A 287324-nucleotide genomic window follows, 5' to 3' on the forward strand; every position below is an offset into this window, starting at 1 on the left:
ATACCCAGTTCCTTTTTAAATACCCTGCAATTTCCACCCACCGCCCCCCTGTCTACCTCCGCGTGGCACCGAGACCTGCCTCACGCTATCTCCCAATCAGCGCCCGCTGATGGGATCCGCAAATCCCAATGGCTAATCACGTCGCCCCCGTGGCCTCTCATTTGCCAGCACCTCACAACAAACCCTCCCAATCGGAGGCGAGACGCTCCTCCGCTGCTGCCGATTGGCTCGCCGAGAGGACGGGGCGATTGTGACGACACAATGCAGGAATGCGGTTGTCAGAGTGACGGTGGCGGGGGTGCCGTCGAATTGGCTCCCGGCGAGTTGTCAATTACAAAGGCTGCCTGCTGCTTCCTGTAGCAGAGTGTGTGTGTGTGTGGAGGGTAGGGGATTCTGCAGGCATGGAGGGGGTACTGCACAAGTGGACTAACTATCTGAGCGGTGAGTGGATCATTGTACCTTTTCGGGAATGCCGCAAAAACGAGTCAACCTGACACAGCCTTCTGCAGCTTGAAGGAGCAGCGCCCACTTCATCGCGGAGTAAAGAGTGCAATTGACAATTGCTCTTTTATCTGCTCGTTTCTTTTCTCCTGTAGGCAGACTTTACAGGGGGTTTGGGGAGTGTATAGCTCCACAACAGATGCTGTTCTTCTCCGACATGCAGGTTTGCAGTATTATAGTGTTTGATGCGGAGGTCGCAGGAATGGGATTTTCAGTCTGAATTTCGCACCTTTCCCCCCCCCCCCCCAAACCAACCAACACGGGGATGCTGAGGCCATAACTAGTCGCAGCCAATTCAGCACAGATTGAATCTGGGACCTTCTGGTTTGTTTGGCTTCCTACCACATGAGCTGGTACATTTATTAACTGAGCCATGGAAGGGAATTTGATAACCGAGCCATGCAAGGGAATCCCATTTCTTTTAAAGGTAGCTTGTCTTTGATCTCCCAATGTCTGTAGGAACTGAGACTGCAAAGATTTTGTGCAAGTTTAGAAGGCAGTGGTCCAGAAACTGCACTGTGGGCTGATGGTGCAGTTCAGGTCGGGTCACTTGTTGAGGGTGAATCACTTGCCTTACAGGGAATAAGGGAGGGTCGGAAATGTTGTTGGGTGTTTGGGAACAGTTTGGCCTTGCATTGCTGCCAGCATCTGATCACTGAGTTGAATTTGAAGCAGGCTGGAGCAAGCCACTAGTTCAATCCTCTGATCTTAGAAATGAATTGTACAGAGGGAGAGAGAAGCCAACAGAAGGAGCACTATAGATTATGAAATGGTTTTATAGGGTAAACAGAGGATATTTTCACTTGTGAGGAATTCAAAACGAGGGATCATAAATATAAGATAGTCACCAATAAATCCAATAGGGGATTCAGGAGAAACTTCTTCATCCAGAGAGTGGTGAGAATGGGAAACCTGCTACCATGGGGAGTGGTTGAGGTGAATAGCATTTAAGAGAAAGTTAGATAAACACATGAGGGAGAAAGGAGTAGAAGGATGTGGTGAGATGAAGTAAGAGTGGGAGGAGGCTCATGTACAGCATAAACACTGGCAGGTTGTTCATGACCTGGTTGGTAGTGAACTTTGAGCTTGTAGAACTTGAATGGCATTCAGTCAGTGTTAACAGGCAGATGAAATCAAGCTGGCCAAATATATCATCCAAGCAAGTGGTTTCCAGCCAGGACCTTGGAAATTGGATTGAACCAGCAAAAATGTCAAAGATGAGATATTCAGCCTGCACCTTTTTGTAACACCTGCCAATTCTGGCTGTTCTACTCCCACACCACAGACTTTGTTCTGTACTCTTAATCGTAGACACTCCAATATACACAGATGGAGCCTGGTCCTCCCAAACAATAATGCCAAGCTCCAATAATACATGCTACAGTGAAATGCTTTTGTCCACACCCTAACTGCACTTGTCTTCAGGTGGTGTACTTTTGATTTGATTTAAAAGAGTTTGTACCAATTGAAGCACGAAAGTTACCTACTCCAGGCGAAGATTTTTTTTTTTTAAATTGTCTGCTTTAGATTTTTTTTTGTACATTTTTGGAAAGAAGAGTCCTGGTGAGGACAAGTTTACAGATTTGATTTGGGTTTACAGCTTGATTATTTGGGTTTGCAAGGTACCCTGTAGATGCAGAAAAACCTGAGCTTTGTAACGAGTGGTACTGTGTCTGTCTGAAGCTGACTCTGTGGCATCAGTTAAGGTAACTGAATCTGTATCACAGGGTTGAGAATGCATGACTGTGATCTTAATGGTCTGAATAGAGCGGAGAAGTGGCAGTTTGCATTTCCAATAATATGTGGATCTGCTCTTAGGGAGGGAAATAACTGTGTCTGGAATAGATGTACATTTCTCTGATTTGTGAGCAGGAAGGAATTCAAGATGTTTGTTTATTGGGTGCCCTGAATCTTTTGCAACAGTGAGAATCTGTAGTGTTCTTTAATCAGCACTAGCTTAGCCAAAGGTCACAGGAGTAGGTGACGCTGTGAGGTAATCACCATTTCGTTAAATATTCCACATCTTTTCATCAGGTGGGAAGAGAGGAGCTATTGTGTGTACATCTCCCTTCATTCTTGCATTTGATTATCGTCGACTGTAGTCGTTCACTCAACCTTCGTGCGTGTACACGCACATGTCGTGGGAAAACCCATTAAGCAACAAAGCTGTCAGCCTGCACTTGGCTAAAAATATTCATTTGACCTCTGATTTAGAGTTTGGTTTATGGACATGTCAAAGCTACCTCTTGCGCTTGTGGTGGTTGCTGCACTTTTGGCTAAACCTGCAGGATGTACCAGGTTTTTGGGAACGTAAGTGGCAGTAATTTCTTAATGGTGATTGTGTCAAATTCCATGGGATTCTGTGCTTTTTAACTAGAGTTTTAGGAATTGCATTGTGAAATTCTGTCTCTGATTTTGACAGAACAAACCAAGTCATCTGATTAGAAGGTAAAGTTTAGGGACATTTAAATGGTGGGAACATCCAAGAATGAATAAAAATATACTTTTCAAAAAGCAGACTGAAAATCACAGAATAATACAGTGCAGAAGAGGCCCTTCGGCCCATCGAGTCTGCACCGATGCATTAAAACACCTGACCTGTCTACCTAATCCCATTTGCCAGCACTTGGCCCATAAATGGGTATTGTTCGTAGCCTCTGGACACTTCTGAGCCTCCAGTGTGTCCGTCATATTGGTAAAAGTAAGTGTCACAGGTACACGCTACATTTTATATTTAAATCTATCGAGTTTTGACCCTTTTTCTAGCTCAAGTCCTAGAGTGAAATTAACCAAATAGTCCTACCATTTCCCCCCCCCCCCCCCCACATCTCCCAGCTCCCCAAATAACTGATGACTGCACGCTCCAACTTGAAGAACGATGGAATAATATCATTCACTGCTCTGAATCTAAATCAAAATCATCTCTCTCTATTTCATTGTGTTCAATTACTTGTGCAATTGAAGAAAATAGCTTGCTGTTAGCTTTTGGTTGGCATTGGCACTAATGTGAGACAATTAGGCACAATGCCACCTTATTTGATGTCTGGGTAAGGCGGAAAGTCTATCCATGTGTGCTCCATTTTATATATGCAATCCTGCCGCGTGAAAGCTCAGACTTGCACTTCGAGCCTGAGGAAGTATTCAGATTTGTGCAAATATCTTTTCCTTCCCCTATGCTGACATTTCTTTACAAAGGTTTTGCGGTTGACACATCCTTGTGGTACAGCAGACAAAAATGAGTCATCACTAACCCTCTCCAGAATGGAGCACAACCATGAAGAGCAAGTACCCAGGTCCTGGTTGTTGCCCATTGGCTGTTTGGCTGCAGCCAGCATATAAAGACTTTGACAACCTGATCTCTCCTTTTAAAGGCACCCCTCCCTTAATCACAAGAGGGCTTAGATTTGCTCCCAGACGTGCAAGGTGAACAACACTGTTCAGATTCCACTTCCTTATACAGAAGGCAGTGAGTATTTAGAACAGATAGCCCAGGGAGGAACTGAAGGCTAGGTGATCAGCAAATTCAAGATTGGTAAAGAGTGATTTGAGGGGTATAAGAAATGTCCCACTCCAGAAACGTGAGCACATTAATCTACGCTGATGCTCCACTGCAGTGCTAAGGGAGTGCTGCACCGTCAGAGCTGACATCTTTTTGGATGAGAATTTTTAAACCTGCCTTCTAGCTGGGGTGGATACCTTTCTGTCACCTCCCAACTGGATCTCTTTTTTTTTTTTTCTTGCCTTCCAATCTCCCAGCTTGTCCAAAACTGAGCTGATTGCATCCTGTCCTGCATTTGCGTGGGAATATTTGAAGAAGAGTAGGGAGTTCTGCCAGTGTCACGGCCAACATTTTCTTTCTGACCAATACCACCAAAAAAAAACGATTTACCTGGTCATTCGCTCATATGCCATTTTCGGGACCTTGCTGTGCACCGATTGCTACGTTTACCTGCGTAACAACAATGACTGCACTTCAATGCACTTGATTGGCTTTAAAGAGCTTTGGAATGTCCTGTGAAAATGATAAGGCCTCATGTAAATGAGTTTGTCCCTTTTCCACACTTTTCCTCTGATTTCCAGGGAAACTCTTTTTCTGCTGGTTGAGGGGTCTAGGTCTTAGGGACTTGGGCTAAGCATTAGAGCCAGACCTTTTGAGTAAAGATAGGAAATGCTTCTAAACGCAAAGGGTGGTGGATGTTTGGAACTCTCTTCCGCAAACAACAGTTGACGCTTAGTCAGTTATAAATTTTATATCCAAGACTTTTTTTTTAACGCAAGGGATTATGGGGCAAAGGCATGTGTATGGAGTTGGGTCACAGATCAGCCATGATCTTATTGAACGGCAGAAAAAGCTCGAGGGGCTGAATGGCCTCTTCCTGTTCCCATGTTCGTATGATGCCTCAGACATTTCAATTATCATGTTGTCTTCACTCCTCCCATTTCCAACTTTGTTTCCCCCTGTTTGTTATTTATCCCTGCTGACCTTTCTCATCTTTCATTGGCAGGTTGGCAGCCACGGTACTTTGTTCTGGATGGCACCGTGTTCTCCTACTACGACTCACAGGAAGATGTTGGCAAAGGGAGTAAAGGGAGCATCAAGATGGCCGTGTGTGAGATAAAGGGTAGGGAAGTGAAAGGAGCTCTTGAGTTTGGAGGCACCAAATGTTCACATTGGACCCTTTTGGGAAGCACTCTTCTGGTTAAGTACGGCCTGACCTGGGCTTGTGTCTGAGCTTTCTTTGAATTACCAGTATCAGGAATAATGTCCATCCTTGGTGCTCTTTACCCTACTGGCTTGAAATCTATAGATTGCAAATGGAAATTTTTGGAGTTATGCCAAAGTCTGGTGCATCGTCACTGATATCCCAGGGAGGGTGCAGTTCAGGTCTGGCCAGTGTGACATGCAGTTTGTTTAGACAGATAAATTGGGGAGGCGTTTATCAGGATGATTCAGTGAATAGAATGGAATGAAAAGTTAAAAATAAAATGTCGGCAATACATGAGTCCATTGGCGTGTGAAGGTGACTCAAATGCACTTTGTTTATAATTTCACCATTGCCGTTTTTTCTTTGCATGAAGATTAAGGCGACATTGATCTTATTAGTGCATTTCAATTGTAATGTCAGTACAAAGGTTCGATGCCCAACAGGATTTTAATAATTGACTTGAAATTACTGTCCACACAAATCATAACTGCTTTTGGGATTCTCCACCCCATCCCAGTCTCGAACAGGAAACGCTGAAGACACTCAGCAGGTCAGAGTGCGACTGTCAGTAAAACATGAGTCAAACATCTCGGGTCTAAACCCTTCCTCGGTTCTGAGCTGACTCTTGTCTTCTGGACCAAAGCTGCTGAGCCTCCAAGCCAGGAAGAGTCGAAGATGAGAGCATAACCTTAAAATCGGAGCCAGGCCAGTCAGGAGAGAAGTTAGGAAACACTTCACACAAAGGGTAGTAGCTAGCGTGGAACTCTCCCATGAAAAGCAGTAGATTCTAGTTTGATTAAAAATTATTAATTAGAGATTTTTGTTTGCCAAGGGTATGAAGGGATATGGATCCAAGGTTGGAATACAGATCAGCCATGATCTAACTGAACAGCAGAACAGACCTGGGAGGCTAAATGGCCTATTCCTGTTCCAATATTCTGCTTCCATAGTGTTTTTGCTTATTTTGTCTGTTCCTGTCTGGCATTTGTTGGACTTCCTTGTTGCTGCCTTGCCTTTCTTGTATTACGGCCGCTGGGTTTTTGCTGAAAGATTCACACGATGGGCGCAGGTCCTAAAGAGGTTCAATGTCTTCTCCACCCACTGAAGTAATACCTTTTTTTTTTGGATAGTGCACGTAGCAGACAACACCCGGATGGACTTGATCATCCCAGGAGAGCAATACTTCTACCTCAAGGCCGTAAATGCCGCAGAGAGACAGAAATGGTTGGTCGCACTTGGTAGTGCCAAAGCCTGCCTTGCTGACAGCAGGAGCAAGAAAGAGAGAGGTAAATGCTTTACTTCTGTCCTTCCCAGCTGGCTTCCCAGGTAATTGTGATGTTCCCTGGTTTTGTTCACCTGAGTGTTTGTGACTATTCTCCCATAATGTTTTTGAGATACATTACAGTAGAAAATGCATGGAGATGCCGCACCCTCCCCCTGCCCTGGAACCCTCCCGATTTTAGCTTGATTTACAAATGCATTGAGCCCTACCAACCAGGAAAGTCTCCCGTTTGATCCTTTGTGCTGAGTTTGCTGATTCTCCTTTGGGAACACTATAGGAATGCTGCAGTTGGCCTCGGTGCACCTGGGTTAGGGAGGAGATGAGTGTCCAGGATCCCTAAATTCAATAATAAATTGATAGTAAATAATAAATGCAATAAGGAATTCAAGAGAAACCTCTTTACTCAATGGTGAGAATGTAGAAATGGCTACCACAAGGCAGAGTTGAGACAACTCGCATAGACTCATTTAAAGGGAAGCTGGATGAACATGAGGGAGAAAGGAATGGAAGGTGATGAAATAGGGTTCAAGGAAGCTCATGTTGGGCTAAATGGCCTATTCCTGTGCTATTAGCCTCTATGTAATCCCTGTTGTGAGTGTGAATGTTAGGTGAGCATTGGATTCAGTTCTGCTGTGGTGTCTGCTAGGATGAAATGGTTAGCCATACTTGCTACATAGGCTTGCACATTAAGAATGACCTTGATTGTGACACTAGAGAACTGCCTTGTGTGGGATTTATCCACTGCATGAAGTGAGTGGCTTGGGAGGAGGGGCAGGGAGGTGTAACAAAGATGTTGCATTTCTATAGCGCCCCTCTCGCCCACATCACATCCCAAAGCACTTTACAGCCAATCAAGTGCTTTTTGACGTGTAGTCACTGTTGTAATGTAGAAAACCCGGCAGCCACTTTGCGCACAGCAAGATCCCACAAACAGCAATGTGATGATAATCCCGTTTTCGTGATGTTGGTTGTGGAATAAAGATTGGCCAGGACACTGGGGAGAACTCCTGTGCTATTTGAAATAGTGCCGTGGGATTTTTTTTATGCTCGCTTGAGAGGGCAGACAGGGCCTGACATTGAAGCACCTCGGGATGCCTAGAGGTCGCGAAAGGTGCTAAATAAATGTAGGTCAGTCTTTCTCCTCACAGAAGCATTCTTGCTGGTTCCTCCCTAGCCTGCTGCTCCTTCTCCTACAGCTTTCTGTAATAAAGTGGTCTGGGTTGACTTCCTACTTGGGTAATGTCAGTCAGGCATTCTCTGTGTTGGAGGACTGACAGTCCATTAAGTGTGTACAACATTGAACCGTACGGTCAGCTGCGACTCAGTGGGTAGCACTCTCGTCTCTGAGTCAGAAGATTGTGGGTTCATGTCCCACTCACACAAATATCAAGCCTGATACTCCAGTAGTGCGCTCTGAGGTGGCATCTTTCAGATAAGACACTAAACCAAGGCCCTGTCTGCCCTCCCAGGAGGATGTAAAAGATCCCAAGGTACTATTTTGAAGCAGAGCAGGGGAGTTCTCCCCAGTGTCCTGGCCAATATCTATCCCTCAATCAACATCACTGAAACAGATGATCTGATCATTATCACATTGCTGTTTGTGGGATCCTGCTGTGCACAAATTGGCTGCTGCGTTTCCTACATGGCAACAGTGACAACACTTCAAAAGTATTTCACTGGCTGTGAAGCGCTTTGGGACATCCTGAGGTCGTGAAAGGTGCTATAGAAATGCAAGTCTGTCCTTTTTTTTTTTTGTTGTCGGTCTGTGAAATATTTCTGAAGTGTAGTCAAACTGTTATGTAGAAAACGTGATAGTCAATTTGCACACACCTACGAACAGTGGGTGAGATCATTACCCAGTTAATCTGTGTTTAGTGTCGATTGAGGTGGAATGTTGGTCAGAATGCCCCCTTTTCCCACCCCACTGCCGTGCTTCAAATTGGCCATGGGATCTTTTACGTCTACCTGGACCAAACAGACTTCAGTTTAATCATTTGATGTAAAACACAGCACCTTCAACAATGCCGCACTCCTTCAGTACTGCACTGAAGTGCTGGTCTTTATTGTACATTTTGAAGTCTGTAAATGGGGCTTGAACCTGACTCAGAGGGGATAGTGTTACCACTGAGCCTGGCAGACACAATAAATCCATACTCTAACCAGACTCTGGTGGGGAACATGTTTATGTTGAGAGAGAGGGCATTTTATTTGCAGGATGTCCAGAACTGTGTTACATCGAGTTTTACAGCACTAGAACGAACCAGTCGGCCCAACTGGTCTATGCCAGTTATTATGCTGCACAGGAGCCTCCTCCCCATCATATATTTTCTCCCTCGCTCTGTCATTATGGTAACAGGGAAGGAAGGAAGCAGAAATAGTGGATGACTTAAATGTAGGATGACATTTGGGAAACAGTGACCAACAATATAATGGAGTTCAGTGTAAGAATAGACAAGGAAAAAAAATAAGGCAAGGACTGGGGGAGAAAAGCAAATTATTGAAATATTTGCTTTTTTTAATTAAAAAAAGGATCTTCAGATTAAATGGAAGGAAAAATGGGGAAATCAAACTGTCAGCAATGGGACATGTGGAGATGGAAAGGGTACATTCACTAGGATGTTGCCAGTAGTAATGGGGTACAGTTGTGAGACGTTGGGGCTTTTTATTCCACCAGGTCATCAAGGCCAGGAAGGGTTATGAGATAGTAAATAGTGGTCGGATTTTTTTCTCTCTCTGTCTTTCCCCAAACTAGTCAGTGAGATGGTAAGAGACCTCAAATTTATCATCACAGCAAGAAGCATTTAAAAGTGAGGCTGGAAAAAGTTTAGTTCCACATAGGGCAGTTAGAATGTGGAACTCTCTGTGCAACAGTTTGTGGCAGAGTCATTAAGAACTTTTAAATGGAAATTAGATTGTTGCCTGAACCAACAATATTGAAGGGTGTGGGGAGTGAGATTAGACTGAGTGACTCATGGACTTGGTGTGTCTGTGCTGTAACACTAAGATTCAGTGAAATCTATCTTTAATTGGTAATGCTGTATGTGAGGAATGAGATATTGTGAATAATGCATCGTGACATTTAATATGGTGACAAAATTAAATGAAGTACCACGCGCTGATTCAAAAGTTTATTTCTGACTGAATCTAGTACTGTTCTCCTTTTGGAATACTGTACAGTATGAGTTATATTGTGCATCTCGCTGTACAGAAGTCCCCCCAAAAAAAAAAACTTTCATTACCATCTCAAAAGTGCTTCACATACAAGGAATCACACACTTCGGATAGAACCTTGATATCTTTCCCCTCCCTAAGCCACAGGTACCAAATCTAATTGTCCCACCCCGTCTGGCCATCCTGACGTGAGTACAGGTAGATGGGCACCGACCAGAGATTGCACCTGGTCTATGTGGTTTTGAAACCCCGAGGCATCAGGGAGCTCGTTGCACTCTTAATGGAGGGGTGGAGGGGGAAGGTGTTTCAGGAACGCAGGCTCTATGAGAAAATGTGTGTCCTAATTAAATCCACAGTGATGTTCGGTACAGAGAGGCATAAAACCATTTCAGAGCAGCAGGACATTCCTGCACAAGAGCCTTTGAAATCACAACTTAACGAGTGTAACCAGACTTAACAGGGTCAGAGATTTGTGCAGCTGATTTTATAGGCCGTTTGCAAGCAATTTAGTTTCTGAATACGCATATTACGGGCTCTTTAGAAGTTTGCAATATGTGATGGGAAATGAAGCAGCTACTTCCTGGGACCAGCATGGTTGTCGATGGCTGCAACTTAACATACACTTGCTGGTTTGGGCAGGCAGAATGGAGTTTCCCCCTTTCAGTGCCTCCACATGTCTCTCTTGCTCAGCCTTGCAATACTGTTGGTTGTTGGGGTCAGTAGCTGCAGCTTGCTGATAATTCCTGGAGTTACTGCTAGTCTCCTTCCTCATGGATGCACACCTCGCTTCCCCAAGGCAGCTTGGCAGGCTGACCTCCGGAGTGCCTTGTGAGGGATCGAACCTGTTTTGTCACATTGCATTTCCTTGGTTTAGTGGGCTGCACCACAACACCCCTTTTTATAATTTTTTTTACTCCAATCAACACAGACATAGACCCCTACAATGTGTTCATCTTCTAGCATAGAAAGAGGCCATTCAGCCCGTCATGCCCCTGCCAGCTCTTTCAAAGAGCCATCCTATTAAGGATGTTAATCCTTTTTTAAAGATTTCAATTGTTTAAAGGGATATTTAATGTTTTTTTTTTAATTGTCGGATTTTTTCTTTTTGTGTGACATTTACATGTTTTGAATCTGCAGAAGTCAGTGAAACTGAGGATTCTTTGAAATCCAAAATGTCCGAGCTCCGGCTGTATTGTGACTTGCTGATGCAGCAGGTGCATAAAATCCAGGAGTCTGCACAGCCGGCCCAGACCAGTTCCACTCCAGATATTGAGGTATTGTACGAGGGCTTCTTTCATTCCAAGTGTCTAAAGACCACGTGGCCAGGATAATGTGCTTACATTTTGTGAACATCCACAGCAATTGTAGTGAATGGAAGATTTCCTTGATGGTCCAGTCATTAAAGCCACTCTGACTATCCAGTAAGTTTATATAGACTAGAGGTTCAATTCCTGGGATGTATTGGAGTTTGCAGATCTCCGTTGGGAATGCTACAATTGGCTTCACAGCTATGGGGGTGGGTGGTGTGTGACGACACACCAGGGTTTTCTATCCCACTCACTATCCACTAACCCCTGCTGGAAGTTGCAGGTGTAAAGTTAGATGAGACGAGAGTGGCTTCAAGCCAAGAGTGGTCAACGCTTGGAAAAGCGGAGGGGAGAACCTTTTGGCTCACTCGTTCAAAAATCAATTAGATGGCACGATGGTGGAAGAGAGATCTAGATGGATAAGCTCAGGTGGGCCGAATGGCCTCTCCCAACTGTGTCTATTTTGTGATCCTGTGGGCGGGATGTCTTCCAATATTCATTGTTCAGCATCGTTGAGAAGAAACTGGGTTCTGGTGGAACTGTCACCTGGAACGAGAGTCGGCTCCTTCAGAAGAAAGTTTGGGGTGGGCAAGAAGGATTTTTAAGGAAAAAAAATTGCAAGGGTTTGTTATGAGGGAGTGTTATGATGTTTCTTTAACTAAAAAATGTTGTCGTTCCAGTTTTACCAGGCCTGTACCTTTTTTATAATTCCATAGTTTCCTGCTTTTATAATGAGTTGTGTAAATCAGTATTGATCAATAGTTTTAGACCCGTACAGTGTGTTGATGCACTAGCCATGGGACCATCCCCACCCCAACCTTGCATTAGTTGACGTTCTTTTCTTAAATGTTTCTGTTTTGCTTTTCGAAGAAATTAATTGGATGTGGTAATTTTGAGCTGTAGGTCTCGCGCATCCACCTTGTGTTGGGGAAATCCGAAGGCGACTGATTTCAGTGCATTAAAGATAGAAGCTGCAGTGGCATCAACTACAGAGACTCCACTTTCCACACGCGCCCAAGTCCGAGTCTGCCTGATGTTGAGAATTAATCCCACTCACCCATCACCCCTGTGCTTGCTGATCTAACACTGGCTCCCAGTCTGGCAACATCCTTTTTCAAATCCCTCCGTGGCCTCACCCCTCCTAATCTCTCTAACTTCCTTCAGCCCCACAAACCTCCCAGATCTCTGCACTCCTCCTTGTGCATCTCTGATTTTAATCGCTCCGCCACTGACAGCCGTGCCTTCAGCTGCTGCTTAAAATCTACCTCTTTGACCAAGTGTTTGGTCACCTGTTCTAATATCTCTGTGGCTTGGTGTCAAATTCTCTTTGATAATCGCTCTTGTAGTAAAGTGCCCTAAGGTGCTTCGCATTAAAAGCACAATGTAAATGCAGGAGCTTGTTGTGATTATGGTATCGTCATATGTAGTCTGTACCTATTTTAACATTGTTTTCTGTGGATTTTATTTTCTGCGCTTGTAGTGAAATCAGTTTTATTGTAGAATATAGGTTAGGCATTAAACTTGCACATATTTGTCAAGTTGTTGCCTGTGATGATGCAGGCAATGCTGAATTGCTCTGGAAACGAGGAAATGTACGATGTGACACTGTCCAAATAGGTCCGCTTGGGTTACTGTGTAACTACCAACAGTCCAACTCGAGCATCAGTTTCCTTGTGCTTTACCGTATGAGTGAATCTACAATTGTCTAAGCGGATGACGTTTGTCAGTTCAGTGGAATGTCGCTGTTGGAATGGAGACTGTGTGGGTGTAGAGGCGATATTTGAATATGTGCAGCATCTTCAATTTGAGAGACTATTTTTCATCTGTTATGATTTAACTGTAGACTTGCATGGATCTGAATTGAAGACTGTGAGCTCCAGGAAGTTGGTCAGCTGAGGGCATCATATATGATCCTCAATGCAAAGCCACACTTGGGCACTTCATAGCAGGGGGTTACTGGGCAGTGATTCAGAAGCCCCAACTCTCAAACTGCCAACATCATCCCCATTCCAAAAAGTCCACTTTAATTTAGTGCCGAGGTTGTAGCCAAGTGGTCTGTCCAGTTTTATGAATTTTGTAGTGGTTTGATATTGAGGGAGTTGCCTGCTACACCACTGTGGTGTGGGATTGAAGGTACGTGTAGGCCCAGACTAAGCATGGCAGGTTTCCTTCCCTAAAATGACATTTTGTGAACCAGTTGGACTTTTTTTTTCTTTACAACAACCCGACGGCTGCGTGGTCGCTTTTACTAATGCCAGCTTTTTGTTCCAGTACTTTTTTTAAACTGAATTCACGTTCTCAACCTGCCAATTGAACTTGCGTTCTCCTGGATTATTAATCCATACCTCTGGAATTGAGTCTAGTAACATAATTGCACTAGCATACAAGTATCAGCCCCATTTATCTGCAGCTCAGCCCCAGAGCAGTGCAAAAATTCATGTTCTTCCCCTTCCAAAATTACCTTCAAGGAAACTGCTTTGGGACGTTTCCCATTCAGGATGACCAGTTTGGCTTCGCAGGGAGAAGTATCCCTGCCCTGTCTGTGTTGATAAAATGTTTGATTTCAATAAATGACATGCACACACGAGTGGAGAGAGGGTAATTTGAATAAAATGTGCTCCTTTCCTTCCCCCACCCTTGAACCACCCCACCCTGAGTTAACGACCGACTGGAAGAGCTGCTGATCAGTTACTCTGCCTGGCCACGTTCCCCTTCCCACCCACTGTGATACCATCTACTCTTGTTGAACCAAAATAAAGCTGAAAAATGTTTTGAAAGTTGCACTGCCTGTGCGACTCCCTCTCCTTTTTTAAAAGTTGTACACCAGAGGCCACAGATCAATTTCAAGCCCTGTTTTTAATTTCTATGTCGCAGACTGTCGACTCCAGTGTCGTGTGAATTCCATCAAACCCTCCCAAACTAATTCTGCTCGGGATGACTTGTGTTGAATCCTTTTTCTTCCTGGTCAAAGTGTGTAAAGTAAGTTGTGCTGCTTCACGATCTCGACTAATGCAGCTCGGCAGGGCTCCTTTGATGGATTGGTGGGGAAGTGCGTTTCTGCTACTCCACTGAGCCATGCAGCTCCAGAAGGCCCTAAGTTTCCATCCTTGCTCTCCCCAAGGCTGTGGATCTGAGGGGGGGGGGTCATTGTGTTGACCTTAGTAGGGAGGGGCATGATGCATCAGAGTTCCTGCTTCTGGTTACTATGCAAAGACTTGTTCTAGACAGTGCAGATATGTGGAAATCAGGTGAGAGCAGGATCAGCCTCTGCTGTGAAGCCACCCATAGTTGAATATCTGCTTGAAGCTCACTGGCAAAGCTCACGGGTGGGGAATGGCAACTTGGGCAAGGTACCACAGGGGGTGTGACACCCTACCTGTGGAATTGTACCCCAGCACGAATTATCAATTTCAGGCAAGGGGAAGAGTAAGGTTATCTTTCATTATGCTTTCACTGTCTGATTTTTGTTAAGCTTTCTTTAAGAATATGGCTGCCTTCTGTACCTGTGCAGTTTCTCCTTTTATTCCACACAGGTACTTGTGCATTTTTATTGATGAGTGTGCATCTGTCTTTCAGAAAATGAATGAGGCTTCTTCTTTGCTTAAAGCCACGTGCAATACCTTTATAAATACCCTTGAGGACTGTATGAAAATAGCAAGTGTGAAGATATCCCCAGAGCTGCTTTCACCCCCTGAGTCTCCAGTTGCTCATGTTACCTCCACACCTCTTCGCAGGGTAAGTGGATCTTTTTCTTTATTTTTTTTTAAGTGTGCATTTTATCTTCATCCTTGTAGCAGACTTCCTGGTTGCGGGAAGGGCAAGTTTCACAACCCTTGCATAATTGGCCCAGTTGTCCTGCATGATGTAACAAAAAAAAATCTGCAATAGTGTTCGAGCTGTAGATGGGTAGATTTCACCTATGTTCTTGCAGGGTTTCTGTATTGCAAAAAGTTGTGCTTTCAGGATTTGAAAAGTTTCCATTTAAAAAAAAATGTATTCTTTTGTTCTTAAATTTTCAGGTTAAACGTTCTGTCAGTCACAGTGGGGTTGTTGCACCCGACAGGTAGGTGTCTGCTGCAGTGTGTTCCTTTTTTTAAATACGTAGTTAGTCTCTCGTGTTAAAAATCCTATGACACTATTGGAAGAAGAGCAGAGGTTTTTTTTTTTTTAGAGATACAGCACTGAAACAGGCCCTTCGGCCCACCGAGTCTGTGCCGACCATCAACCACCCATTTATACTAACCCTATAGTAATCCCATATTCCCTACCACCTACCTACACTAGGGGCAATTTACAACAGCCAATTTACCTATCATCTGCAAGTCTTTGGCTGTGGGAGGAAACCGGAGCACCCGGTGAAAACCCACGCAGACACAGGGAGAACTTGCAAACTCCGCACAGGCAGTACCCAGAATCGAACCCAGGTCCCTGGAGCTGTGAGGCTGCGGTGCTAACCACTGTGTCGCCCCGTTTTCTTTCCCTTTTTCCACCTCCCCAACAGAATCGTGGGCCCACATTCCCCTCTCAGCCAACACCACCAAAATCACTAGTCATTTTTTCTTGTTTGTTTGTTATTTGTGAGAGCTTGCTGTGCGCAAATTGGCTGCTGCATTTACCTGCGTAACAATGGTGATTGAAGTGAGGTAATTATACCTGAAGCACTTTGAGGCATTTCTGAGCAATCAACAAAGCGCAATATAAATGCATGTCCGATTCCTGCCAGTTATATTGCATATTTGGCGTCATTGTGTTGACATTGACCCTAGTTGCTTGAAAGGGGAAAGTGTTGCTTCCCCAGCACAAACATTCCCCCCCCAAAAAAAGTGTAATGCTCTCCACTCGCCTGGATGAGTGCAGCTGCAACAAGGCACTAGAAGCATGACCGCATCCAGCAACATTCACTCCCTCCACCGGTACAGTTTGGCTGCAGTGTATACCGCTTGCACAATGTACTGCAGCAACTCGCCTAGGCTCTTTTTTGACAACACCTTCCAAACCCGCAACCTGTACCACCTAGAAGGACAAGGGCAGCAGACGCATGGGAATTCCAACACCTGCAAGTTCCCCTCCAAGTCACACACCATCCTGACTTGGAACTATATCGCCATTCCTTCATTTGCTGGGTCAAAATCCTGGAAGTAGCACTGAGTACCAACAGCACATGGACTGCAGCGGTTCAAGAAGGCAGCTCACCACCACATTTTTCAAGGGCAGTTGGATATGGGCAATAAATGCTGGCCTAGCCAGTGACGCCTAGCCTGAGAGTGAATTATTTTTTTAAAGATATGGGGCTAAGAAGCAGCCATCTAAAGCAGCACTGAAGATGCTCTCTTTTTTTTTAAATTAAAACAAAATAGTAGATAATTTTCCCAATCTTGTTGTGTTACAGTAAACTACAAGCAGTGCAGAGACTGTCTTTCTTTAAACTTCACTGAACTAGTCTTTGCTATTAGTTGTAAATCACACATTGCTGCTCCTTAAGACTGCGTTACAGCCTTGGATATATAGTTTTACAGCTGCCTTGTTGATTCTTAACTGTTTGGCTGCAGGAGCACAGAAACGAACAACCTGGCCCAGCCTCAGAAGGGCTCAATTACAGTAATGAGAAATCTGGAGGAAATGGCCACACATCGAGCTAGCAGGTGGACAAGACTGCCCGTGGAAATCAAGGCTCCAGGCAATAGTTGCGCGGCACAGCCAGAAAGTAAGAAGCTTCTGCCGGCATAACCCCAGTCGCTGCAAACAAAAATCCAGCCAATGATGGTTTTGCGAATCAATTATTGCCCAGTAATTGAAGCAGGAGAGACGTGGGCTGTAAAAACAGTTTAACAAGCTCCCGATTCCATTACAGTTCTGTGGATTAGTGATTCTCAAACTTTTTTGGTTAGAGGACCTCCTTTTAAAATGGATTAGTAATCATGAACCCCTCCCCATTTAAATTCTAATGCTATATAATACACATCATACTTGGGTGAACTTTTCCACCCTTTTTGAGTTTACTTAAACATTTCAAAGGAACTCCCCTCTCTTGAACAAGGCACCTATCACCAATCTTTAGAACTACAAGTCTTGAGAACCACTGCTCTGGATAGTGCTCCTTTCACAATTAAGACTGGTTAACGTGTAACTCTGCATTGGTCCTGAATTTGAGGTCAAACCCATTTTTATTAACTCTGGCTGAGAAGTGAAGAAAAAATACAAATTAAGCAGTCCAGAGCAAAACTCCCTTAGGCTGTGCACTGTCAAAATACAGTGAGGGGAGGATGACCTGGGTGTAGGCAGTAATGTTTGACGAACATGCTATTTGTTGAAGGGACACATTCCTTTTATCCTGCAATTCCCTCGCTTGATTCTTGGCATGTGAAAGTTGAGTGGTACTACAACCTAATCTTGTGTTGTGTCACTCATTGTAAACTGCTTCATACCAGCAGGTTGTCAGCTGTCCAGAACGCTGAGATGGACAGGGGGGGGGGACACAGGCTAATTGATCCTTCTTTTTCCCCCCCCCCCCCACCACTCCTCGTGTGCTCTCCTGCTGCCTAGAGGCTGGGTTTAATGTCATTACGAATGTCCTCCTTCATTTTGTCGCTAAAAGGACAGCAGCTGCTCTCGGTGGCTCACCAAAAGGCTGGCCCAATTGCAAATATTGCAACCAGTCCGCTTGAAGAGCTGTCAGGCTTTCCGGACAAGCATTTAGCGATGCTAATTTTGTTTTGGATCTTGAGTGTTGACAGTTTAAACTGCATCTCTTTTTTTCCCCCCCCCCCCCCCAGCTGCCATTGACATTTCTTTTTGTGAGTATCCAGAACCTTTTTGCTCTGCTCCAGCAACAATGTTGGAAATTGACTCTGATGGAAATTGACTCTGATGGAAAGACTGCAGATGAAGCAAGAGGAAATGTTCCATTCTCCCTGTTGCCACCCCCGTCTTCTCATAGTCATCGAGTTATACAGCACAGAAACAGGCTCTTCGGCCCACTATGTCCGCACCGACCATCAAACACCTATCTATTCTAATCCCATTTTCCAGCACTTGTGTTCCAGATTTCAACCGCCCTCTGGATGAAATTTTTTTTCCTTAAATCCCCTCTAAACCTCCTGCCCCTTACCTTTAAATCTGTGCCTCCTGGTTATTCACCCCTCTGCTAAGGGAAAAAGTTTCTTCCCAGCTGCCCTGTCAATGCCCCTCATAATTTTGTATACATCAATCAGGTCCCCCCTCAGCCTTCTCTGCTCTAAGGAAAACAACCCTAGCCAATCCAGTCTCTCTTCATAGCTGAGCCGAGGTTAAACATCTGTTCGTGTGAGGTACACAATGAACACAACAGCAAAAGTTGGATAAGACAGAAATGGAATTTATTTCTGTCCCCTCCGTGTATCCAGTAAATCAGCCCCTCGCTGAAGTTTACCCACCTCCGTGCTCATCGGCTCGCAATGATCATTCCCTTAATGTGAGGTGCGTGAAAAATAATGCGTTGGAAAGTGCAACAGGCCCCTGTTTCTATCTTGTGCTGGTGTTGCAGCAGTTGGCCATTTCTATCATGCACTAAATGAAGATTGGCCAGCCTTGTGCATTGATCCATTTTTTTTCTTCTTTTTGTGCAAATGCTGCTCAAGTATTTCTACAGAGGAGGTGCACATACCTATTAGTTTGTGCAGCAACAGTTCCTCTCTGTCTCTGTCTGTCTGTCTCTCTCTCCCACCTGCACCACCTCCCATCCGGCGTTAATTTGCTGTAGCTTGAGTGAATTGGTACAAACAATACTTTATGTTCATCCAAGGTGAAACTCTTGTCTTATATTATCTCCTGGATATAGTTTAGTGATCTGATTTCATTATGGTGGTGGGGAGAAACCCAATGTCTTAAGTAATCTGGTTTCAAACTTCAGATTCACTGCAGCCTTCCCAAAACGTCCAGGATGAATCTGCAGGTGGTGCCAATGGTGAATAATGTTGTCGGGAAATGGTATCCTCCTTTTGAGCAGCACACCGAAGGAACCGGTCGAGACACGGATGTATCCCACCCGGAGAAGGAAGTGACAGGGAAACGGAGAAAGCTCCTTCAACGTTGCCATCAGAACTGAGACCTCCTGTGAGAAAAACCGGGAATGGAAACTTGCAATACGGAAGACGCTGGTAACTCGCTAATCTTTAGTGTTGGGTTTTCCCACTGACGCACTAATACTTGTTCGAAATGATGTTGAGTATTGAGCAGGATACTGTGGAGTGTCTGATTTTTAAGGCAGCTCCATAACAATTACCATCGACATATACTGTGATTACCATCCTCTCTTATTCTAGGCTTCAGTGCTTAGTCCTGTCCATCTAATCTGTGAAGGGCAGAAATTGGGGAGCATCCTATGCAGAGTGAAACACTATTTTATTTCCCCCTCCTGTGCAAGAAGCAAAAACCTCTCTGTAAACTAATGCAACACTTCTCGGCAAACATAGTTCAATAGTTTCATGGACAATAACCGCAGTTTCAAAAATCAGACAATGGTAAACTCTTCAAAATTAAGTGGGAATCATGGGGAATTTAAACTAATATGCCAAGTTTCAATTTAAATAGGACTGCACGGTGGTACATGTGGGACTGCCAATCTCCCCTCCTGTTTGTTACCTCGCTTACAACTGCAGGGACACTTCCTGAGACGCATGCTCTTTTTACACCTGTGCCGATTGTATTTACGATGGGTACTGCCATCAAATATCACTCGCCTGAATTACTGTTTAGATAGCTGACACCAAAAATATGTGCACTGTTTGTGGTTACGTGGTTCCATAAAGACCATCTCTACCGTACAGCCTAAACATATATGCTGCTTGTATGATGTCTGCTCCCCAGCCCCCAAATCCAAGCCATCGAATGGATTGAAAACCTAGTCATCCTAACTGCCAAACTTAACCTGTGATGGTTTCTTAAAAGAGAATTGTGATGATGGTACAGTAGATGGTTTCAAATTGATACTGACCAAGGCACACTTATGATTTGTTCCCTTGACTTTTTGTTCGGGGTGATCCCAGTTGTCGTTTTACGTTGCCTGTTTAAGCCAGCCAAGACCAGGTTCCATGCAATTTGAAGCCACTCCCCTAATACTATTATAATGTAAACTGTTACAAGTACTCTTTATTACACTAACACTACTTTTAAGATGGAGATACAACGTCTAAGAAATTGTGAAGCGTTGCTAAATTACCCACACTCCAATTGTGCACTATTTATATTTTTTCAAAGTTTTCCAAAACGAAATGCAGGTTAGCCAATATAGAATTAAAACCAAGATTAGGGAAGGATCAGTCAACTGTATAGTTTTCTTTTTAATATTGTTTAGTTTATCATTAGTATACACTAATTTTAACATTTACTTGATTAAATCTAGGGCCATAAGTTCCATTGGTATTTGGCTGCCCTTGTCACGTGTCCAATGGCCCTAGTTTTGCTGCAGTAACATTGTCATCTCTGTCCCTGAATTGATTTTAACCTTACTCACGGGTCAATTGAGCTGCATGAGCTCTCCATGAGGTACGAAATGATATGGAGATTAATTTGTGTTTTGTTGCTTTATCATCTCTTCCTTCATGTCGCTGTAGGAATGTGATCTGATTTGAATGTAGACATAACACTTGTGCAAAAATGAGGTACTATAAGTTCATATTTTTTTATATTTGTAATCTGACAGTGACGGTGAAAGATAATTGAAACAGAAAACTTAATGAAAATGGTTCAGTCTGAAGTATCCAGAGTATTTGGAATTGTTTTCTAATATTAACGGGGGCAAAAAAAAAAATCCAGAATAATTTTCCAGTCCAGACTGGAATCCTCTCCTGCTGGAGTTGTAGAAACCATAGATGTTAACAGCACAGAAAGAGGCCATTCAGCCCATTGGAGCAGTGCTGGCTCTTTGCTACAGTAATCCAATATTTAATTCCACCACCCTGTTCTCTTGCCCCATAGCTCTGCATCTTCCTCTTCTTCTTTAGATATTCATCCAAATTTTCCTGAAAAAGTTGTAATGGTCTCTGTCAACTACTTCCTGTAGACAAGAATTCCATTCTTTGAGAGCACCTGAGCTAAGAAATTTCTCCTTGCCACTTTGTTCACTCTTGACAATTTTAACTTGATGACCCCTCATCTCTGATTTCCTCAACTGGAGAATATACAATCTCCTTTTGGCCTTTGCTCCAGTATCCTGAGTGTAAAACATTTTGTCCCTAAATCTAACAGCTCTGGATATAGGATGGTTGAGCACAAATGAAGTGAACCATTATCATGATTGATATAGTGTAGCCTCTGTTCTTATTAGTTATGTACTATGTAAAAATCAATTTATCTTTGTGGAAATTCTTTTTTTAAAAGCGGCTGTTCAGAGTTGCGGTATCCCCTTTTGATCTTGGAGCACATTGGAGCTTAGTGGTAATGTTACTGGAGTTGTAATCCAGAGGGCTGGACTAATACCCCAGAGACAGGAGTTCAAATTCCACTGGCTGGGGAATTTTAAATTCAATTAATAAATCTGGAATAAAAAGCTAGTCTCCATAATCATAAAACGAGCAGATTGTTGTAAAATTTCATCTGTCCTATTGTTCACTAATCCCCTTCAGGGGAGGGAATGATTATGATTAGGTTAGAGATACAGCACTGAAACAGGCCCTTCGGCCCACCGAGTCTGTGCCGAACATCAACCACGCATTTATACTAATCCTACACTAATCCCATATTCCTACCAAACATCCCCACCTGTTCCTATATTTCCCTACCACCTACCTATACTAGTGACAATTTATAATGGCCAATTTACCTATCAACCTGCAAGTCTTTTGGCTTGTGGGAGGAAACCGGAGCACCCGGAGGAAACCCACGCAGACACAGGGAGAACTTGCAAACTCCACACAGGCAGTACCCAGAATTGAACCCGGGCCGCTGGAGCTGTGAGGCTGCGGTGCTAACCACTGTGCCACCCATCTGCTGTCCTTACCCTGTCTGGCCTACATGTGACTCCAGACCCACAGCAATGTGGTTGACTCTTAAGTGCCCTCTGAAATGGCCTGGCAATCCACTCAGTGGATGTACCTACACCACATGGACTGCAGCAGTCCAAGGCAGCGGCTTACCACCACGTTCGCCAGGGCAACTAGGGATGGTAATAAATGCTGACCTTGCCAGCGACTCTCTCATCCCAAGAACAAATAATAAAAAAAAAGATTTTTTTTTTTAGACAACCTGAAAAAAGTGAAACTTTTTATTTGATCAGTTAAAATGGACCTTAGATTCCCCATTGAAAATCATTAGTACAAAGGATTTTACCACCAGTGTGTAATGTAGCTTGTATTTTTAAGCTAGATCCTCTGTCTCTGAAGAAATGGGAGCAAGACTAGGCCATATCATGGCTGGTCATCTACATTGACTCTGCTTTCCTGCCCTATATCCATTTAGACTGCACAAATATTGGCAACACCACATCCTTCTCTCTTGATTATCTTCCAGTACTGGGAAAAATTAGTTTCAAACATTAATCAAATGCAGGCAGAGGACATGGACTACTGCTGACATTTTCTCAGTTCCAGCTGTGCCAAAATACATTTTCATCTCTGAACCATTAAGTTTTCGGTGTCCTGACCAGACCCTGAAAGTTTTCACCATATTCTCAGGAGTCTGTCAATTATTCAATTTGTGCAAAAATGAAAATGGGAGAGGGAGAAGATGATGCATCCAGATGTGGCTGCTCAGATATATTCAATTTCAAATTACTTGACAATGGTGAGACGATCTGACCAGGTGAAACGCATCTGAGACTTGTAGTCCTATGTTTTGTTGAATAACAATCAGCATTTTCAGAACGCTCCTCAGAGAAAAAGGTGTGAGGATGTTGTGCACAAAATAGAAAAGGATTTGGGGGGTGGGGAGGGCGTGGTGGCTGAAGCACAGCTGCAGGTTAGTTTTTAAGACTTTTTGAAAGGAAGTGAACAAGGTAACAAGGGAAAGTGGTGTTGGGGGAGGGGTTAATGGTATTGAGTCAACAGTTGTGAATATAATTTTGAAAGGAGTGGGAAGAGGTGGTGAAGAAGTATCAGTGACCAACAAGTGTGCTCCAGGGTTTCAGCAAAGAATGGATACCGCACCTTTTTTAAGAAGTCCATTTTAGTTCCTCTAGTTAAGAGGTTCAAATTGGAATGTATACATCACTTTGTGTACCTGAATCAGTTTGTTTCTGTTGGCTGTTTTAATGACTGCACCTCACTGTCTAGTGATATTAACTTTGTCGAAATGAAGGTAACCTTTGTTAAATGAAGAATGTAGCTACACCTTTTGTAATGTTGTTGGAAGTACCAAATTCCTGAAGTCACTGTCCTCCTTGAGAATGCAAGAAAAGTATAAGATGGTTGCTCTCTTCTCTGTGACGTTAAGTGTTACAATGTTGTGTTAGGCTGTGGGAACTTTTTTTTATATAATTGGTCAAAATTAGTTGGAAGTTTTCTTTTTCTTTTAAATCGTTTTAACTTTACCAATTGAGCCTGAAAATTCTTTGTGCAAGTAATTAGAACTAAGTTTTTTTTTTTTGTTTTTTTTTTTTTGGTGCATTTGTACTCATGAAGGTTGTTGGTGGTTGGGGATAGAATGTTTTTTTTATTTTGAGCACTCCGTATCCAGCATTCCCAGGGCAGAACAGTTAAATGCAGAGCAAAGCTCTGCTCCAACAATGTGCCTCACAAAACCTCCCCAATTACAGAAATGTGAAATTTTCCATTTCCCATACCAGCCAATCTCAGTGAGATTGCCAAATTGGGGGCTGTTTTTATACTATGGGTCCATTAGGAGCAGGATTGTGACTGACCAAGTTAACATAGGGCCCTTATAACTGACAGAAGACTTTCACCCATCCAAGTTTCCCTCCAAGCCACACCATCCTGACTTGGAACTATATCGCTGTTCCTTCACGGTCGCTGGGTCAAAATCCTGGAACTCCCTTCCTAACAGCACTGTGGGTGTACCTACCCCACATGGACTGCAGCGATTCAAGAAGGCGGCTCCACACCACCTTCTCAAGGGCAATTAGGGGTGGGCAATAAATGCTGGCACAGCCAGCAACTCGCATCCCATGAAAGAAAAAAAAATGCAATAAGGGGTAGATTGAAACCTTGATTTCTGGTGAAAGGCTAGTATCAAGCTCCCAGTGCCACCTCTGAAATTTTTTTAAAAATAGTTAGGATGGAGGATTTATCGTCCTTCAGTTTCATTACATAAATACTTGCATTTATATGGCTCCTTTTGTGATGTCTGGACATCCCAAAACTTGCAGCCAATGAAGTACTTTTGGAAGTGTAGTCACTGTTGTAATGTAGGTCTTGCAAGTGGGATGCAGCAAAATAACTTAAATGCTTACAATTTTGGAAGCATTTTGTAGATAATGACTTGGAATTCTTGAAGTGAACACTATATTTCACCACAGACTAAAGCAAAATTGTACACAGTATCTATTTGAACATACCTCAGCTTTTCCTAAGAACTGTTGTATTTTGTAAATTTTTTTTATATGTGCTTGCCCATTGACTTTATAGAGCAATGTAAATTTCCTAAATAAAGTTGATGTTTTGGACTAATATATTCCATAGTTTGCAGCCTATTTATTTTTTTTACCATCTTTTTGTGCTGATTTGTGGCCATTGGAAAGACACTGATATTTTGGTCTGGCTGACAGCCATTGACTATGGGTTTAAAACGTTAACTTCAGGTCAATTGGCGAAAAAGGGTGTTGGGCTTTCTGCATGGATACTTTACTTTTTCCCGTGTCACTGACTTAGCAAGATTGTCTTCAGTCTTTCAGTTATCCCAGAGCTCTGGGGAAACCATGTAGCTTTTTGATTCCACCGCCCCCCCCCCCCCCCCCCCCCCGCTCTAATTTCACCTCTGTGTGCACTAAACATGCAAACAAGCAGCAGTCTCTCAACCTGGTGTCTTGTCATTCAGTCACTTATTGTTTGGCATCCGTTGCCCAAAAGTGAGCAGGCCAAATACAGAGGCAGGGCCTAAACTTTGACCCCCTATCAAAACACTAGGCACAAATGCTCAACTGGTGGGAGACATCTAGGAATTACAGTCTCTGGAAAAATAGAGTACAAATTAAAAAGAAACTAAATCCAAATGACCCCCAGCTCTCCTTTACAGCCTTCCTTCCTCCCGTGCAAAGCAGTTAAATTGAGACTATGGCTAGTGGAGCCTCATTAGCCTCTCCTGTTGCATGGAAATGCCCTGTATCATTCCTGGCACAACTCCAGATTTCCAGCAGAAACTCTCTTTCTCTTTCCACAGATGCTGCCAGACCTGCTGTGTATGTCCAGCACTTACTCCTTTGATTTCAGATTTCCAGTATCCGCAGTATTTTGCTTTTAATTTTAAAGCAATGTTTGAAAAGTAGCAGTAATTTCTTGGCCATTATTTTGGGAGAGGCAAGGCCAATGAGATACAACCCTGCACAGGCATTGCAATTTTTTGTTTAATGCCGATATTTGACAACCCAGGACAGGCTTCAAACTGTCTTCAAACAGAGTTGATACATTGGGGGCATCTGGCCAGCTTGTCAAGGTAAGCCAACAAAATGATTTGTTTCAAGTGAACTGGTGCGTTTATATGTTGGAAAGTATTAATCGAGCTAATTTATTTTCTTCTAAACCTATTGCTTTTAAACTGTTGTACACATAGCTGTCTCCTACATACTCCAATCTCCTGCCTCTGAATGTTCCACACATGCCATGGTTGGACTAGTGCCAACATTTGATGACTTTTTATTCTCCTCCAATCAAACGAAGAAAACGACTGTGTACTTTTTTTCTTTTGTCTGTAAATGAGGTACATCTCCCTCGCATACAAACATTGGTAACTATGAATAGATCACACAGGGTTGGCAGTGAGGTGCGATGGTTATTCCTGTTGAGTGAGTGTGTGTCTGTCTCTCTCTCTCTCTCGGAGTGATCAAATGATTTTAAAACTAGTTTTTCTGTGGTATAACTTTCGGACATGTGTGCGTCTATTCTGCTGGAGGCCTGTGCAGATCTTGAAGTGGAGGGTAGACTGCAGAGTGGCTCCTGGGAATTCTACTCCAACTGTCTGGCACATTTCTCCGGGTCAGACAAAATGAGTGAATCACACTGCAGCTTAAGCTGCAAGTTCCTAAATTAAGGCATTACCTTAATGAGTGAGTTATTTAATATAAAGTGTTGAATATATAGTTAAGTTCAGTTAGTCATACCATTTTAAATTTAACCAACTTGGTCATCAGCCCTAGGTTAGGGGGAGGCATTGTATCTTCAAGTAATCTGTCTGTTCTAGGCCCCGATTGAAACTTTGTCCACTCTCTCAAACTTTTGCTTGATCACAAAGTTATAAGCGAGGTATGGCAGCTGGAGTCTAGGCCCCCACTGTTTCTCTCCAACATGATGGTGCTTAGGCCTTCATACTGCCACTCGAGGGAAAAACATTGTGCACACCCCTCACCAGAAATGGTAGCACATACACTTCTGCTCTGCGCAATGGGCTGGGATGGACACACCAAATTCTGTTTGAGCAAAATCCTGAAACAAAAAGATACATTCTCTTTTTGAAAAGATGACTTCACTTCTGGCTTAATCATGCAATAGATCAATGTTTATCAAAAACAATTTGGTAGGTGGTCTCCAACTTTTTTGGGAAAGGTCTTGTACCTGGCGAACTCAAGATACCATATTGGCAGGTCTGTAAAACAAATCTTTCTCTCTCAAGTCCTTATGCCACTCTGCTACTGAAGGAGCCCAGAAAATGGGAAGGGTTGGAGTTCTGGTCTCCTTATTTAAGGAAGGATGTAAATGCATTGGAAGCAGTTCAGAGAAGATTTACTAGACTAATACCTGGAATGGGCAGGTTGACTTTTATGAGGAAAGGTCGGACAGGCTAGGCTTGTATCCGTTGGAGTTTAAAAGAGTAAGAGGTGACTTGATTGAAACAACCTACGAGATCATGAGGGAAGGGTTGGACAAGATCATGAGCGTGGATGTGGAAAGGATGTTTCCTCTCGTGGGAGAATATAGAACTAGGGGTCACTGTTTAAAAATAAGGGTCGCCCATTTAAGACAGATGAGAATTTTTTTTCTCTTGGGGTGGTGAGTCTTTGGAACTCTTCCTCAAAAGGTGGTGGAAGCAGAGTCTTTGAATATTTTTAAGGCAGAGGTAGACCGATTCTTGATAAGCAAGGGGGTGCAAGGTTATTGGAGGTAGGCGGGAATGTGGAGTTGAGGTTACAATCAGATCAGCCATGATCTTGTTGAATGGTGGAGCAGGCTCGAGGGGCCGAGTGCCCTACTCCTGCTCCTAATTGTATGTTTGTATTAGCTGGTTCAGCTGCTTCATTTTCATAATTTCGAAGGCTGAAAAATATTGGGACCCAAAGCCCAGTTCTGGTAATAGAACAAGAAAATGAGCCTGAGATTTTTTCCCCAAAAATTTGATTTAGCTTTTATGCTGGTAACTGTATCGTGAATGCACATTTTTTTAAATGAAGAGTTTGAGATTTTTTTATGTGTATTTTAGTTACTAGAACATTGTACTAATCTACTTGCTTCATTACATTGCCATGTGTCTAGGCTGTTATACTGCAACAGAATCAAAAAAGGCTGATTTTTAAAATATTTTCCCCATTACTTTTATATTTTGATATGGATGTATTGGTTAATATCTTTGAATCAATTATCATTTTACCAGTAATACATTTCAAGCTAGAATACTATTCTGCCCTTGGCCTTGGTAAAAGATGGCAGACCTAAAGAAAGTTTGAACAGGCTTGGGGATCTTTTTCTCTAGAAAAGAGAAAGCAGAGGAGTGACCTGATCGAGATCTTCAAGATTGAGAAGGTTTGAAAGGTTAGACGTGGAGATGTTTCCATTTGTGGGGGAGATCAGAATTGGGACCATAAGCGTAAGATAGTTAATAGATTTAAAGTGATTGGCAAAAAAAAAGCAGTCACCATGAGGAGAAACTTTTTTTTAACGCAATGAGTGGTTAGGATCTGGAATGCGCTGTCTGAGAGGGTGGTGGAGCCATTCAATCGTCTCTTTCAAAAGGGAATTGGATAAACACCCGAAGAGAGGAAATTTTGAAGGGCTATGGGGAAAGGGTGGGGGAGTGGGTCCAGCTAAATTGCTCTTACTGAGAGCTGGCATGGGCTTGACAGGCCGAATGGCCGCCTCCAATGGATGAACACCAATATGGACCAGTTGGGCTGAATGACCTGTTTTTGTGCTGTAAGTAATATATAAATGTACTCTTTGCAAATGGTGGCTCGGCTAAACATAGATGTGCTCATTACGTTAAAATGTCTTTGGAGGAGGAGTATGTCTGTCCCCTGATGTTTTCAGTGTGTTTGGGAGACAATTCGGCCAAGTGTCATTTGCTCCATTTGGTTTAAAAATGGGACCTCATTTTTCTGCCCTTTTAAAACCATTCAGTTGCCTGTGTCTCAAGTGTTTTGCGATGCTTTTTCCCGTCCCTTGTGCTGACCATGTCCGCCATTGGGTCGCGCCAAGCCACCATTTTGAACGGTTGCTTCTTCGCGCGCTTTTATGTGGATTGACCCCTGAACTGGAAGTGATGGTGGCGGGCCGGGAGGGCGCCTGCGTAGTGGGATTCGGCGCTCGCGCTTATGCAGGTACCGTGCAGGGGGAGCTGTCGCCGCTGCCGCCGCCGTCTGAGCCACGATCACCGGCAGTGTCGTCTGGGATGACGGAGGATCGGGCCGCTGCTGCAGCCAAAAAGACTTCCAGCTGTCCCAGGTATGAAGGGAGGACACTCGATTTTGGATTAAAAGTTCTTTGTTCTTCGCTTTTCATTCACTGTTTTAGCTGCAGAGCAGGACTTAGCTACCTTGATACAAACTTGCATTCCTGTAGCGCCTTTCCCATCATCCGGACGTCCCAAAGCGCTTTACAGCCAATGAAGTACTTTTTAGAAGTGTAGCCACTGTTGTAACGTAGGAAACGCAGCAACCAATTTGTGCACAGCAAGATCCCACAGGCGTGTGATAATGACCAGCTAATCTGTTTTTGTGATGTTGATTGAGGGATAAACATTGGCGAGGACACTGGGGAGAACTCCCCTGCTCTCAAAGGAACACCATGAGTTCTTTCACATCCACCTGAGAGGGCAGACTTGCTTTAATGTCTCAGCCCAAAGACGGGCACCTCCGACAATGGCGCACTCCCTCTGGATTTTTGTGCTCAAGTCTCTGGAGTGCGGCTTGAAGCCACAACCTTCTGATTTCAGAGGCGAGAGTGCTACCCGCTGAACTACAGCTGACATAAGGAGCACTGTTGACTCCTATGGATATTTAGCTGTGTCATCAATATTTTGCAAAGGAAAAGCTGCCATCCGTGATTAACTAAAACCGTTAAAGATAGCATCAAACGTAAAAAGCTGAGAATTGCGCAAAGATGGGAGGGAGGTCAGATGATTGGACAGAATATAAAAAACAGCAAAGAAAGTAAAATTAGAGTACGAAAGAAAGCTAACTAGAAATATAAAGACAGATAGTAAGAGTTTCTATAGATATTTTAAAAAGAAGAGTTAACAGAGTGAGCATTGGTCCTATAAAAAGTGAGTCTGGGGAATTAATAATGGGTAATAAGGAGATGGAAGATGAATTGAAGAGATATTTTGCATCGATCTTCAGTATTGAGGATACAAGTAACATCCCAGTATTGGCTGAGTCTGGAAATGGCAGGGAGGGAGTAACTCAAGAAAATTACAATCACCAGGGAAGTGGTACTGAACAAATTGTTGGAGCTGCGGGCTGACCAGAATCTCTGGTCCTGATGGACTTCATCCTAGGGTGTTAAAAGAAGCGGCTAGTGAAATTGATTATGCGTTAGTTTCAATTTTCCAAAATTCCCTAGATTCGGGGAAGGTTCCTTTTTAGATTGGAAAATAGCGAATGTAACTTCTTTATTCAAAAAGGGAGGGAAACTTCAGGCCAGTTAGCTTAACATCTGTCTTGGGGAAAATGTTGGAAGCTATTACTGAACATGTCATAGCAGGGCATTTAGAAAAATTCAAGGTAATCAGGCAGAGTCAACATGGTTTTGTGAAAGTGAAATCATGTTTAACCAATTTATTGGAGTTCTTTGAGGGAGTTACATGTGCTGTGGATGTATTGTACTTAGATTTCCAGAAGGCATTTGATAAGGTGCCACATCAAAGGTTATTGCAGAAAATAAAAGCTCATGGTGTAGGGGGTAACATCGGCATGGATAGAAGATTGGCTAGCTAACAGGAAACAGAGAGTAGGCATAAATGGGTCATTTTCTGGTTGGCAGGATGTAACGAGTGGTGTGCCACAGGGATCTGTGCTGGGGCCTCAACTTTTTACAATTTATATAAATGACTTGGATGAAGGGACTGAAGGTATGGTTGCTAAATTTGCTGATGACACAAAGACAGGTAGGAAAGTAAGTTGTGAAGAGGACATAAGGAGGCTACAAAGGGATATAGATAGGTTAAGTGAGTGAGCAAAGACCTGGCAAATGGAATATAATGTGGGAAAGTGAAATTGTCCACTTTGGCAGGAAGAATAAAAAAGCATATTATATAAATGGTGAGAGATTGCAGAGCTCTGAGATGCAGAGGGATCTGGGTGTCCTCGTGCATGAATCGCGAAAGGTGAGTATGCAGGTACAGCACGTAATTAGGAAAGCTAGTAGAATGCTATTATTTATCACGAGGGGAATTGAATACAAAAGTAGGGAGGTTATGCTTCAGTTATACAGGGCATTGGTGAGACCACATCTGGAGTACTGTGTACAGTACTGGTCTCCTTATTTAAGGAAGGATGTAAATGCATTGGAGGCAGTTCAGAGGTTTACTAGACTAATACCTGGAATGGGCGGGCTGTCTTGCGAGGAAAGATTGGACAGGCAAGGCTTGTATCTGCTGGAATTTAGAAGAGTAAGAGGTGACTTGATTGAAACATATAAGATCCTGAGGGGTCTTGACAGGTGGATGTGGAAAGGATGTTTCCCCTTGTGGGACAATCTAAAACTAGGGGTCACTTCAAAAATAAGGGGTTGCCCATTTAAGACAGATGAGAAATTTTTTCTGAGGGTCGTGAGTCTTTGGATTCTCTTCCTCAAAAGGCATTGGAAGCAGAGTCTTTTGAATATTTTTAAGGCAGAGGTAGATAGATTCTTGATAAGCAAGGGGTTGGAAGGTTATTGGGGGTAGGTGGAAATGTGGAGTAATCAGTTTAGCCTTAAACATATTGAATGGAGGAGCAGGCTCGAGGGGTCGAGTGGCCTACTCCTGCTCCTAATTCGTATGTTCTTATACCAGGGATCAATGCATGCCATCCTTCATATTTCAGGAGAAGGTGGGTGTGACGGTCAAATCAACAGGTTACGATCAAGCTGCTTCCAAAACATCCTATCTCCTGATATTTTAGATTAGATTAGAGATACAGCACTGAAACAGGCCCTTCGGCCCACCGAGTCTGTGCCGACCGTCAACCACTCATTTATACTAATCCTACACTAATCCCATATTCCTACCAAACATCCCCACCTGTCCCTATATTTCCCTACCACCTACCTATACTAGTGACAGTTTATAATGGCCAATTTACCTATCAACCTGCAAGTCTTTGGCTGTGGGAGGAAACCGCAGCACCCGGTGGAAACCAACGCGGTCACAGGGAGAACTTGCAAACTCCGCACAGGCAGTACCCAGAACCGAACCCAGGTCGCTGGAGCTGTGAGGCTGCAGTGCTAACCACTGCGCCACTGTGCCGCCCTTAATTTGGTGAGATGCAAACCCTCTGTAGACTCCAGTTGATTTGACCAGCCCACCTGCCTCACTAATGGACTTTGGTGGGGTGGCTTCATCACTGGATGCTGGGAATCTTCTCACTTGGCTCCAAACAACCCAGCAAACAAATGCCTCCAAGGCTAGGGTGGCCCTGGCTGGACACGTACGGTAAAATCTCGGCAGTGTTTGGTGTTGGTAGGCTATGTCGTTTTAGCTGGTTAGCTTCCAATAGTGGCCCTGAGGAACCATGAGGGGAAGGGTTGCGGTTCTTAAGCCGAGTCGGTGCCTCAATTCTCTAGTTTTAGGAAAGTGGTATTCCGTGTAGATTAGACAAAGAGGGAGCTCAATACAGATTGGTTTGGAAACTCCTGAGTATAGTGATCAGTTTCTCTGTGTATTCGATAGAGTTGAACAAAAAAAGCTTTCAACAGCTGGATACTGTTGGACTGCTTTCTTCAAATTCATCTCACTACTTTAAACACCACAGTAGAGACACATGCAGTTATAACCATGCAAAATCAGGTCTTTATTGAGACATCTCACTTCACGTTTCCAGTATGAATTCCCCCGTCCATGATTTGCTCACACTTAATGATCAAAAGGGACAGAATGCTATTTATATTTCATTCATTTCAACAAATCACAGTGTCTCAGACATTGCATCATTCTATTTATCTGTCGAGACCCTCGTTCCATGTGACACCCTTGCACAGTACATGGCTTACAGTCCCATTTTCAGCACAAAGCTGTTTTAACTCATTGTGTGCTGGCCCTAATTTAAATGGGTGCTAGTCCCACAGGCTGCCCAGGACATTGAGATCTTCTGGTAGTGTGAGCTCTTGTTCTCAAAGATACAACTGTTAGTAGATATTCATGAGCAGTTTTGCAAACTCTTTTTAAACTTGGGCCCATGTTTCCTAGAGTCTAGAAGAATGAGAGCTTACCTCGTTGAGACATAAAATTCTTAAGGGGGCTTGACAGGTCCTGGCTGGAGAGTTTAGATCTAGGGGTCAGCCATTGAGGACTGAGATGAGGAGACATTTCTTCACTCAGAGGGTTGTGAATCTTTGGAATTCTCGACCCCAGAGAGCTGTGGATGCTCGGTTGTTGAGTATATTCAAGATTGAGAGCGATTAGATTTTTGGGTACTAGGGGAATCCAGGGATATGGGGGTAGTGTGGGAAGGTGCAGCTGAGGTGATCATCAGCTGTGATCTTCTTGAACGTCAGAGCAGGCTTGAGCGGCCTACTGCAGCTCCTATTGTTTATGTTTTTAAGTGAATCTGGTGAAAAAAGCGAACCTAGGACATTCTGACCTGTGTGGCTTAGTACCATATGTAAAGGTATGCTTATCAACTCAACCATCGAAAGAGAGGCAGATTGCTTTTTCTAAGTAGCCACACCAACACTATTGTGACATTTTGATTGATCAGGATTTTGTAACTTGCAAACCAGAAGCTCCCAGCACCCACCCTCTTGTAAGCTCCAATGTAGAGACTTCCTGCAGTGGGTTTAAGAGACAAAAGATTCACCCACCACCCTCTTTTCCCTCCAACATCACCCCGCGTACGCATATGCGCACTCACGCAAACACATGAGCAAGGAAATATTCTTTAAAACTTGTGCTGTGTGCATAGTGGAGTTAAAGTTGCTGTCCTGTACTTTTAAGCCAGCTTGAATTTTTCTTTAAATATCAAAGTTCCAACCACAGTTTAGTTATATTGACTGATTGCATCTTAGCACCTGATCCTCTTCATCCCCCTTCCTAGCTGCTCCATCAAGCCTGAATGTAACTTTCAGTGTCCTCTTCAATCTCAAGCTGAGTTTCAATCCCCGTGTCTATCCATCATCAAGATTTCTTTTTCAATGTCACCTGCCTCTCGCTTGATCTCACCCCAACCACTCCCGAAATCCTCATCTGTGTCAGTGCCAGGCTTGACTTCTTCAACACCCTCCTCAGTTCTACCTCCACAAACTTCATTTCCACTGGCCCATCTTATCCTTTCTCATAGTAAGTCCCGCTCACCTATTTCCTCTTCCTCACTGACCACCTCTGGTTTCCCGTTCCCAGCATATCAATTTTAAAATCCTGTTCCCCATCCACAAGTCCCGCTGTGGTCTTGTGCCACTACAGTCTCAAATTCCTCTGGCCCTATGTGCCAACTCGTGTGTTTGCTCTTCCAAATTGAAGGGGTCTCCTTTTTCTCTCCATTCCTCCCAACTGCTGCAGCTCCATCATCAGTGGCAGAGTCTTTGCTATCAAGCTCCTGCACTCTGGAATCCTCTTCCTAAACCCCTTCCACCTTGTTAAGTCCCTCCCTGTCTTCAAAAGCCATCTCAATACCTACCTCTTTGACAGTGCCATAGAGTCATAGAGAGATACAGTACTGAAACAGGCCCTTCGGCCCACCGAGTCTGTGCCGACCAACAACCACCCATTTATACTAATCCTACATTAATCCCATATTCCCTACCACATCCCCACCATTCTCCTACCACCTACCTACACTAGGGGCAATTTACCATGGCCAATTTACCTATCAACCTGCAAGTCTTTGGCTGTGGGAGGAAACCGCAGCACCCGGTGGAAACCAACGCGGTCACAGGGAGAACTTGCAAACTCTGCACAGGCAGTACCCAGAACCGAACCCAGGTCGCTGGAGCTGTGAGGCTGCGGTGCTAACCACTGTGCCTTGATCACCTCTTAACTCTTCTGCCACTTTTGCTCAGCATCCAAAACATTTTGCTATTAAGAGAACTATATAAGTACATGTAATTTTTTATGCCCAAGAAAGATCAATCCGTTTCTCCGAAATGTTGTTTTTAAGCTCAGCTTCAGAATATTAATAATCTTGTTTCTGTTCTCTCCTGCACTTCAGCCCGAAGTACAGATCAAGTAAATAGAAGTTTATGGAGCAGTGAGCTTGTAAGTAAAGCTAGGGGAGCTTGGAGTGCAATGAATCAAAGGAACACTGATTTTGAAGTGTCACATAGGACCATGATTTCTGCATAGCTGTTGTACACTTTGGACTTTTATTTGCTGATAGATTGCCCCTGACTGGGCTGAGATATCATATGGAGGCATTGAGCAGGGAAAAGGAGGAAACAAACTTTTGAATGTCAAAGTTCTGTTTTAGGGTCTGTCCTGCAGTTTTTGATAGATTCTCCAATAGCTATTGTAAAACAGAAAGGTGGCCCATGAGCAGGATTTGCAGTTCCTCTACAAAGTCATTAAACTTGCAGATGGTAGCAAGCTGGCAGGGGTACTGTAGACTTGGAGGAAGCCAAGATTTAGAAAGAGCTGCACAACAACAACTTGCATTTATTTAGCACCTTTTAATGTCATAAAATGTCTCTGGAACATTATCAAAACAAAATTAGACAGAGTGACATAAGGAGATACTAGGGCAGATGGCCCAAAGCTTGGTCAAAGAGGTTAGATTTAAGGAGCATCTTGAAGGAAGAGAGAAAGATAGCAGGATGGAGAGGTTTAGGGAGGGAATTCCAGAACTTGGAGCCTAGACAGCTGAAAGTATGGCCGCCAATGCGGGAGTGATGGAAATTGGAGATGCGCAAGAGGCCAGAAGCTTAATGAGATTTGGGCTGATCAGTGGCAACTGCACTTTAAGCAAACCAAATACAAGGTGTTGCAAATTGAAAATAAAACCAAAAAGTGCATGTACTCCATGAGCAGGGTAGAACTTGTTGAGAGGTGATTGAGAGATCCAGAGGTGGTATTTGGTTGACTCATTGTTCACCAAAGCAACTACAATGTTGAGTATATTACCAACTCATTCTTAGGTGTGTAATACTCTAGTAAAGTAGTACCTGGAGTACTGCATAGACCGGAAGGTGCAGAGGAGAGCAACATGGCTAATCCCTGATCTCGGGGATGAGTTATGTGGAACAAATAGATAAACTGGGACTTTTTAGCCTTTTAAGTAATGGCCTAGCAGGGGACCTTTAGAGGAATATATAATGCTTAATGGGATAGAAAAAGTAAGCTGATCAAAATACTTTCAGACAGACCGGGGCAGCTGAGCAAAAAGGCACAAGTTCAAGATGGTGACGGTCAAATGTTTGATAGATGTCGGGGAAGTATTTCTGTCCACTGATCAGAGCTAGACTGGGTTGCCAGCAAGGGTGGCTTCAGCTAGGAAATTGGACTCGAAGAAGTAGCTAGATACTGTAATGGGCTGACAGGAGGGTTGGTATTCTGGCAGGGTGAATTGGAATGGCCTGACGGTTTGGATGAAGGTGGCCCTATCTGGATTGTTAGAGCCTCTCAGCCAGCGCAGGTATGACATTAGACTGGCAATCAAGGTTTCTATGCCTGGTACATTTAGTAAATGCTGTCTGCTCTTCTGTTTGTCATTTTAGAAGAACTTCTTTCCAAATCCTGTAAAGTTATTTTTGTTCTTTGACAGTATTGAGCAAATGCTGGCCTCAAACCCTGGGAAGACGCCTATTAGTTTACTACAGGAGTATGGAACAAGGATTGGAAAGACACCGGTGTATGACTTGCTGAAAGCTGAGGGCCAAGCCCACCAACCCAATTTCACTTTCCGAGTGACGGTCGGCGATATTAACTGCACAGGTTTGTGTCTCTAGTTCTTCAGTTGACAATTCCAGTTATGGGGGGGGGGGTGCAAAATGCTTTACACACACAATCAAGTTTAAAACTTAAAAAAAAAACTCTTGCTATTTTCAATGTTTTGTGTTCACTTTTATCAGAATAATTCTAATGGGGTGCCAGCGTCAGATGGAGATGTGTTTTCTGTTTTTGCAGAGACCTGGTGCTGAAATCAGCACTGATTTGACATCGCTGATTGTGGTGTCCGATGGCTCCATGTTTGTGGGGTATTGTAAATTGAATTTTCCTTGGCTATTTCTGGAATTTTTTTCAACTTGGCAGTAGATTGTTCAGGAGAAGGTGATCGCATTCTGCAATTTTATCTTTTTTTTTGGTAAAATTTAAAATGAAAATGGTTTTGCACGTGGTAAATGATGGGGCAGTTGTTCCTTTTTATATTCAGGACACTGTCTTATGGCTAGTTTTAGTCACATTTTATTTTCATTGAATCTTTAGCAGTGTTTTGGGAATCGAATTACGTGTTTGTTTTTTTGATGATTTTTAAAAACCCGTAGCCTTTAACTGTATTCCAGTTTTCCCTGTTGTCTGTTACAGTGCACAGTGATACGGCACAGCGTTGCTTAAGGTCTTAATACTGTCTGGTAAACGGCTACCCACTTTAACAAAGACATTTCACGATTAACATTGTTTTCCAGCTAGTTGCACTTCTGTTTGCAGTGCAGAGTAGCTCGAGACTTGCGTTGCATTTGAAGTTGGTTGAGGAGGCAGCTTGAGGCAAGTTTCCAGCCTTCATGGACCTGCTGGAGAAGCAGCACTGTTCACAATATTTGTGCCTGCTTTATACTGGCAAGTATGGGATGTTTTAATGGCATTGAGGGCTGGGAAGAATACCAGTGTTGGTCAGTGTCATGGCTGGCAGTCCAAAACAGACTCATGTGATGCACAGTGCGAGTGGGTCATTTTCTAGACAGAAAACCTGAAACAAATGGGCTCCAGCAGGATGCTTTTAGATGAGCAGAAGCCAGAATCTTTACATAGAATGTACAGTACAGAAACAGAACATTGGACACAGCTGGTCTATGCTGCGTTTATGCTCCAAGACAGCCTCCTCCCACCTCTCTTTATCTCACTCATCAGTATATCCTTAGATTCCTTTCTCCTTGTGTGTTTATCTAGCTTCCCTTGAAATGCATCTGTGCTATTCGCCTCAACCACGCCATGTGGTAGCAAGTTCCACATTCCTGCTACAGTCTGGGTAAAGACGTTTCTCCTGAATTCCCTGTTGGATTTACTCTGAGGAGAACTTTTTTTTTCATATATTGACTCTATTAGTGGGAAATATTCCACCCTTTCCAAACTCCAGAGAAAAGTTGGCCTTTAAAATGATGTGACAGCATGTTGAGTCAATAATTCTTTGAAGGTAGACCTACTGTGCCAGGTGTAATTCAACACGCCTGCCTGTGTTAGAGAAACTTTCAAGCCTGTTTGTGAAGAAGACACTGAGACTAGGATGCTTTGGTGGAGATTGTTGATTGCTTGCCACAGAGCTTACTTCTGCTCTCCTAACAACACACCCACAGCCAGTACTGGCTGGCTCTTTATATATACACACTTGAATACAATTAACTAATTAACACCCAACACCTGTTCACCCTATCATCTTGAACTACCAGGTATTTATCATCCATTAACAGAACTTCAGACCCTAACAACCTGTTTTCATGTGCGCAAACCACTTGATAACTGCAAGCAAAAAAAAGCACCTAGCGTGGATTACTTCGCAGTGAAGTGACTTTTTGTAGGTAAACACAGTGGCCATTTTGTGCACAGCAAGATCCTGCAAACAGTATTGTGATGAATGGCCAGTTACTTTGGTATTTGGTGTTGGGTTGAGGAAGGCATTTTGACCAGGCCATCAAGTGAGCTGTGTTGCTCTTCTTTCAATGGTGCCATGGGGTCTTCACCACCTGAGAAGGCAATTTGGTCCTTTAGTGCAGTACTGCCTCTGTACTGCAGTGGTGTAGATCACACGCTCGTATTGTGGAGAGTGGCTTGAACCCACAATCTTCTGATTCAGGTGAGCATGCTTACTAGCTTATTAACAAAGGAGCCAAACAGACTCATCTTGAAAAGTTCTGCACACAAAAGAACTGAGGCACATATTTGATAGAATCTGATCTGAGACTGACTATTAAAATCTGGTTGAGGTTCCATGCAGCTCACATTTCTGGGCTGAAGTAAATTCTGTGGCTGTTAAAATGGTGGATTTTGTGGTTTGCAGCAGTTTCGTGGCTTTTATTGAAATCTTGCTTTGTGTTTTAATTGATGTTTTTCCCCCCTCAGGTCAGGGGCCTAGCAAAAAGGCAGCAAAGCACAAGGCAGCAGAAGCTGCCCTGAAATTACTAAAGGGAGGAAACATGTTGGAGCCTATGTTGGATGGAGTCAAGTACGTGAATAGCTAATTGCACCTAGAAAGATCTTTCCATTCCATCTTCTAATGGTGATATGGGGAGGCGGTGATGTAGTGGTTTTGTCACTGGACTAGTGACCCAGAGTATTTCTCTGGGGACATGGGCTCAAATATCACCACAGCAGAAGGTGGAATTTGAATTCAATTAATAAGTCTGGAATTAAAAGCTAGTCTAATGATGGCCATGAAACCATTGTCGATTGTTGTAAAAACCCATCTGGTTTACTAATGTCCTTTAGGGAAGGAAATCTGCTGTCCTTATCTGGTCTGGCCTACATGTGACTCCAGACCCACAGCCATGTGGTTGACTTTTAAATGCCCTCTGAAATGGCCTAGCTAGCCACTCAGTTGTATCTAACAGTTATGAAGTCAATAAAACAGAATGAAACCAGGTAGCCCACCCGGCATCGACCTAGGCACTGGAAATGACAACCCCACCCTGTTGACCCTCCAAAGTCCTCCTTACTAACATCTGGGGCTTAACTCCCTTCCAAACACCACTGTGGCTGTACCTGCCTCACATGGACTGCAGTGGTTCAAGAAGGCAGCTCACCACCATCTTCTCAAGGGAAATTGGGGATGGGCAATAAATGCTGGCCTAGCCAGCAATGCCCACATCCCATGAATGAAGAAAAAAAATTCAACCCTTTATCTGCCCTTCTCCCGCTTCATCTCTCCTAAAGGCAGTGACATAGGCAGGGAAACGATTCCACAGGTGCTGTCACCCAAATGATCATTCTTCAAGTGTGAGCCTTGGCAGCAAGTGTTGAACCATGTGGGTTGTGGCAGCTGCTTTCTCACCACCCCACCAATCATTCACACACCTGCACTTTCACCATGGAACACTGGCTGGTGGTCAAGAGCAGGAACTTTATAGCAATTTTTTCCTCCCCCTTCCCAATTGTACTCACCTCTTTGCTGCCACAGCTGACAATGCAGTGCAGATCTGAGGGAGTGCTGCATTCAGAGGTGACGCTCTGATGAGATGGCAAGCCAAGGTCCCATTGCGTGTTCCAATTGGTTTTGGTGGGTGTGAAAAATTCCGTGGCAGTTTCTTTTTTTAAAAAAAATGAAGAGCAGGGACTTCTCCCAGTGTCCTGGGGCCAGCATTCGTCCATGAACCCATCTCTCCACAATTTGATTGACTGGTCACTCCTCTCGTTGCTATTTACAGGACATCGCTGTGCGCAAAATGGCTGCTGCATTTTCCTACATAAGTCACTGTACTTCAAAGCAAGTTACTCTATATGAAGCATTTTGGAACGTTTCTGAAAAAAATTATAATTGCGCTATAAAGTTCCCTTTCTTCGTCAAGCTAACTCAGTAGAGACCAGGGATTGAACCTGGGACTGGAAAGCTTAACTGCTCTATATGCAGTGTATTAAGCGTCATTGTTATGTAATATGTTGGTGGAGGTTACAAGCAGTTAGGCTTTTCTAAAAGACTCCTGGCAGCTCAGTGCTTGAAAGTATAATGGTAATGGCCCCAACATCCTGAACTTTTGTCCAAAGCTGTTCCTCTATTTCTCTGCTTCATCTTGTAAACTTGAACAGCAAATGCAAGTAGCATGTTGGCAATTCAACTGGGCAGTCTTGTCAGGAGTAGGAAGCTTGCGATAAGTTTGATGGGAAAGGTCATACTATTTAGTTTTAAACATAGAAACAGTTTCAAGTCAGAGACCTTCAGTCTATCTAACCCAGCTATCCACAATATTCCCTTGGTGCATTTCTAATAACGCTGCATTTTTTTGTGTGTCATTGTGTCAAGAAAAGAATATCCGAAATGAAAAATGCATTAGCCTTTTAGTTTGCGATTTATTTTGAGGCAGGTATCGTAATATGTTCTACACAAACTTGCCAAAGCTTTATGGTAGTGATGGCTATCGGTGTAAATAAAAAGCGGTGATCTACAATACTCTTTAAAGGTACTAGTCTAGATTTTCTGATTGTTACGTCAATGAATAGGCTGCTGTTGGCATTCCGATCTGAAAATCTAGCCCATTCTCTCCAATAGAAGCTTGGAATTGCCCTTTATTAAATGTTTGTGGAGATTATAAAGATCCCACGGCACTAGTCAAAGACGATCAGGGAGCTTTCCCGGCCAACATTCCTCTCAACCAACGCTGCCAAAAACGTTCACCTTGTTGCACTTTGTGGGATCTTGCTGTGCGCAAAATGGCTGCTGCATTTGCCTGCACAACGACAGGCGCTAAACTTCAAAAGTAGTTCCAAATGCATGAAGCGCTTAAGCGACGTTTCCAAGAGATGTGATGAGGCGCTATGCAAAAACAAGTTCTTTTCTAATTTAAAAGATCCCTGCCCATTTAACTCCAAAATGTTCAAACAGGCAGAGTGATTCAGTGCATTGGGCCGGGGCCATACCATTGGTAGGATGTGGGCTCGTAGTTGGTTTCCACACGTGGTCAGCTCCAATCTAGGTTATGTAGGGGCTGGAAAGTAGAGATACTTACCCTCGGCAGGAAAGGGGAAAATCAGCTGGTGAGTTACCCTTGCTGAAGTGAGACCCAGGTAAATATGCAGTGTACATGTGAAATGGGTCTAACCTTGTGTCTGTTAAAGCACCCACACCACACAGCAGAGGGTCAGACATATGTCTTTATTTTTAAAAAAAAAAGTTCCTTGAATATGGACAACACTGACAAGGCAGTATTTATTGAGTATCTCTATAGTTAGCCTAAGGGCGTTAAGAGTCGGCCCCAGATTGTGGGACTGGTGTCGCCTGTAAGCCCAAACCAGGTAAAGATGGTAGGCCCCCCCCCTTGAAGGACATTGGTGAACCAATTGGATTTTTACAAGAAAACAGCAACATTTTGCAGTCGTTTTGTTTTCTCGTTCTCACCCACAGGTTACTGGATTTATTGAATCCAATTTCACAATCTGCCATGGTGGGATTTGAACTCTCAACTTCTGGGTTCCTAGTCCAGTACCCGAACCACTACTGTACCCTAATATCCATTACAGCCAAGTTGCCATGGAGGCTAAATACAGAGGGGCCAACTGGAATGGTTATCCTCCATGTGCTATCCTTATGCATGTTCTAGTGGCCTGTTTTACCTCAGTGCAATGAGACATGCACTTGCTCCCACTCTGAAATGTTCAATGTGACCTGATAGGGCAGCGCAGCGGTTAGCACCACAGCCTCACAGCTCCAGCGACCCTGGTTCGGTTCTGGGTACTGCCTGTGTGGAGTTTGCAAGTTCTCCCTGTGACCGCGTGGGTTTCCTCCGGGTGCTCCGGTTTCCTCCCACATGCCAAAGACTTGCAGGTAAATTGGCCATTGTATAAAAAAAAAAAAAAAAATTGCCCCTAGTGTAGGTAGGTGGTAGGAGAATTGAGGGAGGGTGGGAATGTGAGGGGGAAAATGGGATTAATGTAGGATTAGTATAAATGGGTGGTTGATGGTCGGCGCGGACTCTTTGGGCCGAAGGGCTTGTTTCGGTGCTGTATCTCTCTATGACCTCTGGAGTTTAAGGAGCTTTGATGAGCCAATTTTCCTGTGGGTTTTGTGAGTCGCTATCTGGTTAACTCTTGTTCTGCATCTCTTTCTCTACCCCACTCCCCACCAAAATCTGATGCTTTGCCACTGTCGAGCCACTTTGTGTGTCTGCACAGTTGAAAAGTGCATTGAAGTTTTGCACATTGGCCTTGGCCTTCAGTTGGCCAACAGACAGAGAGCAGCACCAGGCAACAAATAGAAACTGCAGAGTTCACTGTGGCATCATTCTCCCTGAAACTGGATACTAATGTGTCTGTGAGGTAAAGGATTATCGGACTGGAATTAGAGGCCGAGGAGTAAGTCACCCAACAAACTCCCTAATGATCTTTTGGGAGAGGAGCGACTGCCTAAAGAAAAGAGCCTTCTCTCAACAAATGAAAAATATTTAGAAATCGCTACTTCTCATTGTTCCATTGTTCTCTCTCTCTCTTTCCCCCTCCAGAATCTCTGGCACTGAATCTAAAAGCTCTAGCTCTGCACAGCTGGCGGAATGTAACCCTGTCGGGGCCTTGCAGGTATTGTATTTTTACTTATTTCCTCAGACTTGGGATAGATATGCGCTGTGGTTCCTTAACTTTACATAGAATGTAGAGTGCGAAAACAGGCCATTCAGCCCAAAAGATCCATGCTGGTGTTTATACTCCACATGAGCCTCCTCACAGCGTACTTCATCTCATCCTATTACCACGTCCTTCTATTCCTTTCTCCCTTGTGTGCTTGTGTAGCTTCCCCTTAAATGCATCTATGCTATTCACCTCAACCATCCCCTGTGATAGTGAATTCCACATTCTCACCCCTCTACGGGTAATGAAGTTTCTCCTGAATTCTCTATTGGATTTATTAGTGACTATCTTGTATTTATGGCTTCTAGTTTTGGTCTCTTTCCCCCCACCCCAAAGTGTAATCATCATCTCTACCTCTACCCTGTCGAAACCCCTTCATACTCTATCTCTATCAGATCACCCATCAGTCTTTTCTAGAGAAAAGAACCCCAGCCTGTACAATCTTTAATGATGACCAGAACTGGGAAGTTATACCCATCATCCTTGTAAATCTTTTTTCCACCTTCTCCAGTGCCTCCTATATTCCTTTTCCCAACAATGGAGACCAGAACAGTGCACAGTACTGCAAGTGTGGTCTAACCAAGCTCCTATGTAAGTTTAACTCTTTTAAGCTTCGCCCTGTAGGTAAGTGTTGTGGGGTTCAGAGCCATACAGATAGGGTGTTTCGATGTTTGATCCCTAGTCTATGCTGAATTAATGGATTTTAGCCAGTGGTGATGTTGGGGCACTATAATTGGCCTCAGCGTTCCTTCCCTAACTTAAGGGCAATCAGGCAGGCTTTTAGTGATCCTGATGGATGTCTGTGTGTGTTGGGTAATGACCTGATTGAGCTTGGCTTTGATTAAACCCATGGTGGTACAGCCTGTCGCTGCTCACTCTTGGTCTGTACATGCTGAGTGACCTGAGGTATATAAAGGCAAATCAGTGCCGATGGAGCTGTACCCCAGCATAGGTCCTAGCTCTCCAGAGAAGATTCTGCAGCACTGTGTTTGTGTACCTGATGCAGCACATAAATAATATATGAACAGCGCGTACCATTTGCAAATACAGAGAGATGGACGGCATGACTTATAGTGACTTTAAGAGGCTGAGGATAAAGTTTTGTCGCTAATCTATCTTTCAGCAGTTCAAATTTAAAATAAAATCTCTTTTTCTAGTATGCATATTTAAAGTTTTTCTTTAATTTGGTCCTGTGCTTTACTAATGAGAAGCTGGAGGTGCGTTAGCATTTTTTTTGTCACTTCTTGGTGGGCAAAGGATTTGTGTTAAAGCAACATGTGTATTTATGAGGTGGGGGGGAGGGGGGAAGGTGAGAGATTCTAAGGAAGAGTGCAGCACTCCAGTTGCTTTACAAGCCACTTGATGCTGAAGAGATTTTAATCGTTTTTTTATTCCCATCCCTGTGTTGATGTTCACTGGGCATTGGTATGGCAAAGGTTCGCAAGGAAAGTGGTTATCTTTAAAAGCACTTTTTAAGCACAGTTTTATATACTTGTTAAAGTGTGCTGTCTTTCCCCTCAATAAAGCTGTACTTCAGCAGCGTGGGGGTTGTGCAGTGGGTTTCGTAATGGTGAAGGAATTACTATGGGTTTACTAGTAGGAAGAGGAGAGAAGGAGAAGGGATGGTTTTGGGAGAAATGGGATGGATCCGAGTTACATTGGTGAAGTGCCAGTGCACTCCCAGATTCTGTCTAAAGACAGTAATGCACAATCAGTAATATTGCGCTTAGTGTGTGCTCTTTCTTTCCAGGAGCTGGTGGTTCAGAAAGGATGGAGACTCCCAGAGTATACGGTCACTCAGGAATCCGGTCCTGCCCACAGGAAAGAGTTCACCATGACTTGCAGGGTAGAGAGATTCTTGGAGATAGGTACGGACACTCCACTCCTTCTTCCCTGAAGTCCTTCAGTGTTTGTTGTCGTCTTGTGTGCTTGCCTCTGATACTGCTGCTGTGTGGTGAAGTCCCTCTGCTGCCATCCTTAACTGTCTGGCTAAGAGTCACGTCACTTGTAATGGGCAACTGCTGAGCCAAGCCACTGTCCAATTGGCTGTTAAGTTTGGTCAAGAAAAGCTGCATGTGTGCCTAAAAGTGATCACAACAGAATATTTGAGATGTTATGACACTCTGCAGAGTTTTAAGAACTTTTTTGTGTTTTACTTTAAGAATGTGGTCTTAAAAAATAGTGTCTGGTGATTTATCCTTCAGCCCAAAAAGCGGGATGTGGGATTTGGCACGGCAGCTCTTTCAAAGAGCCAGTAAAGGCATAACGGGCTGAACGGCCTCCTTCTGTGCTATAAGTTTCTATGATTCCATGAAACTACCGCATCAATTCACAAGGAGCATTCATTTCCCTAGTGTCCGTATCACGCACCTTTCTTGGGTTGTTCGGGAAGTTTTGCGTCCTGTACTTCTAGACATCTGGTGCTTCCAAGTTAAGAACTAGGTAAATTGTGAGAGCAATGTTGGTTTTTAAATAAGTTTCTTATTAAATTCCTTTTCCTCCTCACCCCTCCCAATATCCTTCCACTAGAAAAGTCCTTCGCTTCTGGTCACTCACAATGAGAAACTGAAAATAATTTTTAAATTTAATTTTGAGTGATATTGCTGAGTTTCATTTTAACCGCCTCTTATTCCCCCCAGGCATTATATAAAGGGATTTATAATTACTAGCTATCAAGAGCTCCAAGTATCAGCCACCTAATAGAGATTTAAGTTGGTGGTTCAGCATTTTTTTAAAATTTGTCTTTGCGTCTTAACCTTTGGAATACAAAAGGAAGATTCACCATCAGTAAACGGGAAAGTGACTACTCCAACTTTTGAAATATTCTGTATGTTCTCTTTCCCCAGTACTCAATGTTCACATTTTACAGGAAGGCCTTTTTGATGCATTGTGGCAGTTTGTGTGCATTTTGGGCAGAGAAATTTTGCTGCAACATAGCACTTGATGGTGAGGTGCAGGTCACTCACATATCATTGCTGATGCAGCATATTCTGATCTCTCTCATTGAGGGAGCTGCTGAGTGGTGTTCACACTCCTGCCCAAAGAGGGTGGAAGAGGGCAACTGTTATCCTCACTCCAAATTAAGCTTTTGTGGGAGTTGTGAAAAAAATAGGTTTAGAAAGGAACTCGGAGGGCCTAAGCTCGATAGGGTTCGAACAATTGATTTACGTCAGGCAAATATGCCTGCAATTGGTATATTGATTTTCATAAGGCAGCAGTTTGAATTGCTTGCTCTCAAACTCTGGGGTCTTGATCCAGCAGGATAAGTAGTTGTCTGAATGTGAACTACCCCGTGGAACTTACAGCTCTCTTTTAACTTCCGGTCAAGAGACTACTGACAGGTTTGGAGCTGAAACCATGACTATGGGAGTTTGGCTGTCAAGAGTTTTATCTCCCTAGAATATACATCAACGTTTTAGAAAAATGGGGGTTTTATCTGCAGTTGCTGGAAACTTGAGAATCGCAAGTTAAAAGCACCCTGTGTCAGATAGTGCCTCAGTTATTCACCATTATCTACTGGGGGTCCCCATTAGATCATGAAAGTCAACTGTACAGCGGTGGAGTGTCACGCCACCTGGTTCTTTCATACAGCACAGCAACTGGTAGAAGTGTGAGGAGGTTCCTGCTCTTTCAGTCTAGAGAAGTAAAGATTTGACGGGAAGATCGACATGTAAAGGTGTGCATCTTGAAAGCAACAAAAAAAAAATCAGTACTTGAAGGGTTAAGTGAGATTTTGCAGTTGTGGAAATTAATGTAAGCCACAAAAATGGGACTGAATGCTTTCCCGTTACTTGAAGAAACAAATTGCGATTCTTTGAAGGCTGCTTGTTTCCCTCTATTCCTGGCTGTTTATTAAAGCTAGAAATCCATTTGAAATCACAGTACAAGATCCATATCCTGCAGCTTAAGAGTTAATGGTCGTCTGCCAAAAATGTGAGTCGTCTTAAATTATTTTTTAGATTTGAAAATGGAAACTTGAGGTTTCAAAAGATCAGTTTTATTTTTGCAGTCTGGTCTGTCTATCATCTTGTCTTTGTACTGCATGTCCAGGGTGGAGGGGGAGTGGTTGGCAACAATGTCTTGAAATGATTTTAAACTTACGTACAAGTATGTGTCACACATTCTGTATTCTAGTTTTGTGATCTCCTTGGATTGGATTCAATGATCTTCAGCAGAAATGCAATGCTGCTACAGGCACTTCTTATAATACTGAGTCTCCTGCATTCTGGCTGTGGCACTGAGCGGAGGCTAGGTGGTTCCCTAAAGGGGCTAGTGTTGGAACGTGAGTTCTTTCTGCATCACCCTGATTTAAAAAAAAACATCCTCAGCATTTGAGGGAATTGTTTTTAATATTTAATGAATGGTGCTAGCTGTGGGGTTATGAAGCTTTTTTTTTTTGCATTTTGTTGGGGTGTCTTAACAATGGGTACTATACAGATTTTGTCCAGTTGAGAAGAAGCCAGTGTAAAGTGGATTGTGCACGTGTTTGGTCTCTTAATTTTGTGGTGTCTTGTCTGTTGTAGGAAGTGGGACGTCGAAAAAGCTGGCAAAACGGAATGCTGCAGCAAAGATGTTAGCAAGAATTCACGATGTTCCTGTGGATCAGAGAGACGGGAATGAAGTTGAGCCGGAAGATGACCAGTTTTCCATAGTAAGTGTGTGAGAGGATGAATTGCAGTTTTTGCTGGAGCACCAGTTTGCATAATGAGACCTGCCGATTGGATAGTGGTGCTGTGACTCCACTGCCACCTTTCATACTAAAAGTTCAAACCGGAGTGTATAGAGCCAATAATGGAAACCACCTGTGATGTCAATACAGATATCGAAGAAAGACTGCATTGTTATCACTGGAGCAGTTTAGTAAAGCGATAGATGAGAGAAATCTTCACATCATGTCCACTTAACATTTGAAAAGTGTCCAACAGTCCTTTTGGTTTGGACATATGTTTTGTGCTATACAGCACTCAATGACGTTCTAGTGGTTGCATGTTTGTCACTAATGGTGGGAGCAGTTTGAGATTTCTTCATTTATTCATTCATTCATTCATTCATTCTCAATGTGTGTCTTGCTGGCCATGCCCATCCTCAGTTGTCCTGATTTGATACCACCGAGTAGCTTGCTAGGCCACTTCAGAAGGCTGTTAAGAGTCCACCACGATGTGGAATTGGAGTTCCATACAGGCCCAGTGTGGGTAAAGACGACCGGTTTCTCTCTCCTAAAGGACATTAGTGAACCAGTTAGGCACTCAAATAGCCTTGTGGTCACTTTTACTGATACCAGCTTTTTTTTTAAAATTTCCAACTGAATTCAAGTTCTTAACTAAAATAAAAACAAAAAAATGCTGGAAATACTCAGCAGGTCTGACAGCATCTGTGGAGAGAGAAGCAGAATTAACGTTTCAGGTCAGTGACCTTTCATCAGATCTGATGAAATGATCTTTCTCCACAGATGTTGCCAGACCGGCTGAGTATTTCCAACACTTTTTGTTTTTATTTCAGATTTCCAGCATCTGTAGTATTTTACTTTCATTCAAGTTTTTAACTGCCTTGGTAGGATTTGAACTCTGGATTATTAGTCCAGGCCTCCAGATTACTACCCAATAACATAACTAATACATGACCCCTTGAGATGATGAATTAAGAGTGTCACAAACCACAGCATTTTGGATGACTTTTAGAGTAACAAATACTTCTGCAACTCGTTGCAGCCTCTCCTGATTTTGCATGAGCTTAATGCCTGCTGAGTTCCTATCCCATGTTATTCAACTAGGCTAGGTGAATAGAAGATTGAGGACTACCAGAGGATAGCTAGATTACAAGGGCATCCTCTCCTTTGCTATAGGAGCACATCATCACCTTTAGATTGTAAAGCTACGGTGGTACATGCAAGATTCTGAAGGGTAGACACTGAGAGATTGTTTCCTCTGCCTGGGGAATCTAGAACATGGGACCAGGATAAGGGGCCGATCATTTAGGACTGAGATGAGGAGAAATTTCTTGGCTGAAGGTTGTGAATCTTTGGAATTGTCTACCACGGAGGGTTGTGAATGTTCCATCGTTGAGTATGTTTAAGACTGAGATCGATAGATTTTTGGGTGACTTGGAATCAAGGGATATGGGGAGCAGGCAGGAAAGTGGAGTTGAGCTAGAAGATCAGCCATGATTGTATTGAATGTCGGAGCAGGCTCGAGGGGCCACATGGTCTACTCCTCTTGTTCCTTATGTTCTTAGACAGGGATCGTGGCCAAATTCTGCATTCCTTTTAAGGACTGAGGCTAAGTTATTTATAAAGGGTCCTTCTCGGTTGCCTTATCAGTTGAGCTCTTTTTTTTTAAAAAAAAACTTCTTTCTTACCTGGCCCACCCAACCACATAATAAATTTTTGTTTTATTTTGTATTTTTAGTTGCCTGATTTTGTTATAGACCTCGTGCTTTCTCTTTGTACTTTGGGAATCATTCTGTCTCTAGAAACACTTGGGCTAGTTTGTACAGTTGCTTGATGATCACTTGAGCAGCCAACAACTGCAATTGGGATTTTGAGTCAGTTGTGTGAAGAGGGGCAACCACTCCCCACCACCCCAATTCCACTGTGTGGAGCACTGCAATTTCAACAGTGGAAGTGAGAGCACAGCCCCATAACCATGAGGTACTCCGATCAATACAGAGCAAGAAGAGAAACGAAACAGTGTTTTAAAAAGAAGAGACTGACATTTGGAAAGGAAATTTTTCCTTCATTGTGCTTATTTCCCCTCCTCTCTCCAGATGGTTGGTAGCAAACTAGATGGCCCAAGGGGCAAGAGCACAGGTTGCACATGGGACTCGCTCCGGAATTCTGCGGGAGAAAGAATTCTGCACCTCAAGAGTCACCCACTTGGTGTTGCCAACTCCAACTTTTGCCAAATGCTGAGAGAGTTGGCGGAGGAGCAGCGGTTTGATGTCAGTTACTTGGACATTGGTAAGTCATCTTTGGCTGAATGGCATTATGAATGGAGACTTGGTGCCTCTTTTTCCCATGGAGAGTAGACTGTGGGACTGTATAGTTAAGACGCACCTGCCCGATCACCTTGATTGCAGGCAGTGTGTCCTTATCCATTCTTGAAACCAGTGCTTGGATGCCCAAGAGAAAAATGAGGAGTAAATCTCTTCTGACTAGCTGAGGAAGCAGTTAATTCCAGGAGCTGTGAAATGAAAGAAAGCATTTGCACTTGTATTGCACCTTATGCTTTCAGAACACTCCAAAGTGCTTCACGTGCAATTAATTACTTTATGCAGTGTAGTCAAAAGCAGCAGCCGATTTGCATCAGACGAGAACCCACAAACAGTAACTGAGGTGGATGACTAGTTAATCTGGTTTAGTCTGCTCTTGTGGTGCTTTGGGTTCTTTTTATATTCAGCTGAGCAAGTAGACAGGACCTCAGTTTAACATCTTATCCAAAACCTGTTGCTAACGCCAATGCAGTGCTGCACTATAGAGTGTAGGCTTAGATTATGTGCTGAAATCCTGGAGGTTGAACGCAATCTTTTCTGCCGCTTTGACGAGGATAAACTATATAGTTTGCTGGTGTCCATTATTTACGCTGCAATTGTTTCTCTTTCTCTGCTTTACTACTCCATCTGATCTTTTGTAGATTTATACAGACCTTTCAGTCTTTTCAATCCTGTTCCTGATGGTAGTTGGAGTTAATTCCCCTGCCTAGGCTTCCACCCTTAACTAACAATTTGATGAATGATGAAGCCACTTAGTCCAGTTTAAGGGAGAAGGAGGTGGGGGAAATGGACTCTCTCTGCATCATTATATAGATTAAAAGAAGCATGTGTTCTGGTTGCTGCTTCTCCAGATGTTTGCTAACTTCCTGTGTCTTTTGTGGGTTTTCTTTTTCCAGAAGAGTTGAGTTTGAGTGGATTGTACCAGTGTCTAGTGGAGCTATCTACGCAGCCCACCACAGTCTGCCACGGCTCTGCCTCAACGAGAGATGGCGCCCGTGCCAACGCAGCCCACAATGCACTGCAATATCTGAAAATCATGGCTGGAGGAAAATGAATCCAGTGATGAAAAATATCACTCTTCAGTCTGACCAGCACTGTTTTATTTCCCTCCCAAACTGGAGTGTTTTTAAAATCAACAACTTGAATTTCCCAAGACATGCACTTGATTGAAAGTCGAGGTTTTTTTGCTGCTCAGTCTTGCCTAGGAGGTGCCTTTTTATTTTTTGGAGGATGGGGGGATGTGGCAAGGTGGGACAGGAAAAGAATCTGAAGGTTTATGTTAAGGAAAATGCTATTTTTAAAGTGTTGCTCTCCCACATTGCCACCCATTTGTCTTTAGTTCACTGGATTACTAACATGGCATTGCTGTTAGGAAATAAATTTTTCCCTTTTGAGTTTCACTGAAACTGGTAGTAAGGAGCCCACTGTGGTTGAGAGTAGTGCCCCTGGCCCTACTTACTGTAGTTCTAGTGGAATTGCTGCAGTGGTGATGGGCATCTGTCGTGATATTCTATTAACCTCATTTGCCAGAAAATGTACCATGTTAATCAATATAACATTGAGCGAATTTGGGACATTCATTTGATCTCCTTACAATCGTCAGTCAGTAAACAGCCTAATGGCATGGGACGTTGTTATCGCAACGTGACATCCTATTACTCCCATGATGTATGCCTGTTGATTTCTGATCTTAGCCAGGTTGCCTGAGGGATAAGTACTGAAGTTAAAAGGAATTATGAATTTTATTCTGTCGAGTATTATGAAGCTTATTTGAAGTAAGTTATTGTTTATCTTTTTTTTTTTGGAACAATGTGCTTTGCAGGTCCAGAACTCCAGTTATGACAATTACAGTACGTGCACTCGCAAGTGACCATATGTCACCCCATAGTTTAGCAGTAAAAGTAATTGTTCTGTACTAACACTACAGGCAGCTGTTGACTTAACTGAAGTGTATTTATCTCCTGTAGCTACAACAGGACTTTATAAATAACGTGCTTGATGAGCCCACAATGTTTATGTTGACAGGGAATCCATATCGGATGCACAACCTTTACAAGGGTCCAACATTATTGGACATTGTAGTCATCTACAGTGAAATGCAGACTCTTTGTTATAATTCATTTAATTCTCCAATTTTTTTTTATAAAAAGGAAGCATTGCCATTTATCTAGCAACTTTCACAACTTTAAAACATCCTGAAGTGCTTTACACCCAATGAAGTACTTTGAGTGTAGTTGCTGTTTTCATGTCTGAAATGGCCTTTCGGTAAAGATGCATTGCCCAGTGTGGCACTAAACCAGATATATAGAGTGTCTCGAGGTTGATCCCTGGCTTCTGCTGAGGTAACTGATCTCAGCTGGGACATAGTGGTGCAACAATTGGGAGGGGGGGTGGGGGAGTGCAGGGAATGATCTTTCTGTTTTTGATTGCTATCAGGGTGACTATGGAAAATGTACATATGTGGACATCAGGCAAGAACAGGGTTTGCCCACCACCTTTGCATAGCTTACTGACACTCAGCTGTCGAAGCACTCACGGGGAGATTGGTCACTGAGGTGAGGCACTATACCCTAGCAGAGGTTAGTGTCTTTTTTGGAAAGATGGGGATAAAAGAGAGAAAGGGAGATCTAGAAGGGAGACAGACTCCACAGCAGGTTAGACACTCTCATTTTGCACCAGAGGTCTAGGCTCAAATTCAGCCCAGTCTGATGAGCTGGAAGTCCTGTTTACTTCCTGTAAGGACACTATGCCAAATGACTATGGATATGAGCCGATGGCACAAAACTGGCAGACTCGATTGAGGCTACTGTGATGACTGGGGTTGGGGTGGGGGGGTTGATTAATATTGGGGCAGTTAGTGTGCCTCCAAGTTTTGCATGAAGGCTCATTGGGCAAAGAATTGCTTGGAAACTCACCTATTGTAAATACATTCAAAAATCATGTTTACAATGTTGCTGCATGTAGCAATTCTTCTCCCCAGCGTTGGGGAACAGAGGGAGTGTCACTCTGGCACTGCCTGCCCCGCCTGACTGATTTGACAAAAAGTGTCCCACTCTTCCAGGCCTTGAAATGAGTGCACAATTCACCCAGAAAATGTGATTCCAGACAAAGCATTGTATAGAGACTTTGCACTGAGTTGGCAGAGTATTAAAAAAAAAAAGCTTTGAGAAATATTAAAGGAAATGTATGTTTTTCATTGAAAGCAATTTCAGTGTGTTGCATCCAGGTTGCTAGGATGATTTAATATTTTAAATATATATAAAATCTCTCGTCTGCTAGTTCTTTTGCAAGTAGAATTAGTGCCCTTTTTTCCAGATACTGCACTCTTTCTACTCTCTGCTTTGAACATATTTAATTTATTCATCCCAGGAGGATTGGTGACTGGGAAAGCCACAAAGGAACTGTATTTAGGGAAAATGAATCCATTTCTGCCTTAAAAGGACGCAATGTTGGAAATACTCAGCAGCTTTATCAGCATCTGTGGAAGAAAAAGGGCAAGTCAGTGTTTCGAGTATATTTGCAATTTTTTTTGTTCTCTAACATGGAAAGAAATTTGCCCAACTTGAGTGAATAAGTGCTTAACTTATTCATATGTCAACCCTCTGTCCACTATTTTAACACGAGTGTAGTTCATGTTTGGGTTAACACCTCTTAAAATAATGAATGCTGTGTGCGTGCATTCAGAATTTGTCCACCACTATCAGCCATCAAATCTTTAAAGTAGCCAACTTGTTAGCCACTTTTGGGCTCATTGGCTCACTGAGTTTATCCAGTGAATAGTTCACCTATTCAGGCCAGGTGCATCCGAAGTTTGATCCCTACTGTGCTCAGTTAGCTGATCTCAACCAAGACAATACCAGTGCCATTTCAGTTGACCTCCAAATTCCTGCTCCCGATTGCTATCTAGCAATGTCTGGTGCAATTGAAAACCTGGAGAAGACGCGACCAAGCTGGTCCCATGGTGGAATACTCTGCTGACACAGTCGAGGCATGTGTGTGAAGAAGGACGACTTGGGTAAGGTATTGGAGCCCATGGAACTAACCATGGATCCAAGCAAGAGGTGAATGCCTTTGGAAGGGGACAAAATTGACAGGAAATAATGCACCTCAACTCCTTTGGAATGTGATCCAGCATCATTCAGATGCTGTCTTACAGAAAACTAGCAAGTGTGGTTTTTGACACCCGAACGTGCTTCATAAATACAACTGCAAGTCTGTCATTCACTGGGAATGGGGAGGTAGGGGCCCCCAATTAACTTTTTTTTCTGAATTATTTGCAAGACCTTTGGGACCAGGTTGATTGAGTATGGATGGTGATCAAGCCCATCCATCTCTTTGTTAACTGGTACCTTTGCACTGTTCTTGAGTTACCAAAGTAATTTATGCAAATTATTTCAATAACTTGGGGGTGGGAGGGGGAACTGGGTGGTGCAACTCTGATACCTGGGTTGAAAACTAGACCAGACTAATGGGATGGAGTCTCTTGCCCTCTGCTGGCTGCAATATGAAATCAACTTGAGGGTGTCTCGACTTGAGTCCCCTGTAGGCATAGGCCCACAGCCTAAAAGTCCACTCATCAGTAATCTTGATCAGAGAGTTGGAAAATTTCAAATAGATGCAGTGAGGGCATCTTCTGAGTGGGAAGTTGAGGTATTTTGATGGGACAGTGTAGAGGGAACTTTACTCTGTATCTAACCCCCATGCTGTACCTGTCCTGGGAGTGTTTGATGGGGGCAGTGTAGAGAGAGCTTTACTCTGTATCGAACCCCATTTTTTTTTCTTTTTTCTTTTCTTTTTTTTCTTCTTTATCTAACCCTGTGCTGTACCTGTCCTGGGAGTGTTTGTTGGGGACAGTGTAGAGGGAGCTTTACTCTGTATCGAACCCTGTGCTGTTGCTGCCCCCAAATATCTGAAATGGAGAGTGTTAAATCCAACATGTCTCACTGTGAGCATATTCGCAAAAAATTGTGTTTTGTCAAACCTGCCTCTTCCTGTAAAGCTACATTTATATTGAAATGATCAAATTTAATTTGCAGTTGTAAAGACTCTTATGAAAGGTGCTGCCTTGTTTGAGTGTAATGTGTTGCTTTTTTGTATCTGTTTACTAAGTGAATAAAATTTGACAATTACAATGAAATCCAAGGCTTGGCTGCATCACATTGTAGCCATGCTTTTTTTTTTTTCAACCATTATCTGTCCAATAAATTGGAGCATATTTTTAAAAAAATTAACAGTTGTTATGGGTGCTATTCCTAAAGTCCAGAGTGAGTCATGTTTGTGCTTGACCAGTTCCTCCCATTCTAAAAAATCATTATAGCTGCCCTGTACCAGACCAAGCACAAACTGGAGAAAGATCTTGCAAATAATATCACCAGTAGTAGGAATAAAGTAACTTTCTGTTGCATTCTGCTTACACAAAAAATGGGAGCAGGAGTAGGCTATACAGACTGTCAGCCTGCTCTGCAATTCAATAAAATGGTTGACCACCTACCTCAATTCCACTCCCTCCCCTTCCCACTGCCACCCTGCCCAATCCCCCATATTACTTGATTCCCCTTCCAGTCTGAAAATCTATCAATCTCCGCCTTAACTACACACGACAACTGCGCATCCACAGCCCTCTGGGGTAGAGAATTGCAAAAGTCACAAACCTGAGTGAAGAAGTTTCTTCTTGTCTCAGTCCTAAATGGCCAACCCCTTATCCTGAGACTATGTCCCCTAGTTCTAGACTGTGCAGCCAGGGGAAACATCCTCTCAGCATCTACCCTGTCAAGCCCCTTCGGAATCTTCTATGTTTCAATGAGATCACTTTTCATCCTTCCAATTCCAGAGAGTTATAAGTACAACCTGCTCAGCCTCTCCGCATAGGACAACCCTCTTCCAGGAACCAATCTAGTGAACCACCTTCGCTGTACTGTCTCCAAGGCAAGTATATCCTTCCTTAGATATGGAGATTAAAACTGCCCACCATGCTCTAGGTGTGGTCTCCCCAAAGCCCTATACAGTTGTAGCAGAACATATTCACTGCCCCCGGTGGATGGCCTCATTAAAAGATAGATCCCAATGTTTCATTTGCTGCCTATTTTCCAATTATGCTGAATCATCTTGAGGATAGGATCCCCAAATTACTACCACCCCCTTTTCTTTTAAAGAAAAAGTAAACTTGGAAAAATTCAAAATAATTCAATTTTCTAGGCTGTATTCATAGTCATACACCACAGAAACAGGCCCTTCAGCCCACCAAGTCTGTACTGGCCAGCAACCACTCATTTATACTTATCCTACATTAATCCCATATTCTCTACCATCTACCTACGCTGGGGCAATTTACAAAGGCCAATTTACCTATCAACCTACAAGTCTTTGGCTGTGGGAGGAAACCAGAGCACCTGACGGAAACCCACGTGGTCACAGGGAGCACTTGCAAGCTACGCATAGGCAGTACCCAAAACTGAACCTGGGTTGCTGGAGTTGTGAGGCCACTGTGCTACCCCTATTCAATGGTATGTAATCCATTGTCTCAGCATAGACTGCAGAAAAATCTGCATTAACCTATGGTGACATTAGGTAGTTAATGTAAATTCTTTGTGCTGTAGCGACATGGTAAAATACAACTTTTATTCTGGAATGAAATCCCATTTTATGCTCCCCACACCCAACTCTTGACAGCTTGGCACTCTTGGTAACATTCACTTGAGCCTGAAGGTTGTGAGTTCAAGCCCCAATCCAAGATTTGAGCATACTTCACTGTCAGAGATAGTGGTTTGCATGAAGGAGGGCAAGGACACAGATTTAAGGTAATTAGCAAAAGAACCAGAGGGGCGATGTGGAGAATATTTTTTTAACACAACATATTAAGATCTTCCCCTCCCCTGTTAGCATTCCAAAGGGATCGTTCCCTTTGCAACACCCTGGTGCACTCCTCCATTACCCCCAACACCTCGTCCCCTTCCCATGCAATCGCAGGAGGTGTAATACCTGCCTGTTTACCTCTCCTCTCCTCACTATCCAAGGCCCCAAACACTCCTTTCAGGTGAAGCAGCGATTTACTTGTACTTTCAATGTAGTATACTGTATTCACTGCTCACAGTGCTGTCTCCTCTACATCGGGGAGACTAAACACAGATTGGGTGACCGCTATGCGGAACACCTCCGCTCAGTCCGAAAGCATAACCCTGAGCTTCTGGTTGCTTGCCATTTCAACACACCCCCCTGCTCTCATGCCCACATCTCTGTCCTGGGATTGCTGCAGTCTTCCAGTGAACATCAACGCAAGCTCGAGGGACAGCATCTCATTTACCGATTAGGCACACTACAGCCTGCCAGACTGAACATTGAGTTCAATAATTTCAGTGCACGATGGTATTTTTAGTTATATTTTTAGTTATTTTTTCTTTTTTATTTGTCTATTTTGTTTCATCATTCATTTTCTTACCATGTGCCTACCCACTGCTTTTTTTTTCATGTTGGTGCTTTGGGCCAGGGCTGTTCTATTTTTCTGTCAATTAATATTCTCCCTGCACAAACGCTTTGTCTTTCAGCACACCATTAACATACCGTTTGCCTTTGCTCCATGACCTTCTGGTCAGTTATTCTTTGTGACCTTCTCCTATCAATACCTTCTCTTTGGTTATCTCTTGCCCCACCCCCACTTTATTTACTTAAAACCTATTACATTTCTAGCCTCTGCCAGTCTGATGAAAGGTCACTGACCTGAAACGTTAACTCTGTTTCTGTCTCCACAGATGCTGCCAGAGCTGCTGAGTATTTCCAATATTTTTTGTTTTTATTTCAGATTTCCAGCATCTGCAGTATTTTGCTTTTATTTATGTTATGATCTTGACTGGGCTAGCTGAAAATGTGATGGAAGCAGATTCAGTAGTAATTGCTGCCCCTCGGCACCATCATCCTGAAACACCGTGTCAGTTTTCCCATATAGGCTGGTGCCACTCAGCTCTACCTCACCACCACCTCTACCTCACCACCACCTCTTTCGTCTCCACCGCTATCTCCTAAATTATCAGACTGCTTGTCCGACTTAGTGCTGGATGAGCAGAAATTTCCTCCAATGAAATGTTGGGAAGACTGAAGCCTTTGGTCTCGGCTACAAACTTGGTCTCGGGTGGCGCAGTGGTTAGCACCGCAGCCTCACAGCTCCAGGGACCTGAGTTCGATTCTGGGTACTGCCTGTGCGGAGTTTGCAAGTTCTCCCTGTGTCTGCGTGGGTTTTCGCCGGGTGCTCCGGTTTCCTCCCACATCCAAAAGACTTGCAGGTGATAGGTAAATTGGCCCTAGTGTAGGGAGGTGATAGGGAATATGGGATTACTGTAGGGTTAGTATAAATGGGTGGTTGCTGGTCGGCACAGACTCGGTGGGCCGAAGGGCCTGTTTCAGTGCTGTATCTCTAAATAAAAAAAAATAAAATAAAACTCCATTCCCTAACTGCTGACTCTGTCCCTCTCCCTGGCAACTGTCTGAGGCTGAACCAGACTGTTCACAGCCTTAGTGTCCTATCTGACCCAGTGATGAGCTTCCAACCACATAGCTGTGCCATCACTAAGACCAGCTATTTCATAACAGTGCCCGTCTCCGCCCCTGTCTCAGCTCATCTGCTGTTGAAACCCTCATCCATGTCTTTGTTACCTCTAGACTTGACTATTCCAATGCACTCCTGGCTGGTCTCCCACATTCTACCCTCCATAAACTTGAGATAATTCAAAACCCAGCTGACTGTCTTTTTACTCACAGCAAGTCCCACTCACCTATCACCCCTGTGCTTGCTGACATACATTGGCTCCTGGTTAAGCAGCACCTCAATTTTAAAATTCTCATCCTTCTTTTCAAATCCCTCCATGGCTTTGTCGTTCCCTATCTCTGCAATTTCCTCCAGCCCCGTAGCCTTCCTGAGATATCTCTGTTCCTCCAATTCTGACCTCTTGTGCATCCCTGATTTTAATTGCTCTGGCATTGGCAGTGGTGCCTTCAGCTGCCTGGGCCCGAAGCTCTGGAATTCCCTCCCTAAACCTCTCTGCCTCTTTCCTCCTTTAAGACAACCCTTAAGATGTACTTCTTTGACCAAGTTCTTTGTGATCTACCCTAGTATTTCCTTATGTGGCTCAGTGTCAAATTTTGGTTTAAAATGCTCCTGTGAAGTGCCTTGAGATGTTTTGTTACATTAAAGGTGCGATAGGGAATAGGATATGCACTTGAAAAGGAATAATTTCCACGACTATGGGGAAAGTGCAGGGGGCAATGTAACTAATTGGATAGTCCTGTCAAAGAGCTGGCACAGGCACAATGGGCCGAATGACCCCGTTCTGTGCTGTCTGATTCCGAGAGGTCCTGTTTGCTCTGTGCAGGAGAGTTGCAGTATCAGACTCATCAACACTAGAGGTCCCCAGTGCACTACAACCAGCCTTGTGTGAGATTGAGTGGAGCAAATGTACAATGTCTAAACATAGGTACCAGTGATCTTATTGCAACTTTTTATGTGGGAAGGGACAATTCATTCATGGTATTACATGCATCTTACATAGCAGAGTATTTTAGTCTGTTAAAGAAAATCCCTCCTTAACCCAATCCTGCACGCACTGTTTGAGGTACCTGTCTCTTGGAGAGCTACAAACTGCCAGTTCAGCACTGCAACATTGCTTTGTGAGTTCTGCACATGCCTACCTAAATGCCCGCACAGTGCTCTGCATCTGAATACCAATGAAACTTTTAACAGGAACATAGGAGCAGTTCATTTGGCCCATTGAGCTTGCTCTACCATTCTGTTAACCATCGCAGCTTAATACTTCTTAATACTCCTAATTCCCAAGTTATCCTATTATCCCTTTTAAACGTCTCAACTGATATTGCACCCATGATTTTCTGGGACAGCGTGTTCCACGTTCTCTTTGTGTCAATATTTTTTCTGAATATGCTTTTGACCAGATTAGTTGCAAGTAACTTTTGAGATCAAGTCCACTTATTAGAAAGTATAATAAAAACAATAAATGCTGGAATCACTCAGCAGGTCTGGCAGCATCTGTGGAAAGAGAAGCAGAGTTAACGTTTCAGGTCAGTGACCCTTCATCGGAACTGACAAATATTAGAAAAGTCACAGGTTATAAGCAAGTGAGGTGGGGGTGGGGCAAGAGATAACAAAGGAGGTCTAGATTGGACCAGGCCACATAGCTGACCAAAAGGTCACGGAGCAAAGGCAAACAATATGTTAATGGTGTGTTGAAAGACAAAGCATTAGTACAGATTAGGTGTAAATACACTGAATATTGAACAGCAGCAAGTGCAAACCTGAAAAAAAACAGTGGGTAAGCAAACTGAACAAACAAAGATAAAATGAAATAAATGCAAAAAAAAGATTGTAAAAAATGTAAAAAAGAATGTTTAGAAAAAGGAAGAAAAAATAACTAAAAATGAAAGTAAAATGGGGGGCTGTCATGCTCTGAAATTATTGAACTCAATGTTCAGTCCGGCAGGCTGTAGTGTGCCTAATCGGTAAATGAGATGCTGTTCCTCGAGCTTGCGTTGATGTTCACTGGAACACTGCAGCAATCCCAGGACAGAGATGTGAGCATGAGAGCAGGGGGGAGTGTTGAAATGGCAAGCAACCGGAAGCTCAGGGTCCCGCTTGCGGACTGAGCGGAGATGTTCCGCAAAGCGGTCACCCAGTCTGCGCTTAGTCTCCCCAATGTAGAGGAGACCACACTGTGAGCAGCGAATACAGTATATTAGAAAGTATAGACTGTCTTATCAAATCTTCCCTCTGGGTGGCATCAGTGCACTGCCTAGAGCAGTTGGATGTGAACTTGGACCTAGTATTTCTCACATGCTCAGTTCCCACCTCAGCCTTGTCTTAAGATGCAGCCAGTTCAGCCCTTCCTCAGAAGGCTGGACACAGTCACCAAAGATCACTTTTACCCATGTTTTGGTTAATAGTTGATAGACAAATCTGCACTGATAAAGGACTGGGAGATTGTCACCTTGAATATGATGAGCACCCAGTTTCTTCATGCAGAGCCACTCAAGGAATGTCATGTTTCAGGACCATGAGCAGCTGTACAGCACAAGAAGCAACCCGAAGATGGCCCAAAAACTGGACATAAGCCACCTAAGGCCAAATACTGAAATGAGGGCTGGGGTCAGTTTTTCTCCTGTCTGTGTTCCTTTCTCAACTGGAGAGTAATGCAGCAGGATCACCTGACCAAAAGTACAAAAAAATGTAGTGCTTGACCAGCAATAATTGTTCACAAGTGGGAACAGTGTCCCACTTCCAGTGCATCAAACTTCTTACTAATTTTACGTGCGATGCTTTTAACAAGTGAACTGCACATCAAACTGTGGCAGAAATTCTGATACCTTAAAGATCCATTGAGGGAGATGCCTGCCTTACTAAAAAATCAAATCAATACATTTATTCCCTATCACAATTTGGATTTTTTGTCACAATTTCAATTGTAATCTTGCAGTTCTGCAACACAATGTCTTCACCACTAATACAATCCATGGGTTATAACCAATCTAAGTAGCCCCAGTAACTCAGTTGTTTTTGCCCTTATTTCTTTCTCACTAATTTCTCCTTTTTGAATTTGGAAAGGGCTGCTGTTAGCATTGATACCTCATTGACGGTTGCATCCTAATTCAAGATACTAAGATCTGTTAGTGTGGGCAACATTATATCAACGAATGGGGATAAGTTCATGGATTTGAACTTAATATGTGGCCTGCGAGGCTCCATGATGCAAGCCTAAGTAGCCCATGAAGACAAAATGTTTGGGTGCTTCAACTGCATCAAGGTGAAGATGATATCACTGTGTGTGGAACGGTCATCCTCGATATAACTTGGATGAGTAAAACAGCACTTATTTAAAGGAACAACGTTATAAATAGGCGCAATTCTTCCATGTCACAAATTCTCTTTCTTGTCAGATGCTTAAAACATTTTCCATATGGTCTACCACCTTTATCTTTCCTAAATCCTCCATTCTGTACATGTTCTACAATTATCTACTTGGACCTCAATTAAAAAGATACCGCGTGGGAGGCAATGGACAAAATACCCAATCATTCTGTTCACAGAAGGCTGTCAGTGGAGGAGGCGTTTGTTTTGGTGTTAAGTTGGATCATGTCTCTGGATATAGGCTGCATTTAGACTATAACTGAAAGAACCTGCATTTGTATAGCACCTGTCATCTCCTCAGGATGTCCCAAAGGACTTCACTGCCGGTAAATTACTTTCGAAGTGCAGTCACTGTTGTCTTGTAGGTGAATCTAGCAGGATAATGCATAGCCTAAGGTCCCACAAAGAGCAAACAAATAGCGAGTTAATCCATTTTGGTATTGTTATTTGAGGGAGGACTTGGTCAGGACACTGGAAGAACTCCCCTGCTCTTTTTCACATAGTGCCAATGGGATCCTTTACATCCACCTGAACAAGGCCTCAGTTTAACTTCTTATCGAAGAAACAGCACCTCCGACTGTGCAGCACTCCCTTGGTATTGTGCTTAAATGTCAGCCTGGATTATGTGCTTGTGTCCAGGAGTGGGACTTGAACTCACAACACTCCAACTGTGCTACCACCTGAGTCCAGCTAACATTTGAAAAGAAACTGTTTCACACTGACACGACAGTGATTTAAGTAGAAAACCCACTACTCTTAGCAAAGATAATGGCTGATTATATCATTGCTGCTTTCAATTAGATTTAGCATCTTCTGTATACAAGAAATTGAAATTGTCAGTTAGCTTTATGTTCCCAATAAGTTGCGTGTGGCTTTGAGTGCTTCAGGAAAACAGCCATTAATGGACTCTGATTAGAACTCCCCAGTGCTGGTCCCTGTTCTAATGGGGTTGTTTACTATTCCTCAGGGACTGCTGCAAGTTAATAACGCAGTTAATCTGCCTCTTGTTTGTTCTGAGGAAATCTACGCACTGTAGAATTAAATTGGACAAGTCACCCTGTTGCCTGTGGGATCTGTAAAACCCAGGCCCCTGGCTTGAAACAATGTGAAATGTATTTTCCACCTAGATAAGGCCCGATCTTATAATTTTTTTAAACTGTGGCAATTCATAGCGTGAACTGTATCGGTTCACTGTATCTGGCTGTCACATGGTGTTACCACACTGACTCGCTGACCACATAATGTGGGCCACTCCCGTACCATGAGTTACCAATCACAAGCCAGCTATCAGAGGGCGTTATCTAGTGGAATTGAGGAGTTTCCAAAAGGGAAGGAAGGTCAGACGGCAGATCACGAGATCATTATGGGCGGCGAAGACCTCCTGACCCATATTGGTTCACCCATCCAGGAGCATCTTAAAAACCCTCCATGCCATTACTGCATACTATCATAGAATGGTTACGGCACAGAAGGAGGCCATTCGGCCTGTCGAGCAACTCAGTCCCACTCCCCAGCCCTTTCCCCCGTAGCCCTGCAATTTTTTCCCCCTTCAGATAATTATCCAATTCCCTTTTCAAAGCCACAATTGTATCTGCCTCCATCACATTCTCAGGCAGTGCGTTCCAGATCTAAACCACTCGCTGCGTCAAAAAGTTTTCCCTCATGTGGCCTTTGGTTCTTTTTGCCATTCACCTTAAATCAGTGTCCTCTGGTTCTGGATCCTTCTGCCAATGGGAACAGTTTCTCTCTATCTACTCTGTCCAGATCCCTCATGATTTTGAACACCTCTATCAAATCTCCTCTCAACCTTCTCTTCTCTAAGGAGAACAGCCCCAGTTTCTCCAATCTATCCTTGTAACTGAAGTCCCTCATCCCTGGGACCATTCTTAACTACATCCAGAGTTTTCAACTCCACCAATCTGCCTGAAAGTCCAGTCCAAGTGTTGAGCATTCTCCACCTGAAGAAAGAACTTCCTGATTATCAACCCTGGAGTTACCTTGGATCAGTTTGACCCAATGCCCCCTTGACCTAGTCCACAGTTGGAGACTCGATCCCCTGCTGAACTCATGTACCTGCTCGTGGCCCACTCAAGGGCAGCATCAGCAGGAAATTGGAGCAGGGGGTCTTGTCTGCTCTTTTGGTTAAGGATACATGCAGGGAAACGCAAAAAGTAAAATGCCTTCCAAAATGGAGAGAAGAGAAAAAAAATTATTTTTCTTAATCATATAACATGTCAATGATTTTCTGTCAAGTCCTAATGCTGAACATTAGCATGTACCACATCAAAGATTATTTTACGATCATAATATGTTTGTAACGAACGAAGGCTCCTTAGACAGCACCTTCCAAACCCGTGACCTCTACCACCTAGAAGGACAAGGGCAGCAGATGCTTGCGAACATCACCACCTGCAAGTTCCCCTCCAAGTCACACACCATCCTGACTTGGAACTATATCACCGTTCCTTCACTGTCGCTGGGTCAAAATCCTGGAACTCCCTTCCTAACAGCACTGTGGGTGTACCTACCGCAGATGGACTGCAGCGGTTCAAGAAGGCAGCTCACCACCACCTTCTCGTGGGCAATTAGGGATGGGCAATACCCACATCCCATGAAACAAATAAAAACTTAGTCATTTTAGTTTGATTTTGTGGCAGAACTTTTCATTTCCAAAATTGGAAATAAATGTTAAGTTTTATACAATAGATCCCATCCTTTTGTGAGTTCCCCCATTTTCTCCCTCATTTTTTTAAAGTCTTGTTTATCTCTACATGTGCCCTTTCTCAGTTGAGGTGAGAGGAGGACTGTGGAGCATCCAGACTGCTGATTGCTTCATCACTAGAACATTGCTGTTTCATGGTTCTTTCACAGGATATGTTGCCAATCCTGTTCCATGGTGGTTTGATGGTAGTGTCTTGAGTCCTGTTGAACTGTGATTGCGTGATATAGGTATAGCTATGCACCAGGAGTCAGCTGTGGCTCAGTCTCTGAGTTAGGAGGTTGTAGTTTCAAGCCCCACTCTTGAGATCTGAATGGATAGTTCAGACTGATATTCCATTGTGGTACTAAGGGAGTGCTGCACTGTTGGAGATGCTGTCGTTTTGGGTACTATTCACAATCTAGAGCAATGATTTGGCTGTGGGGACCAAATGTAATATTTCTAAGTTTGCTGATGACACAAAACTAGGTGGGAATGTAAGTTGTGAGGAGGATGCAAGGAGACTTCAAGGGAACTTGGACAGGCTAAGTGAATGGGCAAGAACATGGCAGATGGAATATAATGTGAATAAGTGTGAAGTGATCCACTTTGGTTAGACAAAACAGGAAGAAGAATATTTCTTAAACGGTGAGAGGCTGAGAAGTGCTTATGTCCAAAGAGACCTGGGTGCCCTTGTTCATAAGCCACTGAAAGCTAACATGTAGGTGCAGCAATCAATTAGGAAAGCAAATGGTATGTTGGCCTTTATTGCAAGAGAATTTGAGTACAGGAGTAAAGATGTCTTGCTGTAATTGTATAAAGCCTTGGTGAGACTGCACCTGGAGTATTGTGTACAGTTTTGGTCTCCTTATCTAAGGAAGGATATACTTGCCATAGAGGGAGTGCAATGAAGGTTCACCAGACTGATTCCTGGGATGGCGGGATTGTCTTATGAGGAGAGATTGAGGAGACTGGCCCTGTATTCGTCAGAGTTTAGAAGAATGAGAGGTGATCTCATTGAAGCATGCAAAATTTTTACAGGGCTCAACAGGGTGGTTGCAGGAAGGATGTTTCCCCTGGCTGGGAGTCTCGAACCAGGGGACATTGTCTCAGAATAAGAGGTAGGCCATTTAGGACTGAGATGAGGAGGAATTTCTTCATACAGAGGGTGGCGAATCTTTGGAATTCTCTGCCCAGAGGGCTGTGGAAGCTCAGTCATTGATTATATTGCACTGCGGGGGAGGGGGGGCGGGGGGATTGTGAGCTGTGAGGAGGATGCAAAGAGGCTCCAATGTGATTTGGACAAGTTGGGTGAGTGGGCAAATGCATGGCAGATGCAGTATAACGTGGATAAATGTGAGGTTATCCACTTTGGTTGTAAAAACAGAAAGGCAGATTATTATCTGAATGGTGATAGATTGGGAAAGGGGGAGGTGCAACAAGACCTGGGTGTCCTTGTACACCAGTCACTGAAAGCAAGCATTCAGGTGCAGCAAGCAGTTAGGAAGGCGAGTGGTATATTGGCCTTCATTGCAAGAAGATTTGAGTACAGGAGCAAGGATGTCTTACTGCAGTTATACAGGGCATTGGTGAGACCACATCTGGAGTATTGTGTGCAGTTTTGGTCTCCTTATCTGAGGAAGGATGTTCTTGCCATGGAGGGAGTGCAAAGAAGATTTACTAGGCTGATTCCTGGAATGGAATTCCGAAGAAGGGTCACTGACCCGAAACGTTAACTCTGCTTCTCTTTTCACAGATGCTGCCAGACCTGCTGAGTGGTTCCAGCATTTCTTGTTTTTATTTTAGATTTCCAGCATCCGCAGTATTTTGCTTTTATCCTGGAATGGCAGGATTGATGTATGAGGAGAGATTGGGCTATATTCACTAGAGTTTAGAAGAATGAGAGGGGATCTCATAGAAACCTATAAAATTGGAACAAGACTAGACAGGCGAGATGCAGGGAGGATGTTCCTGATGGCTGCGGAGTCCAGAACCAGGGGTCACAGTCTCAGGATGTGGGCTATGCCATTTAGAACCAAAATGAGGAAAAATGTCTTCACTCGGAGGGTGGTGAACCTGTGGAATTCTCTACCACAGAAGGCAGTGGAGGCCAAGTCATTAAATATATTCAAGAAGGAGATGGATATATTTCTCAATGCCAAAGGGATCAAGGGATATGGGGAGAAAACGGGAACAGGGGACTGAATTAGACGATCAGCCATGATCTTTTTTGAATGGCGGAGCAGGCCCGAGGGGCCGAATGGCCTACTCCTGCTCCTATTTCCTATGTTCCTATGATATTGAACTGAGGCCCCCTCTTCCCTCGAGGTGGACATTAAAGATCTTGTGGTACTATTTGAAGAAGAGCAGGGGAGTTCTCTCCAGTGTCCTGGACCAATATTTATCCCTCAACCAACATCACAAAAACATGGTCATTTATCTCAGTGGTGTTTGTGGGAGCTTGCTGTGTGCAAATTGGCTGCTGCAGTTTCTACATTACAGCAAGTACTTCAAGAAGTGCTTCATTAGTTGTAAAGCACTTTGGGATGTCCTGAGGTTGTGAAAGGTGCTATACAAATGCAAGTTCCTTCTTTGTAGCAGGGTTTGCTTGAAATCTTTTGTGTTCATGTATTGTATCAATGGATATTATCAATAGTAATATAATTGTAATAGGGTGAACATAGCACAGTATCCCTTTTTCCCTTTGATAAAGTATTAAGCTACTGTGAGTGATCTGATCCTCAAACATGGGCAATCTGGATTGCTGTGGTTGATATGCTGCTCAGGGAACTTTTTTAAAGTTCATGAAACAAAAAGTGAATGTGGCTCTAACTTATTCGTTCTTCAATGTATTTTACTGTCAGGTGTTTTTAATATCCAATGGTACCTCGGGGAAATTTTGCATTCATTTCATTTATCAGGTCAGTCAAAGATGATCTGCTCCTGCAGCCCTCACAAGTCATTGAACAGACAGATGGATTGTTGGAGCCAGGTTTCCACTTATATTAATACAGTAAATAAATTGCAATGTGACAACGCTTCCAGAATGATGAATAATTCAGTCAGACTGCAGTTCAGAGTTGTAAACTGAATACCTGAAAGTGCAAGGAAATATTTGAATGCTCAAAGTTTAATTATTCCATCTTACTCTTCAATGGTTCCAGGGATGGGGGGGATTTTAGCTACAGAGTTAGATTGGGGTTGTTCTCCTTGGAGCAAAGGAGATTGAGGGGAGATTTGATAGAGGTGTACAAGATTATGACAGGTTTAGATAAGGTAGACAAAGAAAAGATGTTCCCATTAGCTGATGATACAAGGATGAGGGGACACAGATTTAAGGTTTTGGACAAGAGATACAGGGGGGATGTGAGGAAGAACCTTTTTACGCAGCGAGTGATATTGACCTGGAACTCGCTGCCTACGAGGGTGGTGGAAGTGGAGACGATGAATGATTTCAAAAGGAAATTGGATGGGCACTCGAGGGAAATAAACTTGCAGGGCTACGGAGATAGAGCCAGGGAATGGGACTGACTGGATTGCTCTACAGAGAGCCAGCATGGACTCGATGGGCCGAATCGCCTCCGTCTGTGCCGTGATGACTCGATGTACATATTTCCCTGCCACTCTTTAGAAGAGGTTTCTAATTATTAGTTCCCATGAGCAGCGTTAAAGCTGATTAGAAAACCCTGAGCAATCCATTGTGAGAAAGTGACATGGTTAGGACACCGAGCAGATTTCACTCCGATTGCTTGAGATAACCTGCCATTAGAATTGAAACATTCATTCCATCACAGAGGCAATCTTGGTGTTACCGAGTTGTGCTGGGAGAAGGTGGGGGGGAGGGGGAGGGGTGGGCGGGGAGCATTCACTGAAAATTAAAATGTCACATTTCCAATATAAAGAACAATCTGCGGGAAGTCAGACTGACAAAGCTGTTATTTAACTAATTTCTCCAGGGGTTTAGGATCAGGAGCTCTCTCAATTGAACAATCATCCCCTTCATTTTCCCTCTCCTCAATAAAAGTAAACTCACTCGATGTCTTGGAGTTTAAAAAAAGAAGTAATGTGTGCTCTGCTTTCTCTCTGTTGATTTCTGTGGCACAAAAGGAGAGGCGCGGGATTCCCTTCTCTGGATCTTCACTAGATTGTCTGACCTGGAGAATCTGTTAATACCATTAAAGTGAACTGAGGAGTGAGCACTATATGTTGAACGAAGTCGACACAATCAATGACATTTGCTGCCCAGGTCCTCACTGAAATAATGTTCTACCAAGTTTATGTTATCAAAAGGGCATTGCAGCTCTGAATAACAAAATCCCACACAGTACAAGAACTTGCATTTATATAGCACCTTTAACATAGTAAAGCATTCCAGGGCACTTCACAGGAGCATTATCAGGCAAAATTTGACACCGAGCCACATCAGGAGATATTAGGACAGGTGACCAAGAGCTGGGAGAAAGAGGTCGGTTTTCAGAAACGTCTTAAAGGAAGAGAGAGAGGCAGAGAGGTTTAGGGAGGGAATTCCAGAGGTTGGGGCCCAGGCAGCTGAAGGCACGGCCGCCAATGGTGGAGCGATTAAAATCGGGGGATGCTCAAGAGGCCAGAATTGGAGGTGCTCATCAAGCCCACTTCTGTTCTAGGTCTTTGCAAAGTTTGTGCAAAATGAGGTTTGGAGCAGGCCACATCCGGTTCCACGTATTCTGTCCTTATCTCTTTGTAATTCGAAGCACCTCTGTCACATTCCCCCTGTAGTCTCCCCAGTTCTAAAGAAAACCCAAACAGCCTCCAGGACCAGGCTGCGGAGGAATGCAATTAAGTAAAAAGAAACACTTGCATTTATATAGCGCCTCTCACAACCTCAGAACATCCCAACGTGCTTTACAGCCAATGAAGTATCTTTTGAAGAGTAGACACTAGAATTTGTGTTTGCCTGATATCGGCTCCAACTCTCTCTCCATTGGAACACACCCCACTGACAGCTCAGAGAGTGTAGGTGCAGTCTTCTTTCATTCCTTTAAATAGGGTTACTTTGTCTTGTTTCTCCTGTAAATTTAGATCAGTGAGCTCATTTTAATTGGAATGCTCATTTGTACAGCCTTCGATTCAGCTTAGCTGTTTGTGGTCCTCTAAAGTCCCCCAGGGATCTATCCTTGACTCCTCCCATTTCTCATCTACGTGCTGCCCCTCGCTGACATCTGAAAACACATCAGATTCCACATGTAGGCCGATGACACGAGCTCTACCTCACCAACACCTGCCAATGCCTCTTGTCATGCCGCTTATCTGACATCTAGTATTGAATGAGCAGGAATTTCCTCCAACTAAATATTGGGAAGAGTGAAGTCCTTGTCTTTGGTCCCCGCCACAAACTCCATTCCGGAGCCACCGACTCCATTCCACTCCCTGGTAACTGAGGCTGAAGCCGCCTGTTCACAATCTTGGTTTCATATTTGCCCTCATCATCAAAACCACCTACTTCCATTCCATCGCCTGCCTCAGCTCATCTGCTGCTGAAACCCTCCTCCATGCCTTTGTTATCTCTAGACTTGTCTATCCCAGCATTCTCCTGGATGGCCTCCCATCCTCCACTTTCCATAAACTTGAGCTCATCCAAACTTCTACTGCCTGTATCCTAACTCACACCAGTCCTGTTCACCCAACACCCACTGTGCTCGCTGACCTACATCGGCTCCCTGTTATGCAACGTCTTGATTTTAAAATTCTCATCCTTGTTTTCAAATCCCTCCACAGTCTCACCCCTCCCTATCTCTGTAATCTCCTCCAGTCCTACAACCTTTCAAGATATCTGCACTCCTCTAATTCTGGATTCTTGCACATCCCTGATTTTAATTTCTCCACCATTGGCGGCTGTGCCTTCAGTTGCCAAGGCCCTAAGCTCTGGAATACCCTTCCTAAACCTCTCCGCCTCTCTATCTCTCTCTCCTCCTTTCAGACACTCCTCAAAACCGACCTCATTGACCAAGCTTTTGGTCAGCTGCCCTAAATACCTCCTTTTGTGGCTCGGTGCCATATTTCGTTTGATAACGCTCCTGTGAAGCACCTTGGGACGTTTTACTCTGTTAAAGGGGCTAAATAGGTGCAAGTTGTTGTTGTAGGGTGAAACTAGCTCCATGAGCTGCCAAGTGAGTTTGTCTTAGAACTTGTTTTCAAGAAGTTAGTTCCGGTTTGATGTTGGACAGGAATGTGATTTATAATTGTGACCGGGGATGAGAATGGCTGAAAGGCGTGACAGCCATTTTCATTGGTTCTGATTTCACAATAAAACCTCCCCATTTCATCATTGTTATAGGATACCTGGCTTTATAATTCAATGAAATGGCTTTCTTCGTCAAAGTAATTCAGCAAATTTAAAAAGCAGCACTTTTTGCTGCGATTTCTTAGTTTTGATTGGATTTCTGAAGCCTGCAGAGTCTCAGAACTCTGTGAGGCTCATGTGTTTCATGCGAAGTGAAGCTCTCAGCAAGATACTGGTTTAGTTGATGAGAACGTTTAATTTCAAGAGACTGCTGGAGAAGGGTTGGAGAGAGTTCTGAAAGAAACTTTCTGTAAATTATTGGATTGTATGTGAATACCACTTTGCGATGTACCCAAATCAGGCATCATTTATTAGATCTGTGTTATGCTGATCTTGATGAAAAGAAAAATATTGATTGCGATCTGAATGAACTTAATCAACCTATTATTTAAATAAGAAAATTGTGGTTTTAAAAGCCCAAACTGTGACGCGTTGTAATGACCTATCATGAGTGTACAGGCCTGTTTCTGAATCTAATAACACAAGAACGTGTTTTCTGGCATAAAGTCCCATTTTGAAAAGACACAACTCCTTTGAAGAAAAGCATAGCTTTCAGAGTTCGAAATAAAACTGACAATGAGGAAAATGGCTTTGGTTTTCTAAATATTACCTTTAATTATTAGTAAAGACAATTGTAAGTATCACAAATGAATGAATTGATATTTTGTTTGCAAATTAAATGTAGCTTTGGCAGGCCAATGTGACACGAAGCCTTGTTTGGTTGGCAGATCTTGACAAAAAGTGTTAGCTATGGAGATGTGCATGTTTTTATGGGTAGCACTGTTGCCCGCCTCCCCTTCAGTTCCGTTATTTCTTCTTTCCGAAACGCTGTGGTACTGACATGCTCCAGAACTGAGGCGGGATGACATCCCAACCCCGGGAGTGTATCCGGCCCTCCGTGCCATAGTCTGAGGACGCTCGAGCTTCACGGCCAAACCTGCAACAAAGCCATTTGAAGGCGGAAACAAAAATGAATGTGGTTTTTGTAAAGAGCATGTAGGTAGAGGTGATTGGTGCAAAGGGTCATCTAAGACTGGGTGCCACCATTGAACTGCATTAATTAACATCATAACAAAAACTTGCAATTATATAGCATTGGAAAACATCCCAAGACAGTACCCAGGCGCGTTAGCAAACAAAATTTGACACTGAGCCACATACGGAGATATTAGGACAGATGACCAAAAGCTTGGTCAAAGAGGTAGGTTTTAAGGAGAGTCTTAAAGGAGGAGAGTGAGGCGGAGAGCTGTAGGGAGGGTATTCCAGAGCTGATGGCCCAGCTGCCAATGGTGGAGCGATTAAAATCAGGGATGTGCAAGAGGCCAGATGTTCAGGAGCACAGAGATCTCAGAGGGTTGTAGGGCTGGAGGAGGTTACACAGATAGGAGGCCCTGGAGGGATTTGAAAACGAGGATGAGAATTTTAAAGTCGCGTCTCGATTCAGGTGCTGCAGCTTCCTCCGAGAACTCAGAGTACCACTTTGTGCATGTTACGCTGCATATTTCAACAGAAACCAGAGCAGATTCAGCTGCTCTATCTGTTGATGTTTGCACTGCATTTATGCCACAGCTCCAGTTCTGTGCTTTTCTCGCTTGTTGCCCCATCTCTGTCGCTTTCCATGTTTCTCTCTCTTTATTCCTATTTCTGGTTGTCTATTTCAGAGGTTCTCAACCTTTTTTGGGTTGAAGGGCCCCTTTTCAAATGGTTTAGTAATCACGGAACCCCTCCCCATCTAAATTATACTATATAATACTCATAGTATGAAAGTGTTGCATGTTAAGAAGTGTTTTATGAATGCTTTTAAGAAAGCAGGTATTCAGTTACAGATTACTTCCAAATACTTCTTTGTGCCACTCTCAGCATTTCTTCATGCGCACTCCCCTCCTATGTGAGACAGCCAGCCCACTCTGCGGTACACATGTGTGGCGGCCGCACTTCACTCCTGCCTCTTGGCTCGTGCCCAGCCTGCTTCCAGTTGCCCCTTGTAAGGCTAACCTCGCTCGGTAAGCAGACTCTGACCCCCCCCCCCCCCCCCCCACCCGGAAAGTCTCTATGGTCGCCTAGTGGTCTGTGGAGCCCAGTTTGACAACCACTGGTCTATTTCCTCTCTTTGCCCCTATTTCAGGTTCTGCCCTTCCTCTGTCCGTCTGACACTTTGTTTGTCTTCTCTCTCATTATACAAAGGAGCTGTGAACCTGTGACCTGTGTCTGTGACCTTTCATCAGGTTGTCTGATGAAGGGTCACTGACCTGAAACGTTAACTCTGTTTCTCTCTCCACAGAAGCTGCCAGACCTGCTGAGTATTTCCAGCACTTTCTGTCTTTATTTCAGATTTCCAGCATCCCCAGTATTTTGCTTTTATATCAATGTGTAAGTGCCTGGTTAACCCTTTATTAAATATAATAAAAACTGCCTTTTTATCACCTTGTAACACACATTCACACCAGCAGTTTTTCTACTGTGAAGAATTCTCCATTTTGTTGCTTAGTCTGGGGCTTGTTTCTTCAGTACAACAACCAGACTTCCTGCTTCTCTTATTGACCTGGTCTTCCTATTCTGGTCCACGAGAAGGGAAGAGAATGTGAAATAGCTCTCCATATCTCCTAACCTTTCTCTCTGGTCCTCTCCTGAAGTCATTGATCATGCAGTTCCATGGGTGTTGGGCACTGTCCGGTAACTGTGCAAAAATGAGGGCCGGCTGTGAGTGTTAGACTCAGGAGTGGGTTAATTGACTATTTCTCATCCCTGCCCCACCTGAGGCTAATTTTAAAAGTCACACAAATAGGCTATCAACCAGCTGGCTCTGATAGGATTGGAAATAAAATGGAGGCAGTGCTTTGTTGTCAGTGTGTTCATGAGATATTTGCTCCTTTGAAAAGAACAACTTTCTCCCAAATAGAACAACAATCTGCAGTCAAAAATCAGACCATCCCACACACCCCCAGAGCTGTTTAGTGTGCTCCAGGACCCACCTCGAAGAAACCTACCTCTGCGGTTGGAATACAAAGGAAGGGCTTCTTCCAAATTTGCCTGGAACGTGCATGATAGAGTTCATCAGCGAACTCATTGTGTAGTCGCTTCCCAGCCTTCCTGCATTGTGCCCTTCCCCATCCTGTCAACGGTCAAAATTCAAGCAGTTACAAATCACAGCAGAGCAGGAACGCGGCTGAAATGACAACATTCTCTTTGTTTGTGTTAAACATGGAGACTTTTCCGAATTCAAGAGGATTGTGATACAGAGTGGAAAAAGCACCTTCTTATTAATCCCTTCCAGAATACCAACCTCACCATTTTCCCATGACATGCCCCGACTGAACAAGCAGATTGGAATTATTAAATGTTAAATTGTAACATGTACATTTCCTTGATCACTTCTTTTGGTGGGTAGTTCTAGTCAGGCATGAATCATACTGAAACATATAAGATTCTGATGGGGCTTGACAGGATAGATGCTGAGAGGATGTTTCCCCTCGTGGGGGAATCTAGAACTAGGGGGCACAGTTTCAGAATAAGGGGCCTCCCATTTAAGATGGAGATGAGGAGGAATTTCTTCTCTCAGAGGGTCATTAATCTTTGGAATTCTCTACCCCAGACCCAGTGGAGGCTGGGTCATAGAATATATTCAAGGCTGAGTTAGGCAGATTTTTGATCTACAAGGGAGTCAAGGAAAGTGGAGTTAAGACCACAATCAGATCAGCCATGATCGTATTGAATGCGGAGCAGGCGCGAGGAGCTGAATGGCCTACTCCTGCTCCTATTTCTTATGATCTGTGAGAAGCTCGCACTAACTGCCAGCCATTGTGAAGTCTCTGAATGTTGCTTTGTTAATGACAGATAGTAAGATGCAGAAATTGGAAGTGTGTCCGCAAAACTGCAGATACCAATACAATCCTTGTATTTTGAACAACATGGACAGACGTCTGCAATCTGCCTCTGTACTTAGAATGTTATCTGGAATGTATCTCAAACAGTACAGAGACACCTGAACATTGTTATACTTAAATAATATGAGACACACGAGAGTTGTAAAACTTCACTAAGACAAAGAAACTCTTGTGCTTTTAGTCGTACAAACGCCTGTAATGTATATGTGTGTTTCTAACACTTGTCCTGATCATTGTGTAGTGTAGACAACTGGAACACAGTTTTGAAGTGTAACTGAAAGATGAAATGCGTTGACTATAACTAACATAAGCAAGTAGTAAAATTCTAATTTTTGTCTTATTTTGGACATGGAGAGATGACATTGGATTCCACACCTATACCGATTCCAAACGGAAAGCTCATCTCCTGTTTTCAGGAATAGATACACTGTCTAATGCAGCACTGAGAGACGTGGACCCAGTGTCAATTCGAGGACCGTGCTAGAACACATCGAGGGCAACAACTTAAACGATAGTGTTTGTCGTGGATGCCCTTGGCTTGGAGGAGGACAACCAGCCAGGCTGCCTGCTGCTGATTACTATGCCGTGACCTCTGCTACAAAGTGGGGACATTCAGACAGGACGGGGTTGGGCTTAGCTGTAATGGTCAAATAGCTTATCGTCACGTTCCCAGCAGAGAGCCGTGCTGGAGGGAAACGTCAGTTGGAGGTTGAACTATGACAGCGCAGGGCCAATTTTCAACCTCTGCTCCCTTTTGGGGGTGAAAAAAGGGAACGACTTGCATTTCTATAGCGCCTTTCACAACCTTAGGACCCCACCCTGCCAAAGCACTTTACAGCCAATGAAGTACATTTTGAAGTAGTCACTGTTGCAATGTAGGAAACACAGTAGCCAAATTACACACAGCAAGATCCCACAAACAGCAATGTGATGACCAGATCATCTGTTGATTGGGCAGGGCACAAAGGAATGCAGGGTTGGGTGCATCTACCCTATGAAGATAAGTGACTTGGGGTGAATAGCAGAGGGTAGGTGGCACCTGGGGAATTTACCCCTTCAGTAGAGGAGGTGGCTGGGGGGGGGTGAGTGGAGGGTGGTGAGAAAAAGAAATATAAACTGGGAGGGGAGGAATATTCAATACAACAAATACACAGATGACGGTGAATATGGGCTGTTGTGGGACAGTGCACCAGCAACTGTGACTAATTCCATTTGTTTGCACTAAATAACGTTTTTCAGAATCATGGAGCTGACACTATACATTTCTTGATTAAACCTGCAGCAAAGTGACTGTGATCACAACCCACAGGAGCATTACCAAAATTAAAAAGGCAGACTGCAATCACTTGAATTTAGAATTTCTTACCAGAGCAGCCAGAATCCTTCCAGGGACACTGAGATCCTGATCTGCCTGATAGACGGCTTCGAACTCTCCCTGTTCGGTACATGTGGCTGTCTGCATGGCGCCCAGCACTAAGGAAAAGACTAGCAACAGCACTTTGCCGTCCATCGTTGTGGCCAGTCGAATGCTGGGACCTGGGAAGAGGTGCAGTACTGGACTCTAAATCTGCAAACTGCTCCAAGCCTGCCTTTTTAAACAATTTCTGAACTCCGCAGGGGAAAGTCTGCAAGAGGAAAAGGTAATAAACTCAAAGTGTGATGAATACAGAAAAGCTTCTTTCAGTATTTAGGGGAATGATTTAAATGCTAAAATGGGTGAAACCACTGTAAACCCACTGCCATTAAGTGATTTAAAACAGATAATGGGTGTACTGGGAGTGCTGATTGAGTTGGAGGACACAGAGTGGGCTTCTGTGTCACATTTCCATAGAGTACAGGACTCATTTGGTCTGTTATTAGCGCAATAAATCTCACAAAGTGGTCCCCAAGGCTCAAAGCGTCAACTGAAGTTAATCTGCTGCCACTGTTGAAAAGTAAATAATAAAAATCCAACAAAATCTTTTAATGCACTTTTCTATCCATAACTCTGAATTATTCATTGTAATTGATCCCAGAATAAAAGTAGTGTTTTTTTCCAGCTTCTAAATATTAATATACATTATTACTTTAAGTGCTTCGTATTCAAAATGTACACATTTCTCTCGATTATCTTGTGCCTCTAAGCTAACTGTGGTGCAAGAGCAGAAACTCCCCTTCAAACTTCCTCACTCACGCTCGCTTTGGCCAGACATGACTTCGTGGAGATGGATGTTAATGCTGCAGAAAATAAAGGCAGGCGTTGAATGTGGCAGCTACCCATCCAAATTGATGGCCCACTGCTATTCTATCCCGGCCAGATCAGTCCTGAGCTCGTGTCCTAGAACCCTGCAGCAGTTAGAAAAAAAAAAGTGACTCGCCCATCCTGACAACTGGGAACTAGCAGGTCGCCCCAGAATTCTGACTATCCAGGATCATTGGTTCAGCTGTTTGGATCACCAGCGGCTCCTGTATCCTTTAGCCATAAAATGGACCCCGAGACTCCCAACTGCCTTCTCTCAGACTTTTTTCCCTTAACAATTCTTCTATGATTTATACATGCAAATTAAAGCTGCCTCTTTGCGTCCACTTATTGGCTGCTATAGATCCTGAGCTCTCTATCTCTCTGTCTCCTAGTCCCTCTCTGCCACCCCTTTGCCTCCTGTCCCAGTCCCAGCCTTACACTCTTCCCCTGGCCCCCACCTTACTGCAACATAGTTCCTTGTCCCAGTCGTTGCCACTCTGCCAAGCCCCTCTTCGGTCACTATCCCAAAGCAGCAATGGCAATTCCTGCACACCTCACCCATTCCAGTAGGACAAGATCTCAGTGCGCCCACTGCCGATCACCTCCAGTAGCAAATTTGGAAAGGAAATCAAAATTAAATGTTCTTTCCAACCTCCTATCATCTACCCTCCATAGGTTGAACTCATCCAAAACTCTGCTGTCTGTATCCTAACTAGGGGATGTGTTCACTGACTGACCCATGCGGGGCTCCAATTGGCCTGGTCTTTTTTTTTAATGAAGTTACGTTTAGCAGATCTAATGCTTTCTTTCCACATAAAAGGGGAACTCGAGTGATCCTGAAAATGCAGAGAATTTCTCTGGTTTTCCATCTTCCACCCTCCTTAAACTTGAGGTCATCCAAAACTCTGCTGCCCACGTCTTAACTCGCACCAAGTCCTGTTCCCGTATCACCCCTGTGCTCGCTGACCTACATTGGCTCCCGGTCAAGCAATGTCTTGATTTTAAAATTCTCATCCTTGTTTACAAATCCCTCCATGCTCCCCCCCCACCCCCTCCCTATCCCTGTAACCTCCACCAAACCCAGAACCCTCCAAGATCTCTGCGCTCCTCCAATTTTGGCCTCCTGACCATCCCCCGATTTCTATCGCTCCACCATTAGCAGCCGTGCCTTCAGCCGCCTGGGCCCCAAGCTCTGGAATTCCCTCCCTAAACCTCTTTTTCCTCTTTTAAGACACTCGTTAAAACCTACCTCGTTGACCAAACTTTTGATCACCTGTCCTAATGTCGCATTATGCGGCCTGATGTCAAATTTCATTTGTGCAGTGTCTTGGGACGTTGTGCTATGTGAAAAGTGCTATGTACATGCAAGTTGCTGCTACCTGAAGGAGAATAATGTGTTGGTAATGGTGCTGTGAGTGGTGCCAGCATCCTGGCAAAACAGGCATGTATGAATGTTGGCGGATTAGTCAACTCCAGGGATCATTACATTCAAGCCCAACCTTGTCCTCACCTGACACCATGCACAAGGAATTCCAATAACTAAGAGCGATCCAGACTGGAAACTGTGGTTCGCTTAACCTTTCCCTAGCCCAGGAATGCTGAGTGCATTTGTAGCATCCCCACCCCCTGCCCAACTGAGATCAGGTAAATTCTACACAGGCTAGTTATTGAATTTGATCTGTATAGCCTAATACCCTATCAGACAATGCATTTGCTCTGTGGTGCAGTGGGTAGCACTTTTACCTCTGAGTCCAAAGGTTGTAGGTTCAAATCCCACTCTAGAGACCTCATCTGAAAAGTCAGGGCTGATACTCCAGTGCAGTACTGAGAGAGTGCTGCACTGTCAGAGGTACTGTTGGATGAGATGTGAAAGCAAGTCTTCCTCTGCTGTCTCATGTGGCTGTAAAAGCTCCCATGGCACTATTTTAAAGAGGAGCGGGGCAGTTCTCCCCAGTGTCCCACCCAATATTTATCTCTCAATCAACATCACAAAAACAGATTATCTGGTCAGAACCACATCGCTGTTTTTGGGATCTTGCTGTGCAAATTGGCTGCCGAGTTTCCTGCATTACAACAGTGACTGCACTTCAAAAATCACTTCATGAGCTGTAAAGTGCTTTGAGACATCCAGTGGTCACGAAAGGTGCTATATAAATGCAAGTCTTTTTTCCATTGGGATTCTTCATTTTAATATAACTTTGTCCTGTAAATTATTCCACCTCATCTTGAACAAAAAGAAAATCTGTAAACAGAAAAAATAAGTGCGGAATAGTTCCCAGAACAAATCAATTCCACTGAGTACTGGTGTCCAACAGTGCATCAAACCTCCCATCAAAAAAGCAAACATGATTGATGAGTAATTTAATCTCTGACTTGTGCAATGTTACATTGTGCACCGTGTCAGAATGAAGACAGTTTTATAACACTCAAGCACCTAATCAGATTCTTGTTGTGAAGAGCAGCCTCAGATGTTGCCCTCTGAGGACTGGAAGATATATCTCAGAACCTGTTGTATTGGCAGCATCTGAAGCAGTTTAGATAGGCAAGTTTGGAAAGAAAGGCAAAAGAATTACCCAAGGGGATATATTTACTGACTAAAGCATTGGGAGAATTATAGGGCTCCAATGGATAGCAATTGAAGTTATATCCAGCAGCTCTAATAGTGGTGGTTTCTAACCACAGGTAGGGGGCATCCTAGTGATCCTGAAAACTACAGAGGAATCTCTTTGGTAGCAGTGGTTCTTTGCGTTGTCATGGCTGGGGTTGGGAAGCTGTGCAGTGGAGGGAGATTGGGCCTCAGGCTGGGAGGGAGCGATCGGTGGACAAACCTGCTCTATGTTCAGGTTATGTACGGGGCCCTTCCTGCCACATTGTGCTGTGCGAGTTCAGCAGGTGGTGAGTGAAGTGTTTGAAGATCACGAATGGGTCTTGCAGGAAGCACAGGACTCTAATTTAAATAAATTATTTCCACCTTTGAATGTTTCCGGTGCGTACTTCTGAGGTCAGCTCAACCACCTTATCCAATATGGTAGGCGCCACACAGAATTGTAACAGCACAGAAGGAGGCAATTCGGCCCATCGTGTCTGCACTGGCTCTCCGAATGAGTAATTTACCTAATGCCATTCCCCCGCCTCTCACTTCCAATTGGAAATGTGCACCCTTCCTGGAAGCCATATTGGGTGCATAGGAGGCCATTTCGCGCCTGAATAACGGGCACTGATGGACAAGTTCCTCGGCCACTGGGTCGACTTGCAGTTTGAGTTATGACAAGCTCATGACACTGCAGTCTCAGTGTAGTTACTTGTTTTGACTTATAGGTAAAGGTATTTTTCACAGAAAAACAGGCCAATTGTGGCACACACAATACTCAAACACTGAAATCATATTTAATGAAAACAGAATTTAATTCATTCCATCACCATAAAGCAGTCATAAGTCATAGGCCTATATTCCAGTTGCTTTTGGCATTATCGGTTTTTATCAGGGCAGTAATTTTTGTTTTGAAGTTGTTAAGACAACATTTGCTAGTTTTCCACGCTGTGAACATTTTCTCAAGGTTGCCAGCTTAGTTTAGTTTATGTTTAGAGATACAGCACTGAAACAGGCCCTTCGGCCCACCGAGTCTGTGCCGACCATCAACCACCCATTTATACTAATCGTACACTAATCCCATATTCCTACCACATCCCCACCTGTCCCTATATTCCCCTACCACCTACCTATACTAGGGGCAATTTATAATGGCCAATTTACCTATCAACCCTCAAGTCTTTGGCATGTGGGAGGAAACAGGAGCACCCGGAGGAAACCCACGCAGACACAGGGAGAACTTGCAAACTCCACACAGGCAGTACCCAGAATTGAACCCCGGTCGCTGGAGCTGTGAGGCTGCGGTGCTAACCACTGCGCCGCCCTTTTTTAAAAATTGTATTTCTCATTTTATAACTGTGCTTTAATGTTTGGTTTAGTTTAGTTTGGAGCTCTGCCATTCCTGGCACTATTATTTCACACGATTTTGCCAAATATTTTGCCCAGGCATACAATGCAAAATTATTTGCTGCTCTGTCCTTAATCCTAAATGTAATTAAAAAAAAATATTTTGATGACTCACCCGAGATACCTTCCAGTCTGTGATTTGCATTTGACTGACAGTTTCTCACTCTTGATTTGCTTTAATAATCAAAGTTGGACATTGATTTTGCACAGAGTTTCAGGTCAATGAGCTTTGAAAAGTTAATTCTGCTTCTCTCTCCACAGATGCTGTCTGACCTGCTGAGTATTTCTAGCATTTTCTCTTATTTGTGATTTAAATACATTGGACTATGTGTAAAAATCATTTTTTAATTTTAATTTTGCATGTGGCCTGGTGAAAGATTCCCCTGAAAAGGGTTAGAACACCATTGTCCTCCGGGCCTAAAGCTGGCGCTGTTGGACGAGGAGGAGGGCGCAGTGCGGGATTGATCTTGCCCCTGGCTCCTTGTTGGCGGTTGCTATGGCACCGTGAGCGAGTGGTTGCTAGGTTACCGGCAGAAAGCAGGAGAGAGCCGTGTCGGGGGCAGCTTCAGCAGGACGAATCGGAGGAACAGGGAGAAAGAGCGGGGGTGAGAGGCTCGCACATTCCGGGCCGAGCTCCCAGGCTAACGAAGAGAGAAAGTCTGCGGAGTTCGGCCTGTGGCTGCGCAGCAAAGATAGACGTGTATTTCCTTAGCGCCTTTCCCATCCTCAGGACGGCCCAAAGCGGTTCACAGTCAATGATGCGCTTTTAAAGTGTTTTGTCGGGAAACACAATTTGCGCACGGCAAGATCCCACCCAAAAAAAAACACCAAATGAGATCAGCTAATCTGATTCTTGATGTTGGTTAAGGGGATAAATGTTCCAATAGTGTCGTTGGGATTTTCTACATTACCTGGACAGGCTAAAAAGTTAAAAAATTGCATTCCTGTAGCGCCTTTCACAACTTCAGGATGTTGAGAAGAACTTTACAGTTTTTGTGTTGTGATGCAGGAAATGCAGCAACCAGTTTGCACCGAGCAAGCTCCCACAAACAGCAGTGTGATAATGACCAGATCATCTGTTTTTGTGATGTTGATTTGAGATAAATATTTGCCCAAGACATCAGGAAGAACTGCCCTGCTCTTCTAAATAGTGCCACACTTTTTTGAAGTGTGTGGGTGATTTATTTAAGCGCGCAGCCCCTTTAAATTTTTTGTGTGGCAACCTATATGGGCTGACTTGTGCGAGGCCTGCACGGGGACTTTCAGGTTGGCTGCGCTGCTTACAGGGAACATTGGCTGTGGGATCTTTTACGTCCACTTGAGAGGGCAAACAGGGCCTCAGTTTAAAGTTTCAATTGAAAAATGGCACCTCTGACAGTGCAGCACTCATAGAATCATAGAAAGTTTAAGGCCACAGAAAGAGGCCACTTGGCCCATTGTGTCTGTGCCGGCCAAAAAACGATCCACCTATTTTAATCCCACCTTCCAGCATTTGGTCCGTAGCCCTGCACCTTATGGCATTTGAGGTGCATATCCAGACTCCTTTTGAATGAGTTGAGAGTCTCTGCCTCAACTACACTTTCAGGCAGTGAGCTCCAGACCATCACCACCCTCTGGGTGAAAAAGTTTTTCCTCATCTCCCCTCTAATTTTTCTACCAATCACTTTAAATCTATACCCCCCCTCGTCACTGACCTCTCTGCTAAGGTGAATAGGCCCTTCACCTCCACTTTATCCAGGCCCCTCAAAATTTTGTACATATCAATGAGATCTCCCCTCAGCCTTCTCTGTTCCAAGGAGAACAACCCCAGCCTATTCAATCTTTCCTTCTCGCTGCATTTTTTCCAGTCCTGGCAACATCCTCGTAAATCTCTGTACCCTCTCAAGTACAATTACATCCTTTCTGTAATGAGGTGATCAGAACTGCACACAGTACTCAAGTTGTGGCCTAACCAATGAGTTATACAGTTCCAACATTACCTCCCTGCTCTTATATTCTATACCTCGGCTAATAAAGGAAAGGATTCCATATGCCTGTCCTGCTACCTTCAGGGATCTGTGGACATTCATTCCAAAGTCCCTTACTTCCTCTACACTTCTCAGTATTTTCCCATTAATTGTGTATTCCTTTGCCCTGTTTGACTTCCCCATATGCATCACTTCACACTTCTCCAAGTTGAATTCCATTTGCCACTTTTCTGCCCATCAGACCAGACCATCAATATCTTCCTACAGCTGTCCTCCTCGCTATCTACCACATGGTCAATCTTTGTGTCTTCTGCAAACTTCTTGATCATGCCCCCTACATTTACATCCAGATTGTTAATATATACCACAAAAAGCAGGGGACCCAGTACTGAGCCTTAGGGAACACCACTGGAAACAGCCCTCCAGTCGCTAAAACACCTGTCAACATTTCCCCTTTGTTTCCTGCCACCAAGCCAATTTTGTATCCATCTTGCTGCATTTCCCTGGATCCCATGGGATTTTGTTTTTTTAAACCAGTCTGCCATGTGGGACCTTGTCAAAAGCCTTGCTAAAATCCATGTAGACTGCATTAACTGCACTACCCTCATCTATCTTCCTTATTACTGCTTCAAAAAATTCGATCAAGTTGGTCAAACAAAATCTTCCCATAACAAATCCATGCTGACTGTCCTTGATTAACTTGTGCTTTTCCAAGTGACAGTTTATCCTGTCTCTCAGAATAGATTCCAATAATTTGCCCACTACTGAAGTTAGACTGACTGGTCTGTAATTATTCGGTCTATCCTTCACTCCTTTTTAAACAGAGGTACAACGTTAGCAATTCTCCAATCCTCCAGCACCACACCTGTATCCAATGAGGAGTGGAAAATGATGGTCAGACACTCTGCTATTTCCTCTCTTGCATCTTTTAACAGCCTACGATACATTTCATCTGGTCCTGGTGATTTATCAACTTGCAAGGATGCTAATCCTATTAATACTTCCTCTCTTCCTATGTTTATCACATCTAATACTTTACACTCTTCCTCAACTACAATATCTGCATTGTCCACCTCTTTTATGAAGACAGATGCAAAGTATTCATTAAGAACCATACCAATATCTTCCGCCCCTACACATAGGTTACCTTTTTGGTCTTTTATGGGCCCTACTCTCTCCTTAGTTATCCTCTTACTCTTAATGTATTGATAAAATATCTTTGGTTCACCTTGATTTTGCTTGCCAATATTCTTTCATGTCTTCTCTTTGCTTTCCTAATTTCCTTTCTGATTTCACCCCTCTACTTTCTATACTCCTCTCAGCTTTCTGTAGTATTGAGTTGTCGGTGTTGGACATAAGCTTTCCTTTTCTGCCCTATCTTACCCTGTACTTGACATCCATGGGGCTCTAGATTTGGCCGCTTCACCCTTTTTCTATGCGGGAACATGTTTACCCTGAACCCCTTGAATCTCCCCTTTGAATGCCTCCCACTGTTCTGACACTGATTTACCTTCAAGTAGCTGTTTCCAGTCCACTTTCACAAAATCACTCCTCAGTTTAGTAAAATTGGCCTTGCCCCAATTGAGAACTCTAACTCCTATTCTATCTCTGTCCTTTTCCATAATTATGTTAAAACTGACTGAATTATGATCACTACCACCAAAATGCTCTCCTACTGCCACCTGTTCCACCTGCCCATCTTCATTTCCTAAAACTAAGTCTAAAACTGCGCCCTCTTGTTGGACTTGCTACATATTGGGCAAAAAAGTTCTCCTGAATGCACCTCAAGAATTCTGCTCCCTCAATTCCTTTCACACTAAAACTATCCCAGTTAATATTGGGGTAGTTAAAATCCCTTACTATTACTGCCCTATTGTTCTTGCACTTCTCAGAGATTTGCCTACATATCTGCTCTTCTATCTCCCTCTGACTGTTTGGGGGTCTATAGTACACTCCCAGCAGTGTGATTGCCCCTTTTTTGTTCCTTAGCTCAATCCATATGGCCTCATTTGATGAACCTTCCAACATATCATCCTTCCTCACAGCTGTAATAATTTCCTTGACCAAAATTGCCACTCCCCCTCCTTTCTTATCCCCCTCCCTATCGTGTCTGAAAACCCTGTAACCAGGAATGTTGAGCTGGCATTCCTGTCCCTCCTTAAGCCATGTTTCTGTAATAGCTATGATACTATACTGCCACGTGTCTATCTGCCTCCACTTTCTTGCATTATAACCATGACTACGCTTCAAAAGTACTTTGCTGGCCGTAAAGCACTTTGAGCTGTCCTGAGGGTGTGAAAGGTGCTATTGAAATGCAAGTCTGTTTTTCTTCAGTATTGTGCTGGTAGTGCTAACCTCGATTTTTGTGCTCCAGTCTCTGCAGTGGAGCAAATGTGGGCAGCTGAGGCATTGTTAGGATGAGGATAGTCACCCAGCTTTGCATGGGGTGGGGGGCAAGTCCAGAAAAATGTACACCTGACACCAGAAGGGCAAGTTTTATATTGGAGAACCCCTCCTCCTTATTTCCTGTCTTGTCTTCCGTGGACCAATAGGAGGTTCCCTTGATGGTTTCTGTGGTGCTCCTACCCTACTGCAGATTTCAGGGTTTAGCTGCACTTTACACCCTCCTCCTCTTTGATATATTGGGCCTGATTTTAACTCTCTGCAAGTGGATGGGTTTTGAATGGGTTAAAATTGGGTCCATCATATCAAAAGATAGGCTGCAGCCAGAATTCTACCAATCTTCCAATATAATATCTGGCCATATCAATTTGGCAAAAGGTGGTTAGCGGAGGTATTGTCTCCTTTTAACTTGCCATGATAAAAGAAACAAAAAAGGCTTGCATTTACCTGGACCTCCTTAAATATTTCCCAAAACAAAAAATGACTTATTGTGTAGGGGAACAAGAGAGTAGATCCAGCAGTGTAGTGTTTATGGTGTTGCACTAATAACCGAGGTCCTGAGTTCATGGAAATCAAACGCTATAAATCTGGTCATTTGCGAGCTGGCACATGGAAAACAACCACAAAAGCTGCTGGATTGCTGTAAAAACCCAACTGGTTCACAAATATCCTTCAGGGAAGGGAAACTGCCATTCCTACCCAGTCTGGCCTATACATGACTGCAGTCCCACACTACATGGTTGAGTTTTAATGCTCTCAAGACTATTCGGGCTGTGCAATAAATATTGCCTTTTCAGTGTTGCCCACATTCCAAGAGCAAATGTTTTTAAAAAGCTATTTTGCTCGCAGCAAGGTCCCACTAACAGCAATGACCAGTTTGTTTGTCTGTGCTATCAATCTATGAAAGAGACTGTGCCACTTCAAGCAACTAATATGAACATACACATTTCTCTCTCTCAGACATGTTGTCAGACTATTTATTTATCCACTGATATATCTCCCATGGCATTGCTCCTGGTAGTAAGACAGTTTATTAGGACAGGGAAGCTGGGGAATCCTCAATTATTTCTTGGGATGGGATTGAGTCAGGGCCTTGGCTACAGGGCTTTAGGTGGTGTGTTGTTAAAGAAACCAGGACAAGCTTGAGGTTGAGCAGATCTCCAGTAGGGAGCACAGTGCCACAGCATTACCTGCTGTGAAGACCAGAGCTGGGAGGGCTCAATCAAAAGTAAGTATAAATCAGGATAGTTTAGGTGTGACCAAAATAGCCATTATAGGTACATGTTACAATGATACACAAAACATGTAATATATTATAGATTATTATAATCAAAATCACCAATGTTATAAAATGGTCCTTGGAAGCAAGCTTTTTTTGTTGCTTGTTCTAAAGTGTCAGATGTCAGGGTCCAATACCCTTATTTATAATAGAATGCATTCTGACGGAGAGCCTTATATGGGTGGTCACATGCATTTTTTATGTTGTTTGCATGCCAATCTCTTTAGGAGTCGACAGATTGAATCACCATGCCTAAGAAAGAGACTAAAAAATTGGCCAAAATGACCGAGGAGGAGCAGCTGCTGTACATGCAGCAGAAAATGCTGGAGGAGGAAGAGATGCAAAAAAAGAAAGAGGACATGTTGAATCAATTCTTAAAGGTACTTCTTGTTTCAAATCTACGTGTTTTTCTGAAGTGTCTTTTTTTTAATTTATGGGATGTGAGCATTGCTGGCAAGGCCGGCATTTGTTGTCCATCCCTAATTGCCCTTGAGAAGGTGGTGGTGAGCTGCCTTCTTGAACTGCTGCAGTCCATGTGGTGTGGGTACACCCACACTGCTGCTAGGAAGGGAGTTCCAGTGTTTTGATCTAGCGACCCTGAAGGATGATATACGACTTGGAGGGGAACTTGCAGGTGGTGGTGTTCCAATGCATCTGCTGCTCTTGTGAAGTGGTAGAGGTCATGGGTTTGGAAGGTGCTGTTGAAGGAGCCTTGGCAAGTTGCTGAAGTGCATCTTGTAGATGGTACACACTGCTGCCAATGTGCATCGGTGGTGAAGGGAATGAATGTTGAAGGTGGTGGATGGAGTGCTGATCAAGCAGGCTGCTTTGTCTTGGATGGTATCAAGCTTCCTGAGTGTTGGAGCTGCACTGGAGAGTATTCCATCACACTCCTGACTTGTGCCTTGTAAATGATGAACAGGTTTTGGGGAGTCAGGAGGTGAGTTACTTGCCACAGAATTCCCAGCCTCTGATCTGCTCTTGTAACCACAGTATTTATATGGCTGGTCCAGCTAAGTAATAGAGAAATTCAGTGCAGCACTTTCAATTTACAGCCTGACTGCATCAAATTACACATTACTTTTCTTCACTAATTGTATTATTGTCCTTTGATATCCTGGTGGTCCAACTACAAGTCTTATTAATTAAATCCAGGATGATGGCAGTTAGTAAATGGCCCAGAATGAAAGATTAACTGATGGGGAGGGGAAGAAGAACTGATGTAGTGGCTAAAAACTGGTTGTACTTTCTACCCCCATGCCCCCCCGCCCCCAACAACAGTTTCATTGGTAGATAATGTCAAAAAATAGTATGTAAGAAAGAAATTCTTATTTTATTGTTTAATTTATATCGGGAAAAATGCAATTGGTTGGCCTTGGTGAACTTTATGATTTTTAATTGGTTTGATTTCCTATAGGTAGTGCTGGTTTCCTTAAATCAGACAACTAGTGAGAATGCACAAATGTGACACTTGACGATTGTTTTCAACTAATCAGAGTGCATAAAAGTAATGCTTTGGATCTGTATGGAGTTCAGACACCAATCACAAACTTTCTTATTCGATATTTCTGTTAATTTTACTGCTGAGGAAAATGTTAATTCACACCAGTGGTGTTAAAAATAACACTACAGAAACAGTGAATGGGGAGGCATGCGCCCTCGTTCAGGGATGTGATTTAAATCCAATTATCACCCTCTCCTGGACAATATTTCCATTTAGTGGAGACTTCAGACATAGCTATACTTCTGCATCTTCTAGTGGCGTTAGTAGAGGCCTGGGAACATATCAGCCTCCTGGCTGCAACTGGCAGCTGGTAGGTGGGCTGTTTAGAAAATAGAGGGGCTAGATTCCCTCAGGAAAAAAAACAAGAACCTAAAAATGTGGCCACCCCATTGGCTCATAGGGTAAGGTACTAAGCTAAACACACCTGAACGATTCCAAATTCCATTTTTGGTCAATGCAGAGTGAACAGATTTCAGCCGTAACAGTGGGAATGCTACAGTTTGCCTCTGTGTTCCTGGGTTCTCATTCCTGATAGTTATCTAGTAACCTCTGCTGACAAGTACGTATCTCTCGATAGCAGGTAAGGACAGAATTGTGCGTGGCTGTGCTGCTTTCCCCCACTAAACCGCCAACATTATCAGATACCCTGTGACATCCGATATGAAGACTGGTTGTTTGAACAAGCTGCAGGAATGCTGCATGACTCTTCAGGAGCGGTGATGGTGGGAATGTAAAATGAAATCCTTGGTTATATGCTTGTTGGATTCATTCTAAGTCATTAGGTATCCAACCTAATATACTGATCCAAAAGCAAAATACTGTGGTTGCTGGAAAGCTGAAACATAAAGAGAAAATACTGGAAATACTCAGCAGGTCAGGCAGCATCTGTGGAGAGAGAAACAGAGTTAACATTTCAGGTCAATGATCTTTCATAAGAACTGGGAAAAGTTAGAGATGTAGCAAGTTACTCTAGATCTGATCATGTGTACCGAGACAGGATTAATTAATTACCTCATAGTAAAGGCGCCCTAGGTAGCAGTGATCACAGCGTGATTGAATTTCGCATTCAATTTGAGGGTGAGAAGAGTGGATCTAAGACCAGTGTTTTAAACTTAAATAAGGGTAATTATGTGGGTTTGAAGACAGAGCTGGCTGAAGTAAACTGGGAAATTAGGTTAAGGAATAGGTCAGTAGAGATGCAGTGGCAGACATTCAAGGAGATATTTCATAACACTCAGCAAATATACATTCCAGTGAGAAAGAAAGACTAGGGGAAGGACACACCATCTGTGGCTAACTAAGGAAGTTAAAGATAGTATCAAATGGAAAGAAAAAAAGTACAATTCAGTGAAGAGTAGTGGCAGGTCAGAAGATTGGACAGAATATAAAAAAACAGCAAAGAATGACTCAAAGAATAATGAGAAAGAAATTAGAGTACGAGAGAAAGCTAGCTAGAAATATAAAAACGAATAGTAAGAGTTTCTACAGGTATTTAAAAAGGAAAAGAGTAAGTAAAGTGAATGTTGGTCCTCGAGAGAGTGAGTCTGGGGAGTTAATAATGGAAAATAAGGAAATGGCAGAGCAATTGAACAGATATTTTGCATCTGTCTTCACTGTAGAGGATGGAAATAACATCCCAGAAATAATTGTGAATCAAGAGTTGAAAGGGAGGGAGGAACTTGACACAGTTACCATCACCAGGGAAAGGGTACTGAGAAAATTATTAAAACTAAAAGCTGACCAATCCCCAGGTTCTGATAGACTTCGTGCTAGGGTCTTAAAAGAAGTGGCTACTGAGATAGTGGATGCATTGGTTTTAATTTTCTAAAACTCCCTAGAGTTTGGAAAGGTCCCATCAGATTGGAAAAAAGCAAATGTAACTCTGCTGTTCAAGAAAGGAGGGAAACAGAAAGCAAGTAATTACAGACCAGTTAGCTTAACATCTGTCATAGGGAAAATGCTGGAATCTATTATTAAGGAGGTTATAGCCGGTCATTTAGAAAAGCTCAGTGCAGTCAGGCAGAGTCAACATGGTTTTGTGAAAGGGAAATAGTGTTTGACTAATTTATTCGAGTTCTTTTGAGGAAGTAACAAGCAACGTGGATAAAGGGGAACCTGTGGATGTGGTGTACTTGGATTCCCAGAAGACATTTGACAAGGTGCCACATCCAAGGTTATTAAACAAAATAAGAGCTCATGGTGTAGGGGGTAACATATTAGCATGGATAAAGGATTGGTTAGCTAACAGGAAACAGAGAGTAGGCATAAATGGGTCGTTTTCAGGTTGGCAAGCTGTAACTAATCCACAGGGATCAGTGCTGGGTCTCAATTATTTACAATCTATATAAATGACTTGGATGAAGGGACAGAATGTATGGTTGCTAAATTTGCTGATGACACAAAGATAGGTAGGAGAGTAAGTTGTGAAGAGGACATAAGGAGTCTGCAAAGGGATATAGATAGGTTAAGTGAGTGGGCAAAGATTTGGCAGATGGAGTATAATGTGGGAAAGTGTGAACTTGTCCACTTTGGCAGGAAAAATAGAAAGGCAACATATTTAAATGGAGAGAGATTGCAGAACTGAAATGCAGAGGGATCTGGGTGTCCTAGTACACAAAACACAAAAAAAAGTTAGTATGCAGATACAGCAAGAGATTAAGAAGGCAAATGCAATTTTGTCATTTATTGCAAGGGGATTGGAATATAAAAGTAGAGATGTTTTGCTGCAGTTGTACAGGACATTGGTGAGACCACATCTAGATTATTGTGTACAGTTTTGGTCTCCTTACTTAAGAAAGGATATAATTGCATTGGAAGCAGTTCAGAGAAGGTTCACTCGACTGATTCCTGGGATGAGAGGGTTATCTGATGAGGAAAGGTTGGACAAGTTGGGTCTGTATTCATTGGAGTTTAGAAGGATGAGAGGTGATCTTATTGAAATATATAAGATCCTGAGGGCACTTCTTTTTTACTTGTTCGGGGAATGTGGGCGTCGCTGGCAGCAGCATTTATTGCCCATCCCTAATTGACCTTGAGATGTGGTGATGAGCTGCCTTCTTGAACTGCTGCAGTCCTTGGGCTGTAGGTACACCAACTGTGCTGTTAGGAAGGGAGTTCCAGGATTTTGACCCAGCGACAGTGAAAGAACGGCAATATAGTTCCAAGTCAGGATGGTGTGTGGCTTGGAGGGGAACTTGCAGGTGGTGGTGTTCGCATGCATCTGCTGCCCTTGTCGTTCTAGGTGGTAGAGGTCACGGCTTTGGAAGGTGTTGATGAAGTAGCTTTGGTGAGTTGTTGCAGTGCATCTTGTATATGGCACACACTGCTGCCACTGTGCGTTGGTGGTGGCAGGACTGAATGTTGAAGGTGGTGGATGGGTTGCTCTGTCCTGGATGGTGTCGAGCTTCTTGAATGTTGTTGGAGCTGCACCCTTTCAGGCAAGTGGAGAGTATTTCATCACACTCCTGACTTGTGCCTTGTAGATGGTGGACAGGCATTGTGGAAACAGGAGGTGAGTTACTCGCCATGGGTTTCCTAGCCTCTGACCTGCTGTTGTAGCCATGGTATTTATATGGCTGGTCCAGTTCAGTTTCTGGTCAATGGTGACCCCCAGGATGTGGATAGTGGGGGATTTAGCGATGGTAATGCCATTGAATGGAGATGGTTAGATTCTCTCTTGTTGGAGATGGTCATTGCCTGCCACTTGTGTGGCGCGAGCGTTACTTGCCATTTATCAGCCCAAGCCTGAATGTTGTCCAGGTCTTGCTGCATCTGGATACGGGCTGTTTCAATATCTGAGGTGTCGTGAATGGTGCTGAAAATTGTGCAGTCAGCGAACATCCTCACTTCTGACCTTATGATGGAGGGAAGGTCATTGATGAAGCAGCTAAAGATGGTTGGGCCTAGGACACTGCCCTGAGGAACTCCTGCAGTGATGTCCTGGGACTGAGGTGATTGACCTCCAACAACCACAACCATCTTTCTTTGCACTAGTTATGACTCCAGCCAGCGGAGGGTTTTCCTCCTGATTCCCATTGACTCCAGTTTCGCTCGGGCTCCTTGATGTAATACTTTGTCAAATGCTGCCTTGATGTCAAGGGCGGTCACTCTCACCTCACCTCTGGAGTTCAGTTCTTTTGTCCATGTTTGGACCAAGGCTGTAATGAGGCCGGGAGCTGAGTGGTCCTGGCGCTCTGGGTGGATGTTGAAAGGATGTTTCCCATTATGGGAGAGACTAAATTTGGGGTGTCTCCCATTTAAGACAGAGATGAGAAGTAATTTCTTTCAGAGGGTCTTGAGTCTGTGGAACTCTCTTCCCCGGAGGGGTGCGGTGGAGGCAGGGTCATTAAATGTTTTTAAGGCAGAGCTCGACAGATTCTTGACAAACAAGGGAGTCAAAGGATATCCGGGTAGGCACACAGGTGGAGTTGAGTCCACAAACAGATCAGCCATGATCTTATAGAATGGCGGAGCAGGCTCGAGGGGCTGAATAGCGTACTCCTGCTCCTAGTTCATGTGTAGGTTTTAAGCAAGTTCAGAGGCAGGGAAAGGGGTAGGGGAGGAAAGAACAAAGGGAAGGTCTGTGATAGGGTGGAAGGCAGGAGAGATTTAAATGACAAAGGGATGATGGTGCAAGGCCAAAGGAGATGGTAAAGGAACAAAATATATGTCTAAAGGAGGTGTGAATGGGAATAGTAGAATCAGCAGCAACAACTACTGTCTGGAAAAATGGGAGCAGTGGCTATGACCTGAAATTGTTGAACTCAGTATGGAGTCTGGCAGGCTGTAAAGTGCCTAATTGAAAGATGAGGTGCTGTTTCTTGATTTTACGTTGAGCTTCATTGGAACAGTGTAGGAGGCTGAGGACAGAGAGATAAAAATGAGAGTAGGGTGGAAAATTAAAATGACAGGCGACCAGAAACTCAGGATCATGCTTGCGGACTGAACTTGCGGACTGTTCCACAAAGCGGTCACCCAATCTGCGTTTGGTCTCCCCAATGTAGAGGAAACCACATCATACGCAGTGAATACAGTATACTAAATTGTAAAAAGTACAAGGTAAATCACTTTCACTGGAAGGAGTGTTTGGGGTCCTGGATGGTGGGAAGGGAGGAGGTGAAAGGGCGGGTGTTGCATCTCCTTTGCTTGCATGGAAAGATGCTGTGGGAAGGGGGAGGGGCTATTGGGAGTGACTGAGGAGTGGACAAGGTTGACGTGAAGGGAACGGTTCCTTCGGAATGGGAGGGGAAGGGAAAATCTGTTTGGTGATGGCATCACGCTGGAAATGGCGGAAGATGATCAATTGAATATGGAGGCTGGTGGGGTGGAAGATGAGGACAAGGGGAACCCTATCATGGTTCTGGGAGGGAGGGGAAGGGGTGAGACCAGAACTGCGGGAAATGGAACAGATACGGTCCTGTCAACCACAGTGGTGGGGGGATTCTTCGGTTGAGGCAAAAGGAAGACATATTGGAACCGTGGTGTTGAAGATGGTATCATCAGCACAGATGCGACGGAGAATCTGGGAGAATGGAATAGAGCCCTTACAGGAAATGAGGTGGGAGGGAGTGTAATCAAGGTAGCTGTAGCAGGCTTTAGTGCATATCAGTCGACAGCCTGTCCCCAAAAATGGCGATAGACAAGTCGAGGAAGGAAAGGGTCGAAGATGGACCATGTGAAGGAGAGGGAGGGGTGGAATATATAATATACTGATCCCTTTGCATTTTTTGAAATTAATCTATTTTTATCCATGTTTGGATATCAGTATTATTTTCCTAAATGTTTACAGATCTTGGTTAATATGCCTGCTACATCATTGTCCGACAGTATTTTGAAAACTATGTGTTCATGGACGCATTAAATTTATTCTGAGCCTTTTGTTAGGGTTTGTAAATCTATCTAGAGATTAACTGGTGCTGGAAAAACTTGGGACCATTTACACCTTTTGTAATGTACCATCTGTTATCGTGATCTGTTGCTGGGAAAAATTGTTATTACTTTACAGGACTGACCACATAATGCCCTTTAGCTTCAAATCCTACGCAGTATTGAAAATGTCAAGCTACTGGAAACAGTATGATTCTTAACAAAAGCAGTGACTTAGATTGCCAACCCATTGAATAGACTTAAGTTACTGTTTTTACAGTTAAATACATGGAAAGAGCTCATATGTTTTGCATAATACAGTGACTATCACTAGAAATACATGAGACTTACCGATCTGGTTCTGTGTTACTGTTATCTTGATTACCATCTCTTGTAAGTCATGGTGCTTATAATAACACATTCAGTGTGCTTCTTATACACAGGAAGGAAAGCAGCAAAACTTTATTTGTTAAAGTATAAGCCATGCTCACAGGGAGCACAGGGGATGTGATGTATCCTTGTTTCCAATCTGCGCTCCTTTCGAGTGTGACTTCCTTCTTTGTTGGGAGCACGGAATTACAGAATTAACCCTATAAAATAACAAAGGCAGGCAATGGGTTTAAGGAATTCTGCTGATATTCACAAGCCAACTTTCTCTGTTTGGAAGTGTTTAATGATTTGCAGGCTTATTACAGCCTGCAATTTACATTTTATTCTCCTGTATTCATGGTTTGATTAACACAATTGTGGTATGATTTACCTTGCTCTTTCTGCATAAACACCAGTGTTCTTCTTACAGGATAAACTGTCCAAAGAAGAGCACAACACGCGTCTCAACACGCTAAAGCTAAATGAGAAGTGGCGCACTGTGATGCGGGAAGCAAAAGCCTCAGAACTACGGAAGGACATTGAGATCTTGAGTCAAACCTTTGAAAGAATTTTAGATCGGAAAGACGGTGTCATCAGGGTGAGCAGAAAAATTGCCATTGTCCTAGAATTGTGTCATCAGATGTAACTGTTTAATAAGGAGAGAAAGTAGGACTGGGCACAAACATTTTTCACATTTACATTCCTCTTTAAGGAGACAGGCCAACTGCCAGCTGGACACTGCACAGACACAAATGGTTTTGCACTTCCTGCCTACTGGATGCACTAAGTCACAGGATTGATCCTAATGCCTTGATAATATCAGAACTGTGTGCCTCTATGACTGTGTTATTTAACAATTCATGCTTGATATCCTATGATGTAGTGCACGCATAGGATTGTCAAATAATCTTCAGATGTCTGAGTGATTATTTGGTGGATGAAGATTTGAATGGTGAAGGATCTGTAGGGAAATTGCCTTCTTGTTAAAGTGAGATAATTCCATGCTCTCTGAGACAGTGACTTTCTGGCTATCATTCTCCATCACCATGTTTCAGATTGCTGATGGCCCCTAAATCCTCCCTTCAACAGCATAGTTGAAACAGCTAATATCTTCACTCTTTTTGTTTTGCCTGCAGCACATCCTACTCGCTGGCTGACAAGACAAATGTAGCAAGTGCAAAGCCTTGGCCACTGCTGCACTGCAATCACCTGCACTTGCAAAGAGCATCCCAGCGTGATTTACCATTCACCATGTCAGCTCAATAAATTGCACTGATACTGCTACTGAGGTTGGGAGTCAGAGATCCCAAACCTGTGTCTTACTGGTCTGTAGCTTTCATATTACAATAAAATATTTCGGGTAATGTAGGGGAGTGGAGCTCCAAGCTGCTAATCCGAAGAGTATGGTGTTGAGTGGACTGTTTAAACTCACTGAGCCATCAGAAGAACCAGTAATGTATTTCTAATGCCTCTTCTTCCAGGCTTTAACAAAGGATTTGGAAGAGGCGGAAGAGCAGTATGCAACAGCCCTGCGTAACCATATTCAGAACATAGATAAGCTGGTGGAGCTGCAGCGGAGTAGACTACTCTTAATAGAGCATGAGTTTGAGACAGAGTTGGAGTCACTGAAAGAAGAATTTGATGTTGAGAGGTCAGTGTTTAACTCGTACATTGATAGTTATAATAGGTTGGGGATACGAAGAGGTTTTGGCATATGCCGACCTCTGAACTTGAAGTTGTAAATCTTTCCAGAGTGCCTGTGGACCATTTCTACTTTGAAAAAATAAATCGGTTTTCAATTCTGTAATGCTCTTTGTAATTACATAATTAACAAAGTGTAATGAAGTGATTCATTTTATGTGTTCTGGTTAATAAGGTGTTTGTTATTATAGTAATGTTTGAATTTAATCTGCATCTGAATAGACAGCAAATGATTGTGCAGCATGAGCACGAGATGACCAATCTCGAAGATATCATGTATGCCATGGACCAGATCTTTGGTGAGGTCGCAAATGATGCACGGCAAGAATTCAACAGCACAAGGGATGACCTCAAAAACAAGGTAAGGAAGCTTGGACACACAGCCAATTCAGCGAAACAAGGGGTTGGATGCCATTTGATCAAGTGCTATCAAAAATACAGGAAATAACTGGATAACAGCAAAATATATAATTCTTAATTTTGATAGTTATAATTTTTATATAATACATAAAATTAAACCCTGAGAGTTAAATTTGAGGGTGTTTGTTTCTGGGTCTAAATGTTATCACAGAACTTCTAAGTGGTAAATGCACTTTTGTGTTCATACTGAAGCCACCATCCTCTTCTGAAGACACTGCCTTACTAAAGTAGGCATTCTTTACGTGCGAGCTCCAACAAGTGTTGGCAAGCTATTGGACTGTGGGGGGGGGGGCATCATAGCCGAACCCACTGCTGTGCTGTTCTCTCCCAATGTCTGCGCACACTTACTTTCCCACAGGAGGTCCCTGGATTTCGATCAGGATCTGGACACACACACTGATTTTGCCTCTCAGCCCAGGGACTGAAACAACCAGGACTTGGGGCTGGGACTTCCATGACTAGTATGGCTCAGCTATTTACAACAAATCTTCAGGGAAACCTCAAGAAGATCTTTGAGACTCAGATGTGATGTCCCACATTCGATTAGCTTGCTAAATCTCACTGAATAATGGCTACTAAGGTGGCAAGTGTCTGTGGAACAGAATCTTAGCGAGAGCCAACAGCTTTAGTAGGGAGCAGGAAAATTGGCAAGGAAGGAGAAACCTTTTTTAAAAATTCTTTTGAACTGTCCAAAAAGAAAATAAACTAGTAGCCCTTATTGCTTCACATGTACCTTCGAGGGTATGAGATATCAGTGTTGCAATATTCTGATTGTGAGCGGCTTCATTGCTTAAATCGCGAAGTCAAACCCCTGGATAGCTACACTCAACCAATATGAAACTTTTTTTTCCCATAATTTCACTATTTCAAAATGATCAGTGAAAAAGTGCAACAATGTACAGGGCTAACCACGTTAATAAAACACTCAGCAACAACTAGCAGACAAAGAGATCAGAAGATAGCAGACTATTCTGCACTTTGCAGATCAGCAACAGTTCAACAGCACTGAATCGACTTTCAGCCTGTTCATCATATGTGGATGAAAGGGGTAATTTTATGAGTCTTTCGATCAGGAGCCTTGCCCACTGGCAGGATGTATCCAGAGATTTGGGTGCACATTGATTCAAAATGGTCAGAAAATTGTGGACAGGCATGCCCAAATTTTCCAGTAGGTGCTGCCAGGAGTGAGGCTGCTTACCAATGAGTAAAGTTACCCATAGGTTGGCATCCTTCCATCTACAAAAGATGATGGACACGCAGCAAACAATCCATTTAGGTGGGGTGTCTTCTCTTGCTGCACCTTTGCTGATGGCTGTGAAGGCCAATCTTTGAGAAGCAGGTTCTGCCGCAAGTGCTGCATGTGAAGAAGCCAAGTGATGCTGTGAGTTGTTTTTGATGTTGGCGCCTGTTCCCAAGCTGCTGCAGCAACTGGTCGTTGTGGTAGTGCACGCCAGTCCACAAGATATGTCGCCATTTCCCTCTTTCACCAGCTAGTGACTCCCAGGTGCGATGGTCGACATTCAGAGCTTTTGTGTAACGCTTGCAAGCATCATTGAAGCGGAGCTTTGGGCATCCCACTGGTCGTCTGGCCCTGGCTACCACACACAGAAGGTCCTTGGGTATGTGACCGTCTTCCATCCTGCAGGTGTGTCTGATCCATCAAAGCCGCTTCCGTTTGATTAGCGCCAACATACTTGGAAGCTCTGTCTTTGAGAGGACTGCTGCATTTGTGATTTTGTTCTGCCAGGATAGATCCATAATGCGCCGCAGACAGCGAAAATGAAAATTATTGAGCTTCTTTTCCTGGTAGCTGTAAGTCACCCATGTTTCACAGCCAAACAGCAAGGTGCTGAGAACACAGGCCTTATAAACCATCAGCTTGGTCCTCAGGGTCAGCTTGGTGTTATCTCATGTACGTTTTGCAAGTCGGCCAAAGGTGGTAGCTGCTTTCCCTGTATGTGTATCGAGCTCTGCATCAAGGGACAGTCACTGTGGACCCAAGGTAGCAGAATTTGCTAACCACTTCCAGTGGGGTGTTATTTAGTGTGATCAGAGGAAAATTACCCTATAATTTACCACTTTTAAAAAGAAGATGGTTAATGACCAATATTTTTGGATCTTAATGACCACCATTCAAAATGATGGATACGTGCAATTTTGCTGTGGCTTATTTCATGCAATAATGACAGAAAACTGGCCGGTCACAAAGGGCCTGTAATAAACACTCCTTTCACGCCTTCAAGCAGCAAAGAAACCAGTATAAATGACAAAGATTTGGCTCATCCATTTGTGGAGTGTCCACATGTGTCAGTAATCGCTCAGCAGCAAAATGTGAAAAGACCTTTTCACCAACTGGGCCATGAAGCAATGGAATGTGCTTTTTGGTGAGTTGCACAGGCTACAAGCGCAATCCATAGATATACAGTGTGGCATTTTGTTATGGAGCACCTGAACTCTGGGTTGACCCTTGAGTGGCAGGGAATGATGTCCAGTAAGATGTATTTTGTCTTGGAAAAATAGCAGCAAGTTGAGGAAGAATATGACTGTAAAGTAGTAGCCTAGGATTGCTAGTTCTGCACTCTTTCTATGCCCTCTACATGTCCATAGTGCTCTCCTTTTGCTTCTTCTGCACTACAAGATGTCAATGGCCAGTGCACCCAGGCTGTGGGACTGAAAACTCCTCAATTATTAACTTCTGTTAATGTTCTGGTGATGTGACAAAATCTTTACATTCATTTTAACTAATAGGTTTAAGTTCAGGACTCACTTTTCATTTCTATTCTGTTTTCCCCACCCCTATGAAATTCTGTATGAAGTTCCTATGAATGGCCTTTAAAAGGGTCTTAGCTGTCCTTATCGAGCAAATATTTGGTTGTTTAGATTTTAAGATGCCAGCAAGGCTCAAAGCTGCAATACAAACAGATGAAGTCTATTGTTATGAATGCTGGACTTTGTAACATGATTATATTTAAAAAACTGTGATTTTTTAAAGTTTAAGATGGCGTCTGAGAAGTCAGGTGACCTCACATCCACTCTGCTAAAGGACAAGACAGAAATCTTAGTTACTAGGACAACAGAGAACACAGATCAAAGACTTTTTTTTGAAAAACAGAGACTGCAGGGGTATAACACCTGAAGAACAATGGGTAAACAAGGTGTCAGTGATTCTGAGGATGCAAATGTGCATGGCAGCTGCTAACACCTGGGAACAATGGAAGGCCCAGGTGACTCTGCTGAAACCAGACTTCTGGACTTTGCATATTGGAAAGGACAATGAGCTATTGACTTTTGATTCCAGATAAATTTAATAGATTTTCTGAAGTCAGAGCAGGCTGTAGGAAAGGAAGACAACCAGCGGTGTCAGCCTAAAGGGAGAGAGAGGGAACACCTACTCTCAGAAGCTTAATACAGTGAAAGGCTGTGAAGACTTGAACCTATTTTGAAAGTTGACGTTTGCAGAGAAGTAAAAACCCAACAGGATTGCCTTATTCACGGACGTCCAGGTCGAAAGTGCTCGGAGAAGTGAGTGAAGAGGGCATTGACTTTGAAAAGGTCTGGGAGATCCAACCCGTTGCAACTGGGAGGAGTTTGGGACCTTTAACCAAAATGATTTTGCCTTAAAAAAGGACTGTAACGTATAAGTGTGGTGTGAGGTTTTCAGGTATTTTAATACCTTTCTTTGTAATTTGGGGTGTCAGCTACTTATTTAGTTAATGGGAATTTTTTTTATTTTAGTTGTTATAATAGATTAGATTTTTTAGATTAGATTAGAGATTAGAGATACAGCACTGAAACAGGACCTTCGGCCCACCGAGTCTGTGCCGAACATCAACCACCCATTTATACTAATCCTACACTAATCCCATATTCCTACCAAACATCCCCACCTGTCCCTATATTTCCCTACCACCTACCTATACTAGTGACAATTTATAATGGCCAATTTACCTATCAACCTGCAAGTCTTTTGGCTTGTGGGAGGAAACCGGAGCACCCGGAGAAAACCCACGCAGACACAGGGAGAACTTGCAAACTCCACAGGCAGTACCCGGAATCGAACCTGGGTCCCTGGAGCTGTGAGGCTGCGGTGCTAACCACTGCGCCACTGTGCCGCCCCAATAAAAGTCTTAAAGTGTGAAATCGTGTCACGTAATTCTTTAAATTAGTCTGGGGGTTTTCTCGTATTTTAATGTTAATAGTCGTTACATCTATTAACACTTTCTACTGTTTATACGGAGGCTTTTTGATGAAAATTAACAGAGAGCAAAATATAACCCAAGATCACTTTCCGATTAAGACTGATTCATCAGTACTAATATTGCACTGTAGGAACTAAGACTGATTATTGTATTTTCATATTGTTAGAGTTGCTATCAAGCCAAAGTTACTGCAGCACCTAAGATTGGTTTACTGAAAAGAACAATTTTTGTCATTTCTGTTATTTCCAAATCATTTAAGCAAACAGCACATTCGAACATAATGAGACCAGTGTGTATTTTGCTACATTTAGAGCCTGGAGGAGAAGCATTCACTTCGAGTTCATCTGGAGGGGTTAGTGGAAGACTTATGGCTGCAGTTTCAATATGCGTTGAAGAACTACATCGACTCAACCGAGGATCGGAAAATTGCATTTGAAGCACTGAAGGCACGAGATGAAAAGAGTGCAAAAGAGATTGAAACGCAAATGAAAAAGCTGCAGCGAATGCAAGTAGGTCTAACTAAATACCGATTGTACCTGTTGTACTGTGCCACGGTTATTGCAGTCTCATTTGACCATATTTGGGAAAAGACGCCCAGTTTATAAACCAAGCATTATTACAGCTGCAACTTTACTGAGGTTTAATTTGTATGCCATTTTGATAGTTATTGTTTAGAATATCAATAACCCTCTTTTTCTCTCTGTTGTAGCCTTTCTTGTTCCTCTCAGCTTCATGAATACTAGCTCCTCTGAACCTTCCTCTGTTGTGCCTTGTGAGCTCCAAATATGCCATTTGACACATTGTTCCACAATAAATCCTCACTGTTGAATTCTAAGGGTGGATTTTATGAATGAGCACTGCCAGCAGAGAGCTTTAACATATTGGGAAATTCATTTTAATGAATGGAAAATTGTGAAGAAAATTCCTGCAATTTCATGCTGTGTGCTCCTAGTGGGAAAACTTTGGAGTATGATTGTAGAAAATCACTCCACTAGACTCATCAGCTTTTTACTCCAAATCATTGTTTACCAGGACCTTAAAACTATGTAGCTCTCTCCATCTGTCTGTGTACTATCTACAGCTTTCAAAACCCAAGCTTGGTGTCACCTAATCACTCCTTCCTGATTTACTTTATTTTCGGCCCTACACTGTTCAATCTTGGTATTGCCTGCACTGTAGCCCTTAGATCTCAGTTTAAAAGAAAAAGTCAGAATAAAGTTTAATCCTTACACTGGTGACTCGAAGTTTAACTACTTTTTTTTTACTAATAGGATACAATAGCAGCACTGAAGATCAAGATGGCAGCTAATGCACGGAAGTGTGAGGCACAGAATAAAAAATTACGAGATGAAAAGGAAACAATTAAGCAACACTTCCTGATGCAGAAAAGCCAGATGAATTATCTCCGAGCACGTGAGCGTGAGCGTCTCATCAAACTAACACTCGAAAGTAATGCTGCAATCAAAACACTGAAGAACATTTGTGATAAGGTAAAGTCACAGGTCCCTGATGTTAGAGAAACTTTCAAGTCTGTTTGTGAAGAAGACATTGAGACTAGGATGCTTTGGTAGATACTTATTATTGCTTGCCACAGAGCTTACTTCTCCACTCCTAACAACACCCAGCCAGTGCTGGCTGGCTCTTCTTTTTGTGTACATCTGAGTACAATTAACTAATCAACACCCAAAACCTGTTCACCCTATTACCTTCAACGACTAGGTATTTAATATTCATTAACAGAACTAATTAGACCCTAACAGATTCCCTTCTTTTCTTTAAATTAAATACATATATATATTTTTCTTTATTTTACATTATTATACCATCGACCTTCAACAGCACCAGCCATTAACACTGTATATTCCCCCCCTTTTTTTTCAAACAAATAAAAACTTGTATAAAGAATTACAAAGCGATCTTAACATAAAAAAAATTCCAAGTTTTCCTAACTCATCATAACACAAGACAGCCCCCTTCGAGGACATCCAACAATTTCTTTGAATAAGATCCTCTCTTCGTAAAACAATCCAAAAACTGATGACTTGTGTTGACCCATTTTATTTTGGAAATTTATTTTCTTTCCAACATTTCTTTTATACTCGTGAGATCAATCCTCAGCCTCTTTTCCGTGACACTTTTTGTCAAATGGACATTGTCCCAGAGAAAATGGTTATCTATATCGCATTCAAAGGAAAAATTTTCTCTGATTGCCCCTTATATGAGTTCCTTTAAAATACTTGATAAATACAAACCCATATCTATCGCTTCTATCAGTGCAAGTGTCTCAGCAGCTAAGGTGCTTTTAACTATCCTCTTTATTTTCTTCGATTCTCAGGCTAATGGACAACATTTATCATTTCTTCTCACCAAAAATATAATGAACCCTGCTGCACTCGAATAACCATCGGGAAGATTAGCATATGAGGCGTCACTAAAAATGACTAATTTCATTTCTTGGTCACCCAAGGCTGGATACTTGAGTATACATTTGTCAAAACTCAATCTCTTCAATGTCTTATTTGCTTTCAGCACTTAGCCAACAGTAGCATGTTTCAGCATGGTGCTCAATTCTAATACATCATAGCAAGCATCCGGCCTAGTTTGTGTACACAACCAGTTTAATTGCTTGATTCAGCTCCTTAACTGGTCTGCTTCTTCCTTGGTTGCAGAGTCTTTTTGTGAGGATCTGGCCCAATTTATTGGGATTCTATTAATATTCTTTAGGTAAGACTGTTGATTTAGAGTTACCCCCAATTTAGTCTGCCTAATATTCAACCCTAAATATTTAAAAGCTCCGGAAGCCCGACTTCCAATTTTAAATTCCTGTAGAATTTTATCTACCGCAAATTTCTCAAATGCCTCAAATCCTCCCCACAGAAAATCGTCTAAGTGCATGAAGAAAATGCCTGCTAGTTTTGCCTGATAGTACCAATAAAACATTTCCAGATCCGCTTTTAGCTGAATACAGCCAACTTTTAGTAGGATGGACCTAACTGAAAAATACCACATCCTGGATGCATTGTTTAGTCCATAAACACACTTGTCTAGCTTCCATAATTTCCCTTATATATCTCCAGCTTCTTTTGGTGGCTTTAAAAATACTTCGCTTTGAAATTTCTCCCCTTGCAAAAATGCTGCTTTGATACCAATGGACTTACATTCCCATGAGGGTGTCACTAAAAGGGCTAGGAAAATCCTCAAACTTGCTTTTCCTGCTGTTGGGGAGTCTACTCTAACTTCTTGGTCGCCTAGTCATTTCTCAAATCCCCGAGCTCCAGGCATGCCTTAGCTTTATACATACCATCGGGAAGTACTATCTTTGTACAGATCCATCTATGGGACAATGCTGGTTTTCCTCTATCTGGCACCTCTGTGTATACACCAAACTCTCTTCAATTGTCAGGCTCTTTTCGTTTCGCATCCTTTACCAATTCACCATCTAACTTGTTAGTTGCCACTAGAGCTTCTCTATCGTAAGGGCTCCTACATCTTGTGGCGCTCCTCGCCTGCTCTCTGTCCTTGCTCTTGTGAAACCATGTCCCCTACTAGATTTCCTATCCCTTTCTGGACTGCTACTACTGGACCTGTCTCTCCTACGACCAGACTTCCTCTCAAGTTCCTGACCTTTTCCTTGTACTATGACCATCTTCAGGTCCGCTGTCTGAACTTGCACCATGTTTTCTAGCCTTCCACATTTTTACTTCCTTCTGCCAATCTATAGGTCTGATATCCTGTCCCTTGTCTTGCACATTCAGCCAATGTTGGTATTTCCCTGTGGCCTTTCCTGCCCTTCCTATAATGGTGGCTTCCCTCCATTCACTAGTTCCTTCTGGCATATACATCACTCTAGTCCCAGCTTTCAGTAGTTGACCTTTGCGATAAATGGCCTTATCTTAATCTTCACTATCAGTTGGTTCACTCTCAGTTAGCCTATTATCTGCCACAATCTATTGCTTGCAAAGGTCTGACATACGTGCATGCAAAGTAAATGGTGCATTATGTATCCATCATTTATTCAGATTCTGTCAGTGTTTCATCAGTGCCAATAAGCCGTGAGGAATGTACTCTAATGGTTTGGTTGCCATGTTGCAAAATTACAGTTTTTGCCATCAGTGCCTATAACTTTTCTTGGGCCTCTCCATTCTTTCTGCCCTTCTCTTTTGTAATACACACTGTCCCCTGTATTAAAATTATTTTCTGATGGCCTGATCCGATACCTCAAAGCTCTCCTGATTTTTTCTGAAACCTCCGCCTTAATAAATGCTCTTCTCCCTGCATGCATGGCATTCAAATGTTCCGCTAAAATTGAACTAATTGTAGTCCCCTCTAAAGCCGGGGGATGATCCCACATTACCGAAGGCATTTTTGGATTCCTGCCATAAACTAATTGATAGGGGCTGTAGACCCCAACTATTTGAAGCGTGTTTTTCACATGTACTACCCACGCCAGAGCAGTCATCAATTTACAATTTGGCTGGTCACCTAAAATTGTTCGGAGCATTTCGTCAATCACGGCATGATTTCTCCCACAAATCCCATTACTAAAAGGACTATCTGCTGCCGTGTGCATTGCTACAATATTCAAATTTTTACACATACTCCTGAACTCATCATTGGCAAATTCTCCTCCATTGTCAGCTAGAAACCTAGCTGGTGCTCCCAGTCCTGTTCCTATCCACCTTTCCATTATCTTGTCCACTATTACTTTTTTTCTTTACTATAAATTACCATTGACAGACTGAATCTAATCGCCATGTCTATAAAGTGTAGAAGAAAAATGTTTTTGAATTAATCCCATATCTTCAAGTCCGTCGCTATGGTTTCATTAAAGTCCCTTGCTAATGGGAGACTCATTCTGGGTCTTCCTGTGTATTTTACAGATATCACATTTTTCACTGATATCCTCAATAAGTTTAGTGTAGTCATCACCTATTACCCCTGCATCTTTTAACAGAATCTTCAATGACAAGATGGATGTGCCCATGTAGTTTTGAAATAATTTGTCTTTTGTCCTTTAAATACCTACCCCCGGATGCCATTAATACTTCTTTAACAAGCTGCTTAGAGGTGGTAGGTCTCACTAAAGGGATACAATAATTTCCTGACTGTAAACCGCAAAGCTACAGATTTCCCAAAGACAAATGCTTTATCATGTTCCGTATCCAATGAGCCTTTTTCATAGACTTAACAGCAAAGCATTGGATACTATATCCAGACTAATAAAATGGTTTACCCTTGCTATTTTACATGGAATTACCACTCTTTTTAGTGATTTCAATGTGTTGTCATCCCTAAACCTGAAACAGATAGAACTGTCATATTCTTCGACCTTACTTCGGTCTTCCTTACTTACACCTGACCAATCCACTCCACATACCTCCAATACCCACTGTCTAGTGCTGCGCAATTGAACGAATCTGTGACTAGGACACTCATTACTGGACTGAAGCTTCTTGTGACCAGTACAATTCCTTCTGATTGATCAGTAGTGTCATCCCGCCTTCCGAACCTTCCACGTCATATGTCATCTCAAAAACCCTGTTGTTCCTTTTTGGACAATACAACACACAGCGATACTTTGAGTCACATCGGAAACACCTGTTGACCACCCCTTGGTTATTCCTGGGGTTCATCCTTCTGCCATAATTACCCAATTCCTGCCATCTGTTATAGCTGCCAAAAGGCTCCCTATCCTCATTCGTTTTGTTTGGATTCTCCTTTCATATGGACGCCTGGGCACCATACTTGAATGGCCTCGAAATGCTGCTGGCATTGTATCCTCCACTTTAGGTGTCACCGCTAAAGAGCGGCTGGAAAGGAATGTTTTCCCAAAAATCTTTTCAGGACGTCAGACATCTGATCAAAAAGCCTATCTCTTTCTTTGAATCTAACTCTTGTTAATAGCAAGAGTCTATCCATGTTCGATATGCTAGCACAATCCAACAATTTGAAGGCAAGTACTGATGTAGGAATTTCCAAGTCGAATCCCTGCAACCTTGCATATAGTCGGTTAAACTCCATAATATATTCTTCTATGGAAAAACCATCCATTTTTATAAATTTATCAAAGTCCGACCAAGCCTCATAGGCACTCAATAAGTAATTCTTAACATAAATTTTATCCATACATTTTAAGAGATTGACCAAACCTTCCTCATCGTCCAAATGATGAGCCTCTAGCTCCAAGAACACTTTGCTCCTGATCTTGCTTTGGTGAGAAGTGAAAGTGCAAGGGCTAGTCCTTGCTTCCTTTTTGGTAAAGAAGTAACCCATGTCCATCAGAACAGAATGTGATGAAAGGTCACTGACCTGAAACGTTAACTCTGTTTCTCTCCCCACAGATGCTGCCAGACCTGCTGAGTATTTCCAGCACTTTCTGTTTTTACTACACGATGTCCTTGTGGATTCTGCACAACTTCAGCATACCACACATATTCAAATCATGTAAAGAACTCAGATAGTAATTTAAAAGCAAAATACTGCGGATGCTGGAAATCTGAAACAAAAACAAGAAATGCTGGATTCACTCAGCAGGTCTGGCAGCATCAGATAGTAATTTAATGTGTTCATGGGTTCTGTTTTATCAACATGCCAATCTTCTCGAGATGGAACAGTCTCTGTTTAAGAGATGTTGCTCCATTGCCTGAGGCTATGTTGAATGTTCCATTGGCAGATTACCACCCACGGTTACCAGCGACCATTCTATCACCTTGTTTGTTGTACCTTGTTTCCACTCTGTTTAATTGGACCATTTTGTTTGATATTTGTACAGAAGTGGATCATGGTCCGACCTCAGAACTGTTAAAATTAAATGACCATTGTTGCTCATCTCAGTGGGTTCTTACAAATGTAATTCTTTTGGAGTCAATCTTGAATAATTGTCGTTCTTCACGTAGTGAATGCTAACTCCTTTGATGTGTCCAGGGCGAACACATTCTGAAAATGGCAGAGATGTGCAGGAAACTGGAAACAGAAGAAGAGAAAATTCTTCCATTCTATGCCTCCTCTCTGACCCCGGAAGAAGAGAATAAAGTTCAGCACCTGATGATCAAGAGGCCATGTGAAGAGCTTGCTGAGGTGAGTGGTGGACAAGCTCTATCTCAAGAACAGGGTTTGCTTAAGTTGGAATTTATTGGCAAGCTGAATTGACTAAGGCAAGATGCAGATGAAGTTTGAATCATTGGGTGGTATTTATGTCGGGTAGGAATGAATGGAGTAAGTATGGGATTTGGGTGAGGATAGGATAAAGTTTAGATCTGGTAGATGTGAGAGGAGTTTCCCTTTGAAGAATATGAGTTGGTTTTGTGGAACATGGACCAGATTTGGCTCACCCGAGTGCATGCTGCACTTAATTTGTGCAACCTCACTATGTTTCAGGATACTATGATGTCCAACTGGATAGCCGACTAAATTATTACATAATGCAATCACCATATTTGCAATCATAATGCAATCACTCCAGGCGCTGCTTCACAAACCACTGACCACCTCCAGGCGCGTATCCATTGTCTCTCGAGATAAGGAGGCCCAAAAGAAAAAGAAAAAAAGAAATCACCATATTGTAATGAAATGAAGGGTTAAAATTGAGTTATGGTTTACCTTAATTAGTAGTGTTCCTGCCTGAAACCATAGCTGAAATGGATCCTAATTGGAATTTGGACACAAAAAGCTGGGATTTTGCTTATATGGGAGTTGCTTTCCCAAATCTGATGCAAGTGATCGTTCTTCCTAGGTTCTATAGTATAGTAAATTTACACTTTTTGTCTTATTTTTTCTTTAAGGTGATGATGGACTATGTGGCTCTGGAACAATTCTGGAAGCGCTATAATAAGGTTCTCTTAGACCAGGTGGTTTTGCAACAAGAGAAATATACCTTACTGCAGGAGAACAGGCATCTCCGGCAACTCCTGAAACAGTACTTAGATGGAATCTCTGTCAATGAGGAAATCCTGTCGAACCTGAACCCTCTCATTGTCATCAACAACAAAACTAATGTGAAAATGAATGTACCTGTGATAGAATCTGCAGCCCCAAAGCCAGTTTACAATGTGATTGAGGCTGCACATATCGTTGATCATACAGTCTAACAATCACTTCAGTGGTCTAAATGTCCGTCTTTTACTTTACTGACCAGTGACTAAACTATGTGACCATTTGACAATTCCTTAGCTAGTTATTAAGTTAAATATCTACTCAGCTGGTCATTTAATTCAATAAACAATGTATAAATCCAAAACTACACCAACTAGTTGTCAAATTTTCTGTATAAATATACATACAGATATTGAAACAAAGCAAATTTATTCAGCAATATGTGTTAATGTGTCAAAAAATTATCCACAAAATTATCTTTCTTATCCTTGCAATTTAACAAAGCTACTTAATGTCCAACTCAGTAGCTGAATGTTTGCAAATTATTTATCCAATCTGTTGCTAATGGTAAATATGAGGATATGGTGTTTTATCATAATTGGGGGCTTTATGCAACATAAGCCATATCACCGAGATTTATGATGACCGAATTACAATGTATTAACAGCACAGAAAACAGGCCCAACAGGTCCATGCTGGTGTTGATGCTCCAGATGAGCCTTCACCCACCCCTCTTCTAATCCCATCAACATATCCTTCTATTCCTTTCTCCCTCGTGCTTATCCAGGTTCCCCTTAAATGCACCTGTGTTATTCGTCTCAACCACTCTCTGTGGTAGTGAGTTCCACATTCTCTGGGTAAAGAAATTTCTCCTGAATTCCCTATTGAATTTATTAGTGACTGTCTTATATTTCTAATCCTAGTTCTGGTCTAGCCTGCAAGTGGAAACATCTTCTCTACGTCTACCTTATCAAAGCCCTTTCATAATCTTTTCAACAGAGGTGCCCACCCTATTAAGTCAGCCAAAGGTCAGTGAGACACCATGGAGGAGACCAAGGACGAAGGTAAGCAATGCAAATAATTTTTTTACTGGGGCAATGTATGATTCCTGCAGCAACAGCAGTCAGTCCTTCTGCCTTTGCGACCTTCATGTCCAGCTGTATCTGGACTAGCTGTCTTAAAAATCACCTCTTTTGCCTGCAGCAAAACCTGTACATCTAAGTGATGTACTTACCTGTATCTGGGTGATATAGACATACAACTTTAACTTCTGTAACCTTTCTCTCTCTGTCAGAGTACTTTTTGATTCTACACAGACAGCATGCAATGTATACTAAATAAAAAACTCCTACTTCATCTACTGCAAAAACTACTAAAAGAACTCCAGCAAGAACCGAGAACAAACCTGAACATTAGTGTCAAAAATCCTATATTAGTATATTAATTTCTAAAGAAACCTCCCCAATTTAGTGGACCAGTCTGAGTGACACTTGTTAAAATGTTGGTATCCTGATGTCCTCCAAGCACCGGCACCTAGATGTACCAGACCACTCATTTACTCACTAGTTTCTTAGGTCTTTCCTAACAAAGTAGTCACGCGCAGGTCCAGACAAGGCAGGGTATCTTTATGTCCACCTGAAAGAGCTGTCTCTGGGCCTATGGTCTTGATGGCTTGTTTTCCATTCCTGGTAAGGAATGTTTTGTTTGCGTAGGTCTTGTTGGTTTAGCATTAGCTCTTCTGGTTTGTCACATTTAGTCTTGACTACGAATTCCATTTTCAAGAACCATTTCAGGAAGTTCTTTGGGGCATTTATTTCATTGCTCTTCAGAAGTACTTTACTGGCTGGGATGGCCTGAGGTTGTGAAAGGCACTATAATTGCAAGTCTTTCTATTAATTGTTCCTACAGGTCTCAGGTGAGACAGCATTGATACACTGTTAAAAAAGAAGCTGCTCTCACATTTGGGTGAAGCTAGCTCAGTGAAGTGCAGGCACAGAGTGCTTAAGGAGGGGCAGTTCCAGTGTTATTAGCCTTCTCTCTGACCAGAAGCTTGCAGGTCTGTATTCCTGCCCTGGTTGTTCCAGAGTTAAATTTAACTCTTGTTGGAATTTTCAGAAGTCTCTGTTGGGGAAAAGAATAATTCCATCTTCCTTGTGATGCCCACAAGCAGCAGGACTGTTTGTCCTTGGCCTGAGACCCTGTGATATTATAGTTTACTAATTTTGTTGATGGTTTCTGCATCTTGATGGCGATTGGTTGAAGTAACCATTGTTCAGGTGGTTAACCTTCAGTCCAACGTTTCCATATGGCAGATGTCACAGTTGAAATAATGCAAATACTTGAGATAAATCTATCCTGCACGACAGGATCCTATCATCCCTTCCCCCACCCCACCCATTGTGCTGTTCACACAGCTTGACACCAGTTTGCTGTTGTGGACTTACTGCTTTTTAGTGATTTTTGTCATCAAAGTGAAGACTGTTACTGTTGAGGAAATGAAATACCTTTCTAGTTTATATTTCAGCTTCAAGCACTCTCAGCCTGTTGTTATAGACACAAAATAAAGATCCTTTTCCCCAGCCACCTTGCTTAACTGTAATCTGAAAGAACACAACTCTGCCAGTGTGAATTTCCATTTCGCACACCAGCTGTCATGTGGCCTCTGCAAGTAGGACTCGCAATTCAGTGCTAATTAGTGCTGAATTATGAGCTGTTTTTATTCAGTATTCACACCCATTTGGAACTAGGTTGAGATTGCTCTAGGCTACATCTTTAATTCCTTGATTCAATTAAATGTTTTGACTTGAACACAGTGCCTGAGTTTAGAAATCTAAGCCTCGACAAATTTGTAGTAAATTCCTCTTCTCACTATATCAGTGAAGGCTTTAACCCATGTAAAAAGATGGGGATTTCCTCCATTGAATTAATGGAGATAAATTTGATATGAGCACATTAAGCATTTGTGTAATAACATCACACACTCCTTTTTAGACTCTTGCATATTATGTAAGCAGTACTGTGTATCAGTTGCAAGTTTTGAGAATTGGCTTTAATGCAGCAACACACTTCTGCATAAAGAGGTGCACCACTGCAGAGACTAAAAATTGTATTTAGGTGGTGCAGTGCTCATACACCACATTTCCCTAGCAATTTATCATCTTCAGCCCACAAGTTTAAATATATCTGAAAGCTCATCAATATGCATCTTGATACGTAGCAGTACCACCATAATTTTTAAAATTAATATCAAGAGGCTTTCTTATGCTTATATGAAAAGCATGCTTTAAAACAACATTCTTATATGATTGAGACGTGGGCAGGACCGGCATGTGAGGTGAGGAGTACACTTCAATAACGGCAGAAGTGTAATGGGGTACATGTTTTGCTTACAATTATGTTGGTTATCACGGCTACCTAATGCTAATATTGCTTCTCTTTCACCTTTGCCCTGCTGTCTGAACATGTAACAATCAATTAAAGCAACGCTGTGAGTCTGACCTAAAGCTGAACCTGTGAATAATTACTTGAAGGCAGCAATGATCAACTGTCTGTAACCAAGTGATTATTCACAGATGCCATTGCTAGAACCAGAGGATAATCCCATGATGCGAAAGAAATCAAACCAACTCTCCCCTATTTACAAAATAAGACCAAACAAGAATTTAACAGTTTTGTAGAAAATTTATTTATTTTTTGCTTTGTTCTTTTTATCATCTTTGAGTTTCCGTTTGGAGATTTTTGGCACATTTGCTTTTAAATAGAGGTAATAACCTATTAGACACAGAAGTCCAGGGACCAGCAACAGACAGACTATTGGGATCACATTGTCCATCAGTTTCTTCCAATATGTCGATTTCACTAAAGTCACCAACTCTGTCTCAAACAACAATACAGAGTCTCCTGAAATAAAGAAAGCAAAGTTTGAAACTCAATGTCCAGTCACATCTAGAATATTGCAGCACTTAAACCACATGTAATGATATAAATACCAGTGAAATACATGGCGTATAAAAGAGTAATTCCAACTTAATCTCAAAGAGCGAAGCTTGTGCAGTTTGTTCATTATTTTGACCACAGGTTGTTGTACTCATCTGGCCCTCACTGTCTCCTTTGACCTCAAGTGGAACTCCTACATCTCCATGGTCTCCAAGAAGTTTAGCTCTCTCGCTTGAGCTAAACACTACTTTCTCTGTCAACTATGTTTAACTGTGTAAAGCATAAGCCTATCCTGAACCTGGGAAGCTCTTCTGTACCCGTTTCAAATTCATGGACAGGACACCAGAAAAAGCTTGGGGATGGTCTTATGAAGAGAGATTGAGCAGTTTAGGCTTTTACTCTCTAGAGTTTAGAAGAATGAGAGGAGATCTAATTGAGGTATATAAGATGATTAAGGGGATTGACAAAGTAGACGTAGAGAGGATGTTTCCTCTGGTGGGGCAATCTAGAACGAGAAGTCATACTTCTAGGATAAGGGGTAGCAGATTTAAAACCGAGATGAGGAGAAATTACTTCTCTGAAAGGGTCGTGAGTCTGTGGGATTCACTACCCCAGAGTGCGGTGGATGCCGGGACATTGAGTAAATTTAAGGAGGAGATAGACAGATTTTTAATTAGAAATGGGTTGAAGGATTATGGAGTACGGGCAGGAAAGTGGAGTTGAGTCCGAGATGAGATCAGCCATGATCATATTGCATGGTGGAGCAGGCTCGAGGGGCTGAATTGCCTACTCCTGCTCCTAGTTCTTATGTTTCATAGGTGGTCTCAGTCTGACCTCCAGCATCTCTCTCTCAACTACTTCTGTACTATAATTCTGATTGCTCCTTAGAACATCCCTCTCTTGCTCCTGTTAAGTTCCAAATATGTCATCCTACACACTGTCCCTTCTCCCCATATCCTCACTGTGTTGAAAACAAAACTCTTCTCTCCTCTTTCCAGGAACACCTTACCTCCTTCAGCCTACACTTCCTCCTGCAGGGTGTGGGTTTTTAAAACCTAATCATTTCATCCCCTCATCTAATCTTTTAATCTCTTCAACTGTCAGCATAGTTCCTCAAATTAGTTTTTAAAAATCCCATTTTTCTTGAGTTAAAGATATATCAGACACAGTTATGAAAGACCTGAAATAACAGTAGCAGCGTTTATTCCATGGACAATAGTAATCTTTATATTAAAGGCTCTATAGCAATGCAAAATTGTTAAGATTGATGCAGATTCCAGAAGTACCATTAATGTAAAAAAATGTTATTTAGACCAAAATTTAAAATATAATGCTGAGATTGGAACCAGATATGTGCCTGGAATGGAGGGCGGGAAGCCTCGTTTCCCGTACGCGAGGTGCGATGGAATGGTTAATTTCCTCTTCTCTCTGTAAATAAATATACTTCTCGTCACTCTTTCTGTAAAAAGTGAATGACAGAAGGAAAAAAATTATCTGCTAATCATCCTATAGTTAATATATAGATTACTAATGGGTGACAGATTAATAGATTCTTACAACCAGTCAGAACGCAATGGCTCAGTTGGTAAAGTCAGCTTACTGTTAATCAATATCCAAAGGTCCCTGGTTTGTGTTGAAAGGGCCCCACCACCCTTGGGTTAGGAAGGGAAAAACCAGCCATGGTTCCTTTCCGTTACTGGTTACTCTTCCTGGAAAGTGCATGGGCCGGAAATGCTGGATGAGGATGGAGCTCAGCTCGAATACTTGTTGTTCACTGTCTAAGTTCATACAGAATAGGCACATGGATGAGATACTGGAGGGTGGCCAATGCCTGTGGAACTAAACTCCACCAAGGAGTCAACACCCTCAGGATAGGAAAGAAACTTCTTACTAATATAAATGAAATAAAATTATCACACTAGGATCCTATGGTTTGGGCAGGATATATCCTCATGCCAGCTGAATTTGTCATCAACTGGCTGACATTCCAGATGTTTAGAACATATGTATAATATATACTGTATGACAATTAAGCTCATGGAAGATCATTGTTGTGTAATCACTACACCAGCAGTATTGCAATTAAATTCTACATTTTTTTCACAATATACAACATGTATTACAGGAGAATATGTGTTCAGGATGGTTGGAGCAACAACACTTTGATGGCTGAGTTGCTGTCAGGTATCAGTATTATATCAATACCACAAAGCATCACATTCTGAAAATTATTCATTTCCACTTTTTAAAAATCTCCTACGGCATTGCTCATGGGTGAGTCAGAAAGTGTGTTGTTTTATAATTGGGGAGTTATCAATAAAACATAATAGGGAAAGTCTGAGAAAATATGACAGCTACAGAAATTGTGCACTTATACACATGACTTTCAACATACAGAAAGGGTTTGGGACACTTAATTCCATTTTAAGGAATTTACTTTTCCTAGCTAGCAGTGGTCACTGGTTCCCAAGATCAAATCATGTGATTTGAAAAGTAAAGTACTGATATCAGGATTCATTTAACTGCCTATAACAGTGTTGTATATTTCCCAACAATTTGTGCTCAAAACGATCATGTAAGAGGTAGCATTGTGGTAATGTCACTGAACTAGCAATCCCGAGGCCTAGGCTAATGCTTTGGGGACAAGGTTTGAATTCCAGCCCAGCAGATGGTGGAATTTGAATTCAATTAATAAATCTGGAATTAAAAGCTTGTCTAATGATGGCCATGAAACCATTGTCGATTGTTGTAAAAACCCATCTGGTTCACTAATGTCCTTTAGGGAAGGAAATCTGCTGTCCTTACCCGGTCTGGCCTACATGTGACTCCAGACCCACAGCAATGTGGTTGACTTTTAAATGCCCTCTGACATGGCCTAGCAAGCCACTCAGTTGTATCAAACTGCTATGAAGTGTAAGAAAAGGAATGAAACTGGCCAGACCACCTGGCATCGACCTAGGCACTGGAAACAATAATGGGTAAACCCAACCCTGTCGACCCTGCAAAGTCCTCCTTAATAACAACTGGGGGCTTGTACCAAAATTGGGAGAGCTGTCCCACAGTCTAATCAAGCAACAGCCTGACATTGTCTGTAAGGTATGATTTCGTGAGTATGACTCTGTCCCTGACACCACCATCACCATCCCTGGTTATGTCCTGTCCCACCGCCAGGACAGACCCAACAGAAGTGGCAGTACAGTGGTACACAGTCGGCAGGGAGTTACCTGGGAATCCTCAACATTGACTGCGGCCCCCTGGAGGTTTCATGGCGTCAGGTCAAACATGGGCAAGGAAACTCCTGCTGATTACCACCTATTGTCTCCCCCCCCCCCCCCCCCCTCGGCTGATGAATCAGTGCTTCTCCTGTCCACCATCTACAAGGCACAAGTCAGGAATACTGTCCACTTGCCCGGATGTGTGCAGCTCCAACAACACACAAGAAGCTCGACACCATCCACGACAAAGCTTGATTGGCACCCCATCCACCACCTTCAACATTAACTCCCTTCATTGCCGATGCACAATGGCAGCAGTATGTACCATTTACAAGATGCACTGCAGCAACTCACCAAGGCTCCTTAGACAGCACCTTCCAAAGCCACGACCTCTACCAACTAGAAGGACAAGGGCAGCAGATGCATGGGAACACCACCACCTGCAAGTTCCCCTCCAAGTCACACACCATCCTGACTTGGAACTATATCGCCGTTCCTTCACTGTCGCTGGGTCAAAATCCTGGAACTCCCTTCCTGACAATAGTGTATGTGTACTTACACCACATGGACTGCAGCGGTTCAAGAAGGCAATTAGAAATGGGCAAATAAATGCTAGCCAACTGTGCAACAGCCCCGACAAACAAATTTCTCTGCAGCACCTGTGGAAGAGCCTGTCACTCCAGAATTGGCCTTTATAGCCACTCCAGGCGCTGCTCCACAAACCACTGACCACCTCCAGGCGCGTATCCATTGTCTCTCGAGATAAGGAGGCCCAAAAGAAAGAAAGAACTTACACCACATGGACTGCAGCGGTTCAAGAAGGCAATTAGAAATGGGCAAATAAATGCTGGCTTAGCCAGCGACGTCCGCATCCCATGAAAGAATAAAAAACAAACAATCTGGAGGCATTACATCATCATAGTGTACGTTAGACATTCATCCACGTGACAAGACCTCTACTATACTCAGTATCAACTGCATTGAACAAACTGATAAAAGACACAAACTTGTATTTTTCAAAGACAAGAAAATAAATATTTTCCCGAGTCTGTGATAACTTAGCTGATCTCAACCAATACAGTAGGTGGTAGGGGGTCATTTCCCTCCCTCTCAAACCCAAGAACAATCAGCCAGGTTTCCTTCTCTTACTTTCTATCCAGAGACCTCTGCTGGTGAGTGAGCACGTAGGGAAGTTGGGCAAGGGCAGATTTGAGATTGTCTAATATCACCCACAGTAAAAGCTGAAGGTAAAACTATTCTCAGATACTATCCAGGATCTGATGTGAAGAGTGGGCACTCGAGTGAATGACTGGAGGGTTGGTGGTGCCAATGGGACCACAGCCCAGCAAAAAGACTTGAAAGGAGAGCAGGGGAGAAAAAAATCTTAACCAGACACAACATGTTAGTAACATCTTGGAACTTAAAACTGATTAACATTAAAAGCACATTGACTTACCCAACACACATGTCAAGGAGACCCTGTTCCAAACCTGGCAATAGAAATAAAGTCAGATTCAAATTCTTTTTAAGCACACTTGCACTAATAGTTTCAGAATTGGAACTGTATTAAAATACCTGTATCAAAATGTGGCTCTTGATCTCAATGAAGATTTTTGTGTATGATTTGAAGTCAAATATTATTACTTTAGCGAGAGTCAAAATTTATCGAATGAAAAGAGGGCATGTAATTGCTTCATTCTTGGCTCAATCTTTGTAACTGTAGGAAGTATTTAAGCATAGTTTCATTCCAGCAGCAGAATATGTCACATTTTACCTGGAATAACCTGTTTTTTGCCCAGTTCTACCACCAGAGGATCCCGGATTAAGGAATTATCAAACAAGGTCCCATCTTCCAGTTTACCCTGAGAAGCACAATAGGAGAAGTGCATCAACTCTCCAGTGTTTACATCCATAGCAACCCACACAGCTATATCCACCATACAATTAGTGACCTCTAGTATCCAACAGTATGCCTCATTCCGTTATCTCTCGCTGTCACTCTGGATAGCCTCCCAACATTTGAAATAACCCAACACACGATAATCGCCAACATCAGCAATAGCCCCAATTTAACTCTCAGTCAATGTTGTATTGAAGTGCAGTCACTATTGTAAAATAGTTCAACATGCTTTTGGCTTTCTTGATTACGACTCCGAACAGGTTAAACATTTTCAGCATGCAGTCCAAGTCTCCTAGGTCTCAAAACTTCAACCTTCGCTATTTCTATACAATTTACTGAGTACACGCCTCACTTATTTTTCCATCCTATATGCAGTGCTTTGCACGTGTCCATATTAAGTCGTTCTGCCCACATATTTTATCCAATTCTCTAATTTCTGAGCTGCCTTCTCTGGTTCGCTGCCCCTCCTAGTTGGCAGCAGTAAATATGGCCACTTTGCACTGAATTCCAGATATTTGGGTGCGGTAAAAGCAGGAACTTGGTGCAAAGAGTTTCAGAATCAAAAGGCAGAAAAATTAAACTCGCATTTTCTAAACGTTGATTTGCTTCCACTAAATGTGAATGAAATATTGCATTCGGTGCCAGATTTAGATGAATTCATTTGTTTGAGGTGTAAGGCTAACGTACAGTACAAACTGATCAATAATACGAGAGCTATGTGTGCGAGTTCGCTCACTGACGTGTCCATTTATCACTTCCTCTCGTTTTCTGATCACTGGGTTAAAAACGTTTCCTGCTCCGACATTCCCTGAAATTTGGCTGAGTGACAGTTAGTTTCCAAGTGGAAATGCACCTCCACTTAATACTTTCCTTGGAAATTGACGGGGAAAATATCTGCTGGGGAAGGAACATTATTGCTGACGTGTTATTGCAGCCAGAGCTCCCATCAGCCAATGGCCGCCACACATGCAACAATTCCCATTTTTCTTATTTCAAATACAAATATGAAAACACTTCGAATTTACAAGTTACACGAGCATTTGTTAAAAAAGGAAACTGCGGAGAATTGCGATGTGTCTTACAGTATAGTGGATGTGAACAGTGTCTCCAACTGTCGATAGCTCGGGACAACCCTCTGGTTTCAGCTGTTATTTTAAAAGGAAAACATAAGGAAATCAAAAGAAATACAGGCAGGTGTTGTGTTTCTTTATAGTTGTCAACTCAATGTTATAGTGAAAGTAAAAGCTTCCAGGAAAGACAGTTTTTAAAAGAAATCTGCTCACCAAGACTTCCACTTTAAGTTCTTCTTTTTCATCCTGGCTGATGATTCTGTTCAATGAAACAAGAATCAGAAAAAGCGCGGCTCTGCTCATTCTGACCAGCAGACCGAGTGAGTGAGTGAGTAGACAGTCAACCCCCTCCCCCACACACACACCTGGTTTACAACCTAATCCCTCCACAGTGGCGGGAGTCAAATTGTAGCCCTCCACTATCGTGGCGGTCTTTCCCTTCTGACCAACAAGCACCGCCCAGCTCCACTGGTAAATGTTCAGGGTGTTCGTATTTCTACAGCCGCTGGAGTGCTAGCCATGACTCAGTCGGTCAGAAAGTTGGGGGTTCAAGTCCCGCTTCTCAGACTTGAACATGTGGCTGGCACAAGTGTCGCCCCACCATAAAATATTAAAGTGAGCTGCATTAGAATTTAATCCAACGTCCTTAAAATAAATTCCAGTGCTTGAATAGCTTTGTTAACAATAGCATTGTGCTGACTGGGTTTTGGGAACCACTTAATAGTCACAACGCAATAATCTTTTTTCATCTTTGTTGGTGGATTTGAACTAATTTATTTCCTCTGCACCAGCATGCCAAAATAATATGTATTATATTGTAATGAGGATAAGGTTCAGGAGTTAGGGTTATTTAGAAAAAACGGACACGGAGCGGGTGAAGTATAATTTAAGTTTTTTGAAATGGTAAGGCAAGTTATTGTTACGTTGCGATTGTGATGGTCAAGGGCTACTGCAATTTAATGTTTCCTATCATCCACCCTATCCCAGACTTTCCCTTTTGTTCTTTTCCCACCCTCCTCCATTTGACTTACTTAAAACCAATTACATTTCTAACTTTTCTCAGTTCTGATGAAAGGGCATTGACCTGAAACGTTAGCATCTGTGGAGAGAGAAACAGAACTGTCAGACCTGCTGAGCCTTTCTTTGTTTTTATTTGCGAAAGTAATCTGTCCATTTGAAAGTTACAAGGATGCATTTCCATGCTATCTTCTGTTGCTTACTTCTATGCTATTCTGTAGCTTCTGGTGGGATCTGTGGAACACTTCTTGTTCCACTCCTACTCGGGTCCCCCTCCCTCAACTCTTATTCCAGTACATTGATAACTTGTATTGATGCAGTTTCCTGCTCTTGCCCTGAACTGGAAAACCATCAACTTTGCTTCCAATTTTCACCCTTCTCTCACCTTCACATGGTCCATCTCTGACTCTTCCCTTCCTCAACTTCTCTGTCTCCATTTCTGGGGATAGGCTATCAACAAATATTCTTTCTCAGCCCTCCGATGCCCACAGATATCTCGACAACACTTCCTCATGCCCTACTTCCCGTAAGGACTCCATTCCATTCTCCCAGTTTCTCAGTCTCTATCGCATCGGTTTGGACAATGCAGCGTTCCATACCAGTGCTTCTGCTATGTCTTTTTCCTCAACCAAGGGTTGCCCCCCACCATGGCCCTTGACTGTATCCAACTAATTTCCCACACTTCTCCTCTCACCCATTCCCCTCCCTCCCAGAACCAAGATAGGGTTCTCCCTTGTCCTCACCTTCCACCCCAGCAGCCTTCGTATTCAACAGATCATCCTCTGCCATTTTTGCCACCTCCAGCATTTTGCCACCACCAAACACATGTACCCTTCCTCTTTCAGCATTCCGAAGGGACCGTTGCGAGATCCTGGTCCACTCCTCTATCAGCCCCAACACCCCGTCCCCTACCCATGCAAGCACGGCCTTTTTACCTTGTCCAAGACCCCAAACACTCCTTCCAGGTGAAGCAGCAATTTAACATGTACTTTTTTCAATGTTCACAATGCTGTCTGCTGTACTTTGATTGGACGACTGCTTTGTGAAACACCTCCATTCAGTCCACAAGCGTGAGCTCGAGCTTCCGGTGGCCTATCATTTTAATTCTCCACCTTGCTGTCACATTGACATCTGTCTCCTCGGCCTACTGCAGTGTTCTAATGAAGCTCAACGCAAACTCGAGAAACAGCATCTCCTCTTTGGATTAGGCTCTTTACAGCCTTTTGGACCCACTACCTTCAACAATTTCAGACCGTAATCTCTGCTCCTATTTTGATTCTTTTTCTTTCTACGCTTCAGCCTTAATCTTGTTTTTCTCTTTTTTTCCCTCTTATTTTTGCTTTCGAACAGCAGTTGTTCATTATTCTGCCATTTACACCTCCTCCAGACACATCTTTTGTTTCTTTACTTGTCCCATCACCACTCCCTTTGGCCTTGCACCATGAAACCGTTCGTCATTTAATCTCTCATGCCTTCCACCCTAGCACCGACCTTCCCTTTTGTTCTGTTTCCACCCTCCCCAATTTGACCTACTTAAAATCTCTAACTTTTCCCACATCTGATGAAAGGTCATTGACCGGAAATGTTCACATTGTTTATGCTGCCAGACCTGCTGCATATTCCCAGCATTTTCTGTTTTTATGTCAGATTGCCAGCATTCACAGTATTTTGCTTTTGTATTAGAGATCACTTTCACAGTCACCAAAGCTGGAAGGTTACTTTACTTTCATTTTTAGTCATTTTTAGTTATTTTTTCTTCCTTTTTTTTGCATTCCTTTTTACATTTTTTACAATCTTTTTTTGCATTTATTTCATTTCATCTTAGTTTGTTCAGTTTGCTTACCCACTGTTTTTTTCAGGTTGTTTTTCTTCAGGTTTGCACTTGCTGATGTTCAATATTCAGTATATTCACACCTAATCTGTACTAATGCTTTGTCTTTCAACACACCATTAACATATTGTTTGCCTTTGCTCCGTGACCTTTTGGTCAGCTATGTGGCCTGGTCCAATCTGCACCTTCTCCTTTGTTATCTCTTGCCCCACCCCCACCTCATTTGTTTATAATCTGTGACTTTTCTAATATTTGTCAGTTCCGAAGAAGGGTCACTGACCCGAAACGTTAACTCTGCTTCTCTTTCCACAGATGCTGCCAGACCTGCTGAGTGAATCCAGCATTTCTTGTTTTTGTTGCTGGAAGGTTACTTATCTGGTGAGTTACTGAGTGGAGTTTCCCAAATTGAACCTGATAAAGTTATGCTTAAAATTTCAAAAAGTAATTTCTTAAATGCACGCCCTATATATATGACTGTCACGGCTCATTATAGCCTCGAAATTACTGTAGGTCATACAAGCAGACAAATGCTTTAGATGTTCAGTTGACATTCATTAGCTATTTTAACTGAAGTCTTAGCACATTTAAAACCAACGGGTTAGTGCCTCCATTAAAATAAAAGATTGAGAAATGTTACAAAAACCTGGTAAACATTTTATTAATTCATCCATTAATATCACAGTATTTTCTAGGCTTATATATTTTAAAATTAAATCAGTTTATATTTCCCAATTGTCTTGAGAGTATGCTCTACTTGCAAGGAGTCACAGCCAGTGCATGTACATTTTTTGTCCCTCAGTAAAGTTTTTTCTCTTTTTAGGTCTCCTCTTTTGAGGCTTCTTCCAGTCATACTCTACTCTGGTCTTCGATAGAGACAAGTGTGCAAACCTTGACTGGCAATATTCTCGAGCTGGCCATTAAAAATTTGTACACAAAAGCAGTACCTTCCCTCCAACCCCAGAGTGATTCCTCTTCATGCTGTGTTTGAGGCCTAGGCTTCCTCAGGAACTTCTTGTGAAACCCAATGCAGTAAATTAAAGTTTCAGCGAGTAACAAATGGCAAGGTACTTCCACAAAGCCCATGTGAAAGGGCTAGCTAGTCACATTATTTTCTTTTAATGAAATTTAGGTTTTATTTAAAAGGAAAAAAAAAGTGTTATTTTTCCCCCCTCAGTTTTAACCTCATGTTGAAACCAGCCTTGTTACGTGTCCCAAATTAGAATTCTACCTCCAGTTTAATAAAAAAAAAGACACAAAGGAAAATTGCTGATACTGGAGGCAGTTTCTTTCCCACTCGGTATGAGGGCAGCAGTGCAAGACAGAGCAGGAGGTTTTAACATTTGCAGAGTGCAAAGCAGAAACTAATCCAGGATTAATGTCAGAGGTATAGAGAGAGGAAATGTCCCAGGAGGATTTGGGATGTTAAAAACTAATTTAAAATGGTCAAAAGAATTGGTTAAAAATTCAATTAAAATTGTACATTCTGGAAGAGGACAAACAAAAGGGTAAAAAACATTCTCCTGTCCAGACACAATTAGATACCTTGATGGGAGAGTTAATGTACCAGAAGGATGAGCTTCAATGGGCATTTCTCATCAGAGTTTTCTAATGTTCTTAATCAAATAGTTTATTTTAACTGAAAAAATAAAGTAGCATACTGTACAATTTTTATTTTAATGGGCCTGTATCCCATCTTTATTGCATACTGTTTGTCCCAGGTAAAATACATAGACAGTTTCTCTGCACTGCAGAGCCCATTGTGTATTTCTCTTGCCTTTTCCCAAACCTTTGCAACAATTAGGGTTCTTGTGAACTACAGATCAGGCAAACAGTTAATTTGCAACCTTTGAGGCAAAATAAGTGAAGTATAATTCTGAATGAGTGTAATGTGGGGGAGAGATTGGATAATCAGTGAGATATATTGATTTTCTTTCTCTGACAGTCTGCTCTCACTGGAGTTTCAAGCACCTCAATGACAACATCACAAAGCATAAATTATTACCTTTTGAAACATTAGCACTGTGCAATAGCAGAAGATGATCATACAAGCAGGAAAAGAAGTTTAGTGGAAGCTTTGTTACGGACACCAAAATATAATAATGTCAAATAACTAAAATGTTCCAGTCTCCATCTGGAATCATATCAAATTTCTCAGAATAGATCCAGCGTGTGATATCTTTTTTCAAATCACGAACGACCGTCCACATTTAATTCATCTTTCCAGCTGGCCTTGTTTTGGGAGAGTGATACAGCAAATCCCCCTCAAATCTGACAAGCCAGTAAGTGTAACTGAGTGGGATCGATCTGCACAATATTATAGTATTCAAATCATTCATTTGAGAGATTCCACTGAGGGAGGTAAATTCATGTAGAATCTTACAGCACAGAAACAGGCCATTCAGCCCAACAGATCTACGCCAGTTTATATGGTCTACATGAGCCTCCTCTCACTTCATTTCATCCCATCAACATATCTTTCTATTCCTTTCTCCCTCATGTACATATTTAGCTTCCCCTTAAATAAAATTCCCTGTATTTTTTTCAAAAGATGTTTAGTAGATCTACAAGGGCACTTGCCAGTTGACAGCACCATTAGTGTTTCAATTGGACACCAGCTAAGTGAGAGATATTGTGATGCCCATCTCCTCATCTGAGTTGGCAAATAAAATCCTGCCAGGCAATAACATGCCAACAGATGGCGACATTCCACCAGGATGGGAACACTTCTCACTCTGCCACTCTCACTGCCTGGTGATATTCACACTCAAATAAACTGGGATCGTTTACAACAAAAACAATACCAGAAAATGAATGAATCCAGTCCATCCAGTATTCTACTCTAACATCACTGTACCCCTTATGCCGATTCATTTAAAGTGGGTTTTAAATGTTAGAATTGTGAACCGTTATTCTATTACATTTGATTTGCTTCAACTGAGTTATCAGCTCCATAAATTAACCCCCCCATTCTATTCCTATTCGAAAGCCTTAGAAAAAAGCACGCATTTCATTGATTTTTTTTAATGCTCCATCTTTTCCAGAATTAGCAATAATGACTTGTTGGAAACTTGTTTATTTCCTTGTTCCTGGGAGGATCAGGATCAATATTCCTTCCAGGCTGTGCAGTCGTGCAGCAACCTGGAAGCTCCCACGCAGACAGCGTACAAGTCAGTAATATAAAAGCAAAATACTGCGGATGCTGGAAATCTGAAATAAAAACAAGAAATGCTGGAACCACTCAGCAGGCCTGGCAGCATCTGTGGAAAGAGAAGCAGAGTTAACGTTTCGGGTCAGTGACACTTCATCGGAACAAGCGTACAAGTCAGCCCCTTTAAGTTGCCACACAAAAAAAATGTAAAGGGCCCGTGCCCTTAAATGAATAGGCTGCTCACAGCAAAAAAAAAAGGGCATGTTGATCAGGACCCAGGGAACTTGGGACCATAATGCTTATCTTAGTGAATGCAGGTAGACGAATAAATTTGTTCCCATCATAAAGTTGAGTCTCGAAATCTCCAAGTCTCTTATGGGTGGGGGCGCAGGGAGCAGTGCTTTAGCCAGTCTATTTAATGGGCATTCTGTCCCATCTAGATGTGAGTGAGTGGAATGATGGTGATGAAATACAAGAATAAACCTCAAGTTTATTACAATCTTTTCAGCACTACTTAGTTAATGGTGTGTCCTTAAATAATCATGCTTAAATATAGGACTTTCATTCAGAACCCTTCTCCAAACTGCTTTCCTGGTAGTCCCAAATCATTTACAGAAAAATGGTCAGCAAAGCCCAACCCAATAATTCAAGCTCCCAAAGTACACAGGACACTGGAGCAGGCCTCTGTGAGAAAACTCTTTCTGAGATTCACAACACAGTACTGATGTGTTAGAAACCTATAAATGTTTAGCAGGAGAAAAATTCAAGATAGCAGCTCATACAAACAGAACATTTTTGGAGCAGTTGGATTTGGTTTAACATTTTTTTATTGGGAGCCATTTCTGACTGCACAATTTTGATTTGTAGGTTTAGGAACTTCATATTTGGTGGCTTTCATTCTTGTTTGCCACTTACTGGTTGGCTAACTGTTCGACTTTTTATTTGCTGCCAGCTTATGAATATGAAATCTAAGTCAACCAACTTCAATTAATTTGCATATAATGAGTGATTCCAAAGTACAACACGGAATGTGTGTTGTAGCAAATGTGATGAAAACACACATTAGACATACCAGCAGATCTCCCTACCACTGCTCACAAAGTCGGATGATATACTGTTTTTTTTTAAATACAGGAGTGTTGCACACAGAACTTAAAGCACAGAAACAGGCCACTTAGCCACTTGGTCTGCTGGTGTTTGTGCCACATGAGCCTCTTCCTACCCTATCAGATCTTTCTATTCCTTTCTCCCTCATGTGTTTATCCAGCTTCCCCTGAAATGAATCTATACTATTCACCTCAACCACTCCCTGTGGTAGTGAGTCCCACATTCTCACCACACTCTGGGTAAAGAAGTTCCTCCTGAATTCACCTATTGGATTTAGTAGAGAGCATCATATTTACTTACGGCCTCTAGTTCTGCTGTCCCCTATAAGTGGAAACATCTTCTCTCCGTCTACCCTATCAAACCCTTCCATAATCTTAAAGACCTCTATCAGTTCATCTTTTATTTTTAAAAAAGAAAAAGAGCCAGTCTATTCAATCTTTCCTGATGGGCATAATCCCCCCAGTTCTGGTATAATTCCAGTCAATCTTTTTTGCACCTTCTCCACTGTCCCTATATTTTTCCCATAATATGGAGATCAGAACTGTGCGCAGTGCTCGAAGTGTCGTCTAACCAAGGTTCTATACAAGTTTAATGTAACCTCTCTGCTTTTCAATTCTGTTCCTCTAGAAATTAACGCCAGTGCTTGGTTTGCATTTTTTTTAAAATAAAGGGCCTACTTTTAATGATTTGTGAATCAGGACCCAGCGATCCCCTTTGTTCCTCTTCTCCATTTAAACTTTTCTTTTCCAATTGTGGCCTCCTTAGTCCTCCTAACCAGATGCACCACCTCACACCTATATTGAAATTTGTTTGCCATTTACACACCCATTCCGCAAGTTTATTGATGTCTTTTTTTTTATTTTGTTGCAGTTTTTTCAGTAATATCTACACCAGCTCCAACAACTTGTGTTTCTATTGCATCTCCAACATAGTAAAACATCCCAATGCCCCCCAATTTGGGGTCATCCGCAAATTTTGGAAATTATACTTCTGATGCCCGAGTCCAAATCTTTCAAGCAAATACTGAACAATAATTGTCCCAGCACCTACCCATGTGGTATATTAAAATCTGATGGCATGATTCAAAGAGCAGTTAGGAAGCCGTCTCTTAGCTAACATTCCTCCCTCAACCACAAGTGATTCACCTCAGTGATGTTTGAGATCTTGCTGCTCTGCTTGCTTACACAATAGCGACTGCACTCCACCTTACCTCACTGTGTACAGAGGGCTTGGAGATATTGGGAGGGGTGAGAAGGTGTTAGAGGAGGAAGAAAAGAGAAGCATTTATATAAATAATACCACGGTAGTTACTTTACAAAACAGATTTTAAGCATCCTACCCCACCCGAAAAACCATTTTTTTTAGATTAGAGATACAGCACTGAAACAGGCCCTTCGGCCCACCGAGTCTGTGCCGAACATCAACCACCCATTTATACTAATCCTACACTAATCCCATATTCCTACCAAACATCCCCACCTGTCTCTATATTTCCCTACCACCTACCTATACTAGTGACAATTTATAATGGCCAATTTACCTATCAACCTGCAAGTCTTTTGGCTTGTGGGAGGAAACCGGAGCACCCGGAGAAAACCCACGCAGACACAGGGAGAACTTGCAAACTCCACACAGGCAGTACCCGGAATCGAACCCGGGTCCCTGGAGCTGTGAGGCTGCGGTGCTAACCACTGCGCCACTGTGCCGCCCTTAGAGATGATTCTAAACAAACATGTGGGAATGTGACCCTCCACTATTGGAGTGACAATTATATAAATAAATGAGTTGAAGTACTTTTGGAGCACCCTGGGGCTCAATGTTTCATTTGTGGTAAATCAAAATCATTTCTACAGCATGAGAAGTGAGCTGCATTTTAATCAAGACACATTTCAGCAACATCTGCATCTTACTGGAAATGACTCAGGAAAGTCAGAGGGGTGTTGGCGAGCCCTGCTTCTATAGCAACAAGAGGAATCTGAACAATTCTTCACAGGGACTGCTGCTGTCTATTATGCCAGTCTTCAGTCTTTTGTGCACTTCTTCATCAATTTAAAAAAATGCAGCATTTCCCCACTCACATACCACTGTCAGTTGCTGTGCATTTGAAAAGACAGAATGGCTGAAACCTCTTGTGATTTAATGTGATTACTGCCTGGGTCAACACCGTTGTGACATGTGATGTGGGGAGGTTGTGGAGAGGGAACAATGTGAGAAAAGTGGGTGATCTGCAGGGGCAGCAGTGGGAGACAGGAATCGGAGGAATCACAACTGCAATAAATGTCCACTTGATACAGAGTGCTAGACAACTGTGAAGTGGGCAGTGACAGTAACTGAATGGAGGATGGTCCTGAACAATACTGGTACTATAAGATGGCACCCACTTGCCTTCCACCCTCAGGTACAAGACGAGGAGAATGGTAGGCGTGGGAAACTCTAAGCAGAGGAATAAAGAGTCTTAATTCGCAAAGGTGACTGGGAGTCCCAAATGATACACTGCATCCCTGATGCCAGGGTAACAGATGTCATAGGCGGAAAGGAGACGATAAATACAGCCAGCGGATTGAGGCCCAGTCACTTACCTTCCAGGCGCCGGAGTTTGAAAAAAAAAAGTCAACAGTAACATCACAGGAAAGCTGCAAGGTGATTGGTTGGTGAGTAGTGTTTGTGTCTGCAAATAGCTTTAAAAAAAAAATCAGGGGAAAGTTTTCAAACCTGCCTTATAAATGATAAGGTGAGTACTACTAAAGTGTGTTTTTTTTTTAAATTAGTGTAATTTATTAAGGACTTTAGATTGTAGTGGTTAATGTTTGGAGTACAACAAGGCCCCTACTGTAATTAGTATTTTTATAGAGAGTAACTAATTAATCTAAAGGTAAGTCATGGCAGGAGAGCTCGCACCCATGATCTGCTCCTCCTGCGCTATGTGGGAAATCAGGGATGCTTCCAGTGTTCCTGACGACCATGTGTGCAGGAAGTGTATTCATCTGCAGCTACTGGCTACCCACATTACGGAACTGGAGCTGCGGGTGGATTCACTGTGGAGCATCTGCGATGCTGAGGACGTCGTGGATAGCACGTTTAGTGAGGTGGTCACACTGCAGGTAATGGCTGCACAGGCAGAAAAGGTGGAGTAGTAAACGCAGGCAGGTAGTGCAGGAGTCCCCTGTGGCCATCCCCCTCTCAGACAGATATATCACTTTGAATACTGTTGGGGGGGGATGGCCTCCCAGGGGAAAGCAGCAACAGTCATGGTTCATGGCACCACGCAGGACTCTGCTGCACAGGAGGGGGGCAGGGGAGGGGGAGAGAGAGAAAAGACTGGGAGAGCCATAGTGTAAGGGGAACAGACAGGCGTTTCTGTGGCCGCAAACGAGACTCCAGGATGGTATGTTGCCTCCCTGGTGCTAGGGTCAAGGCTGTCTCGGAGCGGCAGCAGGACATTCTAAAGGGGGAGGGTGAACAGCCAGTGGTCGTGGTACATGTCGGTACCAACGACATAGGTAAAAAAAGGGATGAGGTCCTGCAAGATGAATTTAAGGAGTTAGGAGCTAAATTAAAAAGCAGGACCTCAAAGGTACTAATCTCAGGATTACTTACTGTGCCACGTGTTAGTGAGTATAGGAACAGGAGAATAGACCAGATGAATGGGTGGCTGGAGAAATGGTGCAAAGAGGGAGGGATTTAGATTCCTGGGACATTGGGACCTGTACAAGCGGGACGGGTTACACCCAGGCAGCACTAGAACCGATGTCCTTGCAGGGGCGTTTGCTAGTGCTGTGAGGAGGATTTAAACTAGAATAGCAGGGGGATGGGAATCTGAGTGGGGAGACTGAGGAGGAGGAAACAAGGATAGAAACAAAAGACAGGAAACAAAAAGACAAAAAAGTGGAAGGCATAGAAATCAAGGGCAAGAAACAAATAGGGTCATATTGTGAAATAATGCTAAGATGACTAAGGATGTTAAAAAGACAAGCCTAAAGGCATTGTGTCTCAATGTGCAGAGTATTCGCAATAAGGGAGGTGAATTAACCACATAAATAAATGTAAATGGATACGATATAGTTGCGATTATGGAGACACGGCTGCAGGGTGACGAAGGATAGGAACTGAACATCCAGGGGTATTCAATATTTAGGAAGGACAGGCAAAAAGGGAAAGGAGTTGGAATAGCGTTGTTAGTAAAAGAGGAAATCAATACAATAGTGAGGAAGGATATTAGCTCAGAGAATCCTGATGTGGAATCTGTATGGGTAGAGCTAAGAAAAACCAAGGGGCAGGAAAGGTTGGTGGGGGTTGTATATAGACCCCCAAACAGCAGTGGTGATGTAGAGGATGGCATTAAACAGGAAATTAGAGACAGATGCAATAAGGGTGCAACTGTAATTATGAGTGACTTTAAGCTACATATAGATTGGGCAAACCAAATTAGCAGTAATACTGCAGAGGAGGAATTGCTGGAATGCAAACGTGATGGTTTTTTTTGGACCAATGTGTTGAGGAACCAACTAGAGAACAGGCCATCCTAGACTGGGTATTGTGTAATGAGAAAGGATTAGTTAACAATCTTGTTGTGTCAGTTCCCTTGAGGGAACAGCGACCATAACATGATCGAATTCTTCAGTAAGATGGAGAGTGAGAGAGTTGATTCTGAGACTAGGGTTCTGAATCTAAATAAAGGGAACTATGAAGGTATGAGGCGCGAGTTGGCTATGATAGATTGGGGAACGTTACTTAAAGGGTTGACAGTGGATAGGCAATGGCTAGCATTTAAAGAGCGCATGGATGAATTACAACAATTGTTCATTCCTGTCTGGCACAAAAATAAAACAGGAAGGGTGGCTCAACCATGGCTTACAAAAGAAATTAGGGATAGTATTAGATCCAAGCAGGAGAAATATAAAATGGCCAGAACAAGCAGCAAACCTGAGGATTGGGAGCAGTTCATAATTCAGCAAAGGAGGACAAAGGGATTGATTAAGAAGGGGAAAATAGAGTATGAGAGTAAGCTTGCAGAGAACATAAAAACTGACTGTAAAAGCTTCCATAGATATGTGAAGAGAAAAAGTTAGTGAAGACAAATGTGGGTCCCTTACAGTCAGAAACGGGGGAATTTATAATGGGGAACAAAGAAATGGCAGACCAATGAAATACATACTTTGGTTCTGCCTTCACAAAGGAGGACACAAATTACCTCCCAGAAATGTTGGAGAACATAAGGTCTAGTGAGAAGGAGGAACTGTATGAAATCAGTATAAGTAGGGAAATGGCGTTTGGGAAATTGATGGGATTGAAGGCCAGTAAATCCCCAGATCCTGATAATCTACATCCCAGAGTACTTAAGGAAGTGGCCCTAGAAATAGTCGATGCATTGCTGGTCATTTTTCAAAATGCTACAGACTCTGGAACAGTTCCAACGGATTGGAGGATAACTAACGTAACCCTACTTTTTAAAAAAGGAAGTAGAGAGAAAACAAGGAATTATAGACCAGGTGAGCCTGACATCGGTAGTGGAGAAAATGCTCGAGTCCATTATAAAAGATGTAATAGCAGAGCACTTGGAAAACAATGACAGGATCGGACAAAGTCAACATGGATTTACGAAAGGGTGCTCGACAAATCGACTGGAATTTTTTGAGGATGTAACTAGTAGAATAGATAAAGGGAGAACCAGTGGATGTGGTGTATTAGGACTTTCAGAAGGCTTTTGATAAGGTCCCAAATAAGAAATTAGCGTGCAAAATTAAAGCACATGGGATTGGGGGTAAGGTACTGACATGGATAGAGAACTGGTTGGCAGACAGGAAACAAAGAGTAGGAATAAACGGGTCTTTTTCCGAGTGGCAGGCAGTGACAAGTAGGGTACCGCAGGGATCAGTGCTAGGACCCCAGCTATTCACAACATATATCAATGATATACATGAGGGAATTAAATGTAATATATCCAAGTTTGCAGACGACACAAAGCTGGGTGGGTGTGTGAGCTGTGAGGAGGATGCAGAGAAGCTCCAGTGTGATTTGGACAGGTTGAGTGAGTGGGCAAATACATGGCAGATGCAGTATAATGTGGATAAACGTGAGGTTATCCACTTTGGTGTCAAAAACAGAAAGGCAGATTATCTGAACGGCGATAGATTGGGAAAGGAGAGATGCAGCGAGACCTGGGTGTTTTTGTGCACCAGTCGCTGAAAGTAAGCATGCAGGTGCAGCAGGCAGTTAAGAAGGCAAATGGCCTTCATAGCGAGAGGATTTGAATACAGGAGCAAGGATGACCTGATGCAATTATACAGGGCCTTGGTGAGACCACATCTGGAGTATTGTGCGCAGTTTTGGTCTCCTTATTTGAGGAAGGATGTTCTTGCTATGGAGGGAGTGCAGCAAAGGATCACCAGACTGATTCCTGGCATGGCAGGACTGACGTATGAAGAGAGATTGGGTTAATTAGGCTTGTATTTGCTAGAGTTTAGAAGAATGAGAGGGGATCTCATAGAAACCTACAAAATTCTAACAGGACTGGACAGACTAGATGCAGGAAGGATGTTCCCAATGGTGGGGGAGTCCAGGACGAGGGGGTCACAATCTAAAGATTGGGGTAAGCCATTTAGGACTGAGATGAGGAGAGATTTCTTCACCCAGAGAGTGGCGAACCTGTGGAATTCTCTACCATGGAAAATATTCAAGAAAGAGTTAGATATAGTTCTTAGGGCTGAAGGAATCAAGGGATACGGGGAGAAAGTGGGAACAGGGTACTGAGTTTGGATGATCAGCCATGATCGTATTGAATGGCGGAGTAGGCTCGAAGGGCCAAATGGCCTAGTCCTATTTTTCTATGTTTCTATGAAATATTTCTGGGAAGGCAGGGAGAGCAGCTAAAAGTTGTGCTCCATGTTAGAACCAATGACAGACAGAAGTACCTTTGAGTCTTTGCAGAGGAAATTAGGCACCAGATTGCAAAACAAGGCCTCAAGGGCAGAAATCTCCAGTTTGCTTCCCATGGTATGGGTTTAGGAGCGGAGAAAGGTCAGTAGCTCAGCGGTTCAAGAGGCTAGGGTTCACATTTCTGGTGCATTGGAGAAAGTTCTGCAACGTGAAAAGGCTACACCAAAGGGGCAGACTTCATCTGAACCAAAACTGCACTAATGGCCTTGCGGAGAAGATAAAAAGGCAGTGGCGGAGGATTCAAACTAACTGGCAGAGAGGTTGGAAAAGACGAGGCTTGAGACTAGAGGGGAAGAGGAAGATTAATAAATCTGTTGGAATAGAGACAGAAAGCATATGAGATACACAATAGAAGAGGAAGAGGCTTTGAGGTGGTGTTGTAGAAAGCTTAAAGATATATAATGCGACCTGTGGAGCAACAGGACTGAACTGACTGCGGTGAGAGCAATGCACTATCAGAAATTTTGATTGGGGCCTTTGTCCTGAGCGTTCTTGGGATGTTTTACTATGTTAAAGCCAGAATATAAATATAATAAGTATATAAATGCAAACTGTCATTGAGTGGACATAGCATTCAAAACAAAATTGGACAGGTCTAAGCATCAATAACGATGGAGGAGAATAATATAGTGGTACTAGTGGAGATGTGGACTAGGAACCTAACATTCCTAATTACAATATTTTCAGGAGAATGAAGGAAATGGGATGGGGTAGCAGCAGTAATAAAAACGTCTATTACAGCATTATAAAAGTTAAGGATGTTCGAGGGGAGCTGCATTAATACAGAATCCATATAGATGGAATTAAGGAATAGGGCGGGAAATAGTACAATTCTGTGGGCATTAGAGATGAGAGAGAGAGAGAGAGAGACGTCTGCAGACAGTTCCAATATATTTAACACAGGGGCGATTTTAACTTTCCCAAGTTGGACTGGGATAAAGATGACACTTTTGGTCAAAATAGCGAATATTTTTTGGAATGCATCCAAGACTGCCTTCTAGATCAATCTGTTTCTATCAGAAATGGAAAGGAACACTATTTGATTTCATTCTGAGGAATAAAGCATTGAAAGTAGGTGAATTGGGAAATAGTGATCACAACATAATTAGGTTCGATGTAAAAATAGAAAATGATCATTATGAACCAAATTAAAGGGTGCTGCACTGGGGAGGGGGTAGGGTGGGAAAAAAATCAGCAAAGTAAGAAAGGATCCAGCAAAAATGAACTCGGCAGAAAAGTTCGGATAATAGATCAACAGTGTGAAATTTTCAAAAACGCCATGGACTGAATATAAAATAGACATAATTCCTATGAGGTGAATCAAAGAATAAAGACTGAAAGGAAACTACCTAAAAAAGGTATGATATAAGATGATAACAATACTGAAGAAAATCATGAAGATAAAAAGGGTTGCAGGGATCTGAAAAGGGAGATCAGAATATAAAGGGAAATAATTGTGGGATTTTGAAAGCATATAAAAAGTTTTTTTAAAAGAATGATCACTCAATTATGAAGGGGGGAATCCAGCAGTGGAGGATGAGCTATTAAATAAATATTTTGCATCAGTTTACAAATGATGGTGAAAATGAGAATATTTCTGCAGAGAAGGAATTGGTTCTGTAAATATTAGCAGAACTCCAGGTGGATGTGTCATGTATCATGATGGTTGCACCCCAGGCTGTTGCAGGCTGGCAGAGAGGAGACAGCAAAGACTCAAACCACAACGTTTCAACCTCTTAGATCTGCAAACTATGCCAAGTTAATGTCAGTATTATGGGAAAGGACCACAAAGTTCAATTTAAAAACACATAGAAAGAACGTGCATTTATATAACACCTTTCACATCTTTAGGATGTCCAAAAGCACTTTACAGCCAATGAAGTACTCTTGAAGTGTAGTCACCGTTGCATTGTAGGAAATGCTGCAGCCAACTTGTGCACAGAAAGCTCCTACATGCAGCAATGAGGAAAAACAACTCATTGTATTCCCGGCTCAATAGGGAAAGTTTGGCTCATCGACTTTCACGAGTAGTTACTGCGCCTGGAATGAAACATCAGGTGAGGATGGAAAATTCACGTGTTCATTCGCTCCATGAAAGCTCAGGGCTTATTTCACCCTCGTGAGATACACAAAGTTTGTGGCAGTCCAGGCACTATCAGAGAGAAACCACCACGCAAAACATAAGTTCTACATTGGACAGTGGCTGTAAAATAGTCCCAGTGAGACAGCTGAACTACTTCCCGCTCTCAATGTCTCATTTACCTATTTGTTGGCAAGTAAGAGTAGAACAGCATCTCTCCATTTATCCTCTGTAAGCATTCGCATCAGCTCCTCGCGTGCCTCAGTCACACGCTCTCTATCATTACTGTCAACGACAAATATCAACCCTAGACAAATAAAGGAAGTGAGCTGAACATCTCAAACTGCAGAGTTAATATTTCTACCATGCTCATCATCCTCTCCTTCCCACCAATTCCCTGGCTAAGGGCAGGCAGTAACCTTGCACCCAAGCCTCTCCATTGTACACTATAAATCAGCTACTGGCAGGCCATTATTAAGACACAGATTTTTCCGACTCAAGCCCAAAAATTAAAAAAGGATGAGGAAACTACCATGTAGGGATCTACTGTCCCAACCCATCAATTACCATGCCAAAAAGTGACATTAGTACCAATGCACTCTGCCACCAACACTTTATTTAGTGCGTGTAGGAGCATCAGTAAGCAGCTTTAGACACCTTTCCATTGAGATGGAATCACTTCCATACCAACAGTTCAACATTACAAAAATAGCACATTATGCATGGTAGTGGTACTTCATTGGCTGTAAAGCATTCTGGGATGTCCTAAAGTCACTATATAAATGCAAGCCTCTTTCTTTAAATGCTTCCCCCCTGCCCAAAAAAAACCAAACACAATATTCCATTCCTCTTACTCTCGCCCACTGTGGCAGAACCTTCAGCCACCTTGGACCCTATTCTCTGGAATTCTCTCTCCAAATCTCTCCACAACTTGCTCTTTGCCTTCCAAAAAGGTATTGAAACCCATGTCTTTGACCAGGCTTTCAGTTAGTTCCTCTAACCTCCCCTGTACCAGCTGGCCACTTGCTTTCCTTATGTGTATCTTTGAAATGCCATGGGATTTTCTTAACGTTAAAGTTGCTGATATTCTGCGTTCTCTTCAGCTGCAGCACCTGACTTGCCTTTCAAGCAACACTGACCTGCAACACACTGCAAACTACAAGCGTCTCGCCCAACAGCAAAGAACACAAACATGTTAACATTTCGAAAATACAAGCTACAGAAAATAAATCAGGCGACTCAAGTGACAATTCAAGCAGCACAGGTACACGAACTATGGTACGTACTGTGTGCTGATAAAACCTTTTCCAAACGTGTATTCTTTACATCTCCATTAGCTGGGAAGCTACATTGATATCTGTTGATCACAATTGCAGCTCCGCTTAATCTGATCTAAATGTAATGTGCCGTGCTTTGGAAACAGGGAGACAGAAAGTAGCAGGTAAAGAATCTTAACTTTTTACAAATCAAAAGCAGTGCCACGTTACTTAAATAACTGGTGTGCACTTCTTTCCTGTTTATTAGAATGATTTCAACAGGCTTTATAGCATCATCGAATGATGCACAGAGGCCATTTGGCCCATCATACCCATGCCAGCTCTTTGAAAGAGCTTTCTAGTACAATAAGGATTGTATGCTGTTAAAAGCATCAGGTGCTGTGAACGATTCTTTACAGGAATCCACCAAATAAATGATTAATTAACAGACATTTAAAAAGAAGAATCTCAGGATCCATTCAGTTCATTAAAAAAAAATACACACAAGTTGTGTTCCTTTTCCATTTTCTTATTGCAGATGTCTTCTCAGGCTGCAGTTAATGATGAATGAACTCATGCTTAACTATTCAGAATTGCATTTTCTCTAAATAACAAACTGCTCACAATTTAATAATACATCAGTCACTGTGCCTGCTGGTGACACTCAGCCTACACGCCAGAAAAAAAAAGAAATTGCAGCACTTGTCTACAAATTCAGCCAAAATCATTCCAACTGAAGAGTAATAATTTGCAGATACTAAAAGTGAATGGCCAAATAGTCATGATCAATGATTCAATCTTCTCAAATTCTTTTATGTACCCAACAGTGCAGTCTGCAAAAAGCACAGATAGGCAGAGACAAATCAAATTAATAAAATTTAAAATAGAGCAGCAGAATTAGCTTCAATAAAGTAACTCATTACAAGCTTGGAAACATAATTTTTCAATAAAAAGCAATTTAAAAAAATCAATTTCAACTTGAACAACTTTCAAATTTTGTTGACCTTCCAAGCAGCAAATTCTCCACCACTGCAACAGTTAGGTGATAGGTGACTGCTTCCTCCATGTACAGGCATGTTTGCATCTCAAACTAATAGCCAGTACTAAGATTTTTGGATTTTAGTTCTATTTCTTATCAACTTAATCGACAACAGGATGAGCCAGACAGCAGACATCAGGTTTCCTGATTCAGGTCACTGACCTGAAATGTTAACTCTGTTTCTCTCTCCACAGATGCTGCCAGACCTGCTGAGTATTTCCAGCATTTCTTGTTTTTATTTCAGGTTTACAATAGTGGCTCCTGTCTGAAAAATGGATTGGTGAACTTAGATCTCAGAAATCACTGACTAGAGTTTCCACTTTGGACACAATTGTTGATCTGGATGCAAACTGCACCCATTTGAAGCAGTGTTCCCCCCAACCCCGAGTTTCCACTCAAACTTATTTGCTTACCGAATGCAAAACCTGCTATGAATCAGCACAATCAGACAGCATTTTAAAATGTAATTTTTTTTAAATTTTGCTTTCAGATATATTTCTTGAAATGTTTAAGAGTGGTAATTTGGTGCAGTTTGATTAATACAGCTGAAGATGGGTTGATCACAATATTATTCAGTTTCAATCGACTGAAGAACAAAATGAATTTTTGAAAATGTACAAAACCATTTGCTAGTTATATTGGTGTACAGTAGTCAGTTTTAGTACATTAACCATTCAAATGTTCTTAAAATGTGCCTCAGTGTTCCTCTGCCTAAATAAAAACCTTAATTTTTGGAGCCTTCTTGTAGGCCCACAAACGAGCGCCATTAGTGGAAACCCGCAATGGTTAATTTAGTCTGGGAGTGTGGCCAATTTTGTCAGTGTGGCTGACTTCTAGTGCGATGATTTTTAAACTAGTGCAAAAGATAGAGGAAATTGCTGAACGCAATTTACACTTAAACGTCTGCAATTCATTTGTGCTAGTTTTGCTGATTTTGGATGAATTGCGCAGGGAAAAAAGTAAGCACAACTGAATGGAAACTCCAGGCCACATCTTTAGTGTCAACTCTATTAATAGCTTGCAGTTGAGCAATGCAGAGCATCACAATGCACTGTGACTAACAGTTTTTAAAATCGCAAGTTAAATTCACCTTAACAGACCAGATATGTTTGGAGCAATATTGCTCCATCGGCCCTTTAGCTTGGATCACTTTGAATCAGTACTCCTTGAAGCATTATTCAAGAAAGCTAGCAAGGGACTAAAGGGGCAGTTCAGCTAAATGACAACCCACAATTAACACAGTTCATGACTGCTTTTTATAGCAACTCCAAATATTCCAGTAACTAAAGCATATGGAAGGAATGCTTTCTTTTCTGACTCATCTGGGGAACTTCTATTAACACGGGGAGTGATCATGCTGTCCAATAGACACATTGTATTGTAATTCCATTAATGATACTATTTTTTAGAAATTGGTTTTTGCTCGAAGATTTGCCTATGATACTTTCTCTACATTTTACATACAGAATGCTAAACTCCACTAAATTTGCAACATGTCCCATGGCATGGCTCTAGTTTTTAAGGCTACTTCCCCTGGTCCGAGACTCCCGAACCAGCAGAAATAGTTTTTGTCTATCTACTCTCCTAAATATCTTGAAAACTTCCATCACATCACCCCTGAACCTCCTAAATTCCAGGGAATACAACCCTAGTTTGTGTAATCTCTCCTCGAATTTAATCCTTAGAGTCCAGGTATCATTCTTGTAAATCAAAACTGCACTCCCTCGAAGATCAATCTACCCTTCCTGAGGAGCATTGCGCAGAACTGAACTGGTCTAACCAGGGCTTTGTGTAGCTGTAGCATGACTTCTATGTCCTTGTATTCTAGTCCACCAGGTTATAAAGGCCAGCATTTTGTTAGGCTTATTGATCATCATAAGGGTGTGGACCTGTCAAATATTGAGTGACACTGTGGTACACTCATTTTGATGCCGGCCACACTCACAAATGCACACAACTCCATGTGTTTAAATGAAATTTGTTGCACATCTGACATTTCTTCCACACTATCTTCAAAGGTCCTTCTCCCCGCAGGGAAACATCAGCGAAAAGGACTGCGTGGTAGTTAATATGGAAGAAATGAGAGGGACGCTGTGTGGTTCAATAATGTAACTTGATGTACAAACGTGGCTTCCATTTGTTTAACAGTGCAATCTGGTGCACTCTTTGCAAGCATATATCTCTCGTCTTGGTCTTTTACAATTTGCCAAAGAGTGTAGCAGTCCAAACAAATTACAAACTGTAAATAAATCAACATATATAAAAGCCATACAAAACTTGAAAAACAAGAAAGGACAGAACAAGCACAGCAATGTTGATAACAGGAAAGATGACGATCTCCCATGGAATATTGCTTTGTTCCTGTTCCAGCACCACATTTCTTCAGGTATTTATATCTGCTTTCCTGTAATAGATGCAGGCAGTTAATAAAATATCTAGTTAAGAAAAATAACATAACAGCAATTCATTTAATGAAATTTAGTGTATAGCTGGAGTGTGCAAACTGCAGGCTGAACACACACAGCCTGCAAGCACTGACAATCTGGCTGTGAAGCCCAGGTTTTGTTTTGTGCTTACTTTGCAAGTCTGCCCTATTTGAATATTGAGGGCCTGGGGGGATTTGGGAAGAACCATCTTCAGAGCTGTTGCCTCCATTGGGAGATAGATTCTATTTCAGAACACCAATATTGGTTGTATTTTACACTGTTGCCTTGGAGTCATCCTAAAATGGTTCAATTTCCCAGCTCCGCTAAAGCTGATGTGACTTGGCAGGTGCAGGGCTGTTGCAGTCTGGAATGAAGCGCTGATAGAAAAGCAGAGAGCTGCACTGACTTGGACAGCCACAGGCAGAACAGTTTGGGCAGTTTATCTGGACTGTTGGTCTCTCCAGAAAAGCAGGGACTCCACCCCATCCCAGACTTTTTCCCCAATGCCTCCCCCAGTTTCTCTTGACACAGATGACACCAGCCCTGTTTTCCAGCGTTTCATGTTTTTGCAGCATGCACAGTTGTTTGCTTTTGTTTTAGCGTGACAAGTGCTGTTCAGCTATATAATGATGCTGGTTCTCCCCCCAAAGTTCAGGGAGCAAATGGTACTCCTGTTGCACTGAACCCCAATCAAACCCATTAAAATTCCTAAATAGAAAAGAGAATCCACTCCCTAAACATTAATTAACTAGCAGCACATTTTTTCCCCAGTAGACGCGAGGGGCAAGACAGGGAGCCTGGAATGTGCTACTGTCCTGGCACAGCAGCATCACAATGTTAGTTATCTCCAGCTATGCTATTGGTACTAGGGCCAGGCTCAGGCTGGCTACTGATCAGGAGGGCATACACAAGGCAGTTCCCACGCTGCTCTGATCCCAGGTGGCTCGAGGCTGGAATACACTTAGTTGGCTGCAGACTGCAATCGAGCTGCCAACATACCACACTGCTATCTGCAAGGAAGAAATTCCTTCCCTGATGTTGCCACCAACAAAGGAAATTGACTTTTCTGCAATACAGCCACAGCATTTAGGCGTGATGCTCATCTAATGCCCTTTTCAGAGAAGAAATCATGAAATTGGAGTCTGCTGCCTCTTCAGTTAAAGGCGGTCATCTCCAAAGCTCCGACTGGGAGATGACAGAGTCCTCTGCCAGTTCTCCAGCTCCCTTATTCCTCATCCCCATCATCTTTCGAGCCCAGGAGAAAGTCTGTAAGCTGATTAGGAAAGAAAGGGTGAGTGACAGACAAAGACTGCAGCCTTGGCTAGAGGCAGGGGGAGCTGATCATCTTCCTGCTCTATTCCCCCTTCGCTGTAACCGAGCAGTGGAAAAGGATAAAAAAAAAAGGAGTCAAGAATGGATATGCACCATTTATAACAAGGGTCAAGCGGGAGACAACTATGTTCTAGTTGCACAGTTCAGTGAAGTATTTCAGCAGGTACAAAAACCATTTTGCACACATCCACCTCAAGATGGGATTGGCACACTGATTACAGTTACCAACAGCCAAAGCACAGAACCTCCCAAGCAACTCCATTGACTGGTCCTTGCACAGAGTGAGCTTCTGGATGTCAACAATTTCCCCCCTCAAGCAGACCAACCACCGCCCCACCAAATCCATGAATTTTTCTGCATTTGCACTAAAGAGGACCCTGCATCTGAAAAAACAATGAGCTCTATACTTACACCTTTTTTGGCACCAGGGAGCAGGCTGGGGGTACTGGCTCAGCAGTTAGTGAGAATCTGCTACCTGAAGAGAGTCTTGAAGCACAAGCAAACTTTGTTCAAAATTCCATGAAGCACGTCAACAAAAGCTAGAAGTGAACGCTTACCTGCTGCCACCATAAGTCACTAAAGCGTTTTTGATTCTGCAAGCTTCCTGCCCTTCATGTTCAGCATTTTGCGATTTGCGCCACTGACTCACCATGCAGTTTGCAAATCACTACAGGTTCTGCCCTGTCAGCATATGAACTTCCGAAAAGGCAGAGGAAATTTGGGCTTCTTTGTTTAATTTAATTATTTTTTTCCATGCATGAACAGGTTATTTAGAAATAGATCTAGAAAAAAAATAGTATACTGACACACTTGTGCAACATCGGTTGTAAACTAGTTACTTGCTCACGACATTGATTTCAGTGCGGTAAAAGTCACAGTAGTGCTTGCTTCCTCTGCAGTAGATTTTTAAGAAAAATTAACAGTTGCTTCATGCAAACAAAGCATCGTGCAGCTCGAAGTTCCTTTAATTTTTGCTGTTCTGCTGTGAAGGTAAAAAGCACTTTCAAACACTTCCCTGCAGATTCTGGTCAGGAAGTTGATAACTAAGTAGTCCAGCTGCTGGGACTATTCAGAAATATGATAAATTGGCCTGGATAATCTGCTCCTGCAGCAATTGAGTGGCTTTCAATGGTTCCTGAAATACTGTTTTATTTTGCTGCTGACTGGGGACAAGAAATAAGCACGGTGCGTACTCTATTACTACTTTTGCTGAAGAAATAATCCACCCATTGCCCAAGACATCACCACAAATAATTAAGTAGATGGCTCCCCAGTCCCAGCAACTTGGGTATTTTTCAGCTAAGTTCACAGTTTCTACATTTTATTTTAGTTGTTGGCTGGAATATAAACTGCCTCTTTCTCTGACCCTCAGCCCAAAACATTACAACCAGCGCAGTGCATACGTGCATGTGCAATATAGAAAGTTGCAGGGGGAAGAGAAAGGGAAAAAAAAAAAATAAAAGAAAAGACTTATTTGACTAAAAAAACCTTCCCTCAGTAAACATGAACGCATTGGGCAATAGGACATAAAAGATAATAGCCTTAAAAAGCAATTAGATTGTGGAACTTGCAATCATAAGGAGTGGGTGAGAACAGAGTAGATATATACAAAAAAGGGCAATTAGATAAGTACACAAAAAAGAAAAGAAACAGAAGGATATGTTGATAAAAAAGTTAGATGTAGTAAGGTGAGAGGCACTCATGTGGAGCATAAACACTACCATAGGCCAGTTAGCCCAAATGACCGGGTCCATTGCAATTTAAGCAAAGACACTGATTTAGGTTTTTAAAAAAACACCAAACATTACAAGTACCTACCCAAAGTGTGTATTTTTTTCTTCTGCTCCTTTTTAACAGCAGTGCTTTTGCGCTATTAGTTATCAACATGTTTCCTTGAAGACTGATTTTTGAATTGTGCATACTGAATACACTCCAGCCATGAGTTTAGTACAAGGGAGGCTGGTTGCAATGAAGATGATTATTGAAATACTTCCAACTGCAATTTTACCAGATTGAATGTGCTTGGTGTGTTTAGTAAAACAGATGAAACTGCAACTCACTATCACCCAAATAAAAACACTCAAACCAAGTTCTACAAGTTTATTCACTGGTTTCCTCCATATTAAAAGCAGTAGTTGCTTTAAAGCAGTGTCACAGTACAAATATCAAGATTTGGGGGAGAAAAAAAAATCAAGTAGAGGTTATAAGTGCCCCTATGCAATGTAGAAGATTCACTAGTAAATTAATATTCATACACACTTCCAATTACTATATTACATACTATCCTTAGTCTACAGTGGGCGGCACCGCAGCCTCACAGCTCCAGCGACCCGGGTTCGATTCTGGGTACTGCCTGTGTGGAGTTTGCAAGTTCTCCCTGTGTCTGCGTGGGTTTTCTCCGGGGGGCTCCGGTTTCCTCCCACAAGCCAAAGACTTGCAGGTTGATAGGTAAATTGGCCATTATAGATTGCCCCTAGTATGGGTAGGTGGCAGGGAAATATAGCGACAGGTGGGGATGTGGTAGGAATATGGAATTAGTGTAGGATTAGTATAAATGGGTGGTTGAAGGTCGGCACAGACTCAGTGGGCCGAAGGGCCTGTTTCAGTGCTGTATCTCTAAACTAAACATCTATTCCAAGTTTTCTTCATGACTTGCATTTATATTTATACTTTTAAATATAAAAAAAACACACAAGGTGCTTCATTGAAGCACAAGTCAGCCAACAATTTACACCATAAAAAAAGTTAAAGGCAGAGAGGTTTATGGAGGATCCAGCATTTAAGCTGCAGGCATGTTAGAGAATGATGGGGCAAAGGGATTGGGGAGCAGCGGCAAATGTACAAGAGGCTGGTGGTGAAGCAGCACAGTTCTTGAAAAGGGATTTGAATAAAAGCCTGAATTTAAAAAAATTTATGGGGTTGAGGGAACAGCAAGTCTGGAGGAAAGGGATGATGGGCGAGTGGTTTTTGAGGCAGGTAGGCTACAAGTAGCAGAGTTTGAGGGTGAAAGATTGGTCTGCAGTCAGGACAGGATCAGAGCCCATTTGTGACTTGGGTTAAACTATTTCAATGCTGTGACAGAGGTTCAAACATGGGAGTTGAGGGAAAGCTGCACAAGGATTGAAGGCAAAAACATTTCAGAAGGCAGGAAAGCAAGGTTGGAGATGGTGGCGGCAATTTGTAATGACAGTGGGGTCATATGTAGGTTATGGGGGGGGGGGGGGGGGGGGGGGGAGAGAAAAAGCACCCGAAAGAAACCAAACGGTTTGGTGTTTGCTAGCATGGGGACGGGAAAGGTAGTTATTTTATTGTTTATTGAGATACAGCACTGAAACAGGCCCTTCGGCCCACCGAGTCTGTGCCGACCAAGAACCACCCATTTATACTAACCCTACAGTAATCCCATATTCCCTATCCCCTACTGACACTAGGGGCAATTTACAATGGCCAATTTACCCATCACCTGCAAGTCTTTGGCAGTGGGAGGAAACCGGAGCACCTGGCAAAAACCCACACGGTCACAGGGAGAACTTGCAAACTCCGCACAGGCAGTACCCAGAATTGAACCAGGGTCCCTGGAGCTGTGAGGCTGCGGTGCTAACCACTGCGCTGCCCTATAGTGTTACGACCAGGTGCGTAGGGATCCTTCTCAGCCTTCACCTGGTCTTACTGTAACGGTTTAATTTTTAAAAAAAAGTCTCTTTAGCTCCTCCTTGGTGAATCCTTGTTCACCACTTTCCAGTTAAGGCAAAGAAACCAGCACAAATGGGTTTTTAGGTTTAAAGAAAAGTTGAAATTTATTAAACTAATTTGGTTAACGCCTACAGATACATGACACCCACAGTAGCATGTATGCGATACACATGCAAATCGAGACAGAAAAGAGCAGAAAAACAAAGTGGAAAAGTTTGAGGCAATATCTGAAGAGTTTGTGTTAGTTCTTCGAGCTCAGAGTCCTTGATTACAGGTAGATCTTGCTTTTTGTTGGGGCTCAGCATTATTCTTAAACCTTGTTCAAAAAGGCACTGCAGCTATTCTCGCAATAGTTATTCTTAAATTTCACAACACGTTTTGAAACTAAAGCCCACAAACAACTGCTAGCAATATCATTGGATAAATAGTTGAGGCATTCATACAAGTCACTATTGCCAACATGTTGTAACCAGTTTAAATAGATTAACCTATGCATTCAAAATAGAAGACAAGAGGACTATCACACTGAAGACAGTACCATAGAAAAAAGTTTAACACGAGACCATTCAGCCCATCATGTCTGCACAGCTGAAAAAACTAGCCACCCAATCTAACCCCACCTTCCAGCACCTGGTCTGTAGCCTTGTAGGTTACAACATTTCAGGTGTATGTCCAGGTACCTTTTTAAAAAAAAAGTGGTTTCTGCCTCCACCAATCCAGGCAGTGAATTAAATAGTATTGTTACTGTTACGACTGAGGTGGGAGCAATGCACTGTCAATTTAGTCCCACCATTCCACAGGTCGCAATATATTATAAAAAGTTTTCCCACCCAAATTAAAAACTCTAGTAAGCCCCAGAATAAAACAGACCAAACCATGTAGCTGTAGACAAATTTAGTCAGAACTAAATTTTAAACACTATTAAGATAAACCTAAAGACCTTAAACTTATTTTAATCTAACTATTCACATACATTCAAAAACGGTTTTTAAAAGTGGCATTTAAAAAAAAAAAATTAGCTATTTAGGAATAAGTCTTTGTGGTTTACGTTCCTGATGGGTGAGGTATTCCAACGTGGAAATAACCAAATGCTACTCAAAGTCTCCACACTGATTTGATGAAAATAGTCCTTTATTAGATAGGCATTCAAAACACTTCAGCTGCAGCAGGCATCAAGACCACTGACAAATTCCAGTCGAGAGAGATTCAATCTTGAAGCAAATACTTCCTGGATTGGAGGTAAAGAAGAGAGAGAGTTCTGCTACCTTCAGCAAAAAACAATTTTCCTCTTTAGGCAATTAATTCAAGACTCACCCAGCCTTGTAGAATTTCAGCTGAGAGGATAGACAGCTCCTTTCTCTAGTAGCATGCTTTCCAACTAGTCTAAAACAGGCAAAAACCAGTCTGAACTATAGTCAATTTGAAACATTATACCATGTGACTTCTATCGCCTGTCATCTGGGTGACAAAATGCAACTGTGGCACACTGCTTCAGAAATCCAAAATTTCTGTCTCAAAGGCACACTGTTTTAATCAGGAGAAAGAGATACGGTTTCATGACAGATACAACTGAGGCGGAGCAGTGCATTGTTTATTCTAGTTTCACTTCTCCACAGGTCACAACATTTAAAATTTTCCCACTTACTGATACGATCATATGCTCTATTTTTCCACCCAGAATAGGTTTCTTTAATAAAATAAAGCAGATTATAAAACAAGTCTTAACCAGTAATGAAGTAAAGCATAAACAGATTAAAATTTTAAAGTTCCTTTTGACCTTACCCCCTCACACTGGTTTAGAGCCCTGTTACAGGCAGAAAAAAAATTGGGCTGAATAATTGTTAATGCTGGAAGAGAACAGAGGAGATATGTTGTGTTCCAAAACTGACACAGTCTAGCCGAGTGCAGACGGGTCATTGGGATCTTTTAGAACAGTTCTTTTCAGGTGGTGTTAAGAATTAATTTAGCGGGCTTTCCTTCAAAGACAGATGAGGCGACTGGACACAGCTCAGGGTCTCGAAGTGCTGGAAAGCAGAGTTGTGTTCTTTTCTCCTTCTGCAGGCTTTTTTTTTAAAAAAAGAGCTGGAACAGGCTGGGCTGAGCTGGGGGGTTCAGTCCTTCAGGTTTTTAAAAAATATATAAATCTCCAACTCCTTTTAAAACAGTTGATTCCCAGCTTCAAACAATTCAAAAGAGCAACCGGAAACGAAGTCCAACTTCTGACCAGTCACTTCTTGGCAAACATCTTCCCCAGTTTACTGGGTTTCTGTTGAGTCATGTGACTACCAGAAAATATTGTTGCCAAACAAGTAGTGTCCTCTTGAAAAAAACTGGTCTAACCTTTCGTCAGTTTGATTATGAATTCCTCAAAATTTTTATAAACAGAAGCACTTTCATAACAGTATTAAAAAAGGCTCAAGTATAAAAAATTTGCAAACATTACTACAATTTACCAGAATAGTTTCAGTGGGGTTCTTCCTGCTGAAGTAGGGTGCAAAGCAGGGGAAAAAAAAAAAAGCATGGGAATACATATTTACTCCCAGTGACAAAGGCTTAATGTAGTCTCCCCCATTACTTGAGATCCACCAGTTGATTGGGGAAATGAACCTGGGATCCAAAGCACAGCTCTTCATCTCCTTAACCAGCTAAACAAGGAGGCAGTAGGTTAAAGCCTAGAGCTTTATGAGGCATTTGGAGTAATGTGACAGTTCAGATACTATTTGTGAACACCCTAAAAGCTTTAATAATTGCAATCAGCGGCAGACATCCATATTCTAGCCAAGTTTATGGATTAGTTTAACAAGGACATTCTTTACGAAATCCAGTACCATGTACTAGGGAACAGTGCACACAACACATTTACAGTTTAACAAGTTGATCTAAATAAACTCAATATGCACCACAGCAAGTAGCTTTCCAATGGGTTACTCCATTGCTCCTCATGCTGACCATTTCTGGAAAAAATATTACCAAAATTCTAGCATGGATAAAACAGAAAACTGGAAGATATTACCTGCTCAACTAATGTTTGTTTCATGGCTGGGAGGAGTGGTGGGCGTGGGGAAGAAAGACAAAGGACTTAGATTTATATAGCATCTTTCACTTCCTCAGGAGTCCCAAAGTGCTTCACAATCCACTGAATTACTTTTGCACTGTAGTCACTTGTGCAAGACAACACAGTTCATTTTGCACACAGGAGCAAGATGCCTGACAAATGCAGCAGGAATGGAAAATTGATGAAGGCAAGGAGTTCACATTTGAGGTCCTTGGAAAGGAGTTCACTTGGGGCCAGTGTAACAAGTCTCAATAAATCACCGCAAAGTGGAGGAAGAGCGCATAAACATTAAGTATAAACCTGCAGTCAACAAGCACAGTAAAAGGCATGAAGCTGGATGGGCTGAAAGAAAGATAGTCTTTGTTCATCTATGATCTATTATGTTCTGCTTGCTTCCTTTCAGATTTTTGTACAAAAATATTTAAATTGCCTTATCCCATCCTTCTCTCCATAGTGGTTGTGGATTCAAGCCTCAAAGTTCCAAAGCATATAATCCAAGATATGACAGTGCAGTACTTAAAAGACATGCGTCACCCTTCAGCTCAAATAATAAACATGCCTGCTCAGATGATTATTAGATCCTATTGCAGTATTTCTTGCCTGTCAACCTATGCAAAAACAAACTCTGTTAGAGAGGTCTTTGAACAAACATGTGGGAATGTGACCCTCCACTACTGGAATAACAATTATATAAAGAAATGTGTTGAAGATTACACCCAGTGAGCTCCAAAAGTAGGTTCAATGCTTCATTTGTGGTAAATCCAAAATCATTTCTACAGAATGAGAAGTGAGCTGCATTTTAATCAAGACATTCCAGCAACATCTGCATCTTACTGGAAATGACTCAAAGTCAGAGGGGCGTTGGCAAACCCTGCTTCTATAGCAACAAGAGGAATCAGAACAATTCTTTATAGGGACTGCTGCTGTCTATTATGCCAGTCTTCAGTGCACTTCAATTTTAAAAAATGCAGCATTTCCCCACTGACATACCACTGTCAGTTGCTGCGCATTTGAAAAGACAGAATGGCTGAATCCTCTTGTGATTTAATGTGATTACTGCCTGGGTCAACACCATTGTGACATGTGATGTGGAGGGGTTGTACTGGGAACAATGTGAACAGGCTGAAAGATAGATGAGTGATGACTCCCCTAAATAGGGCAGAGATGGGAATGGCTCCCAAAACCCTGCTCGTACTAGGGAGGGATGGACCAGAGCACCATTGGGACACAACAGCTGATCAAGGAGACCTTCAATGTGGCAGATACCGGCAGAGAGCTTTTCTAACACCCCCGTCAGTCATTAGTCTACAAAAATGAGCTGGATTAGCAAGGAACAGGATTAGTGGTGGCAAGAGCCAAAAAAAATGTTTCCTGTTTACTCAGCCCTACTCAAGGCTAGCTTTATCCTATTCCCCCCCCCCCCAATCATGCTACGCTAAAGTGCACACAACATAGTGAAAACCAGCCGAGCAAACTAAAAGAAATAATCCCCTCTCCTTGGAGGACTGAAATTAAAACAGTTAGATAAGTGACCCAGCCCAGTGAAGCCCTGCCCATTCCACCACTACCCACTGCTGGGTGCTGATGAACTATTCAGTGCCAGAATCACCTCCAAATGCCAGGCACTCAAGTCAAAGAAAAAAAGTAGTCCTGCCTGTGTGGAGTTTGCAAGTTCTCCCTCTGCGTGAGTTTCCTCCAGGTGCTCCGGTTTCCTCTCAAGCCAAAAGACTTGCAGGTTGGTAGGTAAATTGGCCATTATAAATTGCCCCTAGTATAGGTAGGTGGTAGGGAAATATAGGGACAGGTGGGGATGTGGTAGGAATATGGGATTAGTATAAATGGGTGGTTGATGGTCGGCACAAACTAAAAACTAAAACTAAAAGATTAATGTTAGTGGACTTGTTCACCTTCATTACATACATATCCAAAGAGGAAAGTCACCCCCCAAATCACCCATTCTGGAGTGTTTCAACACAATAGTAAATAGCTCCATGAATGTGTAATTTACTGAGAAATTTACCAAGTGACAATTACTTTTTCACAGACATAAAATGCAGCCTTTTAACAGTCAGTTTTTGAAACACAGGTTGGTTAGCTTGGTGTGGGGGGGGGGAAAAAAGAGAAGCTGAAGAGTGGCTGATCCAACAAAATCCTTCTTCCCACTGAGCAGCAAGAATTAGTGGAATATTTCAGATAGTTTTTTGAAAAAGCCATTAACAGATCTCCTGTGGCATTACATACTGCAAGTCAGAGACTCGAGGACAGGAATAACAGGGTTATGTCATATATAAAAACATACATGGTCTAAGGCAGAGCTATGGCCAAGGCCACAAAAGCATAATTGCTGCTACCTAAACAGAGGCTCAGCTCAGAGTATAAAATTGCAGTTTAGGCATGCAATTTTGCAGCTTAGAAGCACTTACTATTTTAAGACTGCTTGACAACAAAGTGCAATGAATGGCTACTCCCAAGAGTTACTGCATATAGTGCATCAACATGGAAGTGCTTGATGGGGACATTGACTTTGAAACCAAGGACAATACAAAATAAAATCCCCAAATAAACTGGTTTTTGATCTATAGGCTATAGATTACAGCAAGGCAGAAAGAGGAGAAATGGTCAGAAATAAGCAAACATGCAAGTTAGAGAATTACCATCTACAATTAATGGTACACATGGAATGGGCTGCATAGTTTTGATACACATGACTAGACCAATTTAGACAGATCGTATGAGTGAGGAATTTTAGTTCAGAAGTGCATTTTAAAAAAGGTTATTTGTTATGAGGTACAAGATTTTAATTTAAACAAAACAGGTAACAAGCAAAGTGTGGTGTTTCACAGGTTAAGCTGCTCACTAAATTTATCATAAGGATGGGAATTAATTTCTGATTGGCCTGCTAATCTAAATTAAACAGTACTCATTTAACCCAACTAGTCCTAGTTATTTATCCTTCACAGTTTTAATCCCAAGTGCCCATTCGGTTCTCCTCTCCCTTCAACCACCTATCCAACTTGCTCCTAAAGTTGACATGGTCTCAGTTGTAATCAACTCCAGGAATCCATTGCATTACCTCACAACCCTTTATGTAAAAACATTTATCCTCCATCCTAAAAAAAAAAAAGTTTCTATCTACTGCCCCATTCCTTCATGTTTTAAAACATCAAATTGCCCCTTAATCTCAGTTTAAACAAAAAAGGCTAAATTTTTCCAAGTCTTCCTTTGCACTTGCCCATCTGATGCAAGTCTATATTGGGTTACACAACATTGTTCCAGTGCCAGCCTAGAATTGTGCATAAATGTTGGATGACTGATCAAAGAGAATGTTTTCCTGTTACATGACTCAACCATAATTAACTGGAGCAGGAAACAAGGCAAAAAAAAAAAAAAAACTCAATCGGATACTTCCTGATAATTTGAAAGGTTTGAACCAGATTACAAAATTTCTTCATTAGATTAATCGTCAGCTTTTGTAAGCCAACACATTTTTCATTGTTTCTCACCTAGGGCTCCTACATCCCATGAAAGATCAACCTAAACTGGGTCCATACCTGGGTCCCAGAAGTGAAAGAATGGTACTAACCCACTGTATCTAAAATTCTAACAGGACTGGACAGACAAGATGCAGGAAGGATGTTCCCAATGGCAGGAAAGTCCAGGACCAGGGGTCACAGTCTAAAAAGAGGAGTATGCCATTTAGGACTGTGTTGAGCAGGGATTTCTTCCACAGGTTCACCACTCTGCATGAATTCTCTAACATGGAAAGCAGTGAAGCCAAAATCATTAAATATATTCAAGAAAAAAAAAAAGTGTTAGATATAGTTCTTAAGGCTAAAGGAATCAAGGGATACGGGGAGAAAGCAGGAACAGGATACAGAGTTTGATTAAAAAACAAGAAATGCTGGAAATACTCAGGTCTGGCAGCATCGGTGCAGACAGAAGCAGAGGTAACGTTTCAGGTCAGAGACCCTTCTTCAGAACTAGCAAATATTAGAAATATAATAGGTTTTAAGCAAGTAAAGCAGGGGGTGGGGCAAGAGATAACAAAAGGTGAAGGTGTTGAGAGGACAGGGTCACAGAATAACTGACCAGAAGGTCATGGAGCAAAGGCAAACGGTATGTTAATGGTTTGCTGAAAGACGAAGTGCGTTAGTTCAGAGGATGTGAATGACCATAGAACACAGAGCACTCCAAGCATAAACATAAAAAACATGAAAAAAACCAAAATAATGGGTAAGCACAGTGGAAACAAACTAAACAAACTGAAAAACCTAAAATAATCAAAGAAAATAAAAATTTTAAAAAAGCATAAAAAAGGGGGACCGGTCATGCTCTGAAATTACTGAACTCAATGTTGAGTCTGGCAGGCTGTAGTGTACCTAATTGGTAAATGAGATGCTGTTCCTTGAGCTTGCGTTGATGTTCACTGGAACACTGCAGCAATCCCAGGACAGAGATGCGAGCACGAGAGCAGGGGGGCGGGGGAAAAAGTGTCGAAATGGTCAGCAACCAGAAGCTTGGGGTTATGCTTACAGACTGAGTGCAGGAGTACAGCAAAGTGGTCACCCAGTCTGCGTTTGGTCTCCCCAATGTAGAGACTACATTGTGAGCGGCAAATACAATATACTAAATTGAAAGTAGTACAAGTAAATCGCTGCTTCACCTGAAAGGACTGTTTGAGGCCTTGGAGAGCGAGGACAGAGGAGGTAAACTTGCAGGTATTACACCTCCTGCGATTGCAGGGGAAGGGGACAAGGTGGTAGGGGTAATGGAGGAGTGGACAAGGGTGTTGCAGAAGGAATGATCCCTTCAGAATGCTGACAAAGGAAAGGGAAGATGTGTTTGGTAGCGGAATGGTCTCTAACCTGAAATCGTTAACTCTGCTCCTCTCTGCACAGATACTGTCAGACCAGTTTTTATTTCAGATTTGCAGCATCTGCAGTATTTTGCTTTTATTAGAGTTTGGATGATCAGCCATGATTGTACTGAATGGCAGTGCAGGTTCAAAGTGCCAAATGGCCTACTCCTGCTTCTATGTGCCACTCAGACATGCACTGATTAGAAACTGGAATTTGTTTTGTACAAAATAGAAAAGTTAATTCATTTTAAAAATTAAAAAAAAAGGTGTTGAGTGAGCGATTTTCCTTGTTATTCCAAAGTTCTGAAACAATTACACCCTCTATACAACCTCAATAACATACAGCAACCTAAAAAAAAAAAAATCATACAAATAAAAAGTTCCTTCCCACCTACTGTGCATATTATACTCCTCAGGAGGTCAAATGTGTAGTTAAAAAAAAGCAATTCTAGGATGTACACCCATGCCTACCTGAATTGCAGGGAAGCTGCCCAAATTCCAACCAATGGCAACTGACCACCTATTATTACACAGGACATGCGAGCTGCAGACTGCCTGAAGTATTCCTGTATTTTCATTCACTCTTCAAATCCCAAGTGCCCCCCATCTCAGCTGTCAGAAAATAGTTTTTTTTTAAAAACTCACTCCTACCTTAAGTAAACCTCTGGTCAATATTTGGGTGTATTCACTGTAAAGATGTCAAAATTTACAACTTCAACCATGCAAAGATACCAAAACCAGACTATTTTGCAGAGGTGGACAGGTAAAGTGTTTAATAAGGCCAGTTTTACAGTACCTATTCAGTCACTGGCTATGCATTAAGCAAAAATCTAAAACATACCTAGAACAAACTTACTAATCCACAGCAGAAAGATCGCAACAATGAGAAGCACAGGGAAAATGAACATAACTGTAGCATTTATAGCAATATTCCAAAAAAGCACAATTTAAAAACAAGAGCAAAATGTTCCACTTATTGGAACACGCTAAATGCATTGTTGATCGATTCAAATCTTGATGCACTGTTGGTTCTTTAAATCTTTCTGCACAGATCCAGTTCAGATTTGAATTTCTCACATTAAACCAACAGAAGCCGCTTGGAGAGTCTTGGAAGAGAGACTACAATAAAGTCAAAAGAAAGACACTACCGCCTGCATCCCCGATTCAAGACACCACACCCATGGAAATGAAAGTAAAAAAAGAAGTCGTGTGGCTAAATTCACCTCATCAGGGCAGTCAATCTTTCCAAACACAATCCTTGGAAAGCAGTCATCACTTCTTTTTCAACTGACTGGCTAACCAGTCCAGGCCATTGGAGAGACCCTCACCACTGGTGGCGCACGTGGCCTGAATATACCAGAGTCGACAGTGCAGGGTGTGCAGGCCCAGCTTGTCGGTGATTTGAGTCGCATTCATTGCATTCGGAAGATCCTAGGAGGAAGATGCAACATTTATACCTCAGGATTAGATTGCTTCACGAGAAGCCTGTGAAACTGTCCCTACTCCCAAATGCCCCAAAAAATTTAAAACAAGCATTTGCCTCCCACCACCACCAACCCCCGCCCCACCCTGTCGCCCACCTTATGCCACAAGCAAAAAAAAAAACAGTAAACAGCAAGGAGGATAGTAGCAGACTGCAGGGGGACAGAGACTGGTAAAAAGGGCAGAATGGAGAGAATATAAACTTAAAATTTACCATTTTAAAAGGGAGACACCTGGGGGTTCACAGACATTTTGTAAGTGACAGGACAAGTTGAGAAGGCTGGTTTAAAAAAGCCAACAGGGTTTTTGGCATAATAAAGAGGCAGAGATTGTGTAAAAGCAAGGAAGTTATGCTAAATCTCCAATTCCACACTTTAGGAAGGATGTCAAAACCTTAGCGAGAGTACAATAAAAACTACTTGTATTTATTTAGCACTTTTCACTTAGTAAAAAAATGTCCCAAGGCACCTCACAGGAGCTAACAAAATTTGACACCAAGTCACATGAAGAGGATATTAAGGCAGCTGATCAAAAGCTTGGTCAAAGAGGTAATTTTAAAAGGAGCAAGGTTGAGAGGGGAAATTCCAGAGATTAGGGTCTAGGCAGCTGAAATTACCATTGGTGGCTGTACTGAGATTAAAAAACTGGTGGCACAGACACCCCAGAGGGTTGTACGAGATTACAGTAGAGAGGGAGCAGCAAGGCCACAGTGGAGAAGGGGGCAACTGAAAACAAGGATGAGAATTTTAAATTCAAGACATTGAATAACTTGGTGCTAACATAGGTCAGCGAGCAAAGGGTGATGGTAAATCAGACTTGGAGAGAGTCAGGAAATGGACAGCAGAGTTTGGGATGATCTTAAGTTTACACAGGAAACAAAAGTGGGACATTGGCTAGTACTGTGCTGCAATAGTACAGTCTAAAAAAGGTAATTAACATGGATGATTGTTCCAGCAGCAGAAGCAGAGTCAGGTAATGTTAGAGAGATGATGTACTAGAATGACGAAACCAAGGATGAGACACTTCAGTTAAATGGAGACAAGAAAAGCTGGGACTGTTCCCCATAAAGCAGAGAACGTCAAGGGGCAAGGGAAGATTTAATAGGTGTTCAAAAGCAAAAGGGTTTTGACAAGAGTAAAATAAAACTGTTTCCATGGGGAGAAGGGTCAGTAACCAAAGGATAGAGATTTAAGATAATTGGCAAAAGAACCAGGTGGAGAGAGGAGAATTATTTTAATGAGCGTTATGATCTGGAATATACTGCCTGTAAAGGATGTTGAAAGATGAAGATTCAGTAGTAACATTTAAAAAAAAAAAGGGACCTGGATCAATGTTTGGAGATAAAAATTGTAGGGCTATGGGCAAAGAGAAGGGGAGTGGAAGTAACTGGATAGCTCCTTCAAAGAGACAGCGCAGGCATGATGGACTGGATGGCTTCTTTGTGATGCTTTTGTTTACTATTCAAATTGCTTCAAGCTTTACATACACATGATCAAATCCCTGAAACTTACGTAAATGATGGTCTAAATACAATATTTTACTATTTTAATTCAGATATCTTGATTGCAAGAGAAAAAATAATTTGCTGGCTTTATCAGCTTGTGATGAGCAAAGAGAAATGCCACTTCTGATTTGCTGATCAGAAGCATCAGAAAATGAAGTATTCAAATAAAACACATTTAGCAGTGATAAATTGCGCCAAATTGCAAATGCCTTTTTGGAATGCAGTATTTGCGTTGCAGCTACAGATAGAATCAAAAATGGGTCCACTGGAAAAACAACTCGTATTCCTGACTTCGTAGGGAAAGTTTGGCTCATCGACTGTTGCAAGTAGTCACTGTATCTGGAATTAAACACCAGGCGAGGATGGAAAATTCACATGTTCATTTGCTCCAGTAAAGTTCAGGGCTCATTTCACCCTAGTGAGATGCACAAAGTTTCTGCCAGTACAGGCACCAGAGATTAACCACTTCATGCAAAACACAAGTTGTACATTGGACAGTGGCTGTAAAATAGTCAGAGCTAATTACTTGCCACTCAATGGCTCATTTACCTGTTTGTTGGCAAAGACGAGTAGAACAGCATCTTTCAATTCATCCTCTGTAAGCATTCGCATCAGCTCCTCGCGTGCCTCAGTCACACGCTCTCTATCATTACTGTCAACGACAAATATCAACCCTAAAAAAAAAGTAGTGAGCTAAATATCTCAAATTGCAGACAGTTAATATTTCTTCCACTCATCCTCTCCTTCCCATAATCCTTGAAATCACACCAATTCCCTGACAGTGCAGGCAGTAAATCTAAAATGTACACGGTTTATTATGCGCAAGAAAGTATATTGGGTGGTTTATTGTTGTAAGCCCTTTAGGAACAGAGGTGAGATAGCCATTTTGTATAGGAACAGGAGTTGGCCATTCAGCTCCTTCAGCCAGTTTGGCTATTTAAACAGATTAAGGCTGATCTGCATCTCAACTCCATTTACCCATCTCTGATCCATATCCCTCAACACCCTTACTAGTCTTAAAATTTAAATTGTTCCAGTAGCCACAGACTCGGTAAGATTTTTCACTATTTATGAAAAAGTGCTTCCTGATTTCACTTTTGAATGGCCCAGCACCAAGTTTAAAATTGCACTCCTTGTTCTACATTCTCAGTTCAGGCAAGTTTTTTTGTATCTAACCCGAATACCTTAATTAGATCACCCCTCAACTGCATAAACTAGGGAATATAAGCCAAGTTTATGTAACCTGGTCTCAATTTGACCCTTTAAGTCCTGGTACCATTCCAGTGAATCTGCAGTGTACATCCTCCTGGAGGTCCAGTGCCCAAAACTGAATGTAGTATTCTAGAAGGAGTCTGACCAAGGCTTTGTACAACTGAAGCACAACTTTCTACCTTTTGTATTCCACTCCCTTGAGATAAAGGCCTTTTTGATTACTTTTTGTACCTGCCCACTAGCTTTTAGTGAGGTGCATTTGGAATCCAAAATCTCACCTCTGAATAGTGAGAAACTAGGAACCAAAGCAGAGGACCTCAGATTTTTCATCCGAGCTGCCTTGGCTGGTCTGAACCCAGGACAGAGATATAAAAAGCCAGCATCTAGCTCAATGGGTAGATTAAAACTGTTTGCATCTCCATAAAGCCATTGAGAAAACCAGTCAATCCTATGGAGACTCTAGAGGCCAAATACTATACAAGTTAACTATATAGAGTTATGGTGAAAGTTCCAGTTATTTGTATAGAAGGAAAGGTTTAAAAAAAAAAAAAAAATCCCCTTACCTTGTGTGTTCTGGAAGTAGTGACGCCACAGTGGTCGAATTTTATCCTGGCCACCAACATCCCACACTGTGAAACTTATGTTTTTATATTCCACAGTCTCGACATTAAAACCTGGGAAGAAAAATACATTTTACTCCTGCCCGCTTAACCAGGACACTGTCCTTTTTGTCCTAGATTCTTCAAGTCTATCCAGCCAGAACGGTCAGCATGACTGTAGACTCCCCAGAACTCAATTACTGAGTCAAAATCAGGCATGAGAAAGGTAACCTGTGCATTTAGTCGATGCCATATCTTAAAACTTTCAGTTATAGTACTGCAAAGCACAGATCCTCCTGAGAGTCAACAACATTCCCTTCCTTTCAAGTATTAAGCAGTTGTCCTCAGACAAGGACAGGTAAACAATCTCCACAGGCAGGTATATCTCTATTTCTTTTGGAAGCACAGTAGCTGGACTATTGGGTTTTTCTTCCCTATGGGGAGGCATTCAATATCTGTTCAGCAGAAGGATTATACAGTCCTATTTCAATATCAGCACTTATACAAGAGACTTTCTGCAATGGAATGCCAATGCTTTAAATTCAAAAAAGGTCTTGCCTGGTTTCCACCAGATTTAGCAGAACCACTGGAGTTAGATCCCCTCTTTGAATAAATGAGGGGATTAATTGGATATGGAAAGGCAGAGTTATAGCTCAACTTGGTAGCAGGTTTAATAGCTGATCATAGGAATCTATGATTTGATGCCAACAGGGACTATGATACCAGTCACCAAGATTTCCTGGAGCTACTTAACCTCCAGTCAGAAGAATTCCCACCCCACAGTGGTGCAGTGGTTAACACTGCAGCCTCACAGCTCCAGTGACCCGGGTTCAGTTCTGGGTACTGTCTGTGCAGAGTTTGCAAGTTCTCCCTGTGACTGCATGGGTTTCTGCTGGGTGCTCCGGTTTCCTCCCACAGCCAAAGACTTGCAGGTTGATAGGTAAGTTGCCCCTAGTGCAGATAGGTGGTAGGAGAATGGTGGGGATGTGGTAGGGAATATGGGATTAATGTAGGATTAGCATAAATGGGTGGTTGATGGTCAGCACAGACTCAGGTGGGCCGAAGGGCCTGTTTCAGTGCTGTATCTCTCTATGACTATGACACCTAAATTAGTTCGAGGCAAGCCATCGTTGAAAATGCTGCAACTGAGCACTGCTGTATGCTGTTTGACCTCAAAAAGTGACTTGGTTTATTAGGCCCAAATGGTTATCAAACTAACAAATGTGAGAGCCAGAGAAAAGTAAAATGCATTGAAATTGTAAATTCAGAGATAACTGCACCAATCAGAAACTGGCATCAGTTCTTGGCCATTTATATATAAAATGGACAACGAGCAAAGTGAAAGGCTTTGCAGACTTGCACTCAATGACTGGTAGGTACAGAACAAATGGACTAAGGCAAGGAAGCTCATGAATTATGAAGTGCATTGGGACTTTTACATTAAAAAGGTGCTATATAAAAATACAAATTATTGCTGCTGTTGTAAGCCTATGGTGTCTCAATAGATCATGAATGTTTCACCCACAACACCTGTCCTAAAGACCAGAGTGATTCTCCCTCCACACCTGCCAAACCCCTTTTCCCCAAAGCAGCTACAAGAGTAGCTTCTCAGGACTGTAAAAGTTCACAGGTCTGTGTTACTTTCAAGCTAGTAAGCTTTTCACTAAATGCATCTCCATTGCCTACCCTTTCTACAAACTGGTTTTATTTGTGTGCCTCCCTACAGCCATATTTGGATATGTACTATTGGCAATCCATCAACTCTTGGCATTAGTTTCTGACACAATGAATCATATGCTGACTTTTGCCCCTCCCTCTCATCTGCTAAACAATCATTTTCACCAATTTAACAGTTGTGACAGCAAATGAGCAGTAAAGCAGCAAAAAAAAAGGTACCAGATACATGCACCATACACTTTAAATAAAAGGTACCCAGTTTTGCACTAGTTTGGAAGCACGTTGTCTGTTTTTCTAGAGCTCAGAAAACAAGACACTGCAAGCAAGATAAACTCATGCCAAAATGCCCAGGTGCCTGAAAAATTGGATATGGCAATTAGTCCACTACATACTTGATGGGTTAGAGATCAATAGCATGATAGTTTAAAGCTTTTGACCAGTGGGTTTTTAAACATTTCTGAAACAATTTGAAGACAGACAGACAGAGATATCTTGCGTTGAATGGTCAATTAGCTGGAACAGTGGCAGTAAACAGAATTGGCTTTAGCATTCTCAGAGCTTCTGTTTGGAGTGGGGTGGTGTCAAGGAGGCCTACAGTTGACAGATCTGCTATCCAGCAACCCTCAAATTGCTCACAAATGGATATTGGGCAAAGACAGGAGGCGGCTCTGCAGTGATCACCCCTGCAGTTAGAATGCCTCCCAACACTCACTAGGAAACAGACAAAAAAAAAGGACCACGTAGGCCAAATACTAGAAAGCAGTCATGGGACTGTATGACAAAGGATGGTTGCCTTCATGAGTGCAAAAATTGTGTTTAAAAACCCTACACGATTTAGGTTGGAGGTTACTACATCATAACTAGGAAACAATGACATTCATAGAATTATCAATAATCTAAAACCTGGAATAAATCAAGACTAAAGCCAACAATTTTATACAGCGTATAGGAAGCAAACTTGCTGATCCTAAATGCGGAAGAGGTTAGATGAATAGGAAGATACATAGTCAGAGCTGGTCCTGGAATACCCAACAGGGACAGCACTGAACAATTTCCTCTTACTCACTTGGAGATTTGGCCTAAAGGCCAGTCATCAGACCACAGTATGTCCCCCAGTGTTATTCAAGGACCCAAATCAATAACATGTAATAAATGGCAAAAAGACCAAAGTATGTCTCAGCTTTTTTTGTGCTGGACAAGGGCAGCGCAGTGGTTAGCACCAAAGCCTCACAGGTCCAGCGACCTGGGTTTGGTTTTGGGTACTGCCTGTGCGGAGTTTGCAAGTTCTCAGTGACCGTGTGAGTTTCCTCCAGTTGCTCGGGCTTCCTCCCACATGCCAAAGACTTGCGGGTTGATAGGTAAAATTGGCCATTGTAAAAATTGCCCCGAGTGTAGGCAGGAGGAAGGAGAATTGAGGGAAGGTGGGGATGAGAGGGAAAGTGGGATTAATGTAGGATTAGTATAAATGGATGGTTGATGTGGACTCAGTGGGCCGAAGGGTCTGTTTTGGTGCTGTATCTCTGACTGACAACGTTAAGGCACTTTAGCTGCAGACATGTCCTAAAGCATATTATTTCCCAATCAATATTGGAGGGCTAGAATTACAAATGCCATTCAGCCTATAAACTACACTCTTTAGTAATATAAATGAAAGTTGTTCCTTTAAAAAAAAAGGTGAAATCCATGTTAAGCAAGCAGTTTATAGTACTGTTAACTCATCAATTCAAATCATTCTGGACAGGAAGGATAGCTGAACATACCTATGGTGGGTATTGTGGTAACAATTTCTCCAAGCTTCAATTTGTAAAGAATGGTGGTTTTTCCAGCAGCATCCAGACCAACCATGAGAATTCGCATTTCTTTCTTTCCAAGTAAGCCTTTGAAAGCAGCTAGAAAGTTCCCCATGGTCAATGACTTGTTGATCTGAGTAAAATAAAATAAAAAGGTAGAAACTTCCTGAAAGAGGTCCGACGCTGCTTATAAAAAGAGAAAAAACAAGACAGAGATCAATTTTTTTTAAAAATTTGTTCATGGGATGTGCGAGTCGCTGGCGCGGCCAGCATTTATTGCCCATCCCCAATTCCCCTTGACCCAAGTAGCTTGCTAGGCTATTTCAGAGGGCAGTTAAGAGTCAATCGCATTGCCGAGAGTCTGGAGTCACATGTAGGCCACATCAGGCAAGGATGGCAGATTTCCTTCCCTAAAAAAAGGGAATTAGTGAACCAGATGGGTTTTTACAATGGTTTCATGGTCACCATTTGACTAGCTTTTTAATTTCAGATTTTTTTTTTTATAAATTGAATTCAAATTTCACCATCAGCTATGGTGAGATTCGAACCCATGCCCCCCAGAACACCAGTCCAGGTCTCAGGACTACTTGTCTCGTGACATTACCATGACGCCACCGCCTCCCCAATATGGTGATGGGATCACCAAAGTTCCTGAATGAAAAAGATCTGCTGGAAAACCTGGCATGAGCTTCTTCAAATGTTCCCTTAACAAAGTGGCACAGACATTGGGAGCAGACTAGACAGAGAATAGCTTGGAGTAGGAAGATGTAGTCAGGAATGACCCTGGAATACCTAACAGGAGGCACTGGACATTTTCTCAGGTTCTTACTCGATGAGGATTAGGCCTAAAGGCCAATTATCAGATCACAGCATGTCCCCCAGCATTATTCAAGGACCCAAACCTCCAAGTAATAAGTGGCAAAATTATGCATGTATGTTTTAAGCTTTTTCACTGCAGAACAATTTTAAGGCACATCAGCTGATCAATGTAGTGATAGGGTTGCTGAAGCTTCTGAACCAAAAGCACAGCTGTTACGTGAAAGCTAGTCAACGTCTAAAACTTGACACAGGAGTAACATCTTCAAAGTTCTTGAAACATGAGGGGCAACAGAATATTTATTGAAATGTGCAAAATATACAAGTAAATTGCAAATAGGCAAAAACAGGGCGGCACAGTGGCGCAGTGGTTAGCACCGCAGCCTCACAGCTCCAGGGACCCGGGTTCGATTCTGGGTACTGCCTGTGTGGAGTTTGCAAGTTCTCCCTGTGTCTGCGTGGGTTTTCTCCGGGTGCTCCGGTTTCCTCCCACAAGCCAAAAGACTTGCAGGTTGGTAGGTAAATTGGCCATTAAAAATTGTCACTAGTATAGGTAGGTGGTAGGGAAATATAGGGACAGGTGGGGATGTTTGGTAGGAATATGGGATTAGTGTAGGATTAGTATAAATGGGTGGTTGATGGTCGGCACAGACTCGGTGGGCCGAAGGGCCTGTTTCAGTGCTGTATCTCTAATCTAATCTAACATGGAAAATTCTGACCTAAATCTGGTTAAGAGTCTTCAGAGTGCAGAAATGGTTCTGTGAAGAACATGTTGACACAAAAACAGTGGACAGTCTGCACATTTGTGAAAGGCCACTCTGTACTCAAATCACTGCACTGGAAAAGACATTTATTTGGACTGTCCAAGTCTCCTAGATCCACAGGTTAGAATCAACAGTACAGCGCAGAAGGAGGCCACTCAGCCCATCGAGTCTGCACAGGCTCTTCTGAAGAGTCCAGTTAGTCCCATTCCTGCTCTTTTCCTATATCCCTCTACTCAATAGTTGCCTTCAAAAAAAGAAAAAAAAAATTGAACACAGATTTGGTCAGGCAGTGCTTTCCAAATTCTAACAAGTCTGTGCAAAAGGTTTCTCACATCGCTAATCACCTTAAATCTGTGCTCTCTGGCGATAGAGCAACTGTTTCCAGTGGCTGAAGGCTCAAGCTAAAGCCCTCGCCATTTTAAATACCTCCAGCAAATCTCCTCTGAAGAGGAGAACAGTGAATGGTTAGTGTGTTGCTGGCATAGAGCTGGAAGCAGCAGTCATTCTAAAAGGCTAGAATAAAACCACCCCCAAAACAGAAAAAAAAACACAGAAAAGGGGACCTTCACTCTTGGGCAGGATTTTCTCTTCAATGAACACCCACTAATGGCTCCTCCAGTCACCTACTTGGATCAATTGGTTCTGCAGAGATCATAATTACAAGTCACAATAGCTGGGATTTAATACACATTAGCAATATCCAATACTGGACACATGATGGGATTTGCTTACTGACATCCCATCTCCTTGTGCAATTCTTGTTCCCTCAGTGCTCAGCGTTAACTTTCTAACACAATGAGGTCTGAATCTATGCAGCAAAGCTAAACTGCCTGAACGTTGTAACGAGTACACCGGATTATATCCCTCCTTAGGATTTTACACAAACTGTCTGTAGAGTGCAAATCAAAAGTTGACTTTTCCCAAACTGTAGGGACCACGTTCCAACAACATTTAAAGATCAGTGCTCTATATAGACATGTTACTGAATTGCTGGAAGCAGAAAGCATGCTATGTGGTGCTGATCAAGCCACAACTGAGCTTAAATTTGGAAAGTACTACTCATTACAGAACTCAGAACAGTTTCTGTATCTAAGATAGAGATAACTTGAAAGTTGCTGAATCCAAAGTCTCATTAGGAGCCTACACTAATGAGACAGTGGGCTGGCTTGCCTGAAGTGTATTTGTGCTGATCTACTTAGAATCTTGATAAGGCTGCTACCTTCTTGCTCTAAAATCAACAATCCCAAGATACTAAACTTTCTGGTTAAATGCAACTCCAAATTTGGAATCCAAAACTACCTCGCAACCGAGATTATAAATTCTTAAGTCTTAAAAAATGACAAAATGCAAGTTTAGCAGAATAGTCAAAAAATACACTTACATACAGAAGCGCACTGCACAGGTTCACCCAAGTCCGATGTTAATACAGTTGATCAGATAAATTATCCACTGCAAATAAAATTTAAAAAAAGTCAGAAAAAGCATGTCTTCTTTCACCATCACCTCATTCAGCACATTTCTGTTAATGGCTCAGTTAAAAAAGTCAAAGCCCATTGCACTGGTCAGCTGATTCCAACCACCAAACCCTGAAATTAACAGCTCACTTTGTACTGGACAATAACTCCACCAAAAGCAACAAGTTGCTACCACAAATGTAACGCTTTAAAAGCAATTGGGTATCAAAGCCTTAGACCCAACAATATTTCCATACTATTCAAAGTCCAATGACCCTTATGGTTACATTCATGGTTCAAGTTTCACAATTTAACCAAGATTTGGGGAAAAGTAATGTTGCAATATACATGAACAGAAAGGACCTTTTGGTCCTATGGACTGCAATTTTTTTGGTACCAGATATTAAAAACTTACTGATGCAAATCAAGCCCAGCACTGCTTCCACAGACAGTCCATCCACAACTCTGTATAAAGTAATTAAACCTCCCAAGTTTGAAGCAATGCCCAGTTGTAGAATTTGCCACTACAGTGAACAATTTGATGTTCATCTGGGATATTTGTTTAGGATCTTCAATAACATCACTCACGCTTCCTCCCTTGGGTGTTACTCCAAGCTTCTGCAGCCTTTCCTCATAACTCAGGGTTTGTCAGTGACTAATTTAGTTGCCCTGCACTGCATTCTCTCCCATACCTGGAGACCTCCTTTATAATGCAGCACTCTGTACAACCACACTTCCTCAGACTTACTATTCCACTGGCAATACAGCTCGAAAACCCATTTGCTCTCTTCAGCAATTAGTCCAGAGTAACCTTATCTCCTGCAAAAAAGAAACTTTTTTTCTGTTGCAAGTTCAGTGGGGCAGGAGCAGGCTGGAACGATGGGCCCACCAGCCTCCACATCCAGAGGATCATTCTCCATCATTTCTGCCACCTCCAGCGTGATGCCAAACATCTCCCCCCTTCCGTCAGCATTCCGAAGGGATCGTTCCCTCCACAACACTCTGGTCTACTCCTCCATTACCCCCGACACCACATCCCCTTCCCATGCAACCACAGGAGGTTTAATACCTGCCTTTTACCTCACTACCCAAGGCCCCAAACACTCCTTTCAGATGAAGCAGTGATTTACTTGCACTTTCAATTTAGTATACGGTATTCACTGCTCACCATGCAGTCTCCTCTACACTGGGGAGACCAAACGCAGATTAGGTGACCGCTTTGCTGAACGCCTCAGCTCAGTCTGAAAGCATGTCCCTGAGCTTCTGGTTGCTTGCCATTTCAACACTCTCTCCGCACCCCACCCCAACCTCAGGCAGAGAGGAGTGCCTTTGGCTTGCTCCAGTGAGCAAGCGAGGAGCAGCACCTGATCTTTCGGGTAGGCACGCTACAGCCTTGCTGACTGAACGTAGAGTTCAATAACTTCAGAGCATAACTGCTTTTAATATTTTATTTTTTAAACCATGTGCCTGCTTTTCATGTAGTCAGCTGATAATAGTGGAATAAACAGTCTCTCTGGACTAATGCTTTGTCATTCACCACAAGCATCAACACACACTTTGCTTTTGTCCCAGGAGAGCTTTGTTATTTAATCTCCCTCTGTCCCATCAAACACCTTCCCGTTTTTTCTCTCCCCACTCTCCTCCCCTTCACTTGTTTAAAACCTAATTCTTTTGTCACTTTTGCCAGTTCTGATGAAGTGGCAGACCTGACACATTAGCATCTGTGGAGAGAGAAGCAAAGCTACCAGACCTGCTGAGTTGTTACAGCAAATTTTGTTTTTGTTTCAGATTTACAGCACCTGCAGTATTTTGCTTTTATATCAATTTAGTATTTGCTCAGCCTGTTCCCAGTCCCTTCCACCTCATTAGCAAACTTGAGTCAAGTATCTGTTACTTCTTTCTTCTTTCTTTCTTTCTTTTGGGCCTCCTTATCTCGAGAGACAATGGATACGCGCCTGCTAAATTACATACAATGCACAGAGGAATCGTACCAACACTAATTCCTGAGACACCCTACTGGTTACCTCCTGTCATGCTGATCCATATACAACTACCCTTTGCTGCCATAGCTGCAGACAATTTTGATCCATTTCAAAAGCAATTCATGTCAAACCTTCCAAGCTTGTGGACCAACCTACAGGGCACTACATCAAAAGTTTGGTTGAAATATAAAATACAAGATTCTCCCTCCCTCTCCACAAAATTGATTCTTCAAAGACTCAGCAGGCATAATTGTTCCTGTAAATCTATGCTGGCTCAGTTTTATGTTTCTTCAGGCAGATTATTCTTTCCTCCAGGTACCCTCAAGTACTGACTAGCTGTTGTGCTTTTCCATAGATCGGAATCAATTTTTCACTTCCCCAATCTCCAAGGATGGTCTAAAGATGCCAACTATAGCATGTCCGATTTCAATAATTACTTCATGTTCTTTATTTCTCGGGAGGTAGTGGCACAGTGGTAATATCACTGGACTAGTAATCCAGAGGCCTAGGCTAACGCTCTGGGGACTTGGGTTTGAATCCCACTACAGCAGATGGTGAAATTGGAATTCAGTTTCTAAATATGGAATTAAAAAGCTAAACGTGACCATTATCCACTGTTAAAAAAAAAACCATCTGGTTCATCGATATCCTTTAGGGAAGGAAATCTGCCATCCTTACCTGGTCTGGCCTACATGTGATTCCAGATCCACAGCAATGTAGAGGACTCTTGACTGCCCTCTGAAATGGCCTAGCTGTCAAAGCAAGCATTTGTTGCTTGCAACACCCACAAAAAATAATTTTAAAAAACTTTTTGATGCATCTATCTGGACCCAGGGCCTTGACTTTCTTCAATGCTTTCAGCCTGCCCCATCTCCACTACTGATTAAAATCTATTGTTTCTTAAAACATTATCTTGCCTGAGAAATTCTACCCCAATAATAGGAAGGTTGCAAGTAGTTTCATCCATGAAGAGGGGTACAAAGAATTTAATTTAAATACTTGCCATTCTTTGAACATGTGATGCAACATCCACTTTGGACCTCATCAGAAGCTTTATTACAAATATTTATAAATGTCTTTCTGCATGCATTGTGCACTCCCAGGTCATCCTGATCACACCTAGTCTGGTTCTCAACCGTTTGACTCCTTAACCATCTTGTACGCAACCTCTCGTCTACCCACATCATACTTGAAGCACTTTCCCCTCCCCCACTAACTTCCTGTTTCCACATTGCTCCCCTGCCCCCAACTGCTTTACCAAGCAGTATATAGTTATAAATAGACAAATATCACACTCAAATGGTTCAATTTTCCTTGTGTCCCTTCCTTCTTAAAAAAGAGACATCTGGTCCAGTTTATCTCCAAACTCAAGGCTGTGTTACACAATACTATATATTTTAAAAGGTTTAGGCTGTGTTAGATCAACATAGTAAGCAAAAAGGAAGATTTGAGAGTTTATACCGTACATGGGTTTTACATACAACTACTGAATGCCAACCACTTTCTTCTAGCAGAAAAGACAAACTAACACTGGACATTTAGAATAAAACAAAAACAAAGTATTGCAGGCCAATCAGCTACTGAATGAAAAAGGTTGATGCTTTGGCTATAACTTGATGACAACTTTGAAGGCCTCCTGAAGTGTTGCTTGTTCTTTCAGGTGTGATTGACCTGCTGTGCATTTCTCAAGCTCGACATTTTAAATTTCACTTGCTTTTGTCTCTTCACATCCTGCAGTTTCTCTGTTCTTAGTTCTTCCTTCCGCATTCTCTAACCAAACTATGTTATGTTGAGTGAATTGCAGCACCCAGTTATCAGACATATTGATCTAAGGACAGCAGCATTTGCAAGCATTTAACAAGATGATTGATACCCCTCTTCTGAATGAGGATAGAAAATATTCTGAAAGATACAAGTTACAGAAAAAAACCTCAAGTGACAATTCAAGCAGCACAGGTACACGAGCTATGATATCTAATGTGAACTAATAAAACCTTCGCTGAACATGCATTCTTACATCTCCATTAGCTGATAAACAGATGTCAATGTGGCTTATCACTAGTGCAGCTCTGCTTAATCAGATCGAAATGTAAATGTGCTGTGCTTTGGAAACAGGGAGACACAGAAAGTAGCAGTGCCATGCTACTTAAATAGCTGGTGTGCACTTCTTTCCTGTCTATTGCAATTATTTCAACAAGCTTTATAGAACGACACAGCACACAAGAGGCAATTTGGTCCATCGCAGCCACACTGACTTTGAAAGCTATCCAAGAGCTTTCTAGTGCAATCCTTATTGTACACTGGTAAAAGCATCAGATGCTGTCAATGCTCCTTTATAAAACTTACTTGCGGTCTTCCTGTGGCGGTGACTTCAACTGCATCATCGATGCGGCTGGACGATCCGGCAGTGACGACAGCAAACTGGACGCTACGTCCAGATTCCTAATAGAAACAGTTAAGGATGCCAAACTGCACGACGTCTTCAGCAAACCTGCAGACGGAGCGCAGCGCAGATACACATGGTCAAGATCGGACGGGTCTGCCCGTTCCAGGATTGACTTCCTGTTTGTGTCCCGTGCTGTCACGGTCGGATCCACCGACGTCAAGCCGGTGTTCTTCTCCGACCACTGCCTCTTGCTGGCCGACTGTCACTTACAGGACGACCAGCGGGTTGGCAGTGGGACGTGGAAGCTCAATGCGACACTGCTGACCCCAGAGAACGTTGAGGAACTCAAAAGGGATTACAATGGTTGGAGGACCGTGAAACCCCTCTTTGAGTCTCCAGTTCACTGGTGGGAAGCGACTAAGGAGAACATCAAGAGGTTCTTCATCCACAAAGGTGTTCAGAAGGCGAGAGAGAGACAGAGGGAACTGTCCCGACTCCAGAAAATTATGCAAAATCTACTCCGGTTGCAGTCAATGGGGGTCGAGGTCAAGGAGGACCTCCAAGAGGTGAAGAGCCAGCAGGCCTCGCTCTTTGCCAAGGAGGCCTCCAAGATCATCTTCCGGTCCAGAGTCCGCTCCATCGAGCAGGATGAGACGTGCTCGCGTTACTTCTTCCAAAAGGTACACAGAGAGAGCTCTGTTATCAGCAGCCTGAAGGAAGAAGATGGCTCGGTAACGTCTTCGCAGTCCGACATACTAAGGATCAGCAAATCCTTTTATGCTGGGCTGTATGACGCGAAGCCCACAGACAGCAGAGCCTCCCAGTCCTTCCTGTCATCTATCACAGAGGTCCTAGATGACAGCAGGAGGGAGAGACTGGACAAGCCGCTAATTCTGGACGAGCTGACAAAGGCCGTCGAGTCTTTCGAGACGAGTAAAACCCCCGGGAGCGACGGCTTACCGGTCGAGTTGTACTCGGCCCTGTGGGACTGGGTTGGCCTGGACCTGCTGGAAGTATACGAGTATGCTCCTGGCCGGCAGCATGTCAGAGACCATGAGAAAAGGCATCATCACCCTCATTTACAAGCAGAAGGGGGAAGAGGGCAGAAATCAGAAATTGGCGGCCCATCTCACTGCTTAATGTTGATTACAAGATTCTGTCCAAAGTCATAGCCAGTCGAGTCAAGTCTGCTCTGGAGTTGGTGATTCACCCCGATCAGACCTGTACTGTACCCGGCAGGAAGATCTCTGATAGTCTCGCGCTACTCAGGGATACGATCGCCTACGTACGGGACAGGAGGGTGGATACCTGCCTCATCAGTCTGGACCAGGAGAAGGCTTTTGACAGGATATCGCACACCTACATGATGGACGTGCTTTCCAAAATAGGGTTTGGGGAGGGAATCTGCAATTGGATCCAACTGCTCTACACAAACATCAGTAGCGCAGTGTCAATCAACGGGTGGGAATCTGAAAGTTTCCCGATCAAATCTGGAGTCAGACAGGGCTGTCCTCTCTCCCCGGTCTTGTTTGTTTGCTGTATTGAACCCTTTGCTGAGTCTATTAGGAAGGATGCAAGCATAAGAGGGGTGACAATCCCAGGCAGCGGAGGCACTCAGGTCAAAACCTCCCTGTACATGGACGACGTCGCCGTCTTCTGCTCGGATCCGCTGTCTGTGCGCAGACTGATGAGCATCTGCGACCAGTTCGAACTGGCCTCGGGAGCCAAAGTTAACCACGGCAAGAGCGAGGCCATGTTCTTTGGGAACTGGGCTGACCGATCCTTTGTCCCCTTCACCGTCAGGTCAGATTACCTGAAGGTGCTGGGGATATGGTTCGGAAGTGCCGGGGCGTGCACCAAAACATGGGAGGAGCGAGTAGCCAAGGTACGACAAAAGTTGGGCATGTGGGGGCAGCGATCTCTCTCCATTGTGGGTAAGAACCTGGTCATCAGGTGCGAGGCGCTCACGTTGTTGCTCTACGTGGCGCAGGTCTGGCCCATACCCCACTCCTGCGCCGTGGCAGTCACCCGAGCCATTTTCCGCTTCGTCTGGGGATCTAAAATGGACCGGGTCCGGAGGGACACGATGTTCAAATCTCTGGACATGGGCGGGAAAAATGTACCCAACGTGGCCCTCATCCTGATGACCACCTTCGTGTGCGGCTGCATCAAGCTATGTGTAGATCCCCAGTACGCAAACTCCAAGTGTCACTACGTGCTGAGGTTCTATCTGACCCCGGTGTTGCGAAGGATGGGCCTGGTCACATTGCCGCGGAACGCTCCGTGCAGTTGGGACGTGCCGTACCACCTATCCTTCGTGGAGCAGTTTCTGCGGAAAAACACCTTTGACTACCGGTCCATCAGGCAGTGGTCTGCACGGAATGTCCTCAAGGCCCTACGGGAAAAGGAAACGGTGGATCCTGTCGGATGGTTCCCCGAGCAGACCGTCAAAGTCATTTGGCGGAATGCCTCATCACCAGAACTTTCAAACAAGCACCAAGACGTAGCTTGGCTGGTGGTGAGAAGGGCCCTCCCCGTCAGATCCTTCATGCACACCCGAAGTCTCGCCCCCTCCGCACAGTGCCCCCGCGTTGGCTGTGGTGGGGAAGAGACGGTCGCCCACCTCCTCCTGGAATGTGCCTTTGCAAAGCAGGTGTGGAAAGAGATGCAGTGGTTTTTGTCAAGGTTCATCCCAAGCAGCTCTGTAACACAGGAGTCTGTGCTCTACGGGCTGTTCCCAGGGACGCACACCGAGACAAACATCAACTGCTGCTGGAGGACTATCAATTCGGTGAAAGACGCCCTTTGGTCTGCCCGAAACTTGCTGGTCTTCCAGCGCAAAGAGTTGTCCACCACCGAATGTTGCAGACTGGCACATTCCAAGGTCCAGGACTACGTGCTGAGTGACGCACTAAAGCTTGGGGCAGCCGCAGCAAAGGCTCAATGGGGAAAGACCACAGTGTAAGGTTCCCCCACCAAGCTAGACTGAGGGGCTGGATCCATGGGAAACCCCTCGAACTGTATCGTTAATATTCTCAATTGCTGTAAATGTAAAACTGTAATTGACATGACAATTGAGAAACAGAAGGGTTGGGAAGAAACTCATGACAGTATTGAAGGAAACTGATCTCCCTTGCAATGTTTGTATTTTTTGGTGCTGTTTGGAAACTGTTTGGCAATGTAATTTTTACAGATTTTTATGAATAAAGTATAATTTGGAAATAAAAAAAAAACTTGCTGTCTTCCTGTAAATACAGTTATAAAGAATCTCTCTGGATCCATTCAGTTCATTTTCTTAAATACACACAAGTGAACACAAAGATGGTAGATGCAAGTTCTCCCTGTGTCTGCGTGGGTTTCCTCCGGGTGCTCCTGTTTCCTCCCACAGCCAAAAGACTTGCAAGTTGATAGGTAAATTGGCCATTATAAATTGCCCCTAGTATAGGTAGGTGGTAGGGGAATATAGGGACAGGTGAGGATGTGGTAGGAATATGGGATTAGTATCAATGGGTGGTTAATGGTCAGCACAGACTCGGTGGGCCGAAGGGCCTGTTTCAGTGCTGTATCTCTAAATCTAAATCAAAAAACAAGAAAATGCTGGAACCACTCAGCAGGTCTGGCAGCATCTGTGAAAAGAGAAGCAGAGTTAACGTTTCGAGTCAGTGACCCTTCTTCTGCTTCTCTTTTCACAGATGCTGCCAGACCTGCTGAGTGGTTCCAGCATTTCTTGTTTTTATTCCAGATTTCCAGCATCCGCAGTATTTTGCTTTTATTACAAAAGAGATGGTGTTCCTTTTCCAGTTTCTTATTGCAGGACTCTGATCTTGCTCAAATATGCTGCAGTTAATTCTGAATTAACCAATTCTTAACTATTCAGAATCACATTCCCTCCAAATAACAAACTGCTCTCAATTTAACAATACGTCACAATCACCACCAGTGACTTTCAACATGCACTCCAAAAAAAGAAGACACTGCAGCACGTGTCAGAAGAGACAACAGCCTTCAATTTCTCCAAATTCAGCCAAAATCATAACACTTGAGTTGAATTTCACATTTTGCATATACTAAAAAAATGGGTTGGTCACAAAACATTCATAACCCAATGATCAGATATTCAAATTCTTTTACATACTTAATAGTGCAATGTGCAGATAGGCAGGGACAAATGAAAACTTAAAAAAAAAAGTAGCAATCACACAGATTTAGCTTCAATAAAGTAACATTCAATGCAGCCTTGAACATCTAAATCAGTCTATGAAAGCAATTAACACATTAACTCCCAACATGAGCAACAACTTTCAAATTTTGGTAACCTGCCAAGCAACAAATTCTCCACCACTGGAACAATGAGGAGATGGTGACTGCTGCCACCATATACAGACAAATTAGTATTGGTTATTAGTTAGCAATGTAGAATGTTTTATGGTTGAAGTTCTACTTCTGACCAACTTAATGCACAAGATGAGCCAGACAGGTTTACAATAGGGTCTCCAAAAAGACTTGTAAACTTTCAGATCTTAGGAAATCACATCTTTAGAAGTTAACTCTACACTGTCAAAAACAGCTTCCTTGAGGTACACATTCACAAAAGCAAACATAAATGGAAAGCATAAAGATACTTCAACTAGCTACCTGCAGAAATTAAAAAGCTATAAATAATATCTTATACACAGGAAAAAGGTATAGCAGCAGCCAATCCTTACAACAGACCCAGTAATAATTAGCAGAAAGCAAGTACTTTTAATTTTTGCGTTAAAACAAACTTTAAAGTGATTCTCCTAATCTAGAAATTCCATCAGGGCAAAACAAAAGTGCAAAGCCCAAAAGCAACAAGGGGGCAAATCAGCATCTGTTAAACAGTGCCATCCTTAAAGTCTCATTGCTGGTTCATTTTAAACTCTGACCTGGGGAGTGAGTAGGGATGTTATGTTTGCAAAGAGAAAAGGGATTTTAAAAAAAATCGGACCTTTATCAAATTAAGTTCTGCAAAAATTATTCACTCATCCCCGCGACCCAAAATAGAGATTGCTGCGTAAAGAGCATCCAAAGGCAGAATTAGTAACACTGCCTAAACCACGGGTCGGTTAGGACATAGGGCCGGGAATGGATTGGCGCATAAGGCAGCAAGAGCCCACCCCTCCCGGGCGAAGCCACTCACGCCAGCCCGCTGCCGCACAATCACTCGATGGGGCCCAAATCCAGGGACTGGCGTACGGAAGAAAAGCAGGTCAAATGGTATGAACTCCGAGCCTTCACTAGCCCCTCCGCTCGGCCGTAGAAACCATCAATTTTAACCTTTTTTTTTTCCCCACCCACTGCTCATCTCCTCTCACTCACCACCCATTCCTCGCAGCAAACACGTCACGTTGACTCCCAAACCGCGCGAGACCAGCTATTCATAGGCCCGCCTACGTCAGCCGCCTGTGACGTCACGCCCGGGGGCGGGTCTCCTGACTCAATCATTCGGAGTGACAGCTCGCTCTTGCTGCGGCTCTGAGCAACAACTCATCGAATCACAAAATGGTTACAGCGCAGAAGGAGGCCGTTCGGCCCGCCGACCCCCTACAAGAACAACTCAGCTCGTCCCACTCCCCTGCCCTTGCCCCACAGCCCTGCAAATTCTTTTCACCGCAGGTAATTATCCAATTCCCTTTTGAAAACCATAATTGAATCTGCCTCCATCACTCTCTCAGGCAACACATTCCAGATCCCAGCCACTCGCTGTGTAAAAGATGTTTTTCCTCATGTCGCCGTTGCTTCTTTTGCCAATCGTGTGCCCTCTGGGTCTCCAACCTACCACCAATGGGAACAGTTTCTCCCTATCTACTCTGTCCAGACCCCTCATGATTTTAACTTATCTTTATATAGCACCTTTAACATAATAATCTCCCTGCTGCTCTTACATGCGTTCAAGTCTTCAAAAGAAGGAATTTTCCTCCACGCAAGATCAGGGGGCAGGTTGTTCAACCTTGCCCGTCTAAGAGCGAAGACCAAAGTACGGAAAGTCCTCATCAGGGAACTCCTCTTTGCTGACGATGCTGCTTTAACATCTCACACTGAAGAGTGTCTGCAGAGTCTCATCGACAGGATTGCAGCTGCCTGCAATGAATTTGGCCTAACCATCAGCCTCAAGAAAACGAACATCATGGGACAGGACGTCAGTAATGCTCCATCCATCAATATCGGCGACCACGCTCTGGAAGTGGTTCAAGAGTTCACCTACCTAGGCTCAACTATCACCAGTAACCTGTCTCTCGATGCAGAAATCAACAAGCGCATGGGAAAGGCTTCCACTGCTATGTCCAGACTGGCCAAGAGAGTGTGGGAAAATGGCGCACTGACACGGAACACAAAAGTCCGAGTGTATCAAACCTGTGTCCTCAGTACCTTGCTCTACGGCAGCGAGGCCTGGACAACGTATGTCAGCCAAGAGCGACGTCTCAATTCATTCCATCTTCACTGCCTCCGGAGAATCCTTGGCATCAGGTGGCATGACGTATCTCCAACACAGAAGTCCTCGAGGTGGCCAACATCCCCAGCTTATACACCCTGCTGAGTCAGCGGCGCTTGAGAGGGCTTGGTCATGTGAGCCGCATGGAAGATGGCAGGATCCCCAAAGACACATTGTACAGCGAGCTCGTCACTGGTATCAGACCCACCGGCCGTCCATGTCTCCGCTTTAAAGACGTCTGCAAACGCGACATGAAATCCTGTGACATTGATCACAAGTCGTGGGAGTCAGTTGCCAGCGATCACCAGAGCTGGCGGGCAGCCATAAAGATGGGGCTAAAGTGTGGCGAGTCGAAGAGACAGTAGTTGGCAGGAAAAAAGACAGAAGCGCAAGGGGAGAGCCAACTGTGTAACAGCCCCAACAAACAATTTTTTCTGCAGCACCTGTGGGAGAGTCTGTTACTCTAGTATTGGCCTTTATAGCCACTCCAGGCGCTGCTCCACACACCACTGACCACCTCCAGGCGCTTACCCATTGTCTCTCAAGATAAAGAGGCCAAAGAAGAAGAAGAACAAACATAATAAACAGTACCAAGGCACTTCATGGGAACATTATAAAATAAAATATGATACTGAGCCACAAAATGAGATATTAGGTCAGATGAACAAAAGCTTGGTCAAAGGAGTGTGTTAAAAGACAAAAGTGAGGTGGAGAGTTGTAGGGAGGATATTCCAAAGCTTGGGGCCTAGGCAACTGAAGGCATGGCCACCAATGGTGAAGCAATTAAAATCCGGGATGTACAAGAGGCCGGAATTGGAGGAGCACAGATATCTCGGACGGTTGTAGGACTGGAGGAAATTACAGAGATAGGGAGGGGCCAGGTCATGGAGGGATTTGAAAAGAAGGATGAGAATTTAACACCAAGACTTTGCTTGACCGGGAGCCAATGTAGGTCAGCGAGCACAGGGGTGAGAGGAGAATGGGACTTGGTGTGAGTTAAGACACAGGAGTTTTGGATGACGTCAAGTTTATGGAGGGTAGAATATGGGAGACCAGCCAGGAATGCATTGGAATAGTCAAGTCTAGAGGTAACGAAGACATGAAGGAGGGTTTCAGCAGCAGATGAGCTGAGACGGGGGTGAAGTCACACAATGTTACAGAGGTGGGAATAGGCTGTCTTCGTGATGGCACAAATATGAGGTCGGAAGCTCATCTTGGGGTCAAATGACAGCAAGGTTGTGAACCGACTGGCTTAATCTCAGACTGTTGCCAGGATGAGGGATGGAGTCAGTCGCTAGGGGAAGAGACTGTTGCCCACCTCCTTCTGGAATGCATCTTTGCAAAGCAGGTGTGGAAAGAGACGCAGTGGTTTTTGTCGAGGTTCATTCCGAGCAGCTCTGTAACACAGGAGTCTGTGCTCTACGGGCTGTTCCCAGGGACGCACACCGAGATAAACATCAACTGCTGCTGGAGGACCATCAATTCGGTGAAAGATGCTCTTTGGTCTGCCCGAAACTTGCTGGTCTTCCAGCGCAAAGAGTTGTCCACGACCGAGTGTTGCAGACTGGTACATTCCAAGGTCCAGGACTACGTGCTGAGGGACGCACTAAAGCTTGAGGCAGCCGTGACAAAGGCTCAATGGGGAAAGACCACAGTGTAAGGTCCCCCCACCAAGCTGAACTGAGGGGCTGGATCCATGGAAAACCCCTCGGGCTGTATCCAGAAAATATGGGTTTGCTGCAAAATGTACACGGCATGTAAAATGAAATGGAAGGGTTGTGAGGCAACTCACTCCTGTATTGAAGGAAACTGATCTCCTTTGGACTCTGTATTGTCGACTTGGTGCTGTTTTGTAATGTATTTTTTACAGATTTTTATAAATAAAGTATATTTTGGGAAAAAAAAGGAGTCGGTAGCTAGGGAACGGAGTTTGGAGCTGGGACCACAAACAATGGCTTCAGTCTTCCCGATATTTAATTGGAGAGTCCCAGAATAGGAGGATCTTCAGTGCAGTCTGATTTCTGTTCCCCCACCTCCCCAATCCCTAACATTTCTTCCATTTTGACCACCCTGCAGAGTAAAAGGAATTTTTTTGCTTTTGTTTTTCATTCCTCCAGCAAAACCTCTCATTGGGAGTTACTCTTGTTAATATCGAAAAAACTTGCATTTATATAGCACCTTTCATGATGTTCCAAAGCACTTTACTGTCAATGAAGTACTTTTGAAGTGTAGTCACTGTTGGAATATAGGAAACGTAGCAGCCAATTTGCACATAGCAAACGACCACAAACAGCAATGCGATAATAGCCAGATTATCTGTTTTTGTGATGCTGTTTGAAGGATAAATCGTGGCCAGGACACCAGGGATAACTCACCTGCTGTTCTTCAAAATAGCACTGATAGATCTTTTACAGCCACCTGAGGGAACAGACAGGGCCTCAGTTTAACATTTTATCCAAGAGACAGTACCTCCAACAGTGCAGTACTCCATTAGACATCAGCCTAGATTTTTAGGTTTAAATTCTGGAGTGGGAGTTGAACCCACGACCCTTTGATATAGATAGAAGAGTGCTACCAACTGAGCTACAGCTGACACCAGTACTACGTATGCACCCATTTATTGAAATGACTTAGCAACCTACATCATAAGAACATAAGGACTAGGAGGTTGATTCGGCCACTTGTCCTTGCGAGCCTGCTCTGCCAATTCAATAAGATCATACGAATTAGGAGCAGAAGTGGGCCATTCGGCCCCTCTAGCCTGCTCCGCCATTCAATAAGATCACGGCTGATCTATTTGTGTCTCAAATTTCACACTCCCATCTACCCCCAATAACCTTTGATTTCCTTGCCTAACAAGAATCTATCTACCTCCGCCTTAAAAATATTCAATGACCCCGCCTCCACCATCTTCTGGGGCAGAGAGTTCCAAAGTCGCACAATCCTCTGAGAGAAAATTTCTCCTCATCTCTGTCCTAAAAGGGCGACCCCTAATTTTAAAATAGTGCCCCCTAGTTCTGCACTCACCCACAAGAGGAAGCATCCTCTCCACATCCACCTTGTCTAGACTGTTCAGGGTCTTATAAACTTCAATCAAGTCTTCCCTCACTCTTCTAAACTCCAGTGGAAACAAGCCCAGTCTGCCCAACTTTTCCTCATAAGATCATGGTTAACCTTCTACCTCAACTTCACCTTCCTGTACTATCCCCAAATCCCTTAATTACCTTAGTCCCAAAATCTATTGATCTCAGACTTGAATATACCCAACAACTGAGCATCCACAGCTCTCTGGGGTAGAGAATTCTAAAGATTCACAACCCTCTGAGTGAAGAAATTTCTCCTCATCTCGAGCTCTTATCCTGAGACTGTGACCCCGTGTTCTAAATCTCCAGCCGGGAAACATCCCCTCAGCATCTTCCAAGTCAAGCCCCTTAAGAATTTTATATGTTTCAATGGGATCACCTCCCATTCTTCTGAATTCTAGGGAATATAGGCCTTATCTACTCACTCCTCATAGGACAATCCACTCAGCCCAGGAACCAGTTTAGTGAAGCTTCATTGCACTCCCTCTAAGGCAAGTATGTCCTTCCTTAGGCAAGGAGACCAAAACTGTACAGAGTACTTCAGCAAGGCCTTATATAATTGCAGTAAGACTTCTTTACTGTTATATCTAATTCCTTTTTAATAACGCTTAAAGCGTTAGGTTCAAATCAGGGCTTAACAGAGTGAACATAAGAACTAGGAGGAGTAGGCAATTCAGCCCCTCGAGCCTGCTCCACCATTCAATACGATCATGGCTGATCTCATGTCGGCCTCAACTCCACTTTCCTGCCCGTTCTCCATAAACCTTCAACCCATTACTAATTAAAAATCTGTCTACCTCCTCCTTAAATTTAGTGATTGTCCCCGGCGAGGCCCTAAAAACATACCTTTTTTTACGGGGCTGGGTGTAGTCCCAGCAGTGGTCACCACTCCCAGTGGCCCTACTGGGACATAAGAGCTGCTGACTCGCTGATTGGTCGGCAGCTCCATTCGGTGAGACTTTCTGCCTCAAGGAGGTGGAAGTCCCGCCAAGACCAATTAAAGGCCTGAGGAGCGAAAAATCCTGGTCTGGTTCCCCAGGCCCGACTTTTCGGCTGGTGGATGGGGCCTCCCGCCTAATGAAAAATTCCTGCTGTCGAGTGGATTAGCTATTCCAATAGTTCACACCGAAACCAAGATGGCAACGGAGAGGTGACATGTGAACAGAAAGGGCATGATGTAGGAGTGACCACTGGCATCTCACCTCTTGGTTCTGTGGTTGAATCCAGTGGGTGAAAGTCTGTTCTTTTTTATGAGTGTACGGGTCCAAAATGAGCAGGGGCTGGACCTTCTTGAGCTAGTTCCAAAAAGATGGAAGCCCGCGACGCAAAATGCCCCTATAATTTGGCACTAAAGCGGCACTTGGAAAAGCAATAGGAATGGTTGGAGTGGAAAGGAGAAATGTTGCACTGATCCTGATCTTCCAAGGTTCTGTTCTAACATGCATGCACATGTGAAGGGAAAATGGATGTGTGGCACTTGCCTGTGAATAGGGAAAATGCACTACAGCTGGGAACATTTCCTCTGTGTGCTATTTGTCGTGAAACTACTTTAATGAGGAATCTCCCCCTCCTCCCCATGTGGAGTTAACAAGGTGCTAATAGTCAGGAGTTTAAATAGACATGGTGAACATACAAATAAAAGGGTTATTAGGCAGGCTGCTGTGCTGTGCTCTCAAATTCTTGCTTGAAGTCAGAACTTGTATGGAAATACCTTTGATGATAGTCAGTCATGTGGACAAGAAGAGACTATTTTTCTGAGACTATATACCATACAAGTTGCATGCGTAGCCCATGGTTCAGTTAGTACCTGCATTGGAATCAGAAGATTGTGGGTTCAAAACCCACTCTAGAAATATAAATTATAAAAGCAAAGGCTAATGTTTCAGTGCAGTACTGAAGGGTGTTACCTTTCACAAGAGGTTAAACTGAGACCTTATATGCCCTTTAAGGTGGATGTAGTATGGCACTATATTGGGGAAGTTCTTTCTGGGTCAATATGGATCTTTCCATCACAAAAACAGATGATTTGGTCATTATCACATTGCTGTGTGTGGGATCTTGCTGTGTGTAAATTGGTTGCTGCAATTTCTCTATTACAGCAACTGCACTTCAAATGTAATTCATTGGCTGTGAAGTGCTTTGGGACATCTGATGGTCATGAAAGGCGCTGTAGAAATGCAAATCTTACCTTTTTTTACGACTTTCCACATGGACCAGTGTATTGAGATCCTGGCTTTGACTGAAACTTGGCGCATGGGTGAGGACACCTTGCTGCTTAGTGTGGTCTCTCTGCCTGGGTATACTTTCCATCACAAGCCTTGGCCAAATTGCCATGGCAGCGATGTGGTCCCTCATCACCAAATTACATCTTGGCGTCTCCCCATACTCCGTCGGTACCATCCCATGCCTCAAGACATCTTTCCTCAGCCTCTGCACTGAGTGGCTCTTCAGCCTCAGTGAATTCAACCTCCATCTCCACTCACCTTGTCCTCTGTGCCCTCATGACCTCCCTTAACCTCTCCCTCCATATAAACTCTCCTACCACTATTCACAGCCACTCCCTCGAGCTTCCAATCTCATGTGGCCTCTATATCCCTATCATCTCAAACACAAACAAGGCCATGTGATAATTCAAATCCCCCGAAGGAAGCATTCTCCCTCTACCTGGACCCCTCCCCCGGCCTCTTACCCGCTCTTGATCTCCTCATTGAAAACTGTCGGCGAGACATTGGTCATCTCAATTTCTCTGCCCCCCTCACTCACTCTAACCTGTCCACCTCTGAACTTGAGGCACTCCGTTCTCTCAGGTCTAACCCCGACATGGTCATCAAACCTGCAGACAAGGGTGGTGCTGTTGTTGTATGGCGTACCGACCTCTACCTTGCAGAAGCTCAACGCCAACTCACAGACACTTCTTCCTACCTCCCTCTGGACCATGACCCCACCACCGAACATCAAGCCACTGTCCACAGGACTGTCACTGGCCTCATCTCCTCTGGAGATCTTCCCGCTACAGCCTCCAACCTCATAGTCCCGCAACCCCGGACAGCCCGCTTCTACCTCCTTCCCAAAATCCACAAACGGGACTGTCCCGGCAGACCCATTGTTTCAGCCTGCTCCTGCCCCACTGAACTTATTTCTTCCTATCTTGACTCTACCTTTTCTCCGCTGGTCCAGTCTCTTCCCACCTACAACCGTGACTCTTCTGACGCCCTACGTTATTTTGACAATTTCCAGTTTCCTGGTCCCAACCGCCTCCTCTTCACTATGGACGTCCAATCGCTCTACACCTCCATCCCCCACCAGGATGGTTTGAGGGCTCTCTGCTTCTTCCTTGAACAGAGGCCCAACCAGTCCCCATCCACCACCACCCTCCTCCGCCTGGCTGAACTTGTTCTCACATTGAACAACTTCTCCTTCAACTCCACTCACTTCCTTCAAGTAAAAGGTGTCGCTATGGGTACCCGCATGGGTCCCAGTTATGCCTGTCTCTTTGTGGGATATGTCGAGCATTCCTTGTTCCAGTCCTACTCAGGCCCCCTCCCCCAACTCTTCTTCCGGTACATTGATGACTGTATCGGTGCCGTTTCCTGCTCCCGCCCCGAACTGGAAAACTTTATCAACTTTGCTTCCAATTTCTACCCTTCTCTCACCTTTACATGGTCCATCTCTGACACTTCCCTTCCCTTCCTCGACTTCTCTGTCTCCATCTCTGGGGATAGGTTGTCTACCAATATCCATTATAAGCCCACCGACTCCCACAGCTACCTCGACTACACTTCTTCACACCCTACCTCCTGTAAGGACTCCATTCCATTCTCCCAGTTTCTCCGCCTCCGACGCATCTGCTCTGATGATGCTACCTTCCATGACGGTACTTCTGATATGACCTCCTTTTTCCTCAACCGAGGATTTCCCCCCACTGTTGTTGACAGGGCCCTCAACCGTGTCTGGCCCATTTTCCGCACCTCTACCCTCACCCCTTCCCCTCCCTCCCAGAACCGTGACAGGGTTCCCCTTGTCCTCACTTTCCACCCCATCAGCCTCCATATCCAAAGGATCATCCTCTGCCATTTCCGCCACCTCCAGCGTGATGCCACTACCAGTCGCATCTTCCCCTCCCTTCCCCTGTCAGCATTCCAAAGGGATCATTCCCTCCGCGACACCCTAGTCCACTCCTCCATTACCCCCACCACCTCGTCCCCGTCCCATGGCACCTTCCCCTGCAATCGCAGGAGGTGTAACACCTGCCCATTTACCTCCTCTCTCCTCACTATCCCAGGCCCCAAACACTCCTTTCAGGTGAAGCAGCGATTTACTTGTATTTCTTTCAATGTAGTATACTGTATTCGCTGCTCACAATGTGGTCTCCTCTACAATGGGGAGACCAAACGCAGATTGGGTGACTGCTTTGCGGAACACCTCCGCTCAGTCCACAAGCAGGACCCTGAGCTTCCGGTTGCTTGCCATTTCAACACTCCCCCCTGCTCTCATGCTCACATCTCTGTCCTGGGCTTGCTGCTGTGTTTCAGTGAACATCAACGCAAGCACGAGGAACAGCATCTCATTTACCGATTAGGCACACTACAGCCTGCCGGACTGAACATTGAGTTCAATAATTTCAGAGCATGACGGGCCCCCCATTTCACTTTTATTTTTAGTTATTTTTTCTTTTTTTCTTTTTTACATTTTTTACAAAAAATTTTTTAAAGTTTATTTCATTCCATCTTAGTTTGTTCAGTTTGCTTACCCACTGTTTTTTTTTCATGTTTGTACTTGCTGCTGTTTAATCTTCAGTCCGTTAACACCCTATCTGTACTAATGCTTTGTCTTTCAACACACCATTAATATATTGTTTGCCTTTGCTCCATGACCTTTTGGTCAGCTATGTGGCCTTGTCCAATCTACACCTTCTCCTTTGTTATCTCTTGCCCCACCCCCGCCTCACTTGCTTATAACCTGTGACATTTCTCATATTTGTCAGTTCCGAAGAAGGGTCACTGACCCGAAACGTTAACTCTGCTTCTCTTTCCACAGATGCTGCCAGACCTGCTGAGTGGTTCCAACATTTCTTGTTTTTATTTCAGATTTCCAGCGTCCGCAATATTTTGCTTTTATTCAAATCCCCCTACCCACTTCCAACCCTATTTGCTTCTACATCCATACCTGTAAGGAAACTGTCACTTATAATAGTTGCCAAATGCCTAGTCTTTTCACCTTCCATTTACCATGATACTTCTTCAGGTGTCGATCTGCTCAATTGCCCTCATATCCACCTCTGATGCCCTTGTGTACAGTAAAGCCTTTGGTCTCCCCCTCATACTCCCGCTGAACTCACTGAACTCATCTTGTCCATTAGACCCACCTCCTGCTTCCTTGACCTGCATTCCCACCAAACTGCCGACCACCCAACTCCCATTCCTGGCCCCCATGTTAGCTGACAATGTAAATAGTCCTCAGGTACTGTTCCCCTCCTTTTCAAATCTACCATCATCGCTACCCCTTCAAAAAAAGCCCCCTTGACTGTGCTGTCCTTGCAAATTGCCATCCCATCTCCAATCCTGCTTTCCTCTCCTCAGTCCTCACATCTTTCCCACCACTCCATGTTTCAATCTCTTCAATCAGTTTTCCACACCTGTCACAAGACTGAAATGGCCCCCTATAGATGTCGCAAATGGCATCCGCTGTGATGGTGACGCATTTTCCCTCCTTGACCTCTCTGCAACCTTTGACAGGGTCAACCAGACCATCCTCCTCCAATGCCTCACCTCCGTTGTCCAGCTCAGTGAGACTGCTCTCACATGGGTTCCACTCTTCCCTATCCAATGAGAGCCAGGCCATCTTCGGCAGAGACTTTCCTTCCCACCCTGCACCGTTGCCTCCGCAGTCTTTCAAGGATCGATCACCGTTGCCTCCTCTTCCTAATTTGCATTCTGCTCCTTGGTGACATCATCCTCAGACGTGGGGTCAGGTTCCACATATGCACTGACAACACCAACTCTGATTCTTCAGTCACTCTCTTGACCTCTCCACTGCTTCCCTGTTGTCAGATTACTTCTCTGTGGTCTAGCAGGGGTGACAGGGTCTTCCCCTCCCTTCAGTCTCCCTATTTTTTCAACCTTATTAAAGGTTTATGTATCTTTTTGCTTTCGGTCTGGAGCAGGGGATACCTCCGAAATTGCAAGTTTCTTTTCACGGATGCTGACTGACAGTATTTTCTGTTTCTTTCATTTAGATGCATATCCACGTCTGCCTCAGCTCATCTGCTGCTGAAACCCTCAACCACGCCTTTGTTACCTGTAGATTTGATTATTTCAACGCACTCCTGACTGGCCTCCTACATTCTACCCTCTGTGAACTTGACATCATCCAAAACTCTGCTGCCTGTGTCCGAACTCACACTAAGTCCTGTTCCCCTATCACCCCGGTGTTCGCTGACCGACATTGGCTCCCGGTTAAGCAACGTCTCGATTTTAAAATTCTCATCCTTGCTTTCAAATCCCTCCATGGCCTCGCCCCTTAATCTCGTCCAGCCCTACAACCTGGCAAGATCACTGCATATCTCCAATCCTGGCCTCTTGAGCATCCCTGAAGTTAATTGCTCCTGCATTGACAGCCAGGCCTTCAGTTGCCTCGGCCCTAACCTCTGGATTACCCTCCCTACACCTCGCCGCCTCTCTACCTCATTTTCCTCCTTCAAGACACTCCGTAAAACCTCCCTCTTTGACCAAGCTTTTGGTCACCTGACTGAATATCTCCTTATGTGGCTCTGTGTCATATTTTGTTTTGTAATGCTCCTGTGAAGCATCTTGGGAGATTTCATTCTGTTAAAGGCACTGTATAAATACAAGTTATTGTTGTCAACATAAATAGTTAGAATATAGCAACAGTAGACGCCTCCTTTACGTACAACATATATATGATTCAGCAAAGTTTCTTGAATGAAGTTTTATATAGAGGGGTGGTGCAATTAGAAAACCCAAAAATGAATGGAATGCACTTCCATGGGGATGGTCCTGACTTTTAGGGTTGGCCGTCCTACCCACAGTGAAGGGGAAGCCATGATTTTCGGGCCCTCGCCTTGTTTACTTCGAGCTAGCGCAATACAGAGTGCCAAATGGCAGGCCAATATCTGCCCCAGCAAGCAGCAAGATAAATGCAGTAGGAGGGCAGGATCCTGCAGGGATAGGTGTGGGGTGGCAATGGGGTCCCAGGGTGGCAGAGGCCCAAATTATTTTTGCGCCCGTCTTGGGCCCATTATAAAAATTTCAAACTTACTTTAGCTGGGCCCGAAGAGTGCACAGTGCACAAACCAACCAGCTCTCTCCTAAAATGGCAATTGAGGTCCCATTGAAGTCACAGGACTTCAATTTGTATATTAAATAGGACCTGCTGCTTGGTGCAGGCAGTTGCTGCAGCCACCCAGCAGTAGGCCCCTTTCAAAATGGCAGCAGGAGCAACAGAGGTGCAAACAGGGCAGTAAGTCATGCACCACCATTTTAACTGTATTATCACCCTCTTTACAAGTCAAAATTGGCCCCCAAAAATCTCTACAAAGTACTACTGTTGTGAGGTACTGCAGAGCTTTGTGTATTCTACGCAGTGTGTAGGATCCACAGAGCTCCACCAGATGTCTCCAGATGTCAATCCTACAGGTAACTAAACATGTTTCTAGGGCAGATCGCGAGGGACTCCAAGTTCAATCAAATTACATTGAGCTTAACAGGAGATAACAACTGATCTTGCCAAGAGGCAAGTGTGGCAAATAGGAGAATTTATAAAATGAAGTTGTCTCCAGAGTGAGAAACACAATGAGTCTGAGATTTATAGTTCACAATTAAACATCTTAACGCTGGTTTCATCGACAATATGAACTAATTAATTAATCGGGTTATTACAATGAAGAATTTATCAGTGGGTTATACGGTAAAGGCCGCAGGACTAAACCATATAGACCAGAAAGGTCTTACTCACTAACATTTGATTCCCAGTTTGTGCTGAGTTTGATGAGGTCAGCTTGGGCAGCGGTTGCAGTCCTAAAATTTACCTCCATGACTCCAAACTCATGAAAAAAAAAACTTGCATTTATATAGCGCCTTTCACGACCACAGGCCATCCCAAAGCAATTTACAGCCACTGAAATACTTTTGAAGTATAGTCACTGTCGTAATGTAGGAAATGCAGCTGCCAATTTGCACACAGCAAGCTCCCACAAGCAGTAATGTGATAATGACCGGATCATCTGTTTTTGTGGTGTTGATTAAGGGATGAACATTGGCCAGGGCACCAGGGATAACTCCCCTGGGAGCAGACAGGGCCTCAACTTAACATCCCATCCAAAAAGATGGTGCCTCCAGCCCTGTCAGTCTTGATTTTTGCACTCATGTCCTGGAGCAGGTCTTGAACCCACAACTACCTAACTCTGAGGTGAGCATGCGATCCACTGGGCCACAAATCAGCCAGCCAGCCATCCCCTGCTTGATTATTGTCCAGTGACCTCCCCACCTCGCACTGGATGGTGGGTTTATGTGGACATCGGGTGAGGACAGGGTCAGGCATGGCTACAATAACCTCCAAGGTCAAAAAATCCGCCAACACCCATTGTTTCTGCTTCTGCATGAAGAATGGCCAGCCGGGCAAGATATCAGAGGGAGCGACAATGCCTATGGAACTGTAACCAACAAGAGTCAATGCCTTCAGGAGAGAAGGGAAGAAAATTGCACGTTAAAAAATTGTCACTAAACAGGTACGAAAATCGTACATGTAAAGAGTGGCTAATTGGATTACATCAAAAAATGCCAGTAATCATGAGGGCTGGCAGCACTTTCAAACAGCTATGTTCTTCAGAGTTTCAAAGTTGAAGTCTGAATTAGCCTGATTCCTCAACAATAATATTGCAGACAGGATACCATACTGATGGACAGAAATAGTTTCAGTCCAATACCTCACAGCAGTATGTATTATGATATATTGTGCATGGCAATTCAGTAATATTGGCATAGGTTCACCTTTTTTGTCCCATTATAAACACCCAAACAAGTCCATTATTTTCATTCCTCACATCCACATGTTCTCCAGCACAGTACAATGTTTGCGGCTAATTGAGGTGTACATTGTGAATGTACAGATCAACACCTGCAAAGGGCCATCTCATTTACAAGTTTTACCATACTTTGCACAGTTGAGTATACACACATCCATACTTGTACATGTTCGTTTTGTCTACAAGTATGCCAATAGATAATGTTCGAATCCAAGTAAATAATACGTGCAGACGAAGATGTGTTGTGTAATCGAACCAATTTGAACCGTAGCAATTTTACAGTTGGGAAATTTCTAAAGTGTGAACTAAGTCTGGTTCTCAAAATGGAAGTCCATTTTTATCAGTAACTTTATTAAATGCAGAAAGTAACTTTCAAGGCTTTGAATTCATTTTCAACCATAGACAGGCAAATGTCAAGCCACAAATCCACATTTGGGCCTGCCTCAACTCGCCCATGTCCCATTTATACTTTTCTAAACAGGGAACATGCTCTTCTTAGACAGCACCTTCCAAACCCGTGACCTCTACCACCTAGAACGACAAGGGCAGCAGATGCATGGGAACACCATCACCTGCAAGTTCCCCTCCAAGTCACACACCATCCTGACTTGGAACTATGTCGCCGTTCCTTCACTGTCGCTGGGTCAAAATCCTGGACCTCCCTTCCGAACAGCACTGTGGGTGTACCTACCCCACATGGACTGCAGCGGTTCAAGAAGGCAGCTCACCACCACCTTCTCAATTATGGATGGGCAATAAATACTGGCCTCGCCAGCAATGCCTCATCGGATGAATGAATGAAAAAAAAAAGACTTTCTTATAAAATTACAGATTTCAATTAAATTCTACAGATTGCAACTTAGAGGAGACAGTCAAAGCATGAATGCAAATTGAAACCAGATAGCACAGGGTTACAGCACAGAAGGAGGCCATTCGGCCTGTCGTGTCTGTGCCAGCTCTCTGCAAGAGCAACTCGGCTAGTCCCGCTCCCCTACCTTTCCCCCATAGCCCTGCAATTTTTTTTCTCTTCAGTTGCTTACTCAATTCCCTTTTGAAAGCCACGATTGAATCTGCCTCTACCTCCACCCACGCTCACAGGCAGAGCATTCCAGATTCCACTGGCTGCGTAAAAAAGATTTTCCTCATTTCGCCATTGGTTGAATTTTCCCAGCACGTGGAGATGGGGTTGGCGGTTGGGGAGTGGGTGGGGGAGGGGCGGTTGGGGTAGGGAAAATAATGAAGGGGGGGTGGGGGGCGTGTTGGGATGGCTCCCTGATGCAGTCCTGCCTCCGAGGGATCTTCCCAGGGGCAGGCAGGGAAGAAAGTCGACAGCCTGCTCCAACAAGGCAGGCAGCCCAATTAGGGACCATTTTCTGATGGAGATGGGAACTTCCCACCATGGGATTGGCCTCCCACCATTGCAGAGCCTGCCAGCACTCCAGAGGCAGCCTCCCCGGTGGCAGGCCAGGGAGCCATCGACGTCTCCTTTAAATTTCTCCCCCCCCTTTAAATTTCTCCCCCCCCACCCCCCGGAAGTCGCGGGGATCAGTGGGACACAACTGCAGCTGCAGGCCATCCTGTGGAGGGGCTCCCCCTGCTGTGGTCACACATACTTTTAACAATTTTAGAAGTCTTCAGAGGGCACCTCCATCTTGAGACGCCATTGCGGCCTCCCATCTACGTCGGCAGTGCCCACCTCACCCGGTGGGGCCTCCAGTTACCCACAGCCTCAGGCTTTCCGATTGGCCCTCCCTCCTGCACAGCCCGCCATCCCTAATTGGGTGGGGCTTCAGGAGGCGGCCTGTTAATTGGCCACCTCCGGGACGAACGGGCCGGACTCAGTCACCATTTCAAAAGCGAATTGGATAATTATCTGAAGGGGAAAAAAAATTACAGGACTGTGAGGAAAGGGCTGGGGGAGTGGGACTTGTTGAGGTACTCTTGCAGAGAGCCAGCACGGACACAACAGGCCGAATGGCCTCCTTCTGTGCTGTATTCATTCTATGGTTTTATGATTCTAAGTATGTTTCTTGTGTTTTCTGGCCCAAACCGTGGAGGGGAGGTTAACACGAGGGAAGCAGTGTTGTTCAATTGATGTGAAGTCCTTAGAATTTTAGACTCCTCCAGCTATTTGGTCTGCTCCCTTGTATTAGGTGATGTTTTGTGTTGCTTTGAGAGTAGCAATCTTCACATAAGTAAGTTTAAGGAGCACATGCACTGTGACAGACCTGAGATGAAGCTTCAGCCCCGTCCTGTGTGTCATTAAGTAATTGTACATCATGCAGCTTGGTTGTGCAACAATGCTTTTTGTGTGCAAATCCCTTTGAAGATGTGACTGTGCTGCAACTTCCAATTGTGTGTTGCAACCATAATCTGTGCCCTATCGGCATGCAAGGTCAGCTGCAAGGTTGTGTGAAGGCCTGTCGTGGGCCAGGAGTCAACATGCAACAGATTGCCCAGTAATACTCTGTGGCGTGCATGGGGACGTGTATCTGTGTGTAGGAGGGAACTGACTTTGTAGATAATGTAGACTTCTCTGGTGCTTGTTAACCTATACAGGAAGAAGCTCAGAACGCTGAGTTTGTTTTCCCTGCTGATAAAGAGATTGAGAGGTGACATCATCTAGATACTTAAAATCTGACAGGCATAGATAATACAGATGAAAGCCGGTTATTTAACTTAAATTCAGATCATAGAACTGGAGGACATAAGTGCAAGATGGGCAAGCCTCAGCAAGATCGGAGATTACAAGACGTTTCTTCCCCCTAGCCAACAGTATATGAAATAGACTTAACTCAATAACAGTGAACTCTGTGCAGAGTCATTTCTTTAAAGGGCTACATGAATATCAAGTTAACAACAGAACTGAAAGCCAAAAGGTTAAGTACAGGCATAGGCAGGCAAATATTGTATGGAATATTATGACTTCGGTTCAGCTTGGACCATGTCTATGTCATCTATAGCATGCAATTGGGCAGGTTTGAACAACATTTAGATTGTAAGATTAAGCTGGTATCCTGGAGTTTTCATGTTGGGGCTCAGGGACATGGTTCATAGAGCTTTCTCTTTGTCCTCCCTGCATTCTCACTGTTAAACAGGAGGGGTGAATTTATCAACCCCACTCTCAGCAGCAAGCCACATTCAAAGTGAAGATGGGTTGAAGAATCAGCCCCGTGGTGCAGGAATTCCATCTCCGACCCAAGCTCCCGACAGCCGCAGCTCCCTGCTGGGAGCATTGGCATCAGTGAATTTGCCCCAGCCATAAAAAATGTCCAGCAAAGCGTCATTAGAATGATGCCAGGGACATGAGATTACCAATAGAAAAATATGGCAATAGAAGCAAAGACAATTTAATGTCATTTAATAAAGAATTAGATACCAATTTGAAAACAAAGGACGGGGAAATGGGGATTAGAATAGATAGCCTCAACTGAACAGCTGAGCAGCATTCAAGGCTCAATGGACTGAATGGCTTATCAGCTGTAAATTCAATGATTCTGAAAACGTCTCACTGTCTCCCACTAATTCATTTTATCCCGGGACCTGAGAACTACGGTAGTCCTAAGCTCCCTCGGTCTCCCGACTTCCTACAGCCTTTTAAAACCCAATCTTGACATACTCTCTTCACTGCTTCATGAAGGCTGTTGCCCCTTGACTGACTCTGTCTTATCTCCTGCTCTTTTCAACCTATCCTGCACTATCCTGGCCCTTCACCCAGTTTTCACCCACTCCCTGCAAAGCTTTTTTCTTTGTTCAACAACTGAATCGTAACACATCCAAAACAATGCATCCAGTTAATGAACTCTAAGCCTGGAACCAACAGCAATGTGTGTTCACATATACATAGCTGCTAACATGCATTTTTTTGGGTAAGAAATCATCGAATGAGTACATCAAGCCAAACAACTTAACAGTAGGCATGATAATCCCAGACATGTGTCAAACAAGTTGGAAACTATATCATTGGGTGGTTATGATACTGTGCACTCTGCCAAGAATAACTTTCTTGCTGAAGACAAATCGCCTTCCAAAACTGTTTTCCTCAAAATTCGTCGAAAGCTCAAGAATAATATTCCCAGAAACTAAAATCAGTAACATGAAAACTGGCCTTGGTTTCTTGTCCTGCTTGTGAAGAAAAATATTAACATAAGGTTTATTTTGCTTCTCGCTTACTTCAAGAAAAGTGTAAGTTGGAGGAAGACAAGGAAGTCTGTTTTCTTGTGACATTTACGGGAATATTATTCTTGGATTTTTTTCTGTTTCTTGGGTAAACAAATCTTGAAGAAGATTTCAAAGTCTAACCTTTCCTTGGCAATGTCCCGCTTTGCACATATGTTAAATCTGGCGAATAATGTATTGCAAAGCTCGAGATTAGTGACCAAGATCATGACAACTGTTTGTAGAATCGGTGGGCCTTTCCATCATTCAGTGACTAATAAGAGCACTTAGAACAGTTCCAAAATGAGCACAAACGTGCCAAGAGACCGTCTGATATGCAGCATGAAAACAAAAACTCAAGGAAACTTCTCCACCTTTTTCAATCTACAGCGGAGCGGAAATGGAATAGGACATGCTCTTAAAGGATGGCAGTCACCGTTTTGCTGAGCTGTGGAGGTCATCCGGGAAAACAATTCTTATGTGATGAGCTGCAACTCTCTCTGTGTCAGAAAAAAAGATCGTCCAGATTCTTCATACATTCCAGGGCAGCGGATTTGGGAAAATCTTTCTTTAAACTCCAGGATGATTCATAATTTGCCACAACTGCAACACACAACTCCCTGCCCCCTAACCTCCACCACCAAAACAATTCCTACTTTCAACCTTGCCCTATTTCTTAGTAATATCTATTATAGATGTTGCTTTTAAATTATGTACTTCAAAAACCTGTTTGAAGTGACATCAGTAAAGTGTAAAAAAAAAACTACAAAGAAAATCGATGATTGTTCCAGAAAGAAAAAGTACTCATCTGTGAGTCCATGTAGTTCAGTGAAAGTCAAGAGCCATTTAAAACCATGAAATGAAGGGGTAGGGGGTGCAACTGCTGGGTAAACTGCCAGAGTAGCTGTTTTCCTTGAAGACGTTAGCTGTGGAGGAGTGGTATTCATTAAAGGGCTTAGGCCCAAGTTGTAGTCTGCTTCTTCTTCATCTCTGACGTTCTGCACAGATGCTGCTCCCAGTCCAAGCTTTTCACAGTCTGTGGCATGATAACTGAGCTGGGATTCATAGAAGCATCAGAGGAGGCCATTCAGCCCCTCACGCCAGTTCTGCCATTCAATTCCATCATGGCTGACCAGTATCTTAACTCCATCTACCTGCCTCGGTTCTGTAACCCTTAATACTCTTACCTAACAAAAACCCATCAATCTCAGTTTGGAAGTTTTCATTAACCTCCAGCCTCAATAGCTTTTTGAGGGAGAGAGTTCCAAATCTCCACTCCCCTTTGTGTGAGGAACACTACTTGACATCACCCCTGAATGGCTGAGCTCTAATTTTAGGCTTATGCCACCTTGTTCTGGACTCCCCCACAGTATTGCTGCCTCTCCTTTTCTTGCTTTCCAGCGAAAGGTGAAAAGGGAATTTTGCTAGGCGACGGGGTCCTCCGAGCATCCACACAGCAAGTAAAGAGCCAACAACGCCAACAACAACTTATATTTACAGAGCACCTTTAACATTATAAAATGTCCCAAGGGGTTTCACAGGAGCATTATAAAACAAAATATGATACCAAACCCACATAAGGAGATATTAGGTCAGAAGACCAAAAGCTTGGTCTAAGAGGTAGGTTTTCAGGAGTATCTTAAAGGAGGAAAGTGAGGTGGAGAGGCTTAGGGAGGGTATTCCAGAGCTTAGGGCCTAGGCAACTGACGGCATGTCCACCAATGGTGGAGTGATTAAAATCGGCAATGCTCAAGAGGCCAGAATTAGAGGAGCACAGATATCTCAGAAGGTTGTAGAGGCTGGAGGAGATTACAGAGATAGGGAGGGGCGAGGCCATGGAGGGATTTGAAAACAAGGTTGAGAATTTTAAAATCAAAACATTGCTTGAGCAGGAGCCAATGTAGGTCAGCGAGCACAAGGGTGATAGGTGTACGGGACTTGCTGTGAGCAAAGACATGGGCAGTAGAGTTTTGGATGACCTCAAGTTTAGGGAGGGTAGAATGTGGTAGACCAGCCAGGAGTGTGTTGGAATAGTCAAGTCTAGAGGTAACGAAGACATGTATGAGGGTTTCAGCAGCAGATGAGCTGAGACAGGGGTGAAGGCGAGCGATGTTATGGAGGTGGAAATGGGCGGTCTTGGTGATGGCACAAATATGAGGTCGGAAGCTCATCTCGGGGTCAAAAGTGACACCAAGGTTGCGAACAGACTGGCTTAATCTCCGAATGTTGCCAGGGAGACGGATGGAGTCAGTAGCTAGGGAACAGAGTCCTCTTACAATGGCACCAATTAAGAAAACTTGCTTCATATCAATGTCTCCCTCTTCCTGTGGGGAAAGTACGAAGCCAAATGTGACATAATGAAATCAGGAGCTCACTGTGACAGCTGTGTCCCAGCATTCCATGGTGCAGGGTGTTGCAACACTCATGAGAGTGGTCCTGAAACAGGATGTTGCTTGGATCGTGACCTGTGATGTTCAGTTACTTAGTAACACTGCTGTAAGTGGGAGCAGGTGAGAGCACAGTTTATTTTTATAATGAAGCATGAGTGAGATGGTATAGAAAATTTAAATTGGCAGTTTGGGACTTAAAGGCAGGTTATGGCAAATCTGAAACAGTGGGCTGGATTTTAAGAGCCCCCACGATCCCTCACAGGGTGGCTCGTTTAAATAGCCGGGGCAGCCCAATCTCGTGGGGGGGGGGAGGGGGGGAGGGCTGTCCGTCCCCGGCAATGGTGTCAGCTGGTACCCTTTTTAAAGGGCAGCCAGCCCTGCTGGTCGGTTTGAATTTTTAAAGATACACCCCCCCCCACCCCCAAAATTTATTAAGTGAAGTTCTAACGCCGCTTTCCCACCCACCCCCTCCTATCACAATTACATTAACTATTTGCCTTTTCCTCCCCCCAAAACACTTACCCTTTAAATCTGACCTTTCCCCCCACAAACTGCACAAAGTTTAAAGTTCACCCCTTCCCACCATCCCCTACACCCATTACGTTTATTTGACCTCGGCGCACCCCCCCCCCGCCCTCTGCACTGAAAATCTTAACTCATACCCCCTCCCCACCAGCGTCACACCGGCTTTCCCCGGACGGGGAATCGTAGGCGCAGGAGTGTCGGCCCCTGCACCAAACAGCACGGCGGGCCCGAAAGATTGAAGGCAAGTTCATTTAAATTTATGCATGTCATTAGTTTAAATATTGAAATCCAGGTCCCGTCGTCCGCGGCGGTGGTGGTGGTGGGCCGCCACGGAGCCTCACCGCCACTGGGAGGATCGGGCCGGGCTCTCCTGGTGTCGTCCCCCGTGGCGGACCACCACTGGTCCCGACCCGCCACGGAGCCCAACGTCGAGGGGCTTGGTAAAATCCAGCCCAGTATTTATTTGATACTCTACAGATATTGAACTGCTAACACTGTTTCTCAACAATCAACTGTTCATTATCACTCGTTCCGTTTACAATGATTACTTTGCAGTCCTCCAATACGAGCATTGCCTCATTAACGACATGGATCACCTTAGTTATTGACGTTGAAAGACTTGCATTTATATAACACCTTTCATGACCACAGGACGCCCCAAAGCGCTTTACAGCCAATTAAATGTTTTTGACGTGTAGTCACTGTTGTAATGTAGGAAACACAGCAGCCAATTTGTACACAGCAAGCTCCCACAAACAGCAGTGTGCTAATGAGGGTAATGCGGTTGATGTAGTGTATCTGGACTTCCAAATGGCGTTTGTTTGATAAAGTGCCACATAATAGGCTTGTCAGCAAAGTTGAAGGCCATGGAATAAAAGGGATAGTGGTGGTATGGATACGAAGTTGGCTGAGTGACAGGAAACAGAGAGTAGAGGTAAACAGTTGTTTCTCGGACTGGAGGTATGTATGTAGTGATGCTCCCCAAGGGTCAGTACTAGGACCACTGCTTTTCTTGATATATGTTAATGACTTAGACTTGGGTGTACATGGCACAATTTCAAAATTTGCAGATGACACAAAATTTGGAGGTATTGTGAACTGTGAAGAGGATCGTGTTAGACTTCAAGAGGACATAGACAGGCCAGTGGAATGGGCAGCTACGTGGCAGATGAAATTTAATGCAGAAAAGTGCAAAGTGATAGGGTGCAGAAAAGATTTACAAAGAATGGTTCCAGGGATGAGGGACTTCAGTTACAAGGATAGATTGGAGAAGCTGGGGCTGTTCTCCTTGGAGAGAAGTGAAGGTTGAGAGGAGATTTGATAGAGGTGTTCAAATTCATGAGGAGTCCGGACAGAGTAGATAGAGAGAAACTGTTCCCATTGGTGGAAGGATCGCGATCCAGAGGACACTGATTTAAGGTGATTGGCAAAAGAACCAAAGGAAACATGAGAAAACATCTATTTTACAGAGCGAGTGTTTAGGTTCTAGAATGCACTGCCTGAGAGTGTGGTGGAGGCGGATTCAATCATGGCTTTCAAAAGGGGATTTGTATAGAATCATAGAATGGTGACAGCACAGAAGGAGGCCATTCAACCCATCATGTCGTGCCAGCTCTGAGAGCAACATACCTAGTTCCACTCCCCCACCTTTCCCCCCATAGCCCTGCAAATGTTTTTATCTTCAGTTAATTATCCAATTCCCTTTTGAAAGCCACGATTGAATCTCCCTCCACAACACTCTCAGTTAGTGCATTCCAAATCCTAACCACTCGCTGTGTAAAAATGTTTTACCTCATGCTGCCTCTGGTTCTCTTGCCAATCATGTCACATGGCACAAGCCAGAGTCACTCTGCAACCGTAACACCGAGAGGAAGGTTCTGTTCAAGCATCACATCTGGAGTGGGACTTGAACCCACAATCTTCTGACTCAGAGGTAATATTGAGCCATAGCTGATAAAGTCCTAGTCTCTGCCGTCACTTTTTACAGGGAAAAAAAAGCACAAACTGAACAAAATTGTCTTTCATTGCATGAAATTAATGATCTGTATATTCTTGAAAATACATTCTAAAATCTGACTTTGGCCATCAAGTGATGGTCACAAACTGCACACCTTTCAAGCTTCCAACTTATGACACCATCAGAATGTGATTACTGAATTGTTCCTCAGCACCTATTACAGGCAGGGTGTGCAGAACAATATACTAGATTAATGTTACAACGAGGGTAATGCCAGAGGCACCAGGGCTGCACAGCTGGAATGCCCTGCATTCACTGAACTCCGCAGCTCATGAGTTTTCAGGAGTTGCTGCTTGTTAATGTTTAACTGCTGTTTCTCGTACTCCTGCTCTTTGGGAGAAGAGACAGGCCCCTAAAGGCATCGCCAGTTCTCTCTGATCAGAATTTTTAGTGACTGCAGCTCGGGTCAGGTGGAGTGCACGAGTGCTCTCCAGCAGCCTGAGGGGAAACGTACTGCTCAGTCATACCTGTTACACAGCGCTGCTCCCAGCTCCCACTGCCCCACATTGTCAACTCAACACAGTGGCTTCCATTGTTCCCCCGACACTGCACTGACCTTATGAGTCTGCACCCTTCCCTGTTTGGACGGGAAGCACCAGAGCGACCCACACATAAGGCAAATTGTTCGAACACTTTTTTCCCCTCTCTCTCTCTCTCTCTCTCTCTCTCTCCCTCTCTCAATTTCAGGTAAAATAAGAAGGCTCCATTATCTGCCAGAGGCCAGATAGTAATTAAGTGGGATTTAATGTTTTCGGCAGTTAGCCAGAGGTTGAAGCGAATAGTGCTTGGTAATCTCGTAATACCTGTTTGAAGGCAAGCAACACAGTTCTGCGCACTTGGGTCCAGATGAGTACATCTGCCTGAGTCTTGAGGGTGTTGCATATATGGCCATGTCTGCCTGTGCATATACAAACATGTAAATATAGGGTAATTGAAACCTGTCTTACCAGACAGCACACTACACTGAGTAATTCAATTATTAGGAGCCACTAGGGCAAGGGCTTGAGCAGTTTGTGAACTTCAGCTGAACTCTTATTAGCAAAGTTATTGGCTCGAAATGCACTCGGTTATTTTTACAATACATCCAATAATTCTTTTGGGCCTCCTTATCTCGAGAGACAATGGATACGCGCCTGGAGGTGGTCAGTGGTTTGTGAAGCAGCGCCTGGAGTGGCTATAAAGGCCAATTCTGGAGTGACAGGCTCTTCCACAGGTGCTGCAGAGAAATTTGTTTGTTGGGGCTGTTGCACAGTTGGCTCTCCCCTTGCGCCTCTGTCTTTTTTCCTGCCAACTACTAAGTCTCTTCGACTCGCCACAATTTAGCCCTGTCTTTATGGCTGCCCGCCAGCTCTGGCGAATGCTGGCAACTGACTCCCACGACTTGTGATCAATGTCACACGATTTCATGTCGCGTTTGCAGACGTCTTTATAACGGAGACATGGACGGCCGGTGGGTCTGATACCAGTGGCGAGCTCGCTGTACAATGTGTCTTTGGGGATCCTGCCATCTTCCATGCGGCTCACATGGCCAAGCCATCTCAAGCGCCGCTGACTCAGTAGTGTGTGTAAGCTGGGGGTGTTGGCCGCTTCAAGGACTTCTGTGTTGGAGATATAGTCCTGCCACCTGATGCCAAGTATTCTCCGAAGGCAGCGAAGATGGAATGAATTGAGACGTCGCTCTTGGCTGGCATACGTTGTCCAGGCCTCGCTGCCGATAATAAATAAAATATTAAAAAACTCGAAGAAACATTTGGATAAAGAAAGATGAGGTAATGGAGCTGAGTTGTGACAAATGGAGGAAAGGGAATGTACACAGCAAGGTTCAGACTGGAATAATGTACTGGGTGATTTAAGCTGAAGGGTTTGTCTTTTGCTTTCTACAACACGGTGTATTGTATATGCACTACTCATATGTGTATATGCAGTGAGTGTGTGCATGTTCCATTGTGTGTATACATGCTGTGCCAGGACTATAAGAAAAAGACTTGTGTTTATATAGTGCCTTTCATAACCACCAGATGTCTCAAAGTGCTTTAAAGCAAATGAAGTACTTTTGAAGTGTCGAACGTTTGCAACATAGCAGCCAATTTACACACAGCAGGATCCCACAAGCAGCAATGTGATAATGACCAGATCATCTGTTTTTGTGATGTTGATTGAGTGATAAATACTAGCACAAAGGAAGATGGTTGTGGTTGTTGGAGGTCAATCATCTGAGCTCCAGGACATCACTGCAGGAGTTCCTCAGGGTAGTGTCCTGGGCCCAACCATCTTCAGCTGCTTCATCAATGACCTTCCTTCAATCATAAGGTCAGAAATGGGGATGTTCGCTGATGATTGCACAATGTTCAGCACCATTCGTGACTCCTCAGATACTGAAGCAGTCCGTGTAGAAATGCAGCAAGACCTGGACAATATCCAGGCTTGGGCTGATAAGTGGCAAGTTACATTCGCGCCACACAAGTGCCAGGCAATGACCAACTCCAACAAGAGAGAATCTAACTATCTCCCCTTGACATTCAATGGCATTACCATCGCTGAATCCCCCACTATCAACATCCTGGGGGTTACCATTGACCAGAAACTGAACCGGACGGGCCACATAAATACCGTGGCTACAAGAGCAGGTCAGAGGCTAGGAATCCTGCGTTGAGTAACTCACCTCCTGACTCCCCAAAGCCTGTCCACCATCTACAAGGCACAAGTCAGGAGTGTGATGGAATACTCTCCACTTGCCTGGAAGGGTGCAGCTCCAACAACACTCAAGAAGCTCGACACCATCCAGGACAAAGCAACCCGCTTGATTGGCACCCCATCTACAAACATTCACTCCCTCCGCCACCGACGCACAGTGGCAGCAGTGTGTACCATCTACAAGATGCACTGCAGCAACGCACCAAGAATCCTTTCACAGCACCTTCCACTCCCATGACCTCTACCACCTCGAAGGACAAAGGCAGCAGATGCATGGGAACACCACCACCTGCAAGTTCCCCTCCAAGTCACACACCATCCTGACTTGGAACTATATCGCTGTTCCTTCTCTGGGTCAAAATCCTGGAACTCCCTTCCTAACAGCACTGTGGGTGTACCTACCCCACATGGACTGCAGCGGTTCAAGAAGGCAGCTCACCACCACTTTCTCAAGGCAAAACTTTTTTTTATTATTTCTTGGGATGTGGGTGTCACTGGCAAGGCCAGCATTTGTTGCCTACCCCTAATTGCCCTTGACAACTGAGTGGCTTGCTAAGCCATTTCAGAGGGCAGTTCAGAGTCAACCACATTGCCCTGAGTCTGGAGTCACATGTAGGCCAGATATGGTAAGGACAGCAGATTTCCTTCCCTAAAAGACATTAGTGAATCAGATGGGTTTTTAAACAACAAAAATCAATAATAGCTTCATGATACCATTACTGAGACTGACTTTCAATTCCAGATTTTTATTAACCAATTGAATTTAAATTCCACCAGTTGCCATGGTGGAATTTGAACTTGTGTCCCCAGGACATTAACCTAAGCCTCTAGATTGCTACTCAAGTGATGTTAGCACTACAGCACCATCTCCCCTTGCTTATAGACTAGCCCTCTGTCCACTATCTTAACATAGTCAGTACCTCAACTCAGATCAAGACTGCGTTTAAAATTTTGGAGAGGGGAAGTATCATATACGAACACATTAACCATCCAAACGCTCATATCCCCAATAGTAATTTGGAGTGGAAGCCAAATTTCTCGGCCATTGTTCCATATCAGTACATAATTTTATTACAAACGAACCCTGAACAAAAGAACTTGACTTTGGCACGTTTCAGAACACTTTGGGCATTTCTTAAGTCCTGCTCACCTACATTGGCTCCGAGTTCACCAACACCTTAAACTTAAACTTCTCATACTCACGTTCAAATCCCCTCCAGGTCTTGCCCTTACAACCTCCTGCAGCCCAACAACCCACTGTGATCTCTGCACTCCCCAACGTCTGACCTCCTGTACATCCTTGATTTTCATCGCTCCGCCACTGGCGGCCGTGCCTTCAGCTGCCTAAGCCCGATGCTCCGGAATTCCCTTCCTAAACCTCTCCGCCTCGCCACCTCTCTCTCCCTCTTTAAGATGCTCCTTAAAACCTACCTCTTTGACCAAGCTTTTGGTCAATAATATCTCCTTATGTGGCTCAGTCAGATTTTGTCCCATTCCATGACATTTTACTACGTTAAAGGTGCTATGTAAATGCAAGTTGTTATTTCCAAAAATGAAGAGAAGTTACTCAAATTTGCAGTAGCACACTCGCCACTTTCATTTCCCTCACTCCTCCCTCCCTCAATTAATGCAGTCAGTTGTGAATTGCTGCTATTGTGCATCACCACAGCACCCAGGCTAATTACAAGGACCCAGTTCACTCAGTTGTGGATCAGGAATGAAACCTGAGACTTTCCAAGTCTATGTGCCGTGGGCTGTGCATTTACTCAGTCGGCCATCAGGAGAGTGTGCTGCAAGTTAGCTGACTGACAGCACTATGTGCTGCATACGCTCACCTTGAGAAATCCTGTGGGGAAAAATATAATTAAGCTGGGGCTCAGCTGCCCTCTCAGGTGATAAAAGATCCCATAGCACTATTTCAAACAAGACCGAGGGGAGGTGTCCTGGGGCCAATATTGATCCCTCAGCCAATATCATCCGGGGTCATTTTCAAGTGGTTGTTTGTGGGAGCTTGCTGTGCACAAATTGGCCGCAGCATTTCCTACATGTCAACAGATTCCAGCATACCTCATTGGCTGTTCTCCAGACCTGGTAGGCCTCACCTGAATGGACACTTGAAAAACAACAGTGATTCCTTTACACTTCTAACTCAAGAGTCCCCTTTGCGATTCCGGATGCCATTTCCATCCAATTGGCACAAAAATTCCAACAGCAATTTGAGCCGCGGGCATTATTTAATCAGCCTGACAATTAAAAGACGAGCGCTGGTATCAGGTGGGTGACATGCAGGCACGTGACTTGCAGCCCGAGGCAAACGCTCAATTTCCGCATGCATTTCACAAAGGACCTAATTAGGCACCTTCATTGCCGAGTTACAGCATAGCTGGCAAGATAATGAATAGCTATTTGACCAAAGTTGGGAGTTTTAGATTATTTGGAAACTATTCAGAGCTAGGAAAAGTAGGAAGCCTGCAGGTCATTAGCAAATGATTTTAGTTAAGGGTTCAAGTATTTCTTTTCTAAATTCACAGATGTGATTGCACCCACTCTCACTGCATGTCACACATTAGTAGCTTTAGTGCGATTCACAGCTCCATCCCAGCTGGGCGTTGTGTCACGGGCCGAGGTAATTTCTTACATTATTCAAAGCACGCTGAAACCTGATACTTCTGGTCAGAATAAACTCCTAGGGATTTTGCAATTCAGAAGGCTCAGTGCCTAGTCTCTGAGTAATACAGGTGAGAGCTGCTGAATGGCTTCAGTTCCCAGCTAGTAACTCTTACACCCAATGGATGTCAACTCCGGTTCTGCCCATGCTTTTAGACATTTTCTCCGAGGGCTACAACATATTTCTAATGCCAGTTAATCACTTTCGAGGTTGCGCTTTTGTGTTGTGGCCCCTCCTCCACTGGAAACCAAGTTGAAAGCACCCAAGTTCAAGCTATTTCTTGATTGCCCGGAGGTGGAAGGACAACGATTACTCTCCGCCGTTCTTTGATATACAGGAGAGGGTGGCGGTCAGAGAGATAGTACAGAAAAAGAGGAGAGGTTTCGCTATCTTGAGGTCTGGGCAACATTTGAAGCTATCATGTCAGAGATTGATACTCCATCTCCCAGCATTCCCCTACTGAGGCTGGCTGCTTCTCTGAGTTCCAGTGCCACAACAGGGTGGGCACCTTTGATGTGTCCATGCTGATGCCAGCCGCCCACCCCAATTATGGGCACGACCCCATTCTTGTGATTTAAGCCAGGGTCTATGTCTTAGGCTGCAGGTGGCCTGGATTCCTGCTCCAACACATTTTCTTCACAGGAGTAGATTTATCGATGCAGCTGTGGTATTGGTTCATTCATCTCACTGCAGCAGGTAAGGGAAACATCACTTAGTTATTTTCTAGGAGGTGGTCCAAAAAACCGCGGCTGTCTCTGGAAGACATCCCTTGCAAGCTATTTTCCAAACTGTGTCACTGATCATGTGCATCCCTTCCCCACTTCCTGCAACAGCATGACTGCTGTTGTACCACAAGTAACGCCAGGGGATGTATAAAAATCTTGCTTCGAGCACGTCCACCACACTTGCACCCGATTAGCTCCAATAAAGAGAGGTCGAAAGACTTGCATTTCTAAAGCACCTTTCACGACCTCAAGACGTCCCAAAGCGCTTTATAGTCAATGAAGCACTTTTTGAGGTGCAGTCCCTGTTGTCATCTATCATATTCATTTCGACTGAACAATCTTCAGCGAGAGCAATTAGTCTCATATTGACCTCAAATTTCACCAGAGGTTTACACACAGCTGTAACCTGGAGACAAACGTCCCTCTCCAATCGCCTCAAACCAACCTCAGGAGATGTCTACTTATAGCCCTTTCCCACATGGAGGATACTTTAAGGCCTTCAAGGGACAGGTTCATTTAAACACAGCTCCATATAGCAGCAGGTAATTTGCCACCAAGCAGTCATTTTATGCCTGGTCGGAAAGGGCTACTATAACCTAAACATTCCCTTTATTACTACATAATAACATATTGCGCATTACAAGATATAATACTCATATCATTTATATCTGACTTACCATGAGCAACACTATGAGACATCCTCGAGGTTGCAGAGTGGGCTCTCCTCTATGTACCCTTCGAGCAGTCTTACCTGTTGCGGTTTGCTCTCTGCAGTGTGGCGTGTAGATTATCTGCTGTGAGTGAGGGATGATTTTAACGCAGGTGTTGACACCCGTCACATAGTCCAATGTCAGAAAAAAAGCCACGATTGGTTTGAGAAGTGGGAACTACCTTCTTTATGGACATCAAAATGTAATTCTTTTCAGCAGAGAGTGGGGAAGGAAGGTTTATTTGGCAGATATCGAGCATTCTACAGAACAATCGAAAAATTAGAGCCAGACTTTTCAGGAGTGAAATTAGGAAACACTTCTACGCACAAAGGGTGGTAGAAGTTTGGAACTCTCTCCCACAAACGGCGATTGATGCTGGATCAATTGTTAATTTTAAAACTGACATTGCAACAGCGACTGCACTCCAAGACGGCTTCATAGGCTGTAAAGCACTTTAGGATGTCCTGTGGTCGTGAAAGGTGCTATATAAATGCAGGTCTTATTTTTGATAGATTTCTGTGGACTGAAAGTATGAAGGGATACGGGGCGAAGGCAGGTTTATGGAGTTAGGTCGCAGATCAGCCATGATCTGTGAGCGGCGGAACAGGTTCGAGGGACTGAATGGACTCCTCCTGTTCCTATTATCAGAGGAAGATGCAATGGTTCCGAGAGCAGGCCCACAGACGCCTGTTGCTTCACGCAAGCAGTGGAAGTTTCAGCTATTGGAGGTCAGATCCCAGAGGTGAAAGGTGATATTCTGACCCATTGTGTCAGTCAGACCTCGACGTATGGAAGGAGGAAAAGCCAATCATAGGTTATCATGGACTCTACCCAACCCAAGAAAAGCTTCTGTAAACTCCTTTCTTCCCCAAAGGCTAATCCAGTAATACGCCAAAATGTCTCTCAACCTTTTCCTGACATATTTGGTTTTAATTGGTTCCCTTGACATGACCATGTTTCACACAGCCTTCAATCAGCTCTATCTGGATCGATCCATCTAACCTTCAAACCTGCTCACGACCAGGTCTTTCATTGCCCTTTGTCCTGAGAGCTTGGGGCTAGAGTACATATACAAATCTCTCTGACAGTGTCCCGCATATTAATAGCACAAACTTTTTCTCTGGTCGGTGCAAAACTTACTGGCATACAAAACGTAAATAAGAAATTTCCTGGATGACAGGGATAGAGCTGGGGGATGGGATTGCTCTACAGAGAGTGGGCATGGAGTCGATGGGCCAACTGGCCTCTTTCTGTGCCGCTATGACTCTATGACGAGTGGCGCGTCCCTGGTTTTGTGCACAGCGAGAGCAAATTATGGAAAGCACAAGTTAGGGGGTCACTGCAGCCTATGAAGTTCCATCTAGTGTGCTGCTGCTCGCATGACTGTGAGTCACAGGATAGTGACGCCCAAATAAGGAGTGCTGGCATACATAGCAAATTTAATATATTATAAATAGAGTAGTGATTAATCACTTCCTATCACATTGCCCCATGCTGTAATACGTGTGCCTGTGGCTATGACAACATATGCTTCATTTAATTTTCTATAATAATTTTTACTTCCAACTCTCAAAATTACAAACTGGCAGACCAGAAAAAAATAGTTTAACTCGAGATTGATTTCATTAACCCGGCCCACCTGACTGCATTCGGCGAGTAATCGTAACATTGTCATACATTATCCCATTCATGGGATGTGGGCGTCACTGGCAAAGCTAACATTTGTTGCCCATCGCCAATTGCCCTCGTGAAGGTGGTGGCAAGCTGCTGTATGATGTGTCCATATTACAGCCAGAGAAAATATTGAAACGTCCTGCAATGATGAGCAAGAAGCGGATGTCAGGTTAAAAGGTCAGAGTTGAAGGGGTCAGAAGAGAACTCAGTCATTGCGTGGAAGTTGCGCAGAGTACAAATGAATTCAGGAGGAACAATGTCTTAAGTGCTATGCTCTTAATAATTGTGAATTGTTCTGCAATAAACATATTTGAAGTCTTTGGGAAATTAGGCCTGCATCCTTGGGTTATAATCAGAGCTGCAGTAATGGAGACTTTGAAGCAAGTAACCCACCTGTTCACTTAAGCCACAGAACAACTACCGTGGAATCTCCCTGCTCAGCGTAGTGGGGAAAGTCTTTGCTCGAGTCGCTTTAAACAGGCTCCAGAAGCTGGCCGAGCGCGTCTACCCTGAGGCACAGTGTGGCTTTCGAGCAGAGAGATCGACCATTGACATGCTGTTCTCCCTTCGTCAGATACAGGAGAAATGCCGTGAACAACAGATGCCCCTCTACATTGCTTTCATTGATCTCACCAAAGCCTTTGACCTCGTCAGTAGACGTGGTCTTTTCAGACTACTAGAAAAGATTGGATGTCCACCAAAGCTACTAAGTATCATCACCTCATTCCATGACAATATGAAAGGCACAATTCAACATGGTGGCTCCTCATCAGAGCCCTTTCCTATCCTGAGTGGCGTGAAACAGGGCTGTGTTCTCGCACCCACACTTTTTGGGATTTTCTTCTCCCTGCTGCTCTCACATGCGTTCACGTCTTCAGAAGAAGGAATTTTCCTCCACACAAGATCAGGGGGCAGGTTGTTCAACCTTGCCCGTCTAAGAGCGAAGACCAAAGTATGGAAAGTCCTCAACAGGGAACTCCTCTTTGCTGACGATGCTGCTTTAACATCTCACACTGAAGAGTATCTGCAGAGTCTCATCGACAGGTTTGCGGCTGCCTGCAATGAATTTGGCCTAACCATCTGCCTCAAGAAAACAAACATCATGGGACAGGATGTCCGTAATGCTCCATCCATCAATATCGGCGACCACGCTCTGGAAGTGGTTCAAGAGTTCACCTACCTAGGCTCAACTATCACCAGTAACCTGTCTCTAGATGCAGAAATCAACAAGCGCATGGGAAAGGCTTCCACTGCTATGTCCAGACTGGCCAAGAGAGTGTGGGAAAATGGCGCACTGACACGGAACACAAAAGTCCGAGTGTATCAAGCCTGTGTCCTCAGTACCTTGCTCTATGGCAGCGAGGCCTGGACAACGTATGTCAGCCAAGAGCGACGTCTCAATTCATTCCATCTTCGCTGCCTCTGGAGAATACTTGGCATCAGGTGGCAGGACTATATCTCCAACACAGAAGTCCTCGAGGCGGCCAACACCCCCAGCTTGTACACACTACTGAGCCAGCGGCGCTTGAGATGGCTTGGCCATGTGAGCCGCATGGAAGATGGCAGGGTCCCCAAAGACACATTGTACAGCAAGCTCACCACTGGTATCAGACCCACCGGCCGACCATGTCTCCGCTTTAAAGACGTCTGCAAACGCGACATGAAGTCCTGTGACATCGATCACAAGTCGTGGGAGTCAGTTGCCAGCGATCGCCAGAGCTGGCGGACAGCCATAAAGGCGGGGCTAAAGTGTGACGAGTCGAAGAGACTTAGCAGTTGGCAGGAAAAAAGACAGAAGCGCAAGGGGAGAGCCAACTGTGTAACAGCCCCGACAAACAAATTTTTCTGCAGCGCCTGTGGAAGAGTCTGTCACTCTAGAATTGGCCTTTATAGCCACTCCAGGTGCTGCTCCACAAACCACTGACCACCTCCAGGCGCTTACCCATTGTCTTTCGAGATAAGGAGGCCAAAGAAGAAGGTGCATGGTCTGGGGAAAAAACTCCAGAGGAGAGAATAGAGTTTATTGTCAGTGAAAAAAATAAATAACTGGACTGGCACAAAATGTTCAGCTTTCCTGAGTCTATCGCCACAGAGTAAGTTTAACACTGTCTACGCAATGTAACTTGAAGCTGCCAGGAGTTCTGAATTTGTACCTGAAGGGCAAAGCAGGAAATAATTGGCACCTTTAACAAGAAGAGACCAACGTATGAAACTGAAATTCTTCACAATACATCAGAAAGTGAAATATTATCCCGTAGCTATTTAGTATAAAGAGGTCAGAAAATGGAAAGACGCATTACATTCAGTTAATCCTTCCAAGCTACATTTGGAAGAACAACATGTTACTTGTTTTATATTTCTTTCTTTATTTTCTTGCTTTATAAGGATTTACAATTTACTGAGGAGAAAAATATACTTAAACATTCACCCCCTCCACCACCTGTGCACCATGGCTGTAGTGTGTACCATCTACAAGATGCACTGCAGCAACTCACCAAGGCTCCTTCAACAGCACCTTCCAAACTCGTGACCTCTACCACCTAGAAGAACAAGGGTAATGTTCAGATGAGTTCTGCTGAAAGGTCACAGACCTGAAACGTTGACTCTGTTTCTCTCTCCACAGACGCTGCCTGACCTGCGGAATATTTCCAGCATTTTCTGTTTTTATTTCGGATTTCCAGCATCTGCAGTATTTCGCTTTTATGTAAGGGCAGCAGGTGGATGGGAACACCACCAACTTCAAGTTCTCCTCAAAGTCACATACCATCCTGATTTGGACATATATTGCCGTTCCTTCGTCATCGCTGGGTCGAAATCTTGGAACTCCCTCCTTAACTACACCACATGGACTGCAACACTTCAATAAGATGACCCATAACCACCATCTCAAGGGCAACTAGAGATGAGCAACAAATAATTAAAATAATTACCACTATATTCACAAACACAAAGTATGTATTCACTGAATGTATTCCTTGAATAAGTTCAAATGCTTATACTTTTCCTCATTGTGTATCACACCACACTGTTGTCATCACAGGCCTGATCATATTCTAATCTGATCTTTACTGTGGAATGGCAAATGAGCAAGCAAATCCTTGCTTCATAGTGGGATTCCCATAATCAAGGCTGATTATTTAAATCATTTGGTATAGATCTGCACATAAATGTGTACATATATTGAAATATATGGTCAGTATCATTTATAAAGATGTGTACTAGTAAGTGTTATGAACGCTGGACTTTGTAACATGATTACGCTTTAAAAATTGTGATTTTTAAAAGTTTAAGATGGGAGTCTGGAAGGTCAGGTGACCTCACATCCACTCTGCTAAAGGACAAGCCAGATCAAAGTTTTTTTTTTCAGAAGTCTGCAGGGGTAACACCTGGAGAACAATGGGTTTCATCCTCCCAGACTTTCAGATCGTAAACAAGGAATCAGTGATTTTGAAGATGCAAATGTACCAAGCAGCTGTTAACACCTGGGAACAATGGAAGGCCCAGGTGGCTCTGTGAAACCAGACTTCTGGACTTTGCATATTGGAACAGGTCAATTGGCTATTGACTTTAGAGTCCAGATAAATTTAACAGATTTCCTGAAGGCATACAGGCTGTAAGAGAGGATACCAGTGCGTGCGGCCTTAAGAGAAAGAGAGGGAGAGAGAGGACAACTGGTCTCGGAAGTCTGATACAGTGAAAGGCTGAGAAGACTTGAACCTGTTTTGAGAGTTGAAGCTTGTGGAGAGGTGGAAGACAATCAGGATCACCAGCAATCGCCTTATTCATAGACATCCAGGTTGGAAGTGCTTGGAGAAGTGAGCAAAGAGGGCATTGGTTTTTGAAAAGGTCTGGGAGATCCAACCCATTGCTACTGGGAGGAGTTTGGGACTTTTACCGCAAAGGATTTCGCCATCGAAAAGAACTGTGTAACGTATAAGTGTGGTGTGAGGTTTACAAGTATTTTAATACGTAAAGAAAATACTTTTCTTTGTAATCTGGAGAATCAGCTACTTACAAAGTGCTATTTAGTTAATGGGGATTTTTTTTAGTTTAGTTGTTATAATAAAAGTCTTCAAACATGAAATCTTATCATGTAATTCTTTAAATTGGTCTGGGGGTTCATATCTCATTTTTTAACGTTAATGGTCTCACTGAGTTCGCAACAGTAGTAACATAAAATTTGCATTTCCATTCTATGATTCTATAGCGCCTTTCACGACCTCACAATATCTCAAAGCGCTTTACAGCCAATTAAGTACTTTTTGAAGTGTAATCACTGATGTAATGTAGGAAATGCAGCTGTCATTTTGCACACTGCAAGCTCCCACAAATGACAATGAGACTGTTGTATGATCGCTTTAAGAGTGGTGTCCCTTTAAGAACTCAGTATGCTAATGAGCTAAGTACCAGGATGTAGTCATGTGACTAGAAGCCATGGTCACTGCACTGTAAGACTCTGGACAAAGGTTCTGTATATAGTTTGCTCTGTATTGTATATACTAGGTTAGTTGTTAATAAACCCTCTAGAGATCTTCAAGGAACTGGAATCTACATATCTCATTGTGTTGCTGAAAATAACACAAAGAACACATGACGTGGTGGCATCAAACCGCGTAGTCTGGAAATCAAGCAATAGCACAACTATGTCACACCCTCACCTTTGCTCTCTAGAGAACCGCCAGCACCAAAATGAGCCAGAACGGACAGGTACCTCCATGAGGCCAAGTACTCCTCCCTCAACAAGTCCTCGACCTTGAGCCCCAGACCTTCAGAGGCAGAGGATGAGGAGAGATGAAGGACACACAATGTCCTGGAGAGGCAGAGGAGGAATGAGTTGAAACATTGTCTGTTGGTTCTTTGAGATGAGGTGCCGGAACTTTCCAAGAATGACAAGGCCTCAAAAGTTGTCAGCCTGAGAAAAGCAACAGAGTATATTAGCAGGCTGAAGGCAGAGCAACAGAAACTGAATACAGAGAGGGAGAAACTTCAGAAAGAACACAAAATTCTCCGGGGTGCAGGAGACACTGCTCGAAAAACAAAGATGAAATCCACATCCCCAGAAGGTTATACCATAACAAGATCTGCAAGAGTTGTCAATGATATATGGACTCTTAAGCTTCTGCACTCGTAAATTTCATAATCCTTATCCTTATAGTTGGAAATTTTATAATCTCTATCCCAGTATAACTAATTTTGATATTATCCAATTTTATGTGTTTTTACTTGTAGCGTACAAGACTTATCTTTGGAAAAAAAGGGGATGTTGTATGATCGCTTTAAGAATGATGTCCCTTTAAGAACTCAGTCTGCTAAAGAGCTAAGTACCAGGATGTAGTCATGTGACTAGAAGCCAGTCACGCTGCACTGTAATGCTCTGGGCAAAGGTTCTGTATATAGTTTGCTCTGTATTGTTTGTATTAGTTTAGCTGTTATTAAACCCTCCAGAGATCTTCAAGGAACTGGAATCCACGTACCTCATTGTGTTGCTTAAGATAACACAAAGAATCTCATGACAGAGATAATGACCAGATAACCTGTTTTTAGGTGTTTCGTTGAGGGCTAAATATCAGCCAGTCTTCTTTCTTTTTCGCAATAGTGTCATGGGGTCCTTTACGTCCACCTGAGAGGGCAGAAAGGGCCTTGCTTTAATGTCTCATCCAAATGGACAGTACCTCTGACAGCGCAGCACTCCCTCAGTACTGCACTGGGAGAGCTGCCTAAATTATGTGCCCATGTCTACAGAGTGGAACTTAAACCCACAACTTTCTAAGTCAGAGGCAGGAGTGCTACTCACTGAGCCACAGCTGACACACAACCATACATGATTAGATTGTGACTTTCTAAAGCATCTTTGAGTTTTTAAGAAAATGTTCGGGCTATAGCATTGCAGCACAGGTGGGTCATTAGATTCCAGTCTGTTGGAGGCTGGGCTTCCCATGTGCTGTCTTGAGATTTCTGCATTTATTGCCTTACTAACCCATTGTATCTGTTGCCACATGACATTAAAAGTCTTTTCTCCAATGATCACCAGTCTTCCTTTGAGCAGCCAACACCACCGTTTGGAAGTTGGGATAGGAGGCGGCTGCAAATGTGATAATGTTAGCAGGGAGCCCCATAAATAGAATTCTAGCATGCAGGTCGAAAATTGGGCCATGTATCTGGACTGAGAACCATTGGAAAACTGATACTGTTTATGGAAGACAAATTACCCAAAGGGGATAACGGACTGGCTTGAACAGAGAATATGCCACTCAACAGACGACTTCTAGACTGGCCTGTATGAGAGGAATGCACTTCTGGAGACTCATAGACTAATAGATTGGTTTGCCCAAGGAAGTGTTACTCAGGCAGTTTATTAATGGACTGACTTGTCTAGTGTGATTCAATATTTCATTTTTCTGTGTGTGCCAAACACTGCAAAGCAGTAACACAAATTGTGTCAAAAAGTGTTATCATGTTGTAAGAATGTTCTTGTATCACTTGGGCATGACACTATTGTGACAGGAATGATGGACAGCTGTTCAGTCCGTCCCAGGCATAAAGATAGTCGGGGTGCTGCAGGGGGTGCCCTGCAACTGCCTGCGATCTCTTCCCTTAGCCTAGGGAAGTGAAAGATAGGGCTCATGCTCCTGATCACTATTCAGCGACCCCCCCGCCCCCCCCCCCCCTTCTGGGTGAGAACAGGATTAGGCACGGTTGCGTAGCACGCCACAGTCAAATAGCCGACCAGCCCTCACTGTCCAAGCTCACAATTTTATTTATTGGTTCACGGGATGGGGGCATCGCTGGCAAGGCCAGTGTTTATTGCCCAACCTTGATCACCCTCGAGAAGGTGGTGTTGACAACTGAGGGGCTTGCCAAGTCATTTCAGAGGGCAGTTGAGAGTTAACCACATTGCTTTGGATCTGGAATAGGGTTTTCACTGGCAGGAGGGTTGGTAACAGAATGGCCTCCTTTCGTCCTGTGTCAGTCTATGATTTTAAGATTAGAAGTGACCTCTCGGTCATGGAGGAACATCCTGCAATTCAAATCCTGCTACGTGTTAAGTCTCTGCCTGGGATTCTGAACGAATTCCTGATTTTTACCTATTGTGGAGACTAGGGGAAGATTCTTTATTCAGCAAGGCAATTGTTAATAATTAATTATTAAAGGACTGAAAGTACTGTACTGAATAGCACCTGAGAACAAACACAACAAAGTTGAACACACAACTGTTTCGTGATATGAGCTCCTGTTTGTCCTCTCAACTGCAGACGCTCACAAACCACCTGGAGTCGTCCAGCTCCTGATGTACAGTCGAACATCCTGCATTATTAGAGAGATTAGGATCTGGGACATCAGCCTGCATCCAAATACAGACTGGAATCAAGGATATAATTCAATACGTCTGTTTAAAATTATAGCAAAACCCCGTCAAGAATTATACAAAATAAAAATGGGCATTTTTTTTGTCAAAGGAAAGAAAGACTTGCATTTATATAGCACCTTTCACATCCTCAGGACATCCCAATGTGCTTTACATCCAATGAGGAATTTTTGAAGTGTAGTCACTGTTGTAATGTAGGAAATAGGGCAGTCAATTTGCACACAACAAACAGCAATGTGATCATGACCACTTCATCCACTTCAGTAATATTGATTGGGGGATAAAGGTTGACACTGGGAATAACTCCGGAAATAGTGCCATGGGATCTTTTAATCAGGGCAGACAAGGCCTTGGTTTAACTTCCCATTCAAAAGATGGCACCTCAACTGTGTAGCACTCCCTCAGTACTGCACTGGAGTGTCAGCCTAGATTTTTGTGCTCAAGTCTCTGGAGTGGGACTTGAACTCAGGGCTTTCTGACAAGAGGAGCATGTCGAGTCCGCATACACGAAATAATAATTGTTAAAAGCGATTATGCACATATAAACCAGTGTTGTTGCAGGGCTAGCAGTATGGAATAGGAAAATGACCGAACTGCACTTTCATGTTATATCAATGTGGTTCTTCTGTAATTTCGGTTAATCGCCCCAAATTGCTCCCATCTCTGTCTCTGCCAGTACTCTCACCCACTGTTAGAAAATTCAAAATTCTTTCTCCAGACACAACCCAAGTTTGAAGGGACAGAATCTGTAATTGTAATTCAGGTTGTTTTCATTTGAACAAAAAAAGAACTTTCATTTACATAAATGCCTCATCATGTCCTTAGGACATCCCAAAGCACTTGGAATGCAGTCACCATTGTTATGTAGGCAAAGGTGTAGCGAACATGAAAACATAGTGAGCCAGCCATTACACTGTATTGAACCCCTAAAGGCAATGCTGTAAAACTCTTCTTTGAAATAAGATGCAATTGGTGGAAGCTCTGAAAGGTAATTGAATCATAAAATGATACAGCACAGAAGGAGGCCATTCGGCCCATTGAGCCTCCTCAATTAATCCCACAACCCTGCAAATCCTTCCTTTTCAAGTATCTATCCAAATCCCTTTTGAAAGTGACGATTGAATCTGCTTCCACTGCCCTTTCACACAGCGCATTGTATATCACAACAACGCGTTGCTTTCAAAAGTGTCTCCGCACATCCTCCAGGATTGTTTGCCAATTACCTAAAAGCTGTGTCTGCTGGTTACCAACCCTCCTGCCAGTAGAAGCAGTTTCCCCCTATTTAATTTATTTCAGGACAATTCAGTGATTAAACTGAGCGCCCAGAACGTGCAGAACACACAAGGTCCACCAGTAGCAGACGGGAGTCCCACGTTAGACGGAACACTAGGCGATTCGGTTAGTCTAATGGATTGGTACAGTTAATGCACAATTATTTCCAGTCTTGGAAGACAGCTATTTTGTTCATCAGATAACATCAACCACCGGAAAGGTATCAGCCCTGTCAAAGAACTCTGCTGTTCGGAGCAGAATATTGCAGTTTGATGTAATTAAATGTACACTCAGTGCTTCCTGCATTAGTTTTAATCATTAACACAATCTGAATGCCTCACTACAATTGGGAAGGAGATTCTGATCTGCAAATTTCCTGCAACCTGAAAACAAGCATTAAAATGCAGAAGGAACTGCCTGAAAACAAAGGGCTGAATTTCACATTTTTACTGTCCCCCCCCCGATAATCAGAAGTGATTTGTATTTCATAACCAGCAGTCTGTGCGATGCTTTCCCACAGTACTGTGAACCTGACCCTAACCACAGGTAAGTTTGAAAGATCAAACAGCTGGAAGCGCTGGAACAGCCTCTGGGGCCCATGTGTCATGTTTATGGCATTCCATTACTCATTCCCAGCTTCAAAGGGAGACATTTAGACTTAAAAATTATTAACCCTGTGCGTACAACATGTCCTTCACTGCCTTTAAAGATGTCGACAACAATAGATGGTCATTGGTCAGGAGTCAATTACAAAGAAGCATTCAGTCCGGAGATGGTTTGGGGCCATTGTGGACATTAATGAGACGGACACAAGTGTGCATACAAGCTCAAATTCAATAAAGGACCCACTCACACTTTGTAATGTATCCCCGGCTGGCTGATGGCTTTTTATAATGCAGCTGATATCCTGTCAAAAAGGTATAATATTTCAGTAAAATACTCTGTTCCTGTCAGCTGATGTGACACCGACACTCATGCCACATCAAAGTCTCACTAGGAGACTTTCATTTGTCTTCAGTTTGCTTTCCTCCTCTGCGGCACATGCCGACTCACTCTGGGTTGCAGTGCCCCATGCTGATAGGGGGCCCATGGGCTTCAGCTGCTTGCCTCGCACTAGTGGACAATTTTCTGAGGCGGCTATTTGACTCCAGGGGGACATTGCAGTTGAGGCCAGACCCATCCTCACATGATGGTCACAAGCAGCCTGAGCTAATTCCTTGTGCTGGGCAATGACCATCTCCCCTTGACATTCAATGGCATTACCATCGCTGAATTCCCCACTATCAACATCCTAGGGGCTACCATTGACCAGAAACTGAACTAGAGTATTCATATAAATACCGTGGCGACAAGAGCAGGTCAGAGGCGAGGAATTCTGTGGCGAGTAACTTACCTCCTGACTCCCCAAAGCCTGTCCACCATCTACAAGGCACAAATCAGAGTGTGATGGAATACTCTCCATTTGCCTGGATGAGTACAGCTCCAACAGCACTCAAGAAGCTCGACACCATCGAGGACAAAGCAGCCCGCTTGATCGGCACCCCATCCACCACCTTAAACATTCACTCCCTCCACCACCGACGCACAGTGGCAGCAGTGTGTACCATCTACAAGATGCACTGCAGCAACGCACCAAGGCTTCTTCAACAGCACCTTCCAAACCTTTGACCTCTACCACCTAGAAGGACAAGGGCAGCAGATGCATGTGAACATCACCACCTGCAAATTCCCCTCCAAGTCGCACACCATCCTGACTTGGAACTAGATCGCTGTTCCTTCACTGTTGTTGGGTCAAAATCCTGGAACCCCATTCCTAACAGCACTGTGGGTGTTGCTATACCACACAGACTGCAACAGTTCAAGACAGCGGCTCACCCCCACCTACTCAAGGGAAAATTAGGGATGGGCAATAAATACTGGCCTGGCCAGCGACACCCACATCCCATGACTGAATAAAAAAACTCAGAGTCTTTGAATGCTGTGGCCAATTGCATCACGCCAGGTCAGGTGTCTCAGTGCAGACTGGGGATCAAACCTGAGCCCTTCCTGGTCTCTATGGGTCAGTACCCCATTGAGCAGTGTATAATGAGCGAGCTATTAAAGGAAAAACTTTTACTGTGACATGATGCAAAGAGGCGTGCCAAAATGTGATACCAAGAAGAAAAAATATCCAGCCAATAATGGACAATATGAATTCCAATGACAAAGCTTAAATGGGAAAGCTTGCTGATGCCAAAATAAGAACATAAGAAATAGGAGCAGGAGTAGACCATACGGCCCGTCGAGCCTGCTCCGCCATTCAATAAGATCATGGCTGATCTTGGGGCTTCAACTCTACTTTCCTGCCTGCTTCCCATACTCCTTGATTCCCTGAGAGACCAAAATATCTATCTATCTCAGCCTTAAATATGATGGAGCATCCACAACCCTCTGGGGTAGAGAATTCCAAAGTTTCACAGCCCTTTGAGTGAAGAAATTTCTCCTCATCTCAATCCGAAATGATCCTCCCCTTATCCTGAGACTGTGCCACCGTGTTCTAGATTCCTCAGCCAGGGGAAACAACCTCTCAGTGTCTACCCTATCCAGCCCCTTCACAATCTTATATGTTTCAACAAGATCACCTCTCATTCTTCTGAACTCCAGAGAGTATAGGCCCAATTTACTCAGCCTTTCATCATTGGACAACTCTCTCATCCCAGGAACCAATCTAGTGGACCTTCGCTGTACTGCCTCCAAGGCAAGTAGATCCTTCCTTTACTATGGAGACAAAAACTGCACACACTATTCCAGGTGTGGTCTCACCAAAGCCTGACACAACTGTCGCAAGACTTCTTTATTCTTGTGCTCCAATCCACTTGCAATAAAGGCTAACATGCCATTTGCCTTCCTAATTGTTTGCTGTACCTGCATTCTAACTTTCTGTGTTCCTTATACAAGTACACCCAAGTCTCTCTGAACATCAACATTTACAAGTTTCACGTCTTTTAAAACATATTCTGCTTTGCTATTCTTATGACCAAAGTGAATAACCTCACACCTCCTCACATTATACTCCATCTGCCACCTTGTTGTCCATTCATTTAACCTGTCCAAATCTCTTTGCAGCCTCTTTGTGTCCTCCTCACAGCTTACATTCCCACCTAGCTTTGTTTAGAGATACAGCACTGAAACAGGCCCTTCGGCCCACCGAGTCTGTGCCGACCATCAACCACCCATTTATACTAATCCTACACTCCTACCACATTCCCACCTGTCCCTATATATTTCCCTACCACCTACCTATACTAGGGGCAATTTATAACGGCCAATTAACCTATCAACCTGCAAGTCTTTGGCATGTGGGAGGAAACCGGAGCACCCGGAGGAAACCCACGCAGACACAGGGAGAACTTGCAAACTCCGCACAGGCAGTACCCAGAATCGAACCCAGGTCCCTGGAGCTGTGAGGCTGCGGTGCTAACCACTGCGCCACTGTGCCGCCCAGTATCGTCAGCAAACTTAAGGTACATTACTCTCTGTCTCTTTGTCTAAGTCATTAATATAGATTGTAAATAGTTGAGGCCCCAGCACTGATTCTTGCAACACTCCATTATTTACTGCCCGCCAACTTGAAAATGCCCCATTTATGCCCACTTTTTGCTTCCTGTCCGTGAACCAATCATCTATCCATGCTAATATATCACCCCCCAACTCCATGAGCCCTTATCTTGCCAATTAACCTTTTGTGTGGCACCTTATCAAATAAGATTGTAATAATACACGTAGTAATCTGACCAAAGAGGTAAAAGCTTCTGGATAGGGTAATGCAGGTACTAATGTTGGCCACGAGGTGGCGTGCATCCTGGTCTGGGCAGTTTCCTCATTTCCTGTCTGCAGAGAGGGGAGCCTTGCCAGAAACCAGTTAGAGGCATCTTCCGCATCCCAGGATGCCACCACAAACTCCTTTGTTCTTATTTTATTTTCTACTGTTTAAGTGTTAATAAACGATTTACCACGGCATTTCTGCAGTTACCAATCAGTTCAGCCACCCCCTCACCTTCACCTTTGATGCCCTAGTTCCCCCATAAAACCATTACTCTCTCACCCTGGCTGTTCCCCCGTTACAGCCCTCATCTCCACTCGCTCAAGTTCAAGGGACGCAGACTCGAACAAACAAGGTGGACAACCGGTTTAGCCATTCACTGTCAGATCTAGCTGGACTACATAAAGCACTATCAGGTCCTGCTCTCGTCTGCTAAAACTGCTCACTCATTCCAGGATCACCCTGGAATGCAAAGATAACCCCTGGCCTCTTTTCACTACGGCAAACTATCTTCTTAAACCCCTCTCCCTTGTCTCCTCCAATAACAAGTACAAGGAGCTCACGAATTTCTTTGTCACTAAGATTGAGACCATCCGTTCACTCCGCCTCCGCCACTTCCCTCCCTTCCACTAGCCCACCAGGCCAAACTTCCTCTAAGGTTCCCCCTGCCCTAGCCCTGAACTTGTATCTTTCTGCAGTTTCTCTCCTATCTCCCCTTTATGCCCTCTCCGAGCTCATCTTTGTCCATGAAACCCCTGATGTCATATTTAACCCCGGGATGAAGTTTCAACCACATATCCACACCGTCACTAAGACTGCCTATTTCCACCTCCATAACATTGTCTGACTTCTCCCTTCCCTCAGCTCATCTGCTGCTGAAACCCTCATCCATGCCTTTGTTACCTCTACACTTGACTATTCCAATGCTCACTGGTCAGCCTCCCATTTTCTATACTCTCCGCAAACTTGAGGTGATCTAAAACTCTGTTGCCCGTGTCCTAACTCACACCAAGTCCTGTTCAGCCATCACCTCTGTGTTCACCGGCCTACATTGATCCCCAGTTACACAATGCCTCGATTTTAATTGAGTAAATCGGGAGGAACTGTTTCCTCTAGCAGGTGGGTTGGTAACCAAACATCATGGATTTAAAATAATTGGCAAAAGAACTAGAGGGGAAAGAGGAGAAACCTTTCCACACAGAGGTTTGTTAAGATCCGGAATGCACGACCTGTTTGCAGGGTCATGGGGAAAGAGCAGGGGAAGTGAGACTAATTGGATAGCTCTTTCAGAGAGCCGGCATAGGTATGATGGGCCGAAAGGCCTTCTTGTGTGCTGCTTCCTTCTGTGATTTCCCCCTCGTGAAGTGCCTTGGAATGTCTCACTGCATGAAAGGTGCCGTACGTACGAAGTTGTTACATTGAATGGACAGGCGTTCCCCAGTTCAAATTAGATTCAAAAATATGGAGATTGCATCAGCAAACATTCTGTCAACTTGAAATGAAGGAGAAGTTCTCTTACTGTGTGACAGAGACTTTCAAAGTGGCTGTACAGCACATTCCGCCCCTCCCCCCCCACCTCCCCCTCCCCCCCACATCCGGTGCCTGACTCCATTTCACAGACTGTACACGGGAAGGTGCCTGATGCACTCGTGGCTTTGGCTGATCTGCGATGAGGCAACATCAACAAGAAAGCGATCGCTGAAGGAGGAGGAATGTGTACAATACGGCGTCAGTCAAATGTATGCTTTGTTTGAAGAAAATCACACAACAACCTACATTTATATAGCACCATTAACCTGGAAAAAACCTCCCTCGCCGCTTCAGAGGCATCGTGAAAAAAAATGGGCCAAAGAAGATGATATTAGTATTGCTGAAAATAGAGACATGCTGTCGAAGCTTTTCATCTTGCACTCATCAGGACAATCCGCAAGAATGCCAATGTAAGGGAAAACAACAGCATTATACTGTATAAGAAGAGAGCGCTGATTGGTTGGTAAGTGAACTATGATTGAGCATGAGGCCTACGTGGCTGAAACGTAGAAAACATAGAAAATAGGAGCAGGAGTAGGCCATTCGGCCCTTCGGGCCTGCTCCGCCATTCAAAAAAAATCATGGTTGATCGTTTAATTCAGTACCCTGTTCCCGCTTTTTCCCCATATCCCTTGACCTCTTTGGCGTTAAGAGGCCTGGACACCAATGGCAGGGCAAAGGGAGGAGACTCATGCACAAGAGGCCAGAGTCAGAGGAGTTGGGGGAAAGTTGTAGGGTCGGAGGAGGTAACAGAGAAGGGCATGAAGCGATTAAAGGTCAAGCGGGGGACTAGAAATTCTGGGAGTGGCAGTTCCGGGGAAAGGTTGGCTCTTGGGAAGGGAGTGGAATGTTGAGGCCAGAAGGAGCATTAATGCTCTTGCTGATACCACAAAAATCATTTGCAATCCTTTAAAATAAAAATTTTGAGCAGCCTGCCGCGGCCCTTTGAGGACTGGTGGTTAGGCCACTCAATGCCAAGTGGCAATGGGCGCGGCGAGCACAGCATATGCTTTGCCCATTGGTTCATCAAAATTGCACCAGGGTCCTGTTGACAACATAGGAGCCCAGTCTGTAGGGGTCAATAAGGCGTCTGCCTACTTTTGACAGATCCTTGGCCTATCCATTTCAAGGTCCGACACCAATATGGGAGCTGGAGAAGCAGCGGGAACAGGGTTGTAAGCCTTGTGGTGTGATTTTCATCCTTCTACCGCCTACTCCACCAGCACCGAGGACGAAAATTGGTCCCACTGTCTTCAGAATACATAGTTAACATTGGTTAACTAGAATTAGCAGGGCAAAGCAGGAAATGTTGGAAGTCTCACCCTTCAATTAATTCACCTATTAGTCGTTTGCCAGCTATGTACATAGGTAAGTGTCCTGTTGCTTACATGACTCATCAGAGGACATTGCAAAATAAACAAGTATAAAATGCCGTCAATACAAATCAAAGACAGGAGCCAATTGTGGCCTTAGAGTGAAAATAAGTCACCTCACGCATCAGATCTCAGTACTCACAACTCCAAAAGTATTGTGCAAACTGTGTCCCACTGTCCCCAAGTGGTTTAATCCCGGTTAAAGCACTGAGCTCTGTCTTGTATTAAAAAAAATGATAGAATGTTAAAACCTTGTTGAACAGCTACCGTTTTATCTGTGAACCAGACAACATTTCCGAAGTGTTGGGCAAGTCTTTTGATGTGGGTTTTTCTTCTAAAAATTGCCTGCAATTTTTTGTTGAACAACTCTCCCAGTGTAATGAGGCACTGGAATCCTGTCCATCAACATGTTTCAGACGGAGGTGTCAATGTTGGAAGCATCTGAACTGCTACTTTTGGTTGGTTTTGACATTGTGAGAAGGATTTAGCAATCAAGCCTCTCGACAGCGCTGATTTTGTTTCGAAAGATAAAAGTGAAGCAAAGTCGACAAAGGACTCCCTTCGCAAAGGGATGCACAGGCCAAGAACAGCACAGAAAACTGCCTTTTCATTTCTCTTGCTACATGAAATAATTCCCAAGTAAAGCCATTATTAAAAGGATGGAACTCTCTCTGTCAAGCTTATCACCACTGTGTGGAGCCATTGATCCCTAGCAACGCTGACTAAACTACCAGTTCCTTTCTCCCTTTACCCTTTTGGCTAATTTAAATATTTAAATCATGCTGCTTAATTACTTACTGCAAGCCAATGGAAAATAGCTATTATTTTATAAAGTGGGTATTTTAGCACCAGAATGCTTTGCTGCCGGTTGCAAGCCTATCATCTGCCATTGTGAACCAACCGCACACCGTTTTTTTTTCATTCCGGTAAGACCTTTCTGTTGCCTCCTATTGCACGTTAGCCTGGGCAGAACGCACTTACTGTTCTGTTGTTACATTGTGTTCATGCCAGCAGTCTATTTGGCAGATTCGTCAGTGACGAGGACAATTTTTGGTCAGTTTTGAACTATCTATTAAGTCGGTGATCGTGCATCTGAGCTAAAAAGCATTCCGTTCTCAGAATGAAAAAAACCCCCACTCCAAATCAAATCATTAAAGTATTAAAGAGACCTTTAATATCCCTGGAAGCACAGATGGTTGGCATGCCACGAACTAAAGATCCTGACTTGATAAGGGTTTCACACTCAAACTATGTCTTTCTCCTCTGAAGTTGGTGCCAGTCATAATACTTTTGCACGGCAATTTGATTCTAATTTTATAAAACATACTCTAAAGGCATCTTAAGAGTAAAACTTTGAAGTGGGAGGAAGTCTTATTCTGAAGTGTAGTTATGATTGATTTTTGCTGATTAACCACAACCCGTTACAGTTATCTCTAAGGCTGCAAGATATTTTTAAATTGAATAATCATGGTTTTTATTTCAAGATAATGGGCAGGATTTTCACAGCACAAGGTAAGTCCCAATGTTGGGACCCAATGCAAGCAGGCAGAAGGACCGCAGCAGCAATCATCCTGACGACGGCCTCTTAATTGGGCGCCACCAGGCCTGCCGTCCAGTTAAGGACAGCGGGCTGCCCCTCCATGTTGCCAGCCCAATCAGAGGGCCGGCAGCTTTGCAGCCTTGGCAGTGCCACTGATAGAGGTGGCTGCTGTGGCTGCAACGCCAATGGGAGGGTGCCTCCATTCTGAGGTGCCCTCGCAGGGGAGGACAAAAATTAGTCTCCGTGCCAGGCAAACAGGCTCCGGCAATCGGAGAGGAAACCCCTCCAGCGGGCGGCGTCAGGGCCTTGGGGACAGGCTTGGCAAACGGGGGCCTCCTCGTTGGGCCAGCCCTGCTACTAGGAGCAGCCGCTAGGAGGCCGCCTCCGTTCAGCTGGCATCCTCCTCGAGCTGCTCCGTCACCGGCAAAATGCCGGCAGCCCCGGAATGTGGCTGTCCATTGGCCTTTTCATTATTTAAATTGGTCGCCGGGCTCCAGACCATGGGTGGCCGGGATGCTGCCGTTCCTGCCACTGGGAAAATGGCCCGCCATCAGGTCTGTGGCGGGGACCCTTCCCGATGCCATTCCATGCCATTTTTCCACCCCTCCCAGCCCGTCTCCAGAGTGCTGACAAAATCCCGGCCAGTGTGTTGAATATCGTGTATTATTTTTGCATATTTCTCCTCCACAGCTGACATCATACGTCTTCTCCTCGAACTTGGGACAGTTAGGACTGCAAACTTCGGAAAGATCACAATCCTCGAGTGGGACATGCAAGTCAAGCCAAGTGATCCAGGCAGCCTCAGTTTCCCTCCGCACCCCCCCCCCCCCCCACCGCCCCACCCCACTGCCACAAGGTGGGACATCTTGCTTTTTCTTGGAGTTGTGTCAAGCGGCATGCCCATGAAATGGACCCAACTTGAACTTCTCATCTTCCTTGTTGGGAGTGAACTGTCCCATTTCTTGCTCTCTAAAGCCTGCTTGGATTCCGAGGTTCAAAGAACAAACCAAGCCTTTAGGAATTTCAGGAGATGCAAGAAAAAGGGTCAAAGGACAATAAGCCTTTCGATGTGTAAATGTGCATAAGACAACCTTTTGGTGGGCACTGGTATCCTCGAACAACACAAGAGTTGGAATAAAAGCAGATGCTGGAAATCTGAAATTGAAACAAGAAATGCTGGAAATATTCAGCAGGTCTGGCAGCATCTGTGGAGAGAGAAACAGAGTTAACGTTTCTGGTCAATGACCCTTCGTAAAGTTGGCATAAAAGGTCTCATGAAACAAGATCTCCTTAATTAAGCCTAACAACTTTATCAAAGATGAATTTCTTTGATCCAAAGGAAAGCCCTGATCCTTTTGAAGGAAAATAGAGATTTTTCCAACTTAAATGTCTCTGTGGTCAGATAGACAGTCGAGAGCTTTAATTTGGCATGCTTGATCAATTCTTTTTTCCCAGCAACCCAGGCAGAAAATGCAACTAATTCACACCCATCTTTTAGTGCCCCAAGCTTGGATGAGAAATAACAAGACCTCCGTGCTACAGTATCATTTTGAAAAATAAAATGTTTGCAATCGCACACAAGAGAAGCTGAAATGCTTCAAAAAAAGTCCTGGAGGCAAATATGGAAAGGCTAAGAGTTATTCTTGCATCTCACGAGACAGCTCACCCTCCCTTTTCAAAACAGATGGAGGACCCGTAATGTCACAATGAATTGAACTCCAGTTTCAAGACTGACTTGGAGTTTCCAAACAGCCAGTAAATTTTATTCTGGAGGGGCAGGAATGCAGTATTGTTTTTTAGTACTGGCCTATATTTCAAATGGATAGAATTGTGACCAGTCTGGAGTACATTAACATGATAAAATGAATAATAACTTATAATTACACAACATCTTTAACATAATAAAACGTCCCAAGGCACTTCACAGGAGCATTATAAAGCAAAATATGACACCGAGCCACATAAGGAGATGTTAGGTCATATGACCAAAAGCTTGGTCAAAAAGGTAGGTTTTAAGGAGTATCTTAAAGGAGGAAAGCGAGGCAGAGAGGTTTAGGGAGGGAATTCCAGAGCTTAGGGCCTCGGCAGCTGAAGGCACGGCCACCAATGGTGGGGTGATTAAAATCCGGGATGCTCAAGAGACCAGAATTAGATGAGTGCAGATATCTCAGAGGGTTGTGGGGCTGAAGGAGATCAGAGAGATAGGGAGGGGTGAGGCACGGGGGGATTTGAGAACAAGGATGAGAATTTTAAAATCAAGACATTGCTTGACTGGGAGCCAATGTAGGTCAGCGAGAACAGGGGGTGAGAGAGGAATGGGACTTGGTGTGAGTTGAGACACGAGCAGCAGAGTTTTGAATGACCTCAAGTTTATGGAGGGTAGAATGTGGGAGACCAACCAGGAATGCAATGGAATAGTTAAGTCTAGAGGTAACAAAGGCATGAATGAGGGTTTCAGCAGCAGATGAGCTGAGATGAGGTGAAGTCGGCGATATTACAGAGGTGGAAATAGACAGTGATGGCATGAATATATGGTGTTATGACGGTGCTTCTATATTTTTTGTTAAGTATTTTTTTGAGAACTCATGTATTTTAGAATTATGGACATTGTTTTATTTGGAAATACTGAAAAGGATTCCATGGATTTTTTTTTCACTGGGATTATTGAAAGGACACTGAGAGGCCTTGTTTGAAAACAACGTTTACTGGAAGTTACCTGTCTTCAGATAAATACCCAGCAGGGGCTTTTTAACTTGGGGGAGATGTTTACAGAGAAGTGACAGGTCAAGATTTATAGGGGACAGGAGGCTTGACTCTTGAGATATTGTTTTTGCTTTTGCTTTGGACAGTGTGTTGGGATGTGAACTACTTTGAAGGCAGTTGGAGAAAACCAGCCAAGAGAGCAGTCACCATCAGCACCCTCGTCCATCTCTTTGAGAACTTCTTGAGAATCAAGTGTAAGAAATAGAGAAACTGATGCTGCATTTCTCCTGGAAAGCCTGCCAAACTGATCTTCAACATCGCCTGAAAAGAACTGTTCTATAACCAGGTAGATTTGATGTCTTCTCCACCCGGGCAGCAAGCTGGCAGAGCAGACCAGCAGCTCATTATAGACCCTGCCCGGTTTTCATTCCATTACTTTCAACAAATTGAACAGCAGAGGCAAGCGGGCAAAGTACTTCCACCAGAGCCAGAAGTCGACCCTGACCTTTAAATGGTTGAAGATATTGAACAAAGCATGCAAGACAAGCTGCAGGTACAATTCAGAACACATAGCATATTGTAGTTACAGTAATGAGTGCACAATTTACTATACAGGAACAAGCAGCGAGGCAGGATTTACATGGAGATTACAGGATAAATTTCATATGACATGAAGAATGCAGCTATTGGGAATTAAATCAAGCTCGAGCTTTCTGAATCAACTTCATCTTCTCAAGGGAGAATGGGCCCAATTTTCCAACAGTTACTGCCTTTTCAACCAATTATGCACAAATGAACTTTGTGCTGCGCATTTCTTGTACCATATTGTTCATTCATTACTATAACCATTAGTCCAGCCTTTACCCAAATTTTCCTCCTTCATTGCGGAAAGTGCTTGGCTTTGTCCACTAACTGTCCAGTTGAAATAAGGGACTGGCTTATAAGGTACTCAAATAAATCATAGAATTACAGCACAGAAGGAGGCTATTTGGCCCGTCGAGTCTACGCTGGTTCTCTGTGAGAGCAATTCCGCTAGTCCTACTCCCCCACCCTTTCCCCGTAGCCCTGTACATTTTTCATCTTCAGGTCTTATCCAATTCCCTTTTGAAAGCCGCAATTGAATCCGTCTCCACCACACACACAGGCAGCGCATTCCAGATCCTGGCCATTCACTGCGTAAAATAATGTTTTCTCAACGTTGCCTTTGGTTCTTTTGCCAATCACCTTAAATCAGTGTCCTCTGGTTCTCGACCCTGCCACCAATGGGAACAGTTTCTCTCTATCCACTCTGTTTAGACCCCTCATGATTTTGAACACTCCTATCAAATCTCCTCTTAACCTTCTCTTCTCTATGGAGAACAGCCCCAGCTTCTCCAATCTATCCACGTAACTGAAGTCCCTCATCCCTGGAACCATTCTCATATTTTCTGCACCCTCTCTAAAGCCTGTACATCCTTCCTAAAGTGTGGTGCCCAGAATTGGACACAATACTCCAGTTGTGGCCAAATCAGTGATTTATAAAGTTTCATCACAACTTCCTTGCTTTGGTACTCTATGCCTCCATTTATTAAGCCCAGAATCCTGTGTGCCTTTTTCAACATTTTCTCAACCTGCCCTGCCACTTTCAATGATTTGTGCACATATGCCCCCAGGTCCCTCTACTCCTGCACCCCTTTTAGAATTGTACCCTCTATTTTATATTGCCTCTCCTCATTCTTCCTACCAAAATGTATCACTTCACACTCCTCTGCATTAATTTTCATCTGCCACATGTCCAACCATTCCACCAGCCTGTCTATGTCCTCTTGAAGTCCATCACTATCATAGAGTCATAGAGTTATACAGCACAGAAACAGGCCATTCAGCCCATCGTGTCTGTGCTGGCCATCAAGCACCTAACTACTTTAATCCCATTTTACAGCACTTGGCCCGTAGCCTTGTATGCTATGGCGTTTCAAGTGCTCATCAAAATACTTCTTAAATGTTTCCAAGTTTTGTGTCATCTGCAAATTTTGAAATTGTGCCCTGTACACCCAAGTCCAAGTCATTAATATATATCAAGAAAAGCAGTGGTCCTCATACAAAGGAATACCATTCAGCTATCAGTTACTGTAGTTGCAGTTGTTAACAAGACAGGAAGGCAGGCCTGAGTTACACTGACAGCTCCCAGTTGCTTTCTGGTCAAGAAATATGGAGCTTACACACAATAATATATCCACACAGCTCCACGCCTTGGCATCCTAATGTTGATTAACTGTTCACTCTTAATGTTAGCAGAGAGCCTTGAGGATCATGGCTCTGTCCTAACACGGAAAAGTTTCCCTGGAGGTTCAATGAACCATCTTCCTGGCAAAGAAGGAGGATAGAAGCACTGAGTTTTGACTTCAACTGGATTCGGGGAGGGGGAAGAGCAACTAGGACAACATATTTGGAGCCTAGCAGGAACAAGAGAGGAAAGATCAAAGACACAACCACATAGTAGGCATTGATTAAAGTGACTTCACACCCACAATTACATTGCATAGCTTGCTACTAGTGTTTTGCATTGCTACAATTTGTGTGGTATAATTGAAAAGACTTTGCCAGTGCTAATTTATGAGCTGTCACTCGAAGCTATGCAGGGTGACCCTCCCTCTCTTGAATTCCCTTGGTTCTACTTAGCAGCTCACCAGGACAGCATGGCTGAGATGGACAACCCAGCCTGTGGAAATTGCCAAGTGCTAGCCTCTGCCCTAATGCTGCGTAAAATATGGGGATAGAGTTCCACTGCCTTTGAAACGCAAAAGTGCATTCCACATATGTTGGACTTTCATGTGAATGAACAATGGCCTGTTAAGTGACTCCAATCAGATGTTTTTTATTAACCTGCCTAGTAATCCCCCAGAAAAACACTGCTCAGTAATGTTACCAATCCTTTAACCTTCACCTTCCAAAGGCCTTGAAGACAAATATTTTTGCACCTCAAACATTGCAAAAATGCACAGTGGAATTTAATTCCAGAGGAGACCTGTAGCAAGATGGCTTGCTATTGTCATTTACAAGGAACCCTTTTGGAGTTTGTTTGCTTTGTCTTAGTGATGGTTGATGATATAGGTCAACTCAGGATACCTACAAAGAGTTGGGATCCAGTTAATAATGAGGTCATCTTTCCTTGCTGCTGAGGCTCAGGCTATCTCTTTATATGGTACGGACTTGGCATGTTATTGAAAAGTTCTGTTGTGGTTTGAAACTTCTGCTTGAACCGAAATCTGTTTCTAATTTTGGTGTTGGATGATTATTTCTCAAAGGAACAGGAACATCTGATAAAACTGTGGTTTTTAGTGGGACAAACATTTTTCACTGCCTTCTAATTTTTCAGTGTAGCCTTCTCATCTTCTGAAAAGAAATCGTATAATCCTTAACTGACTGTTGGTTAATTAACTTTTTCAAGGAACAATTTTGGGCTTTGTAGGTATTGTTTATCTGAATTCACTCAACAAAATACTGCGAAGAATTTGCCTTGTTACCAAAAATATGCATTGGACTAATACTTTTCTATATGCAAAGTTATGATCAAAGTGTATTATGCTTCAAATAACAGGAATATTAAAAGCTCCACAATGGATATTAAGCTACAAAATCCTCCACATTTCAAAAGAAAATCATCTATTCTCTCCGATTATATTTGTGTTTAATTTACTGTTCTTTAATGTGTTGTTATATTTCAAAGGTTGCATTCCCCATCGCTCGTTCCAATTATATGCAAATCAACTATTATCCTGTCTGGTCTTACTCAGTCATCATCACAGACTCCAGAAGGAGAACAAAATATGAACAGACTGTGTTATGGTGTACTGAGGTTAAGAATTCTTTTGCAAAGAGATGCATTTAATCTTCAAGATAGATATGGGGTGGAATAGGAGAAAAAAATGGCATGGTTAACTTTAGGGCAGTTTGGGGATTGCTTGGCTGCAGGCTTGATTAAGCTAATCCAAGATGAATACAGACATGAGACAAGAGACAGTGAGAGAGCCACAGTGGATCCAATATTTCTAGACCTGCACTTACAAAATTGAAGTCTACAAAGAACTATTGGTGATATTAGTGAGTGATCATTTAGTGCAACTTATGATGCACCTTTGCTATTTTAGAGAGGCGTCAACCCATTTCTAACAAACTGGCTAATGGCTGTGCTACAATACTGGACAGCATGAATATCACATGAATGTTAATGTTCCCAACCGCAATTTCTAGGTGCAGAAGCTCTATCACAAAGGCATTTCAAGATTTCAAATACAGCAAGTTACATTGCTGCACTTATTTTGAACTGGTGGCTGGATGGATAAGGCTGAATGAGGACACGTTGGTTACAGTCAATGGAAAAGAAAATGCACAGATGAGCTGTACTATCTAAACTAAGTGAGCTCAATGATAACTGTTACTCTGCATGTTTACTTGCTGGGAAATAAAGCAGCTTCGTGACTCGTACCTGGCCTCGTCTTCACCAATTGTTTTCTCAGTCCACATGCACACAAGATGCCCATAAAAAGAAAGACTTATATTTATCTAGCACCTTTCACGACCACTGGATGTCCCAAAGCACTTTACAGCCAATGAAGTGCTTTTGAAGTGTAGTCACTGTGGTAATGTGGGAGATGTAGCAGGCAATTTGTACACAGCAAGCTCCCACAAACAGCAATGTGATAATGATCATCGGATTTTGTGATGTTGATGGAAAGATAAATATTGGCCAGGACAACTCTCCTGCTCTTCTTTAGAATAGTGGCCATGGGATCTTGTACATCCACCTTAGAGGGCCTCAGTTTAATATCTCATCCAAAAGGCAGCACCACTGAAATATCAGCCTTGATTTTTTAATGGTTAAGTCTTAGAATGGGACTGGAACCAGCCAAAGAGAGCTGAGCCACAGCTGACACTGTATCCACTATAACCGCATGTGCGAATACTAATACTTTACTTGACAGTTGACATTTTTATACATGGTGAGATACTTTTTTAATAGGTAAATTTCTTTACGAACATCCATCTTTAGCGGTTTGGGCTTCACTTTACTGTAACTTATCCTAAGTGGGTGTAAAAGATCCCACTATTCGAAGAAGAACATTTGTCCAACTAGCACCTTAAAAGTAAGGATGATCTCATTGTTATCATCTTACTGTTTGTGGGAACTTGCTGTGTGCAAATTGGCTGCTGTGTTTCCTATATTACAACAGTATCGCTCTCTGGATATGTAAGGCTTTGTCCTTCAGTGCTGATTTCAAAAGAATCCATTTTTATTCCGCGTCAGAGTTATTATTACCTAACAAAGTCCCTCAATAGACCTTCCCCAAATCTCTTCTCATAAATGAAACAAGATGAGCAGAAAAAGAAGTGCTGTTGTTTTCATTCAAATTGTGCTTTGTGTGGGTATTTTTGTCATTTCGGGTGACTGCTGCACGAATGAATGTATTTCTGACATTTCTGGAACCTTATTAGTCTTTGTTTCAGTGTCACAGAGCGTAAGCTGCGAACAAAACTGGTTGCTCCAGAATGATAGTAAACACTCAGGACATGGCGACAGTCTAAAGATTAAGAAAGAAAAAGCTTGCATTTATATAGCACTTTGGGATGTGCTCGGGATCTGCCAAAAGGACTTCGCCAGCAATGAATTAGTGTTGAAATGTTAAGATGCAGGCAAGTGTGGCAACCAATTTGTACACAGCAAGATCCCACACAAAGCAGCGAGAAAAATGAACAGCTAATTTCCTCTTTGGTAAAAAGATAAGGAAAATGTCTCTTTAAATAGCACAAACTTTGTGCACACCAAACAGCTGGGGCCTCAGTTTAATGTCTCATCTAAAAGTTGGCACCGCCCTCAAGACTGCACTGCAGTGTCGGGACTAGATCACATGCTTAAGTCCTGCAGGCAGACCTGAAGCTATAACCTTCTAACGCACAAGAGGTAAAAATTGCTACCAATTGTGAACATGTATTTTGATTTCGGACCTTAAACTTGCAAAAGAAAACGAAAAATGACTGAATCGCTTTCCAGGAGGTGTATTTTAAGCAACGAAAGTATTCAAATGATCGACATCGAGAACGTTTTCAGTAATGTGGATTGTTTATATATTAGAAAAGCAGGGATTTTAGCTGTAACGCCCTTTGAGATGCCTGGTGGTTAGAAATTGTCTTCATTCTGCAACTGTCGACCAAGAGTGGCACCTGATGGTTGTTGCCGCTGACTCTGTGGGTTAGTATATCAGCCCTGCTTGCAATTGCACCTGATTTCTGCTGTGGAGATTAAGAACACCTATGTGGGGATTCAGAGGCAGGAACCGCAGCACAGCAGAATAGGCATCAAGTTTTTTTTTTCCTGAGTAAGTAGTTTAAGAATAAAGGAATGTATTGAAATTATTTTCTCTTACCTGAATACATTGTTTTTCTCAATATGCTTCCTTCAGAAGCCACGGATTTAAAATACTTGACAAAAGAACCATAGGCGAGATGTGGAGAATTTTTTTTACGCAGCAAGTTGTTGTGATCTGGAATGTGCTGCCTGAAAGGGTGGCAGCCAATTTGTGCACAACAAGGTCCCACAAGCAGCAATGATATAAATGACGCAGATTATTTACTTGTAGGTGTCATTTGAGGGATAAATGTTGGCCAGGACACTGGGAGAACTCCCCAGCTCTTCTTTTACACCCACTGGAGCCTTGGCTGGGTAGACAGCACCTCCGACAGTGTAGCACTCCCTCAGTACTGAGCTGGATTGTCAGCCGATATTCTGTGTTCAAGTCTCTGGAGTGTGGCTTGATTTGGTGTGGCGGACTTAATTAGATCCAGCTCAGTTTCATGATAACAAAAGAATCTCCAGCTCGCCACAGGCTATTAGTGCAAGAGCTACATACTGACTCAGTGAATGGCCACTGAATTCAGTTCCGCACATACCTAACTGAAGCACAGAATTCCAATATACCAAACTGTGTCCCAAGTGCTCCTGTGGAGTTCAATTCCTGAGCATAAAATATTGCTCGATCATATGCTTTTAATGCTCAGCAGACTAAATGTAGTCTGTCCACTGCCAAATTTTATCCAGAATCAGCAGCACAGTTCAAGAGTCTAATCACTTTTGTGTAAAGTATGTTTTTGTTAAGTATTCTTATGTTGGTTTTGTTTCGATTGAATTGCTGAATGATTAAATGGGCTGTGGTACAAAGATTTGCAAACTGGCTGTCTTTATCTGCAGCTTTTATAGAAAGCCTGGTCCAAGCATAATTTTGATCCAAGGATAAAATTTCCTGGCAAGTTATGTGTGCGCTTTATCAGGTTTCAATTGTGAATGGAGATGAAGCAGAGTGGACACAGGCAATATGGCGCAAATGGACAGCACTGAGGGCACCAGGCACTACAGAACATTTCCTTGCGTTATGTTTTGGAACCAATTCTCTGGCCCAGAGGCAGCTCGATGGTCCTGGGAGATACCTGGATTGCTTGGCCCGGGGAAGTTGGGTGGTGATTTGGATAGAGGGGGGATCTATATACTTTTTCACTCCCCCAGGGGCAAGGCAGACCAGGAGGCCAGTGATGGACAATGAACTGCAGGTTTGGACACCACCTGCTGGGTATTGTCAGCACCCATCTCTATCCTGGGATATGTGTTAATGCAGCCTGAGTCCATCTGGATAAGTTAAAAGAGACTTCAAAAGGTCAAGAACCATGGAGTTGTATTCTCTACTGTGGGATAATCTGCAGGCAACATCTGGAACAGGGAATGTTTGGATCCCGTCCCATGGAAAAGAAGATTACCATGGTATGAAGTGTTCCAGCTACCACATCCTTCTGATCTGCCACAGGCAATTTCTACCACATTAAAGAACACGCAGTGCATAGCTGCATCCGACAAAATGGCAAACACTGGGTTTGCAAGGGCCAACACCTTGATCGCTTTTCCTGTGGACAGGCCACACTGCATGGCTGGGTTCCCTCGCGTATTGGACTTTGTAACGCACTCCGACCAGTCTCCCACATTCTTCCCTCCCTAAACTAGTGGTCATCCAAAACTCTGCTGCCCGTGTTCTAACTTGCACTTAGTCCCGTTCCCCTATCACTCTGTGCTCGCTGACCTACATTGGCTCCCGATCAAGCAATGTCTTGATGTTAAAAGTCTCATCCTTGTTTTTCAAATCTCTCCATGGCCTCGCCCCTTGCTATCTCTGTAATCTCCTCCAGCCCCACAACCCGCCAAGATATCTGCGCTCCTCTAATTCTGCCTTTTTGAGCATCCCCGATTTTATTCACTCCACCATTGGTGGCCACGCCTTCAGTTGCCTGGGCCCTAAGCTCTGGAATACCCTCCCTAAACCTCTCCACCTCTCTCACCTCCTTAAGACACTTCTTAAAACCTACCTCTTTGACCAAGCTTTTGGTCATCTGCCCTAATATCTCTTTATATGGCTCAGTGTCTGAATTCGATTTATAATGCTCCTGTGAAGCGCCTGATTATGTTTTATTATGTTAAAGGCGCTGTACAAATATAAGTTGTTGTTGTTGTAGACGAGACCCATGTAATCATCAATTAATTTTTTTTTTTAGAAGAAGAGCACTATCCTCCGTATCCATGGCTCCTGACCTCACTAAGAGGCAACCCCACAGCTGAGCAACACCCTCTGCCTGGGTGTCTCAGCTTCCAACTCAATGTTCCACCCTCGAGAAAAAAAGTGAAAGAGTGCAATAGGTTCAAATCCTCAGGAAAGACATGGCAGTTCCAAACTCAGGTTTCTGCCAGGGTTGTGAGCCCAACAAGAAACCTGACCAATATGGATACAGTCATCACCGCGTTCCGCACTATACTAGCATTTGGAAGCTGGGTGCAAGGGGCCAAGCTGACCACTTTGACTCTGTTGGCGATCTCCCTCCGTGAAGTTGTAATTTGTGCTTTTACTGGAGGGTGGACCCGCAACCTGCAAATCGGGTCATCCTGCTTTCGTGCATCCCCTGTAGCTGGACCTCCAACCCTTCAGCATCAAAAGTAGCAAGTGATGCCCACGATTCTGCTGAACCACTGTGAGCGATGTGTTCGCTGTTGCGATGCAACAGCTCCCCTTTACAGGTGAGGTGCCACCCTTCAAGAGCTGCTGTCTTGTCAGATTTTATGCCCCCCACCTCAGACAAATGTTCTACAGTCCAAGCTCTCTGGGAAAGCTGTTCATTGGTCAGCAGCCTACAGCAGGATTCCTTCAAGGGGGAGTTCAGGCACATGAGTCTTGGATGACTCTTCCTAGCTGCACTGATGTTGCTGCAATAATGTCTCTTTGGTCAATGCCTGCTTCCTGCTCTGGCCTCAAATCTGGGTTAGTCACCTTCATGGGTAGGCCTCCTTCTATACTCAAACTGTAGAGCATTTAGCAGGTGACAATGAGCTTAAATATCCTTTAGAGGGGGGAGGCTATCCTATAAAGCACCTCTATTCTATTTAGACATTTAATACTGCTTTGGGGAAATGGTGGTGTAGTAGTACTATTACTGAATGTATAATCTTAATGCCCCTGGGGACATGGGTTCAAATCTCACCATGGCAGCTGGTAGAATTTAAATTCAATTAATTAATTAATTAATTAAAATATAGAATTGAAAGCTAGTCTTAGTAATGGTACCACAAAACTATCATTGATTATTGTAAAACCCATCTAGTTCAGTAATGTCCTTTAGGGAAGGAAATCTGCCGTCCTTACCCAGTTTGGCCTACATGTGATTCCAGACCCACAGCAATGTGGTTGACTCTTAACTGCCCTCTGAAATGGCCTAGCAAGCCACTCAGTTGTCAAGGGCAACAAATGCTGGCCTCGTCACTGACGCCCACATCGCATGAAAGAATAAAAAAAAACTGCCAATGTTAGGCTCTATATTGATCATGGCTGCCTGGGCCTCATGGCCATTGGCACATGCATAGCGGAGGAGAGCATGCATTTCTTTAATTACTAACACATTTTTTAAAAAATGTGAAACTTAGTCGTTAATACAAGCGGAAACCTCACTCCATGCTTTTATGCAAAGAATCTGCTCAAAAGACACACGAGTGGCCTGGATTTCTTTCTTTCTTTTGGGCCTCCTTATCTCGAGAGACAATGGATACGCGCCTGGAGGTGGTCAGTGGTTTGTGAAGCAGCGCCTGGAGTGGCTATAAAGGCCAATTCTGGAGTGACAGGCTCTTCCAGAATTGGCCTTAATCCAACCAGAATTGGTTGGATTTAATGGTTCATTAACAGGGCCAGTATTGCATCCCATTGCACACTGGATCAAGCTGCACTGGAGATGAAACTAGCTGGGACTCTGAATGATCTGTGCATTTCCTGAGCGAAGGCTTACATTACTGGCTGGCTGCTTTTCCTCTTTTCTCAAACCAATCTAGAATCAAGCAGACGAAAGCAACAATTTGGCACATTAGACCACAGGGGCCAATGAAAAGGAAAGCACAAATTCACAGCAGTGATTGTGTATCGGTGCTCCAGCTTGTCAACAAATCCCAAATGAACAAGCTATTCGGGGAGATGTTTGTCTGTGCCATCTGGGCATCGCTTGGGCAGTGCATCAGGTGGGCAGCATCGCACAGCCAGAACAAATCAATTTTCCCTCCATTTGAACGATGGAAGGAGGTTCAGGTAGGACTCTGTCACTAAGGGGTAATCTTCGCTGCTCGATTTACCCACTTCCTGCACTGTACACAGACGAAAATTGACCTCACTTCTTCAATCCATGTTCTCATTGGATTTATTATCATGGTGTGACAACAATGACAACCTGCATTTATATAGCACCTTTAACATAGTAAAACCGGCATGGACTGGGTGGGCCAAATGGCCTCTTTCCATAGCGTACATTCTCAGTAAAACGTCCCTTCACAGGAGCGATTATGAAACTAAATTTGACACCGAGCCACATAAGAAGATATTAGAACAGATGACCAAAAGCTTGGTCAAAGAGGTAAAAGGAGAAAAAAAAGTTGCATTTCTATAGTGCCTTGCACGACCACCGGATGTCCCAAAGTGCTTTACAGCCAATGAAGTACTTTTGAAGTGTAGTCACATTTGTACTGTAAGGAACATGGCAGCCAACTTGTGCACAGCAAGCTCCCACAAACAGCACTGTGATAATGACCGGAAAATCTGTTCTTGTGATGTTGATTGAGAGATAAATACTGGCCAGGACATCGGGGAGATCTCCCATGCTCTTCTTCAAAATAGTGCCATGGGATCTTTTACATCCTCCTGAGAGGGCAGATGGGGCCTTGGTTTGACATCTCATCCAAAAGATGGCACCTCCAACAGTGCAGCACTCCCTTAGTACTGCACTGGAGTCTCAACCTTTTGTGGTAGGTTTTAAGGAGTGTTCTAAAGGAGGAAAGAGAAGTGGAGAGGTTTAGGGAGGGAATTCCAGAGCTTGCGGCCCAGGCAGCTGAAGGTACGGTCGCCAATGGTGGAACATTGGAAATTGGAGGGTTGTATCAAGGCATGTTCTCAAAGTGCTGTGTAGAAGGGAGCCAGCTGCCGAAAGTGCTACCATGCGCCAACAGTAAGTATTTATGCATAACTAGTCTCTTGTGGCATTGTGCAGTGAGTCCAAGGTTACACAACAAGGTTTGATAGCAAAGAACTTAAACAGGTTATTATGACCCAGTGAGAAAGAGGTCTAGGGTTGCCTTTCAGCCTTCACCTGGTCTTAATGTAACTTCTTCTTTTGGGCCTCCTTATCTCGAGAGACAATGGATACGCGCCTGGAGGTGGTCAGTGGTTTGTGAAGCAGCGCCTGGAGTGGCTATAAAGGCCAATTCTGGAGTGACAGGCTCTTCCACAGGTGCTGCAGAGAAATTTGTTTGTTGGGGCTGTTGCACAGTTGGCTCTCCCCTTGCGCCTCTGTCTTTTTTCCTGCCAACTACTAAGTCTCTTCGACTCGCCACAATTTAGCCCTGTCTTTATGGCTGCCCGCCAGCTCTGGCGAATGCTGGCAACTGACTCCCACGACTTGTGATCAATGTCACACGATTTCATGTCGCGTTTGCAGACGTCTTTATAACGGAGACATGGACGGCCGGTGGGTCTGATACCAGTGGCGAGCTCGCTGTACAATGTGTCTTTGGGGATCCTGCCATCTTCCATGCGGCTCACATGGCCAAGCCATCTCAAGCGCCGCTGACTCAGTAGTGTGTATAAGCTGGGGGTGTTGGCCGCTTCAAGGACTTCTGTGTTGGAGATATAGTCCTGCCACCTGATGCCAAGTATTCTCCGAAGGCAGCGAAGATGGAATGAATTGAGACGTCGCTCTTGGCTGGCATACGTTGTCCAGGCCTCGCTGCCGTAGAGCAAGGTACTGAGGACACAGGCCTGATACACTCGGACTTTTGTGTTCCGTGTCAGTGCGCCATTTTCCCACACTCTCTTGGCCAGTCTGGACATAGCAGTGGAAGCCTTACCCATGCGCTTGTTGATTTCTGCATCTAGAGACAGGTTACTGGTGATAGTTGAGCCTAGGTAGGTGAACTCTTGAACCACTTCCAGAGCGTGGTCGCCAATATTGATGGATGGAGCATTTCTGACATCCTGCCCCATGATGTTCGTTTTCTTGAGGCTGATGGTTAGGCCAAATTCATTGCAGGCAGACGCAAACCTGTCGATGAGACTCTGCAGGCATTCTTCAGTGTGAGATGTTAAAGCAGCATCGTCAGCAAAGAGGAGTTCTCTGATGAGGACTTTCCGTACTTTGGACTTCGCTCTTAGACGGGCAAGGTTGAACAACCTGCCCCCTGATCTTGTGTGGAGGAAAATTCCTTCTTCAGAGGATTTGAACGCATGTGAAAGCAGCAGGGAGAAGAAAATCCCAAAAAGTGTGGGTGCGAGAACACAGCCCTGTTTCACACCACTCAGGATAGGAAAGGGCTCTGATGAGGAGCCACCATGTTGAATTGTGCCTTTCATATTGTCATGGAATGAGGTGATGATACTTAGTAGCTTTGGTGGACATCCGATCTTTTCTAGTAGTCTGAAGAGACCACGTCTGCTGACGAGGTCAAAGGCTTTGGTGAGATCAATGAAAGCAATGTAGAGGGGCATCTGTTGTTCACGGCATTTCTCCTGTATCTGACGAAGGGAGAACAGCATGTCAATAGTCGATCTCTCTGCACGAAAGCCACACTGTGCCTCAGGGTAGACGCGCTCGGCCAGCTTCTGGAGCCTGTTCAGAGCGACTCGAGCAAAGACTTTCCCCACTATGCTGAGCAGGGAGATTCCACGGTAGTTGTTGCAGTCACCGCGGTCACCTTTGTTTTTATAGAGGGTGATGATGTTGGCATCGCGCATGTCCTGGGGTACTGCTCCCTCGTCCCAGCACAGGCATAGCAGTTCATGTAGTGCTGAGAGTATAGCAGGCTTGGCACTCTTGATTATTTCAGGGGTAATGCTGTCCTTCCCAGGGGCTTTTCCGCTGGCTAGGGAATCAATGGCATCACTGAGTTCCGATTTGGTTGGCTGTATGTCCAGCTCATCCATGACTGGTAGAGGCTGGGCTGCATTGAGGGCAGTCTCAGTGACAGCATTCTCCCTGGAGTACAGTTCTAGGTAGTGCTCAACCCAGCGGTCCATCTGTTTGCGTTGGTCAGTGATTATGTCCCCCGATTTAGATTTGAGGGGGGTGATCTTCTTGATGGTTGGCCCAAGAGCTCTCTTCATGCCATCATACATTCCTCTGATGTTTCCGGTGTCTGAGGCCAGCTGAATATGACTGCATAGGTGTTGCCAGTAGTCGTTTGCGCAACGCCTAGCTGTTCTTTGTGCAGTACTTCTGGCTGCTTTAAGTGCTGCGGATGTTAAATCGCTGGGGGCTTTCTTGTAGTTCAAAAGTGCAATGCGCTTAGCGGCTATGACAGGTTCCAGCTCTTCATTATGAGATTGAAACCAGTCTGCATTTCTCTTCGCACTTTTGCCGTAGGTGGTCAAAGCTGACTCATAGATGGCGTCTCTGATGTGGGCCCACTTGGTCTCAGCATCCCCTGTGGGAGTGTTTTGAAGGGCTGTTACAAGTGAATTTAGAAATTTTTGTAACAGCTGTGGGTGAGAAATTCTGCTCGTGTTGATGCGCGGATGGCCCTTCTGCTTGGAATGATGCAACTTCTTTGGTCTGAGTCTAACCTTGCTGCACACCAGGGAGTGGTCGGTGTCGCAGTCCGCACTGTGGAAGCTGCGTGTGATTTGAACACTGTTTAAGGCGGCTCGCCTTGTGACAATGAGGTCTAGCTGGTGCCAACGACGTGATCTTGGGTGCCTCCATGAAACCTGGTGACAGGGTTTAGTGTGAAAGAACGAGTTGGTGATGCAGAGGTTATGATAGGTACACAACTCAAGCAGTCTCTGCCCGTTCTCATTCATCCTTCCAACGCCATAGCGCCCAAGGCAGGAGGGCCATGTAACAAGGTTTAATTTTAAACACACTGTGTTTTTAGCTCCCCCTAGGTGAATCCTTGTTCACAGCTTTCCAATTATAAGGCAAAGAAACCAGCACAAACAGGCTTTCTTAGTTTTAAAGAAGAAAAGTTGAAATTTATTTAAACTTAAACTCTAATTCAGTTAATGCCTACGGATACACGATGCGGCCATGCTAGCATGCACACGCGATACACACATGCAGATAGAGACAGAAAAGAGTAGAAGAAATAAAGTGGAAAGGTTTGAGGTAATATCTGAAGAGTTGTTGTTATGGTTCTTCGAGCTCACTTTAGAGTCCTTGATTGTAGGTAGATCTTGCTTTTCTTTGGGGCCCAGTATTCTTCTTAAACCTTGTTCGCTGTAGGAGAGTTTTCTCTCTTGGGGTTCATGTGTCTTCAGTGGAGTCAGAGGCTTGTGAGAAAGAGATGGGAGCAGACAGGAGAGAGATCTTCTCAGTCCAGGAGCAAACAGACTTTCTGCCCAAACTGTTTGCACAAATTCAAAAAACTCAGGTTGCCCAGCAGGTTAGTCACGTGACGAGCTGGTTTGACCATGTCCGTTTGTGTATTTGGCCATCTTAGCAGTCAACCTGGAATGCGAGCTCCCCCACCTTCAACGTCTGGTGATCAAAAGTCCATTGTGGGTTGAATGTGTCAGAGAATGGCTGCTTTGTCCTTCCAAACACTGTCTGTTAATATGCAAGTGTCTTTTCCAGCCATGGCTGATCTGTTTAACAAGTCTTTTCTTCACTCCAGTAACAATGTTCATGACAAAATTAATGTGCCTCATTCTTGGCGGGTGGGGGCCCAGCATGACAAGGTGACCTCACCATCAGTCCCACATTTCAGGGTCAAACAGTTGCTGAGTGATGCTTAAGTTTAACATACCTTCCAGAAGTCTGTTAGCCTATTTGATTTGATTTTGTTTAAAACAGCGACTGCTGATGACATTATTATGAGAACAGACTTGGGTGAGTTATTGATGCCAACAGGTTGAATTAAAATACTTATAGCTGAAATGAAAAAGTCCCCGAAGCACACTGGGTTAAATCTTCATGTCTACTGATGTTACAATTCAGCCCCGTTCCAATGTTACAATCAAACAACCTCTCTAACTCGTTACCCCAATGATCTTGGCGCTGAGCATTAAAAATATTCAAATTAAAATCAACAGGAAAGAAGGCAAAGTTATTGAAAAAAATTGTGCATTTTAAAAGAGCATTGAGGGTAAGGCTCCTTCTATGAAAGTGGTAAAATGGGTGGCGTTGATCAGGGAAACCTTATCCAGAGTGGTAGGTGCTTTTTGAGTTAATTCAATTGAGAGAGTGAGAAATCATAATAGTTACGACACATCTGAACATATTATTAAGGCTTACAAATGTATGTTGTTTTATGTTATTAGAAGGACATAATGAAAATTCGTTCCAACAGATAGTTCATCCAACGTTCAGTCCCAATGGGGTTACTTCTTTACAAAGCTGATTATTTGTGTCATTATTTCCAATAATGTTCTTCGAATAAACAACTTATTTTAAGAGACAAGTCAGGTGGCGACACAGATAGTTGTCTTCTCTGTCTAGGTGTTAAGCCTCATTACGAGCAGAGAACAGAACAGAAAATCTGGTGGGGAGGTTTGCAAGCTGGGAACAGAAGCCGCCCAATTTTCCAACAGGTTATGGAAGGAGTGTGCGATCCTCGCTGCCAGAACGTCCTGTCGCCCTGCCTCCCTGAGGTGATGCTTAATGCCCAGGCAGGGGAAGACAAAGAAACACCCCATGGAGTTTGCTGGATCGTGCTGTCCCATGGAATCTCCCACATGTTGAATTCTTAATCTCAGCTGTCCACAGGCACAAACTGGAGACCAGGGGCCTCTCAGGGTAGATGGAAAATGCCACCGGGCAAAACAAATCCCAGTGGCTGGTTTCAGAGTGGCTTTGAATGAGGTCCCTCAGCAAGTCACTTGTGTGACCTCTTAGGAACTGATGGCCCATGGTCTGGGGGGAGGGGCGGGGGGGGGGAGGCGCGGGTGAGGAGAATTTTCCAAAAAATACATCGAAGAGACACACTCTCAAAAACATAAAAGCGAAATTCACAATAAACATTTTTTTTCAAAGACTGCATAGTTGCTCCGATGCTTCGGTTGCTTGCAAGAGGTTTGAAACAAATCTAAGTGAAAAGTGGCTGTCTTACTTTTTCTTGGGCATGTCCTTCGCGCAATAATATTTTTACCAATTTTCCTGCAAAGGGATTTTCCTCTCCCTCTGGGGCGAAAGGATTTTGAGGGCTGACTTTTAAGTCAGCAAGCTTTTAGACAGCACGGTACAGTTGAATGTCATTTTCAATGAAATGTGCAAAGCTCGTGGCCTGGCTTCAGGATATAACAAATCCAACAGGTTTTAAAGTTCAAGCACTGAGATAGTTTATTTGATGTTTGGGTGGGGCAAGATTAATTTGACTGTGAAACATGAATAACTTTTTGTGGTTTGGGAAATGGTGGCATTAGAATGGGATAAAACCTTTTTTTTTTAGCAAAAGTAAGAACTATGGTTTGCTTCCCCCCCCCACCCCCACTCAGGATCTAACTGCAGTGTTTTTGTGTGCCCAGTTGCAATGGGGTAAAGTAGGATTTTATTTTCTTAAGTGAGTGCATCAGTTCAATCACCCTGAAAAAAAAAGGTGGAGGGAATTTGTGCTGGGGAAGCATGGAGTGAGTAAAAGCCATTTGGTCCATCAAGCCCTCTCCTTCCATCCAGCAGTGTACAAATTTACATGGCTGTGGACTCTCCCTGACATTTTCTCAATGGTAAAACAGATAGAGCTCTCCTAGATACCACAGGGGCAATTTTATCGAAGGTCCAGAAACATGGTTGATAACAGTTTGAAACACAAAATGAAATTGATATCTGCCCGCTCCTGGAATAAAATACTGGTGAAACAACAAGTTATATTTCTATAGTGCCTTTAATGTAATAAAACACCCCAAGGAGCATTATGAAGCAAAATTAGACACCTAGCCACATAAGGTGATATTAGAGCAGGCCAAGTTTTCTAAAAGCGATCTCCCTTTGGAGAAGGCCTTACCTCCCTTTAACTTGTATTTCCTGCTTTCCTCGCCTCCATTTAATATCCACAATGAATTTTTCACTTGTCCAGGTCTTAACACTCTTCAGTGTTTGTTACACTCAATTAAAATTAACCAGATAGCAAATACAGGTCCTTTAAGTGTAGCCCTAATTATTTATTAAGATGTTGTACAAACTGGAAGTTTATTTGGCAGAGTCTATATTTTTATTGGCCAGTTCTCTTTTGTATTACCCATCCCAGAGGGCATTTGTGTGCTGCCAAAAGTAGATATTGATTTAATGACCTGAGCCAGCACTTGTGCAAAGTTTTCTTTAATTGTAAGCCATTGCTACTTTGTTTTGCTACTTCCCAATGTGGTTTACTATTGTGTGGCAGGAGGCAGATGTACGTCTAAGGCTCTCACACAGCGAATTATCACATTTGTGCTGCAGTGGGGAAACAGCCAGCTAGGTCCTGTCACTTTGACCCACTCCTTCGGGCTATGTCCTGGGGTCCTCGGACCCTATGAGACCTTCAATAGAGTCCGAAGGGATCGACATTGCTAGCGATTGCTTTAGTTGTCTGTATTATTGACCCACAGGTATCTGTTGCTGTGTTCTAATGAGAGATTTGATTTCCTTTCGGTAGCTGACAATGCCTTTCAGACATTAGGGCAGCAGACCACCAGGAGTGTGCCAAGCTCTGCAGCAGTCCCCCATACTGAGAAAGAACTGAGAACCACATCAATACACAGATTACCCAGTGGAGTTTATTGACAAAAGCACAAGAGGAAGTCTCCAGCCCATCCATCGGATGGGAAAAGTCCAACTCGGATAAAGGGAAGAAAAATAAAATGAATGAGCAGCAAACAAATGTTGCTGGCTGCTTTTTTCCCTGCCTATTGTCTTGTATTTGACTTCTAGGTGGCTAGAATTCTTGGGGTACTTTTGGTTAATCCCAATTGGGTACCCATCAACAAAAAGCTGAACTACTTCTTTTGAGTGGAGGTACACGGACAACTGGATTATTCAGAATGTAAGCAGACAATATTAATTTTGTTCTTGTGCAATCATAATTGTTTCAAATCAACATCAAATTCCACATGGATCATCTTCCGTGTCAGATGTAGTTCAGTTAGTGGCATTCTTGGTTCAGTGGCCAGAAGGTTGTGGGTTCAAGTCCCCCTCCAGGATTAAGCACAGAAATTTAGGCTGATGTTCCAGAGCCATATTGAGGGAGTGCTGCACTGTCAGAGGTGCTGTTTTTCTGATGAGACTTTAAACTGAGGCCTCTATCTGTCCTCTCAGGTGGATATAAAAGATCCCATGACACTATTTGAAGAAGAGCAGGGGAGTTATCCCCAGTGTCCTGGCCAACACTGACCCATCAATCAACATCAGATTATCCAGTCAGTATCACATTGCTGTGTGTGGGAGCTTGCTGTGTTCAAATTGACTGCTGTCTTTCTTACATTACAACAGTGACTACACTTCAAAAAGTACTTCATTGGCTGTAAAGCACTTTGGGATGTTCTGTGGTCATGAAAGGCACTACAGAAATGCAAGTCTTTCTTCTTTCATGTTTCTACCCTATCAATGAAACAGATGAAACCATTTGAAACACTAACGTAATATCTCATGGACAGCCTGAGTAGGCCCAACTAGTGAAGTGGGCTCCTCACCGTGTGATTCTTCTGGCCTCAGAGTCTTCACATATATTAGCCTTGAAAAAAAAGATCCCTAATAGCACAGTGGCGCAGTGGTTAGCACCGCAACTTCACAGCTCCAGGGACCCGGGTTCAATTCTGGGTACTGCCTGTGCGGAGTTTGCAAGTTCTCCCTGTGACCGCATGGGTTTTCGCCGTGTGCTTCCGGTTTCCTCCCACAGCCAAAGACTTGCAGGTTGATAGGTAAATTGGCCATTATAAATTGCCCCTAGTATAGGTAGGGGAATTGTGGGGATGTGATAGGAATATGGGATTAATGTAGGATTAGTATAAATGGGAGGTTGATGGTCGGCACAGACTCGGTGGGCTGAAGGGCCTGTTTCAGTGCTGTATCTCTAACTAAATAAATAAAAAGCTAGCTAACTATACTGGGATGTCAAAATATTGTCCCACTTGTACATTACATGGGACTGAACTAGTAGTTGGCAGCAGTCTCCTGGTCTATTAAAATAAAGTTAACTGGGCTGAGCTTCTGGCTCACTGGACACCCTCAATATAACTCTGCAATTGCATCTTCCTGGTGTAAGCAGTCCAGGGTTGTGAGGGGATAAAAACAAAAAGTGCTGGAAATACTCAGCAGGTCTGGCAGCATCTGTGGAGAGAGAAGCAGAGTTAACGTTTCAGGTCTGTGACCTTTCATCAGAACTGGCAAAGGTTAGAAAAGAATTGTGAGGGGATACTTGTCGGATGCAGGACATCAGCCACCTATTTGTTAATGAAGTGGTTGCAACGTTGCAGGACTAATATCAGCATGAAATTCTTGGTTGGTTCTTGGGCAAGAGAGCCGTGGATGAATAATGACGTTTAATGCTGCTATATTCCAATGCTCTCCTGGCCAACCTTGCATTTACTACCCCCCATATATTTGAGCTCATCCAAAACTCTGCTGCCCATATCCTAACCCGCACCAAGTCTCATTCATCTGTCGTTTCCCCCCTGTGCTCACTGACCTACATTGGCTCGGCAACGCCTCATTTTCATCCTTGTGTTTTAATTCCTCCATGGCCTCAGCGCTCCGCCCGTCCCCCATTTCTACTTATCTCCTCCAGCCCTACAACCCTCCGAGATCTCTGTGCTCCTCCAATTCTGGCCTCTTGCCTATCCCTGATTTCCATCGCTCCACCATTGGTGGCCGTGCCCTCAGCTGTCGAGGCCCTAAGCTCTGGAATTCCCTCCGTGATCCTCCACCTCGCTCTCCTCCTTTAAGATGTTTCTTAAAACCTACCTCTTTGACCAAGCTTTTGGTCACCTGTCCTAATATCTCATTATGTAGCTCAGGGTCAAATTTAGTTCCTGTGAAGCGCTTTGGGATGTTTTACTATGTTAAAGAGGCACTATGCAAGTTGTTGTTGTATATATTTTATTGTGGTGAGCCTTATTGAGAATTTTCTCTGTCTCCATCAACTTATAAAGCACAAATTATTGTTTTGTGATGTCAGCGGGCGAACACACACCTTTGTAGGGAGTTCCCGTGTCCACTATCTTAACACAAGCATTAACCCATTTATTTTAAAGTTCTCCACATCATACCACAACCCAAATACCTCATAGATTAGCCAGTTCTGAGCATTCCTGTGAGCTGGGATTGTCAGTACATTGGGATATTTCTGCAAATAAAAACCAGGCTTCAGTCCGCAAAGGATAAGAATGTTGTGTAGGATACGAGTTTGGAATATGCCCTCTATTCCCAGTTGTGGTGTCACTAGAGAGGGGTTCGACATAAAATGTCTGTGTTTGATTAACAGCTCCCAAGCATGAAACACACAGACAAGGGAGAGCTGAGAAACACAGAGCAGTGTACCGTTATCTCCATAATATCATTTAAGATTATGTGACAATTCAGTTGAACGTCTTAAACTTTAAGATTAGTTATGACATTGGTAACTAGGCCTTTGTCCAACAGCATGAAATCTTCGACCTCCCCTCCTATAGCAAATGACATCAGACACTGAAATCCCATAAACGTTCCCTTTATCAATTGCAGAATATCCACAGAGTATGTCAATGATGAAATTATCCACTCGTTGCCTTACTTTATATATATTTTTAAAATTATACTGGCATTATTGTGTTAAGAAAGTGTAGGTCTGCTGTACATTCATTTTCATTCTCTGGCTCGCTATCAGTTGTGATTGTCTCTTAGTTAGGACAGTTACCTCCTTCAGTTATTTAATTTCTTTCCCACTCTCTAATTCTCTGTAAATTGGCAGTGGATTCTAGCTCTGGAGATAATGATGTGGGTTCTACAGTGATAAAAGCTGGGCCTGTTTCTGGCTAAGGTGGCCATCACCTCTTACAAAAGGTACATGCTGTCAGGAATTCAGGGCCAGAGTGATCTCCTTGACTAGCTTTGGACTGGCCGAGATGAGTTGGAGAGAAATTCCCCAAAGTTTCCCCCTCCCCAAAATTGACCTGGGTTTTTAACCTGGTTTTTCACCTTTCCCTGGAGATCACATGTTTTCGGGTGGGGGTAGAGAGAGTATATATCATAATACACAGGGTAGCACAATTGTATGGGACAGGCTGGATAGACCAGAGGGTCTTTACCTGCCCGTCATTGTTCATACATATCAGACTAGCAGATATCTGGTATGTTGGTGCTCAGAGCGATGTGCACTTCCCCATTGTATTGTACCAGACAATGCACAACAGACCTTAGCACCTGATAATGCTTGCACCCAATGTGATTCAGCAGTTTGGGTGCTGAGCATTAAACTATCAGGCCCCACATCTATCCATCAAAAATCAGAATAGTATAGCTCGTGTGCATTTCCTAACACCAGTCACAGCGAGAAGTTGTGTGTCACACCAACAATTGAAAATGCCTTTATTGACACAGGAGCTGACTGACATTACCCATCAGGCTTTTAAAAAAGTGGCTGCGGATAGGGACATCACTATTCTTGGCCAGGATTGGGTAATTGCCCCATCATTCACGCCTGGAGATTGCACAGCTGTAAGTGATTGGGATTGACTTTATGCACATCATTTAGATTATGTAGCTATCCTCCACTCACTGTATTTTGCTGGAGAAATAATCCTGCTTTTATCGGGAGATGTTGCTGTAGTTTCGGTCATGAGTTATGTTTGCTGTAGTTTGTAGTGATTCTTTTCAATAGAATCTGTTTGCTGCAGTCCACTGTTTAAATAGACCCAATTTGCCATTTGCTGAGTAAATAGACTGTTTGCTGAGTAACTGGACCTCGTTTGCTGTAAAATAGGTTGTTTGCTGTAAATCCTGCTGTAAGTCCCGCCCCACCTCCAGCTCATTGGCTGATACAGTGGTGTCAATATTGACTTTGTTCAAAATGAGAGAAACAAAGCCAGGGTGTTCCACTGGAGCTTAAAGAGCAATTAAACTTTCAATAAATTCACCCAGTTACTAAACAACAATCACCCTTTGTGGCCTTGAAGGAAGACAGTGGTAGTGAAATGATGCATTCTGCATTATATGGTAGAGCACTTCTGTCCTTGTAAAACAGTGCATCACCTAACTTACCATGAGCAGTGATGTGGGAGATCCATGAACAACACATTCAAAACAATCAAGCAATCTGTATACACTTCCTGTACATTAGATTCAAAATATCACAATCTGAGGGCTCAAATTTCACATTCTTAAAACAGCAGCAAATCAGAACTCTGACAATGAGAACTGATAAAACCCACCAATCTACCCAAGAATTGAAGAAAATGGGTTTTCAAAACCTTTCACGAGCCAATTTTCTTTCTCACAAACACAAATTTCCAGGGTTCAAAATGAGGACTCTCAAAAGACATTAACAGTTACATTGATCACAATAATACATTCAGATATACCTCTTGATTTTTTTGGGCTTCTTTCAATCTCTCTTCATTCATACTTTTGTTTGGAGACCTTAGCCTCTCAGAAAAGACCTGGCGTTGAAAGCAGTTTGGCTTCATTCTCCCTTTACACATCAACGGATTTAACTCCATCTCCCAGCAAACCTTGAGCTGACAATTCCCACAATGCTGCAGTCAGAGCATAAGCACTGTGGAAAATTTCCCACAATGCACTCATATTTGGCCAAAGAAAATATGCGCAATAACTGAGACAGAGAGCATGAAGTAGACTGCATTCTACCCCTCATCGCCCAAAATGACAGGCAATACAAACCTAAAAAATATGATGTTCATTACAATAAAAGAAAAAAATTGACAAAACACCCCATTTTTTTTTTCATGCCCCTATGATATTTCTGTGGGTTGCTCGCAGCAGCTTCCAGAAGATTCATCCTTGTTTCCTGGAGACTTGAGGTCAATGCTGGACGTTTGGCAACCCGAGTGGACACTTGTTTTATCTTACCAATTACAGCCAGACCATAGGGGCAGGGTGCAAGTGAGAGCACTTCCTTAGAGGGGAACAAACTGGTGGGCGAGTGAACCGGCTTCATCTAGTGGGTGAGTGAATCTAGGCCATCACCAGAAGCCTTTGTGAAGGTTGACTGTGTAGCCTATCGATGGGAGATCTGGTACCAATATAGTCAAAATAGCACGCACTGTTGGAAATAAATGGGGAGATTTTTCTGCTTTACGCTCCTGCTGCACACCAGGAGTGCATAGCAGTAAATTCTGATCCCCATGCCTACAATTTTCTATCGATTAACATTAATGGCTGAACACTACCAGACTGGGGATGTATAATTTCCTGATTTGCACTCCTGACCTTGTAAAGGGTGGAGCCTCTATGATGGAGGGGACAGGGTTGGCCACTCCCTACAATCTCCACTGGCTCACTACTTAAACCCTCAATCTAGTGTATGATGTTGAGATAGACAATCAGGAGGATTCTCTTACCCACGCCACCCCCATGGCCAATGGACATTCATCCACAGAGCTTTTAGAAGACTTACAATGGATTTAAGCACTTGAATTCTGCCTGAGAGTCAATAGTAATTTTGCTGTTGTGATTTGACTTCCAGTACTTAGTGCCCAGTTAATAATATGTACTGCATAAGACCCCAAATGATTCTAGCAAAGACCAGGCCAGGGTGCCCAGGGATCAGTGATGGTATTGTCGAGATGTGGCAAGTGTGTGAAGGAGGGTGAAATGCATAACAGGTTTTACTAAGCAACGTTTTTAAACATTGTTCTTTCTCCATACTCAGCAGTCTGCCCCGTGCCCTGACACAGGCTCTTGACTTTACAACTGTGGTACAGCTGCACAGATGTCCCCCACATGATGTTGCAACAGCGACTTGCTCTCTACACGCAAAAACTACAAGAAAATTTGTCTTGAACATGTGCCCGTGCTGCACCTTCCCAACCATTGTGGTGATAATATGAATGCAAAGTCAATTCAAGAGCGATGTGCACAAATTTAAAGGTGTATTCATTAAAAAGAGAGACACAACCTGTCCCTTGAATAGTAAAATCCTAGAGAGTTCAGTAAAAAACTGCTATCGGAGAGGACACACCTTATTGTTCTTCGGACACTAAACCAGGGTCTACTACTTTACCAGAGGTTACTAAACCAGAACTGTTTGTTTGATAATTCCTTAAATAGGATGGCCAACTAGTACTGGCTGCCATGCATGATTTTCACCACTGGGCATAAACTATCAGTGCCCAGCACCATAACTAAAGACTAGCCCAACTTAAAACACAAATACGAAATGCTATATAATCCTAGTAAATAATCAGACGAGATTTTCAAATCATTTCAAAACCACACCTTTCAGTTTGACGGGAGACTGCAAAACCGGCCTATGAATTTAACAGGGAATCCCTAAACCAGGCTTAATCATGCAGGCACCTAGACCATACCCATTGGTTTATTAGGAGACCTACTGGTTAAATATGTCAGCTTTTCCCAAAGTTAGTCTCAGTGCAATTTAATCTCCTCCAGCGAAGGTAACAGAAGCTATGATTAATAAACGGGAATTGGAATTTCAGAGTATCGAAGGTGTCTCATGGGGTTTTATAGAGGAATCAGCTCTATGGAGCAAAGAGGCTGCTTCATCTGGTTATGCCTTTGTAATCTTTATGCCCAAGCATTATGTCTAGGTGGGCTGCACACAAGGAGCCTCACTGGCCACATGTAAAGTTTAAATCCATGTTTCCATTAATTTGCATATATCTCAAGTAGCTGATGCAGTTTTTGGTGTTTTCTGATTTAGGATTTATTCATCAATGAAACAACAGTCCTAAGGACAGCCTTTTCCAAACCTCAAAATTCAAACAGGCCAAACCAGCAAGTAAGAAATAAGTATATGTAGAAACTGACAAGGCTTGCAGGCTGCTTACAGCTGATGAGCTGTAGTTTGAGCACCCCCTGTATTAGCGCAAGTCACATAACAGCCATTATCTTCCTTCAGGATGGAATATTTGGTAACCATGTTGTGTTCCATCTCATGACATTCAAAGATGAACTGATAAGTAACACTTCGACTTCTTTTGGTTTGGAGCAAAGTGCTTAGCCACATGGCTTTAAGTGATCATATTGTTCCAAAACCATTTCCATACTGATGACAAAACCAGACTTTTTAAAAATTCATTCATGGGATGTGGGCGTCGCTGGCCAGGCCAGTATTTATTGCCCATCCCTAATTGCCCTTGAGAAGATGATGGTGAGCTGCCTTCTTGAACCACTGCAGGCTGTGTGATGTAGGTACACCCACAGTGCTGTTAGGGAGGGAGTTCCAGAATTTTGAACCAGCGATGATGAACAAGCAGCAAAATATTTCCAAGTCAGGATGATGTGTGATTTGGAAGAGAACTTGCAGGTGCTGGTGTTCCCATGCAACTGCTGCCCTTGTCCTTCTAGTTGGTAGAGGTCGTGGGCTTGGAAGGTGCTGTTGAAGGAGCCTTGGTGAGTTGCTGCAGTGCATCTTGTAGATGGTACACACTGCTGCTACTGTGTACCAGTAGTAGAGGGACTGATGTAGTGTTTGGGGTGCCAATCAAGCCGACTGCTTTGCCTGGATGGTGTCGCGTTTCTTGAGTGTTGTTGGAGCTGCGCCCATTCAGGCAAGTGGAGAGTATTCCATCACACTCCAGACTTATGCCTTGTAGATGGTGGACAGGATTTGGGGAGACAGGAGGTGGGTTACTCGCTGCAGAATTCCCAGCCTCTGACCTGTTCTTGTAGTCACAGTATTTGTGTGTCTGTTCCAGTTAAGTTTGTGGTCAATGTTGACTCCCAGGATGTTGATAGTGGGGGATTCAGCAATGGTAATACCATTGAATATCAAGAGAAGGTGGTTGGACTTTCTCTTGTTGGAGATCATAAGATCATAAGAACTAGGAGCAGGAGTAGGCCGTCCGGCCCCTCGAGCCTGCTCCGCAATTCAATAAGATCATGGCTGACCTTTTCGTGGACTCAGATCCACTTACCCGCGCTCTCACCGTATCCCTTAATTCCTTTATTGTTCAAAAATAACCTTAGCTTTAAAGACGTTTACTGAAGAAGCGTCAACTACTTCACTGGGCAAGGAATTTCATAGATTAACAACCCTCTGGGTGAAGAAATTCCTTCTTAATTCAGTCCTAAATCTGCTCCCTCTAATCTTGAGGCTATGCCCTCTTGTCCTAGCTTCCAGTGGAAACATCCTCTCTACTTGTATCTTATCTATTCCCTTCATGATTTTATATGTTTCTATAAGATCCCCCCTCATTCTTCTGAACTCCAATGAATATAATCCCAATCTACTCAGTCTCTCCTCATAAGCCAACCCCCTCAACTCCGGAATCAACCTAGTGAACCTCCTCTGCACCCTCTCCAGTGCCAGTATATCCCTTCTCAAGTAAGGAGACCAAAACTGCACACAGTACTCCAGGTGCGGCCTCACCAGTACCTTATACAGCTGCAACATAACCTCTCTGCTTTTAAACTCAATCCCTTTAGCAATGAAGGACAAAATTCCATTTGCCTTCCTAATTACTTACTGAACCTGCAGACCAACCTTCTGCGATTCATGCACAAGGATACCTAGGTCCCTCTGCATAGCAGCATGCTGCAACTTTTTACCATTCAAGTAATAATCCTTTTTACCGTTACTCCTACCGAAATGAATGACTTCACATTTATTAACATTGTATTCCATCTGCCAGACCTTTGCCCACTCACTCAATGTATCTATGTTCCTCTGCAAAGTTTCACAGTCATCTGCACACTTTGCTCTGCCACTCATCTTAGTGTCATCTGCAAACTTTGACACCCTACACGTGGTCCCCAACTCCAAATCATCTATATAAATTGTAAATAATTGCGGTCCCAACACCGATCCCTGAGGCACACCACTAGTGACTGATTGCCAACCAGAATAGCACTCATTTATCCCCACTCTCTGTTTCCTGTTAGTCAACCAATCCTCTATCCATGCTAATACTTTACCCCTGACGCCATGCATCCTTGTCTTATGCAGCAGCCTCTTGTGCGGCACCTTATCGAAGGCCTTTTGGAAATCTAGGTACACCACATCCACTGGGTCCCCATTGTCCATCTTGCTCGTAATGTCATCATAGAATTCCAAAAGATTTGTCAAGCATGACCTGCCCTTCATGAACCCATGCTGCGTCTGCCCAATGGGACAATTTCTATCGAGATGCCCTGCTATTTCTTCCTTGATAATAGACTCAAGCATCTTCCCCACTACAGAGGTTAAGCTAACCGGTCTATAATTCCCCATCTTTTGTCTACCTCCCTTTTTAAACAGTGGCGTCACATCTGCTGTTTTCCAATCAACTGGGACTACCCCAGAGTCCAGCGAATTTTGGAAAATTACCGTCAGTGCACCTGCTATTTCTCCTGCCATCTCTTTTAGTACCCTGGGATGCATTCCATCAGGGCCAGGAGACTTATCAATCCTTGGTCATTGCCTGACACTTGTGTGGCACAAATGTTACTTGCCACTTATCAGCCCAAGCCTGAATGTTGTCCAGATCTTGCTGCATGCCTGGACTGTTTCATTATCTGAGGAGTTGTGAATGGAGATGAACATTGTGCAATCATCAGCGAACATTCCCACTTATGTTGGAGGGAAGGTCATTGATGAAGCAGCTGAAGATGGTTAGGTCTAGGACACTGCCCTGAGGAACTCCTGTAGTGATGTCCTGGGGCTCCAACAACCACAAGCCATCTTCCTTTGTGCTAGGTATGATTCCAACCAGTGGAGAGTTTTCCTCCTGATTCCCATTGACTCCAACTTTGCTGGGGCTCCTTGATGCCATACTCGGTCAAATGCTGCCTTGATGTCACTCTTGCCTCACCTCTGGAAGACTCCCCACGTGAATACAACCATTGGAGTCTTTATCATTGTCCCAACCACCCACACTTAGAGGCAGTTAGATATGGCCTGAGTGATAGGGCATAAATAAATGCAACATGGATTAATCACAACTGGTTGTGTTCTATTCAGCGTTAATGGAAGTTCATTTCTAACTTTTCTCAGTTCTGACGAAGAGTCATCGACCTGAAACGTTAACTTTGCATTTTCTGTTTTTATTTCAGTTTTCCAGTATCTGCAGTATTTTGATTTTGTATTATTAATGGAAGTAAAGTTGTTTATAAATTAAACATTAATGGCCATTTTTCGCATGGATTTCATTGACTTTATATAGTTTCATGCATTATCTCACTTCATCGTCCTCTAAAGTCGACAAAGCTTGTCATTGCATTCCCAAAAAATACACATGAAAATCAAGATCCTTTTGACTTTATCTTAGTCTTTCTTAGGCTGTATGATTTATAGATCTCCTTGGAACAGACCAAGAGGATGAATGATACAGCCTTAAACTGACCCTGTCCTTACTGTACTTCATGTCAGGACACATAACATCTCAACAAGCCAGTGTGTGGCAGATGGGAGCAGTTATTGATGAAACTGTTTTGGTATAGAGATAATTAGCTCACACATGTTGAGTAAACATTAAGCTAATCATCCTCTGTTTTCTATTTTCAGGGTTTGAGTCAGAATAGTGTTCATTTCCTGCAAGTCTGTCCTGAGTCCCGCACATTGGAATTATCACTGAATTCCAGGGCAATTTCCAAATGGACCTAATTAAAAACAGCACTAGGAGCAGAACTCACAGGAAGATCCTCTCCAAATTCCTGGCTTCCTAACACCCACTCCTGTTAGTTTCCTTTTGTTATGCACTTTCAAAAGGAGTGTTGTTCTGAAATACTTTGCATCATCTTCTGTCACAAACCAGCAGATCAGATTCAGGCTCCGATAATAAGCCGAACAAATATTGATTCAACGCAACATCAAAGGAACACATTGTTAACTCCCGAGGAACATTCTGCTCGACATATGGAAATTATATTCAACATGTATTGTCGTGTGCTACTGGAAGGAAATGTTGCATGTAAAAGCTTCTCACTGGTGTAACAATTATCTTATTTTCTGACCTGCTTTCTTTACTTTTCACCCATGCCTCTTGCTTCTCGCCCCTTTGCCATGCATTGTTCCCTGGTTGAGGGGGCATCCTGCTCTGAGATGTCTGCTATTGCTTGCTAGAACTGAGTATCAGGAGATACACTCTGACTTTTCGCCCGCTAGGAATGTAGCTCGATTTGCTTGGTGCCTGTCCGACAGCCCAGCTGAAAATAGGAATTGGAACTGCCAGGGGAATCAAGAGCACGAACACGCTCTATCACACAGTTCATAAAATAAAGTGTATTTGTTTCGTTTTCGGATCATGGGAAGGCATTCATCATTATTATCATAAAAATTCAAGTATTTATTCATCCCATGCTCAATCTCTATCTCCCTTCGGCCCATCATGTCTGTGCAGGCCATCACACACCTATCTATTCTAATCCCATTTTCCAGCACTTTCCAGTAGCCGAGTCTGCTATGGCGTTTCAAGTGCTCATCTAAATACTTCTTAAATGTTGTGAGGGTTCCTACCTCTACCACCCCTTCAGGCAGTGTGTTCCAGATTCCAACCACCCTCTGGATGAAAAAAGTTTTCCTCAAATCCCCTCTAAACCTCCTGCCCTTTACCTTGAATCTATGCCCCCGGTTATTGACCCCTCCGCTAAGGGAAAAAGTTTCTTCCTATCTAACCTATCAATGCCCCTCATAATTTTGTATATCTCAATCATGTCCCCCCTTCAGCCTTCTCTGCTCTAAGGAAAACAACCCCAGCCTCTTCATAGCTGAAATGCTCCAGCCCAGGCAACATCCTGGTGAATCTCCTCTGCACCCTCTCCAGTGCAATCACATCCTTCCTATAGTGTGGTGACCAGAACTGTACACAGTACTCCAGCTGTGGCCTAACTAGCGTTTTATGCAGCTCCATCAAAATCTCCCTGCTCTTATATTCAATGCCTTGGCTAATAAAGGCAAGTATCCCATATGCCTTCCTAACCACCTTATCTACCTGTGCTGCTGCCTTCAGTGATCTATGGACAAGTACACCAAGGTCCCTCTGACCCTCTGTACTTCCTAGGGTCCTACCATCTATTGTATATACCCTTGCCTTGTTAGTCTTCCCAAAATGCATCACCTCACACTTCTCAGGATTAAATTCTATTTGCCACTGCTCCGCCCATCTTACCAGCCCATCCATATCGTCCTGTAATCTAAGGCTTTCCTCCTCACTATTTACGACATCACCAATTTTCGTGTCATCTGCGAACTTACTGATCATACCTCCTATATTCATGTATAAATCATTAATGTACACTACAAACAGCAAGGGTCCCAGCACCGATCCCTGCAGTATACCACTGGTCACAGGCTTCCACTCTCAAAAACAACCCTCGACCATCACCCTCTGCCTCCTGCCACTAAGACAATTTTAGATCCAATTTGCCAAATTGCCCTGGATCCCATGGGCTCTTACCTTCTTAACCAATCTCCCAAGCGGGACCTTATCAAAAGCCTTACTGAAGTCCATATAGACTACATCAACTGCTTTACCCTTCATCTACACATCTAGTCACCCCCTCGAAAAATTCAATCAAATTTGTTAGACATGATCTCCCCCGACAAAGCCATGCTAACTATCCCTGATTAATCCCTGCCTCTCCAAGTGGAGTTTAATCCTGTCCCTCAGAATTTTTTCTAATAGTTTCCCTACCACTGATGTTACACTCACCAGCCTGTTGGCCTACACTCATGAGAAACTGTGTTGCAAGTGCTCTGAACTCCTGGAACTGAATTTACAAAATCCTTGCAGCGATCAAGGGCAAAGGTTTTTATTCCATCAGTCTGGGTTGCATTTGCATCCAGGTCCAAAATGTGAAAAGAAAGTATGTTAACACACTGCACACCCATTTGTGATTATATGCTTTATATAACTCACTGCCAGCTATCGATTGTCCCATAGATAAACATTGAACAAAACACAATTGATTTTAAATGTTGAATTCATGCAGAAATTGTAAAAATATATGCCTGCTCATTTGCGCTGTGTTAATTGAAGTGCATTGTACTCTCTTCCTTAACTACCTAAAGTACTAAACATATTTTACGTGCTGGGTATGTCTTTATCAGCAACTTTATATGATCCAGTATGTGTGTGGCTTTGTTTCTTGTCTTCAATATGCAATATGAAACATTAGAGTGTAGTTTTGAGACATTTGGGGTTTTTCAGTAGTTTTTATATGGGCATAATAATGTCATGTATCATAGCTTGGTGCAAGAGCAGTCTCATAAAACATCAGGAACTCCCACGGAGTTTCAGACGATTTTTGACATCTACCATATGTGCACAAAAAGATAACTGCAGCCTTAGAAAGGGTGGCTTAGGGAACGTGATGGCAGCCTTCGGAAAAGGAACATGGCGAGGGCAACGACCAGGAGCAGGACGAGTTGCGGTCAAACGTATCAAAGATGCCCCCGTTCCCTTTTGAGACTCAGAGTGGCACTGCACACGCCTAGGCATGAACCATCCCACCACACAGGCAACTAAGCCCCGAGTTTTAAAAGCAGCTGCAGTGTCCATATGCACATCCCATGCACCCAACAACATAACCAAAAGGAAAGACCGAAGAGGCTGGGGCTCTTTTCTCCAGAAAAGGGACGGTTGAGGGGTGACCTAACAGAGGTCTTCAAGATTATGAAGGGGTTTGGCAATGCCCACTCCAGGACTTGAGCATAAAAATCAAGGGGAACATTTCTGTGTGGTACTGTTAGACGTGGATGAGGTGTTAAACCACGGCCCTGTCTCTCTTCTCAAATGGCTGTAAAAGATCCCATGGCACTATTTGGAAGAAGAGCAGGGGAGTTATCCCTGGTGTCCTGGCCAATATTTATCCCTCAACCAGCATTACAAAAGGGCAAGTTATCTGGTCATTATCACATCGCTGTTTGTGGGAGCTTGCTGTGCGTAAATTGGCTACTGTGTTTCCTACATTACAACAGTGACTACACTTCATTGGCTGTAAAGTGCTTTGAAATGTCCTGTGGTTGTGAAAGGTGCTACATAAATGCAAGTCTTTTTTTCTCTTTAAGCACCAGTATAGACCTGTTGGGCCGAATGGCCTGTTACTGTGCTGTAAGCTCTATGTATACTACAAGCTGTCATGCTTTACTTGAGACATTCTGACATTAAACAGCAAAAAAAAAATCAAACACCAGTGGGACAAGGCACCCAATCTGGCAAAATCAGCTGATTTGTTGCTTCTATGATAAACCAGGCTCCCACCTCAAGCACAGACCTGAATTCCAATCTTTCAGCACACTACAGGTTGAGACATAAGACACACTGAAATCTACTTACTACAAGCCTTAGGGGGTCAAACAGCCAAGTGAGTGGATTGACGAGTATCTATGTGCTCATGACATCATGGGGCAGACCAATTTCTAGGATATTTGTGTCAACTGTGCTCTTATACTCGAGCTGACATATTGTGAAGATTCCACCTTTTGAATGTCTGATCAGAAGTGCTTTAGAAGTACCAGTTTTCAAAGTATTAATTCATACAGTTGTCAGATCTTGGTGCTGAACCTTAACCTGCATGAATGATGCACAAAATTAAGGACGTAAAAGCATTGAATTCACACTTGATCATCACCAATGGAGTGCAAGCCTACCAGTTCAGGCCAGTTGAGTTGGGGCTAAGGAAAATTGGTCAATAAAAGAAAGAACTTGCCTTTATATTGCACTTTTCGGGATGCCCCAAAACACTTTACAGCCAATGTAGTACTTTTACAAAGAGTAGTCACTGTTGCAATGTAGGAAACGCAACTGCTAATTTGTGCACAGCAAGATCCCACAAACAGCAATGTGATAATGACCAGATAATCTATTCTTTTGTGATGTTGGTTGAGGAGCAAGTGCAGGCTGATTCCTCAGAGTCTGTTGTAAGTGCCAGCTGGGTTCCTTGTAAGAAACATGTGGGTATGATTCAGCCTATGGGCCTTGTGTTTTACAGCACTGCCAGTGTGTTCCAATTCAATTCAGCTGCTTTTCCTATTTGAGTTGATAAATTGCTTGATCATAGGTTTATACTTAGCTTAACATGCAGAGCACATAATAACCAGGCTTTGCTATTGTGCATGTGAGATGCCAAGTGTGTTTATAAGGAGAATAATGGATACCCGGGGGTGTTTACATAGCAGTAATCTCATTGAGGTTCAGATGACATCACGAGTCATGAGTGCAAAAGCATGGGCAATTTACAACTGCCATTTGAACAGAGATAAAATTACTGCCTCGAATTCTCTTTATTTTAGCCCAAGGTTTGACAATAACTAATCGGTCTCCAGTGCTATTGTGTACAAGCAGTCAAAACCAAATGTCGTCTTCAGGTGAATTGAGGTTAGAGGCTGGAGGATGATTGGACCAAGGCATCAGGCATAATTCTGTCCTTATTTTATATTTCCATTACATATCCCTATGTCCACATTTACAATGGAAACAGCCTGTGTAAGATTGTCACACTGTAATTACACCTTCCTCCAGAGGAGGTGCTGCTTACAGTGTGACAAGTTTACATAGGTTATTTCCACTAAAATTATGCGCATAGAGATTTAAAATGGAAAAAGTTGACCAGAAGTGCGTGCAAGTGATTTTTCTCATGTATTATAGATATATCGACATATCTATATCATTACATTGGTGGGGGATTCAGTTAATTTGTGGATAGGTGCCATTAAAAGTCAGAATGCTCTGAAGTGTGGTGACAGATTTAAGAACTGCTGCTCCATATTTATCGAAGAATCATCAGTTGATTAGTGAAAAAACTGTGCATCTCTTACAAATAAACTGAAACAAAATATTTTATTCACATCTGAAACACGTATACTGGGGATTGTCAGTTAGTGGTCAAATCTTTTTGTAGATAATTGACTCCTGGTTCACATATGAAAACACTAATTTAAAAAAAAAATCAAGATTAAGATTGGAAAGAGCCAGTCAGGTTTCCATGATGCTTAATTCTGAAACATTTAACCTAAAGCTGACACGGGTGATTTGCTTTTCAATGGCAATGATCAGACCAGGAAAACTAGCTTTAGTCAGATCAAAACCATAACTCAGTTATTCAGAAAAAAGTTGCAGTAAACATAGTCATTCTTAATGAGTAATTACGATGATCAAATGACCACAGATGTGTTTCAGACTTTAGGCATAGGATGTCTAGTCATATGGCTGTCTAACTTTGTCTGACCCAGTATTTGGGAAAGAGAGAGAGGTCCAAAATAAAACCATAGAATAGATACAGAAGCTGCAGTAAAGATGAACTATCCTGAATGAATATTCCTGAATGATCCTTACTCAGTCAATTTTTAATCTGACCATAGTTGCCAGGAATGAAAGGGTGGTTATTATTTTTCCTGACAAGCGAAATTCCAGCCGTTCAGCCGAGAGACATCTGAGACTAACTTAAGGAATGTTTTTTTGTCTTCTTGAGTGACATTTCAGTGCTCTGATTTGCCTTCCCATCATGTTATTCTTGATCTGTGAATGGTATTGCAATAGCTAAAGATGATGCTGAAAGGGACTGAGTTAACTCGATGCTAAATCTGTCCAAGCAATGTGCAGCAGAAATCAACAAAGTCAATACGAATGCTGAACTACATTTCATCAAAACAGTGTAGTATGTCGGAGAAGGATCAAACTATAGGCCAGACTGTAGCCTGAATACTTCTCCTTTCACGTGGCAGTAGCAAAAATCACAATGCAACATCTAAGCCAGATATCCAGGCCAAAGCTTGGAACAGTGAAGGATATGTTGTAGGCTGCCCACGAATTTCCTCGGAGGGCAGTGTACGATGATGTGCTCCAGGGTCTAATTAGGAGCTCCATGGTCTCATGATGGGGATGCTTTAATCTTCCGCCTTAGTAGGCCTACTTAGGCGCCTACTATAACTTGTTCTTGGGTGGCTGATGGTTGTCCTCTGTTTGCGAGGAAGGTTTGATCCATCAGCTTGTACTGTGGGGTCCTCAGTAAGGAATCCATTTGGTACGTCGCAATTCTTCCAAGCATTATGCCATTGGGTCATCGAGGCTGAGGGGAGATCACTGAAGGGTCTCAGCGATAGCCCAAAGTGGCCTCCTAGATTTGAGGCGGGTTGGTGGCAGGTTGCCCGAGTCGGCCTGGCTTGGCATGTCTTTTGCTCTCCGGCATGGCTGTCAGGTCAGTGTGTCAAATCCGTTGATGTCCAGCTGAACTCGCCTATGAGAATTATTACCTCTGTGCTTCCATCCAGACCAATGTCCTGTCTGCCTGTGTTTGCAAACGTCACACCATCACAGCTATGCCCGCGAATATGCAGTGTCCAGCAAACACAACACTGAATTCTGCATGCAGCTGTTGGGCTTGGTTGCCAAGAAAGAAGGGAGATGTCCAAGCACAGGAGGCAGTGCAGAGAAGAGCTACATGCTGATCCCCAGAGTGAGGGGGTCTGAGCAATGAGGAAAGACTGGAGAGACTTGGGCTTTTCAGCCTGGGAAGGAGGACACTGAGAGGTTATCTCATAGAGATTTATAAGGTTGCTCAGAGTATAGAAAACATTCAACCGGCCTAATCATCTTCATTTCCTTCAATGACCTTCCCTCCATGATGAGTTTAGGAGTGGGGCTGTTCACCAATGATTGTATAGTGTTCAGCAATTCCTCAGATAATGGAGTAACCCATATCAGGACCTGGATAACATTCAGGATTGGGCTGACAAGTGGCAGGGAACATTCACACCACAAATGCCAGGCTATGACCATCTTGAACAAGAAGAAAATCAGCCATCAATGGCATCACCAGTTGCTTATCTGGACCAGCCATATCGAGCATATAGCTACAAGAGCAGGGTAGGGCAGAGGCTGGATACTCTGTGAGGCTGTGGCTCACTTTCTAACCCCTTAAAGCTGCTCCACAATCTACAAGTCTCAAATCAGGGCTGTGATGGAATACTTATCACTCCCCTGGATGGGTGCAGCTGTAATAACACTCACAAAGCTTCACACCATCCACGATAGAGCAGTCTGCTTGATCAGCGCCCCTGCTACTGGACTCAATATCCACTCCCTCCATCATTGAAGCACTGTGCTTGCAGTATGTATGATCTACAGGATCCACTGCAGCAACTTATCAAGGTTACTTCAACAGCACCTCCCTGACCTGCGACCTCTCCCATTAAGAAGGACAAGCAGCAATGTCGTGAGAACACCACCTGCTCCAAGTTCCTCTCACGCCGTCCTGACTTGGAAATACATCACCATTCCTTCATCTTCGCTCAGTCAATACCTTGGAATTCTTTACCCTACATCATTGTGGAAGGACCATCGCCGCAAGAACTACAGCAGTTAAAGGAGAATGACCACCACCGTCACCTTCTCAGGGCAACTGGAGAAGGACAATAAGTGACGGCTTTGCCAGCAGCACCCACATCCCAAGAACAAATAGAAAGATGACTAGAATTCAACTGCAAGAGTAGAACTAAGAGACACAAGCAAACTCATGAAAAGTAATTTTAGGACTGATATCAGGTAATTCTTCGTAGAGAAAGTGCTCAACATGGGGAATGCACTTCCCGATAGAACAGTGGAGACAAAAACCCTGGAATCATTTGAGAAAGACTTTTGATATTATAATGTGGGGATGTTAGGATCTCCCTGGATGAATAAATTAAGGTTGTCCAAATGGCCTTCCTCATCCATAATTATCTTATGATCTTGAAATTCTATACACCCAGATAAATCTCCTAGCAGCTATGCCAAGTTGTGCGTAACTTTGCATGGTCACAAAATAAAACTAAAGTTCACATTCATTCTCAGTTCTGTTTCTGTGCAAAGTTGAGGGTCAAACATTAGCACTCATTTGAGTGACAATTAGATGACTTGAGCACCTGTCCCTGAAAATAAATGGGATAAGAGCTCATTTGGATAGAGCATGTGTTAATTGTATATTAACTGTATTTAGCTGGTGGTCATGAACTGGGGATTCGCTTGTGCCCCTATAAATAGGAACAGACTGAAAGTCTGGCTGTTGGGTGAGGGGGTGCCTACTTGTAATGTGTATCTCTGTAAATAAATGCTTATAAAAGTGTGTAAGGATTGGCTCTAGTTCTATCCTTAACCAGCTAGCTTTCTGGATTATAATAGCATGATCTATGATATAGAACCCTTTCTTTCTTTTGAACACAAGCATATACAGTTACCTGGCCTTTGACCCATGAATAATTAGGTGACGTTCTGTTCGGACATGAAGTTGAGGGAAAGAAGGGACTGGCTTCCCTTTTCCTTATCGTATACGATAACGCTTTGGTAATATGGTTGGAAACGCACAAACAACGGGGGAAGAATTTCTCTGAGCACTTGGTATGGAAAAATCACTAAACAAAAAAGTATATAGAGAACAGGTATAGCTGTGCTACACTGCTTGTGCAGAGGAAACCTTCCCCACCCCATGTTAGCTTAATGATTTCTCAAACATACACTTTGAGATTGTAGGATAATAGCGAACATTCTGGGGTATTTAGTAACATTCTTTGGTTCCCGACTAATGGAAACTTGCCGGTGAAGAATATATAACCTCCCTCACGGCCTTCAGCAGGACTGAAGTCAGGAACTCATCACCTGGAGCACTGAAGCCTAAAGATCACAAGAATAAAAAAAGCAGGGAATGGGAAAAGGTCATTTGGCTCATCAAATCTATTCCCTTCACAATTTGCTCTAACCTGGACTCCGCCCAACACATTTCATCTCCTAAGGAAAGGTTCTATGAGTTGTTCCCTACAAGGCTAAATCTACCAAAACTCCAATCAAAACTAACCTTACATCCTCTATTATTTGACTCCGCGTCAGTAGTCATTTGCAATAACATTTCTTCTAACCTTCCCCTTCACGCGGTGGGTACTAATACTGAATTTATGCCCCCTTATGATCAATTCACCAACCAGAAAATCCTTTTACTGTTTACTCTCTAGAACACGTTCAGAATTATGTCAGATTTCCCCAAGGCCTCACTGCTCCGGTGACAAATAAAATCACAAAATGACACCGCACAGAAAGAGGCCATTTGGCCCATTGTGTCTGTGCAGACTCTTTGAAAGAGCTCTCCAATTCGTCCCACTCCCCTGCTCATTCCCCCATAACTCTGCAAATGTTTCCTTTTTAAATAGAGATCCAATTCCCTTTGGAAAGTTACTCTTAAATCTGCTTCTACCTCCCTTTCAGGCAGCGCATTCCAGATCACAATTCGCTGCGTTGTCACGTTCACACAAGGAGCAATTATGAACTATAAAATGAACTGATGAATTGAACTCACAACAGACAGTTTTTTCTGCAAAATAAAATGGAGTAAGAGGTCAGGTGGCCTCTCCTGTACCGCGAATACATATGGTAACTGCTGGAACCCTGAACCAATCGTCATATCTAGTCAAGTGTTGAAGAAAACATTGGAAATATAAACGGCCCATTCAATGTTAATGGCTGCCTCTCTTTAACAAATTGGGCTAACAATGACTTTGCAGACATGGAGTCTCCAGACTCAAACTCAGGGTGTGAAAAACACCACTTTATCAAGATGGCATAGAGAAGAGCAACATCCAAACCCATTGTCTAATAATGGCCACACCATCAAACACCATTTATGAAAATAATGGGAGAGAACCTTAGCAATCACCTGACAGAGACCAAGTCTCTGATAAGGAGTTTTTAACAAGAGACATTTTCTGTGAAAAGCGAGAAATCCAGAAGCCAGAAGGAAAAGAGACCATCCCAGCAAGAAGGACCCTCCCAGAATACCATCTTTAAACTGCCTAGAGGCAGAGACAAAAGGTGAACTTTGAAACTCCCTACCCAAGAAATGGTAACAGGATCTTCACCATCGCGCTGTGGCTGAGATTTCACCAAAGGAGTCTGCTTTCATCTGTCCACCTGAAACCTTCCAAAGTTTTATGTCAGTGAACCAGGAATAAGGGAAAACAGGCCTGCACCGTTTTTAAATCTTCTTCCCAGAGAAACAAACAAGGTTTCACAATGAACTCTTTTTAAAATCATCAGACCTAAATGCATGCTATCTTTTAATCTCTATCTTTTCTTGTGTGAGAGCATGTGTGTGTGTATGTGTGTGTCTGTTTGTGTATGGTTGCGAATATTTTTGGGTATTGTTTAATAAACATTTATCTTACTTTAAACCTATGAGAAAACCTGTCATTTGTCTGTTTATTGACCATTAAAACGTTCAAGGGTTAAAACACAATTCTAATAAAAACACACTGTCTTCGGTCAGTTGAGAGGTGAAAAGGAAAACCACCCCTATCATTTCCTACCTGTCCGTAACAGTGTAAGAAAAATTCTGTGTCTCCCTCCCTGTTTTTAACCAATTATTTTAAATCTGTGACTTCTGGTTACCAACCCTTCTGCCAGTGGAAACAGTTTCTCCCTATCTACGCTATCAAAACTCTTCATAGTTTTGAACATCTCTGTTAAATCTCCCCTTAACCTTCCCTCTTCTAAGGTGAACAATCCAAGCTTCTCTCGTCTCCCCACATAACTGAAACCCCTCATCAAAAGTATGGGACCTCCATTGAAAGCATAAGGTTCAGAGGTTTAAAGGACCATATCGACCCATCAGATTATTAGTAGTTTTCACAAGTTGTTATTAAACACATTAAATGCATCTTCCGTGACAATGATTAATTGGAGTACAAGTATGTTACTGCAATACTTCTTGGGTTACTTGTGCTACAGCATGGCCCTAAATATCAAACACATTGAGTAAGGTGCTTTGAAATATTATTTTAACAGCAGTTGTAAACCTTTTATTTGACTTTGTTCTCCATACGTTTGTTAACAGCATAATTAATCTACTCGGGTACATAATACTGCTGGTAACACAGATCTGCTTCTGGATATAGGACAGTACATCTTGATTTCCTTTTCCCTCACTGACACATGGATCTGCTGTCACTATGTTGTGATCTGTAATCTCAAAATATATTTGAAACCGTTTTCTGTACTTTTTCATCTTGAAACAGTAGCTTACACCCCCTATGTGCATTTTATTCCCTGCAACGGTGGAGGAATTGCCCCCAAAACACAGTAAAAAGAGCTCTCAGGTACAGATAACTACACAAGGGCAGGTTATTATATTGACTAACATTGTGAAATATTTATAACATATGAACAAAGCCCAAGAATGTGCGTGAGAATGTTTGGAGTCAGATTCTGGGAATGTGTAGATGAAAAGTCAAATAAGTAAGTGATTGGATATATTCCACAGAGGTGCTGTGTACGTGTATGTGTGTGCATTACTTGGCGTGAGCGAAGAGGGTCGTTAGTGTAAGGGAGGAGTAGTTAATGTGAGGGTGTGGGTAGTTAGTGTGAGGCAGGAGGGTTGTTAGTGCAAGGGAAGGTACTTAGTGCGAGGAATGAGGGTAGTTAGTGTGAGGGAGGGTAGTTAATGCGAGAGGAGGGTAGTTAGTGCAAGGGTGGAGGGTGGTTAATGTGATAAACCAGCACCAAGTCAATGAGAAAGGATGGAATGAGAAAAGGCTATTTGGCCCATTAAGCTCACTCCTTCCACAGGCTTGGGACATTTGTGCAAAAGAGTCCCTGCCCTCTGAATAAAGGAGGAAAACTCCAGTGGATAATGAAGTATTCATTTTAAACAATCAATACTGAGCAGCAGGATAAGTGTCTGTTCACAGGCCATGGCAAACCATTAGTTAACAGACTTCATTGCAACTCTAGCCAGCTGAAGATGGCACTCAATGGACAGAAGGTACAGTTATGTGGTCGATGGATCATAAGCTAACCATGAGTGTTGAAAGTCTAATCTGAAGTTGCTGCAATGTTAGCATAAGTTGGAGGTTGCATGATTGTGTAACCCATAAACTCCAGTGGCTCCTCACTGCTCCATGTCATTATATTCTGTAATAACAATGAAATCAGGAAATGCCTGGGTGTGCAATGTGTGGTTAACATTTCTGATCTGCAGAGAGGTATAACCTCAGAAAATAGCCTCTGCGTGTGTCCATATACTGGGACGCTGTCTGACCAGTCATTCCCAGCTGCATCTGGTTTAAGGATGAGCTTGAGTAATCTCATGACTCCATTTAATAAGGTTATGGAGAAGCTCTTTTTTTTTACAATGTAAGATGAGACTGCTGGAATTGTAAAGATGAACTTCCATTAAACAAGGGCACAGCAATGTTATATTTCATGACTAAAGGTTTTGATACAAAAACAAAGAGTGCTTTATGATGCTTACACTTTGATGGAGAGTGAGGAAGAGGAGGAAAGAGGGATGATGAAGATGGAAACACAACCTGACAAAGGAATACTTCAGGGATACTTGCCCCCTCCACAAGGACGCTCTCTGTCTTCTATCTATACACCTCCACATAGAAATCAGCTTACACTTAACCAGGTCTTCCAACCATGGAGACTACTTCCATGCTTTTTAGGAATTGGTCATGAAGCCATGACACTTCGATCCTCCCAGTTGGTACTTAAGTCAGAAATGACTAGTGCGTATTAGATCTTAGCAAGCAATATAATCGCACCCCTCGTAATGCTCTTCTTCTGATCTAAGGACCACCGAGTCTTTCTCAGTAAACCTCAGAACACAGCACCACCCGTTACAGTATCATTTGTAACCCTTCATGTTTTAACAGCAAATTTTGAGTGCAGAATGAAAGCAAGATTAGAGCTTCTCAAACGTTCATTTTAATACTGTGGCTACAGTGCATAAACACAAAAGAGTGCAGCTTGGAACAGGGGCAATGAGCTTATGGTTGAGTATATAGAGCAGATGGATGTCCCTCATTCCACATTAGAATTTTGACACCATATACACAGGTACAACAGTTAGCCCTTATAAAACTGAAACCACATTGATTTAAAAATCCTAACTGCGCTCCCAGAATGTTGGACTGTGATCAGAAACCAAATCAGTCCCCCACGTCAATAACATAGCCATTATTTTGATTCAAATTAAACATGTCCCATGTACTGTCTTGAACCTTTCTTAATCTTGATCTATGTTACTGGAACTCCAATCTCTATCTCCCTCATAGAATCATAGAATGATTGTAGCACAGAAGGAGGCCATTCAGCCCGTCATATCTGTGCCAGCTCTCTGCAAAACAACTCAGCTAGTCCCACTCCCCCAGCCCTTTCCCCAGAGCTCTGCAAATCTTTCCCTTCAGATAATTATCCAATTCCCTTTTGAAAGCCACAATTGAATCTACCTCCACCGCTCTCTCAGGCAGTGCATTCTGGATCCTAACCACTCACTGCATAAAAATGTTTTGCCTCATGTCACCATTGGTTCTTTTGCCTTTCACCTTAAATTGGTGTCCTCTGGTTCTCGAACCTTCCGCCAATGGAAACAATTTCTCCCTATCTACTTTGTCTACCCAATGATTTTGAACACCTCTTATCAAATCTCCTCTCATCCTTCTCTTCTCTTCTCTAAGGAGAACAGCCCCAGCTTCTCCAATCTATCCATGTAACTGAAGTCCCTCATCCCTGAAACCATTCTCGTAAATCTTTTTTGCACCCTCTCTAAAGCCTTCACATCCTTCCTAAAGTGTGATGCCCTATGTGCACACACACACACACACACACTCAGAACAGAAACGGCATGATATGGCTCTGGACAGTATATTTTAATTGATTGGAACTTGTCCGTTTGGTACACACCATCTTTCTTGTAAAAGCAAAATCAGGATGGGGTGAGGTGGGAGTGAAAGGGGGCAACCTGCTTTCTTTATTTGTATATCATACTATGCAGCATTATATATTTATGGGAAAATTAACTTGTAAATTAAACAAAAGCATGGGAGACAATAGTTCCCTGGTGCAATCTCCATGGCAACTCCTCGACCAATGAGAGTCAACTTGCCAACCAATCAGCACTCTTTTCTCATGCAGTACAAATTGTTGCTCCCTTTGAAATTTGGCATTCTTGTGTCTGTCCTGATGAGTGCAAGATGAAAAGCTTCAACAGCATGTCCCTTTTTTTCAGCAATACTCAAGTTCCATACTACCAAGTGACTAATTTGTAAATGGTAGAGAACAATAATATTTTAAACTTATAAAGACATCCAGCACCCAAAAGGATTACATCTATTAGTTACAGCATGATATATTAAAATCAAATTCTCACACCATATTTCACCTACACTTCTATGAATGTAAGCTAGTGGTGGGGACTGTGCTTCAAATTCCCTGGCCTAACTCTGAATAAACTCTACGTTTGGTATGGAATAAATACACTGAGTGCCGTGTTTAATTACCTACATCAGAATCTTTATTGGTCCTGACACCAACAAGGCTCAAAAACTCTTCTGTCAGTCCTTAGACAACAACAACTTGCATTTATATAGCACCTTTAATGTAGTGAAGCGTCCCAAGGCGCTTCACAGGAGTATAATCAGACAAAATATGACATCAAGCCACATAAAGAGATATTAGGGCAGGTGGCCAAAAACTTAGACAAAGGAGCATCTTAAAGGAGGTGAGACAGGTAGGGATGTGGAGATTTAGAGAGGGAATTCTGGAGCTTAGAGCCAAGGCAGCTGAAGGAATGACCACCAATGGTGAGGCGATGGAAATCGAGGGTGCACAAGTGGCCAGAGTTGGAGGAACGCACAGATCTTGGAAGGTTGTAGACACAACATGTTTCCAGGTATGTCGTATTCCCAGAGATATGCCACGCCCAAGAACTTTAGAAGCTTTGGTGTAAACGCAACTCTCGGCTGGTTTGTGTGTGTGTGTGAGCACAGTGCTGCTCAGAGTTGAGCAACAATAGTCATTGCATCTTAAAAGAAAAAAAACCCGAACAAATGTTGGGTGTCTGCCACTCGCCCTCAGTCTGGATATCATTGTTTTCACTTGGTGCCCTGCCTGTCAAGATGCCCACACAAAGTATTGCTGAAATAATCCAATTGGCCATACAGGTATAAACAGTTAAGTAACCACACAATAAATAGAAATGTTAAAAATATGAATGTATATTCCAGATGAAATGAGCAAGATACAAGAAAATAGAATGGTTGAGGAATAGGATGTTGACAATTAATTAGCAAAAATGCAATTTCCAACGTTACTGCCAAAAGCCTGGAATTAATATTTTTTTAAACATACAGATACTTAAACAAAGCACTTAGATACACTTAACATATGCTGACCATGTTGGAATGCCAACTACTGAGGTTTGCCATGTGGTTACTAAGACTAAGGCCCCAGGATGTTAAATAAGTTAATTACAGTGATTCACTGAACAGTTTGAACACCTGACTTTGAAGTCTGAACATCTTTCTTCAGCTGTTCCAGACAATTTCCATTTCAAAGAGCACTTCTCTGGTTGGGAATATTCGCAGGCCAGGTGGGAAGTGTTCACAAGTGCTGGCATAGGTTCTGCAGAGCAAGACACTTGTTTAAACCGTTCTTTCCACCCCCCAAAAGTTCAAGTGCTGCTTTTTTGTCACCCTCCTTGACCACTGACAAGGAACTGCATTCTGAGGGTCTGCCAAGTCACCACCTCCCTTTATGATTAACACTTTGCAAAGAAGAATTTAACATCTGAGTCTCCTGGGCTGGAATGCGAGTTAATAATGGGCTATAACACTGGTTAAATAATAAGTGATAAGTAATTTAGCAGGAAATCCTTTGTACTGGATTTATCAAAGTGAATTTAAAATTAAAACTCTGAGTAGAACAGACAGTCTCTGGGTTCCTTTCATGCTGACATTGCCAACAGTGTGGTTCAAACAACCCTCATGAATCCCATTGTTTGATGTAAACTGGTATTTGATCCTCTTGCACTGTTATTGTGGGAACTTGGGATGACTTTGGCTAAAAGAAAAATCCAGCTCAACAATCTTTTATTTCACAATACAATGCCCCGTCCACATGGCTACACAGCTTGGTCAATACATTTTGCTTTATTCTGTACATACCGGCCTATCAAGACTGAAGCCAGTCTCTCCATCTTTCACCATCTGACTCTTATCAACTGCCCTGGCTGCCTGTTCAAGGCTGAGCCCAGTGATGCACTGTGGCCCATAAGACATGAGCTGAACTTCCTACACCCAGCATCCACTGCCAAGCTCAGCTGCTGCAGCTTCCAAAACATTATCGGCTTCTCCACACTTTCAGAACCTTGAGATGTTCCCCTCAAATGTTCTCCACATCTTTTACGAAGCTCCACCCCTCAAGCCTCAGATAATCCGAAATTCTCTTGCCCAAGTTCTCACCCACGTGATGTGCCACTAAAGCCATCCCCTTTGTCCTCACCCAACTCTCAGTGGCCCAGGAATTGAGTTCATGCTCGGTTCTTGATCCCTCCATGGCCTCTCCCCAAGCTGAATAATCTCCAAACCCCCCCACCGCCCTATTCCCACCCACTCCCAAACCCCGCCATAACCTTTTAGCTCCCTTGCCGGGTGTTCACTTGTCCCCACTACTAAGAGCTGAGTTGGTCTATTTATATGAGGGACGCGATGGAAGTAAATCCTTGCCTCCTATCTGGTAATGGTGGTTGTTGACATTGATCGTAACGGAGGTGTTTTGCTGGTTTCCGCCTTGCTGTGGGATTACATTTACATCCATTATCTCTCAGAGTGACAATCCTGGGTCCGGGCAGCTACAACACCTACGGAGCTTAACTGAAGTCGTCTGTTTTGCCAGTGAGCCGGGGCTAACCTGAAGGCAGCTGCATTTGATCTGAAGAAGCCGCTGACAAGAGAACTGACAGCATGGCAGTGCCAACTGGAGCGGGGGCACTGGTCGGCAGAATGGGAAGTGGAATCTCAATAACCAGAGTCATGTTGGAGCCCTGTTTGCAGTTGGGAGGCCTGGACCCTCTCCTCCGTGATAACAACAGGTTAGCCGGTTAAAAGTGTGACAAGACAGCTTCCAAAGCATTTAGAAACTCAATGCTCTCTCTCTCCCCCACCCCTCCTCCAAGCTAAGCTAATAAGCTGAACCCATGGCATTTGAGGTGGGCTCTGAAGATCATTTCCTCCTGATAGTTTCCCTATTCGCAACCAGTTGCTGCAAGGATGAGAATCCCTGTCACAACAAACACAGCCCAAGTTGTGTTACGCTGAAATACGCCTGTTGTCCATCAAAATATCTAGTTAAAAAAAAGACAGAAAAAGTCTACATTGCATAAGAATGAAACGTGTCCCAGTGGCTGTTCTGCGATGGTTACTTGCACACGTTGACCCACTCGCTGACCCTACATTCATCACACAACACGTAGCAACACCAATGGAAACGGCAGTGGCATCGCTCGTTTCGGGTCTGTTTGAGGATGTTGTGGCCTCTCCCACAACACAGACTGTCACAGTTATCCATCCCTTGGCTCGTTTTATTGCAGACCCTTCCCCGTGTCCCCGGCGAGTCCGTGCCGAGGTCCATTTCGCAGAAATCCGGAGATTTCTCAAAGTACACCATGTCCTTGTAAATCCTCCTCCGGTTTTGCTTCAGGCTGAACTGGCCTGTATTTTTATTGTGAGTTTTGATGAGAACCGCATTCTGGAATCGCTCCTTTAACACAGTCCCGACCTGTCGAAAATCAGGGGTCACCTGCCAGCAGGTTTTAAACTGGCAACTGCCGGAAGTGCCATGACATTTACACTTGCGCTTCATGTTGTCAATCACTGCCTGAAATTTAGAAGAAAAGCAATCAAACAGAAATACCAAAGGAAGCACTGGAGCAATGAACAAACCTGCTAACCCCTCTCCAGCACCCTCTTAACACAGAAGTCAAATCAAAATGAACCATGTTAATGATCTGATGAGATCTCAGTCATCAGGTTAAATGCTATCCCTTCAAGGACTGAATGTCTCTTCGAGCTTTCAGATATACTTGTAAATCTCCAGTGATTCTGCTCAGAGCCAGCCTTGGAAGGGTGGGGGGGGAGGGGGGGAAGGTATGTCTTTTAGTTGGAAAATAAGAAAAGACTTGCATTTATATAGCGCCTTTCACAACCTCAGGACATCCCAAAGCGCTTTACAGCCAATGAATTACTTCTGAAGTGTAATCACCATTGGAATGTAGGAATGCAGCAGGCAAATTACGCACAGCAAGCTCCCACAAACAGCAATTTGATAATGACCAGATAATCTGCTTTTGTGATGTTGAATGAGGGATAAAGATTGGCTGGGACACCGGGGAGAACTCCCCTGCCCTTCTTCGAAATAGTGCCACGGGATACAAAAAAAGAAAACCAAATGCTGGAAATACGCAGCAGGTTAGTCTGCATCTATAATGGGGGAAAGGCTGGGGTTTGCAGCCCTCTCTGTTTTTGTCTTTTCCCTGCATTTGTTGTAACAGGTTACAGTGCTGCCCAAGGAACAGCGAAGAACAACACATGTTGTTTTTAATGGACTGGGGGCATTACAATGTTACCAACGTCAGGGCTTTAATATATACCAGATCTGTGACATTGCTCACAGTGAGTGGTCTCACCTTGTGATTTTTGTCACTTTCTCATTCTGTGATTCTGATTTCTCTGTTTACCTTTGCCTTGTGTCGTAATGTGTGTGTTTCATTTCCAGCTGGTGCATGTTTGGCTCATGAATTTGTATCTTATGATAGTTCATTTGTGTCTGTGTATTTATCTGCAGTAATTTGTGTGGACTTGCAGGTTTACCTGTATGATGCTTATATGCGTTGACTGACATTTGTTACAATTGCTGTTTGTCTGCAGCTGTGCGACTGATTTTTTTTGAGTGTCTGTTTCGTTTTATTAGTCACTAAGAGTGCCATAGCAACCTGATGGCTTTCTTTCCTTAAATGATTGTGTTCTTCCAGTGGGATGTGTTTCGGATTGATCTTTATGTACAATACAGCCTATTTCCACCCATAACATTGCCCAACTCTGTCCCTGCTTCAGCTCATCTGCTGCTGAAACCTTCATGCCTTCGGTACCTCTAGACTTGACTATTGCAACGCGCTCCAGGCCGACCTCCCATCTTCCACCCTTTATAAACTTGAGTTCACCCAAAACTCTGCTGCCTCTATCCTAGCTCATACCAAGTCCCATTCCCCTATCAGCTCTGTGCTCGCTGACCTACATTGGCACCAGGTCAGGTAATGTATCTGCAGTATTTTGCTTTTATTTCAAATTTTCATCCTTGTTTTCAAATCCCTCCATGGCCTCGCCCCCCTCCCTCCCCTCCCTATCTCTGTAACCTCCTCCAGCCCTACAACCCTCTGAGATCTCTGCGCTGCTCCAATTCTGGCCTCTTGCCCATCCCCAATTTTGATTACTCCACCATTGGCGGCCGTGCCTTTGGCTGCCTAGGCCCTAAGCTCTGGAATTCCCTCCCTAAACCTTTCTGCCACTCTCCATCTCTCTCCTCTTTTATGACACTCCTTAAAACTTACCTCTTACTGTCCTAATGTCTCCTTATGTGGCTCAGTGTCAGATTTTGTTGGATAACATGCCTGTGAAGTGCCTTAGGATGTTTTACTACATTAAAGACGCAATATAAATGGAAGTTGTTGTTCTTTGCAATAAATGTGTTTATGTCGAATGATTTGTTTTTGTGTATTGTGTGATTTCCCCTGTGTCCCTGATGTTTTTGTCATCTTAGCTCGGGGAAAAAAATGGGGAAAGAGAGGGAGGAATAGAGGTGGAGGTGGCTGGGCAGAGAAAAAATTAATTAGAAGGAGACATAGACTGCAAAAAAAGCTAGAAAAAGAAGTTGGCAGACAAAGGAGCAGGAGAGATGAAGCCAGTGAAAAAAGACAAATGAGGAAAGAATTAGACAGGGCAAGATGAGGCAGAGAGCAAGCAGAAGGGAAATTGTGACGTAAGATAGGCTGGAAGTGGCCAAGAAGAAAGGATTACAGATAAATCACCCTGAGTAGCTGTGAAGGAGCAGGGATTGCAGATTAGAGCAGAAATGCTAGCACAAGAGCTGTGACAGAGGAAGAGATAGAAGCGGTGGTGAAGGTGAAAAGCAATGGTGGGATAGAGCACAAACATCAGAAAAGAGTCTGTTAATGATGGAAAGGTCAGTCTGGAACCAGAGCAGAGACAGGTGGGGTAAAGTTCATGGGGTGCATGGACAAATGAAATGAAGATGAAATTAATGGCAGAATATTCATTGAAATTGATCAAATTGAAAACAGGACTAAAAATATAACTTTCTGGGAGCAAGGAGGAGGAAAATACAAAATGCTTTCAAAGCCAGCATAACATTAAAATTTAAAAGAAGAACAAGTTAAAAAAGAAAAAAAAGCAAACACACTCACAGTAGAGAGAATTCTACAGAAGCTGTGGGAACAGATTAGCAGACTCTGAGGCACTGAGGGCAATGTGACAGCCAAGTCAGAACTAACACTGAAACTTCATTATAGTGTCACCTACCAGCGTCACAGTAAAACAGGTAAGTGTGGCCATCTTAAAGTGAGAATCCTCATAGGAAATGTTTACATAGCAGTTTGTAATGGAATGTGCAACCCATGTACTGATTTTGACATATTATTGATAGATACAATGAATGATGGGGACAATTAGCAGGTGTGGTGAGCTAAATGGCTTTGTGTGCTGTGATTTCTATTATTCTATATTATTGAATATTATCCAGTAAAATTACAGAAATGGGCCATCAATTTTCAATTTATAGTACACTTTGCATGATCTGTAAATCACCTGAAAACCCTTGAATTGTTAAAGAGATGCCTGTTACCAGATAGAGAAGGGCTATTTCTTTGTGCTTACTGACTTCACTTTTGGGCCTCCTTATCTCGAGAGACAATGGATACGCGCCTGGAGGTGGTCAGTGGTTTGTGAAGCAGCGCCTGGAGTGGCTATAAAGGCCAATTCTGTGCTTACTGAAAGGTTTAACAAAAGAACTTATGAATGGAAATCTTTTCTTCAGAAAGCTAGGTGTGATTTTCCTGTTACATTGAGGGACAGTTTTTTATTGTGATAGTTCAAGCACCATGTGTGTGCACCCGGGCACTAGTACAACAAATTTAAATCGTGTATCTGTGGTACCAGTTTAAGTGAGTGTAGGGAGCTTGCTGGGCTATTGATTCATCATATGGTGACATTATGATAGCTGAACAGAATGGAACGGCCTAAGAAATGAATGCCACAAGGGGAAAGCAAAATGATGTCAGAAAGAGCTTGAGTGGTCTCTTTGGAGTTTACTGGTCAACTCCCTGTACACATTGAAAATGGATTGTTTCAATAGTAAAGAATTGTACGCTACACACAAACGATAAAGGGAACCTCTAAATAAGTAAGGCTGCGGTATGGATTCCAGTCCCCAACATGACCCCATTTGCAGTACCCACCAGTCACGGAAGGCTTCGAGTGAATCAGTGGACACTGCATGGTCATAGTGCTTGGCCACTCAGGTGTGTAGTAAAGGGGTGTACCCTGAAGTCTTGTTCAAAGGCCCAATGTCAGCAGGCCAACTATAAGGAGGACGCCACTGATAAAAATCAGAGGGCCTATGGCGTTAGATGTAACCAACAATTTGCAAATTTGAGCCAATGAAACAATCAATATTCTACAGTTCCCACTGGTTGTGGAAGATGTCAAACAAACTAATGGGCACCACATGGTCACATGAGCATGACTACACTCCTGTGCCAAATGTGACTATTCCAACTTTTCTGTATTGGTACAGCATGCCCATGTTTTCCACTTAATGGCACATTAATAATTATTTCAATGTGCTTTCACTGTAATATGGATGTAGAAATTGTTAAAGATTAATATTGATCACTTTGCCTTGTTAGATCTGTGCAGGTAATCTTGACAGATAACGTATCTAAAGTTCTGTCCAGCTGCATTATACAGAACCACTGATCAGAATACTTCTGACAAATGTGTGTTGGTGGAGATTTAATTTGCGACAAAATGGTTCGGTTGGAGTGCGTGAAATGACCAGAAATCAAAGTCCCAAACCATTTCCTGTAAACATATACTCAACTCATTCATTCGGGTTACATCAATCACTTTTATTTTACCCCTTTACTCTTGTGAATAGGTTCCCTTACTGCCTGCATTACAGCCCAAAGTATAATTACGGGGCATTGACTCAATGAAGATTCCATCTCCATCAGGATCTCACTCACAGCTGGAACAAGTCAAGACTCACCTGCACCTGGCTTTCAAACACCTAACGCCCAGCTGGAGTAACTGAATTGCTGATGCTACAACTTTCTGGCTCTTTGTTTCTGATTTTACAGCATGAAGAAGAATAATCTCCTCATTATAGACACTTTAGCGCCGGTAACATACATTTAGCGCCGGTAACAGACATTTAGCGCCGGTAACAGACATTTAGCGCAGTTAAGACACACACTGATCTGGAAGCGCTTATTGACAGGCCCGCTGGGCTATTGAGGACTAGTGGGGTATTGGTTCCTGTAGAATTGAGATGCTTCGAAATTCTCAGACCTTTCTACCAGAGTAAGAAAAGTACATTTTGCACAGAGCTGAGTGTAATTTACAAAGTACTGAGGATCCATTTCATAGACACGTGTTTGTGTTCTTGTAAAAATGACGAGCATCAAACTTACAATGAATGGCCAACACACATCCTCACAATGGTTTGCTTACCTGCCTTCCCAGCTTGTTGTTGTGGAGTCTCATTCTCCCGTGGATGTCTCTCGATGTCTCTCGGGAGTCCAGAAAGTCCCTGGAAAATTTCTCACCGAATTCAATGTCGTGGTTGCAGTCGCCCCGCTCCCAGGAGTCCTGGATCCCGGGGAAACGCTCCTCGGGCTCGGGGATGGAGACAGGGAGCCCCTGAGTCAGGGCCTGAACCCGCAGCTGGTGGAGCTTGAAGCGGAGGTTCTGATCGTCTTCTCTCCGCTTCTGGTCGCAACCGCAGCCCTTCAGCTTTCCCAAGCTGCAGGCAGTAGCCACTGAGTGGGTGACCCCCGCGGCCAGCAGGGAGAACATGAATGCACTTTCCCGGAACCCTGGGCGGACACAATAACACGTGGGTTAGCAGCTGGCAGTTCAAGTCTTCGAGAAAAGAAACAGAGAAGCTCCTTATGACACAGATTATAATAATGGGGCATCAGACTATTATCAGACTGCTATGTAACAGACAGTTACATCATTGCTAAGTGTGAGAGACATGTCTCTGTGAGCTTATTGTCATCCACAAAATTAAATCATTGGGCACCTTCTGAAATGTTGCTCCAGAATCCAGGCCATCTCTTTAAACGAAGTAACACGAGGTTCCCAGCAAAGATCAAATACCACAGGGACAGGAGGAGGCCATTCAGCCCCTCCAGCCTACTGCGCCATTCAATTCCATCATGGCTCATCTTGCGTGTCCATCTAACCGCCTTGGTTCCCTAACCCTTACAGCAGCCTCAGTGTTGAGATTTTTAATGGACCCCCTGCATCCACAGCCGTTTTGGGGGGGGGGGGGGGGGGGTGGGGGTGGGGGGAGCTCCAGATTTCCACTCCCCTTTATGTGAAGAAATGCTTCCTGACATCACCCCTGAACGGCCCTGGCTCTAAGTTTAAGGTTCTGCCCCCTTGTAATGGACTCTCCCACCAGAGGAAATAGTTTCTCTCTATCTACCCCATCAATTCCTTTAATGAGCTTAAACACCTCAGTCTGATCACCCCTTAATCTCCTATACTTGAAAGAATACAAGTCTAGTCTGTGCAACCTGTCCTCCGAATTTCTCTCTTTTATCCCCAGTATAATTCTGATGACCCTGTGCTGCACTCTCGCCAAGGCCAATAATATCCTTACTGAGGTACAGTGCCCCGAACTGAATGCCCAACTCCAGATGCAGTCTAAACCACCGCTTTATACACCTGCAGCACAACTTCCACCCAACCCAGCCCCTTGAGATAAAGGCCAACATTTCATTTGCCTTTCTGGTTGTTTTTTTGGGTACCTCTCTACTGGTTTTTAGTGATTTGCGTCCTTAGACTCCCAGATGTCTCTGCTCCTTCACAGTTCTTACCTTCTCACCATTTAGAAAATACTCTGATCTATCTTCTGAGGTCCAAACGTCCCCACACTGAACTCCATCTGCCACCGCTTTGCTCACTCGCTAAATCTACCAATGTCTCTTTGCAAAATGACGTTTTGTGAAAAGAAACATGGTGAACTCTAATTAGCACACATTGCCTGAACTGGCCACGATTAGTCATAAGATCCCTGATTAACATTATGGAGATGGTATCGTGAATAATGGATATTCACTGGATCTGAGAGAATTGCAGATGTTTCTGTGGTGCGAGTTGGTTTGGGGTCAATACGTGCAGGAGTGATTCAGCCACAATACACATTCAAGCCCCAAACTAAGCAGGAGCCCCACGCACATCTGCAATTCATCCCGAACATCTGTTATTGTGTATTGTTTTCATTACGTAAGGACCTCTCCGCTCTCCCCTCTCCTCTCCAATGTCCAGCATGGAATCGGGGCGGAATGATGCCCAGGGCTTGGTATCTGAGGTCGGGGTGCGAAGTTACAGGCACACAGCCTACAGGTTCTACAGTATCTGTTGCCTGAAAATGCAGAATAACGCACCGTGTATACCTCACAACTCGTTTAAAGATACCGGTCCCCATTAAACGGTTGGAAATGCTCTCATGATTTGTTTCAATGCACCCAACATCGATGTTTTTATCCGGAGGCATTCTTACAGAACCAGCTCCTCAGTGTTTACGGGACCAAGAGATCACGAGGTTGCAAACATTCTGGGATAATTATATTTATTAACACAGAAGAATGCGGCCAATGCGTGAAGTTTTTGTTACATAAGATGCACCTCATGCATAAAAGACTTGCATTGATATAGCGCCTTTCAGGACCTCGGGACGTCTCAAAGCGCTTTACAGCCAACGAAGTACTTTTTGAAGCGTAGTCACTGTTGTGGTGTAGGAAACGCGGCAGCCAATTTGCACACAGCAAGATCCCACAAACAGCAACGTGATAATGGCCAGATCATCTGTTTGTGTGTGTGTGAAGGATTGGCCAGAAGACGGGTGGGAGAAATCCCTTGCTCTTCTTCCAAATAACCCCATGGGGTCTTTTACAGCCGCCTGACGTCTGGTTAAACGTTGGTTTGACGTCCCACTCCGAATACTAACATGCTAAAACATTCACCATCATCATCTGTGTAAGTAACCTGTCTGTCCAGCGTCACACATTGTCTATCGCGAGAGTTGGATGCAGCACGTTCATTTCTTAACCCCCATCATTCAACACAGCACATTTAAAGCAAAACATGCAACACGTCTATCAAAGCACTATATCCCCATGACAACATGCTTATTCTGTTTATACCCAGCCCCAACTATCCAGCATAGTTCATTCATTGATAATGTACACATGCCAGCTATCAAACTGTTAGGTCGGGGAAATCTACACACACCCAGAGCAGAAAATGACAGACTCATATTCCTTTAAATCCCACAGTATTTCTACGATGCACAGTTTCTGCACATGGTTCTGACATCAATCGGCGCCTTATTGATGCGGAGGACCAGAGCTGCAGAAGACTGGGGACAGAATTCCAAATTCAAATGCGCGCTTTAACGCAGTGTCTTTTCAAAAAGTAAGAAACCAACGCACGTTATGTTTTTGTTTTGCATTTTGATGCAGAAAGGCTCCTTCAGTCAGCCAAGTAAAACAAACACGGGACCTTGTCGTAATTAAGCGGTGAGAAGGCGATTCTGGAAAAAGACACCGGCTGCTGCGTGTGAATTAATGGCGACTCCACACGCCCAGTGTAAAAGATGGGGTGGGGGTGCATAATTTGGGGGACACTGCCGCATTCACATTGTGAAGGGTTAGTGAGAATTTCGCTTTGATCTCAGTGCGGGCTGACATCAAACAGGGATAGAAATGAGTGTTTTTTGAGTGTTATTTTTAAATTATACATTCAATTGCTTCAAAATTCGCTAAAGTAGGTCAACCAAAGCGCTGAGCTAAACTCAGGCTCTCTCACCTCCGCTCGGCAGCTGGGACTGGCACACAACTTTGAAATGGATCAGAAATGAGCTTGTTTAATCGCTCTCATATCGTTACATCGCCGCTATGTTTAACCCTCCCGTGTTTTTTAATGCTGAGAGCCCCCACCGTGGCCTGACCCCGAGTGCCAGCGAGGTTCTTAGCCCGATACCTCTGCTCAGGATGACGGTATCTTGCAGGATCTTTCCGCCGTTCTCCAGGGTTGAGCAGTTCCACCTCTGGTCCCAGAGTTGGTGCTGACATTCGTGAATGGCGATCTGGATCCCCTGAACCGCAGCGGCCGTGACATCAGGGCTTCTCACGCACAGACCCAGCTGCCGCCTGCTCAGACCCGGCAGGGTCAGACAGACCGTGTTGGCAGTCAGGATAGGGTCTGTAGGGATCTTCAGTCCCAGGATCTCATTCCCAGCAACACTGAAAAGGAGAAACAATGGAAGAAGCAGCGTGGTTAATCGCAGAAATATTAAATACACTAAAACAATGCAGCAGGTCGTTTCACAAACAACAATACAACACAATTTTAACTCAGCAAGACACAGCAGGCGGGATAATACGGCCACGCTGTGCCAGACTCCACTCAGAATGGTTTCTTACCTGGAGATGGTGAGTGTGATGGTGAGAAGCATAGAGACACGCCTGGAGTTCAGGGAAACTGCCATGGCAGGAAATTAACACGGCGCAAACAGATCGGTGCAAAGAACGATTGGGAACAACCCGGGAGACTGATCTCTCAAACCAGGTCTGGCAGCGAGGGGATCAGGATCATTACAATCTCGTGGTCAGTGTCATGTTGCATTTCCTTGCTCCTTATAGCCGCTAGATTGAGTCAGTCGGGACTTAAAAACAGTCACAGAGGGGGGAAAAATCCCCACAGACAGATTGAACCTGGATCAGTCAGTCTTCATTTGCCAGATCACTGACGCTTTCTATCTGTCACTCTCTATCTCCCTCTATCTTTGTATTGTATTTCAAGCGTTCCCTCTTTCACACCCTTTACTCACTGTCTCTCTCTCTCTCTCTCTGTCTCTCACTCCCCTCACAAACACACTCTCTGTCTTTTCTCTCGCCCTCTATCTCTCTCCCACCCGCACTCCCTCTATATTTCCCCCTCTCTTTCGTCCTCTTCCTCGTTCTCTCTCTCTCTCCTCTCGCTCCCTCTCCTCCCCCTCTCGTTTGCTTTCTTCTCTCCCTCCTCGCGAAGGTGGATCAAACAAGTTCGCAGTTTGAAACCGAAGACTTTGATCATTATTAGCGAATCATAAATGTCCAAGTAAACCTTTGAAAATAAAAGTTAATTGAAGTGCATCTGTTGAGAGGAAGCTGGCAGGTTCGCCAGGGGATTCTCGTGGTTTTGTAATGCGTGGAAGCGTGCGCGTCTGTATATTCCTCGCCCCTTTAAATGCACTTTTCCCTGGCGGGCTCTCAATCGCTGGATGCATCACACTCTCTGATGTCTTTCTCTCATTGGCGAGTGGCTTTTAGTAAACGACAGCCGCCGGGCGGACAAGAGAGGAACCAATCAAAAGGCATCGAAGACTTGGAACTTCCCGACCACCGGGATCAGGCGGAGTGACCGCCGTTAATGCGAGCTCCTCCTTTCTCAACATCTGGTCCCGTATAACATTCAATACGCTTATTAAAATATATCCTGAAGCTTAACAGGTTGACCTTCAAGTCAACCATTATTAGCAGTACAGCGTTTAACTTAAATGACGCACTGTGCAGCTAAATATTTTGAATTCAGAACCGAATCCAAGCATAGTTCGTTTGAAAACGATAAACACGAAAAGAGAATTCAAAAAAAGGAGCAGAGTTTGCCCATGGTATAGGTGAGTGAGTTTTGGACTCCATGCCTTTTGTGCAGATTCCCATTATTTACGTTGAGGAGCAGCGTGTTTCAAAACACATACAAAAAAACACAGGACGCCTATTGCTTTCTTGACAGTCTCTGAATATCAAAGCCATTCATTACACACGAAGCCCTTTGAGAGACGTGACAATGCATGGCACAAATGCAAGTCTTTTTATATATATATATGTGAAAGCAGAGAAGTTGGGGGGGGGGGGGGGGGGCAAACAGCCACAAACAAGGGCGGCACAGTGGCGCAGTGGTTAGCACCGCAGCCTCACAGCTGCAGGGACCCGGGTTCGATTCCGGGTACTGCCTGTGTGGAGTTTGCAAGTTCTCCCTGTGTCTGTGTGGGTTTTCTCCGGGTGCTCCGGTTTCCTCCCACAAGACTTGCAGGTTGATAGGTAAATTGGCCATTATAAATTGTCACCAGTATAGGTAGGTGGTAGGGAAATATAGGGACAGGTGGGGATGTTTGTTGGGAATATGGGATTAGTGTAGGATTAGTATAAATGGGTGGTTGATGTTCGGCACAGACTCGGTGGGCCGAAGGGCCTGTTTCAGTGCTGTATCTCTAATCTAATCTAAAAAACCAAGGTCAGTTGTCATAAGAATGGGAAGGTGGAGGTGGCTAAAATACTGGGGACTTTGCGATGATATATAACGGCGGAGGCATGTCCAGGGCATCTGCTGCTGTGGACGGTGCGTTTAGAACAGAAACCCTTCAAGTAGAACAAAATTAACAGCTGCTTTGCTCCTGTTCTCTCTTATCGCAAGCCTCCCTCCCATCTTTAGCTGACTTGTCCACACACACTCATGGTATTGTGTTTTCAGACTGATTGTGCGTTATATAAAACTTGAGATGCCAGCATTGGGGAATTCAGTCGAGTCAGGTACAGCTGTTTCATCGATGCCGTTTTGCGGCAGTTCTGTGCCTGGTCCCATTTGAAACTCCTCTTGGCTCATTTCACACAGAGCCAGCAAGCACCATGAATTTGAATGCCCGCCGACAGATGTGGTAAAGGCAGCATTTTGAAGTCAATCGTGTTCCTCAAACCTATCAAAAATGCATGGAGTTGGGAGGGCCGGTACAGCAGTTGGCTGGGCTGCTGTACCGCTGCCCTTTCGTCTCTGCGAGCTGGGTGTGAAGCAAGCCCAGACTGATCGGGTGATAATCTCTCCCTCTCTCTCTGTTCGCCGAGAGGAGAAGATGCGAAATGATTGGGGTGCACATCAACAGCAGGGTGTGTAGCGCAACATGACATTAAGTTAGTAAACGGGAGGATTCGCAGTGGCGGGGAAAGACTCCTTCTAAAGACATCTTGTTGGTCTGAGTTGAAGACTACTATTGTTTGTCCCTGGGACTACTTGATCCCGGGATCGAGTGCAAAACACACGAGACCTGTCATCAACTTTCCCAGAATGGAAGAACTGTAAATTTGCAACTTGGGGAGTCGTCCTTCTGATCACCAATTGTGAGCACAATATCAAAATATCCATTTGGCAAAGGTTTTATTCTGCTGTGCATCGAGTCTGTAGCTTCTGCAAGTTCGTTATTTAAAGTTATTAACAGTCGGAATCTTTTTTTAAAAAAGAATTGACATGGTATTTAGATTAATAAAACAGCCCGTTTGTATGCATTGATCTCTGGTCAGTTTTTGATCGTGCCAACAATGGAACTCAAGGTTCAGAGTTTCAGCTCCACTGGCCATCTACTAAGTAAAGTTTATTTTACTCTGCTCAACGCCATGGCTTTATCCCAGTTTATTTTTTGGCGGGGGGGATCATTCCCACACATGTGAGATCCGTCCCTCCATACTTAACAACGATTCAAAAATGAGGAAAAGGACGCCCAGAAAGAGTTTACCAGCCCAGGTTGGATATCCACCTGGCTCTGATGGTGCAGGACGACTTTCTCCCGAATGGGCCTTGACCCAATATCGAATACCTTCTGGTCTGGCTTTGCAGGCCTGAATGGCGTGTCAGAACAAAGCGAACATTGTCGGCCACGGTTGACAAAAAGTAGGGGGTCCCCCTTGCAGACGCCAAGGCAGATAGGCGGGGCTTGCTATTTTATCATTGGCCATGTAAACAGCGGCGCCCAGAAACGTGTTATTTTGAGATTGTGTCGCTCAACATATACAAATAGGCCCACTAAAACCTGCAATGGTGAATATTGTACCAGGCAGTGCTAACAAGGTGGAGAAGGAACCCTGTTTGATGTGCAGCGGACTGAATAAGGAACTGTGTTATTGTGGCAGTGGTGAATGAGCATGTCTGCAGCCAGTTTAAGGCCCGTTTTAATACTTTTGTAGATCCGCGTTGGCTGCGAGGAGGACCCAATAAGTTCACCGATGTGCCATGTCCCATTATCACGGGAGCAGCCTCTTCAATTTTATGGTAGGCCACGATGTTTAAGGGATGTGCTCCCAAAATATTCAAAATCGTTGGGGGGAGGGTCCAAAATATAAACGACACGCCACTTTCTATTGCAATATACAGCTTTGCGTTGAGACAGATACTTTCTGGCATAAATATCCAAGATTCGCAAATCTTAGTCTTAAATTACTCCCGAGCATATGAACGATAAAGACTGCTGGATGAACCTTTCCACTTGCTGTAGGAATGTTGAGTAAAACGAGTAGGCGTGAACACAAACAGGTCGTCTCACTGCTTACAGACCATGAGCATGCCTTGTGGGGTGATTGGGAAAGTTCCCACTCCTGCAAGGCTCTTCTGAGGGTTTGGGTTAAAGCGCAGGGTTGAGCGAGAATAAGAGGGTGGCTATTCCGTGTTCCACTTCACCTGAGCCTGCTTGGAACTGATACTATAATCAGAGCATCATTCCACTGCCGAGCACTCACACCCCATAACGTAACACAATTCAGCTGTTCCCTACTCTCGAAAAAAAAAACGATTTCGGCAACTAAAACTGAGCACTTTTCATACCTAAAATGGAATCATTTAAGCACGCAGCACATAAAAGCATGAACGCTCTGCTAACTCGGGAATCGGTTATCCTGTGCAGGAATATACTTGCTTCACGGTGATGTCTGGAATGACAATATACAAACAGGAGAATTGCGACGTTGTGCAGATTGAGGAGGAGGTGCGGTCCACACTCAACAGTTTGACAACTGACATTTTAGAAAGTTGAGGCGTTTCATCGCATGCATCTCGAAATCGATGCAAGTGTTTTCATACATTCTGTAAGGGTGAATCTGAAAGGTCCTTCACATTACTGACATTAGTTCACCTCTTAAAAGCTCTCAAATCCAAGTACCGAAGTAAAATGACGAATCCCAAGCTTTAGACTCCCGCACTGAAATCCACAAATCGCTCCCAATTCATGGATTCATTAGTCGGATCGATTACAATACAAACGCCACTGGGTATTTGCACAGGCGGTATGAAGCCCGAGATCGTTGATATGATTCATAAAGTGAGAAATGTTTTGTGCATTTGGATACATAGGAACGTATCTCTAATCACATTTGTCTTGCTTTGGGGGCAGAAATTACACTGACTCCTGACAGAAAGCGCTGTATGTACAACACATGAGGGAAACTCCAACTTTTGCAATTGTGGAAACCGAGTGATAGGAGATCAGGCGCTCTCTAACACACCTCTCCCAATTTCCTTCCCAAAGATTGCAAAATCAGGAGAAGTGTATAGCATGCGGGCACCTACCAGCCAAAAAATAAAATAAAATGATCCTATTGTTTGTTAAACTTGGGAATGTGTTCTTGCAGATAAATACATATGTGCTTGCACACATTCATGCACATTCACAGATGCCTGTACACAGCCTCATACAAACATCGCATACGTGCACACAACCCCGACACACACAACCCCATACACTTCTTACATACACACACACATGCAATATTCATACATGTGACCCTTTATAGCCACGACTAACATGTACAACACACACTCCAAACACACGTACACCTTCATACACATACATGTACCCCGTGGAGTTGAGGTTACAATCAGATCAGCCATGATCTTGTTGAATGGCGGAGCAGGCTCGAGGGGCCGAGTGGCCTACTCCTGCTCCTAATTCGTATGCATACACACATGTACCCCCACACACATTTCAGAGACATGCATATACCCATATACATATCCTCTGTGCAAGCACATACGCAAGCATTTCACACGTACCCATACACACAGACGTGTCTGTGGTGAGAATTGTAAGTCTTACAGTCAAAGTCCCGGAACTGAAGTGCTATTTCAAACTGATATTTTGTACATTCACTGCACGTTCCCTGTGTTGCCCCCAGGTGTAGGTTGTGGAAATTCCCCAGCACTGACAGCCCTCAGTTGGCTAAGCTCAAAGCAAAGTTCAAAGAGTTATTAAGGTACACATTTTAAAATCATTTCGATGATGTAATATGGTGTAGTTGCCTAGTATTTAGCGTGTTGTCGGAGACGCTTTAGAATCACAATGTTGAGTTATATGTGAATCTCAAATAGTAACACATCTACCGGTGGCATTTAACACACACACAATTAAGGGGCAAGAATCCTTCTGCTCACTATAGAAAAAACTAACAGTGATTTTGTAAGATACAAATGCTTAACACGGTTCTATTAGACCACTCCACTCTTTTAATGGAAGCATATTATTTTAAATGGATTCATGTCTCCATTAAAATATTAGAGAGAGGAACTTGGTAAGAGCCTCTTAAGTATTCATGCCACAGACAGGGCTCACAGTAATATTTACTCGTGTGTCCTCTTTTGCACAAATGATGGGATTGGGCATCAGTGTGTGATTCTCCTTCCCCATCACACACAAGCTGGAGGCCAGTGCTAACAAGCATAACCTGTTCAAATTAAAATCCCCAAGTAAATAAACCATAACAAATGATTAAACTGGCTTCATTTTGGCTGTGACTTCTCAACGTTTTAACCAAATGCAGCAAACAAAGTGAGAATGCAAACTTTAAGGAATGTCCTTTAAGCAGGTGAGAGCTCTCATCCATTGCATTTAAGACACGTATCTGGCCTTGTAGCTGGATGACAAAACATTGAGACCTATAGATCGGTGCATGTCTATACAGCTAGAGAGCTGTGTTCACATATATAAATTCTATCACAGATAACTGGACATGCACAGTCCCACACATTAAAGCCAGGTGGAAATGCACCCCTATTTATCGACATGTATGCACACAATCTAATCTTATACAAATACTGAAACCAAGAGAGTTACAGACCCAGGTATGGTAAAGCACTCACATAGAATGCCAGAACTCTGAAATGCTCTCATACTTAATCCTAAAGAGCTGTATGTACTTGTTAAGTCTGGAATACCTGCTGAGGACCACCATACCAAAGTAATGAGCTATCCATCATCATTGAAAACCGATCTCTAACCTTAATACTCCAAGTATGCCTAAGGTACCCCAGCAGGCAGCCTTCATTCTAAACACGAAAGACCAGCCCAGAGTCAATCGCCTCCCAACCATAAGGTGTCACCAGGTTACCGACCCATCGCCACTTTGAACTTTTCGTTTTATGGTATTAACAAAGGAGGTTTGCTTGATTTTACTGTGCAATATAAATATGCACATACCCACACTCATATACACACAGACACACTCATATACACATGCACATACCTACATACATACACACAACCATGCTCATACACACAAAATCACACATTCACACGCTCATTCGCGTACCATCTCAAAGCTCGTGCATGCAGACACAGAAACTCCGCACAGCCACACCCAACCAAGGTGCAAAAGGCTGAAATCTTTTCCATTCCATTTATTATGCAGAAATTTCTATATTTCCTGTACAAATATCCAATAAATGAAAAATAAACCACTTGATCTAAAAAGTAAACTTTTTTTTAAATAACCAATTTTCACATCTAATGCTACCCAGCATGAACTCTATGAACATTAGGACGCCATGATGCAATGCTCAACTTGATCTCTTGCTGACATGCTGACCTGCGCAGCGTTTTCTAATGATCCGTGGGGCCGGATTGACAGAATCTTTCAACATTTTACAATAATACAAAAATAGTTCTCTATGTGTTCAGT

The 287324-nt window shown here is 43.4% G+C and overlaps 7 protein-coding genes across 14 annotated transcripts; 3 read left to right on the forward strand and 4 right to left on the reverse strand.

Moving 5' to 3' along the window:
- Positions 1-299: 299 nt before the first annotated feature.
- Positions 300-100216, forward strand: LOC137358630 (pleckstrin homology domain-containing family A member 3-like). Of its 2 annotated transcripts, XR_010971262.1 has the most exons (9): positions 300-441; positions 5007-5123; positions 6338-6493; positions 10798-10934; positions 14544-14702; positions 14987-15030; positions 16517-16671; positions 18856-21590; positions 100190-100216. XR_010971262.1 is itself a non-coding variant. In XM_068024750.1 (8 exons), the coding sequence occupies exons 1-8, from the start codon at positions 402-404 to the stop codon at positions 18915-18917; spliced, it is 870 nt and encodes a 289-aa protein (XP_067880851.1). In that variant the 5' UTR covers positions 300-401; the 3' UTR covers positions 18918-24507. The 2 variants fall into 2 exon arrangements, 1 of the variants encoding a protein (XP_067880851.1); XM_068024750.1 differs by lacking the exon at positions 100190-100216 and having other exon boundaries at positions 18856-24507.
- Positions 28603-52054, forward strand: tarbp2 (TAR (HIV) RNA binding protein 2). The gene is made up of 8 exons (XM_068024962.1): positions 28603-28762; positions 36211-36380; positions 38721-38823; positions 42806-42878; positions 44677-44794; positions 47450-47577; positions 49689-49881; positions 50810-52054. The coding sequence occupies exons 1-8, from the start codon at positions 28710-28712 to the stop codon at positions 50965-50967; spliced, it is 996 nt and encodes a 331-aa protein (XP_067881063.1). The 5' UTR covers positions 28603-28709; the 3' UTR covers positions 50968-52054.
- Positions 71494-81308, reverse strand: npffl (neuropeptide FF-amide peptide precursor like). Of its 2 annotated transcripts, XM_068024574.1 has the most exons (4): positions 81050-81308; positions 76083-76341; positions 73820-73944; positions 71494-71769 (listed from the first exon to the last, which is right to left on the reverse strand). In XM_068024574.1, the coding sequence occupies exons 2-4, from the start codon at positions 76224-76226 to the stop codon at positions 71640-71642; spliced, it is 399 nt and encodes a 132-aa protein (XP_067880675.1). In that variant the 5' UTR covers positions 76227-76341; positions 81050-81308; the 3' UTR covers positions 71494-71639. The 2 variants fall into 2 exon arrangements, with proteins under 2 accessions (XP_067880675.1, XP_067880676.1); XM_068024575.1 differs by lacking the exon at positions 76083-76341.
- ccdc65 (coiled-coil domain containing 65) lies at positions 81452-122905 on the forward strand. Of its 3 annotated transcripts, XR_010971260.1 has the most exons (11): positions 81452-81539; positions 86811-86963; positions 94752-94919; positions 95803-95972; positions 96245-96383; positions 100953-101150; positions 101913-102131; positions 107566-107718; positions 108423-109577; positions 121795-121860; positions 122303-122905. XR_010971260.1 is itself a non-coding variant. In XM_068024749.1 (9 exons), exons 2-9 carry the CDS (start codon positions 86832-86834, stop codon positions 108726-108728), a joined length of 1485 nt encoding a protein of 494 aa, XP_067880850.1. In that variant the 5' UTR covers positions 81452-81539; positions 86811-86831; the 3' UTR covers positions 108729-114541. The 3 variants fall into 3 exon arrangements, 1 of the variants encoding a protein (XP_067880850.1); XR_010971261.1 differs by lacking the exons at positions 121795-121860; positions 122303-122905 and adding an exon at positions 114575-114592; XM_068024749.1 differs by lacking the exons at positions 121795-121860; positions 122303-122905 and having other exon boundaries at positions 108423-114541.
- Positions 112175-119127, reverse strand: fkbp11 (FKBP prolyl isomerase 11). 2 transcript variants are annotated; one of them, XM_068024755.1, is made up of 6 exons: positions 118848-119127; positions 118647-118709; positions 117439-117526; positions 117121-117154; positions 113807-113877; positions 112175-112413 (listed from the first exon to the last, which is right to left on the reverse strand). In XM_068024755.1, exons 1-6 carry the CDS (start codon positions 118935-118937, stop codon positions 112196-112198), a joined length of 564 nt encoding a protein of 187 aa, XP_067880856.1. In that variant the 5' UTR covers positions 118938-119127; the 3' UTR covers positions 112175-112195. The 2 variants fall into 2 exon arrangements, with proteins under 2 accessions (XP_067880856.1, XP_067880857.1); XM_068024756.1 differs by lacking the exons at positions 117439-117526; positions 118848-119127.
- A 13299-nt stretch (positions 122906-136204) lies between the features above and the next one.
- Positions 136205-173518, reverse strand: LOC137358631 (ADP-ribosylation factor 1-like). 3 transcript variants are annotated; one of them, XM_068024752.1, is made up of 6 exons: positions 173419-173518; positions 163638-163705; positions 160647-160809; positions 157174-157284; positions 155948-156072; positions 136205-139452 (listed from the first exon to the last, which is right to left on the reverse strand). In XM_068024752.1, the coding sequence occupies exons 3-6, from the start codon at positions 160789-160791 to the stop codon at positions 139114-139116; spliced, it is 720 nt and encodes a 239-aa protein (XP_067880853.1). In that variant the 5' UTR covers positions 160792-160809; positions 163638-163705; positions 173419-173518; the 3' UTR covers positions 136205-139113. The 3 variants fall into 3 exon arrangements, with proteins under 3 accessions (XP_067880853.1, XP_067880854.1, XP_067880855.1); XM_068024753.1 differs by lacking the exon at positions 173419-173518 and adding an exon at positions 173240-173390; XM_068024754.1 differs by lacking the exon at positions 136205-139452 and adding an exon at positions 153158-153843 and having other exon boundaries at positions 173419-173512.
- Positions 173519-269875: 96357 nt separating this feature from the next.
- wnt10b (wingless-type MMTV integration site family, member 10b) lies at positions 269876-280127 on the reverse strand. The gene is made up of 4 exons (XM_068024937.1): positions 279996-280127; positions 279553-279815; positions 276010-276374; positions 269876-271081 (listed from the first exon to the last, which is right to left on the reverse strand). The coding sequence occupies exons 1-4, from the start codon at positions 280058-280060 to the stop codon at positions 270623-270625; spliced, it is 1152 nt and encodes a 383-aa protein (XP_067881038.1). The 5' UTR covers positions 280061-280127; the 3' UTR covers positions 269876-270622.
- Positions 280128-287324: the final 7197 nt, after the last annotated feature.

The sequence above is a fragment of the Heterodontus francisci genome, chromosome X (genome assembly GCF_036365525.1).
Source record: "Heterodontus francisci isolate sHetFra1 chromosome X, sHetFra1.hap1, whole genome shotgun sequence".
NCBI lineage: Eukaryota > Metazoa > Chordata > Chondrichthyes > Heterodontiformes > Heterodontidae > Heterodontus > Heterodontus francisci.

What these genes read in the sequence shown, in the direction of transcription:
- wnt10b (XM_068024937.1), bottom strand. Translation starts at nt 280,060, where the DNA reads ATGGCAGTTTCCCTGAACTCCAGGCGTGTCTCTATGCTTCTCACCATC. An exon ending in ATCACACTCACCATCTCCAG is followed by an intron (nt 279,816 to 279,995) that starts GTAAGAAACCAT and finishes TCTCCTTTTCAG; the next exon opens with TGTTGCTGGGAATGAGATCC. An exon ending in TACCGTCATCCTGAGCAGAG is followed by an intron (nt 276,375 to 279,552) that starts GTATCGGGCTAA and finishes GTGTCCGCCCAG; the next exon opens with GGTTCCGGGAAAGTGCATTC.
- npffl (XM_068024574.1), bottom strand. Translation starts at nt 76,226, where the DNA reads ATGGACGGCAAAGTGCTGTTGCTAGTCTTTTCCTTAGTGCTGGGCGCC. An exon ending in GAAGGATTCTGGCTGCTCTG is followed by an intron (nt 73,945 to 76,082) that starts GTAAGAAATTCT and finishes GACCGTTGACAG; the next exon opens with GATGGGGAAGGGCACAATGC. An exon ending in TTTGTATTCCAACCGCAGAG is followed by an intron (nt 71,770 to 73,819) that starts GTAGGTTTCTTC and finishes GCTTTGTTGCAG; the next exon opens with GTTTGGCCGTGAAGCTCGAG.
- tarbp2 (XM_068024962.1), top strand. Translation starts at nt 28,710, where the DNA reads ATGACGGAGGATCGGGCCGCTGCTGCAGCCAAAAAGACTTCCAGCTGT. An exon ending in CCTATGTTGGATGGAGTCAA is followed by an intron (nt 38,824 to 42,805) that starts GTACGTGAATAG and finishes TTCCCCCTCCAG; the next exon opens with AATCTCTGGCACTGAATCTA. An exon ending in AGAGAGATTCTTGGAGATAG is followed by an intron (nt 44,795 to 47,449) that starts GTACGGACACTC and finishes TGTCTGTTGTAG; the next exon opens with GAAGTGGGACGTCGAAAAAG.
- fkbp11 (XM_068024755.1), bottom strand. Translation starts at nt 118,937, where the DNA reads ATGAGCAGAGCCGCGCTTTTTCTGATTCTTGTTTCATTGAACAGAATC. An exon ending in CAAAAAACAGGTTATTCCAG is followed by an intron (nt 117,155 to 117,438) that starts GTAAAATGTGAC and finishes TTCTATTGCCAG; the next exon opens with GTTTGGAACAGGGTCTCCTT. An exon ending in CTCCTTGACATGTGTGTTGG is followed by an intron (nt 113,878 to 117,120) that starts GTAAGTCAATGT and finishes ATTTATTTACAG; the next exon opens with AGAGAAGAGGAAATTAACCA.
- LOC137358631 (XM_068024752.1), bottom strand. Translation starts at nt 160,791, where the DNA reads ATGGGGAACTTTCTAGCTGCTTTCAAAGGCTTACTTGGAAAGAAAGAA. An exon ending in CTACTTCCAGAACACACAAG is followed by an intron (nt 156,073 to 157,173) that starts GTAAGGGGATTT and finishes CTTTTTTTTTAG; the next exon opens with GGTTGATATTTGTCGTTGAC. An exon ending in TCGTCTTTGCCAACAAACAG is followed by an intron (nt 139,453 to 155,947) that starts GTAAATGAGCCA and finishes CATCTATTACAG; the next exon opens with GAAAGCAGATATAAATACCT.
- ccdc65 (XM_068024749.1), top strand. Translation starts at nt 86,832, where the DNA reads ATGCCTAAGAAAGAGACTAAAAAATTGGCCAAAATGACCGAGGAGGAG. An exon ending in TGAAGAACATTTGTGATAAG is followed by an intron (nt 102,132 to 107,565) that starts GTAAAGTCACAG and finishes TGATGTGTCCAG; the next exon opens with GGCGAACACATTCTGAAAAT. An exon ending in CATGTGAAGAGCTTGCTGAG is followed by an intron (nt 107,719 to 108,422) that starts GTGAGTGGTGGA and finishes TTTTTCTTTAAG; the next exon opens with GTGATGATGGACTATGTGGC.
- LOC137358630 (XM_068024750.1), top strand. Translation starts at nt 402, where the DNA reads ATGGAGGGGGTACTGCACAAGTGGACTAACTATCTGAGCG. An exon ending in GTGGACTAACTATCTGAGCG is followed by an intron (nt 442 to 5,006) that starts GTGAGTGGATCA and finishes TTTCATTGGCAG; the next exon opens with GTTGGCAGCCACGGTACTTT. An exon ending in CCTCCACACCTCTTCGCAGG is followed by an intron (nt 14,703 to 14,986) that starts GTAAGTGGATCT and finishes TTAAATTTTCAG; the next exon opens with GTTAAACGTTCTGTCAGTCA.